Raw genomic sequence first — 216,592 nt, forward strand, 5'->3', positions numbered from 1 at the left:
CTTATTTAACTCATTCATTCAATGTTCCCAGAAATTCTAACAGGAAAGTATTACTAGTATCTCACTTTGCAGCTAAAGAAATTAGCACACAGAGACATCAAGTAACTCAAAAAGAAAAAAACAAAACCTAGGAAAAACTGGAATGGCATCCTAGGCTCAAGGCAATTTGGCGATTTCTTGATGCAAGATTAGCATTTCTCAAGATTCAACTGAAAAACATTGAAAAGCTACTATGGATAAGACAATTTCTTAAAAGTTGAATAAGAAATATACTACACAGACCTATAAGACCTATCCAAAAATACAGATATATATATCTATCTATCTATCTATATATATATGTATATATATATATAGATAGATAGATAGATAGATAGATAGATATATACTCAGGCCCTTGCACTTGCAAGGCAGGTGGTGGAACCACTGAGTCAAATCCCTGATCCCTACCATTAACTTTAATACATAATCAAAAAAAGAAAAAAGTACACAGAGGAGAAAGTAATTTAGGGGTAGAGGAGATCAAGAATATGAAAATAGGCAATTCCACTTTATAATCTGTTGAGATTTGTTTTGGACCGTATCTGTAATCAGCACAGCCCAGCAGATGTAGAAATAACTCATTTTTATATTCTTATATAGCTTTTTATCCAAGTAAGTTTTTATTTCTCTATCATACTCAACACATCCATTTCTCTATTTAGTTGGCACTCAAGTAATTATTCGACACCCTGGGGCAGAGATTAAAGAGCAGAGTAGTAAATAAATCAGCTGATAGTTCGAAGACAAACAATGGTTCAAAGCTCTCTTAATATATCAAATCATCTTTACAGAAAGTTATCAGAGGCGTCAAAGTACCCATAAAATAATCCATTTATGTTCACTGTCCACTTAAGCAATAACCTCTAAATTTATGAGGTGTTCACCTGCTGAAATGTCATATGAATTACTGAGTTCTGATTTCTTAGATGACCTTGCCCTGGGAAGAAAAGTGGAAACAGGAATCAGAAGTAAAGAAAGGAATTCCTTACAAGTACATCACAGACTATCCAACAGTCACGGCCTCCTCTATGCAACATTCTTGACACACAAGCATGGCACGATTTATTGAAGATTGGGGAATATATCTGGGATTATTGTTTAAGACCAAATCTTTTGGCTGCTTCACAACCAAATTTAATCAAAGTAGTTTATTTTCACCTGCCCAACCTGCATAATAAATTGTATATGTGATAAAGATAATGGATAAACCATTTTCTCTTCATATTATCAGCAATACTATGGCAAAATGATTTGCACAAATGAGAAGAATGAGGTCTAGTAGCAAAGAGAGTATTAACTTTCTGTGATTTCAGGAGTGGCTTGTGTGAATTCCTTATCTGCACAGTAGACACAAAATGCCACTTTAGCTTTCTAACTGTTTCTAAGTGTTGGACAAGGGAAAGGGGAGTCTTGCGGCCCCTGGAGACTTGAGTTCTTAACACAAGGAAAGTATCCTGGAAATGTTATGGCATGGGTGGTTGTTCAAACTTCCCCAGAATTTTTCATAAATTAAAGAAATTTTGAAACATCTCTTTAGATCAATATGCAATAAACTCCCTTTATTTGCATATTGTGGTCATGATTTACATCTCATGATATATGGACACTAAAACTTAATATTTTAGTTTAAATAGATGTCTCTTCAATTAAGTAAATTTTCTTTAATAACTACTATCACTATTATAAATAAAAAACCAATACCACATGTCACTAAAAAAAATGTCATAAATGTCTAGCGAGATGAATTGCTTGCCAACAACCTGCTCTATGGACATATTAGCATCTTAAATTTTTTCTCTTTACTATAATTATGTTTTTTCTCCTTACTCTAATAGAAAAAAATGCAATTACGAAACAGATGATTCTCTTTCTATGCAGCTCAGTGTCTTTTAATGTGTTCATATACATCCTCCCTAAAGTACACTGAGAAACACTGTTTTAAATGATCTAAAATTTCCTAAATCCATTTTATAGAAAAACCACAACTTCTTTATCCAGTTTCCAACGGATGGGCAAGTAGGCTGTTTCCAAGATTTAGCTATTACAAACAGTGCTGCTATAAACATGGGCGCACATACTTCTCTGAGATATGATTGTTTTAGTTCTCTTGGAAAGATACCCAGCAGAGGGATGGCTGGGTCAAATGGAACCTCCAGTCCAAGCTCTTTGAGGTATCTCCATATTGATTTCCATAGTGGTTGCACTAGTCTGCACTCCCACCAACAATGGAGAAGGGTTCCTTTCTCCCCACAACCCCGCCAACATTAATTATTGTGTGATTTCTTGATAGCAGCCATTCTTTTTGGGGTGAGGTGGTGGAATCTCAGTGTTGTTTTCATCTGCATCTCTCGAATTACTCAGCCATAAAGAACGAGAAAATAGATTCATTCATAGGAAAAGGGATACATATTGAAGATATACTCCTAAGTGAAATAAATAAGTCACACATGTGTAAATACCGAATAGTTTCCCTGGTGTAAATAATCTGCAACAATGCATAAGATTCTAATAAGATTACTGACATTTAGAAATGGGAAGAAAGGAGCTAAAGGTGTAGGGAAGGTGGGATGGGTAAGGGAAGAGTAAAAAGGGAAAAGAAAAAAATGTGAGAGAATGAAAAGATGAAAATAAAGTGTTTGTAGATGGGGAGGGGAGGAGGGGGTGAAGGGAGGGCAGAGGTAAGGGGAAAAAATGAGAATCAAGACTTGTCATGTAGAGGTACAAGATCCCAACAATGAATGTAACTGTACTGTATCCCTAAAATGTACCAATAAACTCAATTAAAGCTGAAAAATAAATAAATAAATAAAACTCCCTAAATCCAAATTGGGACTCTTCTAACTGATTCAGAATAAGAGTTCAGTGCCACTATTATTATCTAGTCTTATCTGAGCTCTCCCAGGCCCCACCCTACCCAGGCTAAATCTCTGTTGCATTTTTTCTGAGGATTACTATACTAATGTAGTTGTTTGGAAATTCTGTTTCCCACGTCCAACATAACTGCATAAGCTAGTAGTCACCATAACTTAATAAATAAATAAAAAGGCAATAATAAATTTCTGGTCTAATTCCTATTTCAACAACAATAATAAATAATAATGGTGGATACATATTCATATCTACATTAGAATTTTTTCAACTGCAATGCTGTACTTTCAAAATTCTGTCACATCTCACAAATAATGAGATGGCTGAAACAATCTGTCTTCTTTGAATTTCCACTATCATGGACTTTAACAATCATTTTAACATGAATTATTTCCCTTCATACTCCATGTTAATAACTCTACAATCCACTTGGAAACAAGATTCATGTGCTCAGTTCTGGAGTAAATTACTCATTATAGTCTGCACAAACTCTAACTTTGGATATGATCATTTTCTTATCTACAATATCATTAAATTGTAAACTTCCCACATGGTATATTGTCTACTAGAAAATAAACAATGCCTCCATAATTCATTTGAAACTATAGAAAGAGCTGTGTGACCTTAAAAAGAAGTTTTAGCAATCAATTTAAGATGCTTTATACAATCGTCACCGTTCTCTCCTTCCCAATTATCTTACTTTTAAAAATCAAATTTAACATTATTAAACACTAGTGACTTAGCATCAATATGAAATAAGACTTCGTGTTAGGATTCACTGTACCATATGTACTTGTCATGTTTCATACAACCAAGATATAGCCAGGGTATTTCCTAAATATTACATGTGGACTAAACAGCTTTTCACCCATCCGATGGGCTTTAAAAGGCTCACCATGATTTTACTCACAGCTTTTAACCTAAAAATGGACACTAAAAATAACCCACTAAATTATCCAGGATATGAAGCAAAAGACATATCCTGGTCATCGAGTAGCAGGCAAGTCCCTGACTGACCAAGACATAAGTGACCAAAGAGGACCCAAAAAGCTCACAGAAAAAACAAACAAGAAGCAAAAGAACATCTCTTGCTAATGCCACAGTGAAACCAGCAGCTCTAAACTCAAGCCTAAGCCTTACAGGCATAGAACTCAATCGAGGTGCAAGGCACAGTTAGAAAATTTAAATAGTCTTTATCTAACAAATGGGGCCTACATTTAACTAGGCCAGCAACCTGGACTGAAAATAAAATATGCATGGTATTGAGATGATCCAAATATGAGCAATTCACTAAAATAATCTCAAGTTGAGACTTTTTTACATACAGAAATGGTTTCAAGAGAGAAACAATTAGATTATAAATACGGTATTCTTGTGGTGAACTATTACAGCAGCTCATCATATTTACCCAGGTATCTCTTTAAGGTCTGATTTGTGAAAGGTTGTGATAACACTGCAAAGAACTTTAAATTCATTTGGCTTTTGAGATTATCACTCTATTTAACCTTGAAAGCTTTTTGCATTTTCTCATGCCTTTGTTTGCTTTCAGGAATTTATCTTCATTTTAACTTTAATCTGTTTTATATCACCTGCCTCATCTTTGATCCACAAGGTTCAACCTTTTATTTATTTTTTTAATCTGCAGTATTCAGTGTGTCAGGGTGGGAGTAGGGGAGCCTATCGTATATAAAAAGGGTTACAAAATATGATCATTGTTAAAAAGTTGTACGTGTGTATGATTAACCAATGATCCTTTTATGTGTTAAACTGAAAAACAGATACTCAAGTATACTTTTCCCATGTTAAGCGGTTCTTTTTAACCTGGGATTTTAATACTAATTTACACTATCATCAAGGTGAAAGCATTTTTGTCTCAACAGGCCCTAACATTTCAGTATCATATCTTACAAAAATAAAAGCAAACACTTATACACTTTAAGTAAAACCATCACACTTACATTGCAATGGCTGTATTACACACTTGTGCTGACTAGCAATTGTTTAGATTGACTTTGCACATCCAGGGATGTATTTTATATTAGATAGTGCAAACACAAAATCTAGAATCTATGAGATTTCCAAAGGCAAGAAAAGAGTCACATATCATTGGTTCTAAAAATTAAAAAAATGAAGCAGACATATTCAAATAATGCCCACAAAAATGTTAATTGTTATGTTAACATATATATGAAAGCAATAAAATTTAAATTTAAGAGAAAAGGAAATAATTTATTCCATTAAAATAAAATTACCTTAAATTTTTTCATCAAAAACAAATTTAATATGATGATTGTAATAATTGCATTAGGATTAGAATTTACTTGACATAATAATTAGAGTCTCCCAAGAGTAAGCATGCTTTGGGAATATACTGTGATCACTATAGATCTTTATTCATGTGTCAGCAAAACAGTAATTACAGACTGCAAAACACTGAAAATTTTATAAAGCAACAAAAATATCTGTAGAAGAACTAGTTATAGGATGAAAATTACTTTCTCACAGACATTAAATCAGATAAATTGGTATTTTCTAGAACTCTTACCCAAGGAAAAGAAATCCCAGGAGCCTTGAGTCTTATTATAATTAGTCTTATTCCTACCTCATTTCTGGAAACAACATGAGTAGAACAGCTGTACTCCAAGGTAATTAAAGATGGTTTATATATCTATGATCTTTTTTCACCAATTTAAACTTGCCAAAGAAGAACCTTAACTGAGATGCTCAAGAAATATGCCCATACAATAGTAATTGCTTTGTATTTGTTTAACAACTTGGAGTATGTAATAATGACACTTGCGTATTTCTTGCCTGAGAAAAATCAGCAGAGAATTCTCAATGGAAAGTCATGGGCTTCTAAGAATAAGATTTTAAACGACCTTATATCAAACCACCACATCCTATTACAGTTCCACACCTTATTGAAGACCCAATATAAATGTGGACTTGAAATCAGGCACCTCAGTGTTAAAAGCCAACCTGTTTTTTCACAGTAACAATTCCATGGAGAGAAACTGCTCTCACTTCCTAACAGGTTTGAGACACTGAAGTGTGACTGCTTCTCTTCAATAATTTTCCATCAAATGTGCAAGATACATCTTGACAGTGAAACATGGCTTCTCATTTACCTCTTCAATAAGACTGAAATATTCCTTCTCTATAACGGGATATTCATTTTACTTAAATAAAGTTAGGGATGTTCTCTGGCTTCATTTCGTTTTTCAAATACTCCTCATTTTTTAAAAAAATCCTTAGCTCCTAGGATCTGAGAAGGAAATGTATTTTTAACATGATACCTATGTCTGAAAAAGATATGTCTTTGAGTTGTCCTGGTTCATTCACATTTATGGCAAGCCTTTCTGATGACCCCCTGTCTAGCCACTGAGAATACAAACTGAAATAAGACACAATTTCAAACCATGCACCAAGTATATGGATTACTGACTCAGTGCATGGGAGGCCTGCTGGGACTGAAATTCTTTAATTAAAGTACAGCAATCCTTATAGTAGAAATGGAAATCATTTGAACAGTTGAAGTCACAGTGATGAACAGGAACAAAGCTTCACATCTCCATCTACCACGACCAGAGGAGTTATTCCACCTCAATGTGAATACAAAGCCCAACTCACTTTGGAATCGCTCAGAAGTTAGTTGTGTTAGACATGTAGTTCATTCTGACCTGCCAAGTCTTTGTCTAGAAATTAATCTTTGTCACAGAGAGAGTGGTTCCATTTTCCCTGACTGCTAGCAAAATAGTGAATTGGATGATAAATAATGAGAAAAGCATTTAATCTCTAAGGCTTCCACATAACAAGGTTCAGTTAATTATAAATGATCTCAAGGGCCTGAAATATTCCAAAATTTCCTAAGGATAAAAGGATGTATATAGTTTATCAAATTTACATATATAAAAGAATATATATTTCATTATATGTAGGATAGATTTCACTACTCAGACTAAGTAAGATACAGTCCCATCTGAAAGAATGAAAGAATGATTCTGTTAATTTTTAAGGAATGTTAATACTTTCTGTTAAGATTTAGATCTAAAGTGTCTCCAAAATTCTGATGTATCTGGAAGGTGAATGGATCATAGGGGTCGAGGGGCGCTATCCTCATCAGTGAATTCTTCCTCAAAGAGTCCAGTATGCAGCTGAACACCTGCTCCAAGGCTCCAAGGCTCTGGGGGTGTGGCCTGGAAGGGTGTATTCTTGTCTCCAACCCCTCCCTTCTCCCTCTGCTTCCTGCCTGCTATTGGTTGAGCACCTTTTCCTGTCCTAGGCCCTCTGCCATTCTGTTTCTGTCTTGGAGCCAGCTGAGCAGGGGCTGAAACTGTGAGTAAAAGCCTCTTCTTTCTTAAATTGTGGGTGTTGAGTAGTTTGTTCACGTGAGGAAAAAATAACTCAGACACTTTCAAACTGCAAAGGGACAAGTGGCGAGAGTGGTGAGCTGGTTTGGACTTCAGAGTCATGAGAACCCAGCTTTCCCACTTGCTTAAATTGCTAAGTCCTCTGTACCTCAGGGCAGGCTTAGGGAGACATCCATAATAAAGTGCTTCTTGTAACATCATGGGTACTCACAAGTGTTCATTAACTTTTAACCCAGGATGTGAACAAAGTAATTCCAACAACTATCTGGGAATTCAGCTTTCATAAATGACATAGTAAGAAATTATTTTGCTTTTTGAGTGCCAATTTTTTGTGACTAGACACTTGCTGAGATCTATAAAATTACTTACTAACACAGTTGAAGTATCAAATTAGTCTTTCTTTGGGGTATTATGTAGATTAGTGGTTTAAAAGATTTTCTACATAATAGCCCCACTTTCCAGTGGATTTCTCTTGTATACCAGCAGGTGAGAAAAGCAAGAATATAATTACAATATTATTTATTTGCCTTTTTACATTTGATTTTGGGGGCAGGGGGGTATCGGGGATCGAACTCAGGTCCTTGCACTTGCAAGGCAGGCCACCGAACCACTGAGCTAAATCCCTAGCCCTGCCTTTTTACATTTGAGAAACCCCTTTTGTTTTTAGACAGTGACAGGGTGGCCAAACTGCAAGACCTGTTTAGAGGCTCATGGACTTTTGTTGCAGATGGTTTGTTAGACCATTGCCATAGTATCATTCCTTCTAAAAAAGGATTTTTCAGGTAGCTGCTTAGGGGAAAAAATTTTGAGCTCCACCTTCAGAGACAGTACACTGTGTGGCTGAGACAACATGTTTGGCAAGCAGCCCATGACTCTATACTGGCTCAATATGATAAAAGTTCAATTATTTACTCAGTATTTTCTCAAATTAATTCAACTTCTAAAACTTACTTTACTTGTTTTATAAAATCCTCCATTTTAAATCTCACTTAAACTTCAAATCTATTCTATTGGACCTGATATTTCTTCTCAATTTTTAAAAAATTCACGAGAGAGAAGATATTCTTCTATTAGCTCTTTCAAACTATAGAATAATACATGAGGTATGATCAAAAATACAGGGACCATCTTAATGTTTTTAAGATGTAATACAATAAGAACACATTGCCCTTATTCCCCCCAAATAACTCCCCTCTCCAAATACAGTGATCCATCATTTGTGCCACTTTTTGAAGCAGTGCCAGAGTCCTCTCCTAAGTACCTTTAGTTGTGCTGTTGTGTCAGCTCATTGTCTGAACTGATTCAAAATGTTTGCCTTTTATGGTCATTTTGATCTTAGGGAAGATCTAGAAGTGGCATGGTCAGATAGAGTGAGTAAGGTGGATGAGGACCCACTATGATAGGAGCCTGCCTTTCCATTGGATGGCACTCAGCAGCAGCATTCCTGGTATTTTTAATCATACTTCATAAAGACACTCATAAAAGATTTCCAGAACTGCTACAGAAAGAGGCAAGAGCAATGGGATAAGTATGTTGGAAGTGAGAGGGAGTACCTGAAGGGGAATTAAAGGCAATGCTTCTTCTACTGAAAAAAAAAATTCAATTTAAGCATACAACATAATTCTGATCACTCCTTATATGGTGTTGGTACGATTGATGCCTGGGACATTAAACAATATCATTCACAATTTGCCCTGAAAATATTAAAATGCCTATGATAGTTAAATTATTTCAATAAGTGGTTGTTTTGCAGCAACATGAAACTTAACTGGATTCTATTTGGCCTTATGCCATAATTCTTAATTAATACTCTTACGTTCTACAACATGGTTCAAAATTAATGGTAAATCATTACACTCTAGACAGTGATTTCTGAATTAATTTGTAAGTACCAGAAGTAATTCTGCTATTACAAGCTGCATTTAGACCGTAAATTATTATGGAGTCCTGGTAGCCTCTGCTCAATAAATGTGAAGTCATTACTGTATATAAACATGGCAATGTGGGAAAATATTTAAAGTACAAAGAGCAAAACTATTATCTCCTCTTGGTCAGGACCCTCTTGTAACTGAAAACTGTGATCTGAAAAAAGAAAAGAAAAAAAAAAAAAAAAACTAGCCAAATAGTCCCTGAAACACATTTGTGGAAAACCTGCTTCCTCTTCAGCAGACACCTGAGAACAAACTAGTTAACAGCTTGACAGATTCAAGACAGGGACAAGCATCTTTTCTTGGCACCATTTTAAATTGCTACAAGGGAGGGTGAATCAGTGAAAGTGGGGTCAGGGAAAAAAACAATAATTGCTTGTTAGAAAAAAGAGAGGTATACAATAGAAAACGCTAAAAGAAAGTGTTACTCTTCCAAAATGCTCACTAAAACAAACCATCATTAAATTCATGAACCTAAGAAAAGTATTTTGAATTTTTTTCTAAGAAATAAAAGATATATACCTATAAATCATAATTTCAGTTATGATTTTAATGGTATAAATAGCATGAGTCTATTCAAGAATAAATACTCAAGTAAAAGGCTTGCTTAAAAGCATGTATAATATTTTTAAAAGTCTCTGAATTTCCTGAAATTTGAAAGCTATATAAACTCCCACATAACCCATTACAAATTACTGTCAATATTCAATGATCTTAACTGTGTGATCGTTATTGAATTCATCTAAAGAAATTATCAAAACTTGTGAGTTGTCGACACCGGATGGTATTTAAGTCATGAGGCTGATGAATTCAGCAAGATAGCAAGGATAGAGAAAGGTGCAAGGTCTGAGTTCTCAGCCAGACCAACCTTAAGAGGTCAAGATAAATAAGGGAAAATCAAAAACGTGAAGAGAGAAGACTCAGAGCATTACAGAAAGAAATCCAGGAGAGCATGGTATCCTGGGAGCTAAATGAAGAGTTTTCAGGAAATAGGAATTGTCGACAGTGTAAAATGCTGCTAATAGGTCAAGTTAGATGAGGACTGAGAATTGGATTCAGGGCCTGAGGGTCTTTGTTGACCCTGATAAAAGCAACTTTGGTGGGATGTGGAGTGGCAATAGCCTATGAAGAGTCAATGTAAGAGAGATACAGGAGAGGAGACTCAAAGTGCAGATAACTCTTTTGAGGACTTTTAGTGTAAAAAGAAACAGAGAAACTAAGCTAGTGTGGTTTGTTAAGAGAGAGATTTTTTAAGATGAGCTAATCCCGGCTTGTTCCCAATATGTATTAAGAGTAAGCCGATTGACTCTACTATAATCACAGACTTACTCCAATTTACACATTTCTCTACATGGTAGTGGTAGTGGCACAATTCTCAATTCTATTCTTATACAAAAACATAATTATTTTGCTTTCCCTTCAATGATTAACAGAAAAATATTTACTTGATTCACTAACAAATTTATTGCTTTTAAAACACACACTATCAATTTATGCCTTCCCTAGTTCCCCTTCAAGTTACCACAGTCACCAACTTGGGAAAATGTGAAAGAGATGTCAAAGGTGCATTTATTCCTCTAGTCTTTCCTGCCAAAATATGACACATACTAGTGCCTCTCCCTTTTGAATCTGAATCATCAAATTATTTTTCTCCTCCAGTCTTTTTGCTTAAAGTAAGCATATCTTCCAAAATTAAAAAAAAATACACAGCCAAATCTTCCACAATTTAAAGAAATGCACATCTGTATCTAAATATCTTGACTCATGCTACACACATGACATCACTGACACCATCAGCATCTCCGCAGTTGTTTTTTAGAAGCAAAGCATTCCTCAAAAAAAAAAAAAAAAGCCTAGTTATTTCTCTATTTTCCACCCTTTAAAAGAGTTCACATGGCAACACTGCAATAAACTTGACAAGTTTCTGTCCAGCAGCATACAGCTGAGGCTTTTAAGAATATTAATAGGGCCAGGGGAAAGAAGCTGGAGGTCAATTAATATTCATCTGTTTTCCCACAGTAAACACATGAAGTTTTAACTTTTTGAGCCATCTGGTAGTTCTAGTAAAGCAAAAGAATTCAGTGACTAGCAAAATGCAATGCAAAAATGAATATTAAACACATAGATTATCTGTTTTAATAAAATGATATTTAAATGCTATTCAATGATACTTTGATTAATTTAGTAATAAAATAAATTCAAACAGAACAGGAATTAATACAGTGCCTTTAATGTTTTTGAGCAAGCATTTCATCAGTGCCCACCATGTGCAGGGCTCTGTGTCAAGAATACGAGGAGTATAACAGACATTTCCTCTACCTTTGAATAGTTTATATTCTAATGGGAAAGCAAAAGAATTTAAGCAATAAAGATAAAATGTGTCAGATGCTCTGGTAAAATATTAGATATAGATTTTCTAAAAGGTTATAGAGGAACAGTCATTAATTCTGTGGTGACAATTGAGAAAACTAAGAGTTAATATTCCAAGGATAAAAATGTCTTCTTAGAGGTGAGAGAGGCTTTGAGAAGGCAAGAAAAATAGACAGACGAAACAGTAAGAGCATGGGCAGGTAAATATAAAGTAGATTCAGCACGATGGAAAGATGCATTTCCCAGAATCCTTCTCAGGCTTCTGAGGGAGAAAGCAGTCTGAGCAAGACAAAGAATGTCTTCCACAGAATGACTCTGAAGACAGCACCTTCGAGGGAGTCATAACTAATGTGACCTGGAGGAGACAAAGAAGAAACAGCAAACACCTTCTGAAGAGACTGCTGGAAGAAAGGAAAGCAAGAAGGAAGGAAGCAATTGAAAAGCATCATCCCTATGACCTTTCCGAACGAGCATCATCACAAATATGGCTCAACCTTGTATCTCCAAAACACATCTTCATTCTATACCTTCTCACTATCTTTTTTCAGAAAATCTACAAATCCAAACCATCTTCACTACTTTCCTGGGTTAAAACAAAAGCTAACCCGCCTCTCTGCCATGTCTCTTACACCTGGACAACTTTGTATCCCCAAATCCAAAGTGATAATTTTAAATTGTGAATCAGATTACTCCCTTCCTAAAACATCTTCATTAGAGTCCTATTTCAATCAGAAAATAAAAATGTCTTATTTATGTCTATAAGGCCATATGATTTAGCTCCTACCTATCCCGCTACCCTTATTTCCTATTTATTTCTTGCACTTCAATTCTCTTCCACGAGACCTTGAAACAGCCAACTCCATCACTGTACAGATGTTAGCTTGTATACCATCAAGGCCATTTTTAGTCTCACTATCTGAAGTGGCTGCCTCTTTCCACTTTCTATCCACTAACATGTCATATTTCCCAGATAGCATTTGTCACTGTTTTAAATGATCGCATTGACTTGTTTAGTGCCTCCTTTCATATTCTTCTCATAAACTTCCAATGCTCAAATAATTTTGTCTTTCTCCAGTTTCTTCAGTATCTATTATAGTGTCTGTAGCTGAATACCAATTCAATGCATGATAGCTAAGTGTGTAAGAAAATTTGAGTAGACGGATAAATATGCTCAAAAAATTTGTAGAAGTTTGCTCTGTGATGCATTATAAGATTCTATATGTCCACCTGTGACACCTGTTACCTATACTCTTCTTGAAATTACTCAGAGACAAGTGCCTTCATGTAAAGCAAAAAGGACAAACCCTATTTGGAGACTCTCCCTTCTGCAAATAGTCTGAGTTCTGTCCAGGGAAGACTCCCCCTTCCACAAATAGCCTTCAGTTCTGTCCAATTAAAACACTCATGCACCCATTCATCTTTGTGAGACAATGTAAGTGTAGTTGTAATAGTAAAAAGTAAGAAAAGCTTCATTGGAAGGTCCAGTTCATACAGATTCTGATAAGGGCCTTCCAGAAGAACGAGAAAATAAGGGAAATTAAATTTTGTTATGATAAAGTTATGGTGAATAATGGTCCTGGAAAATCAGGGCTGCGGGAAAGAAATGACACCGTAATTTTGTCTAATATATTCCCTGGGAGAGAGACCTTATATCTCAGGGACATGAAAAAAATCACTAGGAAAAAATATCCTCCACTGTGCAAGATTCCTAAGAATTTACTATTAAAAGAAAAAAGTCTCTACCTCTCATTCTTGTTCCATGTTTCTTATGCAAATTTCTAATTACAATTCTGTTTTCTTGGTCCCTTGATACTAGTTAGCTAGATTCGGGCAAAGGCATTATCATTAGAAAGACTTGGACTGTCTGCGGTCCTTGCTGAGACCGTTATCATAGCCCAGCCTTCCCTTTTGCCCAATCCAGCTTCCATCTCTTCCCTTCCACAGGGACTGCTTTCCAGAGCACTGCCCAATATACTTCCTGCCTGCAAGTCTCCAGCTCACAGTTTGCATCCCTGGGAACCCAATTTGCAAACTCTATCTTTAAGCACAGCAGGATTCAGGTGCTCAAATGAGGTTGTCAGCAATCTATATCTTTCGATTCTACATTAAATTCACTCTTAGCAAGTCTCTCCTCTTGGTCAGAAGAAGATTTTAGGACATTTCAGCAAAATTCTCTTTACTACAACCAGTTCCATGAATATAAATTTGTATAATGACAATTTCTTTTTGGAAGTTTTGGTAAATGATTGCTAGAGATAAAGTAGCCTGGTGTGCCACTTGAGGAATTAGCAAAAGAAAACTAAAAATATCTAAAGGAAACAAATGAAACATTATTCTGTTTCCTCAGAATAAATAACTGGATATATAAGTTGAACATTATTCACTGTAAGATCTGATGTTAAAAAGTAAAATTATTCAAAAGCAGTCTTTTCAAAATTAGGATGGCCTAGGGCTGGGGATTTAGCTCAGTGGTTCTGCCACCTGCCTCGCAAGCACAAGGACCCAAGTTCGATCCCCAGTACAAAAAAAAGGAGTCAAAATTAGGATGGACAGAAGTATTTACTATTAATATTATAATGTACTACATGATTACTGTGTCAGATCTGACATATATGAAAGGAGAATACAAGAATTTGAAGAATAAAAAAATTGCTAAAATCCTGAAGTGGTATGTCTAAACTATTAATTAACTAGAAAGCAAGAGAAAAAGTCACACTAAATATTAAATATCACTGCCATATTTCAGAAAGAAATTAAGGCTTTAACTGCCAAGTAAATTTGCAGAGTATTCTTGGCAATGCTAACATACTGAGGGTACAAAAAAAGATGTTAGAAAGATTTGAAATAAATAGAAATTGAAAGAAGTTTTCACATGAAATGTTATTGGCTATTGATGATGGAGTACTGCTTTCCAATATGTGTGTGTGTGTGTGTGTGTGTGTGTGTGTGTGTGTGTGTGTGTATGAATAAGTCAGTTATAACTGTTATAATTCAGAAGTTAAAATACAATTTTAAAAAAACATTTATATAAAGAAAAAGAGAAACTAGAACCCTTCAAAGGCTTTTAAAAGCATCCTACCCAGTGTAAATTGTGGTAAGCTTCATAAATTATTAGAAAATAATAAAATTTTTGAAAATTGGTAGCTCTGTCAAAGTGACTTTTCATTTGGGAAATTTAATTTCAGAAAATTGCTTTTTGAAGAATTGATTTTTGATGGGTTGGCCTATCTCTAGTCAGGTGACCAGTGGCAGGTATAGTCTTATATGCTACAGAGTAGATAAACTCTCACTAAAATGCATACTTTAATCCCAAGAGTGTTAAGAGCATTCTTAGCATTAACATTGATCAGGAAATTGTGGATCTTGAGTTTATTCCTTTACCAGTGACTGAGGCTAAGGACATGAAATGTGATCTTTTCAGTCTGATCTTTGTAACTCTCTCAGAAATTAGGAGAGCAATCAGGCCCATTGATTCCATAGTATATGGAAGCATTATTATAAATTTCCTCTGTTTTCAAGATTTTAAAAAAAATATATATGATTTTCTGCTTCAGTTCCAATATTCAAATTATTCTATACTTCTGATTGACAAGAAGTATGTTCTCAAATTGAAATTAACACAATTTGATGTTAGTTATTATAAACTTCAATAGAAAATAGACTAGTATGCAGAATTTTTATGATTTGTAGTTATTTTAACTTTTAACATATGATTTATCTATTATTACTTTGTTACTGTGTTTCATCTTCAAATAGATTAAGTTTAGCTTTGGTAACTGATAGCTGACATGTTTGTAGTAAACCAATACAACTATAAGAGTCTAAATGGAACCCTCAGATGATATGGACAATTTTCTCATATTCTTTCCTTCAATAATCATCTCACAAATACACACTGAGTAACTACTATGAGCCTAGAATTTTTCCAAGAACTAGAAGTAGAGCTAAAACAAACTTCTTACACTCACAAGCCTTATATTTAGCAAAGAAAACTGATAATAAACAAATATATTAGTTCAAGTGTTAATAAGTATTATAAAGAAAAATAAAGCAAAACAAAGCAATAGAGTGAAAGAGGGCTATTTTAGAGTGCTGCAAGATTGGAGTCTGAAAGGACTCAAAAAGTAATACACTCGAGTTTTATTTTAATTAAGAAAAAGATGAGAAAAATGTACATATAAAACAAAATATTATCTTTATGATTCTTAATGCTAATCTAAGAAAACACCGCTAGAATGCTTAATATCAAAACTACATATGCCCAACAATCCTTTTATTTTCAATGCTAGAAAACTACAGAGCAATGTCAAAGAAGCAAAGCACGAAGTTGGAGAACTCATACTTCCTGCAGGCAGACAGATCCCAAGGAGGAAGAGGAAGATACTCTCAATTTCCCCTTTTAATCTCCCAAGTAAATAAAGTCAGTTTGCCAATTAGAACATTTCTTCTCTACTGGAGTGAAAGAGGATACAGACAGGACAGGCTGTTAATTTCTAGAAGTTTGCTGCAGTTGGTTTTCCTGATAAGAACTTGGCTTTTTTCATCAAAGGAGGAGCTCCAGACCTCACTATCTGTCACTGGGAATGGCTGCTGTTCTTCTCAAGGGAGCTGTGGTCTCCACCTTGAATATCACTTCCTGGCTCCAGAATAGACTCCCAGCCTGGTGGCACAAATCCTTCACTCCACTGGCACAGGTTTTCTGGATTTGCCCACTGGCCTTTCTGTCTTTCTGGTGCAGATACTTGATATAGACAAACATGAGTCATTGCCATGGGCTCTAGGCAACTGGCTAGACTCATGGAGGACATTGCCTTGGACTCTAGGCCTTCAGCTGGACTTTTGTGGGATACAGACCTTTGGCTGGACTCTTTGGGTCGCTAGTGGGTGGCTAATACTCTTGCATTTCTGTATTTGACATTTGGAGTAACTATTAAAAAATAACCCTGTAAATTATGTGTCCTGTATTAACTCTATTCCCATGCAAAAGCCTGAATACAACAAGGAGTGTAGAAAGATTCCTAATGAGCCTGTGTTTCCTGTTTGTTTGTTCAGCCACATTCTCCTGGTGAAGTGCATGTAGACAGTATGTAGGCAGACAGTCAACTGGGTTTTACCAGGAATGCTGCTGGGCCAGTGCTCCCCAGCAGAAGCAGGGAGGGGCCCGAAGAGAAGTGTTGGAAGAATCTACAAGGGAATAACTGCAATAAAGGACTGCTGAATACAAATTGGATAAGGACAAAAATGAGTCCTTTAAGACAATAAATAGACAACAAATAAATGGCATGGTAAATGGATTCTATCCAGAAGTAAACTAATAATTACTGGAGACAAGGAATCAGTTACTGACCTCAAAATAAGATAGTACAGCCAGGCGTGGTGGTGCACTTATGAGGTTGAGGAATGAGTTCATGAGTTCAAGGCCTGCCTGGGCTACATAGTGAGTTCAAGGCGAGCCTAAACTACACAGTGAGGTCCTCTCAAAAAAATACATAAATAAAAATTAGATAGATAGATGTTCAATCGGTCAAACAAAATAATGGCCTGCCTGAGATGTCCATATCCTAATGCCTAGAAACTGTGAAATTAAAAGACAAAAAGGGACATTATACCTGTAATAAGGATCTCAAAATGGAGAGCTCATACTTGGTTATCTGGGTGAGACCAATATACAATATAATTACCAAAGACCTTTTAAGATGAAGACAATTGAATTTTTTTTCTCATTGAGTTTCTTGGTACTTTTTAGGTATACAGTACAGTTGCATTCGTCATTGGGATTGGGATCTTGAACCTTACATGACAGGTCTTGGTTCTCATTTTTTTTCCCTTACCCCTACCCTCCCTTCACCCCCTCCTCCCTTCCTCATTTACAAAAACTTTATTTCCATTTTTTCATTTTCTCAGATTTTTTTTCTTTTCCCTTATTTCCTTTCCCCTACCCTTCTCACTTCTACACTTTTAGCACTTTTCTTCCTATTTCACATTGTCAGTTATACCATTAACATCTTAGTTACAATTATAGTTTCTCACACCAGAGAAACTATTTGGTATTTACACATATTTATTTCACTTAAGAGTATGACTTCAATATGCATCCATTTTCCTATGAATGACTCTAATTTCTCATTCTTTATAGGGCTGAGTAGTATTCTATTTAAGATGATGGAATTATAAAAAGAAAGTAAATGAGATGGTAGAAATAGAGGATCAAAGTCAAAGACAGTTTAAAATGCTATGCCCCGGTTTTGAAATGAAAAGGTAAGCTAAGTAAAGCAGGTGACCTCTAGAAGTTAGAAAAGCTAAAGTAATAATTCTCCCCTAGAAAAAAATCACATCTGTTTAGGCCTTGAAAGTCCCATTTTGAATGTCTTGTTTTGTTTTGTTTTTGGAACCGGGGATCAAACACAGGTCCTCACATTTGCAAGGCAAGTGGTGGAACCACTAAGTTAAATCCCTGGCCCTTGAATGTCTTATGCACCTGACTGAAAGTTTTTTTTAAATCATGTTAATTCACTAAATTTATTATAGCCACAATACAAAATTACCAGTTGGTTAAAGAGAAACATTTTGAAAGAGGTACAATTTTTGGTAAAAGAAGGTCTAGGGTAAGACAGTTCAAGTATGGTCAGGAACAGTAAGGTTCCGGAGCTCAGTGACCTGGGTATTGAAGTACCCAGGAATGAAGATGGCAATCTAGATGGTCAGGTCGTCAACTAATGAGGAGGGCAGGAGATTCCAAAGAGGGATATGCTTTAGAGGATCTTGGGCATCTGTTTGTTTGTTGTGGGATGAGATACAGTGGTCTGGAAGGAACAATGAAACAGAAAAAAGGACACATAAAAAAAAGTGGGGGTCAAGAAAACTAAAAAGCAACTATCCTCAAGGATGGCCAGGTTTTAGTTAAAACGGTGAAGGCAGTGATGAGAAGAGAGTTGAAGGCATCAGCTCATTTGTATTTTGATGATAACTATAAGGGCACAATGAAAGATTTGGGGTGCTGGTTAAAAGTAAGTGAGGTGGTTATATTAGACCCATATATTTAAGGTTTATGGATCATGAGCCTGGGTCATAATTTATGATTTGAGATTCCTGGGATTCTGAAAGTGATTTAAATAAAGAAGGTCATAAATATGGTGGTTATTTGTTCTGACACTTTTGAAGAAGGGTAAGCAGTTACAAATATAAGATCTCCTGAAGATTGGGCTCTTGGATAGTTATCATAATAAAGTAAATGAAGAGTGACTGTCTTACCAGCAAGGATCAAGAGCTCTCTGGGTTTCCTTCAAGTACATCTTAGAGAGATAAACATGGAAAAAACCAGAGGTGGAAGGTATTCAGAAATCCAGGAGAAGTCAATTGCTTCTCGGACTTTTGGCTAAGATCAAATGTAGAAATCCAGGAGTCTACGGCATACTTCATAGATTTCAGAGCAGGTCAGGACTGTAGGAAGCCAAGGGTACTGTAAGGAATTTACAAGTTGCAATCCCACCTGTTGGGGTAATGGTGGGGAGAAGGGCCAACAGAAATGAATGTTACATGTAAGTATTTCCTTAGGTCTAGTCATATTACCCCCACAAACTCAGGTATCTTAGCAATAAATATTATGCTGTTTAAATGTAATCTCATATCTGGAGTAGGAATAATTTATAAGAAAAAATTATTTAAGGGAATTGGGAAAGTAAAAGTGAAAAAGAGAAACAATTGCAAATGAGAAACAGCCCAGATGGAAACAGCTTTTGCTGACACAAATGCAAACAACTTTTTAAGACCTATGAGTGTTTGGGAAAAATCTTAAAAACTCAAACCTCTGGTAGAAAGATCCAACTAAGAAAGAAAGATTTGTTCATCAAATTTGTTCTAAAAGTGCACTCTGTTTCTTTACAAAAATGAAGCCCTTTCTCTACTATTTTTGTTTCCCTCACACAGGAAAGCAATAGCTCTAGTTCTTCAACATAAATTCATTTAAAATTTAAAGCTATTTTAGTCTTCTATTCCATATAGTATAAAGAACTATAGAGGAACAGAGGTTTTTAGCATGTCTTAAGGGTGTACGTGAAGCTAGCAAAATTATATGTGAAAATATATGATAAGATAGACAGTGGTCATTATGGGGTCAAGATGCTTAGCTTCCTACAAATTCTCAAAGTAGTTCTCAAAAAAGAAAGAAGAAAAACACCATTTCTCTAGGTGTTTATAAAGTAAAATAAGTTCATTCTCATATTGTTTAGAATACATAAATATATTTTAAATATATGAAATTGGCATAAGAGGTAGCAAGAATTCATATATCATCCTCAATTACTATTTAAATAGTAAAAGAGTAAATCACAATTGAAATGAAGAATATTCATTCATTTGACATTTATTAAGCACCAACTCTGTGCCATCTGCTGTGAATAAGTAAGGAAGGCACAATCTCTCTGCTACTTAGAGCTCAAAGTCCCAATGTATGAACAAATAAAGTAGGAAACACTGACAAGTATTATATTTTCACTCCCGGATTAGGACTGGAAAGGGATACAAGTTCAGACTGGGAGCAAGAAGCCAGGGGACTGCTGTGGATGAGCATGACAAGTCTGAGGTTGTGAGGCACAAAGGAAAGAAGTTTGGGAATGGTGAGCATGAGACAAAAGAACAAGCAAGATGATTTTCAGAGACAATGGTAGTGAGTCCTTCATGGGCACTATTGAGGATAGTCTACCTGCTACACTAGTTCCATAACTGAGATAAAAGTAAATGGAAAATAGGTATGGCATAAATATTATCGGTAGCTATTATGCCATCACAGGGCAAAGTTAGAAAATATTAACTATTAATACTATTAACATTGTAATAGACCCTGAAGATAGAAGACAGTTCAAAAACAAGAAGGCATGGGGCACACAGCAGAGGATGAAGTTCTAACAGATAACTACACTGGGGGGCAGCACATGAAAGGAAAGAGGGTTGTTGTTTAGTGGGTAGTTGTGACAGTGTCTTATAATAAGAAATCTATATATCACATAGAGATATATTTCTAATCACATTTCCTAACATAAAATGACTAAATCCTTTGTAATCTCCTGAGACATAAGGGTAGTGGGAGAAATTCTGTATCTGATATTTGACCTTTGACACCAATTACTGCTGCAGAGCTCCTAAAACCTTTGTAATTTCCTAATTGGGGTATCTGACACAAACCATAATCCCTTGGCATCTCTAGAGTGATAGGAACATAATCTGTCCTAGTGAGGCCATTCTTAGAAAGCTCTGGGACAGCTTCAAGAGAGGAACCAACAATGTAATTAGAAGACTGGAACTTTTAACACCATTACCAATATCCAGGGGAACAAAACGAGGTTGAAGGTTGAGCTATTCACCAGTGGCTAATAATGTAATCAACCAGGCCTATGTAATGAAATTTCCATTAAAAACCCAAAAGGATAGGGTTTGGGGAGCTTCTGGACAGCTGAGCATGGGAGGAGCTGGAGGACATAGTATGAAGCTGAGGCCCCACAATCGGTACCTTCACATACACTGTGTACCCTTTATAAGAAATGAACAAATGTAAGTAAGTGTTTCCCTGAGTTATGCGAGCTGTTCTAAAATTAATTCCACTCAAGGAGGCAGGTCGTGGGAACCATGAGTGATAACTGATGGGATAGAAGAACAAGCCATAAGCTGGGACTTGCAGTTGCTATCTGGAGTGGGGGCAGAATTCTGGAATTGAGTACTTAACTTCGGAGATCCGATGCTATTTCCAAAATTTGTCAAAATAGAGTCTGCCCAACTGGTATATCTTACAAATCTGCATGTTGTGTAGGGGAAAATAACTACATATCTGGAATCGAGTGTTTTCCTGAGTACCTAATGAGAGCGAGATAAAACAAGTATTTTGTTTTGTTTTTACTATAGGAGTTTTCTATGTAGGAAAAAGCATAAGTTTTTGTCAACAGTGGAGAAATCATCAAAGAGTTTTGAGTAGAAAGGTAGCATGATATGAATAAAGATGCTAAAGGATAATTAATAATTAATTAATAACCACCCAAAACATAAAATACTAGGCAAAGAGGTTCCCTAGTGAATTCTATCCAACATTTAAGGAAGAAATTATATCAATTCTCGATAAACTCCTCCAGAAAATAAAAACAGGGGAAGACTTGCTACCTCATTCTATGAGACTGGTATTTTTACTATAATAACAAAATTAAAGAAAGATATTATAAGGAAGAAAAACAATAAGCCAATAGAATTTGTATTACAAGAAAATGAATAGCTTGAATAATGCTAACAAAATATGTACAAAAATAATGTGAGGGAAACTGATCTAAATGAATGTTCATGGATAGGAGGGCTCAATATTGTTAAGATTAGTTCATGGCAAATTGAAATGACACATTCAATGCAATATCAATCACAATCTTAGCAAGTTACTTTGTACATATTTACAGACTTATTCTAAAATATATATAAAAGACTCCGAATACCTAACAAAATATTACAGAAATATAAAGGCCTGACACTTCCTGACTTCAAGCCTTATGATGAAATTAAAGTAATTAAGACAGTGAGGTACTAATGAAAGAATAGACAAACAGAAAAATGCAACAGAATGAGGCAACCAGAAATAAGCTCACAAAAATACAGTCAACTTTATCTTTACCAAAGGATCATGGGCCATTTGAAGAACAGAACATAGTGTTTTCTAGAAATGGTAACAGAACTATTGGACATGCATTTGACAATGAAAAAAAAAAGACTGATTCTACACAGACTTTATAAACTTCCCAAAGCTTAACTCTAGAGTAAAGACCTAAACAAAATACAAAGAATATGATTCCTAAAAGATAATGTACAGGAAAATTTAGGTGAACTTGGATTTGATAATGACTTCTTGGATACAACACAAAACCATGGACCATATAAAAAAAAAAATTGAGAAACTGGAATTCCTGGCAAATGAAAATGTATGTATATAATATTGAAGGCAAGTATATATTATGTATATAATATGTATACATTATATAATATAATTTATATATAATGACTTATGTATACAACATATATTATAAAATATATACATATATTATATATATATAATAATGTGTGTATAATATGGAAAACAAGTCACACTGGGAAAAAAATCTTTGTAAAACACATATTTGAGAAAAAACTGGTAACCAAAATACTAAGAACTCTCAAAAACAAAAAATACAATGAACAAAAATACAAAATGCAAAAAAATTCTTAAAATTCAATTTTGATAGGGCAAAAGATCTTAATATATATATCCCACCAGACCAGATATACAGGTGGTAAAAAACATGAAGTGATATTCAACATCATATGTAATTAGGGAACAGGACATTAAAACAATAAAGGGATGGTAATCTCAGCACTTCGGAGGCTGAGGCAGGAGAATTGCCATGAATTGAGGCCAGCCTGAACTACATGGTGAGTTCAAGTCCAGCCTGAACTAAACTATGTAGTGAGACCTTGTCTCAAACAAATAGACAATAACTACACATCTTTTGGAGTAGTTGAAATTCTAGTAAGTGCTGTGAAACAAGAACTCTCATTCATTGTTCGTGGAGATGCAAAATGGTATAGCCACCGTGGTACTCAGGAAAACACTTGATTCCAGATACGTAGTTATTTTCCCGCATACAACAAGACAGTTTGACAGTTTTTTTATATATAAAACTAAATATTCTTTCCCAAAGGAAGCAGTAATAGCATCCCTTAATACTTATCCACAGAAGGTGAAAGTGTTCACCCAGAAATCTGCACACAAATGCTTATAGCATCTTTATTCATAGTGCCAAAAGTTGGAATCAACCGACAATGTTTATCCAATACATGAAGGGATCAAGACATTCTGGCGCACCCATGCAATGAAACATTATTCAGAAACATAAGTCACACAAAAGACACGGAAGAAACTTTAATTCATAATGCCAAGTTAATATGATGAATATAATGAAAAGTTTGCATGCTAAATGACCCAAATGCAAGACATTCTGTAAGGTGTAGAATTAGCAGAAATGTAAACACAAAAATCACTGCAAGTATTCAGAAGGTAACAAGGAATGAATGGTAAAGTACAGGAAATTTGGGGGGCATTAAAATTACACTGCAATGGTATGTGTCATTATACACGTCAAAAACCATAGGGTGTCCAGCACAGAGTGAACCCTGATACATGGATTTCGGTATCCATACCGTTTTATTAATTATATGAATGTACCATACTAACGCAAGCAATTACTAAGACAGGAAACTGGGATTTCGGAAGGTAAATGAGAACTTTGTATTTTCTTCTCCATTTTTCTATAAACATAAAACTGCTCTAAAAATAAGCCTTTTAATTTAAAAAATGATCACTGAATAAAGTGAATTGGAAGTCAGCTGAAGTGGAAGTAGGGTTCACTTAGAGACCCGCAATCACCATGCAAAAGACGATGACGGGCTGGACATAGGCAGATACTGAAAGAGCAGAGTACAAAGATATTTTGCAGTTACTATGAGAATTGCTAATTATTTGGACATGGCTAAGGAGGGAGGGAAAAGTGTTTATAAATGGTTTCTAAAATTTTGGCAATGTAATAGGAAACAGGCCAAACTCCTAAGTACAGATTTTAAGAGATGGATATTTTCTGAAGCCACCAAGCTGAGTCATTGGCATCAGGAGTTTATTAAAATACCTAGAAAGTGTAATAATATGTTTCCCAAAAAAGAAAGTAATGTGGTACACTGTATTTTTACATTTTAGAATCATGTTTTCAACCACACCCCTTGCCATAAGTCATAACTACACTACTTTGCAACATAACATTAAGCCCATACAATCTAAGTACAAAGTTATACTTGCAAAATAGTATTTGCAATTTAAAAGCAGCCACTGTTACTTTGAATAATTTAAATATTTCAAATTTTGAAATATTTTGAAAATTTCAAAGGAAATCCAGTATCAAGAGAGGCTGTTTCTCTCCCTGCTCCCCTAAAAGCTGTATCTAAAACAAGTTTTTATTCCTTCTCTTCAATGTAACCTGAATCCTAGCACCAAAAATGTTCCAAAAGTCTAAATTTAAAGTGCATCATATCAGAAGAGAATACAGCAACCAAGATCTAAAAACTTTTGAATTTTATAGTGTATAGTAAACATGTTAAGTTTCATCTGGAATCCAAGCAGATGAGGGAACTCTGATATAATCCAATGGAAACATTATCACAGCTTGATTATGTAGTAATATGATACATTTCTCATGCTGGTTTCATTAAAATAGCATCATATCCACAAAACTCTTTAATAGACCATCTCCAGAGAGATTATTCCAAAATTGTCATTTTGTTCAAATATAATTCCTATTTAGGTTGTTTTGCACATTGTATTTTCTTCACATTTCCATAAGGTAGTTGTGTGGCCAGGAGACCATTGGTTATCCCAGCCACTTGTGGTAGGAATCAAATCCCTCTCCCCAACCAACTGTCCATCTTTACATGTAAAAAGCATAATTTACAATCTAAATTTCTCTAAAATGGTAGTGTATGTCTTTAAAAAAAAGAAAAGAAAACACAGCTGCTTCAACAGCAGCAACTGTAATGGCTGTATGCTATACAGTTGAGATTTGTGTTGTCTTGTCTTTTAATTCTAGAAAGCAGAGTGGAGCCTTAACAAACAGCATCATAATGTATTTTCCTTGCACTTTGGAAATCTTCCCCCTCCCCACCTGTCATCCACTCACCCCTTGAGCATCATCAGCTTCTGCTGGGGTTGAGATGAATCTCCAGTATTTATGCTGCGGGTCTGCACAGCCTTACTCACTTCAAGCAGGCACCTCAGCATCACTTCCCTTTCTTCCCCTGCCCCTTCCTCCTCTTCCTCCCCCACCTTCTCTGCTTTCTTCTCCCCCTCCTCCTTGGGTTCCTCCTTTGTCTCTGGTCACAAATCCTCTGAGCTCTGCTGGGTGCCCTGATTAGTCAAGACCAAAGCTTCTGTCCACTAACAGCAGTCTGAGGGAAAATGAGCTGAGAGAAATAGATTTGGCCAAAGCAAAGTTGGAAAGACAGCTGAGAAATTTTAAAGAGTTTTCCTCTTTCTCTCATTTTCCCAAAATTATACAAACTGCCTGAAACTATTCCTTATCTTCTTCAACATTAACAAAATTATGACTGTTTCAGGGGTAACAAAAGGAAAAAACTAGGGCTGTGAGAGGTCATTCATCTTCTCGTGGGGAAACAGAAGTGTGCAGGCACCCCTCATTCTCAGAGTGACTCATCACAAGTGATCAGTTTATGACAAACTGGAGTTTTCTCCATTTCTTCTTATATAAAAGTATGAGGTTGTTCCACAGTACGAAGGGTCACTAAGGTAGCTTACAGATGAGACCTTTAAAGAAGATAAATATCAGTCTCAATTTGAAAGATGGCATGGAGTCTTTAGGACAGGTTGCAGAATGAATTAAATGAATTAATTAACCTTTGTCTGTCCCTACTGCCTTAAAAGTAAGGAAAACAACAGTTGGTATACTCACAATACAACTTCTTTTAAACAGCAATAGTATTTCCAGTGTGGCATTGTTATCTTTTTAAAATATAACCCTCTACCACCCTGATATTAGATGTAAAAACAGTACAGATTTTAGTTAAGGTATAAAATTTCTGTAGCACTACAATGGAAAATGCTAATGTAGTATAATGATCTATGAAAGGGCCTTAGCTCTAAATTAGAAAATATAACTACCTTTAATAATTCAACTATATCTGAATCTGTACAAAAATTACTTCTGGGCAAATGGAAGGTTTATGAGAAATATTAGGTGATACCTAATGTCTTCTGAGTAGACGAGCAATCTAAGAAAGAAGCAAATTCACCTCCTTAAAATTACATCCACTAAGAACTGATTGATCTTACAATAGCAACAGGCTGATCAATCCCTGGAATATAATAACTGAGTGTAAAGAAAAGGACTACAGCTAAAATGTTGGTTTCTTCTGGCCTTTTTAAAAAATGACTATTTACTAGCATTCACAATATACTCAAGTCTTTTGCTCCTTCAAACATGAAATCTGGATTAATATATCTATTTTATATTTCAAAATAGAATTGTCTACATCCATAATCACAGTTTATAGGGGCAAGGTTTATATTATTTTTTTAATTCTAAAAGTTTAATTCTAATTATTTTCTAATTTAGATCTTCCCAATCATTGCCAAAATATTTTTTGAGAGTTTAGCAAGAGCAGTTATTTCTGCTCTAAATTAGCCAAATTTATCTAACTCAACTAGAAACTAGAAGGTTGGAGTAAGAGCAAAAACTCATTGATAATTTTTAACACATATGGATACATTTGTGATATATTTCACCATTCCAAGGATTCTTTATATGAATTTTCCTGTGATAAAAATGTGCAGAGGTTTAAACAAAGATATTCTACTATCAGAATTCTAGGACTATAATCTAAATACAGATCTAGTTAAGCAAGGTCCATGAAATTGATTCCCATGTCCTTGCCAACTTCAAAAGCTGGTTACAGGTCTTCTCTTGATTCACTTCTTTTGGAGAATAGTCAGTGGAAAGGAAGGAAGTTGTTAATTTTTAAGATTCCTGTAGAGCAAGAATCTTGAAAGTTAAAATTAAGGAATGCTATGACCTTTGGGGCATCTCGTATTAGATGACAACTTCTTAGATCTTAACAACAACAAAAAAATTTGTTTCAACTGACATAACATCACCTATGAGATTTTACTTCAAATGTCCAAATTTTATTTTAAAAGCTATCATAAAATCACAAAAAAAAGAGTATTTGGAAAATGTTCTTTCAGATAGAGTCTTAAAACTAAATGTCTAATGATTATTTACATATCATTTACATCTTAAATATAACATAAGCGTAGTTCTCAATTTTCTCTCACTTTATTACAAAAAACATTATTTAGAAAAAAAATTTAATCTCACATAATTGCTCAACTAAGGCCATAAGTGAACTTATAAAAAGTACATGTTCTAGTACAGGTAATTTGTGGTTTCCTTCTGTCAATAAATCTACTAATTTTATAGTTAATTTTAGATTAGTTATTTTGCTTGGGTTAGGTTTGTTTCTTAAAATTTTCAAAGGAGAAAGCCATTAGAGTCAGCCTACAGATACAATCCACAAAACTACTTCATTTAAAACAGAAAATAACTTCCAGACCAAAATTTACAAATACATAAAAATATTGCATTTTATATTTAGTTATAAGACACTTTACAGAACTTTTGTCTTTTTCAAATTTTCCCCAAAACTCTTACTCAGTTCCCTCTCCAAAATCAAACGTTCATCTTCACAGACAAAAAATAAGACCTAAGATTTAAATTTCTCTCAAATGGTGTTTTATGACTTTGAAAACCCACCTTGTTTCAGTAACAGCAACAATAATGGCAAACATTTCCTCCCCAACACTGCTACTGATTTTATCCTTTTTAAGCTTTTCAAAAGCCAGCACAGTGACACTTGTTCATTCAGAAGAAATCAAGTAAGAAAAGTAGGATTATACTCAGATGAGCATATACTCATCTCATGTTCAAAGAAATGCTCTGGAAGATTTGAATGTTTTCTGAAATATTAAGCATTTCATGGTTGAAAAAATGTACTTCTCCCGTTATTTCTCATTCTAGGAATAGTTTATTCATTTCTGCAATGCCTTTGCACCCTCTAATGGTCATTTAAGGATTTTCTTCATCAGGAGCAATTTATTCAAGGTATTCACAGGTTTCATTTTGTAAATTTGAATTTTCATTAGAATAATGATATTTACACACTTTACACCTATAACTCTGTGATTGCATAATCCAAAATATTAATTGCAGCTCACACCTCTTCATATTGTTGAGGAACTAGAATTATATAGAGTTGCAGTCACTATGATAATAATTAGGAAACACTCCATATTTTTCCAATTATGTCTGACATATTAACAAGCTAATAAGAATTTAAGATCCTGCCTCCTAGGCACAAAACAATTCAACAAGAAGGCCATCGTTAGGTATCACAGATCTTATTTCCTGATGCTGGTATCATGAAATCAACACAGAATCTGTTTGTACCTGTTTATACGAGGCACAAAAATGAATTCTAGTCGAGTACAATATCCTCCAAAGAACAGCAATAATGAGGGCTTTTACTTAAGGATCAATAGGAAAATTAAACACACATGCACACAATTTATATTTTAACTGACTCATGTTCTTAGAGAAACGTTAAATTCAACCGACCCAGAAACCTTTTAAAAACTGACCAGTTGTTACCTTTCTATTTAGTTTGACCCCATAACAAAAATAATTGCTTATTCCCTTTTCTGATAGAAAAAAATCTGCTTCTATCACTTAAAGCTTTGCATCTATGAAATATTTAGGAAAAATGTGAGAAGTTTGAACAGGAAGCTTTGTTTCTGAGTTCACGCTGCTGACAATGCAAAGGACACCTGCTTTGTGACATAGAAACAACTGATCAAACTGAAGAGATATCAAAAGAATTATTGTTTAAACTGTTACATTTTCAAGTAATTTTTTCTTTCCAAGGTGATGTTACATCTCTTAAGATACTTTTAACTTGAAAAATACAACTTGAGATCTCTCCGGATTTTTAACTCCTAAACTATATTACATTCATATTTTATCAGAAAAACACTCAGTATCTGCACATCAATAATTCTGGTTTCATTAAGAGCGCAGAGCCTTAACCAACAGTATTACAAATCTCATATAGCTAAATAACATCTGAGAAGACAGAAAATACAGTGTCATCGAACTAAAATAAGATATCATATAAGAAATTCTTTGAGTACTTAAGGTTTCCATCAATTCCCAAATTACAAGTGAAATTTAAATGTAAAATTTTGGGTAGCCTACCTGTAAACACAGTTAGCTCTGGAGCAAACAAAATGACACTTAGAAAGATCACCATTCCCTCAGGTTCTATAGATTTAAGAGCACTAAGGACACTATCAGCTCCAAAAATATTCTTTATTATAATTAGACTTTTGAAAAATCTAAAATCCTAAAAGCCATCTATCTTACAGTATAATATATGTATTATGTAGTCCCTCATATACGCTCCATAAACTGAATAATTTTATCTGAAACTGCCAATTGAACACTATCAGTATCTCATCCTGACAACATGCTTCCACAGTAAGTATCACTGACAACCAAAATCTACTGTGTAAGTATGTGCATAATTTTTAAGAAACTGTACATGCTTTGCTAGTGGCCACTGCAAATAACTACTGGAGAACTCTATCCTGTCAAATATATTCCACAGAAGTTATACAAATACTCGATGGAGTAAAACTCACAGTAATTTGAACTTACAACTGTAAATATTTTAAGTGTATTTTCCAAGACATAAAACTATTAAATCCATTTGCATCAGCAGAGTAACCCAGGAGTCCTAGCCTACTTACCATAAAATTCTAGATCCTCTGAAAAGAGCCATGCAGCTCTACTTCTTCCTTCTCAGCCCTTCACCTTTTCACACCCCAGTGACTCCACAGTTAGATTAAAACAAATTTCATTCTTCTGAAATGTATGATTATTATCGTTACTCCATTACAACCCAATATTTACAGACAGTACTGTTTATTAAAGTTAGGCAAATCACTTTTTCTGGAAAATTCTCAGGTCAAGTGTATGGGATACAGCTCCCTTTATCAGAAGAAATTCTCTTATTGTAGTACATGCGTTGGGACTTATGAAATGGTAACTAACGTAAACTATTTGCTTGAATGCCTGTCAGTCCTAACAGAACATCATCCAAATTTCCTCAAGGCAGAAACTAAGTTGATTCATTTTTTATATCCCTACTACTTGATAACTAGTAGGTGGTGAAGGAAAATGATGCTTTTGAGACTTGAAATATGATTATGGAAACTTGTGCTTTAATCTGATTCAACAATTTAACTTTCCAACTTTCTCATCTGTAGATGATGCATAAAACACCTTCTATGTATCTTATGAAACTGAAATTTATTTAAAAGATAACTAACCCAGTGCCTGATATACAGAGGCACTATATATATATTCAACAAATGTTACTTGAATTTATTTTTCATGATAGTTCTTTCCATTTCTATGTTAACTCAGCAGACTTTCAGAATTCTCAAAATTAAGATCACTATCTTATTCTTTTATTAACTCTTTGTCATAGGTTGTAATTTAAAGATAACCATAGCTAAAAAAATAATGAATATAACTGTGTATTCAGGCAAATAGGCATCGGAAAATATTAAATTCAATTTTTCCCAGAAATAAAATAGGAAAGTATCTTCTGAAGGGGACACTGGAGTTCAGGCATTCAATTTTGTTTTCTCTCCTTTTTGTCATAAAAATGAGAAAAAGTCCTTCAATATTTATAAGACTAAGAATAATGGATGTGCATCATGTTGCCTTCACATATGTTTCTGCCTTTTAAACCCAGTTTAAACTCAGTGAAAGGCCAAGAACACAGACATAATTATGCAGAAAAAAGATGCTTTAACTGAAGTCAACGCTCAGTAGACAAAATCCAAAGAAAGTAGGCTGGCTGAAACATTTACAAATCAATTCATTACATCGATTTGGAATGAGCTGTGCTGTAATTTAAAATATAGATTACTACAGAAAAATTTGATAAAATTCTATCTCTAAGACTTTCACTTGCCCATACACTTGACCTGAGAATTTTCCAGAAAAAGTGATTTGCCTAACTTTAACAAACAGTACTGTATGTAAATATTGGATTGTAATGGAGTAATGATAATAATCATAAATTTAAGAAGAATGAAATTTGTTTTAACCTAACCAATGGCTTCTGTAAATCACCGATAGCCTATTAAGAACAGGCGATGTGTTTGTATTTCAAAAAATGATTTATCCCCCATATAATGTATGGCCTGTTTGCATATCATCCTTAGATGCAATGTAACTCTTGAAGAAAAATTTAAGGTTTCTTTCTGCGTTGTTTGTTTCTCAGGGATAAAGTTGTCTCTTGGGGAATATGTAATTACGCTTAAGAGTCATTTTAACCTACTCTAATCTCCTGATGATTGGCTGTTTTATCTTAAGGTAATTTAGAAATATTTAGCATTTTTCCTGCTTACAGTGTTAAACTATAGAGACAGTAATATCTGCCTCTACACTGAATATTTCTCATAAAACACTACACGTAGTCATACTCGCCAAATTTTGATTACTCCTCAAACAAATCTAGGCATGAGGTCAACCAGTTAGAGAAATGGCCAAAATATATTCTTTTTGGAAAAGACAGATTATTTGTCCAACATTTTCTTTGTAACAAAATACAGAACCTAGTGAATCCAGGAATCCTGAGAGTGCAAGTACATAAAATAATAATTTGCAGCTGAGTCATTCCTGAGTCAGTCTGAAAATCAAGTCTGAATGCGACAAGGTCCTTTCATACCATTAAAGTCTCTCCTTCAGGGAAATTTCCCTTGGACTTCAGTTTGTTCATCTTAACAATGATCCCATTAAACTACACGATCTCTCAATTCTAATTTTCATTATTCTGTGTTCTTACTAAGTTCAATAATTCCATTGATAATAGAAATCAACTAACCTGCTGCTATCTGCTACCTAGATGAACACATAAATAAATCCTGTGTGAGTTATCCAAACACACACGGAACTGTTCCAATCCAAGCAACATTGAGCAGTTTTTGATGTATCATACTCATCATCATTCCACAACACAAAAATTGTGAACATCAATAGAATGCCTCAATGAAAAGAAAACATTCTTTTTTTCTCCAGGTTTCTTTTCTTCAAAAAGAAAGAAGGAATACAACAAAATCACGGCCCACAGAGCAAACTATAATGAAAGATGATTTTCAAAATTACTTTACTAAATGTCAAGAGCAATTTAAACTTTCTAAAATCTGTTACCCTGTGGAATGAGAGTAGTTTTGTTTTAGAGTAGCTTTCTTGATGTTTGCTAGAAAATTTCAAAATCACTACTTTTCATTGATAGAAATAAATAAATATTACTGTGATTTTTTCCTTAAATTTTTAACAGGATTTGAACTATCTAAACTTTCTAGTGGAAAGCATTCAGACACTTTTTTAGAGTATAAAGTAAGCAAGAAACAAAGGCAAAAGAAAATTGGATATTTTCAGTTATGTACTTGATCCCACAATTAAAACAAAATTCAAGGTCTAAATCAATATTTTAAAATACATTTGTCCTATAACTTTCAACTCTTTCCTAAAATAATGCGTGAATTCTAATTAAATGGAGACGTGTAAGTCTTTATTTAAAGACTCTACTGACAGTTTACTCACTCAGATTGGAAAGAGGCTCCTCTCCAGGCTGATTAGGTCCCAGAAGCACAACCTTTGCTAACACTGCCACCTGCTGTTAACTCTAGGTCATTTTCCAGCTACAGCAAAGAAAAAAAGAAATGGAAGTGCATGAACAAACTGGTTTGGGAAACAAACATCAGCACAGACGTTAAAGACAATTTGTGTGGAAGCCACCAACAGTTTTTTTTCTGACAATAGGTAAAGTTCTACTTGTGCTGTCATAAGTGATTGAAATGGTATCACAGCCTTTTTTGGTCATACACATTTAATTTATGTGTATTTTCTACAAGAACTTTTTTTTTCAGCTTTAATTGAGTTTATTGGTACATTTTATGGATACAGTACAGTTACATTCATTACTAGGCTCTTGTACCTTTACATGACAGGTCTTGGTTCTCATTTTTTCCCCTTGTCCCTGCCCTCCCTTCACCCCTCCTCCCCTCCCCATTTACAACCACTTTATTTCTATCTTTTCATTTTCTCACATTTTCATTTTTAATGTGACAACAAAGAGGAAGATACAGTACAAAAAACGTAAGGGCAATAAAAGACTGAGGTAATTTTATTTTAATTGAGTGAACCACGTTGGTGTACAAAGAAAGACATGAGCATTTGTGTAGAGAGACACAAGTAAATGTGGCTTTAAAACAGGGATCTAGCTAATGGAAACATGCATGAGAAATCATTGTTTTCACTTTTCTAAAGTCTTAGGCTTACCAAAAACTTTCTGAATAAGATACTGCAGAAAAATATAATGCACTGATATTTTCAGTTTGCTTTAGAGGAGCAACTAAATTCATAGAATTTAAAAGAACATTAGCACTGTATTTGATTTAATCCGCATTTTAAAGTGAGGACTGAAACACATTTTTACAGAACATCTAGTATCTCCCTCTCTCCAGCCACCCTCTAATTTCGGAGAAGCACAGACCTCCTGTGATGCCTCATTGGGCAACTGGTGAACCAACCTAACACCGCTCCGGCAAAAGGCAGGAACAGAGTGTGGGACAGAACTTGAGCACAAGCAACACTTTTTTCTTTAACAACTTCAGATCTTCAAAACTGACCTGTTAGTTGCCTTTCAAGCTGTATCCGTGTGTTTTAATTTCCACATCAAGTAGCAAAAAACTTAACTGAGAACTTCTTTAAATCATATTCAATGGGATATGATTTTTTAAAATAAGGAATTCACTTTAGATTTCCTTATTTTTAATAAGAAATCTAACCTTTGCATAATAGACAGCTTTGGACTGTTAGTCCAACCTTCATTCTGTGAACTTCCCCTGTCTCTTTCCTGTCCATATAAATTCAAATTCTATAATCCTAGCTGGTTATAGCGAACTCTCTCTTGAGAATTCAGATCTGATAACAGTTCAGACTGATATATTTTTATGTGGTGACAGGTAAACTCAGGAGCTACAGGGGCTTGCACTAACCACTAAATGCATGAAAATACAGTGAGCTGCTCATATGCAAAGAGTAAAGGATGAAATGTACACTTTAAAAAAAGGAAACAGGAAAAAAGAGGAAGCGATTCCTGGCAGCTTTCCAGTCTCACAGGAGCACGCAGGCCTTCTGCCCATAGGCTTCTCAGCACCCCCATACCCCAAGAATCCCTCTCTTGATGCAGTAACACTAGTTTGATGTGAGAGTCTATTTATTAAAGTGTTGACCTCAACAATTTGATGATTCAAAAAATACAGAGAAAATTCTGATACAACACCAAACTAGAACCCCAGCCAAAAATTTAAAAACTAAAAAATATAGATATTGACCATGAGATAAAATTTTTGAGATAATCCTCTGTCACAGACAACTGTAATATTTACCTTGAGCTGAATCCATACCTGGAAATTGCAATGATGACATAATTTCACTATTAGTTCAAATTAGCCACTTCTTTTCCTTCTAAATTCCTTCTTCAGGATTCCTTCTTAGGAAAGAAATTTAATTCCCATCCTATAATCTCAGGGTTGACCGTGTGTCTAGCTTTAGTCAATCCAAAATAAACCTTAGTGACCTGTGGTGTTACCAAGCATGAACTTTAATTTTGTCTTGCAGTTCCATTGTGGCTTTCCTTTGTGTTTGACCACAGAAGAAAGAACTGTGAGGGTACATTCCATATCAGCCTTCAATGGACAAGTAGCATGAATAAGAATGTTTATAATATTTTCACTGCAATTTGGAGTTGATTAGTATTACAGTATAACCTGACAGAAACTGACTGGTACATGTCTCAAATAGATTTTCATTATAAAAATGCTAATAGATAACAAGTAAATATTTCATTAGGAAGTTCATTTGCTTATTGCTAATAAGCTTATATTTTTAATAAACCCTTTTAGTTTTCAAGCAATTGTGCTGTTAATGACCCTAAGGATCTTTACACATAATAATTACCAAAGCACAGATTTATGACTTGATTCATACATCTAAGAAATGCCAATATGTTCATCAAAAAGACATTTTTCTTCCTATATTTCTAAGACATTCTAATGTTAATATATGTATTTTACTGTAGGTAAATCTGTAGGTACAAAACAACGGAAAGAAAAGTTCTTATAAATTCTATTTTCCCCTTGTATAGGAGAATATATATTATGAAAACAACTTAATACCAGGATTCTGAGTCTTTCAAATAGTACAAACTCTAAAAGCAATTGTCAGCATTGGTCCTACTTTCTTTATTACTTTATACCCAGTGGCCTTAAACGTTATACAATTCACATTCTAATTCTACTTTTGTCTAATTATTTTTTTCTTAAAATGATGTATAATATTTAATGAGATTTTATTAACTAGAAATAGTTATCAAAAGATAAGGTTAAAGATGACAATTCTATACATTGTCATTATGATTAGCTATGCAGCCTCAGGTAAATCATTTTACCTTTCTAAATCACTGAGTTTTCATAAGAAAAATAAGGATAACTTATCCCTAATGCATAGAATAGGAACCAAATAATATAATATATGTTGCAAGCTCTTAAAAGTATCATAATTATAGTTAGTTACATTTATATTAACTCAAGTTTTCTTGCGTTGACCAGAGTGCACATACCAAAAGTCCAAATGCAGTTTTATAACATATCCCTTTAACTCCCAACCTAAAAAGGGTACCACAGGGTTACAACAGAAGCATCAAAACTGATGGCTGCAGGTAGTCACCATAAAACGTAGTATGAAGGTTAAACAGTTGATGAACTAAATCATGTTGAAGACTATCACTACTTCACTAATTATAACCATTCTCATCACTTCTCCACCATTATAACCACAATAAAATGCATTAATAAGAGAATTTACTCATGCAATTTACTTAATTATTTTAAGTAGTCACTGGATAAAAATTCATTTCAGGAATAAAACCACTTTAATTCCCATAATAGTAAAGAGATTAAAAAATGACCCAAATATTTAAGTTACATGTGCTAGTATTACTGTAAACTTCTCACATGTTTTTACTCATTGAATCAGTATAACAATTCTATGAAGTGATAACTATTAATTCGTCTGTTATTCAGATAAGAAAACTGACACAGAGCTACTGGCCCAAAAGTCACAGCTCATAAATAGCAGAACCAAGATTCAAACCCAGGCAGGCAGCATTGAAATTTCACTTTAACCAAATATTATCATACCTACAAGATTAACACAAAAGAAACTGAGAAAAGAAATAAAATGCATTTGTGTCAAGAAATTACATGATAATTTCATTAGCACATGTCAAGTAATCTTTTAAATAATCCCATTCACTTTAATTATTGAAGTTTCTTATTGGTAGAAACCATGTAAATTCATCAAATAACATAAATGTTGTTCAACTAAATTCATTACATCCTTTGCTACATTTTTTTCTTTCATGTCATTTCAATATTAGAAATTCATTTAACTTAATTAATGGCACTGAGAAATTTCAGTCTGTGAGTCAGATTTTGTTCTTGATAATGAAAAGTAGAAAAGTTAAAATCAGAACACACATGTACATAGTAACCATTATACTATATAGTAGCTGTAGCATCAAAAGCAGATCATTGATACAGCACAGTATGCCACAGGAATGTACTTGGAATGTACATAGAACATGTATCTATTATATCATCCAAGGATGAATATATAACATACCAGGGATGTATCTTGGTATTGCCGGTGCCTGCCTGGCAAGCACTAAGTCCTGAGTTTGATCCCTGGTACCAGAAGAAAAAAAAAAAGAAGGCATATATATAAGAGTTGGTGATATGACTTATCAACTTATGTTATATTGTATGCCTAATGTGCACAAGGAATTGGGAAGAAATGGGTTTGATACCCACCAACTCCAAAAATACAAGTGGGGGGAAAGAGTATACAAAGAGGAAATATTTTTAAAAATCATTTTATGAGATGATCTATGTGACAAATTTGTGAAAATACTTATTGGAAGAAACATCTTAATTGAAATTTAGACACCAGTGACAATTTCTTCCCAGCTATTACTTTTATAGAGAAGATATGCCACTTAAATAGAGATATTTCAACTCTATTTGAGATATTTGAGAAATCATCCACTAGCTCGCAAAAAAGCATATTCTACTAATTTGAATCACTTTTGAAACCCTCAAGAATCACAATATAATGTTCAATTTAAATAATTTGATATAGTCAAGTAACCTGGACCTTTTAAATTTAAAGAAATATAAAAGAAAATATCCTAGCCCCAATATCAGAGAAAGGTGACAGAAGTTCATTACTTGCAGGAGAAAAGAGTCAACCATTTCTAAGAAGAATAAATTTGACTAAAATGAGCCAGGATTTTATGATTGGTCCATTATTTTTAAAAAAGTAGGTTCTTTCATTCTAATATGTCAAAGAAAAAATTCTGATAAATGAAAAAAGAAGAATCTGAGTATTTTCATACTTAAATTTGTTCAAAAACAAGTTATCAGCAGAATGAAAATTATACAGTACCAATATGTCACAAAATATTAATTACTAAAATGAATAACACACACACACACACACACACATATATATATATATATATTTATATATATCAGTTTCTGTAAGTTTTCAAAATGACCTTGCTTGCTACTGTAAAGGGTGAAAAATGAAAACAACTGGAAAGTGTCTGCATTCTGACTTTTAAGAGGCTTGGTAAGGATTCTCTCTCCCCCCAGAATACATGTGTTGCTTTTCTTACAATATCAGTAAGCCCAAGGGGGCATTACACACATTTCCAAGTTTCAATAATAACTGAAGTATTAAATAACTAATCCAGCATAATGCACTATTCCAAAGTAGAGTGTCTGGCCAATATACCCCTTCAGAGAGATATTGTAATTGCTTCACTCCACTTTCAATGAATGATCTATAATGAAAGTTGCTTTTTAGGCTTAACCTAGAGCTATGCCCTGTGGGAAAAGACTGAGTCTTTGTAAAATGTGTTACAGTTTACTAATAAGAATGCAGAAGCAGCACAACTGATGAACCAGCAAATCTGCTCTGCCTTATTTAGTCTTTGCTGAATGAATTTGAATATCATCAAAATACATTACCCTTATCCATAACCTACTTCCTACGATTTGCTCTATCCTCACACTTATTGCCAAAGGAATGTTAAGCACTTCAATATTTTATGTACTTGCGATAGTCCTATGACATTGTATAAAACAGAAGAAAAAATTTTTCTAAAGGACAAAAATGAATCTTCCAATAAGAAAAGGTTACAGGTAAGATTTTTAAACCTGGAGGAAAAAAGAGAACATTTATACAACAATATTTACATTTGATACTGATACATAATAAATGCAATTTTCACCTAAAATAATTCCAAAATTATCGTCCTTGAATATGTATCATTGACCATCAGAGAACCACGGTGAAGTGGACGAAGCCACCAGTTGCTAGCTATCTTAATTTGAACACACCACACATACTGACGACTCTCTCCCTCCCTACCTCTTTCCTTCTCTTCCTCCTTCCTTCTTTCTTTCCTTCCTTCTTGACATATTCATAAATGTACTGAACTTCTGTTAAAGGTATAACACGTACTGGGCATGCCTCTAGAGTGTGAAGAGGAGCAGGATAACTGCTCTCCCAAAGGAAGTCCTAATCTTTTGGGTGACAGAAAAAATAACTATGTCTTGAACATTAAGAGGTAAATACACAAGAAGAGGCTGTGCGGGAAATGAGTGGGGTGAAGTGGGTCTATTTAACAGAAGAAACATTAGGAGTTGACACGGCATAGGCTCCTCGGTTATGAGTTGAACTTCTTGCAGGAAAAAAAAGAGTGACAGAGTTCTCCAAAGGGGAGTGCATACACCCCAAGGCGCACAAGACAGATTTATGGGTACAGGGAGAAAATACTAGAATTTCACTTTAAAATTATCCCTGCCATCTCCAAGTAAAATTCTACTTTTGTACATAGTCTACACTGTATCTAATATTTTAGAATTTTAAACCTTATATATATATATATATATGTGTGTGTGTGTGTGTGTAACTTATAAATAAATAAACATATATACGATACATGTTCTCAGAAGAATTTTAAGTATAAATGAACAGACTATAAATGATCACTCCAGCTGTAACCTGGGAGGTAAATTCAAAGAAAATCTGAGACAAATAAAATAGTTATGAAGCCACTGTAGTAACTCTGCTGACAAGACCTTAGAGGATGATTGCAGCTAGGTGGGAATGCCAAGACAAAGCAGAGACTGCTCATAAGAAAAGAGATCATAAACTATAAATCAGTTTTGCTTACATTATTCATTACGTTTTGGTCCGATACAATTCCACAAAGACAATTTATACACCCTTCCAAAAGCAGGCTTACAAATCAAGTTACAATGTACTATGATCTTATTTAAGATCATTAATATTCATTGATTAAATTATATTCTGATTTCATGACACCAATTTTTAAAAAGAAAGGTAATAACTATGCTGGCCACCTCACTCTAGTTTTACTCATGTAAGTAAAATTAAAATTTTGATCACAGAAGATGGGAGGAAGAGATGGTAGGGGAGATAAATGCTACTGGCTATCATGATACTTGACTAGTTTCCCATCCTCCCATGCCATCAGACTGGTGAGGGAACAAAGACAGTATTCTTTCTGTTTTCACTTTTTTATCCAATTTTCTAGGCTAAGGATTTAAAAATAAATCTGAACCCAAATATATCAATTTCCTTCACCAAGAAAATAAGAAGTCAGGCAAAAGAGAATGGTGATCTGTAATTCAGCTTAAATTATGCTTTACTGTCTGGAGTTTAGTTGGATTTAACAAATTAGAGACATTTTGAATAACTGATTACCGTTGCAATGAAATTCTGGAAAAAGAAAATATTCAGTAATAGAATTTGATTAAGTTGTACCTTCAATTACCCAAGCATTTTAAGAACTCTTCATTCATTTCTGAATAAATGAATCATTACTCAAATTTTATTTCAGATCAAAGTGCCGGGTCCTACATTAAGAAGTTTCACATCGGTCATGCCACTGACAGAAAAGCTCCATGTGATTTAAGTTAAAAATATTTTCACCCATAGCAGACAATTTTTCACTAGGACAAAATGAAATATTATAAGATATATCCCTTGTGGAATTTTCTAACAGATAATAGTTCCTTATTCTGGATTTCTAAGTATTTCCAATAGACTTTAATAACACTGTCCCTCTTTTGTCACCCTAACTTCCCACAGTTCTGTTCACTGATTTGTATTGGAAGTGACTAAACAGTATAGTGGAAAGGAGTATGTTCTCAAGGATTTCCCTCAAATGAATTTCACACACACACACACACACACACACACACACACACACATCATTTTTCAGACCGATGTTAAAATTAATCATCCAACTTTAAAAAATCGATGTTTTATTTTTCAAAAACTATAAAGGCTTTGTAATAACAATATTACTCAAAAAGGATATAATATTCTTATAATTTTTCAAAGCTAGAAATTTGCTGAATTCAGACTGACAGTTGTGTTCAGAGAATACAAAAACACCATCTTACAGATTCAAAAAGTGTTAATCATTCTAAATTTCCTTCTACTTTTTAATGTATTCTGAAAATATCATAGCAATCAGCAATATATCATTGTTGCGATGATAGCTGAGGAGGCAATAGAAATCCTCTCTGGGATACTGCAGTCAGACAAGTTAGGACAGGTAAAAGAATCGTGACAGGCACTTTATTTAGAAACAACAGAGAAGGTGCCCTCTATTCAGAGGAAACTCATTTCAGTTTTTTAATCCCATAATTTCAGATTTGCTTCTGAACTAACCTTATATCAGGCTCAAAAACAGAAAATATTCACCTCCAACAGTAAATTCACCGACATGTGAGCACATAACATGTGGCTTTAAATACAGCACTAAATTACCAGTCCTCCACATAGCAAGAATGGGCTCTGATTCACGGAGCAGGTAAAAAACCTAAGGCTCTCAATCATGGCTGAAGGAATTTACGTGCACTGCAGACATTCGCTCTCAGTAGAAGGTCATCGCTTCACAGCCTGGGAAATAATCCCTGCCAGCGGACTTGGAAAGTGCCTGAGGCATCACTCCTGAGAGGTATAACTCGTCTTCTTTCAAGGCTAGAGGTCAGAGCCATGATCACAGCTCCATCAAATTTAAAGGAAAAAGTATCTAGGGTCAAAAATATCCTAAGGAAAAAAAATAGAAGACTAAAACTCAAAAATATATTGCGCTCCTCTGGGTTTTGGCACTGTGATGGAAAAAACTTGTTGCAGAATATTAAATTTAAATTTTTTTCATCTGAAAGCTTCAAAATAACGAAACCAAAACTGAATACAGAATCTGATGGATGTCATGCTGCAATCAGTTTTGAGGACAGTTTTAAATGCTACAAATCAATTTAAATGCTCGTCAACCTAGATATTCTAAAAAAGAAAAAAAAATCAAGTTTAAGTGACTTAAACATGAAATGCGAACAGCGGCTCAATGATTAAATTACTGCATCAATTAACTTGAGCACACAAAAAGAATACTGCTCTTTCAAGCAATGTTAATTCTGCTCTGATCAGACAGGTTCTTCCTTTACATCATGGTTGTTGCTTCCTAAAACACAACTCATACAGCAAAAGGGGAGAGATGATTTGTAAATAAGAATAAACTGCTGTTTGGGAACTAAATGCATTAACTAAATTGAGGTTTTTGTGAAAAACACAATCATTTTCATATACTTCCAAGAGTAAAAACTCTGAAAATTGTTTTTGAAAATCATAAGACAGATGGTATTACCATTAAAGTCAACAAAAGTGGCTCAGTCCCCATAAAAATCACAAATGAGTGCATTTAAAGATGAAAGGCATTTCTGGATGTACAAATCGCAAAGGCTAAAATGTTTTATTTTGGTCATCTCTGCCAAGTGCTGTTACATGCTGTCATTTTCAGTAAAAGGAAATGTATTTGCAAAAGCAGAATGAGCACATCATGCCTAAATCAGACAAGTTGGGGATTGCTGATAACGATGTCAGTGTTCAACCTACAAGGGCCCTTGGATATCAGGCTTTTATGGTGTTTTTCTGACATATCTGACACTTTGTAGACTGCTACTACCTCCTTAGCATCTGCAATATTAACTGACTTTGATCTCTATGCTTGTTCCTACTTTTTTAAAGGACCAGGAAAGAAAATACCTCCATAAAACATATTTTGTCCTATTGTTGTTCCTCAACCTTCGAAACTCAGTTCATGGGGCATTTCCTTACTGTCTCCTGTCTTACTCAGACAGACTGTGCTGTGGTGAGATAATAATTTAATTCAGAAATCCCAGTGGTTTACACTGCAAGGTTTATTTTCCATATACAAAATCCACTGAATAACTCACGGCTGTCCATGATAGTACTCTACCAGAAGTAAATGCCAATTCTATTGTTTCTGTGCCTTTAAGTGCTTCCAAACTGCCATAAAAGGGTAATAAAAATCTAGAAGGCTATGTCCTGTCTCTTAAATGCCACTACTTTTGTCAAGAGTACACTGGCTAGAAATAGTCACAAGGTCAGGTCTAGCTGCAAGGAACCAGGGTTATATTCTCTTCCCAGAAAATCCAGGAAAGAAAAAATGCTTAGGTCTCCATTATACCTTTTCTGATCCTGTTCTGTAAATCTATAGTGGGTGCCTGTTACTATTTCAATCTAAAATGTTTCGGTTTAGATTTAAAATGTCAATGGGTGGGAGGTGATTGGATCATAGGGCCATTACAATCATTAGTAGATTCACCCATTGATGAGTTCAGTAGCTGAATACAGATATTCCTTATTTAATGACCTACCTATATAATGATGGTTTAGACTCACAACTGGGATGTGCTGTACAATCCAGTACTTGAATTTAAGATCTGCAATGGGGCATACAATGCAGGAACACAAGTAGCACTGTAATATCTGCTGACTGTACTGTATAGTAGTGTACTTTATTTTCATGTCATTACATGTTATAGTACTGCATGTAAGAGTTAGGCATATGAAAGCAAAGTCATCAGGTTGGATTTTCCTTGGACTATTTCTTGGTTCTGAATACTGTACTGTCATACTATATATATATATATATATATATATATATATATATATATATGCATACTATATACAATTCCTCATTTAGCAACTAATTCATTTAACAGTCTAGTGTCTAGTCACAGGAACATGGTAGCTCTGTCGTTAAATGAAAAAATGTCTGTGTGTTGTTTGTTAAATGGTAGCCCATTGGAGGCAGTTCCCCTGGGGCAAGACCTGGAAGAGTGTATTCTTCTATCTGGCTCCTCCACTCTCTCTCTGAATCCTAGCTGCATGAGGTGAACAACTTTCCCTCCACCATGTCCCTCTTTCATCCTTTTTCTGCCTTGGAGCCAGCCCACCATGAACTGAAACTGTGAGCCACAATACAACTCTAATCCTTTAAGTTGCACACGGCAGGTAGTTTTTCTAAGTTTGGGAAAGTAACTAAAGCACTGTGCAAAATGCACTCTCCACTTTGTATTTATCATGGCACAAGTAACTGTTTACCAACTGTTTTCATTCAAAAATAAGTCCTATAGGGGAACAACCAGATGTTATTTCCCTGCCTCAAGTCCATCAACACAAAGTAACCATAGCCACAGAAATGTGGATGTATTCTCGCTCACTGTTATTTGAGAAGGTGTGGGAGCAATGTCAAAAGCACATTCTATGCGAAAACAACCATTTGTTCAACATCAACCTTGACTTTTTTTTTATATGCCAAATGAAAATTCTAGGAACTGGAGGCATAGTGGTAAATGATAAAACTGAGGAATTTTCTTCATTTAGTAGTCAATATTCTAACAGGCAAACACAATAAATAAAAATAAAAACCAAGAAATATTAAAAATAAGAATGTTAAAAATAATATCCCTAAAATGTACCAATAAACTCAATTAAAACCGAAAAAAAAAAAGTGATGAACCAACACCTCTAAGCTGAAACAGGAAAATAAGCTCATTAAAAAATAGAACGTCATATTAAAAAAAAAGAAAACATTAGTAGGAGAGTTACTACCTGCTGGATGATCAAGGAAGCTCTCTAGAGAGATAAATGACACTTGACTGGCAAGAACGTGATTACAATTAGAAGAAATAGAGAAAAAATATTTCAAAAGATGAAAATAGCTAGGCCAAGGGTCCAAAGACTGAGGCAAACTTGGTGTATTCAAGAATGCAAAATATGTACGTAATGTATATAAGTTAGAAACTCCTCTGAGAACTGTATGTAGAGTTCAAGATACCCTTGCACTGAATTTACCTCTAAATTGTACATATTCAAAGCATACTTCCTGACACATCACATCAGTGCCAGCTACCATTTTTAGTTGCCTTGTATGTGAATGGAAATTAACCATTACTGTAAAAGATCTTTAGAAAACTAAACTCTCTCTGTTAAAAAAAAGAAAAACTACAACTTATTAGAGAAAAGGTAAGCATATACAAAGAGTTAATGCAAAAAAATAAAAAGAAATGTCTCCAGATAGTATATCTCCAGGTAGGATACATTTATTTTGGAGTAAAATTATCTAAATATACTTTTATTTCTGTGTTACCCATAAAGCCAAGTTTCTGAGGGAAAAATTTATATATTTTCATTAAATATGCAAGATACAGTTGGCATATCTGTCTTAAAAATGTTCTACGCATTATACAAAACATTCATTCTTCACCCTTAAAAAGATAGGAAATTACTTTCTAGATCAGTTAAATCTAAAGTACAAGCAGTCCAAGTGGCCTTGAGAATTGGTAATAGTGAAGGACAAATCATTTTGTAAAATGATTCTATGGGCAGAAAAAAAAACAGCAATGTAAATTTTGAACTCCAAATTATTTGTCTCAAGGGCAATCAATCCAAATTTCATGCATTGATTTGCAATTACACTGTCCTCATAAAGGCAACAGACTATAATGTTTTCCAGTATGACTGATAATAGGAACTTATTTTTTAATGATATTAATGATTCTCCCAAACTATGCAGAGGAAGAAAACTATTATATAATAAAAGTTATGAATTGCAACAAGGAAAAACAATCTTTCATCTCTGCCTAGGTTTCCCCAGAAGCAGATCGTGAGGCCAGGGTTCACAGGCAATTAGTAATCTATGAGGAAATAATGGTGGAGGAGTGGGGAAGGACAGAAATGATAGGGAAATAGGACAGTAGGCAGCCAACAGAGAGCTAGTTATCATTCACATGTCCATGCTGAGCGGGAAGACTGCAAGACCCAGCCCAGTCAGGGTAAACTGGTGACCTAGTGAGATCCTGCTTCAAAATTTCCTTTAAAAATTTAAAAAGGGCTCGGATACAGCTCCTTGTGAAGGTCTGAGCTTAATCTCACATATCACGATAAATAAATAAATATCCACGATAGATAAAGAACCTCATTACACTGGAGAACTCTGAAAGCTGATGTAGAATATGTCCCTCTGAATGAGAAGAGGAGGAAGGCTGAGGTATTTATATACCAATTCATATTCTGTCACTCATTAATCTGTCACTCATTAGCTGCTTTAAAGAAGTATTGAGCTTCCAGGCATAACGGCGCATACCTGTAATCTCCTCCCTAAGGAGGCTGAGGTAGGAGGATTCCTGTGAGTTTGAGGCCAGCCTGGGCTACACAATGAGTTCAGGACCAGCCTAAACTACATAGCAAGACCCAGTCTCAAAAGAAAAGAAAAGAAAAAAGGAAATATTGAGCATCTAGTTAGACAGAAGTGCTGAGCAAGAGGGCAACACGTGATAAGAAAAAATCCCCCCCAAAAAATACTGATAGTAGAAGGTGGAAAAATAGGTAAGTGCAACGAAATTCTGATGGGAAACTAATAATCCTGAGGACAAAAATGGTCTCTAGATGAGCCAAAAGAAAGACATGGGATAGCAGAAAGCATTGACATTAGGAAAAATGGCATGAGCATAAGTAGTGAGGTAGGAAAGCATAAGAGGTTGTAGTTTATTAGCTGTCTGCCCAAAGCCTCGTGTGCTTATCTGTGGGGCTTTTGGGAGGCGACTGGATCTGATGCTGGGAGGTGAACCCCGGCTGGAGAAGGTGGTCACTGGGGCCATGGCCCAGAAATGTCTATCTCTTCCCCTCCCTCCACAATCCCTCTCTGCTTCCCGCTGCCCTGCCAAGAGCAATCCTCCTCTGCCAATTGCTCTGCCTGAGAGCTGCCAGTATGGAAGAAACTTCTATGAACTATGAGCCAAAATAATCCTTCCCGCCTTTAACTTGTGGATATCAGGTACTGTATCTCAGCAATGGGAAATAAACTAGGACAATGTATAGGCCATTTTAGCTAAATCAGAGAGGCTGTTTATATAACAAATTCCTGAAAAAATATGGCTAAAAACATATGTCATCCACTTAAGAAGAATATCTAAGTAATGCTGAAGAATTTTAACTTCTAAGTTAAAAACTCTAAGTTCCTTTCTTCCTTTTTTTTTTGTTTTGGTGCTGGGGATTGAACTCAGGTCCTTGAGCTTGCAAAAAAAAAAAAATAAGTTTCTAAATGGTAAATTAATGAAAAGAATACAGCATTTCACTCCATCAATGCATTTCACTCCATCAATATATATGTTGGCACCATTGTTGCCCTTGGAATGTAAACTTGTACTGGAAATAAACTTTATCTGTTCAAGTTCCCTAAGGGAGCACTATATGCAGACAAGTATCCAGCAACCCATTAGCAATGAGTACCCCTAGACTATGGTATCTAATCACCATTTCTCACTAAAAGGAACCAAAGCTCCTTGAGGAATATCTAACTCCACATCTGGAGCAGAATGCATGAGATGAGTCTAAAATATTCTGTCACAGCATAAACCAAGTAATTTATCAAACACTATAGGGGTTTGGTCAAAAAAACTTGAAGGCCCACTTGAGGAGGTTTCCATTGGTCAAATCAGCTAATCATCAAAATAATATGTATCATAAAGATATTTTTAAAACAATGTCTTCAAAAACCTAAAATATATAAAAATTTAACATTCATAAGCTCATAAATAAATTTTAAAACTTGAAAAATATTAGAAAACTAATTATGTAGCAAGCCAGGAAATAAAAGACAAAAACCACATATTTATTCTACTCCTTACAAACTACAAATGCCTCAGAAAAAAAAATTTTATTATAAAAGAATTCTGATTAGTAACTCCATAGTGAATGATCAAATTAGAACATCACCATTTTGGAACTCCTAATGAAATAGTCATCAACAGCTGCTAAAACCATTAGCCAAAAAGTTGATAGGAAAATTTATGCTTATGATTATGATTAACTTCATCAGACTAACAACATTTGAAAGCAATGGTCAACAATAACATGGCAAAGAGACAATCATACACTGTACATTGAGTAATATAATGCAATAATAAGTAAACCTTAAATAATCCCTGTAAATTTAACTACTGGCTTATAAGAAATATATGAAGAAATATATTCCCATAGGAATGCAACCAAAGAAAATCAAATATGTTACAAATTGTACAGAGAAAATGTTTATTAATCTTCAAATTGCTGGAAAAAATGACAGTAAAAACATTGAAATGTAACATAGAGACCTTGTTTAGTCTCGATTTGAGTAAATCAACTAGAAACAAATTTTAAATGGTAATTGAATTTTATATTGGATATACATCGTGATATTATTACAGAACTTTGTTAAAATGTTATACTAGCAATGTTGTAGTTTCATTCTTTTTTAAAGTGCTTATCTGTTATATACTTATTCTTAATTTTTAAAAGTTAATCCTTAAATATTTATTAATCATATGTCTGTATTTATTTGAAAAATCCTAAGGGCTGGGAGATGTATCAACCCATGTACTAATACTTGCTAATATTAATAACGCCTGAGGCTTCATTATACTAATTTATCTACTCAAATATATGTTTGAATACAAAGATTGGGTATTTGAGTGAGGTAACTTAAATAGCATTTCTGATCTCCCCTCTGATACCTGAAAGCTTTAACACAACTACTCACAAAAAGAAGTATAGTACATGTTTGAAAAAAAAATATTTACGAAAGTACAATGCTAACCAGTATACACAATATTATTGTGAGAGGATTCCAAGGTGTAATATCTGAATAGGAAGCAATAATCAATCTTAAAAGATTCCTATATCTATTGTTGATTAGAAAAGGAAAGCACTTTGGTGTGAAAATTAGAAAACTGCCAACACCTAGCTTTGTAATCTCACACAAAATTTTTGTAGGTTTGGAACACAAAAGCACGGGAAATGAAAAAGTAAGAGCAACAATAATAATTGTATTGCGGGCGTCAGCCTTGTCCTTGGCACTCTCCTAAGCGCTTGGTATTATTTTATTTAAACGTCTAATGCAACGTGTTATGGGAAGCTTGAATTTAAGAGCATCCTGCCTCAGCCTCCCAAAGTACAACAAGTGTGCACCAACATGCATGGCTGATACAAACTTATTAAAAGACTACCGACTGAGGTGGACATTGATACAAGGCACCATTTTGCCCTTGAGGTGAAACAAGGTTTTGCAGGGGCCATTAATTTATTTAAGGTCACGTACAGAAGTGACATGGTCCACTTGGAAAACTCAATCACGTGGGACGGTATTGACTGAGGGAAAGTTGAGGAACTGGATGAGAATTACTGGAAAAGTGAAAAAAGTTCCCACAGACCTACCGTCTTCTCACGAGCCGCACTTGCCTCTACACAGCTTTGTCTGGGGCACCAGAACCAGCCCGCCTACATCACGGCTCCGCACCTCCACCACCGAGGGCGCCGCCTGTGACCTTTAAACTACATCTCCCGAGAAGCCTTGCGAGGATGCGGGCCTACACCGGAAGTCGGGAAGGCTGCCGCGGTAGTCGGGAAAAGTGCCTGCTGACTTTCCCAGCTGTGTCCTGTGTGCGGTTATTCTGCTCTCTTTGGGTTAGTAGCAGCAGCGGGGAGTTAGTAGTCCCCACGATACCTTCTGGGGGTCGGTGACCAGTGTCCCGGGCTCGGCCGCTAGGTCGTGTGGCGCACCGTTGCGCGGGGTTGGCTGGTGCCGCGGCCGGTGCGGTGCGTCTCCTGGGACGGGTGGCTCCTAAGTCCTCTGGTGGAGTTTCCACCGCAAGTTAGATGGGGCATTTTAAAAAGAAGAAGAAAGAAAGGGGGAGAAAGCGCTACTTCGGATGTAATTTCATTTTTTTAAAAGGAATCTCACAGAGTGGCAAGAAAGTAAACCCTAAGGTATTTGACCCTTTGAAGACACCGTATCGGTTTTGCTGTATAGGTTAAATTGCCGCCCGTGTCCGGAGTAGAATTCATTAAATAATGTTAGTGACTTAAGTGACAGACCATATATATGAGGTCTTGCTTGGTCGCACGCCAACCATGTGACCTCAGGCAAATTTTGGGCCCGAGGTTATTTTCATATCAGTAAAAATGGATGTTGATTTGGTTAAAATGTAAATTCTTTTAAATCTAAGATTGCTTTAATGAACTCTCAGAATAGTTAATCCTCTTCTTGGGAAGCAGTCAGGTATGGCATTTTACCTTGCCTTCAAGTCCTTTCAGTTGGACCCGTCAATAAATAGGTAACCATCAGGAGATCTAAATGTCATGTGTTCTGTGCTCATCTAGAACGTGTAATAACGCATTATTTCTAGATGAATTTTCTTGGGGGAAAGCGAAGGGGAAACATACAGGTTTTTTTTCCTTTGCTTCTTTCAAAAACTTCAGAGAATACAGAGAATGCTGTAGACGTCAGCATTGCATTAGAGGTAGTAAATGGCACCGTATCTTTGAAGGAAAATTTTGCAATCACCTAGAGCGGTATGTGGCAAGTATGACCATGACCTGAGAACACAGGACAATGAAATGCTGTTAAAAGGAAACTTGAGTGAAGAAACTGTTTATGAAAAGTTTATGAAAAATAAAGAGAAAAGTGATGTGGATAAGAGACCATAGAGGGGTCTGTTTAGGAGTGCTTCAAAGTCATAAGAATTTATCGCTTTTGTTATTCATTAATTTTTAAAGCGTTTAATTACTTCGTTATGAAAGGAATGTATACAAATCTAGAGTAAATAGGAAGTTGTTTTCCAATGTAGAGAACACCTCTAATTTGTAAACAGATTTTAAGAATTATTTCCATTCTGTGTGTAAGTTTTAATCTACTTGTAAACGACAGAAATAAACAGGAAATATGAACAGATACAAAATGACAAAGTTAATCATTAGCCCATTTTTGCCTAAATTTTGTTCAGACTACAGGACAAAATTGATCGGCCAAATTGGCGTTTCAAAGCATAAGAGGCCACAAATGTCAAAATTATGGGTTATAACTTTTCATTTTAGCCTAAGTACCTGATTGCTTAGAAATGGTAGAATAGTTAGAATCTGAAATCTTTTTCTAAAAGCATTTCATAGAAAAAAAAAACTCTTAAATACTTTGAGAAGTTCATAGATAATTGAAACATGAACCATTTACCCACAGCTCAATGTGTGCCCTATGACATATAATCCATGATTAGATAACATTTATTAAGTATGGGACAATGGCTTTTTTTTTCTTTTTCTACAGCACCAGATGGACAAAGCAGATAGTTAATGATTTAAAATGCTCTCTGATTCAAGAACATTTACCAGCAGAACTCGACTCCAATAATAGATCAAAAATACCTGGTCATCTAATTTGTGACAAGGATAATACTGCAGTGCCATGAGACAAAATAATTTCAAGAGTAGTGTTGAGTCATAGGAACTATTCATTGAAATAAAACATTTCTTGACCTAGCCTACCTCACACCATGAACAAAAATGAGTACCTTATGGATTTTAGAATTAACTGTGCAAGGTTAAGCAATAAATTATTTATATATGAAACTTAGAAAGCTGTTGAGTAATTTAAGTATAGAATAATTTCTTTGAGGGCAGGGACCTATATCTGGTACCATAGAATCAGAGAACACTACAAAAACCCTCTGCCTTTATTTTAATCTCCCCTACACTTGACCTTTCATGTCCCTGCTCCATAGCCTCGTCCCCTCTGGTCCACCGCGACTTTGTAATGTTGCTGCCCCTCCCTCATCTGAAGCCTCTTTGTGAAAGTTCTTGATACATTATTTTACACATTATTTTGCATACCTCCTGTGGGCATATAAATTGAATTATAATTCTCAACAGATAACAATTTTGAAATGGATATTTTGGTGACGATCGTCTATAATTACGTTTTAAAGAGTGTATGTTTTGAAGCTATTATTCTAGCATTCGTGCTTAAAGACCATGTATCCACTGCAAAAAGCAGTTGCAAATGAGAGTATTTCCCCCTATTTTCCTTTTTTTAAGGAAGAAATGTCTTCAGGTAAAGGAAATCCAAAACGGGAAATAATTTCTGAATTTCACAGTGCAGCTGCTGAAGGAGATATTGCCAGGTTAACAGGAATACTCAGTCATTCTCCATCTCTTCTCGATGAAACTTCTGAAAATGGCTGGACCGCTTTAATGTACGCCGCAAGAAATGGGCATCCAGATGTTGTCCAGTTTCTGCTTGAGAAAGGGTAAACATTTTAGGCTCTACCACTTGAAAGGGTTTGTGATTTAATTTCTGTTACATATATCCTTTCAGATTTTACTTCTGTATATTATATTTTTGGGCCAGTAAGTAACTCATTAATCAGTTTATTATATAAAAAGCTTAATTTCTAACTAAAAGCTAACTTTTTTTAAACCGGTTCTGCATGCCAGGCAAGCACTGTCCCCCTGAGTTACATCTACAGCTGTGGTTTCCTTTTTATTACTATTCTTGATGAATTAACCTGTCATACTTAATAATAATAAAGTGACTTTATGAGTAATCTAATATTTTTCTTCCAAGTAAAAGATACAAACCTTATTATGATTACCAAAGACTCTTTGTAAAATGTTCATCTCATTATGGTGCATAAAACTACTAGTTTTTATGAATAATTATCTACAAATTATACATATCCACTATCTCTAACCTTTCTTCACTGTGACTGAGTCTTTTACTCTTTCCACTAGGAAGCTGTGTACCAAAATAAAAAAGTAATGTGTATAATGATTAAATGGAGGGACTATAATGCATACCTAGAAATATATTGAAATAAATATAGGAGAAGATGTTTATTTTCAATTTTTCCTCCCCAATTGTTGTCTTCCATCTGTAGGTGTGATAGATCACTTGTCAATAAATCAAGGCAAACTGCACTGGATATTGCCGTATTTTGGGGTTATAAGCATACAGCTAACTTACTAGCTAATGCTAAAGGTGGAAAGAAGCCTTGGTTCCTAACCAATGAAGTAGAAGAATGTGAAAATTATTTTAGCAGAACACTACTGGATCGAAAAAGCGAAAAAAGAAATAATTCTGACTGGCTACTAGCTAAAGAAAGCCATCCATCTACAGTTTATGTCCTTTTCTCAGATTTAAATCCCTTGGTCACTCTAGGTGGCAATAAAGAAAGTTTCCAACAACCGGAAGTCAGGCTTTGTCAGCTAAACTACATAGATGTAAAAGATTACTTGGCTCAGCCTGAGAAGATCACCTTGATTTTCCTTGGAGTAGAACTTGAAATGAACAAAAGGTTACATAATCATGCTGAAGAAGTCCCAAGAGAGGAGGAAGATGGGTTGGTTGCATGGTTTGCTCTAGGTATAGATCCTATTGCTGCTGAAGAATTTAAGCAAAGACATGAAAATTGTTATTTTCTTCATCCTCCAATGCCAGCTCTTCTGCAGTTGAAAGAAAAAGAAGCTGGTAAGATATGAACTCTGCTTACTTTTTTCAGTGATAATCTGGCTTTTGAACTGAGTTGAATTCCTATATGTTTATTATTTCCAGGAGGCACATTGTTTCCAATATCAGTAAAATTAGGTCATCTTCATTAGAAACTTCCTAAAATGTTCAATCTATAGCACTACTCTCTTAGTCACAGTGTTTTAACCACCCCAGTTAGCTTCCTAAAGTTGACCTTAATATATGATGATTTTGTTTAATTCTTCATCCACTGCTCTACACTGAACATAATCTCACAGCCCTCAATTGTTTTGTCATCTGTTGCTGAGCCTTTTTAACCCCATAGTAAGAACTAGAATCTAAATCTAAATGCCATGTGAATATTGTAAACTGGCCTATGTTTTTATGTCTGCGCATTTTAAAAAGAAAACCCACCTAGGTGCTTTTACAGTATGAATTATAGGAGGAATAAAATATGGAAGTCATTTTTGAGGGAATTGTGTACTATAATATCCCAGGTAAGAAATTTCATTATCTTGGACTAGAGTAATGGCACGGAAGATGGAGAGCTTGAGATATTCTGGATGTAGAACTGATAGACATTGATCTATAGTTGAGACCTTTAGAAGTGAGAGGTAGATGGTGGCAACCTTTTCTCAGGCACACATTAAAGTGCTAATAATAGACATGGCAAAAAGGTGGTACATTGAAGTATAATTGGAGATAAAAGTAATAATAACTGCTGATGCAAGAAGCCAGAGTGACTGCTAAGAGCATTTAATAATTTAATATTGTTACCATTTCTTATTTTTTCTAATTGAGTTTATTGATACATTTTAGGTATACAGTACAGTTGCATTCATCATTGGGATCTTGTACCTTTACATGACAGGTCTTAGTTCACATTTTTCCCCTTGTCCCTGCCCTCCCTTCACCCCCTCCTCCCTTCCCTATTTACAAAAACTTTATTTCCATTTTTTCATTTTCTCATTTTTTTCTTTTCCCTTATTTCCTTTCCCCTACCCTTCGCACTTCCCCTGCGCCTTTATACCATTAGGATGTTATTTACGATTGTAGTTTTTCATCCCAGAGAAACTATTCGGTATTTACACGTGTGACTTTTTTATTTCACTTAAGAGTATATCCTCAATATGCATCCATTGGATAGAGCAAGGACAGCTGGACAGACTTTGAGTAAATCAAGAGTTTTCTTTCGGATAAGTTACATTTTTGAGAGGGATCTTAGAATCTAGAACTCAGGGAAGGGAGAGATCTAGAGAGACTCAGGGCATTCATCAACTAAGTGTTATATAAATCCTAAGAAACTACCAAGATTATGTAGAGAATTCAAAGCAACAAGAAAAAGACCTAAATCCATCGAAATCTACTGGTCAGGAATAAGCAGAAGGGCCAGAGAAGGTGACTTGCCATAATGTAGAAGACAGCAGTACATTTTAAGAGGAGATTGGTCAGGTGTATTGAACGCTATTAGCAGTTCGAGTATGTTTTTAAAGAACCTTTAGTTCTTAGATATTGTGAAGCTGCTGGTGTATTTGACATGAAGAACATCAGTAGCATTGAAAGAATAAAAATAATGACTAAATGGGAGACGAGAAAGATCACAGCTATTCAGGAAACAGTATATGTTTATTATTACTTGAGAACATTATACCTACATATTAATTTTTTACAATTTATTGCAGCCTGAAACCTCTTTCTTTTTTTTTTTTAAAGGAGTTGTAGCTCAAGCAAGATCTGTTCTTGCCTGGCACAGTCGGTACAAGTTCTGCCCAACCTGTGGAAGTGCAACTAAAATTGAAGAAGGTGGCTATAAAAGAGTGTGCTTGAAAGAAGACTGTCCTAGTCTCCATGGTGTCCATAATACATCATACCCCAGAGTTGGTAAGCCTTTTCTTTTGTAGCTACCTGGAATCCTGGGGAACAAGACAAGTTTTTAAAAGTGCTAAAACTTTTTATTAAGAGCTTGTTTATTAAGAGCTTGTTTAACCATTAAAACTGTAAGTATTATAGCATTATGTATTCTCATGATTATTTAATCAAAGATATTGTTCATAATTAGCCATTTCTTGACTTTAAGTAATTCGATATGAATTTGGTATGTTGAGGTACAGGATTTTATAAATAGTCAGCCAGTCTGACTATTCCTTTGGAGAGAGGAAAAAAAAAAAAAAGCCCCCAGCAATCAGTTCCTGCTTGAAGCATTACCAAAGCGGTAGAGCTGAGAGCTATATTCTCATTACTGTTAGTGTCTGCCTGTACCTTATTTCCTTCTAATTGCTTTTGTGTGTCTGCTGTAGGTTTGGAAACCTGATAACCTAGCCCTTTAAAACTGTAAAACATGAACAAATAGACCTAGCAGCACCTGAGGAAGTCTCCAAGGAGTAAAATACTTAACTTAGTGACATCTGTTTTTGTTGTTTAAGAGCCTTTTACATTTAATTCCTAGTTCTTAATCATTATCTAGTGAGGAGAATTTGCTACATTAATGACTAAGAGAAATGAACTCTTCTTTTAAATTTTTCAGTGACTTTAACTCACCTAGACATGAGCTTTTTAAAACATTTTTCTAAAGACTGGAATGGGAAAGAGAGAGAAATCTACTGTATTTACTATAAAAGTTTAATTTTTTCCATGTCCATGTGTTACAGAGTCAGCCTTTTTCTCATTAAAAGATATTATGCATACTATACCCTGAGTACAGAATAAATGTTGCTAAGATTGAGGGAAAGAAGGCAAAAATGGCCTTCCCTTAGCTTACTGATAGTATTCTATGCAATTTCTTTTAAATATTCCATCATCAGCCATATCAGAGCAGAAATAAGATCTTATAAACAAACAAGAATCTTGTTCCTTGGCAAATATACCTTTAATATCATCCTACCAGACAGTGACTTTGCACAGTGAGTCTAAATTATTTTATCTTGTCGTTCAGATATCTGATTTCCTTTCACAGATCCAGTAGTAATCATGCAAGTTATTCATCCAGATGGGACCAAATGTCTTTTAGGCAGGCAGAAAAGATTTCCCCCAGGCATGTTTACGTGTCTTGCTGGATTTGTTGAGCCTGGTAAGCCTTGTCTGAATACATTCTACAATTTCATTTAAATTATGATTTCCAAATAAAAATTTCAGATAGCCCTGAAGTTATAACTTCTAATAAATTATCATGTTATAAAACTGAGTCGTTTTTTAAAATGCTTTAAATGTATTTTTTAGACATAATTTAAACATGGTAGAGTTTTCATATTTTACTACTGTCATTTATTAAAAAAATTCAGTGCTTGTTCTTTCATATTTTGTTTTTTGCCAACATCCATAGATGGTTTACACTTTTCTTCTGTACTTGTCTTAATTGTCACTTTCCAAAAGTGTCTGGATGATCCCCCTCGTACATAGTTGGCCCCATACCCTGCATTCGCATTCCTTCCTGCTGCCTAACTTTTCCCTGTGGCACGCAGGGTCACAAGTGTGATACATATTCGCTTATGTCTACCCTTTCTAGATGCCAGTCTCATAAAAGCAGGAACTTTGGTTTATTCATTTCTGTCTCCTGCCTCCTGAAAGCAGGTGCCTCACATGTGTTAGGGACTCAGTGAATATCTGTGGAATAAACAAATGCATATATTGAATTAATTAATGTTTAATTTCAACTTCCAATCTTAATCTGCATCCCTAGGTGATAGTACTAAACCTGTGTGGTACAAAGCTCATTTCTAGAGGCTTTATGTATTTAATTCACATCCCCATACAGCCTCATATAATAGGCACTCTCACAACAGTTTTAAATATGAGGCACTAAGAAGAGAGACTGATAACTTGTCCAAGATCATTCAAGCCCAGGCAGTTTGGCTTCTAAGTCCCTTGTTCCTAATTACTTTGTTGCCTCTCATGGTTTTAGGTCAGTTTTTAACCGCCAGGCACTGTTAAATATATGAATATTCTGTTATATATTCCTCCTTCATGCTGTGGGCATTTAGCTTGTTTTGAGGCTCTGCCTGTTACAAACAGTGAATATTTTAGACTTCTACTTACGCACATTCACAAGAGTTGTCTGGAGTATATTCAGAGTGGAAGAGCTAGCTCATATGATGTGAGCATCTTCACCTTTTCTTCCTGTTGCCAAACAGCACAAGCTAGTGTTCTTGCCAATTTACACTCCCACCAGCAGTACATGAAATGTTCCATTATTCCATGTCTTCACTGAGTTGGGATTTTCACATTTTTAAATTTGTTATTCTGATGGGTATGAAATATGTCATTGTTTTCATTTTCATATTTCTTCTTGATGGAGCATCTTTTTCAGATACACAGTATGTATCCAGTTTCCCTTTTCTTTAAATTCTAAGTGTTTATATCCTTTGTCAGTTTTTGTTTTGATTGCTTATCCTCTTTCCTTTTTAATTTTAAATTTCAAATATATGTACGTTGGACCCTTGACTTACAAACTCTTTTCATGAGAGCTGGTTGTAACTCAAGTTGGTTGTAAGTCAAGACTATTTTCCCCCATAAAAGCTACAGTATATGTCAATCTCTTATTTTTAGTATGACACTAGCTTGTGATCTATTTTGCTATACAGTAAGTCCCCACCTTGAGAAGGGAGAACATTCATAAGTCACATTTGTTCCTAAATCCGACAGAGTGAGTCTCATACACCTTTGACACAGATATACATTGTGTATTGCTTTGTGCTTCCTAGCAGTCCCTTCCATATCACTCCCCCTTTCTCCCCTCTTCTGGATAGCTCTGATCACTGTACTGCTGTGCTTTGTCACACTGTACAGTAAGCACACAGCAGCACAACTGCAACAGTGTCCGGCAGATTTGTGAGCTATTTTTGAGATTTATTCACGTCCCACCAGTGTTCTTACCATGACGTCCATTTATATCTGTAAAAGTTTGCAAGTCAAATATTCATAAGTTGGGGACTCACTATATATTCTATTTTGATGGATATAAGTTCTTAATTTTTGTGTAGGAAATGTATCAATATTTGAAGTTAGAAACTACATTAAAAATGTATTTTGCTAAGTAATGCTGTATATTGCTATATATTTATAAAAGTTCCAGATAAATTGAATTAAAAACTTTTTCCTCTATTCAGATTTTTAATTCTGTGAAAATCAGGAATAAAGGACATTTATGGGCATCACATTATTTTCTCATGGCTGGATCCGCAGTCATTTAGAGGAAAACAATTGCTTAAGCAAAAATACTGAATTTCATTTTATATGGTTTTTAAAATTCTTTTAGTGTCCTGAAAAGTTATCTGCAGTAATTGACAGCATAACAAAAGAGTCTTAGCTTTTAATGGAGAAAGACCTAGTCATTCATAAAAGTCACTTAATGATAACTATTTAGTGATAATGTATAAGTGAGACAATATATAAGTTATTTGTAATGGTTAGCCAGTAGTACATTTTGGATAGTTGTAGATTTTGTAATTACTATTTGTAAAATGTACCTCATAAATTTGGTACTTTAATAAATGAAAAGTCTCTTGTTGACATTTTGATATTTTATATATGGTCATATGCTTTTAAAAATAATGTTTTCTTCCCTTTGTCTTGTATTCCTATTCTTTGAATTCGATTTCTCTCCCAAATGACTTTCAAATGTTTGCACCATTTGGAGTGCAAAATTTCCAGTTTATGTTCATCAGCAACTTGTTCTTTTGCCCCATTTGATTAGGGGAGACAATAGAAGATGCTGTTCGGAGAGAAGTAGAAGAAGAAAGTGGAATCAAAGTTGGCCATGTTCAGTATGTCTCTTGTCAACCATGGCCAATGCCCTCCTCCTTAATGATTGGTTGTTTAGCTGTGGCAGTGTCTACAGAAATTAAAGTTGACAAGAATGAAATAGAGGATGCCCGCTGGTTCACTAGAGAACAGGTAAAGTTCAATTTAATTTCCTTCTTCTATTGATTGTTCCCTGACAGTATTGGTTTGGGCACGCAGCAAGGAAGCATATTTTCCACAAGTTGAATGAAGGACTACAGCCCTCTCATTATGTATGGATTACAGTATAACTGCTAATTCCATGTAGAAAGAGGGTATGTTCACTGATGTGTCCTATTTTAACTCATTCTAGTAATGATTGATACTGTGTCATTTCAAATTTCAGATGCCATTCCTTTTAATTAATGGTAACAGTTTTCAGTGGACTTAAAGTGCATAAACATTTGTTCAGACACAAGAAACAGGAATATTATTCTTAAACTTGTTTTATATTTTAGTTTATAGCATTAGAATAGGTATCTCTCGAAAGAAATTAGTGAAAATACTTAAATTTTTTGAAGTTTTTATTTAGAAATGTGCCAAAGGCCAAGAGTGACATAACCATATAACAAACATACACACCCACAAGAACTTAGAAACAGCATCCCTAAATGATATAATGGAAGATAAATTACTTTTCTCTGTTTCCCATGACCCAAAACCATTTATATGGAAAACAAATGGATACACTACAGTAGTCAGTACAGGAAATCATTTCTGACTACTCGCAAAAAATTAATTTTATTTTATACTCTTTCCCAAAAGGTAGAAATTAGATTATTATTTCAGAATTTTTAGAAAAGGGAATCTTATCCCCAGAGTTGGCTTTTCTTAGAGATTAAGTGTGGAGCATACATTTTGCTTTTCCATGACCTCATTTTCATAAGAATGTATCTTTCTGAAGCATCTGAAAAATTAAAACCCTAATTCAGTGAAACAATTAAAAATGCATACTAAATTTTGCATGTTGAATATGGATATTGTCACTTTCTACTGTTGTTGTTCACTGCGGAAGCCACTGCATTTCAGTTGAATCATGTAAGCATGGAACTCGTATTTAAACACAACCATTTTGAAAGCCTAATGCATTTTATTGTGTATTTTAGGTTGTGGATGTTCTAACCAAAGGGCAGCAGCAAGCCTTCTTTGTGCCCCCAAGCCGAGCAATTGCACATCAATTAATCAAACACTGGATTAGAATGAACCCCAGTCTCTAAATCAAAGCAGTAGGCTTTGAGTATAATTCTGTTCCTAATACTGCTTTTCAATTGAGATTTCAAATATTTAGTGCTTTTTAGAGTGTCATAACACAAAATATGCTGGCTGTCAGAATATTTTCAGAGTGTTCTCTCCATTAGCCACAGAATTCACATTTTTATAAATTTCAGTTTTGCCTCAGATTTCCTTAAATTTGGATGAGAGTTTAAAGTTTTTTGATTATGCATCACAGTTTTATCTTACAAACCATATTTCTAATAAGAGACTTCATGTTGTAAAGAAATGTGTTCTAGAAATGTGAATAAGCCTAAATTTCATTCCTCTTATAAGTTTTAGTCTGCTCACTGAAGTTCCTTGTGTGAGAAATGAAACAGAATTTTAATGAATTTGAGCCTATATTGATTTTTACTTATTTAATTACCATAAAAGTCCTTTAAGTTATCAAGATCTGATTTTGCTCAGCTCTCTGTTGCAGTTTAATTTGACTTTAACACATTCTAAAAAGCTTTAGTAAACTGAGTGCATTTTAGAGTTAAATCAGTGAGATTCTAGAGAAAGTAAATTGTTGTAGTTTACAATTTTGTAGTATAGAAACATATTTTACAATGCTGTTTTGAAATTGTTTTAAAAGATAATTTATAAATGTACAAATTTATTCAATTTAGCTCTTTAATCTTATATGTTACAATTGAAAGAGACTTTGAGATAATATATGAACTTCATTGCTTTTATTTTATAGTTAATTAAAAGAAAATCCTGGAAGGTATAATTCACTAATTGATGAAAATTGCACCAATAATTAATTATAACAGCCTGTGCTGTGTAAACCAGGGCAAGAGTCACCCTCTAGCAGTAATAAAAAGCTTTTACCAAAAATGTATGTTGAACAGATTAAGAAAAAGGAATGAAAAGAATAAATTTAGCTTGCCAAATATTGCTAAACCTTTAGGTATAATACTTTAGTATTTATCTTAAAAAGATAACTTTGTTGGATGAAACTTGTACTAATGAACCATTTTTAGTAGTTAATGGATTCTTATTGATAGCAGAACTTTAAACCAAATGAAGACTTACAGAGGTCCTTTATAGGCGTGATATAGTAGTGACTGCATGGAAAGTAAGGTACTTTGGTTATTATGAAATGTAATGACTTATGGTTCAGTTTTACTCCAAATGTACTTTTAATACTAGCAGATTCTAATATTACACAGTAAAATTCCATGTTCACCTAGTGTTATGGTTGGAAAGTAAAATATAAAGTGTCAACAAATATAGTTGTAAATTTAGTTTCAGATATTTAATTTGTCCTTGTGGAAAAATCAGTATCTAAATAAATTACTGGTTTAATAATTACTACTAAGTTGCTAACCTCTGAGAGGTGAATAGGTACATGTAAATAGAAGGAATAGCCAATTCAAAAATGATAAAGGTGGGTCATGAATGTATTCTAATGGAAATGAATGTGACATTAAAATATTTATTTTCTGTTTTGTGTGCTTTACATTTTTTAATGTTTTGATAGATTTCTTTTGACAAGTGGAAAAATCCCCGTTTTAGTCATTATCCCTTGTTTAAAAATATGAGTGTTCAATCCCTGGTACCAAAAAATAATTATATATATATATATATATACACACACACACACACATGCACACACACATACATATAAGATTGTTAAATAATAAAGCCATCTTTAAAGTTTCCATTTTATGGAATAAAGTTTTGATTTGAGAGCTAAGCCTTGCACAAAGTCTTGGGTTTGATTTCTAGAATTAGAGGAAAAATTATACTAGAATATTAAATTTTGCTCTTTGGGGTCAAATAACACGCATGTACACACATGGTCTAGCAAACCCATGTAAATTTTTAATGTCCAGGCTTAAAGCTAGTATTAAGTATATACCTAGTATTATATTTTTTTATTACTTGTCTAATATTCCTAGCCTTGACATTTTTGAAATTTTTACTTGGTTACTCTTCATGAAGAATTAAAAGCACGTGTATTTTACTTGAAAAAATGAGTGTATCTGTCAAAGATTCAGGTGGGGATTTGAATGAAAACAGTAAAAACTAGCAGAAGGGAGACCAGGAGATGGAATAAGGAAGTATAAACTTGTTGACCCAAATAAACTAGGTAAAACCTCATATAAAACAGTAACAGTGGACAACTGGTCCTACAACTGTGCTGCTAATGTGAACTCAGCAAAATATCAGGTGAAAGTGTTCTGTGAAGCTTCCATGAAGCTTTCCAGAGTGCAAATTTCATTAGAATTTATAACCAGTTAATAGGTTCTTAATATATGTGAGAGAGGTGGTGGGTATCCAGTGAAATTTATGTGATTGTGATTGTTAAAGGGCAATTTTCTCTAGTAAAAAAACAAAAAACAAAAAAGTGTAGGGCAAAGTAAATTCATTGTGCAGAATTGGGGATTTCTGTCTTCAAAAACAAAATCTAGGTCTTGAGGCAAACCAAGAGTTGGGAAAGGAGGACTAAGGAGCTCGATGTTCTGTGTAGGTGAAAGTGTGATCCTCAAGGGCCCAAACGCCTGGGAACTTTGATGCCATGGGGAGAGGCTGTATTCTGAGGAGGCAGCTTCAATAATGTCGCCAACACCTACATCTTCAAAAAGTCACTGATTAAGAGCTAAGGAGAGGAAAATAAATCCTGAAAATGATTTTTCATTTTCTTCACTGTACCTTATTTTCCTCCTAACCAGGATACTCGGGATGGAATTCAGAACAGCTTCTGAAAGATCATATTGTACACAACAAGATTTCTATCATATACTGTTCAATAGATTATTATATACAATAGATTTTCAAATAAGCTTATTTTATCAAAGTAGAAATGGTTAAAAAAATTTGAGTAATAAAAATGATACTAGAAAAATAGGAAATCAGTAGCCTGACTTAGTTGGGAAAAAAATTTTTTTTCGACTGATTGACTAATTGGACTAATAGGCATATTCCTCCTATTTTTATTGAAAGATGTCCACATACACTCCTTGGAAGAAACACCACATTTTTCTTTATTCCTTCTAGATATGCTTCTGTTCTTTATTGCAAAGCAGACAAAGCCCTAACACTAGAAAATGGATATTTCTTTTGCAATGCCCATGATAATATGCTCTCCAGAATAGTGAGAGTGACAGTGAAATTTTAAGCTAGAAAAATAAAAGTCTCTCCACCATTGCAAACATTTTTCTTTGTAACTGGACATCTGATAAGTGACAAACTGCAACTAAAAAAATGAAAAACAAAATGTTCTAGGTTTCCATTCCTGGGCTCATGGGAACTATACTAGACCAAATCCTTGCCTCATTTCAATAGATTCAGAATGTTCTTCTACCTACTTAACTTGTGAGGTGACTTTATTTTTTAATAATGAGGAAGTTAACACCCAGGAGTAAAAGTTGGAAATGGTACTCAACCTGTATTAGAACAGACTGAATGGACAAGTGATGTGGTCTGGGCTAATTCTTGTTTACTTTTTAATGTGCCCATTTTACTTTAGCAAAATTGTAGTCCATTGGGACCGTGATTTGACCACGGCAGTAGTGAGCCTCATTAACATTTATTGCTGCTCTCAGGTGGCAGCGAGACGAAGTCATCTCTATCAGCGAGAGTAAAATGATTGTAAATGCCATTTATCTAACAGCTTCAGTGCAGAGTTATTTTACATACTGTTTTGCTAGGCTTACTTGTGTTTAAGAAATAAATTTGAATGGTACCAAACTGTTTAGAAAATTTGGTACTCCATAGAAAAGATGCCCCTACGATGTGTGCAAATTGAGACCTTGGGGGCTTTCTTGATCGTGACCAGTCCAGTGAGAGCATCAGTGGGAGTGCATAAATGAGAGTCGGTAGGAATTCCATGAGTTGTAGGATGACAGAAACAAGCATGTCTACGTGGACCTCAAAGTTTTCATGGCTGTGAGGGTGTTTTCAAAATACATCCTTAATTTTGTACAGATTACCAGTTCTGCCATACCAATCTTTTCTTTAGTTCCCAGTTACTTAATGTATCTCATGAATAGTAAGTACATTTTATTACATTTTTATGATAAATTTATTTCATAAATAGCAGTGAAAACTGTCACATTGCATAGACTAAAGCACTTTCAGTCTTAATTTTCAATCTCTTAAACTTTGGTCATTTTTTAAGTTGGGTCTTCTACTGTTGTTACTATACCTATTTATAGAGTTCCTCCTAATATTTACATGGTTCCCAAATTTCTGTCTCCAGTAATCAGTTAAACACACCTAAATATTCCTGTATCTCCCAAATAATAGGCATCTTAACTTGCCTTTTTTTCCCTGTGTCAGTAGTCTTGCCAAACAAATAAGTTTGGGGAGTGTTATGATTAATTTATCTACTTCATTTCTCATTCAATTGCACCCCACAGCCAATTGCTAAATCCTGTCCCTTTATTTCCAAATACTTCTTGAATTTCGGTTTATTCCTCTCCCGGTTCATGCTCTCATGACTTCTGTATTCTTTCTCCCTCTCCTCTCCACTTCCCCTTCTCCCTTCTCTCTTCTTTCCATTCGCTGCCACCACCCTACTTCAGACCATTCACCTGTTTTCTACTCCTTAAATGTGTTTCCTTGTGTCCTGCAGCCAAGTATATCTCATTAATAAATAATTTCAGCGTATCTTTATCTTACTTAAAACCAAAAGACCCTCTCTTTGGATAAAGGAAAAGTCCGATTTCATTAGTATACTATTTTACCTCTCTATTTTCAACTCTTAACATTTCCCTTTTTTTCCAAATTCTTAAGTATACACCATAATTTATGTTCTTACAAAGAACAGTAGAACCTAAATTCTTATTATGTGTTAGTAAGATTCACTAAACACAATCTGGATAATTATGACAAATATATGCTACTAGCATAAATAGAAATAATATTTATTCAAAGATTCTAAAGTATATTTTTATTGGTATGTTTGCATTGAACGATGGTTGCAGTCATCATGAGGAGTTGGTACAGAACACATTGTAATTATTTTTTCATCCATTTTCCCTCCCCCCGCCTCCCTCCACCTCGTACTTCCTTTCCCTTTGCAAAAGATCTACCTCCCTACACTTCTAAGCTATATTTTCCTTTACATACTACATGAGATTTCAGAAATCTTAAATCAGGGCCTGTGGTAATCATCCCAGTTTTACAAATGAATGCGGGGAATCTAATGAAAGTCAAGTGACTTTCCCAAGGTCAACATAAGACGTGGAAAAATCTTCTGAATCAGAACCTGTAAACCTGACCATACCCTATGCTTCCCCGCCCTATCTACCACACACACAAAAATGAACTACCTAATAAGTAACCTGATCCATGTAAATAGCCAAGCTACAGCATTTGTTTTCGTTTTTATCTGGGGTTTTTTCCATTTTATCTCTACCATTTGAACATCATGCCTCCCCTTCCTGTATACCCCTAACAAAGCTCCTAAGTCCCAGAAGCACACAGAGCATCATTGTGCATGAAAAGTATATTTAAAAATAAGCTATTAAGAATGATTAAGATGGATAATAATAGACTGATTAAAGGATAATAGACCATTCCTGACACTGCAGAAGATTAAATATGCTAATCAGATTTTGAATTTAGAAAATTCGCTATTCCAAAGTAGAACGATACAAGATAGTCAAATCTTTACTTCATTCTCTTGCCTCTCAAAATATATATATTACTTTATTCATGTTTCCTTCAGAGCTGAGTGATTTATGAAGGATTTACCCAGGTGAGCCGTGTGTGTGTGTGTGTGTATGTGTGTGTACATATATAGATATATGTATTTACTTTTTGAGTGACGTATTCTCTATTTTAATCTTTGATGTCCTAATTTAGTTGCTTGGCAAAGGATAATAGGAAAGGGAAATTGTTTGAATGTTATATATTTGAAGACAGTTTAGCAACGTATTTCCTTCCAATCAGAAAATATACAGCAGCTGTTTGTAACTTGCCCTGTTAACAAATAGAGGATGGAGACATCCAAAAAAATTCTAAATAACCCATGTGTTTAGGCCTCTTTTATTTATGCTAAGAAAGACATCATATGCACATTTGAATAGCCATTATCCATATCCTAATTTGGTTATTTCAAATAAATTGTGCATTTGGAAAGCAAGGAAAATGCAATTGACAAGCTAGGCTTCTAAGCATAATTGAAATTCATTCTGAATGCAGGAAGGGTCAGTTTCATTTCTAAGCAGAAGACCTTGTTTTGAATTCCTATGTTCTGCTTTGTTTCCTTCACAGCATTAAAATCACTAATTACCACAATGATTTTTTTTTACTCAAGTTAGTAAAGTTTTTCATTAATTTTATACTTATTTTTACTTAAATAAATACTTATTCTTAATTCTTAATTATATTCATTACCTAAAACATTGTAAGCTGGGCTCAAAAAAGAAGACATTCAAGGTTTTAATATTTCCCTATAACAGTTGTAATTACTCTGTGCTCTGGGTCAATTTTTCAGGAAAATTATTCTGACCAATATCTTTTGTGTAAATAATCCCCAGTCAGACTTTGCAAAATAACCTATTTACAGTTTTTAAATAACGTGTCCCAAGATTTTTAGGAAAGCATATATTTGCTATCGAAGATTCCTTTCACTATTAAGGACTCAGCCAGGTTTCCTTATCTTCCTTGCTTAGAATTTAAATATGAGATAGCTGTTAATCTCCTCACAATTTAAATTTGTGTTTATAAATATCCTAAAATCCTTTATTTGGAAAGAAAACCAAAAAACTCCTACCATCTACTTTTGTTTTAAGACAGTCTTTTAGGTAATTAGCAAATGAATTTTTAACAAATTTTGTGTGATTCACTTAACTTTCAAATAAATTTTTAGTGACCATATGATGAGATTATAATGAGGAAGCTTGTAGAACAGTCTTGATGTCTTCTCTCCGGGAAAAAATATCCAATTTCTAAGTTTTCAAATAAGTCTTTAATTCACATTTCAATAATTTAACTATGAAGGATCAGATTCTGAACTCTTTCAACAAATAGAGCAACCTCTTTCATAGACTGGTGCCTGATTATTTTTGAAAAAATGTAGAATAAAAATTTTGAACGTGATCTGATTTGTGAGGATGAACATATACCACACAAAACGCACTAACATATTATTCTTACCTCGTGAGACTTCCCAGACCTCAGTGAATTTGAGATGGAATGAGATGTTACCCCTGATTATCTGTTCAATATAAACCCAATCAGAAAGTGATTGAATTAGCCTAGCATATTAATTCTATTCATAATCTGTCATTGGACAGACTGCAGTTTGCAGACGTTTTGATGACAGTGTACAAAAGTACTGTGCCAGCTGGTAACCCCTGCTGGGCAAATGGAAGGTCAGAACAAATGCCAAATATATATTTGTAAATAAATGCCTTTTTGATTGTTTCAAAGACAAGTATTAGTTTGGATTAAGGAACAGAAATCAATAAAATGAACACAAAATGTTTAAAATACTGGTTCTAAACTTAATGGAGATTTCACCTTTAAATCTTTTGATTGAAACTTCTTTGGAACTCTTAAATCTTATTTACATTAATATTCTTACCAAATTATTTTTTCAGAGGTAACATAGGAGTACATGATTATTCAAGTTCTCTTGAACTATGAATTCTAAACAAGCAATGAGGTATGAAATTGCCCAAAGTACCCTAAATATAGCTAAAAATAATTGGCTAACTACATAGCTGATAGTGTTGCCACTAAAACATTTTAAAGAGTATATTTATTGTTTGCTTCTGAATAAATTAAAGGTGTAACCTTCAGCCATCTGCTAGGCTGCAGTGATCAAAGCACAGCTTCATTTAGGCAATAAGTATTTGAATTTTATTAATATTAATTTCAAGTTTTTTTAACTCTAGATTTTTAGCAGCATGGTTACACATTGGTTGTTCTCGACTCTAGGTTCGAAAGGAATGAAGATATAAAGGCGCTTTCCTTTGAACAATCTAAGACTCTTAGTGTCTGCAGAATTGATGAGCTCTGTCCCTGGGGACACAATGCCATGAAGCCACAGCAAGTCATGTTTGGGAGGAATTACCCACAGAGGTTTCTTTATGAAGATAGATGCATCATATATTCAAATAGTACTTCAAACTGAGGTTCAGGTTGAATATTTCAAAATTAAGGGGAAATTATTTTTTTAATTGAGTTTATTGGTACATTTTAGGTATACAGTACAGTTACATTCATTATTGGGATCTTGTACCTTTACATGACAGGTCTTGGTTCTCACTTTTTCCCCTTGTCCCTGCCCTCCCTTCACCCCCTCCTCCCCTCCCTATTTACAAACACTTAATTTCCATTTTTTCATTTTCTCATATTTTTTTATTTTCCCTTATCATCTTTCCCCTACCCTTCCCACTTTCCCTACACCTTTAACCCTTTTCTTCCTATTTCACATGGTCAATTATCTCATTAGGGTCTTATGTACTATTACAATTTTTCACACCAGAGAAACTATTCGGTATTTACACTTGTGTGACTTATTTATTTCACTTAGGAGTATATCCTCAATATGTATCCATTTTCCTATGAATGAATCTAATTTCTCATTCTTTATGTTAAGGGGAAATTATTTAAACCCAGCAAGAGTTGACAACTCCACAATTATTAAACCAGGAGAGAAGCATAGCTCTTCTGTAACATAGTTACTGAAGTAATGTGGCTCCATGAAAACAGAGACAGCACTCCTCTTTAGAAACCTCACGGGCATTCTTCATTTAAACAGATAAAGTCTTGATGGGAAGAGATAGTACTGAGATGCATTCAATTAGCCTTTATATTGGTTATTTTGCTAACTTATCAAGGTATCTAATGATATATGTATGTGCATGTATGTCCTTTTTTTCTTTTTCTTAGTTGAAGGATGTCTTTTCATTATTACTTGAAACATTATTTGAAATACATGTGTTGAAATTATATTATTGTACATAGGACAATTTGTCAAAGAGGAATAATATTAAATGTGACATGGATCTGAGTGAATTTTGGAGATAGGTTTCTTAAGATAGATTTTGAAGTCCTTCTGTTGATCAAGGTCAAGGAGGGGGAAGCCACAATTACAGATTGTTCAGATCTAGCAGTTTAAAAAATCTTAGAGTTCCTAGAATTCTAATTGGAATTGAATAGTGATTTCTCCTTCATACCATGATGTTTAATTCATGCATCTTTCTCCACGTTTGATTAGCTAAACTTGCACTATAATAGTCATTCTAAAGCCACAAAGGAAATGAAGCAAAGCAAAATCTAGTTCTTCAGGGACTCCTAGTCTAATAACATCATTATAACAGCACTTGGAGTATGACTGTATCTTCCAAACCCAGGGGCATTTACCATTGCTAGCATATAAAATGTTTTGATGTAATGTGAAGATACTTCCTTTTTATTATTTGTTTTTAAGTATGTTTTAGATATATACTCAGGTATATTGTAGCCTACCATGAAACAAAAATAAAACTAATGAATCAAAAAATCAACTCTTGAGGAAATGTGAGCACCAGTATATCATGGATGTAGTAAAGACCATGAAAGAAGTACACAACTGAAGTTGGAAAATGGTAGAGCAAGTCATGTTTGCTCATTAAAACAACAAATACTTGTTAGCTACTATGTTCATTCCACACATAAAGAATGGGAACATTTCTAAATATAAGATAGATAAGATCTTTGCTTTCATGGGTCTTATATTTTGGCCCATACTTCCACTGATTCCCCTGAAACCCAAAATAAATTAAGGCTACATCCACTGAGGTGATTTGTCTATTTTTGCTGGAACCCAAAGTAAATTCCCTCTTACGAATAGTGGCTTCAAGTTGACTGTGGAGCCTCCAAGGGGCTAGTTCCATTCCAGGAAGACATTCCCCAGAGAGGTGCTTTATCAAGAGCATGCTCTACAAATGTTGGAGCCCTAAGGAGACGAGTGACTGGAAACTCCATCATAAACAAGATTCCGGGTGCCGCGACAACTACCCTGCTTCCATTGCACTGCTGTAATCCCCCACTCGCTTCTTAGCCATTTCAGTTCTCTTCAGCAAAGTGAAAGCCAAAACATATGAACCTTTGAGAAACCAAATGTCAGCTCAGGAAATACAAAAACACAAGCAGCACTGAAAAAAGACAGCATTACTTGTCCTGTTACCTCTTGCCTGCTAACCTGTCTTGTTAGATTTTTATCACAAAGCATGGTTGGTTTGAGTTGAAAGGACATTGGGAAGAAGCTAGCACCTAAAAGTAATTCAGAACAGTTTCAGTAAAGCCTGTTTACATTGGTTGGGCTGTGAAAAAATAAAAAGTGATCTCGTACTAAGTGTTTTCCTAGAAACGTGTGTGTGTGTGTGTGTGTGTGTGTGTGTGTGTGTGTGTATGGAGAGAGAGAGAGGGAGGGAGGGAGAGAGAGAGAGAGAGAGAGAGAGAGAACTGTTCCTAAGCCAAATTGATAAATTTTTTTAAAAAATTCAAACCTTAATGTGAAACAATTAGAAGAGGAGGGAAATGAAATGACATGGAACTGAATTCACTGCAGGTTTCCTCATTGCTGCCCTAGACAAAATCTTGTCTTTCAAAAATTTTCTCAGTCAATTTCATTCTACTTGTCCTTTTGTCTTTGTCACTTTCCTCATTGCTGGGGCAAATACGAGACACTGACAACTAAAAGGAGAAGAGGTTTATTTTGGCTATGGTTATAATTCACAGTCCCCTGGCTCCAAGGCAGGAAAGCACGTTGCCCATAGCACAGGAGAGTTGCTTAGGTTATTCAGCCAGGAAACAGCGCAAAGGGAGAAGCCAGCCGGGAGATGTATTCTACCAGGTCACAGCCCCAGTGACCCACCCTCTAACAGCAACCCCACTTCTAACACTGAGTCAGCTACAGCAAGGCATTGCCTGATTACCTTCCAAACACCCACCTGCCCCTGAGGATATAAGGCTTTGAGGGACGTTCTTAATCCAAGCCATAACACCAATTATATCACTTTGCTTGAGCTTCTGAATCAAAATTACTTGGTATGTGTCTATGAGGGAAGGAATGAGTTCATATTACAAATAATGTACCTAGATATTGGATCTCCAAGGTGAATCTCAAAAGCCACGTGAATATGGTTCAAAGTTTCTTAAGTGAACTGAAATTCGAGGATCCCTATGCTAGCCTATAAAGTCCTGAAATTTGCATTATATTCACATCTTTCCATCAAGTCTGGAGTACCCATAGAGCAGAGTACCAAATTCTAAGGCCTGCTGTTATAGATTAAACTAGATCGTCCCAACTAAAACTTAACTCCTTTCACCAGAATCATTCCACGATACAGTGAGAAAGGAAAGGGAAAGTTGCTGCAACACATCAGCAAGAGCTTTCCATTTCAATGGATAAAGCAAGGAAAATCCTTCAGACACCTTAGTAAGAATACTCTTCACTTTCAGAGTCTAACCTGCTGGAGGGAGAAGTGAAGTACACCTCAGCACCATGTTTGTTTGGACACTGCCTGTGTCCATCTCCCAGTCTCTTCTGATGGGAAAGGAGGCAGTTGGCTAGCTTATTTCAGATATATCCTCAGCCAAACAAATAACAGACAGTTTGTATGTGGAATGCATTTTCATTTTAGTTCACATTTCTCCTTCCTTGCATTACCTAATGTATCAGACTTCATGCAATACTGAACTGACAGCCAGTTGTGGTGGTGCGCGCCTCCGATCCCAGCTCCTCAGGAGTCTGAGGAAGGACGTTCTCAACTTAAGGTCGGTCTGGAAAACTTAATAAGACACTCCGTATCTATAAAGACAGCTGGGGATATAGGTCAGTGGGAAGGAATCCCTTGGTTCAATCCCCAGTACCAAAAAAAGTTTTGAATTCATTTCTCTTCAGTTCACCAATATATTTTTCTTTTCTAGTTCTTTCAAACATTAATAACAAATGATACTAATAAATTCCACATTGCAAAATCCTCTAGTCTATGTAAATTTAATTCCTCAGAGATGCTGGTGAAGTTTGTATAGGGTAGATGGGCTGCTTTTCTTCCCCAAGGATTAGCCTCATCCATTCAGTTATATTTGATCAAGTATGCATCAGTTAGGGTGATGGTATTCAAATGACTGTTTTAGCCCTGAGGATGTTTGATATGTAGCCCTTTGAATTCAAGGCCTTGACAGAGTCCTGCTTCAATAATCACCCAGAATCGTTTTTGTAGATGGACGTAAATATTCCTTAAGTGGCCCAACAACTTGCCCATAAGACGTCCTATGGTTTGGATCTGGGGTATCCTCCCAAAGCCTCCTGTGTTTGGAAGATGACTGGATTGTGGGGTACACTCTACTCATCAGTGAATTAGTCCACTGATGACTTCACAGCTGACTTGCTGTGAGGAAGGAGCTGAGACCTAGTTAGAAGCCGGTCACTGGGGTTGTGACCTGGAAGGGTGTGTATCTCCCTTCCCAGCTCCTATCCTCTCTTAGTGGGCCCTTCCACCATGCCATTTCTGCGTTTAAGCCTGACAGCAATGGCCTGAACCTTCTAAAACTGAGCCAAGATGAGACTCTCCTTCTGTAAGTGTGCGGTTGGGCATTTTGTCCCTGGACCAAGAAAGTGACTAAGACAGGATGCTTGAGAAAAGGAAAATTAGTTTTGTTGGATATGAGATTTGTTATTTGTTTGTTTGTTTCCTTGCAGTACTGGAGATCAGAGTACTGGCCAAGGCCATAATCATACTAGGCAAGTGCTTTATCCCCCACCCATAGATATGAGATGTGGCTGTTCTATTTTAAAAGTTTAACCAACAAAATCCAAGCTTTATATCCATATAGATGTGGTTAACTATGGATATAATGCATTTGCTTGCCTGTGTTTTTCAACAGAAGGAAGATGTACAGAATAGCTTTCAGTAAACATTGATAATAACTAAAGCTTCTTAGTTCCATGACACTAACAAACTATTCTCTAAGAATTACTTCCCAAGTCCCAAATTTGGAGTTTTATCCCCTTTCCCATACAATCGGAGTACAAGACCGAATTGATACATGGAATTTATTTATTCAAACAGCTATCTTTCTGCATAACTCTCCTTTATTCACACACAAGTTTTTTAATTGAGGACAAAAATATACCTTACATTCCATGCTATTAAAAATCAGGAAAAACAATAAAAGATAAGGTTTTTTAAAAACATGCTTCTAAAGGAAATTTTAGATATTTTTCTGCAAATGTTTTTAAAGTTGAACTTTTCAGAACTTGTTTTACATGTATAAATTTTCTTTCAAAAGTTAGTACAGAGGACAGAGGCTTTGTGTTAAAAATCAAGAAAGTGAAGTTATAAGAAAAACTAAGATTCCTTTCAGAGTCTATAGAAAACTGAAACCAATGGGCATTACAAAGAAACTAGATGATATACTACCTTGGAAATTGAGCATTTAAGCATCTGAATTTATTTTAAATTTAATCTCCTCCTAGAATTTTAATAGTGATCATTATCTACCCTTTTGTGAATCTTCCTCCTTTTAATGGTAATAGAGCATTATCTTTCGGTGTTTCAAGGAATACATTTCAGTTTAACAATACAATAGGCAAATTTTAAGTAATTTGTCAAAAAAGTGACACCAGTAAAATTTTCTAACAATACCTTTCAAAAATATCTTTAGCTTCCAACTATTTTCTCAGAGAAATGGTACCACTATGTAATTTCTCAGTAAAAAAAAAAATATTGTTACTATTTCCTGTTTACATTTTTCCTTGTTCTTCTGTGAATTACAGTAATGAGTCAGAGCCTAGTTGGAAACAAGAACTATAAAATTCAATATAAAGGCATCACAATTCCGTTGATATATAATAGCAATCATAGTAACATTCCTGACCTTTATTGCAGTTTGCAGAGAACAACTAAACATTTATGAAAAATATAAATCTAGGAAATCTGTAGTGGAATGGATTCCTTAATGTATACCCAACAGTCTAGTGGTGATACACTTTACTTGTGGATAGAATTAAATTGTATGCATCTGTGTTAAAAAAAAAAAGTAAGGTGTTCACCATTTTTTCAAAGTGAAATTAAAGGCTATTAAAGAGATTTAAGTAGAGAAATGACATGATTTAATTTATACTTTAAAGAAATCATTCTGGCTGCTATGTAAATAAGCAAAAGAACAAATATAGAAGTAACAAAATTATTTAGAAACTTATTTCAGTTAAACAAATTTTAGATAAAGAGATAAGTAGATAGTACCTGGGTTTGGGGAGGTAACAATGGAGTAGAAGATAAATGACATCTTTGGGATAAAATGTTTTGAAGTAAAATAGGACAAACTTTCTGATGGACTAGATGAGGAAAGGTAGAGTCAGGGACAATGCCTAGTGTTCATTTCAGGTAGATCGATAAATTAGGGGGATAATTGGAAACAACAGAGGACATTAAGATCTCAGTTACAGACATCATAGATTGAAGATTCCAATTATATATTCAGATATATATATTCAGATATATATATAAAACAATTGAGCCTGAACTACTGAGCTTATGAATTTTAGAAATGAAATTGTGAATTTCAGAATCATTTGTACAGATATTTTTAAAGCCATGGAAACAAGATTTCCTAGGAAGAGAGTAGGCAAAGAAGTAAAAGGAATCATTAAGATGTCAAATATTAGAGACTGACAGAGAAGATATGGCAAAATGAATTAAGAGAAGATGGCTACAGGAGCAGGATAAGTCAAACAGAACTGACTCTTGAGTTTATTAGTTGGGATGGTAGTGGAGACATGGACAAGAGCCCTCTCTGTGGGCTAGGTGGAGATAACAGCCTATTTGGAGTGGTCTGGGGAAAAACTGCGAGGAGAGAGGCGTCAAAAATATGGACAAATGCCATCAGATGTGTTGCTGTTAACGTGAACAGAGACGTGCAATGGTAAACATAGTGATACGGCAGAATATAAATTGATACTGCAGTAAAGGAGAGATTAATTGCAGGAAAAGTCGTCCAGTGATATTTACATCATCCACAAAACAAGACAATTTGATAGGTCACAATACAAATCAAAGATTGGTAAATTCTTATATTGGAAAGCAGAGCTCAGGCAGCTCCTGTTTCCTGTGATGTATGTCTCAAGCTCCTCCTCCAGAGTGTGAGAAAAGGAGTAGGGATAGGGGACTAGGAAGAAACAGAGTGGAAAACACTTGTCTTAGAGATAGGAAATATATACATTTCATAAAGTTGTAGTAGGGAAGTTTTGAAATGATTATGTTGTGTCCATATGAAATTAAAAATTAAAAACTAAGCCATGTATGAGGAAATAGTTTGATTTTTCCAAGGGGCTGCTACCTTGAAAGTTTTTGAATCAAACTCAAATTCTTTAATTTTCTAAAAGCATCCTTGCTTATGTTACAAGTACGCTCTGTGTGATAAGTTTGTAAGGCTTTGTCCAAAAGAAGGGAGAGACAGGGACAGCACAAGTGATGGAACGTGTTAGGAAAACAGGGTCCCCGGCATAAAAGAAGATACAGAAACAGCATACCTCATTTTGCTACAGATCAGCTTAGATAATGCGACTGAAGTCATGCTATATTTAAAAGTCCAACAAGAAGAAGGTTTTGTTATACCACTGAATTAAAGTAGAATTTAGATTACCCCCAGAAGCTACTCGTGGGACTTATGTCAATGATTCCAGGTGATGTAATTAGCTGATTTCGCTGGTCCTTATGGAAGAACAGAGAAAGAGAAATAACTAGCTGGGGAAAGTGTGTACAACTGAGTTTCTAAAAGCAAAATATCTGAGGTTGTCAATAAAATAAATATAGTGTGCGTGTCACACACACACATATCACATATATATGTATACACATATCACATTGTATGTATATATACTATATGTATATCAATAAATTAAATATATGGTATATACACTATATATAGATATATATACACATCTGTGTATGTATAAATACATGTGTATATGTATATATATGATATTTTCAAAAGAATATATTTAGAAACATAAGTGGGCAATGCATTAAAAACATAATTAGATACATTATTGTACTGTTTATCTAATGCATACTTATTAGGTGCCTGCTACATGTCAGGCACTATGCTAGATGTGAGGTACATACACAGTGGTACGTTTGATTTTATGGAACAAAATTGTGCTCTCTCAGAGCTAATATGCAAATTGTTTATAAAGCTTTCTCATTATGATCAAAAGAATCCCAGGCCATCTATATATGCTCTTGGAAGCCTGCCTAACTTTTAACAGGCTGGGTTCTAGACCCGGTTTGCCAATGTTCATGAGATGTAGGAGGCAAGGGCAGTCTCTGTCTCAGTTTCTTCCCTGTAAAATGAGAGCTTTGGATGAGGTGACCTTTAAAACGTCTTTTAGACATTCTAGCTCAAAAGATAATTTATAGTTTGGTTAGTTTCAACTGAGCACTCACCTCGAGCTCTGATGTAATGACTGGTCTCCCAAAACTGGGCAGTGCTGAGTGCTATTTGTTTGTATTTTAGTAGATTTGTGTACAGATTCTATGAGAGGTTAAGATTCACTGGAATCAATACCCAGCACCACCCACATAAAGTACAAAACAAAAAATACCAGGAGCCATGTATATCTTCAAATGTGTTTTCTCAAGGCAATTCTGTCAGGTAGAACTTGTTACCATTTCCGTCTTAGTCCAGAAGGAAACTCAACCTATATTATTAGTCAGCTTTCCCATGGCTGAAGCACAATATCTAACACATACAACTTGAGGAGAGGTTCATTAGGCTCACAGTTTTAGAAGAGTCTGTCCATAATTGGCTTGCACCAAGGCTGAAATAACATGGCGGAAGGACGTGGCAGAGAAAGCTGCTCACTTCATGGCAAGTGGAAAGCAAATCAGGGGAACAGTACCGGAAGGGAAGGGGAAAAGGACCAAATATAATTACATCTCCACGATCCACCTAGAAACACCCAGAAGTGCGCTCCACTTCCCTGAACAGCTCTCAAGCCAATTAAGTTAACACAATCAAATTTAATCATCACGCGGAGTGTGACGTCTCTCAGAGACGACGTGACCTGCTAAGTAAGCCCCAGAGGCAGAGCACAAACCCTGATCTGAGGAGTCAAAGTCCAGAGTGTTCTCCACTGAACACAGTGCAGCAGGCAGTGTTTTCTGTCTGAAATCATAGAGATGTAATTTATAACCCAGTCAAGTGCTTTTGAAGTATTTTTTAAATTCGAAAACCCATTACATGTAAGACAAGGATAAAAAGATATTAAATTATGAGTTTGCAATCCTCCAACTAACCCAGTCCGCACACTGACCTAATAAGAAAAAATTATTGCTTTCCACTTCAGCCATAAGGACTTAGTTGTGCTACTAAGAAAGAAAAAAGGATTGGAAAATTTCAAAAGAGTATCAATTGTCCTACATCAGAAACATGGCCAAAGGAAAAAAGGCTTTGAGACTTTATAGGATACAAAGGATTTGAAATCATGATGGGAGAGAGGTGAGAAGAGAATTTAGTTAAGAAGGATTTAAGTAAATGTTTGGCAAAATTCACCACAAATAGGCCCCATTTTAAGTTTCTCATAAAACAAATATAAGCCAAGCTTCTCACCTCCAAGGTATAGAAAAGCCCAATCTGCCCAAATACACTAAAAACACAAAACAAACAAAGCAGCTTCTGTGGAAAGTTGTTTCCCTTGCATATTTGGAGATAGCTTAATTCTTTTAATATAGCAAAGTAAATAGAGTAAGACATAGCTCTAAGCACAGGCAGACGCCTATTTGAGGTGACACCTAGCAAGTAAGAGGACTGCCTTCCCCCTGATACTTTCTCTATCACTTTCCATTACCTAAGACATCAACAGGAAATACAATCCTTTGTATTACTATTAAGGCAAAGATTAGCCTTTTTAGAAAGAGTCGCTGACTCTGCCAGTGTGTGGATTCAATCTTACAATACTCAATTATGTGTGTATGATGCTGGTATATTGAAGAAAAGCCATCTCTTTACCACATTTAATTTAGCAAAATTACAAAGACTATGAGAGGGTACTTGGGTCAACTTCACAAAAAATTGCTATTAGGATGATAGTCTCTATTAGGAAAAGAAATGTTTCCATTAAGATGAGAAAAAATGGAATATAAAATACTGATCAATTAATAACTTTACAACTTGCATCCTAAAAGTCTACGAATTTGTGTATACGTGTGCATACATACATACATATGTGTATTTATGTATATGTATTGAATGTTCCTACAGTATGTAGCAATGCACTGAATAGGAAAGAAATTAACAGGAAGAGAAGATATAATTATGGCAATAAAGTGTGTGAATACTATGGAGAAACCAGGTAAACATACTATGCTTAATTGTTACCAAATGAGGAAGTCAGTAATTTGATTAAATAAAAATTATACATAGAAAATAACTTCAAATGTGATGCTTTCAAAGGGCAATAAAAACTGAAGACCCACAGCTTCCCAAAATGAGGAGGAAAAGAAGAAAAGCCTATAAAAAATGGGAAGTCTTGAATTCTACAGTATGTAAGTCCAATTTAATACTTTTTAAATTATGTATAAAATAAACTACTGCCCTGTCTACAGGGATGCCTACAAAAGTAGGAAGATAAATCTATACGATGATTTTAAAGTTTGACCTTTTATTATGTGTACATTTCTGCATTAATTATTAAAAATGTGTAGCATACATAGTAAAAATTTAAATAAAAACATTTACATGGACACATGCCATTAAGAACCCCCATTCTCAAAATCTGTCATCAAGGCATTGTAGTTCTATCTTCTACCTTGCAGACATTTCACTATAGCCAATTGTAAGGGACTATAAAGTGTAAAATTATAAAATTGGAATGGCTATAAACTGAACTGCTCTTTGCAAGGTGTTATTTTAAGAATAAATTGTAATCTGCTCCAGAAGACAGCCCGTCAGTCTGCGCACTGTTCTCGTCTGTGCACTCTATTATACATGGGCTTTGGAGAGCTGTGTCTCCATGCCTTTTCTCCCATGACTCCTGCATTACAGCTCTCAGACTGTAACCAAGCCCACTGGAAATTATTTCAATACCTGCCAAGAGAAGCCCTTCCTTTGGACTAGAAAAGAGACAGATAGGAATGGTCAGATTCTTCAACTTACTTCAGTATGCTTGTTTTTTTTCTTTCCTGTTAAATAAAATTTATTCACTTACTTTATATATTTATTTATACAATTGTAAATAGTTATGTAAAGTAGATAAGTATATATAAAATCAAGTTAAGTTAGTAGTCTTTTAAGTAGCACTATAAATAATAATTTCTACTTTTTCATCCTCTTATTAAAAATATACTTTTAGACCTCATCAATTTCCGTGCCATTGTTAATTATTTTTTACTCTTTCTTCCTTTTTCTTCACAAACAATTTCTTTCAGATATAGTTTTAAATAGAATATGAGTTCTTTGTATGTTTTCCACAAGACCTGATGTCCCATGCTTAGTCTTACAACTTTCTCATAGTAAAATATTTCAACTTTGTAGAGCAAAGGAGCACAGGCCACAAACTGATAGTCCCTGGGCCAAAACCCACCCCTACATCATCATCAAAACAGGATTTCAGAAGTTTGGACTAATCCTTAGAAAGAAGCGGGTTTCAGACTCGTTGTGGAGCCAGGCACCCTCTCCGTCTTGGAAAATGATACTAGACTGGCTTCTAACATGACGGTTCAGTTGGAGCTAAGGAGCAGAGAATGTGTGTGCAGCAGCCTGCATTGCTCGTTGGTGTCATCTACCTGGATGCCACAGCGCATACATTCATGAAGCCACCCCGAAGAAGGGACAAAGCATGACAAGACTTGCTTGAAAGGCTGTCCAGAGCTGCCTCAGCCCCCTTCCATCCTGTTTATTCTCCTCTTTTTTGGTGCTACTATTTTAAATTATTTCGAGTTCAACATAGGTTGTAGTATAATGCCATGTTCAAATACCTGTTCAGGACAACTTGATCTTTATCATGAAGTTACATTTAAAATTTGCTTGTGTACATGCTTTTTGAAATGTTCATTTCACCTACTTTTGGAAGTTGTTGTTTTTAGTAAAGCTTAATTAAATCCTTATTTCCTAAAAGTATATGTTAGTCTTCACTCTAAGAGAATTAATAATTTTCAATAAGATGTTTATTAGAAAGGAATTAACATACTGAAATGAATGAAAAATTATTACCTAAAATACAAAGAATATTGCATTCATCTTGGAATTTGGAACATTTGCTCTCTAAGAGTCAGATTTTTTTTTTTTTTTTTTTGCTTCCTCTCTAGGTATACTTTAGCCTTCTGGTCACGCATGCCAACAAAATAGAAAAGATGCTGAAAAGGAAGTCAAAGGAGACATCTCAGAGGCTGTGTTTCAGCAGACGGGGGCATCAGGGAAATCTAAGGAAAATGGAGGTGAACAGATGTCCGCATCTGTGGATGGGAAGCAGAATTCCTCTTTGCTTCCAAAAGCCAAGAAACAGACTCCATCTGACAGCAAAATACATAGGGGGAAAAGAAATGATGATCCTCCTTCAACTGTCTCTCATCAGCTAAATGAAGTCTTGCCAGCAGTCATATTTAATGACTGTGAAGAATCATCAGAAACTATTATACCGCAGGATTTCCCAAGCACAGTAGAAGGTTTTAACCCAGGAAAACATAAGTTTATTACAGAAGTGAAATGGGGGGCTTTCACTGTACAAGTAGAAATCAAGAAAAACGTTTTCTGTAAAACAGGTACTCAGTTCTCAACAAGGAGGTGCCCAGCATGTCACTGGTTGTTTCCCATTGGGCACATTAGGAGATGCTGCACAACCAAAAGCCGCTTTCCTAGATTCAATAATAAATTGGCAGAAGAATTAAAATTTGAGGTGCCATCAAAAGACAAAGGAGAAGGTGCCAGAACTGAGAGCCCCTCACTAAAAGTAAGCATTGTAGGAAAAGAACTTAAGGTTAAACAAATGAGTAAGAGACAGAATATTTTAATTAACATAATTCATCTGAAAAGGAGGAAAATAAGCAAACACAGAGACATTTCCTCCAACTACACCACAGAAGAATCTTCCAGGTCTCCTTTACAGTCTGGTGCTAAGCACCCTAGAAAGTGGGCCCAAATTGCAGATGGTTTGCATGTCTCTCCTCCTAATGTTTGCACTGCTCAGATGAAGAACTCTGACATATCTGTGGCTTCTCTAATCTCAACTCTTAAGAGAGATAAAAATAAGCCCGACTCACTGTCATCAGATTCAGATGGTTCTGAGAGAGAATCTGCCATCTCTCAGCAGAAGGTTTTTCAAACTAGTCAGCATTACCCCCAAATGTCACATTTCCCTGCAGCTGACACTCTTCACATGAATATTTGTCCTATTTCATGTCATACCCTACAGACCACAAGTTTAAGTAAAACAGATGTAAATAAAATGCCTTTAGAGGATCCTAAGGAGGAGGATAGAGAGAGAAAAACCAATTGTGATGTCTCAGGAAATAGCACAACAGACTCAAATATGCAGCAAAGCACAGAAGGAAATCATTTGCTAAGTACCATTATGGACATTGTTCACATTCAAGAAGGCTCAGAGTCTGATTTTTGCTCCTGGTCTTCTCTAAGTACACAGTTCAAAGGAGAAAAGGAAGCTAATGTTGACTGCAAAGTCAGCAGAACTCCACCTGTAGAAGACGGTGAGAACTCAAATGTTTTATCTTTCCCTTCCAGTCAAAGTGCTCTGAAGCCTTCTACCTCATTTAGTCTGGCTCACTGGGCCACCAGACATTTAGAAACTAAAGAGACCCCAGGACATACATTTTCTTTTAACCACTGCTCTGAGTTTGTATTAGGCCATGAGAAAAACCATGGTGATGTGACTGACAGAGACATTAGCAAAGTCATTTTAAGTGATGACTCTTACGAAAACACACAGCAATTAGTGGACAGGAGGAATGCACAGAGTCCAACACTCGGACCTGTGTCTTGCAGCAGCCTAGATGCTGGGAGCCACTCCATAGTATTAGCCCCAAACCTGTAAAAATGGGCCAATCAGAGACCTGGGCAACTCCCCCAGACATGGCAGTCCCCAGCCAAAAAAAGGGTCACTCATGACCTTAATAACAGATGAACTACAGAGAAAATTAATTACTCAAAATGATAAAGAAGGTACAGTTGATTCTAACTGTACTCTAAGAATGAGAAACCCTAAGGAGTCATCCGGTTCTGTGGGAAATGATGAAAAAGATAAATGTCAGATAATATCAATGTAAAAGAATGCCTGTCACAGGGATTCTGAAGATCTGTCCAGTAAGACTCACAATGAAGTCTGTTTCCAAATGGACTTTCCATTAAACATTGCTGAGTCCAACTCTGCAGTGCCTGCTACCGATGAGCTACTTCTTATTGAGAAAACGCTACCCAGGGATGCAGACCAATATGATAACCAAGATGAAAAGAGCCTTGGACCAACCAGTTCTCCCCAGGAGCCAGCAGAATACCAAGAGAGTGCATCATTCTGGCCAAATTCTGAAGGAGGTGAGAATAAATATGACTCAAAGGATAATTACTGTCACCAAATAGACATTTGGCTGTCTCCTCAGAAGCAGAAGGCTTTGGAGAGTATGGTAGGCTATACAGATTATTTAACTTACAATATGTTTACACATTTAAACCTTAAAAAGTCTTAAGGTAAGGACTTTTTTATTGCTTGGGATTTCTTTTCTTTATTGCTGAAGATGAGTATTTTAGAATTAGATGAATACAAGGAAGCGCATATCATCCTGCTTCTGTCTGTTACCACCCACTCCACCCATAAATAGTGCATAGCAAAATCACCAAGGCTGCAGTTTAATATAAAGTAAAAAAAATCAATTTCTCTTTAAAAGGTTGATGTATTGCCAAATAAATTCTGTAGGAAATTGTTAGCCTTTTGCCACTCTTAAATAATCCACCATTTTTTTCCTTCTTGCAGGCTAAGCATGTTTCAAAGAATGGGAAGAATACGTTTGTAATAAAATGTGTTTTTGAACCTGCTGTGATGTTTCAAAAACACAGTTATGCATGTCCTAGGAGGCTGTGTGGAATAGTAATCGAAGCAAAGGACAAAAACCAGAAACAACTATGGCTAATCCTGACTGGGCCATCTACAGGGCCTTTGACCTCCTGTTGACCTTTGACCTCCCTTGTGCATTAGTTGGCCCTGCTCAAACCATTGACAGAACCCAGAAGCTCTCCAGACAAGAACATTTAGGATGGAAACTCTTTTCTAAGTGCATATTACTGTCTGTTTTTCAGCCTTGGATTAGCACAGGGTCCTTTTGGTCACTTCATACAAGGCCTTTGTTTTTCTCAGTGAGTCCAAATTATTTTAGATTTAGTGTTAGCACCGTTTCATGCTGTAAATTAAAATGCATCTTGAATGAGCAAGTGCTTCCCTCCCAAGTGCTAGTAACTTTCCCAACATGCTCAGAAATGGAATTTAGAATGATGAAACTTAGGAGAGAAGCTACCTCTTCTTTGTTGTTTTACTTCTAAATCTTTAATGAAAAAAATTATGAGTAGGAGAAAATATTGATTGCTCAATGTTTATTTAAAATTTAAAAGAAATAAAATACAAACAATTTAATCTATTACATAAATATTGATACAAAATGTGACACTGCTTTATAAAAAGTAAATGCCCAAGGGCCAGGGATTTACCTCAGTGGTTTTGCTGCCTGTCTCACAAGCACAAAGACCCAAGTTCAATCCCTGGTACCAAAAAAAAAAGTAAATACCCTAACACAGTACGAAAACTATACAGTCACCTGCTTCACATGAATACGCTAAAGGGAAGACTGTCCATCAGAATGACTGCTTCCCAGTGCCTACATACCTCCCACCAGTGACTTTACTCCCAATACCTGCTACACTGCATTAGTTAGAAATGCAAGGGAACCTATAACAAGGTCCCTCACGCCTTCCAGAGTTGGAGACACATGCTAACCCGGATGAACATCTTCCTCTGGATGGCTCTCCTACCACAGAGGCACACTCTTCCTTGTACTGCCTTTCCCAGCAAGACACACTTCCTTATGCTGACTGGTAATTCAAACCAGATTCCAACCACAGCTGAGATTACTCTTCTGTGAACTTAGAAATTGTCCTATTTGGTAAAAAATCCCCGCCACTTATTCGCTGTGTTTCTCTAGTTCATCAAAAGGCTGTTCCTAAAACTGACCCTTTAGCTTTTTACTCGTCATTGAGCCCTTGATCTGTATGTTCCAGCCACACTAACCATCTTACAGCCTTTCGGCCTACATCCTGTCTTGGACCCTTTCCACGGGCTCCACTCTGTACTAGTCATTCCCTAAATGTCCACAAGTTCATGTCTTTTTAAAAATTTTTCTCATGTAGTACACTCAGTAGGGTCTTCTTAAAACAAATTCAATCTGAGCTGTCCTTGTTGCAGATAAACCTAAATAAATCCTTTTCCATTTTTTCCTTTTATAGGTGCTATGATTCATTGTTTTTTATGTTATCTTCTCTCATTACGATGTAGGCTTCATGAGGGTATGAATCTTTCCCATTGTTATTATTACTACATCCATAGCACCAGACAATCCTGTCCTCTACTGCAGATGCTCAATGAGCATTTGCTGGATAGAAGCAGGGAAGTCAGGTCAGTTTTGTGTTTTGCCTGGATCACATACTAACACACTCAAAGATAAACGCAAAACAGTACAGCAATTAAAATAGTTGTAGAACATGTATTTAAATGTGCAAATCTATAAATGCTTGCACATATTTGACTCTCCAAGAGCCGTGTATATTTGTATACCTTGTTCAACATTATTGTCACTAAAATATGTATGCCTCATGTCAGGATGGTGCCAATTTTTAAGAGTATAGATTGCTCTGGAGAACTTGAATTCTTTGGACCATTTGACCAGCAATTACAAATTTGATATAAGCACAAACTTATGCTTACCTTTTCCAAGGGGTCCTCTAACGCTTCATAGTCTATGATGTACCTTAGATTAAGACTCTCAGACAGGACTGCTGAATCTCATAATTACCTAGTGCTGTCCACCTCGTACGTACATTTAAGACTTAATTAGATTCAAGGTCACAGGCTGGACTGTCTGCAGGAGTCAGACTGACAATGTCAATGAGTAAAGCAGACCACACGTGGGAACACGTAGCGTGCTGGTACACTGGAGAGAGTGTGTCCTGAAGGAACGAGAAGACTGAGTCCAGCTCAGCCAGGCCTTCTGACTTTTCAAGATAGCTGGATACCTGGACTTTTAAATATGTATGAATCTCCCGATGATAAAAACTGAATGTGAAACAGTATGTGATCTCTAAGCCAAATAACAAGAAGAGGTGGATGTGAGTGTGTGACAGGAAGCAACAGAACCAGTATGGTGTACTGGATGCAGTCTGAACCTTGAAGCATTCAATACTGAGTTCTTTCTCTACAGGTAATGCTATGTGTTTGGGGAGAAAAAAAGGTATTTGCTCAGCGATTGAGTCCTTCAGCTGTAAATGGACTGAAATATATCTGTAAAATCTATGCCAAAGAGCTAGAAATCCTATATCATACAAAATTTTAATGAGGAAACCAAAACTAGGCCACCCCAAGAAAACGAAAGATAATGAGAAGGATTAGGTGATATTTTATATGGCACAGATTTACCTATAATAAACTAGCCTTTCATATGTAATGTGACACAAAATTTCCATGCAATCCATAAGATATTTTGTTCCCCTAAACCCTTTTTTTTTAAAGGAGTGATTCCAAGAAACCATACCAAGGCAGAAAGGAATAGAAATATGAGGAAGTTTGAGATCCCAAGCTTTACCCTAAGCACTAGAAATAAAAAGATGAATAGAAAATTGTTCCTTTTCATATAAGAGACAATTACTGTTAAGATCATTTCCAAAAAGCTGGTATATGGTGAAACTGCGAGCTTTCTGTCCACACGCATTTCTCAGTACAGGCCCAAGATCAGGGTCCCAGGCCAGTGGTGACCGCGTTTCCCTCCAGCAAGGTCTTTCCAGATCCACCTCTTCTTCTTGGTCTGCCCACTCCCTTCCTCTGCCTCCCCTGGCTTTGAATGGGGCAGCCTTCCACTCTTACACTCATCCAAGGTGTGTCAGCCATCCATGCTGCTACATCACAAAATATCAGTGACTAAGTAATGTTAGGAGAGAACAAACTTGTTTCTTATAGTTCTGCAGGCTGAGAAGTTCAAGATCAAGGCGCTCCTTGTTGAGGCTCCTTGTTGCTACCAAGATGCAGTTTGTTGCAGTTTCTCCCATGGCAGAAGGCTGAGGAGCATAAGGAAGTATCTGGTCCTCTCCAGCACTTCTAAAAGATGTTAGTCCCATTAATGACGTCAAGCCTCTCAAGGCTAATTCACTTCCTAAAAGCCCAGTCTATTAATAGCAACACATTTCATCTTGGGTTGCAACATATGAATTTTGGAGAGACACCTATACTACAAAGAAAGCCCTTGGTTCTAATATTTTCCTCCATTCCCCTGCATCCCAATGATGAATGTCATTATTGTATACTAATATTTTCCTCCATTCCCCTGCATCCCAATGATGAATGTCATCATATTGTATACCTAAAATGTACCAATAAACTTAATGAATAAAAAAGAAAAATAAAGCCTTCACAACGTGGAAAAAATAGTCCGGTGATAAAATATCTTTATTTTTTGTTATTTATTATTTTTTATTTAGATTTTAATGAATTAATAGATTGTCTCAATAAAGTGACAGTGTATTTTTCTAACCATAACACACAGCAAATTTTCATCCCACACAATTCCTCAGGTTTATAAGAATTCCTTAGTTTCTAAAAATAAAATTCCACTAGTTTCTAAAAATAATTGTCATTTAATGTAAAATGTTTGACCCTGGAAAATTCTTCCCTCTTGTGAATGCCTTCATGGCCAAAGAAGACTGTCATTCTCAAAAAATGGGGAAAGTACAGCAAGCTTTAGAAAAAATAGCCAGAGGCCAGTGCTATGGGATTTTTAAAAAGTTCCATCTCTCTGTAAAATCTCATAAAACGAAAGTTGCCTTGTTCATCACCATGAGCCTGATCACCAGCACAGTGGAAACTAGAATGAAGAAAGTGAACACTAAATATGGTAGGGTGGATGTTGTTTTGCTGTTGTCTCTCTATTTTCCAAGAAATGGGTAAGAATCGAAAATGGAGTCATAGAAAATTAGAGCAACTGGGTAGCAACTCTCTCACCACCCGTTTAGCCCTGTCAAGTGAATTTAAATTGTTATATAAAATTTTATTAATAATCATATACATAAATGAAGCATACAATTTATCAAAGATGTACCCGCTTATGTAAACAGTTTTCAGAATAAATTTTTACAAATGAATTAGATTTTTACAAAATTTAAATTGTAAAAGCTCATCTGCTACTAGGAGTAGAATAAAACAAAAGACAAGAGTTGACTCATTTTAAATCTATGTTATTTATGAAATAAAGTAAAATCTTAACCAATTTTGGTCTATCAAATTACATATTAAGTATTATATGTTCTCCTAATGTGATTTCCTTTTTATTCTGGTTGTTTCAGCCATTTTAAAGGTTTAATTGCATTGCAGTTAGTTTTTTTCAGCTTTAATTGAGTTTATTGGTACATTTTAGGGATACAGTATAGTTACATTCATTGTTGGGATCTTGTACCTCTATATGACAAGTCTTGATTCTCATTTTTTCCCTTACCTCTGCCCTCCCTTCACCCCCTTCTCCCCTCCCCATCTACAAACACTTTATTTTCATCTTTTCATTATCTCACATTTTTTTCTTTTCCCTTTTTACCCTTCCCCTACCCATCCCACCTACCCTACACCTTTAGCTCCTTTCTTCCCATTTCTAAATGTCAGTAATCTTATTAGGATCTTATGTATTATTGCAGATTATTCACACCAGGGAAACTATTCGGTATTTACACATGTTTGACTTATTTATTTCACTTAGGAGTATATCTTCAATATGTATCCATTTTCCTATGAATGAATCTAATTTCTCGCTCTTTATGGCTGAGTAATATTCCATTTTATAGAAAAACCACATCTTCTTTATCCAGTTTCCAACGTATGGGCAAATGGGCTGTTTCCAAGATTTAGCTATTACAAATTGTGCCACTATAAACATGGGTGCATATACTTTTCTGTGATATGATTCTTTTAGTTCTCTTGGAAAGATGCCCAGCAGAGGGATGGCTGGGTCAAATGGAACCTCCAGTCCAAGCTCTTTGAGGTATCTCCATATTGATTTCCATATTGGTTGCACCAGTCTGCACTCCCACCAACAATGGAGAAGGGTTCCTTTCTCCCCACAACCCTGCCAAAAAACCCTGCAAAAAATTGGAATAGATGGTCTATACCTCAGTTTAATAAAGGCTATCTATGAAAAACCATCAGCCAACATCATATTAAATGGCCAAAAACTGAAAACCTTCATGTTAAAATCAGGAACAAGAAAAGGATGTCCATTATCACCACTTTTCTTCAATATAGTTCTGGAAACATTAGCCACAGCAATTAGACAAGAGAAAGAAATTAAAGCAATAAAGATAGGAAAGGAAGAAGTTAAACTGTCATTATTTGCTGATGATATGATACTGTACATTGATGATCCAAAAAACTCCACCAAAAAACTTCTAGACTTAATTGACAGATTCAGTAGAGTATCTGGATACAAGGTGAATATCCAAAAATCAGTAGCCTTCTTATACACAAATAACAGACACACGGAGAGAGAAATAAGGGTAAAATTCCTTTTACAATAGCATCCAAAAAAATGAAGTATCTAGGAATCAATCTAACAAAAGAAGCAAAAGATCTCTACACTGAAAACTACAGCACTCTGAAAAAAGAAATTGAAGAGGATATAAAAAAATGGAAAGATATCCCCTGCTCCTGGGTAGGAAGAATCAACATAGTGAAAATGGCCATACTACCAAAACTGCTATATACATTCAATGCAATGCCAATTGAAATTCCAACACTATATTTCACAGAACTAGAAAAAAAAATCCAAAAATTCATTTGGAACCATAAGAGACCTAGAATAGCAAAAGCCATTTTAGGCAACAGACACATGGCACCAGGTGTAACAATTCCCAATTTGAAACTATACTACAAAGCCACTGTGATAAAAACAGCATGGTACTGGCAAAGAAATAGGCCTGAGGATCAGTGGAACAGACTGGAAGACACAAAAACAAATGCAGATGTACTCAGCTACCTCATCTTTGACAAAGGAGCTCACCATCCTCAGTGGAGGAAAGATAGCCTCTTTAATAAATGGTGTTGGAAAAACTGGATATCAACCTGCCACAGATTAAAATTAGACCCTTATCTTTCGCCATGCACTAAATTAAAATCCAAATGGATTAAAGATCTAAATATTAAAACAGAAACATTAAACTTGCTGGAAGGTAAGTTAGGCAGAACTCTGGAAGACATTGGTATAGGAAAAGACTATGAACAAATCCTCAGTAGCACGGGAACTAGCTGATAGAATCAACAACTGCGGTCTCATCTTACTAAAAAGCTTCTGTACTTCAAAAGAAACCATCAACAGAACTAAGCGACAATCTACAATGTGGGAAAAAATTTTTACCAGCTGTTCCTCAGACAAAGGACTATTATCAAGGATATATAAAGAACTCAAAACAATCAGTCCCCCCAAATATAAAGACCCGATTCCAAAATGGGCATCCGAAATGAACAGACATTTCTCAGACAAAGAAGTAAAAGCAGCAAGTAAATATTTGAAAAAATGTTCCACATCACTGGTCATTCGAGAGATGCAGATGAAAACAACACTGAGATTCCACCTCACTCCATAAAGAATGGCTGCTATCAAGAAATCACACATTGCAATTATTTATTTATAACTTTATTTCTTGTAACAATACACTATAGTATTCTTTGTGACGACAGAGGAGGCGGTTCAGAACTGTATAAAGTCTTTCAAGTCATTATTGATTCAAATATCAAATGAGCAACACCTTCATGTATTTTTGCATTTTTTCCCTTTCATCACTTTGAATCAAGATGTGCAACAGAAAAAGTATCATAAAGTTTGTATGCTAGTGATCATTAGAATTCTTTTTCTAAATAAATGCAAGTTTAGCAAGTAAATCATGAACAGATCTAATAGAATTATTGTCTGATCTGTGATTTCTGTTTGAGTGAACATTTCACGCTCTATCTTCATGTACTTATGTCATTTAATCTAATCAGAATTTGAAAGTCAGGAGCCTCCAAAAGTTGTCCCAGGAATTGGCTATAAGAGGTGGAAGAACCAGTGATGGTTCCTAGGAAGATGCAATTGAACAGTGGACCAGGAGAAGGGAGCCACTCAAGGACAGGAAGAGATGCAGCTCAGCAGGAGGGCGTTCAATCGCCAGTGCCTTTACGGAAGGATCCAGTGAGTACAATTAGCTTCTTTCCTTAAACAGCAACAAAGGCAGCAGTTGCCAATCCTAACCGCAGTTCCTCCCTTTTATCTCCAGAACACAGACTCTGTTGATTGAAAGTGACAATGTGGTAACAGGAGCTTTAATGTGAAAGATATTTGGGGGATAATCAATTCTCTGTTACTACTAAGAAACTGATACTTGGTCAATTACCTTCAAGAAAACACAACCGCCTGCTAAGGCTCCTTCTCTTCAGATCATAGCTAACTATATCTAACTGCAAGGTTTTTTTATTGGATTAAATTTGTGTTGTACTTCAAACAATTCGTGTTGATTTACCAAAATATGTATAATCTAAAAGAATAAGATAAACATGCTTGATTATAAGCAACACTCCTTTCCTCACTTTAACATTTTTTAAATAAGGAAGCATCTCCAAATAGGTGTGTATTTTAGTGAAACAGTATTTCTCTTGCTGTTGAATTTTTGTTGTTAAACCAGCAGTACACCTAGTCAGTGACACCTAGCAATGAGAGATAGGTTATCATTGAAGAAATCTAATGAAAATATGAGTTAAAAATAATGCTTTTAAAAACAGAGGGAAATAATGCATTTAATACACATCAGCATTCATCTGGATCTAAGATTCTAATAGCTAAAGTTGTTAAAAGATACTTACCAACTAATAGACATTTGTGGATTGCATATTATTTACAAAACAAATCAGTTTAGAAAAAAAAAACACACCAAAACCTGAGTGAGCTTCACTAAAAAAAAAAGAAAGATTGTGATCATGGTAGAGAACACATGGTAAAACAAAGCTGATCATCTCATGGGGGCAGCCAAGCAAATACAGAGAGATAGGTGACAGAATCCCAATAGGTATTTCAAGGGCCTGCCCACATTGACCCAACTTCCTCCAACTAGTCTCCAACTTCTAAAGGTCCAATCATCTCCAATAGTGCCATCAGCTGGGGACCAAGCATTCCACACAAGACTGTGGGGGACATGTAAGCTCCACACCATAGCAGGTACTCACTCTCTGACTCACTCTCTAGTCACCTAATGGCTGCCTCCTACAGAACGGTCTCAGGGTGAGGTAGGAAGCATTCTATATAATTTTGCTTTATGTAATGTAAGAATTCTTTGAGTTGCAATAAGCAACTTAGTTCTGGCAAAGAATATCCCATATCCCATCTGTCTGACTTCTATTCTAAATCTCTAACATTTTCACATATGCATTTTTTTTCTGGGCTGAAGGTAGGTACAATCATTACTGCTACTTGACTTATGCCGGAACTCAAAGTGGGGAATGTGTAGGCATCAAATTCCCTTGCTATTTCTGCTATGGTACCAATTTGTCACAGTCTTGTTTGCACAGAGAGCCTTTTTAGCCCTGTGTTCTCATCATTTGGGTGTGGAGCATTCTTGTTGATGTCATACACCATTCTGCATCAAAACATACACAAATATACTCCCTGTTGTGGTTTCACCTCATGTTTTAAAGGTTGATTCTCAATTTCAGGAATTGTCCAAGAATTCCCTTCTTGTTTCTAAACTCATTCATAGATCTTACAGCACATACTTTTCTACATAACACATGTGCTCCCACACACCCTCTATCTCCTCTCTGGTATTTATTGCTTTGTACTTTGAAATTCCTCTTCGTTATACATAAAATCTCAGCTGCAATTCCCAATTCTAAATATATGTAATTGAACTCATCACAGTGCTTATAATATAAAAGACCCTGCAAGTACTAGGACATATCCACATAGAAATTTTCTAGCATTTCTATGACAATGAGAGATTGTAGTCTGCACTTTCTCCACAGCTTTAACATTATCACTAAAAATAGCTTCAATTATTCTACCCACATTTTTATAAATAATGTTTTCTTTAAATTCTCCTCAAATTATTCATTTGGGGCTGCTGTCCTTTCCATGCTACAACCCCCCGATGCACTCGTTCTCTACATTTTGATACTGTTGAATGCCGCTTCATCAAATATCATCAGTACATCCTATTAACACCAAGTGTTTATTGCCTGCAGAGATAAGGGAGGACATTCCTTAAACAGTATTTTAATAGTGCCTCCCTTCCTGAGAGAAAGGGCAAAATCAGATTTTATTAAGAATTAGAAGCTGGGCATGGTGGCGCATGCCTATAATCTCAGCACTCCGGAGGCTGAGGCAGGAGGATCGCTGTGAATTCAAGACCAGCCTGGGCTACACAGTGAGTTCCAGGTCAGTCTCAACTATGTAGTGAGACCCTGTCTCCAAAACAAACAAACAAACAAACAAAAAACAAAACAAAATTAGAAATTTGGTAAAAGGCAGATCTTTCAATATGAGATCTTAGAATTTGGTAAGGGTCATGATCTAATAGTTTAGAAACTGAGGGAAATTTTGATGGTTTCAAAAAATCAAAAGAAAGAAACTATTGGTGGTTTCTCTTGAAAATCAGATGGGTTTTTGGAAATTTTTATAATAAATGACAAGTTATTTGCCAGGTCGAGTTTTCTGGAAGAAAAGACTTGTGCTGAGACTGTAGGACAAGAGAAAGGAAGATTTATGGTAGTAGGTAGTTTTAGTCCTTAGTGTCCATATTGTAAAAAAAAAAAAAAAAAAAAAAAAGCAGAAGCTTTGTTCTTATTGTACTGTACTCTGATCTTCCCCACAAATATTTGAAAATTTTTTAAGTTAGATGTCCTAGCTAGCTTTGATCTTGACAGCTACTGATATTTTTCTTGGCTGTTTAAGACTGATGAAAAATTGCCAGTCTTTGAATATTTAGTTTCTTTTTCCGAAAGAATGCAAATCTTGTATTATACATGTAAATTATATATCAATTGTCACTGATCCTATACTTTTAGGCCCCTCAAAGAACATACGCATACAAAAGCAAAAGTGAGAAATATAAGATTTCCTGAACACATCAAAGGAGAAAGTTTACAACCCATGGAAAACAACCTGAAATTTCTTTTAGATATCATTCTGCTTCAGAGGTGTATTTGTGGCCTTGTAGCATACAAAGGGGTCCCTTACATAACATTGCCTTGCCATAGCACCCATACTCATTGGCTTCTATTCAGAATTTTTTCTTGGACTTCACAATTGTTCCCTTTTATAGCACGGAGAAATTCAACTGCAGTTCATACCACTAAATCTGTGTAATCAAGATTATCAAGGTGCTCATCAATCAACCAACATCACAGTAATCGGCATCTACCCATTTCAAAATAGAGTAACACAAAAAGTGTACATGTTTATGGAGTACCATGTGATGTTTTGATATATGTATACACTATGTAATGTCTAAATTGGCTTAAATATATCTATATCCACAAACATCTATCACTTCTTTCAGAGACAACATTCAAACTCTTTTCTTCTGGCTTTTAAAAACATCATACTTGTGGTTGATCATAGCCACCCATGCAATACCACACCAAAACTCTTTTCTTCTCACAAAACTAAGAAATTAGACCAAATGGAAACTGTTTAGTTTGATTAACTATAGATGATCTTCCTGCACCAAAGTAAATGGGGCTGACTCTTTCTAGTTCATAGTCTACCTCAGTACAAGGCATCCTCTGCTTTATGGACAAATCCTTCACTAGCAGTGTGCTCTTAAACATTCATGCCTGCTCTGTTTTTCTCAGAAAAAGAAACAATCATAGGTGAGCTGCATCCAGTTCGCACTAGCTCACAAAAAACTAACTGCACATTTTTCTAGCACTGCCGTTCAACGGTAGCAGGTTGTAGTCTTGAAATTCACCCTGGTGGGAGTATTTCTACAATGAACACTGGCAAATACTGCAAATAAGTTGTGTGTGTTTTTTTTCCCCTTTTGCAGAGTTAGAATACTTAGCAGTAGCACTCACTTGAAATAACACAGGAATCAGCTGTGTAAGTTGTACAAATTCAAATTTAATGCAAAAATAACAAAATCATTTTAATCAAAACAATGATTGTATTTTCTTTTGCTTCTTTTGTTGTTGCTGCTGCTGTTGTTATTTTTTTAGAATGGTTATTGTTTTAATTAATTATATTGGTACATCTTCAGTATACAATGTAATGACATTCATCATTGCACATTTGTACCTTTTGTAACCTATCTTGGTTCTTTTTTTTTTCCCCGCATTCCCCTTCCCCCTTCAACTCCTCCACCCTTCCTGAATTCTGTTTTGAATGAAAACTTACACTAGTATTTGTTTCATATTAGACACAAGAGAGCTCAACTTCCTGCCATTTCCATTTTTCAGTTTATCCAAGCCACTTGCACACTAAAGGTGTATTTCTTCAGAAACTTTTCAATAGACTGCAGTTCACTAAGAGCTGCTGGGACTAGCATTGTTTAATGTGTGGTTTAAATTTCATTGCACTTATAGAGTCAGGATATGCTCCTAATCCATGACTTAAAACCTGACAGCTTTATCGAGCATCATTACAGCTGGTGTTTTTCACTCTGTTAATCTCACTCATCTCTGACTTCCTACATAATAACTGGAAAAGGCATTAGGAGTGACATATTTATGTGTAGAGACACAGTTGATCAATTCATCTAGGCTGTGGAGAGTGCTGACTAAGGCACACTAGGTAAATAACATGAAGGCTGTGAACGGAATTGGGAAGGACCTGCAAAATAGAGCTCTGATTTTTATAATCTAGAATGGCTCCTGTATCACAAACAGATGTGGAAGAATTTGAGTAATCATATCAGGATATTTGGTAGCAATTCCCTTATTTCATTCACCTGTTAAAATTATATTGAAAATGTATTTTCCAAATATTAGTTGCTACTGCGAAAGAGAAGGGGGAGGAAAGAAGAAAGGAAGGAGAGAGGAGAGGAGAGGGAAGAGAAAGGAGGAAGAAGAAAGAAAGAAAAAGAAATAAGTTAAAGAACTCCAATTTCTAATAATAAAAGCAATTATTATGTGCTTACTTTGTGCCAGGCATTATTCTAAATTAGTCATGATGTATTAGCTTGTTAACTCTCCTAGTAACATCATGAGTTAAATACTACATTTTCATCTTCATTTTAGTTAATGAGGTTTCTGAGGTATAGAGAGGGTGAGTGACTCATCAGGCACCACTTGGGAGTAATTAGCGGTCAAGGTGGGTTTCCAGCTAGGACACCTGCTTGGAGTCCATAGTCTTTTAAGCATGACACATCGCTGCAGCCGGTTGGTCTATTCAGTTATAACCCTGGAAAATTCTAAACAGGATTTCACTTCTTTATACCACCTATTAATTATTTTCTAATAATACAGTAGAATTCAAAGGTGTATGAGAACGAATAGAGAGGAGGAAGGATATAAAAAATCATTAAGATGGGTTATGTACGTACACCAACTACCCACAAAAATGCAAGCATTATGTATGCAAACATGTACTGATACAAAATAAACACTGAAAAGAAGAATGCCTAAAGACAACTGGAGCTGGACTGTTCATTTCATTTTTTTTAACCTAAAGTAAAAAAACTAAAAAGAAAAAGGAAATATTTTAATTCTCCCTGGACAAAAGATTTCAAATTCAATTTTAGCAATATCCAGCATATTTAAGAGTGCATTCTGTTTTAAAGTTCATTTATGAAAACGCTGATCTAGTAAAGCTAATTTTGGGGGCAAAATTTTTGTGACAGAGACATATTTGGGACTGTATTCCACTTGGTTCAAGGCTTCACAGGGACAGATGTTGAGAAATCGAGCAGCTCAGTTTTGTGCAGGTGTGTGACTGGCTGCTTCACTGGATTTTAGCACAAGTTTTATGTCTCAGTTCATGTAAGAGTGTGTTGATTAGCTCTGTCGTGGTAAATGAATGGAGAACTGCTCATCCACATAATCAAATCTGTTTGTAAATAAATAAGGGAGCTATTTTAACAGTCTCATACACGCTGATAAAAACAAGTATCACTATAATTTAAAGTCCCACCCTCAGACCTTTACATGATAGGTAGATGATTACACATCCAACATGTGCAGCTAGTGCAGAGGAAAAACATAATAGTGATAAATCAGTGGACCTGGAAATCTGTGTAAGTTACATTCATAAATATTAAAGTGCTACTGAATTTGTAAGGCCAAGCACACTGGAGATAAATCAAAGAGAGAGATGCTTTAATACTATAAAATTCTTCACAGTCTCTGTAACTTTAGCAAGCACTAAAGCTATACAAAAAAGCTTCGATTCAGGCTTAAAATTTACAAAGATGTGTCAATAAATTATAATTTTTAGTCTCCTTTTCCTATCTTTTAAAATATTCAAATTTATCCAACAAATGAAACCCCAAAAATGAGAACCAAGATCTGACATGTAAAGGTAAAAGATCCCAGTGATGAATGTAGCTGTGCTGTATACTTGAAGAGTACCAATAAACTCAATAAAAGAAAAAGCACTTAAAGGGTTTGGAAATGTGGTGTATGTAATAAGCATGATATATATTATTATATTCTAAAGTTTTCACAATTTTTATTCCAATAAATAATGTATGCCATAGAATTATCAAATAATTTACATTCTAACTTTATCATTACATAATATTCCAATATGTCATCACCCTGTATTTTTGTACACAATGTAATTTATTTACTCAATCAACATGACCTATCTTTCTTTTTTTTTTCAGCTTTAATTGAATTTATTGGAACATTTTAGGGATACAGTACAGTTACATTCATTGTTGGGATCTTGTACCTCTACATGATAAGTCTTGATTCTCATTTTTTCCCCTTACCCCTGCCCTCCCTTCACCCCCTCCTCCCCTCCCCATCTACAAACACTTTATTTTCATCTTTTCATTCTCTCATATTTTTTTCTTTTCCCTTTTTACTCTTCCCCTACCCATCCCACCTTCCCTACACCTTTAGCTCCTTTAACGTGACCTATCTTTCAAGTAAAGGCTTAATAGTCCTTAACTAAAATGTTTGAGACTGGAAATATTTTCAATTTGGGAAGGTTTTTAGATTTTGGAATATTTGCATTTATAATGTTATATCTTAGAAGTGTGATCCAAGTGTAAATACAAAATGTAGTTCTGTTTCATATACATGTAACCTGAAGATAATTTTATAGAATGTTTTTATTGTACCTGTGCTTGACTGTGTCATCTCTCGTAATCTGAGTTGTAGAAACTTCCATTTATAGTGTATACTGATACTCAAAAAGCTTTCTATTTTACATTTCATGTTTCATATCTTCAGAATAAGGATACTTAACCTACACCTGCTTCCTCATTGAGAGCCATCTGTCCATCCTGTGTTTCTCTGTCCTTTTCCCACATCAACTTTCCATAGAAATCTTACCCACTCCGTAAGGTTGGGTCTAATATATTCCCCTTTATCCTACACTCCCTACACCATACTCATGCTTTTCCTTCTCTGAATTCTCTTGGTATCTCATGAGTTCCTGTCTCACTCATCTTTCTAGCCCCCTGATTGTACACAAATTTATACCTTGCTCATAACAGAACATTTATTTCAAGTTAACTCAGTGAATAAATGAGTATACTTGAAAACACATAAACTGTCAATGACTGGTACAATAGAATTCAGAGCACAAAATAATTATTTAAAAAAAACATGAGACCACCACTTAAGATATTTAAGTTTGGAAAAAAAGATATTTCAGGTTTGTCCTTGACTGTCTGCAAGAGTCTAAGCTATTGCATACCTTGTCAATATACTACTCAGGACACGTTCTATACAAGTCACATACATCTATGAGCTGGAAATCTCATGAGTTTATCCATAAATAAATGGACAGGAGAATATCTAATACTTAACCTTTTCAGGATGCTATTAAGAAAGCTCTGGTGTAAATGTAGGGGCAAGATGAGAATGATTAGAAATGATTCTCTAGAGAAAAATCAATGCAAGCAGAAAACACAGTCTTCCGGGGGCTTCCTATTACTGACAGACTACAACCCAGGGCTCCTTGGCCACTGCCAGATGGGAGGATGGGCAGAGGGAGAAGATCTTACTTAGAAGTTTTCAGAGGAAGACATCAGAATAACTGTGATATATGGAAAACAGCTCAAGGAGAGAATAAAATGTTCTTGTTTTCATTAAGAAATATTACTGCAGTCTCCAAACCCTAATGTCTTCTTTGTGGTATTTGAAAAATGAAAACAAATGAAATTATAGGACATCTATTAAGTCCATTTGTTCAAACATTTGGTTCAGTACTAATGTTTCAATGTGAAATTTTTGTCTAGTTGGCCTATTTGTGACAGTGGGGTATTACGGTCCCCCACTACTATTGTATTAGTGCTCATTTTATTTTTCATGTCCATTAGTATTTGCTTTATATAGTTGGGTGCACTCATATTTGCTGCATTATTTACGTTTATCATTTCTTCCTTTTGGATTGTTCTCTTTACAAGGATATAGCGACCTTCTTTGCCCCTCTGAATTAGGCTTGGTTTGAAATTCACTTTGTCTGCAAATAGGATAGCTACCCCTGCTTTCTTTTAGTTTCCTGTCACATGGAGTACTGTTTTCCATCCTTTGACTTTCAGTCTATATAGTTCCTTTTTAATTAAGAGTGTTTCTTGCATGCATCATATTTCTAGATCTTGCTTCTTGATCCATTCTGCCAGTCTGTTTCCTTAATTGGTGAATTGAGACCATTAACACTGATGGCTATGACTGATATATATTGACCTATCCTTGTCACGATCTTTTCCTTTTGTTGGCTTTTTTTTTCCTCCCTTTGCATTTAATTTTTAAAATTTTCCTGATGGATTCATTCTCTTGGGCTTCATGGAGTTGTGATCCTTTCTGTCATTTTCTAGCCTACTGTTTAAAATATTTTGAAGTGCTGATTTGGTGTACATGAAGTTCCTAAGTTGTTCTTTGCTGTGAAAGTATCTTACTTCTCCATCGATTTTGAAAGATAGTTTTGCGGGATACATCAGTCTAGGTTGGAGGTTGTTTTCTTTTAGGGTTTGAAATATCTCACTCCAGGCTCTCCTTGACTTGAGGGTTTGTGCTGAGAAGTGTGATGTGATTCTGGTGGGCTTTCCTTTGCCTGTGATTTTTTTTTTCTCTAACTGTTTTTAATGTATTTTTCTTGTATTGGATTTCTGGAATCTTGACTATTATTCCAGGCAAGGTTCTGAAGTTGCCAAACTTGAATCCTGGGTGGAAAGTTTGGGGATATGTATATTTCTTGATATTTTGACAGAATATGAAACAATTAAAATCAAACTTATCGTAAGAACTTATTTAAACAGAAAAATTGTTCCAAAATTAGAAGAAAGTATTGAAATGGGGACTGAATGGTTTATTTTCATCCTCTGGTAAAAGATACTCATCAATTTTTTAAAAACATCAGAAAATATATAGAAGTTACAAATTATAATTCATTATCCTAACTAGTATAGATAACTAGTTCATTGCTTCTTCATTCTTTTTATTATATGTAATTCTACTGCTGTTTTTAAAATAGATATGAACTATGAGCTGGGCCGTGGTGGTCGATGCCTGTGACCCCAGAACTCTGGGAAACTGAGGCAGGAAGATCTGAAGTTCCAGCCCAGGCTGGGTAACATAATGACTTAGGGAGACCCTATCTCAAAATAAATAAAGTGTGTTAGTGATGTAGCTCAGTGAGAAGGCCCTTATGCTTTTCTCTTAGCACAAGATCATAGTGAGTTTTCAATGTTTTTTGCAGTGTTATCTTCAAACATAAAGATAGTAGTTTTTTTTTTAATTTGGTAATTTTTTTCTTACCCATGGTATTATGAAAGGGACTGTAAAAGATAATTCCAGTACCACATATTCAAAAAAAATACATAAAAATATATTATCACATTATCATGTATTTATTTTAAAATATATGATCTTACAGCATCCTCTTCACATTTAATATTTATGCTTTCATTTAAAAAGTATGATGCTTTATGCAGACTTAATATTCTAATATTAATGCTCAACGACATTTTATGCAATGAATTTTAGTAAACTAAAAATCAATAATCACATATTTCTCTAATACAATAAGAGCCTGTGATTTTTTAAAAATGTACACGTGAATTATGTTTCAGCATGTAAAATAAATATTATTTCAGTCCAAACTTTGATGAAAAAATTTAAAATGTAGAGCCTTTGTGAGTTTTTGCTTTATTAGCATAAATAACTTTGACAAATAATTTAACTCAAACAAGCAAAGACTGAGGTTGAAAATAATGTCTTAAAGCCATTGTACAATCATGCATTCAACAAGCATCGTGCCAGCTACGGTGAAGCCGCTAGGGGGAGTTGATAAAGAGACACAGAAGAGAAGTTTAAAAGTACATCAGATTCTATAAAATGGCACACAATACTTTCAGAGCAATCATCAGAATGTGCTATTTCATCCTCTTGACACATAAAGAAGATGCATTTGTTATTTATTTTATCTGTAGAGTAAAATGAAGACTTTCTTAGTTTTTTCTATAAACATTATGGACTCAAACATTGCAGTGCTATAATGAGCTCTATACCATGATGAGCATATATTTATATGACTATAAATGAGTTCTTATTCACAGGCATAAAAGGATATCAGGCTTTTATTTTCACGCATTAAGAAAATTTGTGTTCGCTTTCTTGTGGCTGAGACCCAGTACCAAGCTCTCACAATTTAAGGAAGGAGAAGTTAATTTGGCTTGTGGTTTCAGGGGGTTCCACCCATGACAGCTGGATCCAAGGGAGCAACATCATGGCAGAAGAGCACGATGGAGGAAAGCGGCTCAGTTCACGGTGGGCAGGAAGCAGAGCGGGGGAACAGCACCAGAGAGGAAATGGGGAAGGACACGCACGTCCCAAGGCCACACCTCTGCGACCAAACCCAGAGATATGCTTTACTAATCTGCTAGGCTTTTCTTAATCCAATGATGATGATATACCAGGATTAATACAATGCTTATTTGCATAAATATCATAAAATAAACAGGTTAAACAGCCATTCACTGAAAAATAAGCACAGGACTCTGGATCCAAAATTGAAAGTATTCAGATGGGAGTTTGTGAAAAATCAGGGTAGGTGGTGAGGCATTAGGGTCCAGATAGGCAAAACGAAAAAGCTATGCAGATCTGCAGTACTACATTGTATCAATCATCAGCAATAATCTCTACTATACTTCAAGATTTAAGAAGGGAGACCTCATGCTGTCGTCTAACCAAAATAAAACAAATTAAGCCGGGGGTTTAGCTCAGCAGTTCAGTAGCCTGCCTTGCAAGCACAAGGACCCGAGTTCAATCCTCAGTACCAAAAAATAAAAATAAATAAATAAATAAAACAAATTAGAACAGCAAAAGAGAGATAGTCAAGCTTGTAAATAGCTGTAAAAAACAAAACAAATTATATTTAACTTTTACTTGAGTAACTGGATAGGGCAGTGGTGGCAAACCTATGGCACCTTTTTTTTTTCTTTTAAGACAAAAGATGTAATGTATGAGCTGTTTATTTGTTTGCTTGTTTTTTCTAATTGAAAACCTCAGTATTCAGGTTTAATTGCAGCACTGGTACTTTGTGACAAATAAGTGGATTTGGGGTTTAAATTTGGTCTCCAAAAGGGTTACCATCACTGGTATAGGGGAAGAAAATCAGGTTTAAAGTAAGATTCTAAGAGTCGGGATCTTAATATCTTAAAAGTTGGAGAAATATGCAAAGAAAGTCTTGTATCACTTGTATTCTGGAGCTACATGAAAATGTTAGGGTATATCCAACTGTTAGGGTATGAGTTGTGTTATATTTATGGAAATATATGCCCTTCATTTGAATTTTTACCTCCAAGAACATGATTCTCAGGAAGTGTTATCCAGGGTGATAAATTACTCGATGATGTATCCACATAGTCTCCGCAACTACAATGACATTCAATTGTGACTTTACAGCAGCTGTGTGGCACTTATAGATTATCCACTAGACAGTTGCAAGGGAACTAGGATGATAAATCTTAAAATATAAGAAAATTGTCTGCAGAATGAGAAGGGAAGCTATTGTGAAACATTTTGATTGTCTCTTCTCCCACAAGAGAGCTCTGTAGTTGAGCTCACCATTTAAAAACTTTATTAAATTGTTCTTTCTTTCATACACATTGTTGCCAATCAATTTGCCTGATTGAAAAACCAAAAGCAAATAAATACAACCTTGAAGGCAGTAGCCATCTTAACAGGCTCATGAAATATGATAACAAAGCAACAAACATAATTTGATTTGAATTGACACAGTAAAAATACCCATTAAACAAATATCTGTTGGGCAATCAATCTGTCAAAAGAAGGAGCTCCTGTCAAGACAGCAACCTAGAGGGAGCACAAAGTCTTGACAAGTGGAGATGTTCAAAATGACTTTCACAAGGGTCAAAAAGAGAATTTTTGATTTTCTTTTTGCCCTGATGAGATAACAACCTTTTGCAGACTGATGAAATATTAATACTTAAATCCTTGAATTCCCCAGTTCTGTCCCTTAAATTAAACTAGGATCCAATAAATGGCAGGCAAAACAGTCGTACAAAAACAGAGTTGTATTAAACAGATATCAGCGTTTGTCCCAGAAGCATAGAACAGACCAGAGCACAGAATTTCAGAGTTGGAATACACTAACACAACTTTGCAACCTCAGTAAGCGTTTCCTAATAACAAAAGAAAAAGAATGTATTTTTAAAAGCATTTTGTAAAGACAAACTTTTCTTCAAGAGGCCTCATGAAGGGCCTTTATTCCTTATCTCTTTAGTAGTGTGTCCATTTTGGCAGACAGCGTCTGGCACATCTAAGAGAAAAATCATCTCCAGTCTATATTCTCTACTACATTCCTAGTATATAATAAAACCCCTGAGAACAGAGTAGTTACTCAGTAAATGCTTGTGAGCCAATGACTTCTGCTATCAGATCACAATGAACATGTAAAAGACACATATGTGTTTCCTTGGTTTTACCAGATGTTTTTGTTCCCTATATGACCAGGGAGATGGTCACATCTGAACATGCTTGGGAAATTGCTTAACCTTTTACTGTTGCTTTTATTTTTCATAGGAATCATAGTTTTATACTACTGGTTTACCTGAGAATACCTGAGAGAATGTTCAATAAAAATGGTAAATCATCTTACAAACCCTGCAAATAATGTAAATTTATAATAAAAATAATAGTATTCTCCAAACATCAGGGACATACTCACCCAAGTCCACTAGTCAGTGATGAAGAGATTCCACATGAAATGGGTGACTGGGCTAAGGTTCTTCCCACTTTAAATAAAATTGGTCTCTGCCACTTCAAATTCTCAAGAGTTCCTCTGACCTCTTACATGATTTTAATTATGTCCACATTTAGCCTACATTTAGGCATACTGTAACAGCAAAGAAGAAATGCTCTTGCTCTTCCTCATGGAGGAAGATCTAAATCTCTCTGAGAAAAGTGATATATGAAAAAGTAAAAGAAAACTTGGAACACATGATCAAAATATATTAGCCATAAATTCTATTTCTATTTTTAAAGAAAGGAGACTCTATTACATTTTAATTTTAAGATGTTAAATTTTCCTTTTTAATAGATCAGCATTCTTATTTTATAATTAATTATCTGGCTTTCCCCTAGGAGTCTATTAATAGGCTCCTATTAACAACTCAATTCTGGAGCTCAGAGATCTTATCTTTACACTTTATTGTCATTTATTCTTTCTTATTTTTAGATATTCATTAGCATATGGAAGAAAAAAATTGACCAATAAATTATGTCAGTCTAATTGTTGGAGAAAAGTAATTCAGTGTCACGTTAGTACTTTTTTTCTTGAGGACTTAGCTCTAAAAACAAAAAAGGGACATTGTTTTTAATCCTTTTGTTATAATTTTTAGATGGACACCTTTGTTAGTATTTAAAAATGAACGTTCTGAGATCACTTAGGCCCTTAAGGTGTTTTATTTCAGTCGTGTACTATGGCATGATTCAGCTATATATATTTTTTTTTTCTAAAAAACAAACTAAAGTGCTACCACATCATGAAGACAAAATACCATGTTCACATCTCCTTGTATGGAAAATGTCCTTCCATATAAGGGAAGGAATAGCCTTTCAGGGACATCTGTTCTATGTTAGAAACATGAAAGTAATAGGACAAGGCTCTAAAAGGAGGTTTTTGCCCTCGAGGTTACCTCCTATTGGAATTTAAATTAGAAAATGCATTTAGTAGTGGACACAGAAGTTAAATGTGAATGAGCTGCGGTTATGAGTAAAACAAACTATAAGATGAGAGAAAACTGTTAGGAAGAAACACATATACACAGGTGTGCACACGTCTAGAAAAGAAGGTAGAAAGTGGTGCAAAGACAGAGAAACAGGAGGAAAAGCAGATGGAGAGATGGCTGAGCCACGTTAAATAGAGATCTTTAGAGGAAATCTTATGCATTTTTACAGCGAAGTTCTTGGACCTCTTCACCTTCAATCCAGCATAACCTAAGAGTTCCAATTTCTCCAAGGCTCAATTGTTCCTGACTCAGAAGCTGTTATTCCGCTCTTCTTGAGTTCTTATAAGACCTAAACGTATGGTTGAGGATTCAGTTTTCTGGTTTCCAATAACCTTTCTATAACTGTCTCTTATTTGCGGATCAAAGTGACTCAGATCGGTAAGGTTGAGGTGCTTTGCAGGATAGCTGTGATACCGTGGGTTAGAGTGGAGCACTGGGTGTCCTGTTGCCTAAGAGTAGCAAGTACTATCTCTTTTGCATCATGTGACTCAATCAAGTTTTGGATTTTTCATGCCTCAGTTACCTCTTCCTTAAAAATAAGTCTATCAATAATATTAAATTAGATACTACTTAGTATTGTTACACTTTTTATTACATCTAGCATGTAATAAATAATAGCTTATTTTAAAACACATGACTGCAGTATCTAAACACCTAACAAAAGTCATATCCTCTTTGCCTTCTTTGTAGTTCGTGAGCGAGCCATGAGATTGTTCAAAGGAATTGAAGACTATCCATGAGGATTCCGGATTCAGTTCCCCAAACCCACCGTGGTAACTGAAGTGAATGCTAGTAAGTGGTCTCACTATAAAAGCTTTAATTCATACAAGGCAGTGATAGCAACTAGCACAATACACCAAATAACCTGTATATTGTAGTCCTGCAAAACATACGTATGCAGTAGAAGTAACTTGGGAGTCATCGTTTACAAAAATATATCGTGATTGACAACTATTCATATCATAATCCTGACTTTTGAGACACTGCTTTCCTGATGGGAAGAACATCTCTCATCAACCTAGGGCACTGATTGCTCTTCCTGTCAGAGAGCCCTGCCTGTACCTGCGGAAACGGGGCTCAATTGTGGAGCAACAAAGGTTCGAATGAGTAGACGGTATATTTAATATTTTCTGGGGGGAGTTCTATTCCTCCTAAATTATTATCCTTATGGCTTCTCATCTATCCTTATTTCTTAATAAGCAAATGAGGAATTGGTAGATTTTTTTGTGAGATTTAGATTTTTTTTTTAAATTTTGGGTTTCTAACATGAGAATACCCTGAAGTCAGTTCTGTGGGAATAAAACCAGAGGCAGAGAGTCAGGTCGGTAGGAGTGTCAGGTCAAGACGTCTACCCCGAGTGTGGGGCGTGAGGAGAGCAGTAATAAAGTCACCACGGAGGGGCTCAGAGCCACTAGGCTGTGCCTGCGTGACCCGGTTCTCAGTTATTTGTTTGTCCAACTCCCTATTTGGACTATGGGCTTCTTAGAGTCGGGAATCGTATCATCTACCCTTGATAACTCAGGCAGGACTTGAGAGGCAAACCGTGGTTCCCCAGTAATGCTTGCTGAGTGGCTGTGAGAGCCGTGGGGACCTGAGACCGGCACAGCATGGTGCAGAAAGGGCCCCTCATAAGGACCCACTTTCCCTGCTCTGCCCTTCTGCCCTAACTCCTCTGTAGCCTTGTCACCACCAGGGGCACAGCTCATCTTCTTTGTCAGTGGCCTGGGTTCTTTGGTTGGATGCCCTGTGTTTCCACCAGGAATCTGCTCTCTTGGCTGTAAAGAAGAGGATGGCAGCTCAGTTCTGGTCCGAGGCCCACCACGAAGCAGCCATCGGTCACAACAGTGAGCAGGAAACAGTGCTCAGACTACAACCTATTTTTTTTTATATTAATACAATTTTAAGATCAACTGTCAGGGCATGAGAATAGAGAGCACAAATACTGAATAGTACCCAGATGGGAGGTGAGGTCTGCCTGGCCCAGTAAGGACTTTTAGATTTGTCCTAAAGGAACTTCTTACATTTTGTCACTGACCCCAGGTGATCAATGCATAGATTTTATGAAATGCACAGGTTTAGTCTTCTTGAAGCCTGAGAGAAATGATCTGAGCACTCCACAACATCAGTATATATATTTCACTTTCATTAGGTTTTAAAGGAAATAAATTTATTTATTTATAATACCAAGACAGAAAATGGTTTCACTTTAGTTATATGGGCGAAGTAATATCACAAAGAGGAAAGGAAATAACATTCATTGGAGGTACCACCCTTGAGCAAAGCATTTTATATATATATTCCCCCTACTTATCTGTATAACAGAACTGGAAACTTGATAATGTCACATCCATTTAAGAGATAAGTATGTCACGAATCAAAGTAGTTAAATGACTTGCCTACTGTTTTATATTTATAATTATGACAACACCAGTGTTCAGATCTCAGGATTTGTGCCATCAAAACCAGAGTCACTTCTGTTGCAACCAATAGAACATCTGACTGAAAGTGATTGGAGAACTGACTCACACAAACTGAAGGCTACAGGATAACACAGGCGCTTGATTTCATGGATCAATCATTTCATCAACAATTTGATTTCTTTCATTCCCTTCCTTGAGGTTGCAAGCTTCCTGGTTAGAACCAAAACAGTTACAGTTTTATCAGTTGCAGATTTTCTATCATAAATCATAGACTCAAAAAAACAAAAAAAGAGAGTACCAGTTTCCAACCTAAAAACCTTCATGTTGCCATGACATCTTGGGACCACTGTGAGTTGGTTCACTTAGGTCAAAAGGAAAGAGAGTGAGATTGTTTTGATGTATTTAATACAAGAAAACCAGGCCCCACTGTAGGCCTGAAGTTGGGATAATGGTCCTTTACTATCCATAAGCTTCCGTAATGGAAAATAGAAGGAGGCGATGTTTTAAGACCAACAGGACTCTTAAAGCCTCCCTTCCTTGAGCTATGCAGCCATAATTGCACTCTGCACCCAATGAGTCATAAACAAGACCACAAACAAATAAAACACCACCTACTAAACACAAGGAAGGGCTTTGCCTCTTCTTGATGTAACAGTACTTGACATCTACTCACTTTCTTAAAAAATCCTATCAAGAATTGCTGTTGAATTTTCATGCTTTGATTCTGATCTAATGGATCCTCAACCGTTAAAAATAATAAATACATTAAATATCATATCAACTCCTCTTAGCCGCAAAGTTGAACTAACATTGTCCCTGGTATTTAACTCTTTATGGGATCAGCAGGATTCAGTCAAGTGTTATAACTTTTGCTCAATGGTCTCTACTGAACTTACCTTACAGATTCATTCTTCCCTATCTGGATTAGCTCAGAGATGAGTCTTTATATTTTGTCTCCTCTCTTAGACAATAAGGACACTGCCTTTTTTGTCAGTAATGTCCAGCCCAGTCTAGTAATCATAAAATTATAAGCCAGGGTAGTGTAAACATCAGAATTGCAGAAGTCTTATCCATGGCAAGTTCTCTCTCCTCCCTCAGCTAGAGCCTGCTGCAGATTTGCAAGTATGGATGACCTCTGTGACTATTCGCTATCACCATTCTAAATTTATCAGAAATCTCACCTCTGCACCTTCAAATGTGCTTGAATGTGTACCTTTAGCCTTTCTTCTGCCTCCTACTGAAGGCAAATCCTTCCTTTTATGTGTTTTGATCCCTTTTACTCTCACCTTCTCATGACTTACAAAATATTAATAAATTGGTAACAGATAGGAACTTCTTTAAAGTACCAAACAAAGGGAGCTCCTTTTTCTCAGTCCTTATCACTTGAGAATAAACCAAAAATAAAAGCACAAGGGGTTAGAGGAATCCTTTGTGCCTGACAAAGGGAAGACAAGGTGAGTAGGCAGAAAGGACTTCAGACCATAATGCAGGTCTGTCTGGCACCCAAGAGAGGAAAGGACGTGGGATTGTGTTGGAAGATTAAGACTTCACTGTGCTGCTGATAAATTCTGACACGGAATAATAAGGAGCCCTGGAGCAGAGTGTCCATTAGAAGGTTACTGCTTTGGCCAGCAGTCCCACCTCCTCCATGTCCAGTCACTGGCTGGGCAGCTGGGTGAGCATGGCCTCAAGAGACACAGGATGGTCAGCAAGTGTGGCAGTCAAAGCTTTCTACCAGTGCCAGTCCCCAGGGTCGTTAATCTGGGCAGTGTCCATACATATGAGACAGACCTAACGCATATGGGCTAGAAAGCCTCAGATAAAGGAGCTTGAGAGGAATAATTGTAATAAAGTTTTGAAGATTACTACTTTAAAAAAATAAAATAATGTAGAAAGGAATCAAAGAAGTTTTACATCAACAGCAGAAAAACCATGTTAATCATTTTTAAATCTTAGCATTTAAAGATATTCATTCTTTCTTAAATTTGCCCATAGATATAATCAAAATCAAAATTCCAGTAGTTGTTTCTTTTTCCACTTTTTCAAAAAAGCAGTTAGATTGTAAAATATTTACAGGAAAGCAAGGAGTCAAATTACTAAACTGGAAATTATTTTATCCAGCAAAAAAGCCACTTATTGCATAATTAGATAATAAAGTGCAAATACATCGATATATTTTTACTTTGGTATAATGAATTTCAATTAAAATTTAACTAGTTAAATACATATGCAACTATTTAGCAAGTAATTTCTTTAGTTATTAGGAAGAGAGAGAGTGTTAGTAGGATTTAGAAGGTGGGAGAGAAAGCTGAAGAGGAACTTGGCCATAGGGTTCAGATGACAAAAGATAAAAATTGCAAACTTTGTCTGGGGTCAACTTTACTGGGCCTCTTAGTGCCCTTCAAATTGCTAAGAACACAAAATAGTGTGTGTTGTGCCGTTTCTGTTTCATAGGTGCAAAGACAAGCAACTCTTCAGCATACATTGGTTGCACGTCTTTTTTATTAGACTTTTACAAATATTCCAACATAACAATATTCATAGGTAATATATTAATAGCTGTTTCACATTTTGTCATTCCACTTTCTCCCTACTCCTCCTTCTGTTCATCTCATTTTTGTCTTCTTTCTCATCTTACTGATTTCCCTACTGATTCTTCCTCTCCTTTGCTTTCTTTCTTTTTGACTTCATGAGACTAGTGTTCAATAAACAAAGAAATTTATAAGGATTATAAAAATTATCACCCTTTAAAATTCAAACAGGCCTGACTACATAATTTTAGATTTTTACAAAATACGCCAAAACTTTAGATATTTTTACAAAATATATAAAACCTGTCTTTCTACATAAGTAGATGTACTTAACAAAATGTTATGACTTATTTAATTTCTAAGTTCAAGTGAGATAGTTAACTCTATTTCATCCATTCAAATGTGACACAAATAAAAATGTTTGCATTGTAAGTGAGATTTAGGAGACCTGGTTTTTTTGCAGTAGGAGAAGCTGAGACATCTTCATTGTTGTAGAAATGGTGCAACACATAGTTAACCTAGGATTTTATTCGACATGAGAAAATGCTGCTCCAGCAGGGATTCATGTAGCAGCTGAGTCTCTCTTTTTCTAATGTATTCCTCAATGCTGAAGCTCACCCTCTGAAATCCATTATCTCGTCAAATCTACTAAATGAGGGGTTGAGGGACTTTAAAATTACACATATTTTCAGGCCTTCTGAGAATCTTATTCATACCACAAAACATTGTTCTGGATGCAGTAGAGAGGCTTAATTACACACTGAAGATAAAAAGATAAAGCAAGGAGACCTGTAGGTGGGATGGAAATGATTATCCGTAAGCACACAGAGGCTGAGCTTGCTTGGAGCTTACATAACTAATTGCCCACAACTGGCTGCCATTTGCATGAACATTTTCTATGAAAGCCTAAATGCTTGTGAGATCTGTTGGCATAAACAAAAGAAACAGATGTTTCAACTTTGATACCAAGCAAACTTAAAAACTATATACTTAAGAAAGGGCAAAGTATAGAGGAAATTATGGACGAGGCTCATTTTTCTGGAAAGTCTAGAATTTAAAATGAGACTGTTATAGTACAGTTTTAAAATGACATGTACCAGCCCCTTTTAGAATTTTTTTTCAGATTCTGCATTATATGTAATACACATAAAAGAATGGAGTAACTCAGCATTTAGCTCTTTATAATAAATGTTAACTGTGCAGTGAAGTATCCCTTTAGAGAAAAATGTAAATTCAGAAAAATCATGATCTTGTTTTCTTACTCTCTCACAACTCCCTGAGAAATGTAGGCTGAATGTTTCTATCCACTCCAAGACTAACCCTAAAGAGGGAAAACATCTCAGTACTATTACTGGGTCACCTTGAAATATCTTGTTCTACAAAGAAGTTCTAATGCCTCAAACTCCCACCATAATTATTAGATAGAGGAAATCTTTGTAACTTGCATTGTAAGATAGAGAAACACAGCCCATTTGTAATTAAAGTTAAAAGCAATTATATGAACTACCCAGAAGAGTTACACTCCAGAAATAATTCCTCTACAAACATGAATCATTTTCACTTTCATAACTCAATAACACAAAGATAAATAACAATTGAAAAATGAGCAGAGGATTTGAATAGACATCTCTTTGAAGAAGATATACAAATAACCAAGAAGCAAATGAACAATGTTCAACATCAGTAACCCTCAGGGAAATTCAAATCAAAATCACAGAGATCCTACTTCAGAGTCATTAGAATGGCTTTGACTTTTTAAAAAGTCAGATAACAATAAATATTGGCAAGAATGTAGAGAAATCCAGGACACTCATGCAATGCTGGTAGAAATATAAAATAGTACAGCTGCTTTGGGACACAGCCTGCTGTTCCTCAAAAACCTTATATAAAGTGAAGTTAACATTTGGCCAAGAAATCCCATATCTTGATACATACCCGTGAGAAGTGAAAACATATGCCCACAAATTTCAATTTTTTCTCTAAATTTTAGACCAGTGTTATTTATTAAACATCAAAAGGTGGAAATAACCCAAATACACAGTGACTGATAAAATGATAGGAAATGCACGCCATATCCTTACAATGAAATATTGTTCATCAATGAACGGGAATAGATTACAGGTTAAAACAGATGAATCTTGAAAACATTCTGATAAGTGAATAAAGCCAGACATAGAAGACAACATCTTTTTATAATTCCATTTCTAGGAAATGTCCGCAGTAGGCAAGCACATAGAGACATAAAGTAGATTAATGATGTCCTGGGAATGAGCAGCTGGGGAAACAGGAAGTGCCTGTTATCACCTATAGCATTTTTGGAGTGACAACAATGTTCCAATATGTAGTAGATTGTGGTGATGGTGTCACAACTCCATGAACAAATAAAAACCTAATTGAACTGCACAATTTCATGAGTGACGAATGAGGTAGGTGAATCGTATCTCATTAAAAACGTTTGTAGTTTGGTGCATTACAGGAAACAGAAACACAAGAAGCAAGGAACAAATTCATGATCATAAGCAGCTTAGTTAGGTGTGCCCTTCTGTGTCCTGCAGGTACATACACACTTGCTATTCTGTGTGACTGAGATTGAACATGTATGTTATGCTTTTTCTATACAACATGAATATTCTCTAATTCAAACTCCAAGAGATACAAAAGTATTTTTTAATAACCAAGTATATATTACACCAATTCAGTCTGTTAGAACAAAATTATAATTCTGCCATTTTGGAGAAAAAAATGTCTTGGAAGACATAAATGCTAACAGACATCTAGATAGAAATGTTGGCAGTATTACAATTAAAATACTGCATTCCCTTAATGCTCAATTGAAAGTGAAACATAAAGCAACAGCCTACACCATGTTTCCAAGTTATCAGATCTCTACTACTAAAATATTAGTAAGAAGGTATGTTGTCACTAAATTACTAACATTTTGCTATAGTGAAGCCAGAACACACACACACGCACACACACACACACACACACACACACACACACACACACACTCCCCAATGGCTCCCACCAGAATATAAATCTGAACACTTTTCACCCGTCTCTGCTTGTATACTTTCTTCCCTTCTGCTGCTGGCCTATGGACAAGTCCTGATTACTGCCCAGAAGTGGTATTAACAACTCTAAGTCCAAGATGCACCTTTTCTGTCAATGGTAACAAAAAGATTTTACAATCTGGCTAACTCACTAGCTCTACTTTTTATCATACATCGTTAGCTCAGGACATCTATAAAGCTCAGATATTATATAGTACAGTATAAATTTTGTGCACAATAAACCCAAGTACTTCACCAAAAAATTCATCTATAACCCAATTATAACCTTAAACCATCTTCCCGCAAAGAACCCTTCCCCTCCGCCTCTCTTTCCCTCTTCACCACTCAGTGACTAATTTCAAGACCATGTGTAGCCCCAAGAGATGGCTGTAAGAAAGATCACTTCCAGAAGGCAGTAGTTCTTAAAATCCATCAAAATAATATTTACATTGGGATCACTTGCTAATTGCCCTGTAAATTAGGTGTTAGGACTTATCCTTTAATACCCAGCAATGTTAACCTAAATGGACATATGAAACAAGAGCTAGACAATGTGAACTCACTTGTCAATCAAAGAATGCTTCTCCCTCTGCAAGCCCCATATATGCCATCAGCATACTCTCCAAGATATCAACCGAACAATTCCATTCCCAAAATACAACCAGTCCTGTGAGGTAACAAAAAAATATCCAAAGGATTTTACTTTAGTCCTTGACTTTAACATATTTGTAAATAATTATTTTCATATTGCTAGATCCCTTCAGTAAATATATAATTGTTCAGCTGGGCGTGGTGGCACACACCTGTAATCCCAGCAGATTATGGCTGTAATCGGGAGGCAGAGGCAGGAGGATTGTTGTGAGTATGAGACCAGCCTGGGCTACATAGTGAGTTCTAGGTCAGTCTCAACTACATAGTGAGACCCTGTCTCAAAAAACCAAAAATAAAAACAAAATAAAACAAAAAAGTATATATATAATTGTTTAAAATCAAATTTTACTTAAGAGAGACAACTCATTACTAGAAACATATGTTTGATTCTAGTAATGTATAACTTTGGTCAGTCATTTAACATATCGATTAGCACAAATGCTCAAATATTTCCTTCTACTTCCATTATCATTAAAGTTCTATATTATTTACTTTCCCATCTCCAAATATAATTTCCTCAGTCCTTGTTTTTCACCACTGCTTGAACAGACTAAAATTAGAAATGCTATTATTACAGTTACTTTCATGGCCTTGTTATAGAGCAAATATTATTCTCCTCATGTTGAGATTCTGGCTCCATTGATTTTATAGTCTTGAAACCATGCTGTCTAGAATCTATCTGCTCCTTCTCAGTGTTCCTCCTTATTCTTTGTTTTTCCCCTCTTCCTAAAGGCAGTTACTCATCAACATTTTGTTTTCAGTGCTCTGCATTTTTATCCTTACATTTGTCCTTTTGGCTATGAATTCTGAATCCATTTCTCAAGCTTTGGCTTTAAACATATTTTTTCATCATTCCAATAAAAACTATAAAATTTTCTCTTGCACGGTTGTCTCACTATCTCAAAGCAAACACATATATTCAGCCAATCTTTAAAGATCCTCTACCAATTGTCTGAGGTTATAAGCTCAAGAAATGTACTTTAAGCGCTTATGGTCCATTCCCAGTAAATAGACAGGTATGCACACGAGTGCAGTCAACTAATAATAAAGTCCAGTAAAAAAACATGCTTATTAGCTTTACTTAATCTCTCCCCATTCTAAATCAATCTTCTTTAGAACCACTCATATCTATTTACTGCTCGCAATCTTTAATGCTTCTGTTGTAGATGGATCAAGTGTCAATTCTTCATCTTCATTTTCAAGACCCTTTTCATACTTTGGTTTTCCTTCCTGCCTTACCTTCACTGCCAACCCCATTTAGCCACAGCACGTCCTCCGGTTGATCTGAATTACTAACTTTTTTGTCCTATCTTAAAGCATTTTATTTCCATACTTTTTCTCATAATTCTTTCTTGGCTTGCTGATTGTTTCAGATTGTATTAGCTTTGGCAACAAAAAACAATGATCTAAGAGGAAGCAAAGCTCATTAGTCACATTAATAGTCTCGTGTGGATGTTCTTGATTGGAAGGTGATTCTACTCAGCATCCTGTTTATGATTCAGGCTTCTTTTTCCTTGTGAATCTTTATCCTCTGACGTTTTGAAATCATCTCTATCTGGCAGGCAGATGGAAAAAGAGAACAAAGGGGTGGCCCTGGGGATGTTCTTATGGAGCAGCCTTTGACTTAACCTGCATTCACATTCCAAGGGCTAGAACTCACTCCTGTTGCGTGCCCACCTGTAAAGGCGTCTGAGAAAAACTGTCTCTGACTCCAGGCAGAAGAGAAGCGGTGTTTGTGAGCACCTAGCAGTCTCTGCCACTCTGCCCCTCTACTACTGCGGAGAATCTACGTATTCATCGGAGTTAGACCAGTTTTGGATTCTCTGGAAAACAGTTTTTGACCGCTTCAAATGAGAAGGAAAATTTCCTTTTCCAAAGTTTTGCCATACCCTTTTCCTTTTTAGTTCACTGTCTGTATTACAAATGCATTTTTCTTTTTGGTTATGAATGTCTTTTCTTTCTTGAAGTCTGAAGGGTCTTGAAGATAGAAATCGTGACATATAATTTTGGGCATATTCATTAGTTCCTTCAATATGTACTTATGTGAAGACCTTTATGTATAAGACTTACTTATTGGTAGCATAGAGAATACAAAAATTAATTTTAAAAAATCACTCTGGACCTAGTCTGTCATGTTTGAGTTTGATCCAGAGACATGGCCCTGAGCAAGTGCTTTAATTCCTTTAAGATTATGGAGGAATAGATTTCCATGATCAACCACAACATAAGACTGTATTCATTGCAAGCACTATGCTATGTAACTATGTGAAAGTATCAATTATTACTCCTTACCTACCTTCTTATATTGGTGGGCCACTGCATACCAATCAGGGAAGGCCTCCCCTAATATTATGAGCAGGCTTAGACGATTTTAGTAATTATTAAAAGTATTTCACATCATGTTATTTTACCAACTGAGTGGTGCTTTAAGATTAGAATTATTTGAGGAGGCTTGTGACATTCTAGGTAATAAAAGCCTGATGTTACTGCGTACCATTCTGCAAGTCCATGAGCTGTACATATGCAACCAACCCTGAGATCTAATAAATAGGAAGTGGGTTAAACTGAAACCAAAAACAAAAACAAAAAAGAAAAGAAAGAAAGAAATGTAGTTAAACTTCTGCAAGAAGGATTTTGGTCAAATACATGAGAGAACTTATTAAAAATGCATTAACCTTGAAATATCTTATTGCATTCTTTTTTACCCCTAGAGAATATTAGATACGTTGCCTTAAGTGCAGGTGCTAGAAATTCAAAGGATAAAATAAATAACTTCTAGGAAGTTTCTACCCATCTTGCACAGACTTCTTCCTAAAGCCTGGGCTACTTTTGATTTCTTTTCAGAAATGGCTCAGAAAGAAGCCTGCACAATGAAAGTAAAAACAGCTCTTTATTTCTTTTTTCTCTGACTACTCCGAGATCTGTTTTTGTCCCAACTTCATAAGTATTTCAATTACTTGTTCGTGCAACAATCCTGCAGAGACGCTCTGCCCCCACCCCTCTTTTTATAGATGAAGATATTGAGGTTAAGTGATTTTCTCAGGGTTACAAAGAGACCTAGCAGCAAAGAGCGAATGAGAACTAGCAGTTCAACCTTCTGGTGGATGAATAGATTGAGTTTCTGAGAAGCTTTGCTATTATATTGCAAAGGGGCCGCTCGGATGCCTGGCTGAATGTGTGAGTCCTGGAAATGAAAAGAAGGCTGGAAGGACAGCGTTTTCAGTCTTATTAATGACACAGCCATTGTCTAAAGTTGGAAAGAAAGGCCCTCTACAGAAAGAGCCTTTTTGAAAGAGTACAAGCAGCAGGACACTCCATTTGCAACCCTCCCTCAATAAAACTGTTTCTGTCTGTCTTGCAGACAGCGCTGCCGAGGAAGCCGGGCTCCAGGCTGGAGACGTGGTACTGTCTGTCAACGGCACCGAGGTCGCCGGTGCGGAGCATGCAGAAGCTGTGCACCTTGCAAGGAAAGGTAGGTGGGCCAGTTGCCGAGCCTAGAGTTAGTATGAAGAAGCAGAGCATTGCGACGGACTGAGAATTCCAATGTGAGAGGAGCCAACTGCAGAAAGGCTACAAATGCTCTTCTTTTCTTGGGCACCCTTTCATGCCTTGCCATTAGTGTGGCTTTTTTTATAGTTCCATCAAATTTTGTCCATGAATATGGGACCACAGAAGTGAAACCAGAAAATGGCAGTAAGCAAAACATACTGTATTTATTACCAAGGCATCGTCTTAAACTTCTTCTGAAAAAAGGCAATTCTCATTACAAAAATTCATTTACTCCTCTCCTTCCTTTCTATACTGTTTCCTCCTTCAGTCCCTTCCTTCCTTCTTTCTTTTCATCATTTTTAGATTTAAGAGACACAGGAAAAGAGAGAATGAGGTCTTTTAACGTAAAAGAGAGAAGAGGGAAGGGAGGAAGAAGGGAGAAAGAGAGAAAAGAGGCCTAAAGCTTCTACAGTTTCCCCTAGAGCCACCTGAGGCCTGCTATTACAGCCATTCTGACACAGACGCAACCACAAAAAGAAGAGTAAGAGTGCATACCCCCATGGCCTTGCTTCCCCTCACATTAAACTTTGTGGAAAGGTTAATACCATCTTCCTCTCGGCAGAACAATTTGCTTTCTTTGGCACTATGTACAAATTTACAAATCCTTATCTCCCCACAGACCTAAAGCTACGCAGGTGGTAAATTCTGTTTTCCATCATGGAATGGTTTGCTGTATGTCCTTTTCCTGGCTTTCTGGAGGCTGCAGGCATGCTGCAGTGCCTTTGACGCATATTATCGGGGAGGGAGATAATAAAGATGCATGTATTCGAGATAGGCCGCATGGCAAGCAGGAAGGGTAAACTGCTGAGCAGTAAGTGTCACCTGCCCTTTCTCATGCTTAGGGGTTAGCAGTAGCCAAAAGATTTCTTAAGTGCAGCCTAGCACACACACACACACACACACACACACACACACACACACAATCAACAACTGTGTCCCATAATATTGTGTCCTATAAAATATTCTGAATCTTTCTGTGGCAGAATTTAGCTGCTACATAGGATTGGATCTAGATGTACCAGGAGTCCAAGGACATTGTCAGTTAGTGCATCCAGCAACTGCCTACAAGTCTTACGCACATATTTATCCTTCGTGCAATACAGCTGAGGAAGAGATAAAATAATAAAGATTGTACTGATGGATCAATGGTATCATATGTAATAATTTTATTCCATGCATCTGAACTTAGATGTTCCTATATTCTTTGTCACAGGTGATTACTTTTATTGCTTTTGAGATAAGTTAAACTTTAATAACATTTTTAGTCTTAGAGTATTTTCCCCCAAGATTCTTAATGTTGTGTATGATGCTGAGCCATTTCACGTCACTACATTTGTTAATGGAAGGCAGAAAACATCTCTATAACTTAAATGGAACAGTATTTGGCTTCTGACAAAATTATGAATTAACTTCTATACTGGGAGATAATCTAAAGTCAAAACCCAGCTTGTGCTGCTTCAAAGATTTACTTGGTGTGATGGGTTTAACCTGCTGGTATACTCTGAGTTCATCAGTCCTTGTTTGCTATCTTTGCTTCTTCCCTGAAAAACCTCATGACCCTTTGCCAATGCCTATGCCTGTCTAATTGTCAAACCTAATGCCAGCGATACCCCAGAAGCAGAATACGAATCTAGATCTAAGACGCTAAAGTAAGAACAGGAAGAGACTTTGGGAGAAACAAGATCATTTCATCCTTCTGTTTGTTAGGAGAGATGAATATTACATCTAATGAGCATCTCATGAAAGAATAGGCTAAAGAACTGCTTATTATATTGTTTTTCTTCTGCCTGTGGCCCTGGAAGACTAATTCTCCAATGCAATACTACTGAAAGCCTGAAAATTAGCCACACCCAATATGGGCTATGTGTGAGATAAACCCAGAGAGATTAGGAGAGTGGCCATCCCTTGCTCAAATATAATCTGCACATTCCTAGGACTAAATGATTATAGAAAGCTTTTAATTGAGAAGACTAGAACCTCTGGCAGAAGGCGAGGAAGAGTACCTGAGATTCAGGGCCATCTTGTAAGAAAGTAAATGAGGCAAATATACAGTAGCTGGGTCAAGAGAGCAAACCAGCAGGCTTACTGCTGAGAAATACTCTATCTCCAACACCACTATACTCATCAGCAGGGGCATCAGCTTTGGTCTGGGCTTTCAACTTTCTCCCAGTAAATGTTTTGTGGAATATTTTAATAATCCTAGAGCAATAGTTGTTACCTAGAAAAAATAATAAGACATCTGAGAAACACAATTGCAATAAAAGGGCAATATACTGAACGATCTATAACAAATAAACAAAATAGGTCTCAAAGAACAAGCATTTAAAATAAGATCAATAAATATCATAAAAGTGGTTAGGGAGGACATTTATAGGTTATTAGAAATGAAGCAGAAAACCAGACATAAAGAAGAACCAATTGTTAGTACTAGGTACAAAGAAAATAATTGTTCAAATAAAAATGTAGCAGGTGAGCTGAATAACAAAAGAAATACAGTGGAATGACTTTTTTTTTTTTTTGTTTTGTTTTTTTGAGACAGGGTCTCACTATGTAGTTTAGACTGCTCTGAAACTCACTGTGTAGCCCAGGCTGGTCTCAAACTCATAGAGATCCTCCTGCCTGAGCCTCCCCAGTGCTGGGATTATAGGCATGTTCCACCACACCCAGCTTACAGTGGACTGACTTTTAAAAGGTCCGAATAAGTTAGCTTAAAAATCACAGAAACTATCAGGGAGGAGTTTCTAAAAAGAAAGAAAGGTAACATTTAAGAACAGCTAAGAGATACAGATGATGGAATTAGAAGAACCAACCTGATGCTCTTTCAATCAAGAGTGCGTGAAGGAAAAAAATAAAAACAAAAATACATGAAAGGAAAAATACTTTTAAGAAAAAAAAATACTTTTCAAAATTAGCAAAAGAAAAGAAGTCTCAAATACTTACGAATTGCCAAACAGAGATAGAACCTTCATTTTGGCATATTTGTACTGAATCTTAAAAATATCCTAGATAAATAAAATTGTTTAAGTTTATGAGCAGAAAAATCATATCCCTTCTAAAGAAACTGAATTCCAATTGCCATGAGATTTTTTCAATAGCAGCAATTGCTGCTAGAGTATGATGGAGTAATATTTTCAAAACGTTAAATGAAATTAGTATCATAATTCAGTTACAGTAGCCAGCTAAACTACTACATAAAATCTAAGTGCACAACAGACCTACCTCGGCATTCATGGCTTTAGAACAGATAGCTGAACTATTCTCAAATAAAACACCATACCAAGATCTAAAATTGTTTTATGTTAATAGTGGGAAAAAGGTGAGGAAATAGCTTAAAGTTTCCTGTTATCTATATTCCCTCCCCCAAATGGCAGAACAAGAAGTAGAGAATAAGTGTTGATGAAGGATAATACTGGCAAGATGACACAGTAGGAAGGCCCAGACCTTCTTCCCCACTTAAGCATACAATTTAGATACAATTCATGGACACCTTTCTTTTGTGAGAAATCCAAAAACAAATCAAAAGGACCCAGATCCCAGGCAAACAATAAGCTAGATGCAAATCCAAGAGCAAGATTTGGGATATGCTCTCACTAAAAGTCTCTACACCCACCACTGCATCATATTATCAGGAAAAGAACCACCAACTACCACCTTCTCTAGGGGGAAGTAAAGGTGGGGTGTACTTCCAGCACCCCAGCTCTTTCAATGGAGGTCCCCAGGGGCCTGGCTTGTCCTGTTGGTCTTGGGCTCCCATGGAGAACAAAAGCTTATCTTGTCAATGGCATCATCCTCCCCCACACTCAATATAGAGCCAGGAGGCAAAAGTTCTAGCTCTCAGCTACTCTGGGGAGGAGAAGAGTTGATGTCTGTGTGCGGGCCCCCAACTTCTTCATGGCTGCCCCAAGAACAGCCACCTGTCACGCCAGTCTTGGAGCTCCAATGGGTCAATGCACACAAATCAGAAAGCAAGAAGTTAAATTGCTTCTGCTGCAAGTGACATGATCTTGTATAGAGACAACCAGGAGACAGCAAAAATAAACAGTGAGAACTAATAATTGAAGCAGTGCAGTCTCAGGATACAAAACTCATCATTAAGAGTTAATTGTTTTTCTATATGTTAACAATGAACTACTTGAAAAGGAAATTAAGAAAAGAATCCTGCTTATGATAGCACCATACCTAATAAAATACTTAGGCATAAACTTAGCTAAGCAAGTACAAGATTTGTATATTGCAAACTACAAATACTGATGAAATAAATTAAGTCACAAACAATGGGAAGAGATCTTACATTCATAAGTTAGAAAAGTTATGTTGTTAAAATATCCACAGTATCTAAAGCCATCTACAGATTCAGTGAAATGTCCATCAAAATCCCAAGAACAGTTTTTTACAGAAATAGAAAGAAACAGTTCTAACATTCATGTGAAACTAAAAAAGACTTTAAATAACTAAGTCAAGGGCCGGGGATTTAGCTCAGTGGTTCCACAGCCTGCCTTGCAAGCGGAAGGTCCCAAGTTCAGTCCCCAGTACCCTCCCCAAAAAGTCAACATTGAAAAAGAAGAGCAGAAGTGGAAGCATTGTGCTTTCTTATTTCAAAATACATTTCAAAACTGTAACTTTGTTGAGTTATGAAACAACTATGGTACTGGCAAAAAGACTAATAGATCTGTTGAACAAAATAGACAGGCTAGAAATAAGTCCATGTATTTTTAGTCAACAGTTCTTTGACAAGGTGGCAAGAATAAAAAGTGGAAAAGGATAGTATCTTTAACACATAATATTGAGAAAACTGGATTTTATATAAAATAAAATATAATTGGCTAGGCATGGTGGCCTATGCCTACAATCCCAGGACTTGGGAGGCTGAGGCAGGAGAATTGTCGTGAGTTCAAGGCCAGTCTAGACTACGTAGTGAATTCAAGGATAGCCTGAGCTACATAGTGAGACCTGGTCTCAAAAAAAACCAATGAATGAATGAATGAATAAATGAATAAATGGAACCTTATAGCACACATGAAAATCTACCTACAGTGAAATAAGAACTAAAACCACAAATATCCCAGAAGAAAGTTTTCACAATACTGGTTTTAGCAGTGATTTTTTTAGATATGATACAAAAAGCACATGTAACAAAGACAAAAATAGGCAAGTAGGTTTACATCAAACTACAAAAATTCTGCTAAGGAGTTGATCTTTAAAATATATAAGGATCATCTATAACTCAAAAGCAAAAAAAAAAAAAAGAAGAAAGAAAAGAAAAAAACTAATGATCCAATGTAAAAATAGGTTAAGGTCTAAAAAAGGCATAAAATTAGCCAACACGGGCCAGGGACTTAGCTCAGTGGCTCCGCCACCTGCCTTGCAAGAGCAAGGTCCTGAGTTCAATCTCCGGTACCAAAAAAACAAAAACACACAAAATAACCAACAGACATTTGAAAAAATGTTCAGTGTCATTAGCTATTGCAGAAATCCAACTCAAAACCATGAGGTATTGCCCTACATCTGTCAAGATGGCTATTATTGAAAAATGGACAAGCTTTGGCATGAATGAGGAGAAACTGGAACCCTTGCACACCTTTGGTGGGAATGCAAAATGTGTATCTGCTGTGCAAAGAGTTTGGAGGATCTCCAAAGGATTAAGAAGTGCAGTGTGATCCAGTCATCTCATGTGTGGGTATTTATTCAAAGAGTAAAATCAGGATCCTGAAGAACTATCTGCATCCCCATGTTAATTGCAGCACTCTTCATGATAGTTGAGGAGGAAAGAAAATGAAGAAAATGGGTATAAACATTCAGTTGAAAACTACGTAGCCTTAAGAAAATAAACAAACAAAGAAAGAAATTCTGCAGTGTGTGACAACACTGATAAACCACGAGGACAGGACACAAAATGAAATAAGCCAGTCACAGGACAGTAAGCCAGTCATAGCATCATTTCACCTATGTGAGGTATTTCAAATAGTCAGAATCATTGGCACAAAGAATAAAATGGTGGTTGCTAGAGGGAAACGCAAAGAGGGAGCTGCTAATCGTTAGGTATAACATTTCAGTTTTACAAGTGAGTAAATTCTAGAGAGCTACAGGTTTACATACAACACAAATTTGTTATACACAAAAAACATTTGTTAACATGGTAGGAAGATATGTCAAATGTTCTTACTACAGTAAAATAAAGTTTTAGGGCTGAGGATTTGGCTCAGTGGTCCCGCCACCTGCCTCGCAAGCACAAGGACTGGAATTCGATCCCCAGTAACAAAAATGAAAAAAATTTAAAAGAAGAATCAATACTTAAAATTTGAAAAACATCAAAGTAAATATCAGCTTGGCTGATGGATTTTAAAAGAACAAATGCTGTACCCCACAGGTCTTACATGTTCCCCTCTGAGTACAAAAGAACACTCACAAAAATTGACAATATATCAGGCCATGAATGAAGTCTCAACAAATTCCAGAGGCTCTACATCATAGGGATTACATTCTCTGCCCATAATGCAATTTAATTAAAATTATTTTTTTTAAATTTTTAAAGTTTTATTCCTGTGATGGATTAACTAGTGGTCAACTTGGAACTCACAGCTGAACCAAGCCTGCTTCTGGGCATGGACAACACACCTAAGGATTGCTGCCAGTGGCATAAAAGGGAGAACTGGAGGGGAAGATTGTATGCTGTTGATTTTGGCTGGTTTTCCTGATATAAACTTGGCTGTTCTCAATCATCCTCACTTTCACTGGGGATGGCTGCTGTTCTCATCAGGGGAGCTCTGATCTTAGCCTTTAGTGTGGCTTCCAGCTCTAGGGCAGATCCCTCAGCCTGGTGGCACAGATCCTTCAACCCTCCAGCACACACTTTCTAGCTTCCACCATGGGCCTTTGGGCCTTCTTGGTGCGATATGTGATACAGATTTGCATGAGACATTGCCTTTGGCACTACGCCTTTAGCTGGATTTGTGTGGGCCATTGCCTATGGGACAGGCCCTCAGCTGAATTCCTTGGGTCTCTAGTGTGCAGATAGATAGATCTCTTGTACTCCTCTGCGTTTGACATTTGGGTGAGTATTATAAAATAATCCTGTAAATTATGTGTCCTGTACTAAATCTGTTCCCTTGCAAATCCTGACTGCAACAATGGCTAAAACTTTTTAAAATGCTACAGAATAATGATTATACTATTTATAATTGAGAAATAATGAAAAGGCAGTGTGTTAATTTTGGGGACTACAACTAAGTAAATATTTAGAAGGAAATTATAGTAAATACATTTATCAAAAGCAGTATAACTTTAACTGAATAAAATTTCAAGTCAATAAATTAGAAAAAAATGATAATGTAAGCCTAAAAAAATCAACAGGAATTCAGAAATAAAGTTGGCATAGGAATCGTTAAAATAGGGAATAACAAGAAAAAATACAAAATACTGTATAAGAAAAATTAAGACATGGTTCTTTCAGAAGCTTCATAATACAGACAGAGCTCTGGTAGTATAGATGAACAATAAAACTTATAAATACAATAGAGAATAAAAGAAATAAAAGGAAAATGTAGGTCTTAAAATAATAAAAATATTACTTCCTAAAACTAAATTAATTTGAAATTTTGATAAGGACAATTTCTAGGAGCATTTAGAATGCCTAAATTAGTGTAAGAAAAATACTAAGTTTGGAAAATTATAATAAAGATATTATTGAGTAAACAGTACCTCATGTCTCCCTCATTTCTCTTCCCACCTTATTCCCCATCTGGAAGCCCAAAAGATTATTTTTGTAGATAAAATTAATCCAAATTTTAAAGAATAAATAATCCCTATTCTAGATGGTTTTACTAAAAAAAAGTGAATGCTTCTCAGCTCATTTTATGAGGCTACTGTAACCTTGATTCCAAAACTAGATTAGCATAAGATCAAAATAAAATGTCCATTTCACTTATGAGTATATATACATTCCTAATAAAAATAGTGGATATTGAAATCAAACTGTGAAAAAGCATATAACATTATGATCTAGTAGAGTTTACACCCTTATGTATAGTTTATCATAAAAAAGTTTTAATTCAATCCATAACATCAATAATCTAAAATACATGTCTCAGCTCTAAATATATATATACAAAATATAATGTAATAAATTTCAGTGTGTGCTATAATTTTAAAGACCTCTAAATAATAAAAATAGCAGTTTCCTTTCATCATTTGATAAGGCTGTCTACCTGTGTTTTTCAATTCTCTGTCACTGTGACAAAATACTAGAGATGTCCAACTTATGAAGAGAAAACATTTGTTTTTGCTTATAGTTTCAGGGTTTCAGTCCATGGTCACTTGGCCCTGTTGCTTTGATGTGGTGGCACAGTATAGAAAGAAAAGGCACATGATAGAGGGGGTTGCTCACCATATTGGCAGCCAGGAAAAGAGACAGGAGTTGAAGGGGAGAGGCCAGGGTCCTGATATCCTCTTCAGTGGCACACTCCCAGGAGCCCAACTTTCTTCCACTAGGCTCCATCTCTTCAATGTTCTACAGTTTAACAAGAGCAGCAAAGGCTAGCAACCAAACCTTTAGCCTGTGGCCTTTAGGAAACAAAGGCCAAACCATGATACTAAAACAATCCTAATCATCAAAAGAGAAAAAGTACAAATGAAAGAACAAAAATATTTAATGGAGAAACCTTGGAAACATTTCTTTTGAGATTGACAAGGACATTATAAATCATAACCATTTTCTTTATCTTGTATCAAAGTTCCTTACATATCCAATAACAAAAACAATAAAAATTAAAATATACTTTATTGTCTGAAAGGAAAGAGACAAAACCATCATCGTTTGCAGATTATATGATTATAACTGAATCAGTAGACTAACACCAAGAGCTAAGTAAAGATTAAGCAAACCAAGATCTCCTGATAAAACTTAGTAGTATTTGCTAATACCAGTAATATGCAAAAAAGTAAATGGAAGGAAGATAATACATGATTAACAATAGCAACAAAAGGCAGTTAACAATCTAACACAAAGTGACCAGGAACTCTGCAGAAAAACATTTGTAACTCTATCAAGGTAGATGAAAGAAGAACAATATCTGGAAATACAGAATATTTTTATGGATGGGAAAATCTGTAATTATCTTAAATCTCTTAAAATTTCAGCAGTAGTCCAATAAAATTTTATGTAGTTTTTTGAGTAGCTTGTCATGCTTATATTCAAATATATAGAATAATAAATAGCTAGTTTGTGAATAGGACAAGCAACAGTGAAGAAATATATCATACTAGATATTCAGGTATATTAAAAACCCACAGTAATAGACAGAAAGTGGGGTTCTTCCACAGAAACGGATAATACACAAATGAAATGGAAAGAACTAGAAAGTTCAAAAGCATACTCAAATATTTATTTAAAGTTTAGATATGAGAAAGGTGGCGCTACAAAACAAAGGGGGAAAGGAGAAAATTTTCAATATCTTTTATGTGTTGTACAAAAATTAGCTGTGTTCATACATTATGCCTTAAGATTTATACTAAATATAAAAGTGGACTTCAGCTCCGTGAAAGACCTCATTTGCAAGTTAAAAGAAATGTTAATAAAAGAAACTAGGAGAATAACTTTATTAGTAATCAAAGAAATGCAAATTATCAACAAAAAATGATATTCATGTCCCACTAGATTAAAAGGAAAAAAAGATCAGATACTAGTCAGCTTTGACAAGGATGTAAGGATAAGTAAATATGAATCCTCTATTTCTCTTGGGATGTAGGCATTTTAGAGAGCAATATGGCAGTTCCTAGTGAAGTACCCATAAATATTATATCCTAGTAGTTGTACTTGGGCAGATAAACCCAAAAAACTACTGAAGAGACATATACTAGGACATGTGTTGCCATGTTCTATGCAGTAAAAAGAAATTAGAGGCACCCATGTTTATAGCGGCACAGTATGTAATCAATAAAACTTGGAAACAGCCCAATTGCCCATCAACTGGTGAGTGGATAAAGAAGATGTGTTTTTTTTTTAATATAAAATGGAGTACTACTCAGCCATAAAGAATGAGAGCTAGAAACATTTATAGTCGAATGGATGCACATTGACTCCATACTCTTAAGTGAAGTAAATAGGATACACGTGTAAATACCAAATAGTTTCTCTAGTGTGAGAAACCAAAAGTGCAAATAAGGATCAAAATGTATAATGGATAATATGAACTAGGAAGATAAGGCCCAAAGGGGAAGGAGAAGTGAGAGGGATAGGGGAAAGGAAAGCAATAAATATGAGAAAAGGAAAATATGGAAACAAAGTCTTTGTTAGTAGGGAGGGGTGGAGGGGTTGAAGGGAGAGCAGGGGAACGGGGAAAAACATTAGAACCAAGATGTATCGTGTAAAGGTACAAATTCCCAATGATGAATGTCATCATACTGTGTACTTAAAATGTATCAATAAATTTAATGAATTAAAAAAATTAGAGGCCGTCTGGGTGACCACCACTAAAGAAATGGAGAAGTGAGCCATGATACAAACTCGGCATCTCAGCGCCTCAACACAAGTGTGAGCTGTGCACACCCAGCCAGTGCCAAGGATGGATTTCTATAAACACTGCTGTTGCTCAGAAACAAGGGGGAGGAAAAAAGCGGGGTGAGAAAGAAAGAAACAAAGGAAAAAGTGACTCTGAAAATAGAAAGAGATCTTAGATCATACCATGTATGAAAAAACAAGGCCTGCTTGACATAGTGTCGTCACATTCCTGATCAAAGAGATTTTATGCATGCCGATTGTGAGTGTGGACGACTGGATGAGAAAATAAAGGAAAACACAACAAAAAGGGGCCTGGCAGTCAAAGATATTCATGTGCCAAGATCAGCTCTCTGCCCTGGAGTCTTACAGCAATAAATGAATTCCTCCTGAACCGAGACCCAGCATACAAAACATCAACTCCATGTGTGTCCTAAAATTTATGGTCAGGAATGGTGCAAGAAGGCAGAAGGAAGCAAAACAAGACAGGACTGTTGAGCAGCAGTGGGTCTCTTAGAAGAATATATGTGACCATGAAACTGATTTAGATTTATGAACTTCAAATCACATTTCACATAATATCGAATCCTAAATCTAGCTGTATGTCACACTTAGCAGGAGACTCTTTTAAACAGGAATTCAGAGTGGTGGCCTGTACACTCACAGTGCTAATCAGCTATCTGTGGTGCTCCTTTCAGAACCACCCTGGCATCTTAGAGACATGGCCAGTCACACTCCGAGGATCAGAGGCTGCTTTTGTAGCCTCCAATACTAGTGTCGCCTTATCTGCAAAAGGGGAGTCAGTCACTGACTATTGCAAAGTCTAATTTTATAATTAGTATCACTATTCAATACTATTAATAACACACGACTGTACAAATTACCTTTATTTTGTTCTTGAGAAAATCAAGACAGATTTTTAAATAAATACTCATTGTCTCTCTGTGAATGGCAATATCTCTGTGTGAATCTTTGTTTTAATTAAGTCTCCCTTACTTTCTGGTTTTGCCTTTTATAGGGCTGGTTATTTTCAGCCTCAAGTAGGAGATTTTTATCACAACTAAAGACAGTAAAGGAATATTGTAAAGCTTAATCAGCCAGGAAGTCTTTTACCTCCATTAGGCATCTTTGTTTTACCAGTGTAGATTTTACTAAAAATCAAACACAAAATGCCTCTGGAGTGAGCGTCCTCACTACGCGACACAGTGCAAGCCCTCGGGGACAGCATGCGTCTAGCACGTTGCTCATCCACGCATGCAAGCCTGGAAGAGCTTGTCTGACAGCAGAGGTGTGACTGTGGCACAGTTTAAGATTGGTGGCATAATAAGAAGACGGTGAGCCAAGGAGAAAGTGTGAATTAGAAAAAGAAATTATTTTTCTCTTTCCTCAAGCTGTAAATAACATCACCACAATGCCTTCCTTCCAAAACTCTAGGCCAAAGTGCTAGGGAAGAGGAGTTTGCTAAATAGCTTTTGCTTCGAAGGGCATCATCACCAAAGAACTGAGTTTGCTAAAGAGTTGATTTCCAAACTCTTGTCCCATGAGACTAATAATTTACTTGGTGCTTCTGCCTCGGTCTGTAGCAGTTCACCTTCCTGTACCCCAATCTTACCTACCAGCCAAAGGCAAGCAAGGTGTCCAGTTAGAGGAAGGTGGTGATTTTGTGTTTCCCTTCTCCAGGATGAGAAGATACATAGAAAAAGGAAGGAATTTCAGGGCAGCTGATAATGTTGGTGGGAATTATTGGGGCTTAAAATGAAAGCATGGGGAGAAGCTATATGGGTGTCAGGGAAAGAAACAAATATGATAGTTGGTGGCAAGATAGAGCTAAGCAAGAGATCCTTTGGAAATTAAGAGGCATCTGGGCACTTGTGACTCCAATTGTGAATAAACATAGCCTGAGAACTTGTTGCAAATATAGAATCTCAAACTCATGCCAAACCCACTGAATGAGGATGTAGAGTTTAACAAACCAATGGCTGATTTGCATTCACATTCAGTTTGTGAAGCTTTGAATTAAGACACTTTCTAATTTTAGGGTCCTAGTAATTTAATAAATATAAACCAAAATGATGCGGTTTTTAATGTGTGTACTTAGCTATTTGGTTCTTTAAAGACAGCCACATAAAAATCAAATGACTATACCTCATGTGAAGCTAACATTAAAAGCCTAAAGTCTCAAATCACGCTTCTCTGTGAGTATCAGATCCAAATCTTCTGAGCTGCAGCCTGGAACTGGGATAAAGAGAGGAACACCACTGCTTGACAGCTGTTAGGAACTCAGTAAGTCCCCATGCAGCAGGCTCCTGTCCTAACTCTGAATATGAAAAACTTTCCCCTAATATGAGGACACCGAGCTGCAACAAGGCCATCTGTAGGCCTGCCCCAGAGAGAATTTTTGTGGTGCATCAAGTTGTGTTTATGACCAGGCCGAAACACAAGCTCCCCCTGATCAGTATCACAGAAACCCATATGCAGTCGGTGTAAGCAAGAGGAGAAAGACCTCAAGGGGCAGCCCCCGGCAACAGTGCATAAATAAATTGGCAGATGTGTCAACTACGCATATTAGTCCAACAGTTCAGTTCTTTGGGGACTGAAGTCCAAAGACAAAGACATTTGTGGGTTTTCGGTCAATCTGGAGCATTTCTTCTAATTTTTCTGGATGTGTTTTTGACAGGAGCTTAAGGGCAGTTCAATAAATTAAAATGTATTTACATGGCAATGAAGAATTATCTTGACACATTGAGAGTTATTTAATTACCAAGGTGCTTTGTGTGCTGCTAAAGTTGAGAGTGTGTCAGCCTTTCTGGGACAAATTTTTATTTTCAGGGCCATGTGGCTCAGCCAGGAATGATCCCCTGGGTTGGAGATTGTCATTTATAGAAGAGGAGTCTCCTCGCTGACCCCCATTTCCATAGACAGCTCTAAACAGATCGGCAATCTCAATGTCAGACATCATGATGAAGTCAGCGCTGCCAAGGCCAAATGTCCCCCTCCCGGGATGTGGCCTCCCTCTCGGAGGGATTGTAAATGAAGTCATACCCCATTTGCAGTCTTCAAAGCATGTCAGGGTTGCTATCTGTCTGAGTGACATTCAACGAGTTGTCTTGCGGCATCACAGGGTGGGTGTACGATAAAAATCTATCTGTGCTGGCTGCATCAAAACAAATGGGTAAACAGTGACCTCATATTCACAGGAGCAGGAAGTTTCCCTAAGCTACATGACATACCATTCCTGTGGTAAAGCAAAGGCCACTAAGTCCAGGCACTGAAGGATGAATAGTAGGAGAAGACAGAATGTGGAAACTCAGATTTAAACTCAACATGAGTTGAGAGTTGTCTGTGAGGTTATAACCTACTGAGCTGTGAGCCCTCAGGGAAGTCACTTTGCCTCTTCAGGTTTAATTTTCCTCATAGACATGACAGTTGAAATCACTAAGGAATTTGCTTTATTCGACTGATAGGATTCTGTTTTATTCTGTTTCTAGAAACTGTAGCTTTTCTTCCTCTCTGCCTTCTGAATATCACCCTTGCAGGTGACTGTAAGGATTTTAGCCACTGAATCCATCCCAAATTCATGCTTCTAGGTCCAGAAATCTTGACTCTAGTGGCGGGATCTGACATCAGCCACTGTCCCAATACCCCGTGGCCAACCTGCCGTGGTTATCTGCACAAGGGGAAGCACTCGGGCTTCATGAGGGGTTGGAGGAAGAGGTGGTTTATGCTGAGGCATGACAGCCTCCACTATTATAAACATAAAAAGGTAAAGTCAGAGAAGGCGTGGGGCCTGGCCTGAGAAAGATCTAGAAACCTTGGGAAGTTCAATTCAGTGATCTGCTCCATGTCTTAAGCGTTGTTCTGAAAGGCACTATGTTGCAGAAGGCTGAAAACACTGTTCTCTCCTGCGACTCCTCGGGAAATTTTCCATCTTCAAAAGCTCACAGAATTGTAATTTATTTTCTCGGCTCCTGCATAAATCAAGGCTGACAGAACTTTCTGTCTCATTCTTCCTATTTTCAGATCCTCTGTGAAAACATTTTTATAAAAGCCAAGAGAGTAAGAACCAAAGTAAATACCCAGAACCCTAGAGAAATCAAGGCGGGCCTTAGGCACAGCAGAGCTTGAGGGGACTGAGTGTCTGGGCACTCTTCCCTGGGTGGCAGGACGTGGATGTTATCAGGGCTCCTGCGGCCTAGCACAGGTAAGTGGCCTGGACTGTCTCGGTTCATTTTTCCTCTTCTTTGACGGCACTGATTTCTAACTACAGACGGGAGATGGAATCACCTCGGGAACACTCTCAAAATATGCAGACTCAGCCCCACTCCCAGATGTTTCTAATTTGGCGCTCCGGGCTGGGGCCTAGGACTGTGTATTTTGGGAAAAGCTCTTCTAATGATTCTAATGCACACTTCACTTTTTTTTTTTCAGCACAAGTGTTTTCTCAGCTCTATGCAGTGGGCTATTGCAGTGTCTCAATTTTTAAATCAGACAGATGCAACCACAGTAGAAACAGAGATTTCACATAGAAATCTCAATTTCCAATTTCTCTTGGAAATTTTCCTAGCAACAGTTGGCAGGAGCTGAATAGACTCCTTCCCACCGGGAGCACTTACCCTCTCCCACCTAACAAAAGCACCTGTCTTTCACCCTGTTGGCTTCACTTGGATCACATTTGCGATCTACCCCTAATCAGGGTTTAAAGCAGGAATTTGATTATTTACCTCATTTGTGATAGAACCTTTTCTCTATTTTTATTTTATATTGCCCTAGTTTCTTGACTTTAAGCTACACGCACATACACAGACACAGACACACATACCACACACACGTACACACACACGCAGACATGTATTAAACAGCCTTGGTTCCTTTCTGGAACTGGTCAATGAAGAAATCAACTCATTGCAAAGCAAATAATGATTTTTTTTTTTTGCATACTGAATTATTATGAAGACTCTCCATTCCCACAATATGGATCTCTTATTTATGGCACAAACCGTGAGATGCTCTGCCTCCTGGGGCGGTGTGAGCCATACAGCTACTTTGAAAAACTTTGTCTCTCATCAGTGCAGGAAAATAAGATTCTCTCTAATCAGGATGAGAAACAATGCTTTGCCCTTGGTTTCTGCTTTCTCAGTGTTGAGAGTGGCACAGACCAGAAGTTTCAGCCTGGTTGTGTTTCAGAAGCCCTGGAGTTTTCCAAAGTACATATGAAAAGCATCTTCTGTGCTTATATTTCTGAGCCCCCAAGAATCAGGTATTGGATATTGTGTGTGTGTGTGTGTGTGTGTGTGTGTGTGTGTGTGTTTAAGCTTTGGGTGGGTATCATAACAAAGTTTTTCTCTGTCTATAGTCAGGAGACATAAAAGACAATAATGTAATTTTGACAATTATTCTTTCTTGAGATCAGTAGCCTGAGACTGTGTCCTTCCTGGTTTTTGATAATTTTGTTTCCTTTTATAAAATAGTGATAATAGTAAATGCCACAGTTTAATACCTTCTTTGGCAAAATAAATGGGTAAAAAGAAGTTGAAGTCCAGCACTCCTCATTTCAAAATCCCTGGTCCTGCCAGAGACCTGGGTCTGCCAGGTAGCAGACATGAGACCAGTGCTGCCTGTCCTTGTTTTGTTTGGCTTGCATGGTGTTTTGATAAAATTTTTAATTAAATGCATTCAGGTGAAATATGCTGTACAATTGACCATAATCTTCAGTTTTCCTCATTTCCTTACACTGAGCCCAGTCATTTGAATTATCCATTAGGTACTGTGGTGATTTAAATCCTGGAGTGGAATTTATGTGAGCAACCATAGTAGTAATAGTAATTGGAGTTAAATATTTTTTTAAATCACCTATGTCTTCTTTGCAAAAGAAATTTGGATCTTATGATGTGGATGCAGGTAGGAAAAAAGTATCAAGAGCAACTGAAATTGTGACCATCATTGCTACAATAGGTTATAATGTAGAGATGGTAGAATGTAAAATTACAGCTTATTTTGTTTATGGAGAACAAAAATCAAATCCCTTGTAGTGCTACAGACTCCAGAATACATTACGTCTGATCTTTAAAATAGATAGCAATGACTGAGAAGAGTTAATGGGGCATAAGAAGAACATAACAGAATAAATTAGCAGAAAATGAACTCAGCCATAAGAGTATTCATTCAGGCAACAAGAATTTACTGAGTCTTCTTATAAGCCAAGCATTATGCAAGCACTGGGAAGGCAACAAAACAGACCCTATGCCTGCCCTGTTTGTGCTTATAGTTCCATGGAGGAGACTAATATTAAAGAATAGATTTGCAAATAAATATGCAATTGTGATTAGTACTATAAGTGAAATTACAGTAATGTAGAAGAGAACTGTAGCAGTCTACACTCAATTAAGATAATCGCATAGTGCTTTAAACAGGGGAAGCTTAATAAAAAGTATTTAGTAATAATGATAAAAGAATAACAACATAAAGCTGTACAGCAACAGGAGAACATATGCAAGGAAAGACAAATTTGGAAGGGGGATGATTCTCTAAGGATGGGGACCTCATTGGAAAAAAACAGTTCAATCCACTGCGAGGCAGAGGAACTCACTGCTTTGGAGGCCAGAGCCAGTCTGCAGGACATACAGGAAGCAGTGCTGGGGTGGGCGGGGAGGACAGGGCTGCTAAACTCAGCTGGTGTACAGGTATGCAATGGGGAGAAGGATGCTCCTGAGGCAGGAGGTCTGGAGGCTCAGGTGTCTTTGTGCAAAAAGTCCTGTCAGGAAGTGGTATGGAAAGGACTGTAAGAGGAAAACCCAGGGAAGGAGGGAACAATACAGAGAGAATCAACACATTAGGGTGGGCAGGAAACCTGGAGCAGAAGAGGTCCAAGTAGACACAGTCACAGGAACGTAATCACGGCAGTACTCTGGGGGCACCGGGTCTCAGGGAGACAATGTAGGCTGGTGCGTGACTGGGACAAAGAACTCCCTGTCCACACACCTGCACTGAGAACTGCGGCCCTACCTTGCTGCTGCTGGAAAGAGCATGAGCGTCCCTTCCCCCTGCAGCGTTCCTCTAGTGCCCTCTACTGAGAAATCTTAGCACCACGCTCACAGTGAAGGAGAACTACATAAAGGAATTTAGTAAATTACTGCAGAGCATATATTAAGTAGTAAGTTTGGAGCTGGAAGATACTGAAAGACAACAGATTAACTGTTGGCACTGAAGTACACTGAGAAGTCTGGGGATATTAGGAGGAGGGAAGCATGTAATGAATTCCTTTTTAAGGATGTGACACCATGGCTGAGACCTGAGTTGAATAGAAGTTAACCGGATAGAAAGTTTGGATGAACATTCTTCAAGCAGAAGAAACAAGCTGGCAAAAAGACACGTCATGTTTGAGGAGCTCAGAAAAAGTCCAACATGGCTAAAGCCAGAAGGAAAGGTGAAAGACAGAAAAGGAGGGAGGTTAAACTTTAAAAGTCAGCAGGAAGACAACTATGCAAGGCCCCAAGGCAATAATAGAGACTTTTGGATGTTTTTCAAACCTCAGTGGAAGCCATCAAATGTTTTAGGTAAGGAAATTTTCAAAAGCTCATTGTAACTCTTATGTTGAGAATGAACTGGAAAGTGACAAGAGTGGAATGAAAACACCACTTGAAAAGCTAACGCCATAGTCTAGCTGAGAGGTGATAGCAGTCATTTCCCAGGCAACAGTAGTAAATTAGGTAGCCAGACCTGCAGATCTACTTATGAGCCAGAACAAATAAGATTTCTTGCTAGGTTGAATTTGGTTTAAATATGCATCTCCCTTAGACTCGGTTGTTGAAGGCTTGATCCTCAAGTCAGCAATGCTTTGAGGTAGGCCCCAGAGAGGTGACCGGAGCATGATAGCAGTGACCGTGTCAATGGATTGAGTATCAGTGAGTTCACAACTGAATGGGCTGTTGGAAGGTGGGGCCTCATTGCAGGAAGAAGGTAACTAATGACACCTTCACCCTGTACCACCTCCCCTTTCTCTCTGCTTCCCGGCTGCCATGATGTGAACAGCTTTCCTCTGCCACAAGGTTCTGCCATGATATTTCTGCCTCACCACAGGCCTAAGAGTAATGCGGGCAGCTGACCATGGACTGAACCCTGTGAACCAAAAGAAATCCTTTTTCCTTGAAGTTGTTTTTCTCAGGTATTTTTTCACTTGTTTAAAAGCTGACTCTGGGGACTACTATAACAAATCTTTTAAACTTGGTGGATTATAAGGAATAGAAATTTATTTCTCACAGCTCTAACATCTTGAAGAGCAAGATCAAAGCATCAGCTGATTCAGTATCTGGTAACCTTCTTTGTACACTCCATCATTTCACTGTGTTTTCACATGGTTGAAGAGACAGAGACGCTTGGAAGTCTCTTTTATAATTATCTTAATCCCATTCATGAGAATTTCACTCTCATGACCTAAACTCTAAAGATCTCCAAACAGATTCATACTGAGGATTATATTTCAGTACATAAATAGTGCAGGCACACAAACATTTAGCCTACAGCATAGAGAAAGTGTAGCTAGAACAATTCAGAAGTTTCTTGTAACGGTGTCTAAATGGACAAGCTATCAGTTACTGAAATAGGTGTAGGTGACAAGAACATAGACTGAAGAAATATCAGTATTTCAATTTGAACTAATATGTAACTGTGTAGTTATCTAGATATCCAAGGTTAGAGTTAGGAAGAAAAATTGAGAAATATATATTTACACATAAATATGTTGGACTTTGGCATATAATGAGTACAGATAGTTATTAAAGCTACAAAAATTGATGAGATGGCTAAGGGAGATAATTTAAAGAAGGATAAAAAAAGAGCCCTTAATTTAAACCCTGAAGGTGGGCAGGGGAACAAAAGATAAGAACGGTGTTCTTTAAAGCTACAAAAATTGATGAGATGGCTAAGGGAGATAATTTAAAGAAGGATAAAAAAAGAGCGCTTAATTTAAACCCTGAAGGTGGGCAGGGGAACAAAAGATAAGAGAGGTGGCCAAAGAGATATGAACAAAACCGAGGAAAACGTGTCTCAGAACCAAGACCAAAATTAAAAGTTTCAAGAAGGGCGATTAGTGTTTTCCAGTACTGCCAAGAGCCGTGATGAGTATTTAAAAATATTCATTGAGCTTTACACCATGGAAGTTATTGACAATTTTGGCAAAAGCAGTCTAGGTTATGTAAAATGAATTCACAATGAGCCGACTCATTAATATGGCCTGAAATGGAAAACAGCATTTAGGGACCCATCTTTTGAAAAGTTTGAATGTGAAAGACACTAGAGAAATAGGATAGCTAAAGAGCATTTAGTCCACTTACAATTAATGTAATTGCTAATATAATTAAGCTTAAATCTGCTATCATTACATTTGCTTTCAATTTGCCCCTTATGATCTATATTTATTTTCCTCACTTTTCTTTTCAATAAATTGAATAGTATTATTTTGCATATATTTTGGTAGTTAATTCTTTTGCAATTATTTTAATGATTATCTAAAAAATTTACCACATGGATTTAGACTTATGGGAGTTTAATATAAATTAATACTCGTTCTATTTTATGCACATCACAGCATCTAATTTAATGATGTCCTAAGTAATGTTTATGGTCTCATGTGTTTCAATTCTATATAGATTAGAATTTTACACAGATTAGAATTCTTTCATACACTCAATGTTCTTTTATAGTGATCCACATATCTACCCTGTTTTATTAATATTCTTTTCCTGAATCTTTAAACATTGAACCTGGGATCATTTTTTCCTTCTAGTGGGAGACTATTTAGTGAGTGATCTACTGACTGGTGATGAATCTTTCTTTTGTCATTGACGATTATTTTTATTTCTCCTTAATACTTTAAGAATATTTCTTTGGCTATAGAGTTTTAAATTCGGCAGTCCTTTCAGAACTTCAACTGTCTTCCCATTTTTTGTGTGGCTTTCCTTATAACAATAGGATCGTCAACTGAGTTATCCATAGAAGCAATGAAAACCAAAGGATTCCTTTTGTTGGTCTCTCTGTGCTTTATTCTGTATATATTCTTCTGACACACTTTAAGAGCAAATTAACTCCACAAGTTATAAATTTCAAAAAAAAGTTATAAATTTCCGTTCTTAGATTTTCACTTCTAGTTTCCTTTTGATTTGATTCTCTTATAGTTTCTGTTTATCCTGAAATTCTCAAGCTTGTCTTTCATTTCTTTTGACGTATTAACATAGTCATCTCAAAGTCCACGTGTAATGATCCCTTTATCTAGTCAGTCTTATCTGCCATCTGCCATGTTTGCAGTTTTCTTTCAGCTGATGATTCAAGGTCATTTCAATCTTATCAATGCTAAAATAATTGTAAGTCACCCTTCAGTCCCTGGGGGGACTGGTCCTTGCCCCTTTGCCCTAATTTCCAGGGTCGTTCTTCAGGGTTCCAAGTCTGCCTAAATGACCAAGAGCTCCTTCTTCGTGAAACCTGACTCCAGGAATTAGTCAAATGCTCCGTTCATTCTCAGCTTCTCCAGATGGCAGTGACCCTGATGTTTATAAAATTTTACCCTCATCAGTCTTCACTGTCTTGCTAGCTCTGTGATATACCCAAAGAGACAGCTACATATTCTAGCTTTTCCATTTTTCCCAGCAGTGAAGTTGATATTTCTTAACAAGCCTGCCATCACCAAAAGGAGAACTCCAACGACAGCTGAGAAGAAAGCAGATACGAGGGAGGAGCTTTTTTTTGCCAGAATTTAAAAGATGTAAGGTACCACCTTCAGCGTGAATGCTGAGGGGCTTGAATCAAGCAGAGAGGAAAACGTTGAAGACAGGAGAAAAGAGAACCAATTGATGGATCCTTTTGCCACCTGTCCTAAAAGTTGGGTACATCTAGTCCATTAGTGCAGCAGCAGATTGAACTTTATGAATATCTAACAAGGCCAAAAGAAAAAAAAGGAGGAATTTCCAGTATATTGTAGCAGAGTAGCAGAACAAGCCATTTTTTTGTGGTGTTCTATGAATCTATGGATGCAAAAACCCACGTGTGGGTGTGTGTAGGACTGGGCGGCACTTCACACACTGGGCTTTACAGATGCCCAAAGGAAAAAGACAGTGTTAGGCCCGAAATACTTGTCTCTATTTCAGGAGTTTTGATTTGCATAGCGTGTTTATTCTGCTATGTTGGGGAAGTAGTTTAATGGACAACTAATACACAGCAGTGAGAAGAGACTTTGTTTTGAACAAAGAATGAAATTTAGAGCACAGAATGGGATTAATACTCCCTCCTAAAATTGCCCTGAGTCTAACAAATCATCACTTTTAACGGCTGTGAACCTTTAAAACTCTATGGAGGCGGATTAGAGAAATAGAATAGAGTGTGTGTTCTGAAGGTAATTCTAACTCTATTGCTCACAATATTAGAATAAAGATTTTATAGTATAACTTTTACTCAACAAAGATTTACCAGAAAAGTTGGCAATTTTTAGAACTTACCCTGCAGTTGACCCCGGAGATAAAAGAAAACCAGACACAAAGAATGGATTTACATGGACGGTGGGAGGAAATAATACAGTTGGTTTCTGAGGGTCCTGTGAGCTCTGCTCATTACACAAATGGTTTCAGGCTTATTATTGTGGTAGAAATGAAGCCAGAGCTCTGAGGAGAGATGCCTAACATGGCTGTTTTCTTTGAGCATCTGTGTTAAGAGATCGAAGACCAGCTCTTGGGTCAAGCAAACCTTCTCAGAAGTTTGACAAAGGAAGGAGGACTCAACAATTCAGGCTGAGCAGGAATAGGCAATGTAGCAAGAAGACTAAAGGAGCTTGAGGTTCCCAAGGCCCAGAGGGAAAAGTGTTTTTAAAATATCAGAGTGATCAGTAGAGAGAAATGTTGCTGTGAAGAAATTATCCACTAGATAAAAGCCTGCTGGGGACAGCAGACCTGTCTATGACTGATCTTGTCTCAGGTTGGCTATCCACATTTTTTATTTCACTTTTTTGCAATCTAAAAACATGTTTGTCTCTGCCATCCTGAAGTTTACACAGAAACTTCCTTAAATACACATTTCTTACAACTAATTTTCCACCCTTTTCATTTTTTTACTGCAAAATTTTTGAAAGAGTCATCTAACAGTATCTATTTCTTCTTTCTTTTTTATCCAGCTTCAGCTGAGTATCTACCTCAGCAATGCAGGTGGTTGCTGAAATGACAAGCATGGCCAGATAATCCAGGTGGAGTGTGTAGGAAGAGAAAAGCAACAAGACACCCACATTTAATAGGAAATCATATCTACTTGTTAAGGCATTTATTAAAATTATGATTGCAGGGTCTGGTACATAATTTCAAATACTGTACTCTTTCCACCTCTTCCTCCTTTTTACCCTATTCTCAGTAAATTCTCTGTGGTCCTGCAGCTAACAAGTGAGTACAGATACAATATCAGGAATGCATGGCTAAAACAATTTTCTTTCTTGCCACTGTACCAGGCTTCGGTTCTAGTGCTTTTGTTCTAGTTGTGTGCTCCCTGCAGACTACAGGCCCTAGCCTAGCTCTCAGTCACACCTCGGGGTTCCATCACACCTTGAGACACTGCTTCTACCCCACAGCTCAGCTCTCTCTGCCAAGGAATATGGAGGAACTATTAAGTAAAATGTATGGTCATCACTTCCTGGGCTCATAGAAATAAATCAGGGGAACAGCCAATGAATGGAAGAACACTTGCCACATTCAATATGTTAGATGCTCAGTATAAGAAGGATTTTAAGGTCATCTCCAATGTTCCATACTTCATTGGAACTGTAGTTGTAATTTAAGAGGCGTCCAGCAGATGGAGGAGCTTACTCACAGTTTGCTTTTCAGAGCCCAGGGTAGACGCCAGTTCAAATGAAAATTCTTTTTAATGCTGGCAGATGCATGAAAATAAGTAAGATCAACCTCCTCATTTTCCAGATAGGAAAAGGCAGGCTAAATATTATAGAGTTTGCTGCAGAAGGCCCAGCACGTAAGCCAGATGACTGACCTTCACCTGAACCCATCCCCACCTCACTGTTACTGGCCAGCAGGCTCCAACGTTGGCTGATTCCCTCTATGAAGCACATGCAGTAGTGGCATAAGCAGCTAGTTCTGGGTTAAGAGGGCCTTAGGGTACTTAGGGGACATTGTCATGGGGTGACCATGTTTCTTAGGGTAGTGCGCTGTTGGAGCTACTTCAACAGTATTAAGAAGGTATCCCTCCAAAAGACACCTTTTAAATGGGAATAAACCTGCCCCTTTGCCTTTCTGACTTTCTTCCACCATCTTTTACTTTTCTCTCTACAGCAGAATCCCATTTGCCATGTGCACATGGGAGGAAGGCCAGTTTTCTAAAATAACTTCCTTTCCAGGTTACTCAGTGCCTGGAATTCCCAAGGTTATAAGCAAGACCATGGCTCTATGTCCTGTTTCAAGAGATTTATTACTCCTGAGAGGAATTTACATGCATTTAGCTACTTGCCAAATATTGATTGAGAACTTACTATATGACAGGAATGGAGCTATAAAAATGATTTTTTAAAAAGGCCCATAGTTCTCATGGAATTCATGATTTACTGTAGGAAGAGGACAAAAAGAAACAAGATAATGTTAGATACTGTTATGTACTTAAAATTGAGAGTGACCGGAGGATGGGAGGAGGTTGGGAGAGATTCCAAGGAATTTCAAAGAAGCTTGTCTGAGATGGGAAAATGATTTAGTCAGAATAAACAGTTGAAGCAAAGGAACTGAGGCAAAGTGTAAAACTGTTTCATTTATATTCTTAATAAGCTTACGGTCTTAGATCGGGTTGCTTCTTAAATGTTGCTACCTGCTGCAAAGAATAATACTGATGGGGCCAGGGATTTAGCTCAGTGGTTCCAGCACCTGCCTCACAAGCAAAAGGGCCCAAGTTTGATCCCGGTACCAAAATAAATAGATAAATAAATAAAAACAAAACAGATACTGACAGAAAACAAGTTTAAATAAGAGAAGAAAGAAGGGTCTTTCTGGAGCAGCTTCAGCGGGTCTCCTTTCCCTGTGAGGAGAGGGAGGGCAGTGGAGTCAGGCTCGTAGCACCAATACGTGGGGCAGTGCTGGAAAGGAGGGCAGCATCATAAAGAATCAGAAAACTCGCCATGGGACGACTGAGGACTCCAAGTACAAACTTAAATATACCCCATAAAAGAGCTTTAAAAGTAACCCTCACATCTCCAGCTCTCTGATTTAGCGTTTCTCAAAATTGAGTACCACAAATGAGAAACACCCAGGCCCTGCTCAAGTACCCAGGCACCACACTAGGTCTGGCAAATCTGAACTGATGTTCTATATAACTCGTATTTTACCTGTGCTTCAGCTCTTCAGGAGTACGTCCACTTTCATTCTCCATGCACAGTTTCATTCTTCAAAACAGGAGAAGGCTGAAACACCTAGAGGAAAACATAAGATTAATGCATGCAAAACAAAAAACCTGCAAAACTGGACCGTTACTAAGAGTTGGTTAATATTTACCTTTATTAAGATGATTTGTTATATTTTAAAGAAAGAATGTTAGGCCTTCTTTAAGGCCACAGTATTAATTTTCCTATGGATGGTGCAATTTTGTGGGCAGTAACGTGCTTTCCTTAAATGTTAAGAGCATGGAGCCCTCACCTCATCACATTCTTGGGACAGAATGAGGAGGAAGCTCTGTTATTGAAATAGTGGGAGAGGAGGATGCAATTTCAACTCCTGCAGCGGACAACAGTGATGACATGGAAATACCTTTGGGATAAATAAGAGAATTCACATGCTCCTCATGTACACTGGTATCTTTGCATTCTACTTAGAAAAGTAAACCAAAAACCTGAAGTAAATATGGACTCCTAACATTCCTCCCATCAGAATCCTAATAGGATTTTCTTAACTAACCCTTGCACTGATCCAACTCCAGTAGTCAAACAAAAGATTAGGATTATTCTCTTGCCTGGTATATGATATTTAATGCTTAATTTCTTTCTTATTTCTTTGATCCTTAAAAATATGAAGGCAAAGCATTTGACTTATTTCTTGCACACATTTTCTTAGTAGGCTATAATGCTGAACATTAGCAGCAAGATTTCTGCAAAAGATGTCCCAGAAGCCTAGCAACATTTGCTCACAGGCTATTGAACCACTATGCATTCTGTTTTTACTGAAATGTCTTCAATGGCATGGTACTGGGTTTTTCCCCCCTTGGAATAGCCTTGTTTCATTTGCGTAAATTATCTGCTAGATCAGCAAAAGGAGAATCAGTCAATTAAAGTTTTTGTCTTTATTCTTCATAAGAAATTCTTGGAAAATAAATCAAGACTGGACAGTTGAGATAAATGATTCATAAGGCACAGATGTCCTTTGCATTTTTCCCTTTGGGGTAAGTTTGTCATCCTTGTTTACATAAGGAGTATTTGCTTGCACATCTTCCCATTTGCTTCAGAGCTAAGCTAACATTTCCATTTCAACTGAATCATCCTTGTCCTACATATTGCATAATGGCCCCGTCTGCCATCTTCTGTCCGCTTTGGCCAAACAAAGTGACAAAGCAAACTAGACTGTGAATCCTGAATCAGTTTGTACTCGCTGTGATTTTGTGTGGTGGTCGGATGCATCTGTTATATTGCAAGGAACTATATTATTGAAGGAGCTGCAGAAAATTCTACTCAAGAAATCTTAAAATAAAAACCAATGAGCTCCTGCCATTGCTATGGAAAATATATTCTAAAGGCACAGAAGAAATATTTGCAACTTGAAAGTTTTCGTCAGAAATTGAAAGAGTTCAAGGCCAGTTTAATATTAATTCTCCCCCAGTTCTTTCATCTAACAGATATCAAGTTGCATTTGAATCTGGCAAAAAGATATGAATTTAGGTCAGTTTAGCCTTCAAAGGACCATTTTTTGAGAAATATTCTGTATCCATTTATTTAGTCTTGAGTATCATTGGATTATTTCAAGGTGAAAATGTCCAGAACTTGCCTTTTCATAGAAAGAGAAATTCATTTCGGGTAAGTTGAAATTGCTTTTGAATAACTTATAGAGAAGAGAGAATTCATCAGATCTGATATCAGCAGGCAAGAGATTGCATTGTTTTATAATGGGTGCTATGGGAACTGAGAAACCAGAGTTAGCATGAGAATTCAATCCAGAGTTTCATGTAGCTTAAAGGCAGGTAATATTTAAGAAAGGGAAAGCTTGTGTTAAAATGAACTATACAGAAGTAACTTTAAAAAATACCATCAGTGTAAGAAAAGAATAATTCCCCCACCCCAATGCTGACATTCATTACACCATTACGGCATTGGCTGGTGCCAATATGCAGGGCCTCTTTCTTGTAATATTATTCTTACCTCTTTTTCATTAAGTGAGGAGGCGATGGTAACAAAGTAAGATAAGAAATAAATCCAAGAAAATAACACCATGCTAATCCAAGTAAAGTGAGAAAAGACTTCCAATTCATTACTCAAAGAATCAGGATTTTTTCTCTCTTACCCTTTTAGATATGCTGCTGAAACATACTGTCTTTAATCCCATGTCGACTAAACAATTTATGACCTTGGAACTTCTCCAATATATCATACTTAATCTTGCTCATTAATTTTAAATGCTGTTATTGATCATCTTTTATGTGCAAAGAACATGGCTAATAAACATTATTTTGGAAACCAAGATGAGTAAGGCAAACTTTTACTCTCATAGTAGGTGGTGACTGATCTTAAACTTTTAGCATGGGTATGACTTGCACATGTAACAAGGGCAGGAGAATTCAGTGCAGAGTAACAGCCTGAGGAAAGGTCCGACAGGATTGTGCTGAGACCCAAACAAACAGCCATAAGTGAGACAATTAGATTGAATTCTACTGATGGAGACTTGGGCCAAAGCCAAAAACTTGAGTTCAGACAAGAACCCTGAATCCAGACTAAAGAGGTACACACAGTTTGGGTGTCAGTGAAGAACCACAGAGTGCTTTTGAACTCCAGGAGCATATGAGGTGTCACTAAAAAATATGGTGAATGGATAAAATTCTAAATTATATTACAATTAAAAACATATTGCCATTAATCCTCCCCCTAACAGGCCCCCTGTCTTTGAACATGCTTATTTCATCATACTTGCCACATTCTGAAGAAATTTGAGAAGTCCTCTTTCATGGCGACCTCCATGTCCTGAATTAATTCAAGTGTTTACCGTTCATAATCACTTGAATTTTGAGGAAGAATCTAGATCTAGATAACAGGTGCCAGATCTAGGGAATAGGGTAGAGGAGGATACATTGTAACGTTTTCATAGGTCTGTCTTTCTGTCAGATAGCACTCAACAGCAGCATTCAGGGAATGATAAAGACATGAAAGAGAGCACTCAGAACTGCATCAGAGAGTAGCGAGGATGGTGGGCTACGTGTGTTTGAAGCGAGGGTGAATATTGTGAGGGAGAGTAATAGCTGTGATTAATACTTTTATTTAAGTGCACACCATAGTTTTGTGATCTACCCTTTTAATGGAAACATAAATGAAGCTATTCTTTAGGAATTTTATGTGGGGCTAGGAGCCTGGCTTGTAGGATAAGTTAGGAAGGATTTACCTAATTTAGACAAGAAGTAAAGGGCTGCATTTAGGTGGTGACACTACAAAATAAGGAAAGAGAATTGGTATCAGAAATCTTAAAGTTGTACAACAGCTAATCTAAGTACCTCCTGCTGTCAGGCCTCTCTTTACCAGTCCCGAACCTTCTATGTCACTGTAGACACCCTCCATTACAGGTGCTTGGCCAACCAGTTCGGATAATATTATATTAAAGAAATATGGAACTGCCTCACAAGTTGTTCTTTAATATTTTGATAATGATATTTCAATATAATTAGCTTGTTGGGCTGGAGTTTTAGTTCAGTGGTCTTGAGTTTGATCACTGGTATAAAATAATAATAATAATAATAAATTATATATGCATATACATATATAGTTATTTTGTTTGGTAATCTTGTGAGTCTGAAATCTCCATGCTGCCAAAAAATCAGGGTTTTGTAGAGGACTTGTAAAGGTACAGGTCATCATTTGAGCTCAGGGCTAGTTTTAGAATTTCCTGACCTTATCCAAGGTCGAGTTCTATCATCATGAGAGAAAGTATCTCCATATCTCACACTCTGGGTATTGCCTTTGCTATCACCTACAGCCCAGAGGAGGAGAGCTCTCTCCTCACGTCACCTCATTAATGGTTCCTCCTCCTCTTCTTTCTCTTCTTCCTCCTCTTTTTTTTCGTGTTCTTTTCCTATTATCTGAGCATACTTTGAAACACTTTCAGAACCATTCTTCTGTAACTAAGTACATTCTCAATCTCCATTTTGTTCTTTTTTTTTCTTTTCCTGAAGAGTTCTTTCTGTGATAAATAATAAGCTATACTCTTCCCGGATCTAAGTCTATTTGTTGTTGCTGCCTGCCAGAAGCCAACTCCTTTCAAAGATGAATGCCAACTCTCCATTGATTCACTTCCTTATGGGTGAGAGCAGGAGGTGAAAGAGAAGTTTCCCGTGGGAATTAATGCTGCATGGCGTAGCCCATTGACCATCCAGTGATCACGTGGACATAGATGGCAAGAAGGAAACTGTTGACTGAAGACAGTGAAGAGGATATTTTCAGAGACAGGGAATGCAACAGACTCTGCCTGTGATGGACCCTGACTGCTGCTACTGAAAGGTCTTGCATGTTGAGAATCTTGGCATATGTGCACAAACTGATAACCCCTGTTACATAACTTTTCAAAGGCCACAAGCTTATGCCAGAAAAGCTGAAAATGAAAGCACAATAAATTTCCTCTTTGTTGACATTGTGATGAAAACTAAAATAATTTTGGCAGATTTTGTTTTCATGAAAATTCCTTTCAATTGGCTTCATTTCATATGTATAAAAGATGGCATTGGTGATAAAAAATATTATTGCATACTGTAGAACTTAGTGGAGATTTTGGTGTTGTTTTGATTTTGTTGGGTCATTTTTTTTTCTCTTAACAAAGACATCAAATGACCAAAAAACAAATAAATGGCTTTAAAAATGCTAAACAAAAACATTTTTAAAATATTGTTTTACATGATTTGAAATACACAAGCCAATGTGGTTTTATGTACATAAATTGATATTTTTATCAATAGCCAAAAAACCCCAGGAAGTTTGAGTATTAAGAATAGAGCCACAGATGCAAGAATGCATAATATAACAAAAGATAGGGTTAGAGAATTCAAATGACTTATAATTGAAAAGTAGTTCTGGGTAGAACTACATGTGGTTAAGTTATTCATGAGTAAATTATTTTCTATTTAAAAGGGTGGCCCTTCATCTGAAATTACATCCTTCCTCCCAAATTGTCTCTTATTTTTCAAATACAAGTAATAGATATTTTTCCCCTAAACATTCCTCCTTAGGAAAGTTTTTCTAAAACAATTGAGATGTTAGTCCTATCTCCCTAGTTTATTTTAATTTTCTGCTCTTAGAGTCCAATGCAATGAGCCTTCAATTTATTTATTACATAAATCTTCAGAAAAATTTCAGCACAATCTCCAATGTATGACAGTTTATCTATTCACTGTATGCACATACCTTGACAATATACATAGATATTATTAAACTTACTGCCAAAATATTTTAAAAGTGAGGAAAAAAGCAGAAATATTAAAACTTATTTTATTTATTACAAGTTATTAAAATGCTTTATGTTGTTTTTCAACTTAAAAATGTAATTGAGGTCACTTGATTAAATGTCTCATTATTTTTAAAAATTGTGTTTTAACTCTGTGAGATAGAAATTCAAAAGGCTATTGCAGAATTTCTTTTATTTTTCCACATAATTTACTGACTATCATAATTAAAACAAATATTTCACAAAGGTAGCAGAGATTCTAATGGAAACAGTGTTTCTTTGGTTTCACTTCCTAAGCTAGTATGAGTTTTACAATTTCACCCACCAATATGCAATTTTTAAAAAGTTTGCTTAGTAAATTGTAGTTATTCCTAACATACATCAGTCCTTCCAAATTAACTGGGTAGTCATACATTTTACCATTTTTAAATGAGTCCAGAGCATCTTACTTGGGAGATGTGAAAACTCCACAGTTTTGTGCAGATGTGAACTTTCTGAGGTGAAACTCACTATTTATGCTAACTAAATCATTAGTGATGGCAATATCCCCAAAATGCTTTATTCCTGATGTAAGTTCCTTGCAAAAGCAGTTCCTTTCTTATCCATTATTTAAAATGTGACCTTTACCTTGAAGTGGCAAATCAAATTTCTTTATTCCTTCAAATATCTCTGTAGCACACTGGTGATAGCTACCTGTCATCACACACACACATGTGCGCACACACACCTACAAACACACACACACACACACACACACACACACAAGGGTCAGCAAACCTGGCAGAAAAGTCTGATAGTTATTAGATTTTTGTATTATCAGTAGAGAAAATGCTGTGTGATTCATCTTTAAATTGGACTGTCTTCCAGTAATAAAACCAGCAAACCTGTGCTGTCCAGAAGATTTTATGATCACAGCCCCACATCACAGAAAGTATGAGTACTTTTTTTAAAATAGAAGGTAATCTAATCGTCCACCCCACTCCACCCCACACTGATGTTGCCCGCCATGTGCTGACAGGGTGTGTAACCGCAGACGTACTGTCAGTTCCTCCTCATGAAGCCCACACTGCTCCTCAGCAAGTGACGATCTCAGTGCTGATACCTAACCTGTGATTCTGAAACACAAACTGCTGGAAGATGCCAAGGATCTATATGCTAAATATTCATACAGCTGGGTTTGTTATGTTTTAGACAAAAAATTCTAAAAATATAAGGGCTGTTATTCTGTTCTCACATGTCAGTCTCTTGGGTGTGCACAGCATGGATATCAAGGACTTAATCAATGCAGACAGTGTGCCTTTTTAAAAATGTAATTATCAAAGGCTGATACTTTACATGGCAGTTTACTCACTAACATTTTCACTTGTTTTTATGAATACAGTGGATTATTGTATAGTGTGTCCATAGATTCTTCAATTTTGCCACTAATGAATTAAAGGGGTAAAAATATTAGAAAGTAATTATGGATAAACTAAAATTTTACAAATCTTTAAGGAATATTGTTGAAACAAAAAAGAAATTCTGAAGAACTATTCCTCTAGAGAGCTTCTAAAATATTAATCTGCTTGAAATGAAAGTAAATTAATGTCATGACATCGTGTTAGAGCCAGAATTTCCTGGTGATTCATAGAACATATGGCCTTTAGGCTTGTGTGTCCTGAGTTTTTACAAGACCTAGGCACAGCTTTTCCTGGTTTACTGAGGAAATCCTAAATGGCATTCTCCCTACAATTAAACAAGATGCGTTTGACTTCTGTGAATACTACATTATCATGATCTTCTGATCCACTGTTGAAAAGGTCAAGCGAGGTTACACAGAAATGAAAAAAATTTATCACTTCTCTGTCCAAAAAGTCTCAATAATTCTTTTTTATACATAAAAAAGTCAAACTTCTCAGCCCAGTACTTATAGGCTCCAAATATGAGTCCAACTTTCAGACTCACCCTACAGCATTTCACAGTTCTCATTTTGCTCTACCCAGCCCATTCCACACACTGCTACGCCAGAATGCCTCACCCTTCAACACTTGCAGCTGCTAAAACATGTCCACTTCCTTTGTAAGACCTCTTTAAACCTTCAAGTACCCGAATTCGATCCCTGGTACCAAAAATAAATAAATAAATACATAAATACATAAATACATATACCTTCCATTTATCTTTTTTCCTCCTTCTTACGTCTATGTATCCTTATCCTTGAGAATATGCCACTCATAGTAGGTGCCTGACAAATGTTGGGTGAGTTGAATTAAAAAGACGTAATTATGGGTATCCAGCAGATAATCAAGTCTCTTAGAATAATTTCTACACAGGAAACCTCAGATACCATTTCTGAGTCTTGTTTTAAAATGGACTTTCCTCAAGAAGACACTAGCTTTGGGCATTTGATAATTAATCAATAAGTGGATACCTTAAATATAGTTTTGGAAGGTCTTTGTTTTTCCTGGCATTCTCTAGACCTTCCTAACTGTGTGAAAAGTTATTTAGTATCTATTGACTCAGTCAGTCCTAATCTTGGGTAAGAGAGTGCTAAACACTAAGAACTCTCTTCTGCTCTACAATGGAAATGGATCAATTTTATTCACGGTGCTCTTGAGAACACAGTATAAGGACAAAGACAGGACTAACTGCCTCCTCTGTGAAGTTGCACTGGTGTGCCTACAGAGATGGTAGTAAATGGATGGAACAGTGCCAAAAAAACAGATCTCTGAATGTATATTGTCATGAAACGGTGGAAAGATACAAAACAGTGAGAGGTGTTTGAACTTTATTCTAAAAATCAAGAGGACTCTCTGGAAGCTGTATCTGTAGCACACTTATATTTGCATTTTTAAAAATATCCATCTTTTAATTTTTTTCTTTTATTGAGTTTATTGGTACATTTTAGGTATACAGTACAATTACATTCATTATTGGGATCTTGTACCTTTACATGACAGGTCTTGGTTCTCATTTTTTCCCTTGTCCGTGTCCTCCCTTCACCCCCTCCTCTCCTCCCATGGCAACACAAACCACTGACTGAAAAAGAAATTACTAACAAGGGAGCTTCAGATATACACTTTATTCACCCTGTGGTGGGACAGGAGCAATGTAGCTTTCTGAAAATGCTGTCTGGGGGTGACTACAGTGGATCATTGACTTACAAACTGAATTTGTTCCCGAGGGCTGGTTGTAAGTCAAGGTGGTCAGTTGAAGGCTCAGGCTCCTCTACACAGCTTTCAAAGGCTCTCTCCTCTATACATTCAGAACTCAGTGTCCTTAGAGAGATGTTGGCCCAGGATTTTTCAATTAACCCCACACAGGAAAGGACAATGCAATGTTCCTTCCAGATTCATTAAGAGTTAAATCTATATCTGAGCCCATCTGGAAGCACAAGCAGCAGGCATTCAGGACATAACTCAAGACTCTGTAAGTTAAAACTAAAATTCCAGTCTTAACCAAAGTTGTTCATATGTCAGGCCAGTCATAACTGGAGGGTCCGTTGTACTTCACAAGCATCAAAAGCCATTTTCTCACACTCATTTGGAAGACTCCCCAGCTTCTAGTTCATCTTCCAATGTTCCAGGTGAGCTGTTTCCAAAAAAGAACACAACATTTCAACTCTGATAAGTGCTGTCTCTTCCCTTCTCTTTGGGTGAGTTACAAAATATCATCACTGGTGAGAAAAACTATTTCAGTAAGTTTGAGCATGAGAACATTCATGACAGAAAGATGTAATGATGGAAATACGATAGACTATTGACCAAAGGCATTCATTCAAATTTTCTCATTCAAACTTATTTTAAATTAGAGGAAATCAAAGTGAAAAATGTCTCTATTCTTGAATTATCAGGTTTCTATTAATAATATCTTAAGCTTCCCATGTATTAAGCATTTACTTTACAACTAACCATTGTGCTATACACCAGCAAATGTTATTTTATTTATTCTTCATAGCAATGATATGAAATATGAATGTTCAGTTTCCTGGAAACTTATGCACTTACTCAGGGTCACAAAAATTCTAAGTGGTCTAGTCAGTACTTAAGTCTACACCCACTTCCCTAAGTCTTTTCTCCTGGCTACATTATCTCTAATATACAAGTACATACAACAGTAAAAGTACTGAGTTTGCTGTCAGATGACCTGCATTCTGATTTCACTTCACTGCTTAGTAACTGTGTAAAATTGGGCATGTAATTTATCAGAAGCCTTATTTTCCTCTATTAAGAGGGACCCAGAATGAGTCACCTGGTCACTTCAGAATTAAGTTGGAATTATCAACACCCACACATTTGTGCATGGCTCCTTCCTGACAATAAATGCAAGAATCCATATCTGGAATTGACTATATTCTGCATCTTCAAATTTGGAATAGTTATGATTCCCATAAGCTCAGTTTGATGCTTTATGCTGACTTTCTCTGTAAGATTCCCCAGTATCTTTTTCAACGTATAGATAATTGCCAAGTGGTTAGATATTTACCAGGCATCATGATAAGCATTGGAGAAACTATTAATAAACAAAACATAATGGTGCCTGTCCTCACCGAGCTTACATGTTAGTGAGAAATGAATCAATACTGAGTAATCCTGTTACAGAATAAGACATGTGCTATAAAACGCTAGGATATGAGCAGCCAGAGTCGGATTTCCCAGGAAAATTCTTTCAAATAATGTAGCATTTGGCCTAAGGCCCAAAGTAGCGGAACAAGCAGCCACATGAAGGCACACTAGCCAGAGAGAACAATAACCTCTAACACTACCAACATGAAAGGAGCTGCTGTTTTAAGAGAGGCAGACATAGAATAGTGTGATGGGAACACAGAGGCAGAAGACCTGTTTCCGAAATGGCTGGAAAAGTGGGCAGGATTTTGTAGGCCAGGGGGTGGGTGTGGATTTTGTTTTGTAATCAGTAGGAAGTCCCCGATGGATCTTAACTGTGGAGAGCATGATACCTGTGGCCTTCAAGTAACAGCCCCACCTTCTGTCAAAGAGGTCCACAACTCAGTCCTCAGAACCTACGAATGTTATCTAACATGGAAAGACAGGTTTTGGGTGTGTGACTAAGATAAAGATGTTGAAATGAATATATTGTCTGGAATTATCTTGATGGACCCAAGGTCATCTCCCGGGTCCTGATAAGAGGGAGGACAGGAACATCAGATGCAGAGAAAAATGTGACAAAAGAAGCAGAGCCTGGTAATCCCGGCAGCCTCTAGGGCTGGAAAAGACAAAGGAATGGATTCTTCCCTTGATCCTCCAGAAGGAGTATGTCCCTGTCTACACTTTGCTTTTAGCCCTTGAAGCTAATTTTAGACTTTGGACCCCCAGAAGTATAGGAGAATTCATTCCTGTGGCCCCATACCTCAGCCCCATCCCACCCAGCCGCACCTTACTGTTGAGTTTTATCCCCAACCTGCTTTAATTTTTTTTTTTTTTTGGAGAGAGAGAGAGAGAGTCTAAATAGGTTGCTACTTGCCCAGCCTGGGTTCAAGCTCGCTTCCCTCCTACCTCTGCTTCCCAGGGTACCAGTACTACAGGTGTGCACCGTCACAGCCAGCTCCTTTCTGCTGTTTCAAGCCACTACATTTGTAGCAAATTTGTTACAGCGGCAATGGGAAACGATGCAGGGCCCAAGGTTGCTGAGGGAGAAAGGCCGGGAGGAGGTAAAGGATGGGACAGAGTAGCAGCAGAGATGCAGCTACAAAATGCAAATGCAGTGGCCTGTCCAAGCATGAGTCACTGCACAGCCACGAGGCCGAGGCAGATGTTGGAAATGGGTTTTGGAGTTGGAGCTCACAGGCCTTGCCAGGTTCTCTTAGCTCCTAAACCACTCTTTGTTTTGGCAGCAGCTGTAACCCCTGGGTACTATTTGGCACACTAGGGACATCAGTCTCAAGAAGCAAGTGCTGCTCTACTAGGTAACTGATTTGACACATAAATAATTTACTTTCTAGGCAGAAACATCCGATGGATGAAAAACCTAACTCACAGGCCAGACTGAACTCGTGTAAAGGCAAACTTTACTCTACTTCCCTTAAGAATGGGGATGCTGGGGATTTAGCTCAGTAGTTCCACTGTCTGCCTTGTAAGCTCACGGACCGAGTTCTATCCCCAGTGCTCCCCCCAAAAAAGAATGGGAATGCAAGGCCAAAGATGTCAGTAGGCACAACAGTGGATGCACTGGAGAAGAGGTGGGCATTTTTCCCCCCCAAAGAGAATACTACATACAAACTTTCCAGAATCTTGCCTTCACGATTCCCTTGATGGGTTTTCTCGGGAAGTATCTGACCATAGCAAATATGTCTTGGGACTGGCAGCATGATTCTTATTTTTCTGTGTGTGCCATTCCTTTCCCCCTCAAACACATAAGTAAACAAAAAACAGCAACTGGTAGCCCTAAAGCCAGCAGGTAGATATCAGCAACACTGTTCTTAGAACTCTGAAACTCAACCTTTCTGCAACAACAGCCAACATGCCCCTACTCTGGGGTAAGTGCTTTTAACTTGGCAGCACCTAGGCCATGTGTCCATGCCCTAAGTGCAAGAGAGGCCAGCAAAATGGTAATATTTCCACTTTCTATAAGGGGAGGAGGAGGATATGTCCCTTCCAGGGTTTCTAAGAAAAAGGTTATCCCCCTGCTTAGAAACAGAGTTCAGATGTTTGCCAACCAAAAGGAATGTTAGGCACAGAGATAACTGCAGCAGAAAGCACACAGAATTTGAAGTTAGTCCAACCCGAACTTGACCATCCCCTTTGGCCTTTATCACACATGGTGATAACTTCTCTTAGATTCAGTTTTCCAATCAGCTAAATAGGGAAGAAAATGAGCACAAGAATAAAACTATCCCAGGCAACACAAACTTTTCAGAGTCAAGCAAAGAGAAGAGCCATCTGCATTTTCAGCATGAGCAGGGAATGCTGGGAGTAAGCCGTGAAGCTCAGAGCCCAGCAGCGAGAAGCTCCCCTCTGGGGTTCTAGAAGAGGGAATTGTGCAGACGAGGTTTGGAGCACTCAGTTCTCTTGCTTTCTACCTGGCCTCCAAATCTCAGAGCCCTGTGTGTAATTGATATCTTTTCTCGTGCCTGGGTGGGCTGCTGCATCTCTTCACTATCTTAGGGCTTAGGAAGCCTCATCTCAACCCAGCTGACCTGCTCAACAGGTCTCCTGTGCTCCTCGCTGAGAATAACCAGAGCGGATTACCCATCCATTTCTTTTTTAACATACACAATTTTCATTTAATGGTCCAACTTCTGCCCCAAACCTGTCACTCACTGTCTAAATTAATTCTTTGTCTCATTTTTCTCATGCCCCATACATTTCCAAAAAGACTTGTAGTGTGAGCACCTCCCCTTCTATCCATAACAAAACCGCAAGTGCTGTGCTGAAAGAATAACACAGACGCCCGGTGTTCATAAAGAAGGTGCCCTCTGCTCTCGCTCTCATCTGTCTCATAAGAACATAACCTCCTCCCGGTCTCTATTTTGGGAAACTTTTTATTCCACAGACCATAAAGACAGCCAATTGCCTGAAGAGAAAGCGAGGTCACTCAGCACACCGCGTGCTTTTGGTTGATCGCACACTGCTCCAAGGCAGCCCTTGGTACCAATGCAGTGAATGCCAAGTGCTATGTGCTTCTCATCCCAGCAGTTAGCTTTGATCTCTGGCTTAATGCTGTGTCCAGTTTTTCTGTAAGAGTGGGAAAAGTGCTCCTCCTAAGACCCATTTATTTGTATATATTTATTTAAGGAAGTCTGTGGAAGCCTATGTCTCTCCTCAGCATTGTGGGGGATGAAAAAAGAATCGTTCCTCACCCTTAAGATGCTAATAGCATAGAAGAGGAGAAAAAGTACGTAGGCAGAATATCACATAAAATATGCTCTGAGGTTTGGAGGCAAGACGGTGCTCTTTCTTTTGTTCAACATAAGTATTATACTAGGCACAGTTTAAAGCATAAGAATGCAGAAGTGGAGGAGACAATAAGAGTTCCTATTCTCTCTGAGACAGGTCACAATTATACCAGTAAAAAACTAAATATGCAAGATTAATTTTGAAAGTGATAAATACAATTTAATAGAACAGGAATGGAATGGAGGCTAGCTGGGAGCAGCTGTTCAGGTGGATCTGTTTCAGACAAGACAGCTTTAGCCAGTCAAGTTCTAGTGGAAAAGCAATTGAGGCAGAAGACACAGTGTGGAGGCCAGGGAGGGAACAGCCTGAGTACTTCAGACAAAGTGCCTCCAAGAACGGCTAAGGGTGCCACGAGGAAAAGCACAGAGCCGAGAAGGCGTAAACCAAATTTAGTTGGAAGCCAGCACAGATTTGAATCAAGGTTAAGAGAAATGTGAAATTCACAAGCTACGATGAGGGTAGATTATTCCTGGAGTACCTTCCAAAGCTGAACTCTAGATATGTATGCACAGTGTTCTTAAAGCAAAGAACACTGTAGTTTAGAGCAGTCCATGACTTGATATGAATGTGCTATACAAAGAGTTCTCTGGCATTAGCAGGAACTATTTTCATCTTTGACATACAAGTGTTCTTCTCAGCTCCTATTGAAGCTTAGAATTTCTTGATAAATATACATTTTCATGCCTAAATGTCTTGTAAGTGGTTGGACCATAAAATAATTTTAAGTAGGGCTGGCAATGTAATGTGCATGGTCCAGTCCAAAATGAAAATGTTCAGAACGCTACTTACAAGCTTTTCCTTTCCCCCACTTGCCCTCTCTGGCTTGACTTGGCATGATGTTTTGTATTTCTTTTCTAATATTGTGCTTCCTAGGCCAGAAAGTTGGCTGCCTAGATAGTGAAGATGCTCATAGATATCTAGTGCCTCTTTCTTACCTTAGCACCCTGCCACAGGGAAAGAGGGCAGCAATGCTCACTGAACAGGAGCTGGGGAGTAGGATGCCAAGGCTCAATCCCAGAAAGGTAGGGAGGTGGAATCCCAGTGCAAGCTCCAGCTCACAGTGCATGCACCACACGATTTACTTACAAAATACAGATTTGAAAACATGATCATTAAACAATTTCTAGATGTAGAGCACACCCTTTGGCTGAGGAGCCTTGTACTGTGGCAGTGCATCTGCTGCAACTGCCCTTAATCTTGGTGAGCTGCTACTACCCTTCAAAAAAACCCATGCCAGTATAGCTATATTAGATGCTACCACTGAAAACTGAGTGACCAGTGCATGGGAGGTGTCTGAGTTACAACCAACCTTCTGTGCCCTCCAATTCAACCACAGATCGGGAATATTTAGGAAAAAAAATGTGTCTATACTGAATATTGTACAAACTATTTTTCTTGTCAGTATTCCGTAAATAATACAGAATAACAACTACATTTGTAGCATTTACACTGCATTGGGTATTATAAGTAATGTGGAGATTAAAGTATACGAGTAGATGTACATAGATCCTATGTAAATGCTACACCACTTGTAGACAGGATTTGATCATCTACAGGTTTTAGTAGCCACAGGGGATCTTGGAACCAATCCTCCAGAGATATGGAAGGCCCAGGTGTATTGTTCCCAATATTCTGTGAACTTATGATTATTTGAAAAGAAAATGTTATACACGAAAGGTCCTCATGCATATGGTGGTTTTTGGAATGAGGGTGGAAGGAAGGAATTGAGGAAAGAAGACTGAAGAAAGAAGGCAGGAAGGGAGAAATCGAAAGGAAGGAAGAGGGAGAAGGAGGAAGAAAAAGAAGGGGAGAGGGACGCCAAGAGGGAGACAGAGAAGATAAAATTAAAACTTCTTAGCAGTACATAGCTAGACATTATAAGCTAGATATTATGACACAACATGAGCTTAAAAACGTAAACTTTGTCTATGAGCAGAAAAGGAATGAAAGGAGTGGTCAGGTTCGCATTCCAAAGGTAAAGGACTAACCTTCTCTCTAACTACACTTGCCTTTTATCCTGTCCAAATCCACCTGTACATTCACGATGTAGAACAGTCTACTGTCCTATACTGTCTGGGTTTATAACAGAAGACCATTGCATTTTAAGGAAGAAATGCATCCCTGAATGCTGATGAAATTCAAGCCTAATCTGGACAAAAAAATGATAAGTACATGAGTCACCAGCTTAGGGAGTATTAGTGGAAACTGAGTGAACGAAGTTCTATTTGGCCCATATGTTTCAAAATTCTTGTTGATTTTTAAAGTTTAATTTGGTATATTCACCTTATTTATGAATTTTGTAACTGATGATTCCATGTTACCATTCAAATTTTCATAACTCAAAGTAGCATAAAATGAATTTAGAGATTCTAATGGAATATTTCTAGGAATATCCTAGACAGCAAGGAAAATCCTTGGAACAAAGTAGACAGAAAGTTAAAGGAGCTATACTTATATACTCAATAACATTTTCAAAAACTTACAGTCTACTCTCCCAAAGAATATTGTCTCTCAATAGAAAGCTGGACCAGGATCCATTTTGTTTTAATTTTGTATGAACAGGATAAAAGTAGAGCTTATAGAGTCAAACCATTTTATAAGAAAATGCCACTTAGCTTTGAGTGTCAAAGTGTTTTTTCCACTGAAGGGAAACAGCACCCATTCGAGTCTTCTGCTTCTGTGTAAATGTGAAACAGAACAAATTAAATTTGCCTGTATCCCAGGACCTTTTTGCACATCTTGGTGCAGCCTCATGAAGTCAGGTCTCCTCTTGGCTGGGTTCATCATCAGCCTATCTGCCATAAACAGTCTGACCCTCCAGACCTGTTTTCTATGCTAGTAGGGCCTTGAAGAAAGAAAGAAGGCCAGACCCACCAGAGAAGTACTCTCCATCAAACTCCATGGAGAGGGAGAAAACACTGGAAATAGAATGAATTAAAATGACTTCTGGAATAACTAACGTGTGGTATTGCTGAGAAACTCAGCAAGAAAGCAACCAAAAACTTATTCTGTAGGAAATTTATTCTGACTTCATGATGGATGCCAGGATTGTGCCCATTTGCAGTTGTCCACTAGATTAGTGAGTGTTTAATAAAGCATTTCTTCAGAACCCAGCACTGTCCTAGCTACCGTACAAGGAAAACACAGAAATCTGCTCTGCTGGAGCTGATACTTACCTGAGCCAATAAGCTGCAGAAGGAACTGTGCCCCTCAGAAGAAATGAAGAACACCAGTTCTCGGTGGAGAAGACAGTGGGATCTGGGTCCTAATCTTGCTTCTGGCTGAGCAGACATTGGCAATTCAAGAGTTCACCAAGCTTTTCCTTCCACTATCCCATAGAGATAAGGGCATCCTTGACCCACAGAATTAATGTGAGTGTGGCATTTACTACATTTGGACTTTGTGAAATCAATTTCATTTAGTGGAGACAATTTAATGTTGTGGTTAGATAAACCTTGGTTCACATCCTGACTTAGCTGCATTTCCTTGGTCAAATTATTTAACTCTGTGTACCTCGTTTCCTTGCTTGTATACTGCAGATAATGTGACCCTCATAATAGATTGATTTATTTCCTTGCCAAGATCAACAAAGAATATTTTAGAATATAAAGAAATATCAGGGCCAAACAGTTATTCTGCTGCCATTTTAATCTTTATTTGAGGCAAAGCTAAACAATATTCAGAAATCATCTAATCTATTTTTATCGCTATGCCAGTTAAAAACATTTTTTTTTTTTTATGTCTGAGGTGTTGAGAAGATTTCTTCAGATTAGACACAGAGGAGTTTGCTAGATATTCCCAGTCAACTATCTGGCCATGACAAAGTAACTACTATAAAGACAGAGAAGTGTTCTGGCGCTTTTCATTATCTCCCTGGTATTTCACAGTTGGTCATAGGATGGGCTCTGTCCATTGAGGTAGATTCAATGCGAAGGACTGTCTCTGTCATTTACTAAATGTTAAGTCAGCAGACAACTATAAATCCTGGGTGTACGAGGAGATTTCCCATAGGAATTTAGCACATATTAATCTTTGGAAAATGGAAAACTCTGAATCATGCATATGGTGGTTTTTGGAATGAGGGTGGAAGGAAGGAATTGAGGAAAGAAGACTGAAGAAAGAAGGCAGGAAGGGAGAAATCGAAAGGAAGGAAGAGGGAGAAGGAGGAAGAAAAAGAAGGGGAGAGGGACGCCAAGAGGGAGACAGAGAAGATAAAATTAAAACTTCTTAGCAGTACATAGCTAGACATTATAAGCTAGATATTATGACACAACATGAGCTTAAAAACGTAAACTTTGTCTATGAGCAGAAAAGGAATGAAAGGAGTGGTCAGGTTCGCATTCCAAAGGTAAAGGACTAACCTTCTCTCTAACTACACTTGCCTTTTATCCTGTCCAAATCCACCTGTACATTCACGATGTAGAACAGTCTACTGTCCTATACTGTCTGGGTTTATAACAGAAGACCATTGCATTTTAAGGAAGAAATGCATCCCTGAATGCTGATGAAATTCAAGCCTAATCTGGACAAAAAAATGATAAGTACATGAGTCACCAGCTTAGGGAGTATTAGTGGAAACTGAGTGAACGAAGTTCTATTTGGCCCATATGTTTCAAAATTCTTGTTGATTTTTAAAGTTTAATTTGGTATATTCACCTTATTTATGAATTTTGTAACTGATGATTCCATGTTACCATTCAAATTTTCATAACTCAAAGTAGCATAAAATGAATTTAGAGATTCTAATGGAATATTTCTAGGAATATCCTAGACAGCAAGGAAAATCCTTGGAACAAAGTAGACAGAAAGTTAAAGGAGCTATACTTATATACTCAATAACATTTTCAAAAACTTACAGTCTACTCTCCCAAAGAATATTGTCTCTCAATAGAAAGCTGGACCAGGATCCATTTTGTTTTAATTTTGTATGAACAGGATAAAAGTAGAGCTTATAGAGTCAAACCATTTTATAAGAAAATGCCACTTAGCTTTGAGTGTCAAAGTGTTTTTTCCACTGAAGGGAAACAGCACCCATTCGAGTCTTCTGCTTCTGTGTAAATGTGAAACAGAACAAATTAAATTTGCCTGTATCCCAGGACCTTTTTGCACATCTTGGTGCAGCCTCATGAAGTCAGGTCTCCTCTTGGCTGGGTTCATCATCAGCCTATCTGCCATAAACAGTCTGACCCTCCAGACCTGTTTTCTATGCTAGTAGGGCCTTGAAGAAAGAAAGAAGGCCAGACCCACCAGAGAAGTACTCTCCATCAAACTCCATGGAGAGGGAGAAAACACTGGAAATAGAATGAATTAAAATGACTTCTGGAATAACTAACGTGTGGTATTGCTGAGAAACTCAGCAAGAAAGCAACCAAAAACTTATTCTGTAGGAAATTTATTCTGACTTCATGATGGATGCCAGGATTGTGCCCATTTGCAGTTGTCCACTAGATTAGTGAGTGTTTAATAAAGCATTTCTTCAGAACCCAGCACTGTCCTAGCTACCGTACAAGGAAAACACAGAAATCTGCTCTGCTGGAGCTGATACTTACCTGAGCCAATAAGCTGCAGAAGGAACTGTGCCCCTCAGAAGAAATGAAGAACACCAGTTCTCGGTGGAGAAGACAGTGGGATCTGGGTCCTAATCTTGCTTCTGGCTGAGCAGACATTGGCAATTCAAGAGTTCACCAAGCTTTTCCTTCCACTATCCCATAGAGATAAGGGCATCCTTGACCCACAGAATTAATGTGAGTGTGGCATTTACTACATTTGGACTTTGTGAAATCAATTTCATTTAGTGGAGACAATTTAATGTTGTGGTTAGATAAACCTTGGTTCACATCCTGACTTAGCTGCATTTCCTTGGTCAAATTATTTAACTCTGTGTACCTCGTTTCCTTGCTTGTATACTGCAGATAATGTGACCCTCATAATAGATTGATTTATTTCCTTGCCAAGATCAACAAAGAATATTTTAGAATATAAAGAAATATCAGGGCCAAACAGTTATTCTGCTGCCATTTTAATCTTTATTTGAGGCAAAGCTAAACAATATTCAGAAATCATCTAATCTATTTTTATCGCTATGCCAGTTAAAAACATTTTTTTTTTTTTATGTCTGAGGTGTTGAGAAGATTTCTTCAGATTAGACACAGAGGAGTTTGCTAGATATTCCCAGTCAACTATCTGGCCATGACAAAGTAACTACTATAAAGACAGAGAAGTGTTCTGGCGCTTTTCATTATCTCCCTGGTATTTCACAGTTGGTCATAGGATGGGCTCTGTCCATTGAGGTAGATTCAATGCGAAGGACTGTCTCTGTCATTTACTAAATGTTAAGTCAGCAGACAACTATAAATCCTGGGTGTACGAGGAGATTTCCCATAGGAATTTAGCACATATTAATCTTTGGAAAATGGAAAACTCTGAACTTATGGTGTCTTCATAAAAATAAGCCATACTCCCAATTTGCTAATCTCATTTGATTTCTCAGAGAGAGAAGAAAATATTTAGAGGCTGAGGCAGGAGGATCGCTGTGAATTTGAGACCAGCCTGGGCTACATAGTGAGTTCCAGGTCAGTCTCAACTACCTGTCTCAAAAAACCAAAATAAATAAATAAATAAATAAATAAATTGAATTAAATAATTTTAAAAAGAAAATATTTAATTTTATGGTAATTGCAAAGGGAGGGTATGGGCCATGCATAGAGTATTTGATGCAGAATCTTTCAGAAGAGGCAAATAAATGGCAAAAGTCACTAAGAAAGTAGATTTCAGTATTCTCTCCACAAAAAATGTTGTGTGTGAGATAATCCATATGTTACTTAACTTGATTTAGCTATTCCACAATAAATTCATATTTTTATTAATGTATGCTTATAGTACATAATAAATACATTAATTGTGTGTGTGTGTGTGTGTGTGTGTGTGTGTCTGTGTGTAAGTGGCATTTTAAGAGATTGGCTCATGTAATTATGGGGCTGCCAAATCTGAATTTTACAAAGCAGGCAGATAGGCTGAAGATGCAGGGAACTGTTGTCATGCAGCTCAAGTCTGAATTCCTGGAAGGCACACTTTCCTCTTTTCAAGGACTTCAGTCTTTTTCCCTTAAGGCCTTCAATTAATTGGGTGAGATGAGACCTGCTCAAATTATAGAAGTTAATCTGCTTTCCTCAAAGTCTATGGATTTAAGTGTTGATTGTGTCTTAAAATATACCTTCATTGCAACATGTTAGATAGTGTTTGGCAAAACACCTGAGTGCCAAGTTAATTAACAGATAATTAACTGACAGGAAATGATTTTAACAGTGGAAATTTAATACAAAGAACAAACCAATGATAAGAGAACAATTATTAATGTTAAAGGAGAACTTTGAAATCTTAAGGCAGAAAAAGACTAAGAAAGGACAAATTTAAAAGTGGGGTTGAGACCTCATTGGGGAATTTTGGTCAGGGCTCCCTGGATAATGGAGAATGTTGTGGAGTTACCCATCAAGAATTCGTCCAGAGTTCCCAGGCAGACAAGGACAACCTGCTAGGGCTGTGTGTGCAGTGGGTCAAGCAAACTGAGAATATCAAGGTTCTGTGGCCGCTGTGAGGTGCAGAGAATGTGCTGTCTGCACTGGGTCAGCCTCAGAGCACACCCCGTTCTTGAGAGAGCTGAGGCTGATTCCCTGAGCACATAGAGGGAATCAGGTGCATTAGAGGGAATTGGGGGACCACACTGGGTGATGCTGGAGAAACCTCCTTCAATAACCTGGTGTATTTGAGTACTTTTTAGGCTGTGGGTGTGGGGCGGTTTCCTGTACATCCAGTCCTCCAGAGCAGAGGAAAGGTGTGGGCAGAATAGAAATCTGGGCTAGAGAATAGGTCTGCACTTTCTGAAGCTCCTCATTCAGTAGGTCACCACTGCCCAAACAGAGCTGGAGGAAATCCTGGAGAACTGCAAGGACCTAGCACTGGGGAAAACATCATGGGCCTGAAGAAAGCCTACAATGAAACATTCTCCAGGATCCTTTTGAGCCATCTACGGAAGTCAAGAGGAGCCCTCTCTTCCTGAAACATTCTCTGGTGCTCTCTATTTCACGCCAGCTGGAGAAGGGAGAATATTTAAAAGATGCAAATCCGATTTCAAGGATCAGGCAATAAAGTGTGACTCTGAAGCCGAGAGGCAAGGAGATTGGCAGCTGGCATCACAAGCCATGCAAGAGAAGCAGATCTTGGGTGGGCGTTCTCAGATCCACCAGATTAGTTGGTTAGCGGTCTCATTTGGAGAAGCTCAGTCCCTCCCTGGAACTGACAGGTTGGCTCCTGTCCCCAGAATCCTGTAATTTAAGTGGTAGAGCTTATTAGATGCTGAACCCTATCCCAGGCTCAGATCTGCAGGATTAAGCATTTGCCTCTGGTTAAACTAGGACACAGCATGAGATGCCAAGGCTTCATACAAAAGTGGTATCAGTCAAAATTAAATAGAAGGATAAGGAGGACATTTAAGGGAAAAACAAAATTTATCTCCCAAGTTATCATTCCAACTCACAAAAGCAAAAGAAAACAGGACGGGAGACCTGAAAGGGTAGAGAAGGAGCTCAGCAGCTCAGAGTAAGCCATCAGGTGTGCAGATAATCACCGGAATCTCCTAAGGGCCAGAGCGCTTCTTCTCAGGAGGACCTGGTCATCTCCATCATAATAAGGGGCAGAGTAGGCCAGGCTGGCATGATGTAATGGATATGTCAAGCTTGAGAAAAATCCAGGGATCTAAGAATATGACCAAGAAAGGGAGCTGAGGAATTGTTGCCAAAAATGAGATATCTGAGCTGAGGGTAGAGCATTTGACAAGCACACATGAGACCCTGGGGGAAAGAGAACAAGAACCAGAAAACCAGTCTTAGGCTAAAGTCCGGGTGGAACAGCTATCTAAGAATATGACCAAGAAAGGGAGCTGAGGAATTGTTGCCAAAAATGAGATATCTGAGCTGGGGTAGAGCATTTGACAAGCACACATGAGACCCTGGGGGGAAGAGAACAAGAACCAGAAAACCAGTCTTAGGCTAAAGTCCGGGTGGAACAGGAGTGCTTAGCACAGTGCCATATCTGGCAGATGGCATAGCCACTCATTAAGTGTGGAGGAAAGAAGAGGGAGGGAGGGTAGTGAGGAGAGAGAAATCCATTAGAGTCCAGGCTGCTAAATTAGGCATGGGAAGGGCAGGTTTGGCAAGGACTAAAAGACAGACCTTCAGATGTGATCACAGAGGAAAGGAGACTCGGTCGTCAGAGCTTTCATTGAGAGACTGGGCATCTGTCTGTGGTGGTGGAAACTTCTCAGACCTAGTTTAGCCAAAGACAATTACTGAATCCTTCAAAATCTCTGTGCATGGGGTAGGGTTAAGCATTCAACAGCCTCTACCCCTTGCATTGCTTCAATCCCGGGACAGGAGACAAACTTTCAGATCTGTACAACTCTTTCCATGACAGGAAGTCAAGTTACCCAGCCTCCCTCCACTCTGCTGCTCTCCTCCATCCCACTCCCACCCCAAGCGGGCCCCAACCTACCCCTTCTCTCAGCAATATTCATTATTGGTTTTGGAAAATGATCTTTTTCTTACACAGTCTCCCTAACTCCTAGGTATGTCCATCTCATCCTCATGAAGAAGAAGCTGTGACCCTCACTTTACAAAAGAACACACTGAAATTCAGAGAGATTAGGCTCTTCCTCTTGTTCATGCTGTTTTGTAATTCTTGGTCAAAAATAAATTACTTTCAATAAAATCACCCTGAACTATTATTCATGGTAAAGCTTCTTGTTGACTACTTTTCTAGAGTTTCACTCTTCACTTTCATCAAATTTCTGTTCAATAATGGGAGCCTACATCTCTACAATGTTTATGAAGTTCCAGGCTGTGCTCTGAACACTTTACATGTTATTAACTCAATTTTTTTTTTGGTACCAGGGATTGCACTCAGGTCCTTGCGCTTGCAAGGCAGGCCACCGAACCGCTGAGCTAAATCTCCGGCCCAACTCAATTTTAATAGTAATTGCATTCACACGTAGGAACTTTAGCAAGAGAAATATGTCACATGCCTAAGATCACGTATGACCTAATAAGTACTACAGTGAAGATTCAAACCCTAGCTTATCTGGCTCCAAAATCCATTGACAAATAAATAATACAACAGTCCCCACTCAACCGTGGTTTCCCTTTCTGAGGATTTGTTTCCCTATAATCAAATGGGTTATAGAACCAAACAATTCTTAACTTTTAAATTGCATACCATTCTGAGCAACGTAATGAAATCTCACACAATTCTGTTTTATCCTGCTCAGGATGTGAATCATCCCATTGTCTTGAACACCAGTGCAATATACATTACCCACCTGCTAGTCACTTAGTAGCCCTCTTGGATATCAGATCAACTGCTGTGATATCATAGCACATGTGTTCATTATTATTATTTTAATTAATAATGGCCCCAAAGTGTAAGACTAGTGATACAAAGGAGGCACCAGGGCAAAAACATGGAGGGGCAGATTCACTCTAGTACCATGTAGCAATTACTGTAGAAAATGTGGAAGAAGACAGTGTGTACAGCATCTGACACGGCCTTGGTACCCTCCAAGGGTAGGAGGGGCTTCTGTGCACTGCATTGGAGGGGAATCTCTTAGGGCAAACGTTTACTTGAAGAGCACGAGATGCATAATGTCCTCATTTTATAGTTGACTTTTTTTTTTTTACTGTAAACAGGATCACGACTATGACTCAGTTTCGTCATGTCGCAGCCTTTCTGGTGGGACGAAAGTACGGGATAATAGCTGTGATGGGGCCAGGGGAAATGGTGATGGGTGGGCCATGCAGCAGAGGCCAGAAATGTCTCCTCAAAGCTACGTGGCCCAGGCAGCCCAGGCTCCAGGCCTGCTGATCCTCTTCTCTGGCTAACTTTCCAGGGGAAGCCTGTCTGTCTGAGCACAGCACGGTGTGCAGTCTGGCACAAACAAACTCAGTCACAAAAGCTGCCAGTGTTTCCTAGAGCCTGGAGCTTTCCTAGTGCCAGGAAATGACATGATGCAGCCAGCATGTAATTGCCACTCCTAAAATACTATTCCCTGCTCTGGGCAAACAAAAAGCAAACACAAACTTCTGAGTTTGCAGCCAGTTACTTCTGCTGAGATGATGTCACGAATGCAGCCAGGCCTCTTTATAAAAGCCACGCCATATTTAAGGAGGAAGTATTTTGTTTCTGTTCTTCTGTTCAGACTAATGAGTTGCTGCAAATTTGGGGACGATGAAATTGCCTTCAGCTCAACTCCTTTCTTGTTGTTGTTGTTGTTGTCGTTAAGCAAAACATTTATTGGTACCTTTTAGATATACATAATGATAGCCTTCATCATAGGGAATTTGTACCTACACATCATATATCTTGCTTCTTCTGTTTTTCCCATTCCCTTCCCTTCCCTTCAGCCCTTATTTCCCTCCTTATTTCCCTTCCTTATTTAGGAAAGCTCTGTTTCGATATTTTTCCTTCTATTCTCTATCTCTCTTTTTTCTTGTCCTTTTTCTTCAGTAGGGTAAAAAAGAGAGGCATCAAATTCACAAAGTTTAGACAAGGAATCCAAATTACCAGTGAACAAGGCTCTGCATTGCGATCTCAGTTTGCTTTCTATACTCTTTTCCTGTCCTTTCTTACCAGCCCCAAGGGGTGTGCACGAGTAAATAAATGCATATGTGCATAAGGACACCCACACATAAATGATCTTGAGTGGTGTGGAGAGGAGAACGAGGTCCCGAGAGAATCAAGACTTCTATCTATTCATAGGACAAAGGTAGCAAAGGTCATAATAGTGGAAACGCTCCTGCATCTCCCTTCTTTCCCTCCACACTGGCTTTGCCTCTCTCCTGACCCTATCAGCTGTGGCATGGACACAGACCATCAATCCGATGAGTGACATATTCGGGCACTGAAAGTACAGTGATGCCTGCAAGCCGCCACCTCTTGTTGAAGGGCTCTCAGCATCACTAATACGGCTCAGAGGGACACTCATCCCTCGATTTGGCCTCAAACTCTCAGTTTTCAATAGTCTCCTACCTGTGTATTTCATGCACCCTTTCATGTGGTATTTTGCTTTAGGACATGCTTTATTTCCCTATAAATTTATCTTCACTCTGTTTTCCCCACTGAGAATTCACTCATTCTCCTGCCTAAAGAGATCTTTCTCCGCCTCCTTAGTTTATGGACTTTCAAGGCTGTACTCAGATAAAATGAAGTATAGTGGTATAGTGTTCCAGGATTTTACCTTTTTTAGACCAGAAAGGCTAAGAACAAAAACATTTTAGCATATTCAAACAAAATTTGACTAAAGCAAATAATGCAAAACAAAACAAAAACAAAAACAGAGAAAACGCTGGTACATAATTTTATTCTACCAGAGCCAAGTTGCAGAAAGGAACGGATGCCCTTGTCTACATTGTTTTCTACTAAAATAATTAATTTAGAAGTGGGTTCACTGTGGGTTGAGTTTATGTCATTGTTATTGCTTACTATTTCTCCTTTCTAAGCATTCTGACCTTTGCTATTATTTCTTTAGAAATATTTCCAGGATAGACAATGTCAATAGTATCCCAAGCCATCTGGCATACAGGGCTTCTGGGTATCACTGGGAAGGTCCTTCATAAATCCCTTCAGCACCCCTGCCACTTTAATCTGCCCTGCACACACAGAGCAGCTGGATCTAGGAATTGGCTCAAGAATAATGAAACGAAGCCGGAGAATTTCTGTGCCATGGAAAGGAGAACGTAAAGCTGTGGGAAACCAAAGTCTTAACGAAATTTTCATTCACCTCAGCCCTGATGTAAGAGAGAACATGGCAGAGCTGTGGGGAGAGAATCAAACAGAAACAATTTAAGAATCACTGCCAAATCAAGGGATTGAGTTCTGCTTAAGAGTGGAGATAAATGTCCCCAAGGGCATGGCAGTGAAACACAAGAGGGACTCTTGTTGTCCCTTATCTCCGGAAAACATTTAATTGGGAAATGTGGTACCGTGGTCCAGACATCATCGGGATTAGGCTAAATGAAGAACCTTTGCCAACCTCTGCATCGCCACATGAGTGTGGCGTAAAGGTGCCTGGGCTGGTGAACCGAGAGGAAACAGTGGATGGGCAAGCGCCTGCCTGCTGCCCAGGCCCTGAGACCGCAGTTTACTGCAGCTGCTCCCTGGGCCACCACAGGCAGTGGTGCAGCGGTTGAGGTCAGTAACACTGGAATCTGGGCCACAATGGAGACCGTGGAAAAGATAATCACTCTCATTTTTAACTTCGGTCCATTCAGCAACCATTCAGTGTTCTCAAGCGGATGCAACTTGAGTAGGCTTGAGCGGTATTCACGTGACAAATGCTATTCTTGGCTGTGTGTCGTGTGCCATATGTGTGAACTCCTTTGCTCTCCCCTATGGCAAAGGATGTAGAAAGCTGCAGTCCCAGAGTGGCCTTCCAGCCCTGCCACTGAGACCAGCTTATCACCTTGTCTGTACAGTGGGTGCACAGAATGCAGACAAAGCAGGTATTTGCTCTTAACAAATGAACACACCACACCTATCATTTATACACAGAAAAAAAATCTCTCAACCTTATTCATAGTTGCCTGTTTCTTGTTGTCCCTGAAGATTTTCTGGGAAAATGATTTCATTAACAACCCTGTTTTGGCACGTAAATCTTTTTCCTTATTAAAACAAGTGAAAATATATTCTTTTTGTTTCCAATGTCATATTTTTGGTCACACACAATTATTACACAATGTTTTACCTGCTTGATATTTACTAAAGCAGATAAAAATTTTAGATTTCTGTCTCTGTTTTAGTAATATTAATAATATCAAGTGTTACTCGGAATCATGAATGTTGATAACGTAACCATTAACTGCCAACTCGTAGAACCAACAGTCCCTCAACACTCAGTGACTCAAGAAGCTGGACATTTGATAGCCATGATGTGAGACAACAAAACCAGAAAACCAGGACATAAGTTCTTACTCCCTTTTTGTCTATGTAATGCTTGGGCAGTTCATTGAACCTCAGTTTTCCATCTAGAATGGGGGGATAGTACTGGCTTTCTATTTTATAAACTAGTTGTGAAGATTAGAAAAGATACAATCCATTAAATTGTCATATAACTCTGAGATGTTACTTTGGTTGAAAAATATCTGATCCATCCACCTGAGTTGCAAGGTACTATTTACAAATACGTATATATACATGCATAAATAAGCACATGTATGTTTGGAAGGAAAGAGGATCCGTAATTTTCCTCACTGCCTCAAAGAGTTTCATTACCTAAAATGAGTTAGTCACCTTTAAACTAGAGACATATCTGTTAGTGACACATACATGTATATACAGGTAGACACAATAGGTGATCTAAGATTCTGAGATTCAAAATGCACACACTTGTTGTTCAATAAGAATGTATTAGGTGTCCAGTCATGTGTACAATACAGGCTTATTGTTGCTAACCAGTATCCTATTTCACTTAACATTTGATTGCACAGAAAATTTTTTCTCACACAAAAGAAATGACATATATTTATTTTAAATAAATATTTGTTTAGAACAATGTCCCATGAAAGAAGAGACATTTCCCAAAGAAAACATGTCATAGTTAATAAACACAATACATGGTGCCCTCCATCACCTGTCATTAGGCAAACCCAACCCTAATGACAAATGAAAACCAAATGAGATACCACTGTGCATTCACTGCTACCAAAAATACAACCATTACCAAAAATTGCAGAGCTGTGGAGAATCTGGAAAATTAATATGATGCTGGTGGGAAAGCTCAGTGTGTGCAACCACTTTAGAAAACAGCTTGGCAGTTTCTTATAAAGTTGAAGATAAACAATATGATTCCAATTTTTAAATCTTAGCGATCTACTAAAAGAAATGCAAATATATGTCAAAAACATGTGCACAAATGTTCTTAGCAGTTTTGGTCAAAATAACTCACCTGTGATCTCAAACTTAGAAGGCTGAGGCGGGAAGACTGCTATGAGTTTGAAGCTAGCCTCAGCCTCAGCTATTTAGTGAGTTCAAGGCAGCCTGAACTACGTAGTGAAGCTGTACCTCAAAAACCATAAGTAAGCAAATAAATACATGAATAAATGCCTCAAAGCGGGGAGTGTCACCAACCTGTGCATGTAAAGACAAAATGTGGTATACCAATACACTAGAATATACTAGAACAAAAAAGAATGAAGTACTACTAAGTGCTACAAAATAGAAGAAACTTGAAAGCAGTACACCAAGTGAAAGAAGCCAGCCACAAAAGACTACATATTTTATGAGACCATCAAATGTCCAGAAATGGTACATATGTAACACAGAAAACATAGAGGGGAAGCAATACAATTGACTCAGATGGATAAGAAGGAGATTTGGGGATAATGGAAAAGTTTTAAAACTCGACTATGGCAATGATTTCTATAAATTTACTAAAACTCACTGAGTCGTATGCATTCAGTGAGTAACTTTCTGCTACATAAACTATATTTCAGTGAAGGTCTTTTTAGACCAGACATAAATCATGGACAAAATGGAGAAAAAAAATAAAAATATACCTATATTTACCTTGAAGGTGATTCTAATTTTACAAACATATTACAGTATGTTAAAGTACTGCTCTTTAGTCTCTCCATGCTATGGTTTCCTACTGTGTCAAAATGAGAATACTTACCTCATGAGTAGCCTTTAATAGATGGGTGTTAGTAGATGGGATTTAGGATAGGGCCTGCCACACCAGAAATAAGAAATACGCGATAAATGTAGGTATCAGCTAAAGATACTGTGTCACTACACACCATGTATATTTTCTGATATCAGTTTCTTTAATATTCTTTTATTCAGATGGGAAAATGAGCATTAATAATCAATGATACTTTAAAAAATAATCAGAGATTTTTCACAAGTTAGCATAAATGAAATGTATAATAATAGAGGCTATTTACAAGTGATGTGAAAAAATATCACAGGTGAAAAATTTGGAGTTCCATGGAATATGTAACGAAGAATATAATCTACAAAACCCTCTGTATGTTACTGTCATATTGAAACCGAAAAATCACTTTAATATTATTTTTCTCTTATTTTTTCCTTTATCTATTTAGTTATAGAACCAATACTGAACAGCTTCCTTATCAATTGCAGGATGAAGGGAAATTACCACCTCAAGAAGCAATAAAATTAGAAGGTGCTGAAATTTCTGTTGGTAGCAGCTTGGGAAAACCATTTGTGTTTAACTGTATCCCTCAGTCTGGAAGTAGAAGTTTTTGCCTATGTGCAACCTCAAGCCAAGAAATGAAAAGGTAATTCATTAATCTTTTGCTTCAACAGTTTTACTTTAATAATTCATTGATCTTTTACCTCACCAGTTTTATTTTGCATAGGCAAATGCTTCTTTAGCAGCAGCCTTACAAATTCTTGGGATTAGAAGCAGGAAAGGGAATGACAAATTTGTGACATGAGTTGATAAATCATTTTTTCTTAGGTACAAGAAGTTTGGTTCTTCATTATTCCTTCAGTTTTTTTCTAGATGAATTTCAAAAACACATTGGCAGATTCTTCTAACTCAAATGCTTTATTTCCATATTTTCTAAAAATGCTCCACACTGCCAAAGTATATATCTAGCATCCCCTTGCCTGATTTATATACTTTAGGCTAATTTGACAGTCTTTGGTATAAAAATATTGTAGCAAGACTGCAACTTAATAAACTACAGTGAGAAGGTGAAGAATAAAGAAGGAAGGAAGGAGGGAGTAAGATGGATGGAAAGAAAGAGAAGAAAAGAAAAGAAGGAAGGAAAGGAACTTTGAGGACAAATGAATGTAGCTGGTTACCATATAACCCAAATGGAGGGGAAGAAATATGCATGCATTCTACGACAGTGGGCTATGAACTTTTACCACAGCCACCACTGCCATTACTCAGTGTGTCTCCAAAGGGAATGGAAATCATTGGTCAATCCAGCGAGTCAACTGGAAAATAGAGCAAGTGCTGTGAATTTGGAGCGAGAGGAGTGATGGAGTGGGCGACGTCATGACAAAAAGATAAACTGTCTACAGTATATAGTGGCCATAGCATATCTCTTTCAAAGAATTTGGACCCCACTCCAACACCAAAAGAAAGAACAGGGATGAAACCTTTGAGGTAAACAATATACTCTCCTTCACGTAGAAAATTACGTATTCAATTGCATATTGCTTTAAAGGACAAGCAAGAAAATATGACGATCACAATTTGATAATATCTCAATGCCTGCACAAAACATTTTCTGTGTAAGTGGAATATGCCTAACACAGTGTTTTAAAAATTTCATGGATTCTTAATATGATGAAGAGCCAGTCCTTACCTTAAAGAAAAACTCTAAGAAGATAGAGCATTTATTTCCATATTTTGAATGCAAAATAAAAGTTGAGAAGTGTTCCAGGAGAAGAAAAAGTGTCACAGGAATTGAGACTAAGAAGGGGAGTTTTGGATGCCGGGATAAGGGAGTTGTTTCTGAAAGATACGCCATTGAACTGGATAAGCACACAAAAAAGAAATGGAACATAAGAGGGCAGAGGAAATAAATCAAGCTTTGGGAAGAACAGCAAACAGCATGATCTGACCAGGAGTTAGGAAATTTAAAAGAAAATTGAAAAAGATTGGCAAGATAGAATGGCATGGATAAGCTGGTTCGTGGCTGAGACAAGATAAAGAAAATTCAGTCTTTCAGGAGCCACTGGGACTTGGGAAAGGTCTCAGGACAGAGACCATTGATCTGTTCTTCAATGTTTTAAAGCCAGTGCCTTAGACTTATTTTTACCTCATTAAGTTTATTGGTACATTTAAAGAAAACAATACAGTTACTTTTATCATTGGGATCTTGTACCTTTATATAATATGTCTTGGTTCTTGTTTTTTCCCCACACCCCTGTCCTCCCTTCACCCCTTCACTCTTCCCTCTTTACAAAGACTTTGTTCACATTTTTTCACATTTTTTCTTTCCCCTTATTTCCTTTTCCCTCCCCTTCCCACTTCCCCTTTAGCCATTATCTTCCTATTTCACACTCTCCATTATACCATTTAAAACTTATTTACATTTTTTGTTTTTCACACCAGAGAAACTATTCAGTATTTACTTGTGTCTCCTATTTATTTCACTTAAGAGTTTGGCCTCCATATGCATCTATTTTCCTATGAATGACTCTAGTTTCTCATTCTTTATGGCTGAGTAGTACTCCATTTTATAGAAAAACCACATCTTCTTTATCAGGTGGGCATTTGGGTCGTTTCCAAGTTTTAGCTATTACAAACTGTGCCACTTTAAACATGAGTGCATATATATCACTGTGGTATGATTCTTTTAATTCTTTTGGAAAGATGTCCAGGAAAGGAATAGCTGGGTCAAATGGGACCTCTAATCCCAGTTCTTTGAGGTATCGCCATATTGATTTTCACGGTGTTGCACCAGCCTGCACTCCCACCAACAATGGAGAAGGGTTCCTTTCTTTCCACAGCCCTGCCAACTTTTGTTATTGGTTGATTTCTTGATAGCATCCATTCTTTGTGGGGTGAAGTGAAATCTCAGTGTTGTTTTCATCTTCATCTCTCGAATGACCAGTTATGTTGAAGATTTTTTCATATATTTATTTGCTGCTTTTACTTGTTTGTCTGAGAAGTGTCTGTTCATTTCAGATGCCCATTTTTTAATTGGGTCTTTGTATTGGGGGGTCTGCTTTTTTTTAATTTTTTATATATTCTAGATAATAGTCCTTTGTCTGAGGAGTAGCTGGTAAAATTTTTTTTTCACATGGTAGGCTGTCTCGTAGCTCTGCTGGTGATTTCTCTTGCACTGCAAAAACTTTTTAATACAATGAGATCCCAGTTGTTGATTCTTTGTGCAAGTTCTCAAACTACTGAGGATCTGTTCATAAAGTCTTCTACTATGCCAATGTATTCAAGAGTTCTACCTAACTTACTTTCCAGTAAATTTAGTGTTTCTGATTTGATATTTAGGTCTTTAATCCACTTGGATTTTAGTTTAGTGCACGGTGAAAGGTAGGGATCTAGTTTTAATCTTTGGCCAGTTGAAAGCCATTTTTTCCAACACCGTTTATTAAAGAGGTTGTCATTCCTTTAAAGAAGATGGTTTGTTCCTTTATCAAAGATGAGGTAGCAGAGCATGCCTGGTGTTGTTTTTGCATCTTCTAATCTGTTCCATTGATCCTTGGGTCTGCTTCTTTGCCAGTACCATGCTGTTTTGTTTTGTTTTGTTTTTTGTTGTTGTTGTTGTTGCTGTTGTTTGAGACAGGGTCTCACTGTGTAGTTGAGACTGACCTTGAACTCACTATGTAGCCCAGGCTGGTCTTGAACTCACAGAGATCCTCCTGCCTCAGCCTCCCAAGTGCTGGGATTACAGGCATGAACCGCCATGCCCAGCAATGCTGTTTTTATCACAGTAGCTTTGTAGTATAGTTTCAAGTTGGGAATTGTCTCTGTCCTAGAATGATTTTTGCTCTTCTAGGTCTCTTCTGGTTCCAATTTTTTGGATTGTTTTCTCTAGTTCTGTGAAATATACTGTTGGGATTTCAATCAGGATTGCATTGAATCTATATAGCATTTTTTGAAGTATAACCATTTTCACTGTTAATTCTTCCTACCCAGGAGCAAGGAATGTCTTTCCATTTTATGATACCCTGTTTGATCCCTTTTTCATAGTGCTGTAGCTCTCAGAATAGAGGTCTTTTGTCTACTTCATTAGATTGATTCCTAGATATTTCATTTTTTGGATGTTATTGTGAAAGGAATTGTTTTTCTAATTTCTCTCTCAGTGAGTCTGGTATTTGTGTACAAGAAAGCTATTGTTTTTTTAGTGTTGACCTTGTATCCACCTACTCTGCTGAAAGTGTCAATTAAGTCTAGAAGTCTTTTGGCAGAGATTTTTTGGTCTCCTATGTAGAGTATCATATCATCAGCAAATATTGACAGTTTAACATCTTCCTTTCCTATCTCTATTGCTCTTATTTCTTTCTCTTATATAATTGCTGTGGCTAATGTCTCCAGCACTATTTTGAACAGGAGTGGTGATAGTGGGCACCTTTGTCGTGTTCCTGATTTTAGCATGAAGGTTTTCAGTTTTTGACCTTTTAGAATTATATTGGCTGTTAGATTTTCATAGATAGCCTTTATTAGATTGAGATAAAGACCATCTATTCCAATTTCCTGTAGGGTTTTTATTATGGATGGGTGTTGAATTTTGTCGAATGCTTTTTCTACATCTATTGAGATGATCATATGGTTTTTGTTCTTGACTCTTAATATAGTGTATTACATTTATTAATTTGCATATGTTGAAACATTCTTGCATCTCTAGAATAAATCTGACTTGGTCAGGGTGTATGATCTTCTTGATGATCATCTATATTCCATTTGTCAGTATCTTATTGAAGATTTTTCATTGATGTTCTTTAGGGAGACTGGCCTATAGCTTTCTTTTTTGGTTGAGTCTTTCTGTGGTTTTAGAATCAAAGTAATTCTTGCTTCTAGGAATGAATTTGGAAGCATTGCTTCCCTTTCAATTTCAATGAAGAGTTTAAAGAGTAGTGGCAATAGTTCTTCCCTAAATGTCTTGTAGAATTCAGCAGTGAAGTCATCAGTACCTGGGATCTTCTTTGTTGTTAATGTTTTAATTAAATTTTCAATTTAACTGAATGTAATTAAAGTATTTAGATGTTTTATATCTTCTTCATTCAACTTTGGAAGTTCATATGTATTGAGGAATCTGTCCATTTCTTGTGTTTTCCATTTTATTAGAGTACAGGTTTTTAAAGTAGGTATTGATGATCCTCTGGATTTCTGCTGGATCTGTTGTGACTTCACCATTTTCATTCCTAATTACATGAATTTGTGCTTTTTCTTTCCTCTTTTTTTTTGTTGATAAAGTTGGCTAAGGGTTTATCAATTTTATTTATTCTTTTGAAAAACCATCTCTTTGATTCATTGATTTTTGTGTATCATTCTCTTAGTCTACAGTGCATTAGTTTCTGCTCTGATCTTTATAATTTCCTCCCTTGTATGAACTTTTGGAATGTCTTGCTCTTCTTTTTCTTGAAGTTTAAGGTTAACCATTAGGTTGTTTATTTGAGCTCACTCTGTTTACCTAGTTTGGGCATTTACTACTATGAATTTCCCTCATAGAACTGCTTTCATTGTGTCCCACAGATTCCTGTATGTTGTATTGGTATTATCATTTGATTGTAGAAACTATCTAATTTCTTCTTTAATTTCCTTTGTGACCCCATGCTTGTTCAGCAGGGTGTTAATTTCCATGTGTTTGTGAAGTTCTTGAGGTTTCTTAGGTATTGATCTCCAGTTTTATTGCACTATGGTCTGATAATATACAGGGGATAATGTCATTTCCTTTGCTTTTACTTAAGCATGTTCTATGAGCTAGCATATGGCCTATTTTGGAGAATGACCTTTGTGCAGCTGAAAAGAATGTATATTCTGATTTTGTGGGATGAATTACCCTGTAGACATCTACTAAGTCTGTTTGTTCTAAGACTTGGTTCAGTTCTGTTATTTTGTTGTTGATTTTTTTTTTTTTGGTCTAAATGATCTGTCTATTTGTGTCACTGGAGTATTGAGATCCCCCACTATAATTATATTAGTGCTTATTTCATTTTTCATATCCATTAATATTTGTTTTGTATGGTTGGGGGGCATTAGTAATTGGTGCATATATATTTATGATTGTCGTTTCTTCCTCTTCTATTGTTCCTTTTATAAGTATGTAGTGGCCTTCTTTGTCTCTCTTAATTAGTTTTGGTTTGAAATCTATTCTGTCTGCAAATAAGATAGCTACCCCCACTTTTTTCCAGGCTCCTGTCACATGGAGAACTGTTTTCCATCCTTTTACTCTCAGTCTATGAATTTCTTTATAGATTAAGTGGGTTTCTTATATACAACATATTGTTGGATTTTGCTTCTTAATCCATTCTGCCATCCTGTTCCTTTTGATTGGTGAATTGAGGCCATTAACATTGATGGTTATAACTGTTATGGATTGACTTTTCATTGTCATGTTACTTTCCTCTTGTTGGTTTTTTTATTTTTTATTTTTCCCTCTCTCCCTTTAATATCTTGCTCTGCCTGGTATATTTGCTCTATTGGCCCTTATGGAGTTGTGGTCATCATTTTATTTTTCCAGGATATTGTTTAGAAGTGTTTGGAGTGCAGGGTTAATGTTCATGAAATTTCTTAGGTGTTCTTTGTCATGGAAGCATCTTATTTCCCCATCAATTTTGAAAGATAGTTTTGGAGGATACATCAGTCTAGGTTGGAGGTTGTTTTCTTTTAGGACTTGAAATACCTCACTCCAGGTGCTCCTTGACCTGAGGGTTTGTGTTTAAAACTCTGTTGTGATTCTGATGGGCTTTCCTTTGCATGTGATTTGTTTCTTTTCTCTAACTGCTTTCAGTATTTTGTTCTGTTGTGTTTCTGGGATGTTGATTATTATATATCTAGGTGTAGATTTTTTTTTATCATGGCTAGTTGGAATCCTATATTCCTCACTTATCCTATATTCCTCACTTTGCTCTATTTGGGAAGTTTTCTGTCATTAATTCTGTGAACAGTTTTTTGTTTGTTTGTTTTGTCATTTTTGTTTGTTTGTTTTGTCATTTGTACTTTCTCCTGTTACTTCATGGATTCCTACCAGTCTTATATTATTCTTTTTTGCATCATCTAAGAGTTGTTGGATTGATTTCTCATGATTCCATACTATTTTTAAGAGATCTCTCTTTTCATAGTCACTGACCACTATCCTATCTTCTATATCTGAAATTCTATCTTCACATTCATTAATTCCACTATGAATGATTTCAATAGTTTTTAATCTACTGGATATCTGTTTGAATATGTTTCATGGATCCCATTTCTTTCCTATATTGGGCATTCATGGTTTCCATTTCTTTCCTATGCTTTACATTCATGGTTTCCATCATGGTCCTGAGCTCATCTATTTTTTTTATCTGTGTCTTTTCTAGAGTCTCTAATCATATTTTTCATTCTTCTCACCATCTCTGTGGTTAACTGGGAAATATTTTTTTTTAATTTTTCTAGAGCCTCTTTATCTGTGTTTTTTTTTTTTTTTTTTAACTTCTCGTGATATTGGTTCAGGGTGTCCAGATGGTTGACTGTTAGATTTTTTCCACCTCATTCCTCCCAGAGTTTACCTTTGGTGAGTTGGAAGTCTCTGTTTGTGTTTTGTTTAAATGCCTTTTCATTTCTATTTTTGTTGGTTTAATTCCTGGGTTAATACTTTGATCTTCCAGATATAGCTGGTCTTTAGGTTTTGAGTCTCTAGTGACTCTGAGTCTATCTCATTTTCACTATGCCAGAGAGGACAATTGATTAGATCAATCACAACACTTAACCCACGTGATACAATCAGCAACACAATAACATCAAGCACAGCTTAGAAAATGACAATTTGTTCTAGTTATTAGTCTATCACCTTTAACTGTGTGAATTAAATCCAAACCAAGGGCCAGCCCAAAATATGTTTATAGTGAATAAACTCTCTTTACTATGACAACTTTACCCTTGAAGATGGGGGTTTAGAGTGACTTTGGGAGAAAGGGAAAGATAGATAGATAGGCTAAAAAAAGGTTATAAATGAGGTCAGAGGACACAGGAAGATCACACAAACTCTAGGAAGCTGTTGAAGAGAAGAGGAGAAGACAGAACAACATATACACAAGAACAGAACAAATTACCAGCAACAGGGAGGCTAGAGATTGTAACCACTTCTTTTATAATTAATGGCAATTGAGAGAAGGAAAAAGAGAAGAAAGGGAACAAAAAGAAAATAAATTTGAATTAGGATAAGAACAGGAACAAAAAGGGAGAGTAATGGAGATCAAGATGGGAGAGAGAGAGAGAGAGAGAGAGAGAGAGAGAGGATGATGAGAAAAAGATAAAAAATGGAAAAAGTATTTGAGAAAATAAAAAGATACATAAAATATTTTACATGATTAACAATAAGAGAAAAATATTACTTTGAAAATTAAAAATACAAATAGAAATAGAAGACCTTCAGCGTATGCCTCTGTTGACACAATAGATAGCATGGTCAGGAGTGTGCAGTTCTGAGTTAATTAGTCTCAGCAAGCCAGCAGCTGTCCCCTGAGGTTCAAGCTGATTTCTATCTGCAAGGTCCAAGTTGAGATCTCTGGCCACCTGCTGAGTTGAACTCTGCAAGTTTCTACTGCAGGTTCCAGCTGTCTTTCCCCTGAAGTTAGACCAGGTTCAGATGTGAGGTGCTGGTTCCCCCGACTTACCAACTATGGTGGTGTGGTGTACCGTTATTGCAGATTTTCTTCACTTTTCCAGTGGGCTTCAATTTTCATCTAGTAGCCTCAGAGAGGCCCTCTTTCTCTTGTTCACAGGGGATTCAGGTGTGGGACACCACTGTGTTGGTGCCCATACAGCTGGGCTCCTCTGGCAGGCTGAGCTGAACTTGCCAGCCTACCAGAGGTTTGCAAGATGCTGCAGGTCTTCTTTGGTGTGCTGGATCAAAGGGCCTTAAAATTATTATACCAATTGCTATCAGCCCTGCTGATGTTAATAATTTCTATACCTTGGTAAAATAAAGTAATTAAATTATACTAAAGGAGACTTATAAGATTTTTTTTAATTTGCAGGTTTTAATTTTTTAGTTCATTAGTACATGTGTGCAGTAAGTAATGTTTACATTACTTTTTGGTGCAGGGATATAACACATTTTAGTTCCTTATCTCTTCCCTCTCTCATCCTTCCATCCATCTCTCAATTTCCTTCCCTTTGAGAAAGAGCCATCTCCCTACTTCCTATTGTCTTTTATTTAGCTCTTTATTTTTACTCTGAGTTTCTCATGTAAGAGGAACAATGTGCTGTGTAAGTTTTTGTGTCTGATTTATTTCATTTAATATGGTATCAAGGTGCATCTATTTTTCTACAAATTCCTCCATTTTTTTAAATGGGAGAATAATATTGCATGGTGAGTAAATACCATATTTTCTCCATTTATCTGCCTTCCACGTGTCCATCAGTATTTTCTTTTTAATATGGAGGGTGTAAGTAAGGTTTTGCCACACAGTAACACTAATTTTGCAAGAATGTGTTGTTCTTCATTCAAGAATTAAGAGCAATGAAGCACATCTGAGCCTCCAGACTATTCTGTCTAAACCATGGATTCAGGAAAAACAAACTCCTCTGAGTGACACTTATCCAGTCTCCTTTCATCTTCCTGTCTCTCAGCTGGCTTGAAGCAATGGACAAAGCAGCCCATCCCACCTGTCAGGTAAGGTTACCTGTTTATCTCTGTCTTCATTTTAGCTTTTCTTTCTAGAGGGTGCAAGGAACACATGAGATGTCCTGCAGTCCACCCTGGGCTTCTTAGATCTGTTTCAAAAGCTGGCAAAGGAGATTTTAAGTCAACAGGATTTTCTACTTATATCCTGCAGGCCAGCTTACATTCTGGCTGCTGTTTTTATGTAGGGGGGGATTTGTATGACATCTCTTCCAGTGAGACTCAATGAGGAGTTGCAAAGTGGGGTGGAATTTCTGTTTCTCACAGAGCAGTCCAGTAGTTTTCCATGAGGATAAAACAATGCTGCTGCTTTCTTTTTACTTGAAAAATACAAGATCTCAGGGACATCTTGGGATGGTGCTTTTGGCTAAGCAGTTTATTAGAGAATGAGTTATTAGATCCAGATTTACAGTGCTTTATGTTCATATCCTTATATTATAGACATATCAAGACAACTTTCACAAACCCTTTCCATTCTTTATTGCCAACTTTGGAGCAATATAGTTTTTCAGTTAGAATTTGCCTACAAATTGATGGATAATCTCATAATATCAACAGGCAAGTCCTCATTTCTGTCCCTAAGCCAATTGATAGTTCTCTTCCTGAGTTTGTGCTACAACCCGTTGGAAAGAAAATTGTTTTCATACCCAATGGTTTCTTTCTTTTTTTTTTTTTTACTATGGATAGGACTTCTAATGAGGTTATAGGTTTTCTTTAAATATGCTTATTTCTTCAGATAATAGCTTACAAATCAAAGAAAGGCTTTCACTATCAGTTATCTTCTCTACATAATTTGACTCTTATACATTTGAAAAAATTCAGATTGTGTGAGTATGAATGTACCTTGCTTTGTAACTGCCCTTTCAGAGCAATCATAAGCATCATCCTACGACAAACAGCAAGGCATGTTTTTCATTTTATCTGTAACACAACAGTTGGTGCACTCATCCATCCCTCCAGTGCATCATGCTAATGAGCCTGGATATTTTTAAAAGGTATCTACTCTGCTAATGCACTCAGAGTGTCTGCAGCAGAGTGAAAAAATGAACACCCCCACTCCCAGCAGGATCCCGCCCCACAGCAAAGAATAGAGCCAGCTCTGCATTCTGAAATCTTTTCTACTCCTTGTTTCGACTGAAGGGCAAAAATAAAACCAAACAAAGAAGAGAAAATGGCAAGAACAAGCAGGGTGTTCTGATAAAGACATAAAGCTCAGCGTCTCCAGTCTCAGGTCAGAGTTCTCAGAAAAGCCTCTCTCCCAGGCCTGTGGAAGGAGAGCTGCCCTCCAGGGTGCAGGGTCCCCATTTATCATCAGCCTTCCACATCTCAGACCATGACAGCCTAAGGTCCGAGCTGGCCCAGGGCATTTAACTTGTTCATCTGCGCAAATGGGAGTTCCACATAAACAGAAGCAGGAACTGGGGCTGCTGTTACTTATGGTGGACTTACCAGGAACAGGCCTAGGAGGACAATTCCTCCAGTGAGTGAAATGGCAGAGTGGGCCCTGCACTCACAGACAGGGATGTTAAAAATAGTCTTTGCTGAGGTGTCTATTTCCATTTATTTTTTTCTATACAGGACCCCCCTGTACTTTAGCCAATAGTCTTTTGATTTCCTCTGAATGTAACAGAAGGCAAAGAGAAGGGAAGCCTATGGGCTTGAAAAGGGAGAAAAGTTCTCTGTGGACAATGGGTAAATTATGGTTTCTGAGCATGCTGCTCAAGTATTCAGACTGTTTTAGCAACAGGACATTCAGGGCTGTGACCTCCCAAGAGTCAAGCAGACTCAGTGCTGCCTGCCCTGTAAGTCAAGGGCCCTTGGTGCCCATGACCATACAGAGAATCCCTTTGTGCTTCACCTGCAGAACCACATCTGGGAAGATGTGACCGTGCACAACAGCAGCCTCCCGCCCCAGCTATCGAAAACCCAGGGTACCTGGGTCTCCTGCACCAGAGGGATAGAAGCACAGATGCGAGAGTCCAGCACTATTGCGTTCTGAAGGGTGGTTGCTTGTATTTCTATGCTAGCATTCCCTCCACCCAGGCCTCAGGTAAGCAATTACTATTTGACATAATTGTAGGCTCTATAATAGCTTTATTGAGCCTTTACTGGCCCCTCCGCTATATGTTTTATCTAAATCAGTTCATCAATCCTCCAAAGGAGATATTATCACTGGTCCCATTTCACAGAGTAGAAGTCTGGCTGTAAAGTCTGCATAACTGACAAATGGTGAGTAATGAAGTGAAGCAATGAAGCTGAGGTCTGAGCACAGCCAGGGAAATTCCCAAACTTGTAGCCTTGACCCCTCACTTCTGCTTCCTAGGAAAGCAAAATATGAATTCCTCACTCTTTAACTCATTAGTGGCATTTAGAGTCAATGACAATCGTTTTCTTAGACAGGGACTCCATCCTGAGGATCTCCAGTTTGGATAAAAAGAACACTGACTATTTTCTGTGAGCAAGTGGTTTACTTTCCTAAAAATGAGGAGTATTTGACAAGACTGTTGTGAAGTTGTAGGAATCATTTCTACTGAAAAGCCTGTGCACATAACACTATCTGTATAAACAGCTCTCGATACATAGTATGTTCATCATATATTTCGTTATATATACATTAATGTACTTATTAAAATTACATACTCTATTTAGAAGCTATATATAAAATGATTATGCAAATAATTTAACATAATAATAATTATACAAGACTTCCACAAAATAGATTTTAGCTTTCTTATAATTTCAACAAAATAAGCTATTGGTGTTTTATTTGCTATTGAGTTTTGTCATAGGAATACTACTTAAATAATTAGCAGTAGTAAGTATCCTGGCATCTGAGTCATTTGATTTCCATTTTTTTGCATTAATGCTTATGTTTAGTTAAGCTAGTTAGTCATGCCAAGGGAAAAGGGGGCATCCAGTTTCCATTTTGACTTTTTTGGAAGTTTCCCAGAAATACAAAGTTAGCATCACTTCATTGCCCAGTTTTCTTCACTCAGGGTAAATAATGCAGTGACTCTTCTCTTCTCTGTTTGGTCACACTCCCAATTTTAAACATGTTCCACATTGTCACACAGATGTGAAGAGACAGACAGCGACTCTAAGCATTTACCGAACAGGTTGTATCTATGCTACCCATAGCCATGGCTTTAAGCAGCTAATACCAAGATAAGAATTAAGGTAAACAAAACAATTAAACTTCCAAAGCAGTCACAGACTGGGACTTTTATTATAAAATATCATTACAAAAGACTGAAGCCTTTTAAATGGCAAATCAATTAAGGCAATTTTTAGGAGAATGTCTCCATAAATAAAAAGGAAATGCTTTAAGATAGAAAGCACATATTACCCAAACTCTAAAATGTTAATAAAGTACTTCCAAACCTCTGGAACCCAGAGACTCTTTCCAATTCTGAGAGTATAAAAATAGTAATGACAGCCACCAGGTGGCTTCCCCAATTCCAAAAGGTCAGGCTGTAATAGGGTAAGAAAGCCCTAGTTAGACAGCTTCAACTTGCTGCTATTAAATGGCCTGAAAATAATAACAGTAAAAGCAGCAATTATCACACAGTGAGTGAGGTTTTTGTACCAGTCTCTCTGTTAAGTGTTTTTACCTATCATTTTGTTTCATTTCTAAAAGAGCCTTGAAAATAAGTTATTATTTCACCTACAGGTTTGGAAACGGGTGCTTTTGCAAGGTCAAATAATTGGCTGAACTTCCTCTGGATAGTAAATGGTGAAGATGGAATTTAAACCCAGGTAGCCTGTTATACCAACATAAAGAAGACATCACTATGTAGGAAAAACTGGAAGGCTTGTCTGTTTTGGGCCTTTATCACACCTCTACGCAGACCCTTTCCTGCTTGCCTGCCAAGCACTGTAGGGCTTTACCTTTCCTACAGTTCCTTTATCTGGGTTTCTGTTTCCCCTTTTGCTAAAGCACCCCGTACTCCACCGCAGAACATCATATTCTATTTCCTCAGCACATCTCGCCTTCTAGACCTGCTCCTGATTCTGCACCTTTGCTGGTGCTGCCTCCTTTCCCTGAAGTCTTCTGTATGCCAGTCACCCAGTACAAGCTGTCCTTCAAATGTCCTTTTAAGCTTTCTGTTTCTGCTCTAAAGCAATCCTTGATGGTCCTAGATAAACAACCCTCACTCTTCTGAAGTTACCTATTTCCTGTTACCTATCACTTTCTACCCAGTATTTTATCTCTTGATGGCCACCTATCTATTCAAGGGAAACATATGTTCCAGAAATGACTATGTATTTATCAATGAATAAAGAAAGTAAGAAATATCTCCTTGATAACCTCGATTGGCCATTATTTCCAAAAATTATGAGTCTTTTCACGCATTTAATAGTGGGAAAAGATTTAAAGACTGCACAGCTAATTCAAAGCAAAACTAGCACTCAGCTCACTGTATGCATGGCCTTTCTGTTGTATCACACTGCCTAGCTTTAAGGAGTTACCTAATTTCTATCTCTTTTTAAAATTCTCTTCAAAATAAGCCCTTTCATTCTTTCTCAGCCTTACTGCCTAAATATTCCTGTCTCCACAAATCCTTGGGATAACTGTAGGCCCAGTTATCCCAAATATGGATTAAAACAATATTTTCCTTATTGAATTGCCAACAGGAAATGTATGCCTAGGCCGTGTTCTAAAATAGAAACCTGTGATTTTTGTTGTTATTACTGTCTTCACTGATTCTACTCTTCCCTGAATAAAACATACAATGTGTCCACCACTCCCACTCTGACTGCTTCTCGGCTCACAGGGAAGTCCCCCTGAGGTTCATTAGCTGCTAAGCTTCCTTCAGGGTTGAGGTGGCTGTGCAGGAGCTCTTCCCAAGTACTTCAGATTGGAATTTTAAATCAAGATTTACATTCCCTTTCTAAGAGTCCAGCTGAAGCTTCTTGTACAAGTTACCTTGAATCATAACCTAAGGCTCACAACTGGTGATGCAGCATAATGAGACTCCAGACAGAATGGAGGCATGGCCAAATCTCCTGCAGGAAATTCTCAAATTGAATATGCCCTTTCCACTCTCCACTAACAATCAATGCCCTGGAGACCCACTTTTTTTTCAGAGGACTAGAATATACTTAGAAGTGCTATTAGAGAAGGAAAGTTAGCATTGAGAACTTTCTCCATTTCAAGGACTATGATAAATACTTAATACCCCTCATCTTTTATTTCCATAATATCCATTGTTATTTTCCCATCATAGGTAAGAATTTTAGAGAACACAACTCATATGCTAATAGTTACTCGGTGACTGAGGGCTTAGAAGCAAAACAGGAATGAATTCTGTTTGAATCCTGTGCCCAAACTCTTAGCCACAATGTACGTAACTTCTGGCAGAAATTTCTATCCTTAAGGTAGCACTAGATCAGAAACGATGTGTGTCTGTTCTTCACATTCTGGACATCAGCACACTGACTAAATTAGCCAGGGTCCACCAGTCAACTAACTATTCGTCATAGGAACCGGAAGAATTGTGGGAACAGCAGTGGAATTTGTTGAGAATAGCTGAACAAATGCTAAACTATGATACTATAAGCACTGTGATACTCATTTTCATCTAATCTTTTTACATGCATGGAACACGAATCATTATTGCATTCATAAAGACTATGCCAAGTTCTAATTCTAATTGTCAGGTCTTCTAAGTGACACTGAGGAAGGGACCTTTACACTGGTCTAATCTATCATTCTTCCCTGACTTGGAGTGTACCAGCTCTACTTGGCCTTACACATCCCACCTGGGTTAATTCCTTAGTCTCCTGTCATAACCTTTAAGCAGGCCTTGGACTGCTCTTTACACCAGTGCTTCTCAACTCTCCAGGTTGGCTCTATTAGCGAGTCATGTGATGGATATAGTTGTTGTGATGAATATTTCAGAAACAACTGAATGGCATTTAATTGAATAGAAAATATCACTCATACTTCACATTACTTTTGGTCAATAATATGAGACCATGTAGATCTGCATTTATTACATCGTTACATCATGATAGAAAACGTTATGAAAACACTGACACACAGTCTCTGCATTTGTCCTCGTACTGGTCTTTGTACCAGTCTGGTCAGCTTTGGGCCAGACTCAGAGGTGCACTCAGGAGCTAAGACAGGAGAATCATTTGAGCCCAACAGTTCCAGACAGATCTAGGCAACACAGGAAGACCCTGGATCCAATGGGGGCAAAGTCAATTTTGTGTTCTGAATCTTAGAAATGAAGTACCTAGCAAGGGTTGCTTCCTTTCAAATATTTTTGTAATATGTCTGCCACTCATTGCTTTGTTCTTGAGACCCTGGCTTCTGTGACCTGATGTCTTGGCCATAGCATCTCAATTGTTTTGCTCTTTTAAACATTGTTAATTTTATTTTTATTTTCACCCATTGGTTTGTTTTCCACTAGTGATCTAGGAGGTCTCGTGTGATATTTTCTATTTCTGAAGGTGTTTGTAGTTTTGTTGGCATGAGTTGTTTCTTATAGTAACCTAAAAGCTAAAGGGATACCAAGGACAATAAAGCAGGTCAGGGAAACAAGATGAAAGTAATATAGGAGAATACACCAAGATGTGGGAAGCAAGACAGTGCTAGTTTCCTGTATGAATCCTATTAGACACTACTAATCCCACATTTTACTTTCAGCCTGATAAATATCCTTTAAAGTGTAATGTGGGAGTAGGAGACACGGCCTCTTCAGTTCCGTGAAGGCTTTCCTCAGTCAAGGCAAGTGATATCCTTGAGGAATATGCACCGTTGGCTTGCATGTGCCTGCTAATACTTAAAAGCCACTGTGTAAGTATTCCAGAAGCCCCATTAGTCAAATGCCTTTACATGTGCCTGAAGGGCCTTGTCATTCACCGTACACTTGATGACTCTTTTTCCGTTTTATTGCTCTCCAGCAAAACCTAGCAGTAACAAATCGTGACTATTGACTATTGTTCATGAATAAATCACATCAAGGTCTCCGTGCACATCTCAGAAACACATATTTGCCATTATTGCGGCAAGTGGGACATGCAATGCTTGCAGAGTTCTGCAACTAACATTGTGCTGTTTTAATCACTACCTTTGCTAACCTCATAATAGAAACAGACTGACCTGGTGAAGTCACATCCAGTGAAATAATGAGATTATAACTGGATATCTTTACTCCAAACATGTATACCCCACAAATGATTGGGAAAACAGTCAGAAACATTTTTTGTGGCAGATGTTTTTTGGACAAAAACTTCTATCTATTATCAGAAAGGGTAGAGACAGGGAAGGGTATTCATGTCTTAACAACAACAACAGCAAAAGGTTCACAAACAGGGAAAAACCAACGCAGTAATCAATACAGTAACATATAAATGCTGTGTAGCATTGTTTGGAGCAGATAATTTATATTTAAAAATACCCTATGATACCTCTTTAGGTCTTCTGTTGTCCTAAAACACCTAGCACTTTGGCCATTCTACTTCAAATATACACCCAAAGAACTGAAAATACACACGTAGACAAAAAACTTCTACATAAACGTCCATAGCAACATTACTTATAATAGCCAAACAACTGCAGAAAAATTAAATATCCATCAACCAATGATTTTATAATGTAGCATGTGGGAAATAATTCCTCAATACAAAGAACTGAAGTATTGATGTATGATATGACATAGGTAAACCTTGAAAACACTATCCTTAGTGTAGAAGCCAGCACAAAATACAGTGTACATGAGATTTCTTTTTGAAGTGATGAGACTGCTCTAAAATGAGCTTATGGTGATGATGACCAACTCCGTAAATAAACTAAAAGTATTGAAATGTACATTTAAATGGGTGTTTTATGATGTGTAAATTATATTTCAATAAAGCCATTTATTTATTTTATTTTTTTGGTACTGGGGGTTGAACTCAGGACCTTTCGATTGTGAGGCAGGTTGGGACACCACTGAACTAAATCCCCGGCCCCATAAAGCCATTTTAAATCTCTCCATATGTAAATCTATAAATACAGTTATATGAAAGAAATCACCCCCTGCTTTGGGAAAGCACCATATACTGAAACCTACTAAAGGCAAAAGCATATCAGTTTCTAAAACAAATGCTTTCATGGAAGAGAGTTTTAAAATGGACTCTTCTTAAATGAAAATAAAAAGAAATTCAGGTTTCATCAAACCTCCCACAAAATGAACATGACTTTTTCCTAATCTTTAAAATCCCAAAGTCAATTTTGTTTTAAAAAGATTCTCATCTACCAGAGATGGTGTATATTGCTGCTGTGAAAGCCAAAAGGAAAACAAAAATCAACATCTTACTTTCCTCATCGCTGAGGCACAATACCCAACACCCTGAAGAGGAACAGTCTTTTTGAGCTCAATTTGCAGCAATTTCTGCCCACAGTCCACTGCTCCAGGGTAAGATGGATGGCAGCACCGCAGCACAGAGGAGAGCAGCTCATGGGATGGTGGAGACAGAGAGAGAGAAGGGAGATCCTGGAGAGGAAGAGAGACCTTTCTGGACCACACCTTCAGTTACTGACCTCTTCCAACCAGACCTGCCTCCTAACAGCAAGCCTGCTATACAATCAACTCCCAGAAGCCCCACCAATAAGCACATGAGGCTCTCGAGGGACATCTAGATATAAACCACAATATGCCGGGGATTTAGCTCAGCAGTTCGGTGGCCTGCCTTGCAAATGCAAGGACCCGAGTTCAGTACCCAGTACCAAAAAAATAGAAACAAACCACAATAGTCACAATCACAGGGGTCAGTTTTGTCCTTTCACAAACCCTCAGTAAACACATTGGCATTGAATAATCATTGAGTAGGGTGGCACAAATCCAAGTGGTGTTTTCAAATTTTCTTTGTTAGTGTAATGCACTACAGGGTTCCTGGGGGAAATCAGGGTGTGAGAACAGAGGAAGCTGGAGGAAGACAGCTTTAAACATTTATCTTCACCATCACCAACACTGTGTGGCATCTCTGCAGGAGACTAAGGCTACCTCAGAGCATCAAGACATTATAAACCACAGACAAGACTAAGGTCACACACACACAAACACACACACACACACACACCCCTAAATAATGAAAACAAAATTCAGTCCAAGCAATATGCATTATAACCACCAATGTTAATTCGCAGGACCGCTGGAAAGAAATTATCATTTAAAATCAGCCCTTTATTCTCATTGCTAATTCAAGATGGCTCTTTCATAACACTCTATGGGTTATTTGCAAAGCAAGACAAATATATATTGGTGATAGAAACTGCTTCATTATTCTTTACAAAGGATCTTTTAATGGTTCTGTCTCAGAAAATGTTTAATTTCCCTCTAATGTCATATCACATGTGCCATTCTTTGACACTGAAAATTTTATTTCAAAATGTGTTCTCTGGTAAAGAAGCTAGTTCTGGCACACAGGTACCCAAAACAAAATGCTGATCATGTAGTAAGAAGATTGCACAAATGGAAACCAGGAAATTCAAATTCTATTACCAGTCTTGCTACTAATCATTAATTATTGTGTAACCTTATACTATATACTCTTTGGAAGTCTCCATTTCTTCACCGGTAAAATAAGACATCTGGATTAGGGGTTTCTTCACCAGAAGAATTTAACACCTTCTCCAACATTTTTTCAGCTTCTTACTTTTCCCCTATTCTCACTTGCCTTTTTTTTTCTTTCATCTTTTGTAGGTGGCCTATATCTGCAAGGATATACGGTGAGTGAACAGATCCACAGCTTCAAACAATCCATAAATGAACTCAAACCTCCATCGGAAGAGTTCAAGACTTTCTATCTCTGTGCAGAAAACAGGACAGAAAACCAATGGTAAGCCAAGGTCTTCATATTTCATCTTCCTTATCACTCCTGGCAAAGTCTTTTGAGAAACCCCTTGTCCTTATTTTCCAAGGCAATGTCTTCAGTTAAATCCCTTGCTTTCTTTGCAGCCTTCATAGTTAATACTCCTTAGGATATTTTTTCTTGCAATGCCTTCTCAGATGACTCTTCTAGAAGAATTCTTAAATGGAAAACTAGTCCTCAATCCTTCCTAAGGCAGTGATTGCCCCAGGGTTCAATATGAAAAACCCATTAGCACCATAATCTGGACAACATAATAATTCATGAATCCATCAATTTTCATTTCACCTCTTTGCATGTTTATTATAAACCACTGAGGGGCATAAAACTTAATCTAATTTGTGATATATATCTAGTATCCAAATTGAAATACGCAAAAGAGAATTTGAAAAATAAGAGAAATGACTTTAACAGGGACAAAACTTCAAGGCAGAGCAATGTTCTCTGGTATCATGAGTATCCCTTTCTACCCTTGCAGTCTCCCTAAACTTACTCCAATCCCCAAGACAACCTGTGCCTTCTGTCTCCCATCTCCACTCTCCCTTGCCCCATGACCATCCTCCATTGATCCAGACCTGTTCATCCAAATGTCTGGAAAAAGGGAGGTAATCTAACAGAGAAATTTGCAATACCTCAGTAAAGCAGATAACATGGTAAAAATTTCCAGGGACATTTGCAAGAATTAGATACACTGTTTGATGCCAAACAAATAAAACTCCAAAAGTGGAATAACAAGGGATCTCCATCAAATATCATTTGGAGAAGAGACCCTAGATCTCTTCGACCTTCTCCCATTGTGCCCGTGTCTCTCACTTCAAAGAATGTGCTAGAGCAGAGGATGATAACTCCCTTCCGAATGACTAGATATTTTGCTGGGATCCTCTTCTGGGAATGCATTGTACAATCTGGGTGGCAGGTATAGCTCATCCTCTTAAAGGTGGGCTCAGCCATCATGTCAGAGAAAAAGCCAGTAAGGTAGAGTTAGCTACTACCATATGATAAAATCCGCTGGCTTCTCCATGAGAGGAAGCTAATAGCTGGATCTCACTGTTAAATTCATAGGAGATGTCATCAGTCAGAAACAACGCTGAGTCACTAGGGAAATATTTCAAAGCAGAGCAGCTGACGGTTAGAAAATCCGTGGAACCCTGGATCCACAAGATACCCATTCATCCCTGAAGTTAGGTTTACAAAGTAACACGAACTACATCCTCCTCTCAGATCATCACCCAGAACATTAGCCAACTAGAGTTTCTGAGACACAGTGTTGGGAGCACTCCTGGTTAACTCATTTTGGTCATAGTTGGTATTATCTTTTTAAGTAACATCTGCCCTTGAAATAATTGTTATAGAAATATGTTTTATTTTAAAAATTAATCAAGAAAATGAAAAGAAGACTTAACTGGAGAGTTTGTAATCGTTTGCTTGCATTTAACAAATATTTTGTTTGTATAGCAACATTTTATTACTGTAGGTTTAATCAACTACATTTTAAAGTTAAATAGAAACAATAAAATACTACTACTAATTTTTAAAACATTGTAGGAGTAGCTCCATTAAACGCTACTAGCAAACATCATACTCTATTCTCATTGTATTATTTTTCAAATTTATTTTGTATTGCTATCATTGTATATTCCACATTTGGTATTTTACCTTCTTAATTAATCCCAAATCTAAGGATTATGGTTAATCTTATTAATTTCAAACTCAATAACCAAGAAAAACAATTAGAAAATATATTAAAAATTTTTTGTAATATTTTACCTCCTCAGAGTCCAGCGATTTATTTAATAACCTATTCTACACAATTTTTTTTTTCCTGCAGATGGATTACAGCTCTGAAAACATCTATCAATAAATGGCTTCCTTTGCATCAGGTTATTCAAGACTTCATGAGTGGACCTCCAGAAGAAATTAAAATGCAAAAGAAACTCTAATTTGTTTCTTTTTCTTTTCTTTTTTTTTAACCAAGGATCAAACTCTTGACCTTTCGCTTGTGAGGCAGGTGCAGTTCCACTGAGCTAAATCCCCACCCCAAGAAATTCTAATTCTTAAGAGAATGCATCCACAAAATTGGAACCAACTTATTGTAGGAAGAAACAAAACCTTATACAGCTTTCCAAATCAACGTTCCTCTAATACATTAAAATTTTGTGATAAGATTATTATTTTGCTTTTGACGTAAAGCACCAATATTTAATGTGATGTTCACATATACCGATAATATCATATTTTATTTCTCCCTCAAGCTGCATGTTAACATTATAATACAGTAGATCTCCTAGTCCCATTTTGTGAAAACGTAAATACATTAAAATTATTTGTTGTATTTTATCTTTTATATTATTTTTTTTTTTTTTTTTTTTTTTTGATACCGGGGATTGAACTCAGGTCCTTGCACTTGCAAGGCAGGCCACTGAACCGCTAAGCTAAATACACGGCTTTTCTTTACTAAATGTTCTACTCTGTGCTTTGGCTGTATACTTTCTAGAATGCTTTCTGGCCATATTGCAGGAAACTAATATTTGGGAAATTAAGATCATGAAAATGAAATAGTTTAAATAATGAGTAAATATTTCAGTAAACATCTTCTCTCTCTGGTCATCTTATAATAAGCAGGCCCAAGTGTCTCACAGGTAAAAGAAAATAATAAAGATATTGTTAAGAAAAATAAAATAAGGAATTAGATTTCACTTAAGGAAAAGGTTCAAAGACACGGGTCTCAGTCACTATGTGAATTTGTGTCACACCAAAAATATAAAATAAGTCAAGAATGTTTCTTCCTTGATTCTGAATGTAAAATTTGGAGAAATCTAAAAGAAAGTCCATGCGTTGCCTTCATTTCTCAGTGGAACAATCCCTATGCAGTATCCAAAGTGTTGTGGTGCATTTAGAAGTTCTATGGACCATGGGTCACAGATTTCAAGGAGTTTAGCTATAAATTTGAATACACAGGAACGACTTACAGAGGGCCTGGGACACAGAAGGAAAGGGAGGGAGTGGGGAGGAGAGAAAATCTTGTCTTTTCATAAAATAATAGTATTTCAGAGCTGGTAAGACCATTACATCTCAACTCCTTTACAGATGAGGCTTAGGGAGGTAATTGCCTGTTGAAGATTATACAGGATGTTAATGGCAGAACTGGAACTGAAACCAAGTCTCTGTCTCTAGTGTTGTCTTGCTCCTCACGACCCAAGGAAGTGTATGACTTCAGAGACAAGGAAGCCACTCACTCCTGGGTTATCAATACTTCTAGTCCTTAGCTGAGAACTTCAACACACCAATTCCAGCATTAGTCCTGTTTACATTTCTACAATCTCAGGGAAGGATTTCATGTTAATTGAAATTGTATTGTTCTTCCAGAGCCCATTAAATGTGAAAAAAAAAATCAAAACCCATGTTGTTTTGGAAAGATCTCATGTTAAATTATATTCTTTTCTAGAGAGCCTTAAATGTGAAGATCATACCAAAATTCATGCCATTTTTCCTATACTCTGTACTTCACTTTTACTAAAAAAGCATGTAAAGTCCTCAAGAAATTGCTATAATTACATTTTGTTGTTCACCATAACTCAGATAAAGGATGCTTACGAGGGTATGAGGTGTTCATATACTAAGAGAAGCTGCCCAGATAAGTCGCCATAACAGGCATGCTGGAATACCCTGACGGACTTAGTACCATAACCAAATATATTCAATTAACAATAACAGGCAGCCCTCCATTCTGAAAATGGCCCCTTTGTCCTCCCAGCGTCTGCCGCAGTAACAATGAGGTCTTTCAGCCGCAGCATCAGTAAGGTTCATGTCAGAAACCTGGGGCTCCCACACCTGCTCCCCAGCAGTACTCTCTGCCTTCCTGGAGCCCCGCCATGGAATGCACAGACTGTGCTGTTACCAGGCAGCCAGCGAGTAACCACAACCACTGCAGTCCTGGCAGAGAACTTGCCCCTGGAGAGAAAACAAAAGCAAATAATATAGTAAAATATGAATACACTTTTCTCTGAATCAGGCATTCATATGAATTGCTTGAAAATGAATGGTCTCAACATTCAACGTTCAGAAACATAGCCAAGTCCTACTGCTCTTATCCCTGGAATATTCTACCAACCTAAACAATTTTCGATACCATGAAAATATTTTGTGGGTGAGAATTTTTATGTGGAGACTATTTTTAGTTTTTATATGATTCACAGAGATCTATGACTTCCCCAACCAAGAGAAAAAAGTTAATTCTAAGATTAAGAACATTTCCCAAGATCCACTAGACTTCAATCTAATAGATAAAATAAGAAGGAAAAAGTGCAAGACCAGCCTTTTACACACGTCTGACTGCACATTTCAGAGTTAGCCTTGTGGCAAATCAGGAAGCATTCTCCACAAGCTCACTGCTCAGTTAGTGCATAGTTGTTCACAGAGCACTGCTGTGAGCCATACTTACTGGGCTGCTATAGGTCCACTCCTGTCAAGAAAAAAACAGAAAGCTGGGTGTGGTGGTGCACGCCTGTAATCCCAGCACTTGGGAGGCTGAGGCAGGAGGATCACTGTGAGTTCGAGACCAGCCTGGGCTACATAGTGAGTTCTCACATAGTGAGTGAGGTCAGTCTCAACTACATAGTGAGACCCTGTCTCAAAAAACCAAAAAAAAAAAGGCAGAAAAAAATAATTTGTATCACACACCCTGCAGCTAGTGAGTTCTAGTTCAAATTCTAGCTCTTCTAGTTCCTGTATATGACCTTAGACAGGCTACTTGAACTCTCCCTGCTTCAGTTTCTCATCTATAAGGAGGGTAATTATGTATACTTGTCTTATGTTTATGAAAATACAATGAGCAATGTATGAAAAGTGCTGGATCAATGTGCAGCCTCAGTTAACTCAATATGATCATTAGCAGGGACTTATCATCATATATACAGGCCTCACATCTCTGCGGACCGCTTCAGGAAAAATTTCTCCCAGCTCCTCCATCTTCTGCAGCAGCAGAGGATGTGCAAGAGATTCTTCAGAGATTCTATCTGGAGAGAATCAAACAGAGCAGGAGAAGCACAGATGACGGATTTCTGGGTCAGACGTCTCAAAATATTGCCTGTGTCAAAACCCAAAGACTGGCTTCCAGTTGCCAAAACTCTATTGATCAATCTAAATTTGTCAGGGTTTTCATCAGTATCCCTGGAAACCCTAATCTAAATATAAAATATTCTCATTCGGTTCCTGCAGGACCTACAGGTGCTGATCTAACACCAATTATTGTTCTGCTTCATCTGAGGACTAGAAGGGAAATCACTGCTCTGTTCTTTTCTGGTTTCCCAGTAGAACTGTATTCAGTAAAGATAAACTAACATGTATCTAAAGAACAACTTCTTCCCTTAGGAAGGGATCACTAAAAGCAATCGGACTATTTCCTTATCAGAGTCAGAAAATGTTCTCAATGATTTCTTGCCTCCAAAACACTCAAGCTTCTACCTGGACTTGGAGTAATACTTCTGCTCCCACCTTTTGGGGAAAAAAAAAACACCTTCTCCATAGAGGTTTGACCAGTAGCAGAATTGTTTTTTTCATCCAAGTCTGCCCAGCAATCATGGATGTGAAAGACAATGAAACTATACAACAATTGTTTAGAAAGTAAGTGCTCATTAATAACGATAAATTCACATCATATGTATGCTTACCATATGCAAGCATACAAATTTTGGGTTAATACCCATCCTTTCATGTGTTTCCAAGTGTTTCTTCTTAGAATAGAATCCATTGTGGGCAGAGAATTTTCATTTCAGTGATTCTTGGAAGGCTATTAGCCTATAGAAGGTGAATACCCAGGATACTTAAAGAAAGTATTGAATATTTTAGTAATTTATTGTTAAATCTTTTGAAGCAGAATGGAAGGATTTTACATCTATAATTATGTCTTTGGGGAAATAGGAATATGTCTCCCTAAGTAACTTTATGACCTAAAGCTTAATACCCAATATACACTGACGTTCAATATTCATCTAGTAAAGGTATAAATGAGTTTCATTCACTGATCTGATCACAGATGGAATTTGAATCATCTAATTTTGAATTGCATTCTAAGTCACATTGAGATTTTAGGTCCTGAAAATTACAGAAAGTTGTGAGGAGCATAAAGCATCAATTGATTAAAATGATCGGAAATGGTAGCATATTCCTCAGGGGAAACCCGACTAGAGAGGGATTGCAGCACGGCAAGAAGATCAAAATATCTTTCTCTCTGCTCTGGTGCTTCTTGTGCAACTGCTTTATTCCTTCTCCCTGGAAGGTGACTTTAGTTGACATGGAGCATGAGGGCGTGAATTATAAGTCTTAAACCCCAGTGATGGCCACAGTCGCTTATCAGATGCCCACACAGAAAGATTGCTACTAAATGTATGACCAGAAAATGGATTGGCAAAGTGTTTATATCAATCACATTAGAATCAATATAGAGAGTCAGACATTCTGCATATCAGCAATAATAGCAAAGGCAACACATATAGAAGACCCAATTTTAGATGGTAGTTCCACCCTTATCAAAGATAAGAGATAGAAGTCTTCATAATTCAAGGAAAAAAATAATTCAAGGGCACTTTATCCCTTATGGAAGTAAATTTGGACTCTACTCCTTCCAAATATTCAAAGTCACATAGCTTGATTTGCCTGATAGGACCTGGAATGATAGCGTCTCTTCAAACTGAGCTGGTATTATTTGCCATTAAAGAGTCTTGAATGATTTAGCTTCTAAGTCATGACATTTTAAAAGAAGACACTATTAGTAATTGTACTGAGACAGACAATAGAGGTAAATAGGAAGTGTCCCAGGCAAAGAGGGATTCATCCTGCCTTATAAATAACCCACAAATTGGTGTCCTCTGCTTCTTTAGGCATATAGAAGAACACGATGTCTGCTGACAGCTTCAAGTTTCTATGTTCTCAGGTCCAGTCTCCTGTGGGAGAAATAATTTCTCTTTCAATCCCAACTCCAACAAGTTAAGAAATAAATCCCTCATGACCAAGGAGATGAAGTCACATTATAAGTATTACATTTTAGAGTTCTGCAGCCATAGCTGTACATTTGCTTGGAATGGAGTAAGGGGAGGAAGGGTTTCATTTCCCAAAAGTAGAGTCTTCAGAGAGCCAACTGTTGGGATTTTATACTACTTATATAAGTTTGCATATGGAGGAGACCTAGAAGCCAGATAATTCTCATCAAAAGACTACAGTTTAATGAATTTCTCTCATCATTCAATGGATGCTTGCAGAAAAAATTTCCACGTCAAAAAGCAAAAGCAGCCACTGCCAGACACTGTTAAGTTATGGTCCATGACTCAGTTTCCAGCTCAGACATGAACAGATTATATTGCTTGCAACATGTCATTTGATATTCAGGTATTTAATTTCCTCACCTTTATTTATGTAGTCTTGTAGACCCAACTGAAAAATAAATTTTAAAATAGTTTACTTAAGCAAAAGTTCTTGAAAAATTATCCTTTCTCCTGAACTCCTAATAGAAGGATCAATTATCCCATACTTTTAAAAGGTTGGGGCCCGGTGTGGTGGCACACCCCTGTTATTTCAGCCTTGGGAGGCTGAGGCAGGAGGATCTCTGTGAGGTTGAGACCAACCTGGACTACATAGTGAGTTGCAGGTCAGTCTTGACAGTGAGACCCTGTCTCAAAATAAATAAATAAATAAATAAAAGTTTGATATGTTTTGCAATAAATTACAATGTAGCTTGAGACTATGAGGAGAGTATAGCACACTGTAATTAAACTGATAAATCGAATGTAAGAGCAGATAGATGTTGTTCAAGTAATAATGAATTGAAAATCTGACCTTTTAGACAACTGCACTGCGTCGCTGACCCAGCAGCACAACGAAGAAGAAGAACATTGCGAGTATGAGTCAGAACTAGGAACTCTCTTGGGTAAAGTCAGTGAGCCGAACCCAACCTTTTATTTTGCTATAATCTTCCCCTCAGACTTTCCAGCTGATTATACACACTTGTCCTTCATGCTTCAACTCCTCAATTTATATATAAAAATAACATATTTTGTTCAGTGTGTCCACTCAATTATAGTCACTATCACTATGATGTAATTTTGAAAAGAACTATGGTGCATATATTTGTGCTATGAAATAAGTTAGAACTCTCAGGAACTTTAGTCTGTCCTTTGCAGCAGCTTATACTATGATGTAATTTTGAAAAGAACTATGGTGCATATATTTGTGCTATGAAATAAGTTAGAACTTTGCTCTCAGGAACTTTAGTCTGTCCTTTGCAGCAGCTTAGGATAATATGATCCAATAGTTTTGCTCTATTCTCACATGAACTTCTCAACCTAATTAATCTTCCACTGGAGTATTAATTGCATATGAAATCTTATACTAATTAGTCCAAAATAGTCATATGTAGCTGTAGTTCCTTCAACATTATTATTTTTCCTTTGAATTAATTACAGTTTTCCCTCCAAACATACTGATAATACTGTTTTTGAGGGGTTTTTTTAACTGTCATGATAATATTTTCTTGTTCTTTTGAAAGAAATGCGTTTTTATCCATCTTTTAAAAATGGTTTTCTTAGGCTGGGTGTGGTGGTGCACACCTGTAATCCCAGCACTCGGGAGGCTGAGGCAGGAGGATCGCTGTGAGTTCAAGACTAGCCTGGGTTACATAGTGAGTTTCTGGTCAGTCTCAACTACATAGTGAGACCCTCTCTCAAAAAACAAAATAAAAACAGGTTTTTTTATAAGAGTCTAAGCCTTTAGGTAATGCAGTCAATTTAAAAAATTTTATGACAATGTTTTAATTGAACAAAAAGTGCTCTTTGAAATGCAAGAGTACTAATGGAAATTCTAAGCCAGGTATGGTGGTACAGCTCTGTAGACTCAACTATTCAGAAGGCTGAGACAGGAAGATCAGTCTGAGCAAAAAATGAAAACTGAGTCTCAAAAATAAATAACACAAACAAATAAACAATCCCCTTCCACGATAGTTGAAAAAAAGAGACTATAATAAAAAATTAGAGGTTCTTCTTTTTCTCCAGAGCACCCATTTTTCCCCTCATAACTGTTGTGTTTTTACTTTAGGAATTTCTTGTACCTGGTCCCAAAGGCAATAGGGGCTTAGATCCCTGGGCATATCACTTCAGCTAAAGAAAATGCAGGTGCTGATCTATGCATTGTTGGAGAGGCAAAACTGTCAATGTTTTACTGAAAATAAACAAACGTGTTATATCAAATAAGACCACTCTTCCATTATACCCTGCTGCAAAGTCCACATGCTTCAGAAATCAAGTAGAATAAATGCAGTTTGCTGGGAAAACTATAGATGTATTTCTTCCTATACATATTGGTAAAAGTGCAATAGGTCATCATCCAATTAATAAATAATAAATTTAACAGGTAAGGAAATGACTATGGTATCAATATATCTATTCAAAAAAAAAGGTGGCCAGGGATTTAGCTCAGTGATGCCACCGCCGAGTTTGATCCCTGGTACCAAAAAAAAAAAAAAAAAAAAAAATCAAAATTGATAGAGTTCCCTGCTAGATAAAATGGCCCTAACCCCGCTTCCTCAATGGCTCTTCCCAGCAGATAATAAATCACTCTGGTGAAACGATGACCCAACTTTCCCACCACAGCACTCTCCCACCGCTAGTCCTCCTCACCGGGAACCTGCCAAAGGAATTAAACCTCACCTGTGGTTGCAGCCAAACATCTACCTCCACTATCCTGCTCCCCTTATGACCCCTTGACCATATGAAACCTCACCCAGACAGCCCCTGCCCGCTGCTCTCACCATTGTCAGAGACAGCCCGGTACCCGCTCCTCCACACTCTGTCCCCCTAATAAAAGTCTGGTTTGGGGTGTTCGTGTCTCTGGCTCAATTCCCATCCTCTCTCAAAAATAGAATTACTTTTTAGAATGTACTCAGTATTTTTAGCCTTTGTGATCATTCATTCATTCATTCATCCCCCCCGCATTGAGTTTTCTGGTACTTTTTAGGTATACTGTACACGTACATTCATCATTAGCATCTTGTACCTTTACATGACATATCATTGTTTTTATTTTTTGCCCATACCCCTTCCCTCCCTTCACCCCCTCCACCCTTCCCTATTTACAAAGATGTTATTTCCATTTTTTTCTCTTCTTATATTTTTTCTTTCCCTTAGTTCCTTTCCCCTACTCTTCCCACTTCCCCTATGCCTTTATCGCTTTTCTTCCTCTTTCACAGTCAGCTATACAATTTGGATCTTATTTACACTTTTAATTTTTCACACCAGAGAAACTATTCAGGATTTACAAATGTCTTATTTATTTCACTTAAAAGTATGGCCTCCATATGCAGCCATTTTCCTATGAATGACTCTAGTTTCTCATTCTTTATGGCTGAGTAGTATTCCATTTTATAGACAAACCTCATCTTCTTTGTCCAGTCTCCAGTTGATGGTCAATTGGGCTGTTTCCAACTTTTAGCTATTACGACCTGAGCCACTTTAAACATGGGTGCACATATATCATTGTGGTATGATTCTTTTAATTCTTTTAGAAAGATACACAGCAGAGGAATAGTTTGGTCAAATGGAACCTCTAATGCTAGTTTTTTCATGTATCCCCATATTGATTTCCATAGTGGTGGCCCCAGTCTGTCCTCCCACCAACAATGGAGAAGGGTTCCTTCTCCCCACAACCCCGCCAACATTTGTTATTGTGTGATTTTTTGATAGCAGCCATTCTTTCTGGAGTGAGGTGGAATCTCGGTGTTATTTTCAATTGCATCTCTTGAATGGTCAGTGATGTTGAACATTTTTTCATATATTTATTTGCTGCTTTTACTTGTTTGTCTGAGAAATGACTTTTCATTTCAGATGCCCATTTTTGAACTGGGTCTTTGTATTTAGGGGGGGACTGATTTTTTTGAATTTTTTATATATTGTAATAGCAGTCCTTTGTCTGAGGAGCAGCTGGTAAAAAATTTTTCCCATATTGTAGGTTGTCTCTTAGCTCTGTTGGTGGATTCTCTTGTAGTGCAGAAGCTTTTTAATGAGATCCCAGTTGTTGATTCTTTGTACTAGTTCCCTTGCTTCTAGGATTTGTTCATAAAGTTTTTTCCTAGGCCAATGTCTTCGAGAGTTCTGCCTAACTTACCTTTCAGCAAGTTTAGTGTTTCTGTTTTAGTATCTATATCTTTAATCCACTTGGATTTTATTTTAGAATTTACCAACAAAGAAAAGCCCGAGTCCTGATGGCTTCGTTGCTGAATTCTGCAAGACATTTAGAGAAGAACTATTGCCACTACTCTTTAAACTTTTCAGTGAAATTGAAAGGGAAGCAATACTTCCAAATTCATTCCTGGAAGCAAGTGTTACTTTGATCCCCAAACCAAGGAACGACCCAACCAAAAAAGAGAATTACAGGCCAATCTCTCTGATGAACATAGATGCAAAAATCTTCCATAAGATACTGGCAAACAGAATAGAGTGTCATCGAGAAGATCATACACCCTGACCAAGCTGGATTTATTCCAGGGGTGCAAGGATGGTTCAACATATGCAAATCAATAAATGCAATACACTGTGTTAACAGAGTCAAAGACAAAAACCACATGATTGGGCCAGGGATTTAGCTCAGTGGTGCTGCTGCCTGCCTGGCAAGTGCAAGGTCCAGAGTACGATCCCTGGTATCAAAAAAAAAAAGAAAAGAAAAAAACACATGATTATCTCAATAGAGGCAGAAAAAGCACTTGACAAAATTCAACACCCATTCATGATAAAAAAAAAAACCCTGCTGAAAATTGTAATAGATGGTCTTTATCTCAACTCAATAAAGGTTATCTATGAAAAACCAACAACCAACATTATATTAAATGGCCAAAAATTGAAAACCTTAATGCTAAAATTAGGAATAAGATAAGGATGTCCACTGTCACCACTCCTGTTCAATATAGTTCTGGAGACATTAACCACAGCAATTAGACAAGAGAAAGAAATAAAAGCAATAAAGATAGGAAAGGAAGAATTTAAACTGTCATTATTTGCTAATGACATGATACTCTACATAGAAGACCCAAGAAACTCTGTCAAAAGACTTCTAGACTTAGTTGACACTTTTAGCAGAGTAACTGGATACAAGGGCAACACTTACAAAACACTAGCCTTCTTGTACACAAATAACAGACTCACTGAAAGAGAAATTAGAGAAAAAATTCCTTTCACAGTAGCATCCAAAAAAAATGAAGTATCTAGGAATCAATCTAATGAAGGAAGCAAAATATCACTACACTGAAAACTACAGCACTCTGAAAAAAGAGATTGAAGAGGAAGTAAGAAAATGAAAAGATATCCCTCTCTCCTGGGCAGAAAGAATCAACATAGTGAAAATGGCCATACTACAAAACTGCTATACAGATTCAAAGCAATGCCAATTGAAATCCCAATGGTATATTTCACAGAACTAGAGAAAACAAGCCAAAAATTCATTTGGAACAAGAGACCTAGAATAGTAAAAGCAATCCTAGGCAACAGACACATAACAGGGGATATCACAATCCCCAATTTGAAACTATACTATTAAGCCACTGTGATTAAAAAAAAGCATGGTACTGGCCAAGAAACAGACCCAAGGATCAGTGGAATAGATTGGGAGATACAGAAACAACTCCAGATGTACTCGGCTACCTCATCTTTGACAAAGGAGCCAACCACCCTCTGTGGAGGAAAGATAGCCTCTTCAATAAATGGTGTTGGAAAAACTAGATTTCAACCCACCAAAGATTAAAACTCGGCCTTTATCTTTCACCATGCACTGTACTAACATTCACTCATTTTCAACACATGCCTGACACTGCAAGACAGCAGCCCGGCAAGCAAAGTCTCCATTCTCACTGAGGAGAGGACCTTTTGATGGGGAAGTCCAGCAGCAAGCCAGCTACATAGTAAATAAATGAATCAGATAAATACAAAAGGTGATAAGTGCAAGAAAGAAAATAGCCAGCTCTTTCAAAGAAAGAATAAGACTAGTTAGATAGCTTGGACAGGAAAAGTCTTAATTCAAATGACACCCAGATGTTGGAAATACCTAAATTTCTCTTTGATCAAAGAAAACAAATGAATCACAGAAAAGAGTTTTCAGATGCAAAGAAGTTTGCTTAGCATGGAGCTACAACTCCCTGGGCCAGGGGAAAATAGACTCTGGTTAACAGACAGCCCAAGGCCAGCGTGGAGAGGAGGTGGTCAGGGACACCCAGGAAGCCCAGGCTTTGTGCTATCTCTGCAGTGACCTGGAAGGAGAAGCATGAATGAAGTCTCCTAATGGAGTCATAAAGGTAGATGGTGCTTTAACATGCTGGTCTTAAACATTTTGCTAAAAGGATGCAATTCTGAAATGAACTAACTAGCAATCAAAGCAACACTGCTCAAATTTGCGATGTCATACATTTTCTTCATAATTGTTGGTGAATAGTTTAAAGATAAAACATAATAAATTTAGGCAACATATTATCGGTCTATCTCTCTCTCTCTTTTGGTACTGGGGATCAAACTCAGGACCTTGCACTTACAAGGCAGGGGGCGGAACCCCTGAGCTAAATCCCCGGCTCTAGGTAAAATATTCTTGACACTACCAAATCCCTGTAGCCAATACATGCTAAGGTATTCGGATTCCCTACCACTCCGACTCTTACCAGTTAAACACATAGTCATGGATTTGTTTTCTCATGGTCAAGTGTTATAAGCTAAATAATTTCTTCTTTACTGTGCAACTATTTGGCTCAGTTGAGTATTGCCAATGCTAGTGGGACTTTTACTAGGTTAAATACTTTCATAATTTAGTTTTGTTCACTTTCAAAGCCTTTTGTATCCCTAAAACTCTGCCCCTTTCTCAAAAATCATTTTTTTGAAAATTCTCTACCAATATAAAAATAACTCAAAGCACAAGCCCTAAAAGCATAGGTCAACTGTGTCATACACAAAGAACACTCAATACATTCTTATGTTACATAGTAAAATTCTTGCTTTATGCCATAAAGCAGAGACTTAAAAAATGGTAAATGACATGCTGAGATTATAAAGAAGAACTATGATGAAAAAGAGAAGTAACAGCTAGCCCTGACACTATAGAGGAAGGAGACTCCAATTATCTTAAAAATAAACTCTATCCGAAGGTGCCCAACGTAAACCAGAAAAAAACTGCTTAGATATAGATACAGGATTAATCATGTTAAGTGAGAAAATACATAAGGCAAACAAGTTTAAATATCCCATAGCTTCTCTTGTATGAAAAATCCAAAATATACATTAACAGAAAAATAAAAGATAGTCCATAGAAAGTAGGGAGATCTTTTGCAAATAGGAAGAGATGGAGGGGAGGAAAGGAAGGCAAAAGGATCTTTCAAAAGAGAAAATTGAAGGAAAAAATGGAAATAGAGTGTTTCTACTTGAGAAAGGAATCAAAAGTTGGAGGTATCAGGGAGGGATGCTCCCATCCTTTGTAGGAGACAAAAAAGAAATAAGATGGGCTATGCACATGTACCAACTACCTATGATAATTGTCATCATTATGTACTGTAAATATGTACTAATTTTTAAAATAACTATATTTTATACCTAAAATGTACCAATAAACCTGATAAAGATAAAAATGCATGATAAAAAAGACTAAAAAATAAAGTTAATCTCCCCCACCCCACCCCACAAAGAAAACCAACAGGAGGAAAAAGTTTAAATAATCAATTCATTGGAAGTTTCTATCTTCTTTATGGGAAAGGGTAAGTTATTTTTTAACTCTCAGTTTCAAGATAAATAAACTGAGGTGTATTGAAACCTGAAAGTACAACTGACTTAAAGTTACCTGAAAATGATGGAATTATATTTCTGTGACATAGAAATAAAGTGATCTGTGTGGCAAAGATGTACTTAGTGAACCCAATGACACAACATGAAATTCCAGTACAAGCAGACGATGGGGAGGAAAAGAGATCATTGAGACCCGTAGAAAAGCATCACATTGCCCTTTTATTCTCCCCCAAAGAACTTAAAGTCAGTTCTCTGACACAAACCAAAGGTCAAATCTTCAGAGGGGGCTTAAGCATAAAATGATGAGCTTCTGATACGTCTAAGGAACATGTATCCTCCAAAGGAACAGTGACTCAGTCACCAGAAGCAACAGTTATGCCATTAGAATGGCTGTATTGCTTCATATGAGAAGGCACCAAGTGTTAATGTCCCTAAAAATCCAAAGGCACTGAAAGAATTTTACAGAGTGATGCCAAGAAGTGAGAAAAAGAAAAGACCCTGAAATTGGGTAGAATAGATTCTTCTGGCCCAAATGACAGTTGTGTTTAGCTTCTCTAAGACATGAATGACAGGAGATATTACAGGTTCCGGCAGCACAGCTGAAGAATGTGATAAATAATGAATGTCTAGTTCTAGTGCACATTGACCTTCTGTTCCACGAAAAAGGAACAAAAGATCATAAATGACAATTTGTGCTAGAAAGAGAAAAATCCAGACTTATTACACCAAATACCTGAAAGTGCAGACTACTTGAGTGACTTGAAGGGGAATGTGGTAGTGCACTCCTGTAATCCCAGAGCTCTGGGAGGCTGATGTGAGAGCAACATAAATTCAAGCCCAGCCTGAGCAATTTAGCAATTTATACCCTGTCTCAAAAAAAAAAAAAAGGCTTATGATATGTAGTTCAGTGTAAATGCCCTGGTTTCAATTCCCAGTACAGTGAATAAGTAAGTACATACATACATACATACATACATTTCTTTTTTAAAGAGAACTTGAGACATAGTTGAGTGCAAAGGTCCTAGTTTCAATCCCCAGTACCAGAGAAAATGGTGGGGGGAGGTAGAGGTGGAGGCGAAGGGGGTAGGAAAGGGGGAGGAGCAAAGGGAAAGGAGTACTTTTGACTTCAAATCGAGTCCAACTACAGATGTTTTCTGGCTTATTTGGTTTGTTTGTTTTTTGGGTTTGGTTTTGTCTTGTTTTTTTGTTTGTTTGTTTTTTGGTACCAGGGATCAAACTCAAGACCTTGTGCTTGTGAGGCAGGTGTGGTGCCACTGAGCTAAATTCCTGGTCCAAGGTATTCTTGAAAAAAATGAGCTTCCCAAGGTAACTGGTACTAAGAGGAATGGGCTAAATTATTGTCAGTCATAAAATTGTCCTTAGCTAGGTCATTTCAGCTTCCTATCATTAGAAAGTCTTGAGAACAGTTAGGGCAGAGCATGGCCATACCACCAGCTTCCTGCTGCATGCCCACATCACTGAAAGAAGCCATGTCAATTAGATTCATTTCTTTTCTGTGGGCCTCTGCATTACAATGATACAAGATAATGCGCACCTAAACTCATATGACCACATCCTGAACCAAAGTAAGCAGTTGTCTGTCTAGTTCCAACACAACTGTCCAAAAACAGCCTTTGGACACATATAGCTATGAAGCTCTTGAAAAGCGGTTAGTGAGGTATTCCTGGTGCAAATACACTACATTTAGACTTAGTTCCACAAAATGTAAAGTATGTCAATAGTAATTCTTATATTGGCTACATGTTAAAGTTATAAAATATTGCTTTTGGTTTAGTAAAATACATTATTAAAAGTATTTTTTTTTTTAGTTTTTAATGTAGCCAACAGAACGTTTTAAATTACGTATGTGGTAATTTAAACAACACATTTTTGTGTGAGTGCTAAAGTAAAACTTCTATATGATCCTGAGGAAGAACAAACAGCAATGGAGACGTAAGTTTCCTCCTCTGGGAAGTTTTGGCCGGAGAGTGAGCGTTGCTACACAACCCTGTATCACTAATAAGCAGAGCCCTGGAAAGTCACAATTTTCTGTGTGTTTAGGAAACTAGGAAATCTGTGATCTTATAAAAATTCTGCCAGCAATGAAATACACTATCCACGTAGGAAAAAAAATAGGGCTTTTAAGAGACGAGAACGTAGGTTTAAAAAATTATGGAAATAGGTCTAATTCAGATAGGTGTAGTCACAGTAATCATTGTGAAAAATATATGAACTATATGAACTCAGTTGTTGAAACTGAAATGAGGTGTACTGCGGGATGCATTTACACACTTGCTGTAGGCACACATCAGTGTAAACCACACCCAGGATGTTCCTCTGTGACATCTGGGGACAAGCTGTCTCTATGTTTATTCCGGTGCCGTTTTTGTATTTCTTCCTATATCACAGAGCTAAGAGCTGAGGAGGACATCCATATCCAAACTCCACAGCAGCTTAATTTCCAGATGTGATATTCGGTACCATCCATCAGATGCACAAATAGAGGACTGAACTTTGACCTGAGTAAGGAGCAAAATAGCAGGGTAGGAGCATCCATGTTGCGAGATTAGGTCTCAGACTGATAACTGAAGAGTAATGTCATCCAGTGTGGCCAGAGCAACAGGGAGGCCCATTTTGAGAATCATTATCAAGTACTCAGTTTCATATCTGTCTCTTTGGCTATAAAACATACATTAAAATGATACTTATCTCATAACCTATTGTAAGAAGTAATAAAATGAATGTTTAAAATAGCTTAGCACAACAATGACCTAGAAACCAGTGTCAGCTATAATTAGAATTTTACTGTTAGCTCTTCGGATTTGAACTCAGTGTTAACAACAGAGAGGATCTTCATAGCAAGTGAGATTTTAGTCCAAGGTAAAGCTGATGAAGCAAAGTCCTTTGACCTGGACTCAAACATGTTGAAGAACCATCTTTTTTTTCACAAATCCTTGAACGATGGTAACTGAAATTGGTAAGCGTGAGATAATCTTAGCTAGAGGAACTTGCCCCAGCAATATTCCTGGAAGCTGATTGCCTGAGGCTGTTGAGGAAAACGTGTGCAGGTGGAGGGGACGTAAATAGAATATCTCATCACAAATAACACAAGAAGCAGAGCAAACAAAAGATTATTTTCCTGCTTAGTTTGCACATTAGTGGAAAGTGTTAAATGAAGGTTGAATTAAGTTGTCTTCTAAAATTCCATTGCCCAGTTCATTTCCAAAGGACAGCATTAATTAATTGTTTAAATGACCATTGCGTCGTCCTTGTGCCAGGCCCTTGGCCAGACAATGAAAATAAAAGGCCAGGAAGCACATTAGTGACCTGTCATTTCCATGGAGAAATTGGACGGAAGTTGAAAGGGGAGAAGAGTGAAGTCTGAGTGGAAAACAACCAGTCCTGGGAGACAGTTCTCAGTGGGAGTAGGAGTTGAGTCAGAGCAATGATATTTCCACTTTTGTTCCCTCGCTTTATACTTTGCTTCAGCATTCTACCCCACTTCCCTCAGTTTAAAAGAGGGCCAATAATCTAGGTGCGACGCCATGACAAAAGTGAGGGCAGCAACTGCAGGGTTTTTTTTAGCAACCTCAAATAGGTAAAAGTTACAAGCATTGCACAAAGACATGTATGAGTCACTTGAGAATAAGTTGAGGCACCATCACAATCAAACACATGAATGTGTATTTCTGACAGAGACATTTTATTACACAACCACAACCACAAGGCAAATCAAGTACTGAAATCAAGTAGTTGACACTGCTATTGCATCACTAATTAACTCCCGCATCCCATTCACCAACTGTCAAGTCCAAGGTTGCATTCGCTTGTCATGTCTCTTTAGTCTTCTTTCCCTAATAGTTGTTTGACTTTCACCGACTAGGCTTTTTTTTTGAAGATTATAGGCTGGTTTTTTACTCACATTTTTCTGATAATTTTGGCTACAACAATGTGACCTTGTGATTAGATGAAAATAATCATAGATGGGAGCTGCAGGTTTTTTGTGCATCCCATGAGGTAGCCTGTTACCTCGTCCCACCGATGTGCGAAGGTTGATTTTGATCACTCAGTTAAGGTGCTGGTTGCCAGGCTTCTTTGCACAACTATTTTGTATCCTCCTGTCACTAATGTGTAGTTTGTACAGAAAAACTTTTAAGTGATTCAAATATCCCTTCCCTCAAGGCATTTTGATGTGATTCATAGGGCATCTGATATGTGTAAAGATTTAGAAAAAAATCATTGCCAGCTGTAATTAAAAATATTAGAGCAAATAATTACAAAACAAGGCAAAAAAAAAACAAGACAATTGGGAAAATGAAAGTTATAAAAGAAAAATTCTAATTATACTCAGCACTTAGCTTAACAATAATTTATCTAGTAATAATAACGTAAACTCCATTACCTGAAACAAAAATTGTTATATAAATATACTGGAATAGTAATGAAGACAAAGGGGTTGCAAGAGGTTTTATATATACACATCCTTTCGTGTCCACAGGTTCCATGATCATAGATTCAGCCAGCGATAGATATAAAATATTGGGGAAAAATAATGTGCCTATTGAAATGTACAGACACTTTTTTCTTATCACTATTCTCTAAACAATATGGCTACAACTGCTTTTATAGTATTTGCATTATATTAGCTACTATATGTAGTCCAGAGATGATTTAGAGTATATAATAGGACATCCATAGGTTATATGCAAATGCTATGCCATTTTATATAAAGGGCTTAAACATCTTCAGATTTCAGTGATCTTGGGTAGGGAAGCCCTGGAATCATTCCCCTACAAATACTGTACTCATTGGCTAAGAGGTCAATATTTGATATCTTAAACTAGTAGTTACAGGAATAAAATACAGATTGTATATTGCAGAATCTTTCACATTATCCCTGCAGTTGCCTTTCTGAAGGTGTAGTCTGCTCCCTAGCCCATCCACTCCCATATATTTCGATCGCTTTGTCAAGCTCCCCAACTGGCTGAAATTAAGGTAAAATCCAAAACCTGTATGGCTCCCACGTGCCACATGCAGAGCCTGTTTATGCCAGGGCCACCCCTCCTCTCCCGGACTTCAGTGGAATGCACTAACACAGAACGTGGAATAAATACTCCTGTAGGGCCACCGAGCTGGATGATGGTATTCTGAAGAACAGAAGAGTTTCTTCCTATGGTATGAACTCTGACCCAAGAAGAAGCTGAAGATATCAATTTTCCTTCTTGTTTTTCCATTCATGTAGTATTTGGGGTGGGGTTACTCATCACAGACCATGTGGACAGCCTACACGCTAAGGTCATATGATTTAACACGTCACACAACATCGCTTTGTAGCCTGCTTTGCCTCACTTGTCCCTTACCCTTACCTACCTGGGCTTACTCCATTCAAAAGTCTCAAAACCTTGATCCTTAAATCAATTTCTTTTAGATCTGGGCTAAAAGATATACACTCCAAGAAGTGGCTACCTCTAGGGAGTGGGGACAGAGCACTAGTAGGACACAACATAAGATTATTAATTTCCTTAATAAGCTTCTTATTTTTTAAAGCAATTGTCTTGTATTACTTTCATAAAATTTAATTTAAATAGTTAATCCATGAAAGCTACCATTTAGATTGCTTACACCTTTCACAGTTTTCCCCAAGAATAGAAAAACAAGCTAATAATTATTTTACTAATATTGCAAGAATGTTGTGACACACACTTCTGCATTCATATAGAGTTTATAGATTTTTCTAAAAAAAAAAAACCCTCTGTGAAGTGAAGGAAGATGTCACCTTAACATCAATACCTCCTTTGTCCTGCTTAAAGTGCTATATTCCTGAAATGGCAGCAAGTGCTCGATGGCAGAATAGCAATAAGTCAATCTATAGACTCATCATAATGAATTATAGAGGAAAGCGAATCAGCTAAAAAAAGAAGCCATTTTATTTTTACATTGAGTGTCTGTTGAAAAATGGGACTGAGGGTGGAATTAACGATTTAATTAAACCACTTAATGTTTTATTAAAGTCGATATGGCTTAAAGTTCCTGTACAACCATCAGCTTATCAATAAAGCCCCATACATTTTTTTACTAAGAAACATGATTATCATTAGACATGCCCACATGACAGAGCTGCTACATGTTTTCAGGAAATCATATATATGCATATTCTAAAACATTTCCATTAGAGGAACACAAAATTCTACTGAAAACAAATCAGGTCAGATTCTGAAACCATGATTTATTCAGCTGCTCACTACTCCTCGCAAGGAGCTCTGTTTATGTTTTATCCAGCAGAATATCTGCTCAGCTTTGACAGCAAAAGAGGAAGTCAAGGTCACCAGTGGAAAACCCACTTCAGGTTGATGCCTTTTGTAGGATGTGCTGAAGTACGAAGGAGAGTTTTCTCACTAGAACCTATTGGCTTCTTCCATTTCTTTAGAGTATATCTTTTCTCATCCTAACTCCTGTAATTCTGTATCCAATATAAATTTATTATTCACTGAAAATGGCCAGGCAAAGAAAGAGGAAAGAGGACAAGGAGAGGCTCTAAGATAATTTATGAGGGCTAACCTGCCCATTTCACTTGAAACACTGAGATTAGATGGAAACAGTCCTGGCCAACACAGAAAGAACACAGAAATATGAAGACGAAGGATAAATTGTGGTCCAATGCGTCCGTGCTCCCTGTCCCACTGACATTCTGCCTCCACAGCCTTGCTTCTATGGCTTCATTTTTAAGACCTAGGACAGTGTGGGATTGTAGACTAAAAATCAATCACAGAAGCTAGGACTTTATGCCCTCACATGTGCTATTAATATTTTTGCTGTGGTCTATGTATTGCTGGAGGGAACATTTCCAGACAAAAGTTGCCTTTTAACCAAGAGGATCTGTCCCTGTGGGGCCGATGTCTGCTGACGGATCAAAGCCTCTGCTGGCCCGTCATGTTCCCACACACTTTTCAGTCATTGTCTTTTCTGGCCACTCATTTAATGGAAAACACAGACATACAGAAGACCGTTTTAGTCAAATTTATGACACACTTATTTCAGATCAACCCAATGTTATGGATCCATTTTCTCCATGCTTTAGCCTAATGGGTTTTTATGACTTTTATTTGGCTCAAATTAAAAATGTTTTAAAGTCATATATTGTAACTTATATGTTTCACAAGATGCAGGCCAACAGGCTGGAAGATTTGACCTCACGTATGTTTTTCCTCATCTCTAATGCTTTGCCCCAAGGGTTTTCATATTCTTATTCAAACCTTGATCACTGAACTATGATGGATTTCTCTTCCCATTGTTTTCTTCACCCATGTTATTATAAGGAATGTCTGCTTTTCTTAAAAGATCAGTGGTTATTATAATATTAGAAGGTTAGTGCAGTGAATATAAGATTTACACATATACATAAATACGTATAAGTATATATTTTCAGCTAGCGACCTTTGCCCCCAACACATAGATGTGTATAAAAACCACAAGAGCAATTACACTGACATTCTTTAAGAGAGGAAAGAAATGAAGGCAGGAGGAATGATAAGGAAAGAAGTGAAGTCTTCTTTAACAGCCACCAACTGCATGTTTCAATTCTCCCTTTATTCTCTTTCCCACAGGCAACTCCTCCACACCAGGCGACCAGTAGGCACAATATACATAATTTTTCAAGTTTTTCTTACTTATATACATTTCCAGAAATAACACACTGTACTTATCCTTCTGCCACTTGCTTTTTTATTCAACATTAAGTTCTTGAGCTATGTTTGTGATGATTTATATAGATCTAGGACACTGTAATTCATTTTTTGATGAGGAAAATCTCCCCATTACAAACTAAAGAAGTAGATGGGGACAAGTTCAATTCCCTATACATAATAAGTGCCTTTCTAAGCATATTCACCATCACTAACAAATGGAAGATATCTTGGAAAATTGATAGAAATAGAACATTACAGTAAATTCCAGATTTAATCCCATAAGGAAAAGCTTTTCTTTAGGGTGTTTAAATAATTTTATACTTGCAAAAAGAATTTCTGCTACTGACTAAAATTCTGTGAAAGTTCAATCCAAGAATACCACTTGGCTTTGAATCCATTGCCTTTTCTTGTGGTTGGAATTAGATACATTTTCCCCAAAAGCTCTTGCCAATGTATATTTTCTTCTCAGAGTTAAATAAATGTCAGTAAGCAGCCAGCTCCTTTAATAATATTTCTTTCACTCATATGACCTATTTTGGGTAAAGTTTTGCATACCTAATGCCTTCTCTCTTCTCAACACATATCCAGAAAATATGCAAATAAAATTCACTTTCTTCTAAAGTCTTTTACTCACTGATGTTCAAAAGGTAACACTCCTTCTCCCTGCTTCTCTGAAACTTTACTGCTTTCTTAACTTTTCTGTGCTCAGAAAGGGAAAAATACTTTGAAGAAGTTTTTCCCTTTCATCCCTCACTGGTGGATCCTACCACCGATGCGGGAGTCTTTCTCAGATAGTATCTTCGCAGCTCTCTTGTTTGTTTTGCTTTTGTAAATGCTTCTTCTGAACCCCACTGCTCCGCCTTGCACTTTAAGGAAAGCTCCCACGAAGAGCACAGTGAGACCCGCACAGTGAGCAGGAAGTGTGGCGCGTCTCCCGGGACTCAGGGTGGCCCAGGTTCAGCTCCTTGCACCGCGCGCCACCTTTGCCCACTAAGCCCTTTCTCTGCTAAGGCTTCTCACCTGCGGCGCCCGCACAGACCTTCTTTCTTTCCTCCTACTTGCCTGAGCCATTAGTCTCAGCCATGAAAGTCTATTTTTTCTGTTAATGTAAGCAAGATTGCTGTGCGGTACAATTTTAGGAACCCTACAAGATAAATTGGCACTTGCTGATGAGGAACAAAAAGCAGAATTATATTAAATGGGAGAGCAAATATGGAGAAGCACATCATTTCTGTGCAGCTGGACACTTCAGTCCATCCCTTTCCAGCCAGATGTTCCCTGCCCTTTACCATCTGTTCTTCACTTCCAACCATTTTTCTCTGTCCCTTTCTATAACATGGACTTGAGTGACTGGAAGGCTAAGCCCACCGGTGTTGAGAGAAGAAATGCCAGTGGTGCAAACAGAGAAACTTCAGCCTCTTTGGAGAACCCAGCACTGCAAACAAAGAAACGCAACCTTTCTGTCCGGGGACATCACTTGTCCCGTGTATTTTCTCCAGTTCTGCCAGGAATTAATTGGCAAAGACGGTGACAACCGAGGCAATACCTAGACAGACTCACTTTCCACCCCTGGGTGACTCGTCAGGTTTTACCATCTACAGAGTAGGATTACAAATGTGGCACTTCTTTCATTTCTCCTTGTGCGTTATTCTTCTGTAAAATTGTTACTTAATCTGACTTTCCTCTAACTGAGAGAATACAAACTTATTTTAGTTTCAACCTGAGCAGCACATACCAGCCACTATAAGTGTGTAGCCTAGAATTGTAGGTGGCTTTCTCTAGTCAAAGCACATAATTTAGGGCTTAGAAACTGATTTTCTTTCTTGTTATTACTTTCTATCTAGGTCACTGATGAGATCTTACTGCTTCTTCCTCAGCGTTTCTGGAATAAGGGTTGTTAGCGTTAAGGGTAAAAATGATGTGCGGATATAGGGTCTGGCTCCGTGTGATCCTGCTTCTGCGTCAGACAGGATGAAGTGAGGGAAACTGGCGATATCTAGAGAATGCAGTTTTCTATAACGGCAAGAACGCTGAACATGGTCATTATCAAATCTGCTACATTTTACACACTATTTCTCCGCTAGCCACGCCCCTCGCTCATCCCCGCAAACAAATCTGCCAGCGGCTCCTCCGTGCCTTCAGGGGCGCCCACGTCCGCTTACTCTGATTGTCCTTGCTCTCATCGAGGTTTGGGCTACTGTGTGCTAGTGGCCTACTCCACTGCAGTCCCAGCCCAGGGCATTCTCTACTGGTTTGCTGAGAAATCTTCCATCTAAAATGCCGCTGGACCTCAAAAGGCCGAGAAGCACAGCATGCGCAAGAGCCTGGGTTCAACCTCTGGTACTACAGAAAAGATACAAGAAGAAAGCAAGATAGATAGATAGATAGATAGATAGATAGATAGATAGATAGATAGATAGATAGAACGATTGATTTTACAAAGCCACATTAGTCTTCCTGGGTCATTCTCCGAGACTTCTGCTTCCCAGAAATAGTAGGCAGCGAAATGGCCCTCAAAATTGTCCGTGAGTCATGTTATGTCATATGACAAAGAAGACTTTACAGATATAATTAAGACTACAGAATTTTTTCTTTTCTTTTTCTTTTTTTTTTTTTTTTTTTTTTTTTTTTTTTTTTTTTTTCTCTATTTGTGTACTTGGAACTCACTATGTAGCCCAGGGTGGTCTCCAATTCACAGTAATCCTCCTGCCTCAGCCTCCCGAGTGCTGGGATTACAGGCGTGCACCACCACGCCCAGCTAAGGCTACAGATATAACTGGGAGACTACTGTTTTCCTGGTAGGCCCAATCTAATCACATGCACCCTTAAAACCCAAGCACTTTGTCTCGCTGGAAGCAGAAGAAATACAGCAAGCAGAAAAGTCAAAGAGATTCAAAACACGGGAAGGAGTTCACTCACCATTGCTGGTTCACAGTTTGTGGAAGGCAAGATGACAAAGAATCCTGGTGGGCTTAAAGGAGGTAAACAGAAATACAAGTTGACTGCAAGGAAATAGACCTCAGCCCTATTAACACAAGGAACTGAATTCTGCCAACAACTCAAATGAATTTAGAAACAAACCATACCCCAAACCTGCTAGCTAAGAGCATAGCTGAGGCTATACCTTGATTTCAGCCTTTGTGAGACTCAGAGCAGAGTGAGTTTGCACTGAGCTTTAAAACTGTAACATAATAAATTTGTGCGCTGTGTAAGCTGCTGAGGGTGTGGTAATTTGTTTAAACAGCAATAAAAAATTACTGCACCAACTAATCAATCCAAGCTCACCTATTCAGGGTCTCTCAGAGTCTAGGCTGACTCAGCTAATCCCACCTAACTTCCTTCTCCTTACAAACAAGCCTAGCTTTTCATGTCTGCCAGGCCAGGCTTAGGTCTGCACAGAGAGTTTACATTCTTTGGAGAAGAAAAAAGTGAATAGAGAAAAACTAAATAGTATAAATTCAAACGTGTGCTGTACATGCAGAAAGCTGCATTCCAAACCGCCCTCTGCTGAAGAACTTGTTGTCTGGCTGCAGAGAGAGGTGATCAGTGGAAAGCTACCGCTGTCCACTCTTTCAGGATTCACTTTACCTGCAGACAGCTACCTTGCTCAAAGTCATGCCCTTTCCAGTGAAATTTTCCTGCAGTGGCTGAGTGGGAAAGAGGACACGTAGAGGTCCAGCCACTCAGACTCAGCACAGATGATGGCAGGCACGGTATATCCCATATGCCTGAGATTGTACCGTACCTGAGTTCTGAGTAGCACTTGGGTGGCATAGGACTTTCCATGCTGAGAATTAAAGTATGAACTAAGCCCGCAGTATGATTACTG

General features: G+C 36.9%; 2 protein-coding genes and 1 long non-coding RNA gene across 7 annotated transcripts in view; 2 read left to right on the top strand and 1 right to left on the bottom strand.

Moving 5' to 3' along the window:
- The window catches only part of LOC104851378, a 122,650-nt gene extending 73,466 nt beyond the window's left edge, over positions 1–49,184 (bottom strand). For both annotated transcript variants that reach the window (XR_777192.3, XR_004518557.1), the window contains exons 1-2: positions 49,063–49,184; positions 32,875–32,972 (exon numbers count right to left, since the gene is read on the bottom strand). This is a non-coding gene — a long non-coding RNA (uncharacterized LOC104851378). The remainder of the gene's footprint in view (positions 1–32,874; positions 32,973–49,062) is intronic.
- Positions 49,185–49,207: 23 nt separating this feature from the next.
- Nudt12 (nudix hydrolase 12) lies at positions 49,208–61,707 on the top strand. Of its 4 annotated transcripts, none has more exons than XM_010608530.3 (7): positions 49,208–49,311; positions 51,715–51,926; positions 52,557–53,146; positions 54,860–55,027; positions 56,100–56,213; positions 58,836–59,035; positions 60,028–61,702. In XM_010608530.3, exons 2-7 carry the CDS (start codon positions 51,721–51,723, stop codon positions 60,136–60,138), a joined length of 1,389 nt encoding a protein of 462 aa, XP_010606832.1. In that variant the 5' UTR covers positions 49,208–49,311; positions 51,715–51,720; the 3' UTR covers positions 60,139–61,702. The 4 variants fall into 4 exon arrangements, with proteins under 4 accessions (XP_010606832.1, XP_019060787.1, XP_010606837.1 ...); XM_019205242.2 differs by having other exon boundaries at positions 49,228–49,311; positions 51,774–51,926; positions 60,028–61,707; XM_010608535.3 differs by having other exon boundaries at positions 49,235–49,311; positions 51,719–51,926; positions 60,028–61,705.
- A 13,205-nt stretch (positions 61,708–74,912) lies between these two features.
- On the top strand, positions 74,913–192,240 carry LOC104851468. The gene is given in 14 exon segments (XM_033765637.1): positions 74,913–75,058; positions 79,181–79,295; positions 80,454–82,181; positions 82,183–82,767; positions 90,417–90,603; positions 105,518–105,619; positions 116,844–116,954; positions 131,111–131,286; positions 171,238–171,395; positions 180,374–180,416; positions 182,290–182,335; positions 182,338–182,475; positions 190,121–190,256; positions 192,115–192,240. Coding segments are annotated over 14 exon segments (3,783 nt in total). The 3' UTR covers positions 192,227–192,240.
- The last annotated feature ends 24,352 nt before the right edge of the window (positions 192,241–216,592 follow it).

The sequence above is a fragment of the Fukomys damarensis genome, unplaced genomic scaffold (assembly GCF_012274545.1).
Source record: "Fukomys damarensis isolate Sample0158 unplaced genomic scaffold, DMR_v1.0_HiC HiC_scaffold_3, whole genome shotgun sequence".
Lineage (NCBI taxonomy): Eukaryota > Metazoa > Chordata > Mammalia > Rodentia > Bathyergidae > Fukomys > Fukomys damarensis.

Bases quoted from the DNA above. Each gene is read 5' to 3' on its own strand.
- Nudt12 (XM_033767434.1), top strand. From the start codon at position 49,504: ATGGGGCATTTTAAAAAGAAGAAGAAAGAAAGGGGGAGAAAGCGCTAC. The intron at 49,615-51,714 runs GTATTTGACCCT...CCTTTTTTTAAG, and splicing joins GCAAGAAAGTAAACCCTAAG to GAAGAAATGTCTTCAGGTAA. The intron at 55,028-56,099 runs GTAAGCCTTTTC...TTCCTTTCACAG, and splicing joins TACATCATACCCCAGAGTTG to ATCCAGTAGTAATCATGCAA.